Source organism: Balaenoptera physalus, assembly GCF_965194825.1.
Source record: "Balaenoptera physalus genome assembly, chromosome: 2".
Taxonomy (NCBI): domain Eukaryota; kingdom Metazoa; phylum Chordata; class Mammalia; order Artiodactyla; family Balaenopteridae; genus Balaenoptera; species Balaenoptera physalus.
The window spans coordinates 34,686,659-34,899,140 of record NC_138883.1 but is presented as its reverse complement, the minus strand read 5'-3'; the positions used below and the strand labels follow the sequence as shown (position 1 = coordinate 34,899,140).

Genomic DNA, 212,482 nt, shown 5'->3' with positions numbered 1-212,482 from the left:
TACTAGAGCCAATCAATGAATTTGGTAAAGTTGCAGGATACAAAATTAATGCACAGAAATGTCTTGCATTCCTATACACTAACAACGAAAGATCAGAGAGAGAAATTAAGGAAACAATCCCATTCACCATTGCAACAAAAAGAATAAAATACCTAGGAATAAACCTACCTAAGGAGCTAAAAGACCTGTATGCAGAAAACTATAAGACACTGCTGAAAGAAATCAAAGATGACACAAACAGATGGAGAGATATACCATGTTCTTGGATTGGAAGAATCAACATTGTGAAAATGACTCTACTACCCAAAGCAATCTACAGATTCAATGCAATCCCTATCAAATAACCAGTGGCATTTTTTACAAAACTAGAACAAAAAAATCTTAAAATTTGTATGGAAACACAAAAGACCCCGAATAGCCAAAGCAGTCTTGAGGGAAAAAAACGGAGCTGGAGGAATCAGACTCCCTGACTTCAGACTATACTACAAAGCTACAGTAATCAAGACAATATGGTACTGGTGCAAAAACAGAAATATAGATCAATGGAACAGGATAGAAAGCCCAGAGATAAACTCAAGCACCTATGGTCAACTAATCTATGACAAAGGAGGCAAGGATATACAATGGAGAAAAGACAGTCTCTTCAATAAGTGGTGCTGGGAAAACTGGACAGCCACATGTAAAAGAATGAAATTAGAACACTCCCTAACACCATACACAAAAATAAACTCAAAATGGATTAGAGAGACCTAAATGTAAGACCGGACACTATAAAACTCTTAGAGGAAAACATAGGAAGAACACTCTTTGACATAAATCACAGCAAGATCTTTTTTGACCCACCTCCTAGAGTAATGGAAATAAAAACAAAAATAAACAAGTGGGGCCTAATGAAACTTCAAAGCTTTTGCACAGCAAAGGAAACCATAAACAAGACGAAAAGACAACCCTCAGAATGGGAGAAAATATTTGCAAACTAATCAACAGACAAAGGATTAATCTCCAAAACATATAAACAGCTCATGCAGCTCGATATTAAAAAAAACAAACAACCCAATCCAAAAATGGGCAGAAGACCTAAATAGACATTTCTCCCAAGAAGACATACAGATGGCCAAGAAGCACATGAAAAGCTGCTCAACATCACTAATTATTAGAGAAATGCAAATCAAAACTACAATGAGGTATCACCTCACACCAGTTAGAATGGGCATCATCAGAAAATCTACTAACAACAAATGCTGGAGAGGGTGTGTAGAAAAGGGAACCCTCCTGCACTGTTGGTGGGAATGTAAATTGATACAGCCACTATGGAGAACAGTATGGAGGTTCCTTAAAAAACTAAAAATAGAACTACCATATGACCCAACAATCCTACTACTGGGCATACACCCAGAGAAAACCATAATTCAAAAAGACACATGCACCCCAATGTTCATTGCAGCACTATTTACAATAGCCAGGTCATGGATGCAACCTAAATGCCCATTGACAGATGAATGGTTAAAGCAGATGTGATATATATATACATACACAATGGAATATTACTCAGCCATAAAAAGGAACGAAATTTGGTCATTTTTAGAGACGTGGATGGATCTAGAGACTGTTATACAGAGTGAAGTTAGTCAGAAAGAGAAAAACAAATATCATATATTAACGCATATATGTGGAACCTAGAAAAATGGTACAGATGCACCAGTTTGCAAGGCAGAAATAGAGACAGAGATATAGAGAACAAACGTATGGACGCCAACGGGGGAGTGTGGTGGGGATAGTGGTGGTTGTGGGATGAATTGGGAGATTGGGATTGACATATATACACTAATATGTATAAAATAGATAACTAATAAGAACTTGTATAAAAAGTAAATTAATTAAATTAAATTAAGAAAAAATTTAACAAAATTAAGCCAACTGATTAAATATATCATTATAATAAATGATTTTGGTGACTGAATGAAAAAAAAAAAGAATAAGGACAAGTAGTTAATGCATACAGTGTCGGGCACTGTTCTAAGCACTTTACATATACGTTTCATTTAGTCCCTATAACCACTGGAGGTAGCTAATTTTATTATCCTCAATTTATAGATGAGGAAATTGAGTCTTAGAGAAATTAAGTAACTTTCTTCTGATTAAACATCTAGTAAATGTTAGGGCGGTTTGTTCAAACTCAGGCAGAGAGAGAAGTAAAATATTGCATGTGAGAGCCCTGGGACACTCCAACTTTTAGCATTCAGGGGGATATAAAAAAGAACCAGCGAAGGAGAATGAACAGGAGGATCCAGTGGGTAGGACAAGAAGCTAGAGTGGTATTGCAGGAGCCCAGAGGACAAAATGGAGAAAATGCTCAACGGTGTCAAACGCTGCTGGCAGGTCAAGGAAGATGAGGACTGAGCATTGACCTTTGCATTTAGGAAAGTGACTCTTAAGAAAGGCTGTTTTGACTCAGTGGTGGAGTTAAATCTCAATCAGAGTGAGTGCAAGAGAGGCTAGAAGAGGCATTAGAGTTCAGCTCTTTGGAGTTCAGCACAGGTACCACTCCAGACTCAGTCACAGACAGGTATTCATTCACATATGGATATGAATCAAAGTGACAGGTGAGATTAACACACTAACAAAATAGAGATTTGATTGGGAGCTTGGTGAGGAAAAGATGTGGGTCACTTTATAGCCCTGTTCAAGGAGAACAAATTTGATTTCCTTTCTCTTGGCATTCAGTCTTGGACTTCCCTTCATTAGAAAAATTTCCAAGCTCCAAATTTGCCTACTACCTCTCTGCAAAATAAAAATTCTCCTGGGTCATGTTTTATTTACCTATACATCTTCAGCCTAGCAAAGGACCAACTAAGAAGGGTACAAATAAAAGTGTGATAAATGACTAATATCCTACCCTGAAGTTATTGCAGACTACTTGCTGTTCCCATATAAGCCCATGTCTGTCTCTGTGGACTGTACTCAAGTCATTCAAATTGATTAAAAATTTTATATCTATCTTTCTAAAGCCATGTATAAGATCTCGGTTTTCCTATTACTGTGGGTATTTTCATTGTAGTTTACTCTCTGTCCCTCTCTCTACCCCCCTGTCATTAGAAGTTAGTAAAGCTTCTCTTAGTATAAGACTACCTTTCTCTAAGTCCATAGAGCACCTTATTTTCATTTACCATATTTTCCCTTGTATCTTACCTGTATGAACTTGCCTGCCTTTTCCCTTTCCTCACCTTTTTATAGTCCAGGACAGGAGCTGTCACATGTTTTGATTCCCTACAGCCCAGTTCTTAGCACATAGGAAGTACTCAGTATACATTTTTTAAAATAATGAGTGAATATTTATTAAAGTCAGTTGAGTTGAATGATACTGACCTATACTGAATGATACTGGTGCTAACTCAGACAGTGGGACCTCCCATTCCACATGGCAACAACTGCATAGTGTTCTTAGCTTAGGGACATAATATTTTTAGCTAGGTTTATGAAAGGTTAAGAAGTACTATAAAATATCAAAATAATAATAACTAAACCCAATTAAATTAGAAAAGTTCATGGTTTGTTGGTTCGCTTTCTGGGTTTTTTTGCATTGATAAAAATTTTAGATATTTGTTTAATAATTAATGTACCTACTAATTTGTTGTTTCATAACTTCTCATATCTGAATCAGTGAGTATTCTTCTTTTAATTTACATTATTTCTGATCATCTGGTTCATACAATTATAAGGTGATTAGGCTATTAATTCAGTTACGAAAACTCAGATTTCACTAGTACACAGAGGTGATAAGATCAAAGGGATATAATAGCCTTAGTTACGAATTTCACATATAACGGTTAATGAATCTTGAAAACTGAGATTTCAGACCTGTTGCAAATATCTGAAATGCAATATTAATATATTTCCCCCAAGCCTTTAATGAAATAAACAGCACAACATTTTATTACATCAACATGTAATAGAAGTTGTTGTCAGATGATGGACTGAACAGATGCCAAGATGAGGAAGGAGGAAGGGTATTTACTATGGTTACTCTGCACCGTTCACTTGATTTTACAGTTTGGCTTTCATTATTCATCCAAAGTTCTTAGTTATAAATTTGCCAGGGTGATTCAGTGGGTAAAGTGCCGTCTGACAGGGGGGTTTAAACCACAGATTGCCCATTTCATTCTATTTGGGGATGAATATTATATTTTCTTAACTCCCTATGCTATCCATGTTAGATTACATATGCAGAGGCTTCCAGAATCTTAAAACTAGAAAAAAGTAAAAGTAGTTAACTTGTTAATTTACACATGAGAAAATTTAGGCCCAGGAAACTTGTCACGCACCCAAATCACGGAACTAGTTAATTTCAAAGCTAAAACTCAAATCCAATCACCTTGCCTCCAGTTTCTATACCTTCCATTCTTCCAGCTATCCTTCATTTTTTTGCACACGAGACCAGTAATTTGAGTGATTTTGGGATTCCAGGAATGGCTCTATTTACCAGAGAATAAATTTTTTATTTGCCATAGGTTCTACCCTTTTTTAAGATGAAAATACCTTTAGAAAGTAAAAATAATAATTAACATTTGTATAGCATTTCACAAAGAAATTTCCACATATTTTGAGGTCAGTAGCTGCTATCTCACAGAGAGTTGTCAGCATTTTATTAGGATGGAGTTCTGTGACAGAGGAGTCCAAGCAGCTTGGGAAGCAAGGCTAGGTAGTTGGAGGGTTCATTTGGGTGGGGTCTTTCGCAAAACTGCTTGAGGCCAGGCAGTTGGAAGGGATGGGTAGAGAGACTACTTCTAAGGAGGCCGTTTCTTTGAACAGCTAGATCAGTGGTTCTCAAATGGAGGTGAGTTTGTCTCCCAGAAGATCTTTGACAACGTTTAGAGGCATTTTTGATGGTCACAAATGGGGGTAGTGGTGCTGTTGGTATCTAGTGGGTAAGAGAGCAGGGGTGCTGCTACACATCCTAAATTGCACAGGACAGCCCCCAAAGAAAGAATTATTTGGTCCAAATGCCAATAGCGCTGAGGTTGAGAAACCCCGAGCTAAAGGGGAAAAAAATTCATTGAGGAACCAAAGGAAATTTCTTGAATTATTACTTATTTTATGCATTTAAGAACTTAGAAAATGAACTAGGTCTCTCTTCACACGCACACACAAACCTTTTTTTTTTTTTTTTCCTTTCCTTTTTGGATATGGCTGTTTCCAGGGAATCCTGAAGACTGTTTATCTGGATTTCCTTGCGTTGGATGTGGGTTGAGCCAGGGACTTGAGTTTTGTGAAACAGCTGTGGCCCTTGGCACCTTCCTGTCTGGTTTTCAGAACTCGGTCCTACGTACTAGCTTTGTGGCGTCTTCCGTGGTAGCAGATAATTCTTTTGTGGGACACTACACACATCCAGGTGTTCAGGTATGTCGTGGTTCTTTTTTAGACAAATGTTATATTGCGTGATGTGTGTCACCGGACACGAGGAGTCGCCTCAAGAGGAATCAGATTTTCTTCAGGAGCTGACAGACATTCAGGGCGAGAAGAAAAGTCTGTAAGAGCGTTAACCCGCCCATTGCGTCTTAAGGAAACCTCACGTCCTCCCATAACCTGGCCCGCGGACTCAAGCCGAAAGCTGTTCCACAGCGACTGAGCGCAAACTTCGCTTTTTCCACTTGAGGCGCGCGAGTGCGCGCGCGATCCGGCCCCCGGAGCTGCGGAGCGGACCAATGAGCGGGCCCTTTCTCCGCGCCGGCTCGGGATTGGGCGAACCGCGCCAGCCTCTCTGCCTAACAGCGTCGGGAGCGCGTGCGCGGTCTCGCGCGGTCTCGAGGTGGAGTCGCTGGGGGCGGCGGCGGCGACGGCGGCGACTGGCGGTGGGGCGGGGGCGGGGACTAAGGATTGTGAGGTGGGGAATCGCGAGTTTCTGGATTCTTTATCCGGTATTTTAAGTGCTGCGGGGGAACTGTCGTTTCTGCAGTGTTTGCGAGAGGCCGGGGCAGGAGAAGTGGAGGCCGCCGTGGCGCGGAGGTAAGAGGCGGACCGGCAGCGGCTCGGTGTGGAGGTCTTAATCAACAGGTCCCAGCGAGCGGCCGGGGGAGGGGCGGCCGGGCTCACCCCCTCCCCCACGCGCCGGGCCCGGGCGGGACCCTGGGCTGCTGCAGGCAGCCGGCGCCGGGCCGGCAGCGGAGGGCGTGAGCCCAACCTTTGTCCCTCGGAGGAACGCTGTCTGGCTGTGCCCGCTCCCTCTGGCTTGGCGAACGACTCACCTCGGCGGGGGCTCCTGCCCGGCCGGCCCGAGGTGCAGGGAGGCGCCTTCTCTCTGCGCCCGCGCTCCCGAGTTCGCGACTCTCCTGACTCCCTCCAGGCAGGGTCCGGGAGATCGGCGGGGCGAAGAACACTTCTCCTTTAGAAGACGGAATGTAGTCGGCGTTTCTCTGCCCGACTCAGCTGCTGGTATTCGGCTGCTCGCTGCATTCTTTAAACAAATAAACAAACAACTTGCTTCTTCGTAACCATTTTCAAGAAGAGCCTAATCGTCTTCATGGTTTCTGATAATTTACTGTAAGTTTGCAAGGTGAACTTTGAAGCCTGTAAATTGTTGTAAGCTGCTTTTAATGAGATGCTTTAAACAATCTTTGGTGCAAATTATGTAACTTCCTAATGATAATAACTCACCTCTGTTTAGTTGATTGACATACGGTAAGGTGTTCGGAATTTAGGTTTCGGTCGAAAGGTTTTTCTTGGCATTTGGCGCTGAAATTAAAATCTGATAGCTAGAAGGTTTCTAGAAGTAGTACATAGTGTGTGTTTTGTCTCCATACTCGTTTAGGATTGTGAGAATTTAGATTTGGAAAGCCTGTAGCACAACAATTTTGAAATTTTGATTTTAATGACAAGATGAAAGGAGTTAATATTTCTGTTTTTTTTTAAAGTGTGTATGTTAATGATAGTATTCTAATTATGCCTTTGGATTATACCGGAAGTTAGTAACGTAATAAATTCTGCAATAGGAACAAATGGCATGTCGGTTATTGGTGTCTTTTAAGTATTAGTACTGGGATAATGAAATTGTCAAATAAGCTTTTTGGATTATGAACTACTGATTTTTTACTAGATTCCTGTGGACTTGGCATATTACAATTTTTTTTTTTTTTTTATGGCTGCGTTGGGTCTTCGTTGCTGAGAGCAGGCTTTCTCTAGTCGCAGCGAGCGGGGGCTACTCTTCGTTGTGGTGTGCGGGCTTCTCATTGCAGTGGCTTCTCATGTTGCGGAGCACGGGCTCTAGGCGTGCAGGCTTCAGTAGTTGTGGCGCGCGGGCTCAGTAGTTGTGGCGCGCGGGCTCTACAGCGCAGGCTCAGTAGTTGTGGCGCACGGGCTTAGTTGCTCCGCGGCCCTTGGGATCTTCCCGGACCAGGGCTCGAACCTTTGTCCCCTGCGTTGGCAGGCGGATTCTTAACCGCTGTGCCACTAGGGAAGTCCCTATAAGTTTTAAAAGGCTTTTTATACTATTGTAGCAGGTGAAAGCTATTAAATTATAATGTAGGAACTCTGTAGGTGACACAGGCAAAAAATACGGAAAGCAATTTGTCGTTTTATCTTTGTTAAAACAAAATCAAGTAAATCTTACCATGTACTTCAATGACTTTTGGCCAGACTAATCTGAACTTGACAAGATGGACTCATTAATATTAACTTGTTTAGAATGTTAAAATGCGAAGGGGTATGAGGGTTACCCAAGTCAGTAGGGTGAGTTTAGGAGTTTGTATGGTCTTTCTAAATTATTATTATATGATTAAAAAGCTCATCACAGACATGCCAAGAAATTTGGTCCATTTTTTTGTATCAGTGTTCTTGTTGAGTTGGAAATAATCTTAGTCTTTGTATAGTCTAACCTCTTCCTTTTCCAGGAAAAGGAAGGTGAGATTTATAGACAGACTAGTTAGTGGCAGAGTTGGAACTAAGTGCTAACATGCTTGCCTTCAGATTCCAAGTACAGTGTTCTTTTCACTATATACTGTTGTTAAATAAACAAACCAATAAGTTACCCTTCTTTGATTTTTTTTTTTCATCATGCATTTTCTTTCCTTTTCTTTTTTAAATAACCACTAACCACAATTAATTCATTCCCTGACTGAAGGGTTGTTTTCAGTTTTTCAATATTTCGAACAATGTTTAATGAACATCCTTGTGCATATCCCCTTGAGCACGTTTGTGAAGTTTTCCCTAGAATGAATTGCTGGGCCATAGGTTGATGTGCATTTTCACCTTTACTAGCTGCAGCCAAATTATCCTCTAAAGTTGTAACAATTTACATACCTGACAACAGTATATGAGTCATCCTTGTCCAAACTTGGAATTGTCAGATTGGCATTGTCAGATTTTTAAATTTGTGCCAATGTGATGGGTGACAAATGATATAATTATTTTCCTTCTTTCACAGAGGTTTTAACTTTATTTTTAATTTACATGAAGTGAAATTAACTTTTTGTTGTACAGTTGTCTTGACAAATGTATAGAGCTGTGCAACTACCAAAATCAAGATACACAACAGTTCCAGCACCTGAAATTCCCTTGAGCTGCTCTTTTGTAGTCAGCTCTTCCCCCACCCTTAACCCCTGGCATCTGATGTTGTCTTTCCCTGTAGTTTGTCTTTTCTAGAATATCAGGTAATGGAATCATACAGTGTTTAGCCTTTTGAGTCTGGCTTCTTTCATTTAACGTAATACATCTGAGTGTCCGTCCATGTTGTTGAGTGTATCAGCAGTTCCTTCTGTTGTATTGCTGAATGTAGTATTCCATTGTATGGATGTATCACAATTTATTTATCCATCCACCAGTTGAAAGACATTTGAGTTTTTTGTTTGTTTGTTTGGACTATGAGTAAAGCTGCTATAAATCTTTGCCAACAGGTTTTTACGTGAACATAAGTCTTCATTTCTCTTGGATAAGCACCTCCAAGTGAAATTTCTGGGAAGTGTATGTTTATTTAAAAAAAAGCAGAAACAAAAAACTGTGGTGCGCCGAATAATGGCCCACAAAGATGTTCTAATCCCTAGAACCTGTGAATAAATTAGGTTACATGGCAAAGGTGAATGAAAGTTGCAGATGGAATTAATCAATTGACTTTAGGGAGTTTATCCTGGGATTATCCAGGTGCTGTGCTGGTGTATCCTGAAGGTCCTTAAAGGGGAAAGAGAAGATAGAGTCAGAAAGATGTAACAATGAAAGCAGGGACAGAGAAATGCAGAGTTCTTGGTTTTGAGGTTGGAGAATTTGGGGCATAAGTTAAGGAATGTGGTGGTCTCTAAAAGCAGGAAAAGGCCAGGAAATGGATTAACCTTTAGAACTCCCAGAAAAGACTGTAGCTCTGCCAGCAACTTGATTTTAGCCCAGAGAGACCTGTGTCAGATGTTTAACCTACAGAACCTGAGAATAATAAATTTACGTTGTTTTAAGCCACTAAATTTGTGGTAATTTTTTAAAGCAGCATAGGAAACTATACACTGTAAAACTGGTTTTCCAAAGAGGCTGAATTGTAGTCCCACTGGCAATGTATGAGTGTTCCAGTTACTTTACATCCTCATCAACACTTGGTATGATCAACCTTTTTAATTTTAGTCACTCTAATAGGTATATAGCAGTATTTCATTGGGGTTTTTATTTGCATTTTTCTCATGAATAATGATGATGATCATCTCTTATGTGCTTATTTGCCATCTGTATGTCTTTGGTGAAGTGTCCAAATTCCAAATCTTTTCCCATTTTTAAATTGAATTTTCTTTTATTTTCTGGCTGCGTTGGGTCTTCGTTGCTGTGCGTAGGCTTTCTCTAGTTGCGGCGAGCAGGGGCTACTCTTGGTTGCGGTGCATGGGCTTCTCATTGCAGTGGCTTCTCTTGTTGAGGAGCACGGGCTCTAGGCATGCGGGCTCAGTATTTGTGGCTCGTGGACTCTAGAGCGTAGGCTTAGTAGTTGTGGCCCACAGGCTTAGTTGCTCCGCGGCATGTGGGATCTTCCTGGACCAGGGCTCAAACCCGTGTTCCCTGCATTGGCAGGCGGATTCTTAACCACTGTGCCACCAGGGAAGTCCTGAGTTAATTTTTGTATAAAGAAAGGTTTAGGTTGAGTTTCATTTATTCAGTTGTTCCATGACCATTTGTTGAAAAGACTATTCTTCTCCATGGAATTGCCTTTGTCTCTTGGTCAAAAACCATTTGACTACATTTGTGTGGGTCTATTTCTAGACTCCTGTATTCCATTGATCTATTTTTTTTGCCAATATCGTAGTGTCTTGATTAATATAGCTTTAAAATTAAGGCTTGAAATCAGGTAATGTGAGTTCTCCAACTTGTTTTTCCTCCAAAACTGTTTTAGCTGTTTTAGTTCTTTTGCTTAAATTTTAGAATCAACTTGTTGATATATCAAAAAAAATTCTGCTAGGATTTTGATTGAGACCGTATTAAATCTATAGATTAACTTGATAATTGACATCTTAACAAGATAGAGTTTTCCAATCTATGAACATGGTATTTCTCTCCATTTGTTTAAGTCTTTGATTTCTTTCATGAATGTTTTGTAGTTTTCAACATGTAGATCCTGCAAATATTAGATGTATACCTAAGCATTTCAGTTTTTTAGACCTATTGTAAATGATCATTTTTAAAAACTTGGGTTTCCAGTTGATCATTGCTAGTATGTAGAAATACAATTGATTTTTGTATGTTGACTTTGTATCCTGCGTTTTTGCTAAACTCATAACTTTTAGGAGTTTTTTCCTGTAGATTTCTTGGGATTTGTCTAAGGAGATAGTTATGTCATCTATGAATAGAGAAATGTTTCTTTCTTTCTAATATGTATGTCTTTTCTTTTTCTTGACTTTTTGCAGTCTAGGAGTTCCAGTGAGATATTGATTAGGAATGTTGAAAGGGAACATCCTTGCCTTATTCACAATCTTAAAGCATTCAGTCTTTCACCTTTAAAATATAATGTTAGATGTAGGTCATTTTGTAGATTCTCTAAATCAGATTAAGGAAGTTTCCTTCTGTTCTGAGGTTGCTGAGGGTTTGGGTTTTTTTTTTTTTTTTTAAATCATGAATGGATATTGGATTTTGTCAGATGCTTTTCTGCATCTATTGAGGTGACCATTTGAATTTTTTTTCTTTAATCTGTTAATATGGTGAATTACACTGATTAATTTTTAAATGTTGATGCAGCCTTGCATGTTTCTGGGAATAACTCTAGCGTTGTTGCAAACTAAATCATTTTGGATTATTTTTCTTTGACATTAACATTTTTCTTAAAAATAAACAAGGAGGGCTTCCCTGGTGGCGCAGTGGTTGAGAATCTGCCTGCTAATGCAGGGAACACGGGTTCGAGCCCTGGTCTGGGAGGATCCCACATGCCGCGGAGCGGCTGGGCCCGTGAGCCATAATTGCTGAGCCTGCGCGTCTGGAGCCTGTGCTCCGCAGCAAGAGAGGCCGCGATGGTGAGAGGCCCGCGCACAGCGATGAAGAGTGACCCCCACTTGCCGCAACTAGTGAAAGCCCTCGCGCAGAAACGAAGACCCAACATAGCCATAAATTAAAAATAAATAAATAAATAAAAATTTAAAAAAAAAAAAAAAAAAAAAAAAAATAAACAAGGAAACTGAACATAAGATTTTGTGAACCAAAGTGTTTATAAAGTCAGATAAATTAAGGTATTCATTAACAGTTGTGTAAATTTTACATGTTGGTAGGACTTAAGTTTTCTTGATCTGTCTATACTGGAGTTTATAGACTGTACCACTGGAGGACTCTTCTTTAAAATTACTAAATGGAGAAAGAAAATATTATTTGTGGCACTGTACTCAAGCATTCCTCATGCTGGCTTAATTTAGGCAAGTTGTTTAAATGTATTTGGATAGTAAGTATATTTTGAATGAAGATAAAATGATTTAATTAGGAGATTTTTTTTACTTGGAATGAAAACAACCCCAGGAAAAAAACAAGCTCCTTCCTCAACACCGGAAGGTCAATTATAGACCCTTGAGTGATCACATAAATGTTTGGCTTGGTCCAAGTATAATGAATTAAGTGAATGTATTAAAAAGTGTGAAGTGAAATATAAAATAAAGTACTTAAAAAGCCAGGCTCTGTTTTGCTATACTGAAGATATTCTTTCGTGAAAAATGTGGGTACATAGTAAAAAGATGCATGCTTATTAAATATACTTTATTATGTTGAATTGTGAAGTTTTTCCTCCATCAGTTCAGGCTACAGAAGACAGTTTAATTATTAAGAATAAGGTTTCATGGGGAGTTCCCTGGTGGTCCAGTGGTTAGGACTCTGTGCTTCCACTGCAGGGGGCACGGGTTCGATCCCTGGTCGGGGAACTGAGATCCCACATGCTGTGCAGCGTGGCTAAAAAAAAAAAAAAAAAGAATAAGGTTTCAGTAACTTCATAATCAAGCTGTTTAATTTTATTATTTTTATAAATTTGGGCTTATATGATTTAACCACTATAAAAATTCAAGCAATTTCTCTCAGATAATTTTAAAGTTCCTTAAGTTATTACTTGTCTCAAAGACCCTAAACATCGAAGTTTTGAGGGCTCTGAGGTTCTTGGCATTATTGATCCTTTAAGGCAGGGGTTGACAAATTTCTTTAAAGGGCAAGATAGTGAATATTTTAAGCTTTGTAGATCATATAATTTCTGTTGCAGGTCCTCAACTCTGCTGTTACAGTGCAAAGATGGCCAAACGAATGTGACTGTGTTCCAGTAAAACTTTGTTTATTCAAAACAATGTATGCCTGATTTGGCCTATGGGCTTAGTTTGCCTACTTTGGTTTTGGGCAAAAAGTTAGCAGGAGAAATGAAAATAATTATAGTAATGTAGCAGAAAGACCCTTAGGGTCAGCTGAGTTGGGAGGTTATTCCATGCTGTAATTCCCAGCCAAGCCCTCACTTTCCTTATCTATAACATGTGGCCACCTCGGAAGATGATTTAAAAGGTTAAAAATAGGGTATATGGAAGGCACTGAGCAAAATATTCTGACACATAGTAGATACTCAATAAATATTTTCTCCCACCATCCCACCATTTTATATTATTTTACAGTGTGTAGTATATCTAATTAGTTATTCCAAATATTAGAAATTATAGTTGTGTTTATATTTATAGCTAAATTGCCTTTTGAATTATGCTTTTTGGCCATATAAGTTTTAACTGTTTGGTTTCACAATAGTATCAGAAACTTCACATGAAAAAAATTGAGAATTTGTGTTGAAATATAATTTCATGTTTTGAGGATTTTACATTGTCACAAAAAATGTTTGATAATGTCACTTAAAATGCATTACTTTGATTTGACCTAAGAAGTAGGTTTTCTGTATTTTGTGTGCTTCAGAAGTGCCTTTAAGACTGCATTCATTTAAGTTAATTGACTGCCTTCTGTGAGTGCACTGAACTAGGTGCTCTGCTAGGATTTGGTTGTACTTAAAAAGTACCCATATTTAGGTACTCATTTTTGCGTAATGTTTGGGACATAAGGGAAGCGTCAGAAAGTTGTTTTTCTTTCTTTCTGAATTTCTGTCAAGATAAAGCTGGATTCGAGATTTTTAACTCCCCTCCAAAAAAAAGTTTTGTGCTCCTTCACAGATCAGAGGCAGAGATGCCACATAGGTGGATGTTGAAATAATTTTGCGCCAGTAGTTGGTGGCAGGACTAGGGTTGGATCTCACATACCAGATTCATAATCTTTTTAGTACTCTTTTCATTGCACCATTGCCTGGTTTATTAGCTCTGTTACCACCTGCATCTGGACTCCCAGAAATCTAGTTTTCTTGTCCCACGTTCTCCATTTTCCTCCTAAAGCTTAAACAGAAGCTGTTGCAAAGTCTTATCAAATTTTACTAAGAAAACATTATATTATTATTTAAATACAGTTATAGCTTAGAATATAATTGTATTATACTTAATATGAAAGAAAAGTTTGCTGTTTTTAAGCAGATTTTAAAAATTCTTTACATTGGTTATATTATCTGTATGATATTTATGTATAAGGAGTTGGTTTTCCTTTGTTCTATAAGTAATCATCATTCACTTTTGCACACTTTTGTCTGCCTCAGATTTCCTAACTAGTTTATTCAGAAAATTATAGGTAAATACTGAATACTTACAATGTGAAGACTTTGGGCAGGATATAGAGAAGTATTAGATAAAGTCACTGCCCTCAAAGGTCTGGCTTTGAAATAAGTATGGGCAGTCCCTTAGAGATAGGTTGGATTAAGAGAATTTAATAGTTGTTTGAAACGGGCAGAGTCACAGAATTGCTCAAATAATATGCAAATAAATTGTAGGATTGTACTTGTAATGTTACAGAATTATAAGTTTATTTAAAAAAAAATAATGTATCACAATTTATTTAACTGTATTACTGTTGGTGAGTTGTTTCTATCTTTTGGTTATTATGAGTAATGTTACCATGAATGTCTTTGCATGTTTAGTCTATCAAGGTTAATACGTACATGTGTTTCTCTAGGGCTGTGCTCTCTAGTATGGTAGCCATTAGCCACATATGACTATTTATTTATTTATTTACTTATCTTTGAATTTCATTTATTTTTTTATACAGCAGGTTCTTATTAGTTATCTATTTTCTACATATTAGTGTATATATGTCAATCCCAATCATGACTATCTAAATTTAAATTAACTAAAATTAAAAATTCAGCTCTTCAGTTACACTAGCCACATTTCAAGTGCTTCATAACCATATATGGCCAGTGGCTATGTTATTATTGCACAATGCAGATATAGAGTATTTCCATTATTGCAGAAAGTTCTATTGGACATCACTGTTCAAAGTATATAATTAGGAATGAAATTGCTGGATGATAGCATAGGGGAATGGTCAACTTACTAGATAATGCCATACTCTTTTAGCGTAAACTGTTGAGTTTCTTCAAATTGCCTCACATTGAAAACTGTAAATTCTACTTTATAAATACTGGACATGTAAACTTAACTGTCTATTAATCTTTTGTGAATCTTATGGTCGTTTGGCCCTGTCCCCCAAAACACACACACTGTTGTGCATATCAGGGAATTCATGGAAATTAGATCATGAACCCCAGAGTTAAACCTCTGACCCAAGTGATTTGTCTGAGAACTATACAAATAAGCTGCAGGTGTTTTTCAAAATGATTCACTTAAGAGTAATCAGTAGATACCTAAGAGTTTATGAAAGGAAATTTGATGGTTCTTTGTATGCATCTTAAAGGGATAGTGTTCCTTTTATGTCTTATCCTTTTATACTTTTATACTTAATTTTATACTTAAATTTTATAGTGAGAGTAGTCGTGCATTTGGCTAAATTACAGTACTTTTTGCTTTCCCCTAACTCCTATCCAGAACTGTATCCCTTGCCCCATCTCTTAATGTGTCATGCAGTATGCTATATCCTTTGTATATAGTTTTTTTAAAAAAATTTATTTTATTTATTTATTTTTGGCTGCATTGGGTCTTCATTGCTGCACGCGGGCTTTCTCTAGTTGCGGTGAGCAGGGGCTACTCTTCGTTGCGGTGCGTGGGCTTCTCATGGCGGTGGCTTCTCTTGTTGTGGAGCAAGGGCTCTAGGCGCGCGGGCTTCAGTAGTTGTGGTGCACGGGCTTAGTTGCTCCACGGCATGTGGGATCTTCCTGGACCAGGGCTCGAATCCGTGTCCCCTGCATTGGCAGGTGGATTCTTAACCACTGTACCACCGGGGAAGTCCTGTATATAGTTTTAAACATTAACAACTTTGTGACTGAACAGAGACGCAGAGAGATTATTTTATCCAGAGTCTTATTGTAACTGATAGCAGGTATTTGAATTCAGTTTGACTCCAAAGCCCTTGGATTTTTCTGCTTTGTATTTTAGCCTGCCTTAAGACTTACCTTGTTTAACACTGTCTTTTTGGTAAGATTAAAATCTTTTTTTAGGAAAACCATCTTTAATTTAGTGTTTAAATTGTACTTGAATTAAAGTGAAGAACTTTGAACCTGTAAATTGTAAGCTCCTTAAGGGTAGGGGCTATGCCTTTTTATTTTAGTATCTCACTGCTTAATATGACACAAGGTAGGTGCAGGTTATCAATTTGTACTTTTTAATCATTTACTTGTTAAACCTTAGCCTTACTTGTGAGTTTCATCCCAGAGACTGTTCTAGTCTAGTTACCTCCTGTAACCTGAGAGAATTTGAGGTTCAAAACAATTCCATTTATCCTTTGTTGGCTGTAAGTGTGTTTAATGATAGGTGGAGGGTTCTTGATTCACTTTATTTACAAAGATATAAGCATGAACAGATGAACTTGCTCATGGCTTTGACTTGCTTTTTTGTGGGCTCTTACTGATAGACATAGTTACAAACCTTGTGCCGATTAAGTACTCAGACTAGTGCTGAAATGCCTTCTTGACTTGTGTGTGACTCTGGGCAGTTTTACCTGTGAAAATCTGATTAGTTATCTGCAGAATAAGGAATGTTGTACTTGTGGGGGGTTGTACTTGTGCCTGATTCAGAAGGCTGTAGGGGAGGAAAAAACTTTTTCTCTTTCCTCCTAGGTTCATTGTCCGGGGCCCTGTAAATTAAACTGACAAAAGACAGATTAACAGGAGAAATGGTTTATTACTTATACATATGGAGACCTTCAGAGAAAAGAATTGAAGACCAAAGAAGCAGAGAGACTGAATGATAAATTGTGGAATCGAGACAAGACAAAGGAAAAGAGGCTTTTAAGGGCTGTAAATTGTGGGAAGGTAATTATGTGGGGGGAACTAACAGAATATAAAGGTTATTTTAGTAAGGTTTGTTATGCAGATTTAAGTTGGTGTCATCTGCTTTGATAAGAGTCAACTCCCAGTCCTCTTTATGGTACCTTTACAAACGGAAATTCATGCTAGCTTTAAAAAGGGAAATTTATGCTGTGCTTTTTAAGCCTGATAGGGGAGGACAGTTTTTTTTTCCTGTGTCTGTTTCTTAATTGCCTTTAGCTCAAAATAATCCTTATGCCAAAGTGTCACATTTTGGGGTGGAATATTCTGCTCCCCTTCAGAGTCTTTATTTTGAGGATTAATTGAGATGATGTATCAAGAATGATTAGTGAGAGGGCAGACAGCAGAAGCAAGAAGAGCTACAATCCTGCAGCCTGTGGAACAAAAACCACATTCACAGAGAGATAGAAAAGATGAAAAGCAGAAGGCTATGTACCAGATGAAGGAACAAGATAAAACCCCAGAAAAACAACTAGATGAAGTGGAGATAGGCAACCTTCCAGAAAAAGAATTCAGAATAATGATAGCGAAGATGATCCAGGACCGTGGAAAAAGAATGGAGGCAGGGGCTTCCCTGGTGGCGCAGTGGTTGGGAGTCTGCCTGCCAATGCGGGGGACGCGGGTTCGGGCCCTGGTCTGGGGGGATCCCGCATGCCGCGGAGCAGCTGGGCCCGTGAGCCACGGCTGCTGAGCCTGCGCGTCTGGAGCCTGTGCTCCGCAACGGGAGAGGCCGCGATGGTGGGAGGCCCGCGCACCGCGATGAGGAGTGGCCCCCGCTTGCCGCAACTGGGGAAGGCCCTCGCACAGAAACGAAGACCCAACACAGCCAAAAATAAATAAATTAAAAAAAAAAAAAAAAAAAGAATGGAGGCAAAGACTGAGAAGATGCAAGAAATGTTTAACAAAGACCTAGAAGAATTAAAGAACAAACACCTAGAAGAAATAAAAAACAAACAGAGATAAACAATACAGTAACTGAAATGAAAAATACACTAGAAGGAATCAATAGCAGAATAACTGAGGCAGAAGAACGGATAAGTGACCTGGAAGACAGAATGGTGGAATTCACTGCCGCAGAACAGAATAAAGAAAAAAGAATGAAAAGAAATGAAGACAGCCTAAGAGACCTCTGGGACAACATTAAACGTAACAACATTTGCATTATAGGGCTCCCAGAAGGAGAAGAGAGAGAGAAAGGACCCAAGAAAATATGTGAAGAGATTATAGTCGAAAACTTCCCTAACATGGGAAAGGAAATAGCCACCCAAGTCCAGGAAGCGCAGAGAGTCCCAGGCAGGATAAACCCAAGGAGAAACATGCCAAGACACATAGTAATCAAATTGACAAAAATTAAAGACAAAGAAAAATTATTGACAGCAACAAGGGCAAAATGAAAAATAACATACAAGGGAACTCCCATAAGGTTAACAGCTGATTTCTCACCAGAAACTCTACAAGCCAGAAGAGAGTGGCACGATATATTTAAAGTGATGAAAGGGAAGAACCTACAACCAAGATTACTCTACCCGGCAAGGATCTCATTCAGATTTGACGGAGAAATCAAAAGCTTTACAGACAAGCAAAAGCTAAGAGAATTCAGCACCACCAAACCAGCTCTACAACAAATGCTAAAGGAACTTGTCTAAGCAGGAAACACAAGAGAAGAAAAAGACCCACAAAAACAAACCCATAACAATTAAGAAAATGGTAATAGGAACATACATATCAATAATTACCTTAAACATGAATGGATTAAATGCTCCAACCAAAAGACACAGGCTCGCTGAATGGATACCAAAATAAGACCCATCTATATGCTGTCTACAAGAGACCCACTTCAGACCTACGGACACATATAGACTGAAAGTGAGGGGATGGAAAAAGATATTCCATGCAAATGGAAATCAAAAGAAAGCTGGAGTAGCAATACTCGTATCAGATAAAATAGACTTTAAAATAAAGAATGTTACAAGAGACAAGGAAGGACACTACATAATGATCAAGGGATCAATCCAAGAAGAAGATATAACAATTATAAATATATGTGCACCCAACATAGGAGCACCTCAATACATAAGGCAACTGCTAACAGCTATAAAAGAGGAAATCGATAGTAACACAATAGTAGTGGGGGAGTTTAACACCTCACTTACACCAATGGACAGATCATCGAAACAGAAAATTAATAAGGAAACACAAGCTTTAAATGACACAATAGACCAGATAGATTTCATTGATATTTATAGGACATTCCATCCAAACACAGCAGATTACACTTTCTTCTCAAGTGCTTATGGAACATTTTCCAGGGTAGATCATATCTTGGGTCACAAATCAAGCCTTGGTAAATTTAAGAAAATTGAAATCGTATCAAGTATCTTTTCCGACCACAACACTATGAGACTAGATATCAATTACAGAAAAAAATCTGAAAAAAGAAAAAAAATACAAACACATGGAGGCTAAACAATATGTTACTAAATAACCAAGAGAACACTGTAGAAATCAAAGAGGATATCAAGAAATACCTAGAGACAAATGACAATGAAAACACAACGATCCAAAACCTATGGGATGCAGCAAAAGCAGTACTAAGATGGAAGTTTATAGCAATACAAGCCTACCTCAAGTTAACAAGAAAAATGTCAAATAAACAATCTAACCTTACACCTAAAGGAACTAGAGAAAGAAGAACAAACAAAACCCAAAGTTAGTAGAAGGAAAGAAATCATAAAGATCTGAGCATAAGTAAACGAAATAGAAACTAATCAATAGCAAAGAACAGTAAAACTAAAAGCTGGTTCTTTGAGAAGATAAACAAAATTCATAAATATTTAGCCAGACTCATCAAGAAAAAGAGGGAGAGAACTCAAATCAGTAAAATTAGAAATGAAAAGGGAGACGTTACAACACACACCACAGTAATACAAAGCATCCTAAGAGACTACTGCAAGCAACTCTATGCCAATAAAATGGACAATCTGGAAAAAATGGACAGATTCTTAGAAAAGTGTAAACTTCCAAGACTGAACCAGGAAGAAATAGAAAATATGAACAGACCAATCACAAGTAATGAAATTGAAACTGTGATTAAATACCTTCCAACAAACAAAAGTCCAGGACCAGATGGCTTCATAGGTGAATTCTATCAAACATTTAGAGAAGAGCTAACACCCATCCTTCTCAAACTCTTCCAAAAAATTGCAGAGGAAGGAGCACTCCCAAACTCATTCTATGAGGCCACCATCACCCTGATACCAAAACCAGACAAAGATACTACAAAAAAACAAAATTACAGACCAATATCACTGATGAATACAGATGCAGAAATCCTTAACAAAATACTAGCAAACAGAATCCAACAACACATTAAAAGGATCATACACCACGATCAAGTGGGATTTATCCCAGGGATGCAAGGATTCTTCAGTATATGCAAATCAATCAATGTGATACACCGTATTAAATTGAAGAAAAAAATCTGTATGATCATCTCAATGGATGCAGAAAAAGCTTTTGACAAAATTCAACACCCATTTATGATACAGACTCTCCAGAAAGTTGGCATAGAGGGATCCTACCTCAGCATAATAAAGGCCATATACAACAAACCCACAGCAAACATCATTCTCAATGGTGAAAAACTGAAAGCATTTCCTCTAAGATCAGGAACAAGACAAGGATGTCTACTCTCGCCACTATTATTCAACGTAGTTTTGGAAGTCCTAGCCACGGCCATCAGAGAAGAAAAAGAAAAGGAATACAAATTGGAAAAGAAGAAGTAAAACTGTCACTGTTTGCAGATGACATGATACTATACATAGAGAATCCTAAAGATGCCGCCAGAAAACTACTAGAGCTAATCAATGAATTTGGTAAAGTTGCAGGATACAAAATTAATGCACAGAAATCTCTTGCATTCCTATACACGAATGATGAAAAATCTGAAAGAGAAATTAAGGAAACACTCCCATTTACCACTGCAACAGAAAGAATAAAATACCTAGGAATAAACCTACCTAGGAAGACAAAAGACCTGTATGCAGAAAACTGTAAGACACTGATGAAAGAAATTAAAGATGATACAAACAGATGGAGAGATAAACCATGTTCTTGGATTAGAAGAATCAATTTTGTGACAATGACTATACTACCCAAAGCAATCTACAGATTCAATGCAATCCCTATCAAATTACCAATGGCATTTTTTTACAGAACTAGAGCAAAAAATCTTAAAATTTGTATGGATACACAAAAGACCCCGAATAGCCAAAGCAGTCTTGAGGGAAGAAAATGGAACTGGACGAATCAGGCTCCCGGACTTCAGACTATACTACAAAGCTACAGTAATCAAGACAGTATGGTACTGGCACAAAAACAGAAATATAGATCAATGGAACAGAATAGAAAGCCCAGAGACAAACCCATGCACCTATGGTCAACTAATCTATGATAAAGGAGGCAAGGATGTTCAGTGGAGAAAAGACAGTCTCTTCAGTAAGTGGTGCTGGGAAAACTGGACAGCTACATGTAAAAGAATGGAGTTAGAATACTCCCTAACAGCATACACAAAAATAAACTCAAAACGGATTAGAAATCTTAACGTAAGAGTGGACCCTATAAAACTCTTAGAGGAAAACATAGGAAGAACACTGTGACGTAAATCACAGCAAGATCTTTTTTGATCCACTTCCTAGAGTGATGGAAATAAAAACAAAAATAAAGTAATGGGACCTTATGAAACTTAAAAGCTTTTGCACAGCAAAGGAAACCATAAACAAAACAAAAAGACAACCCTCAGAATAGGAGAAAATATTTGCAAACCAATCAACAGACAAAGGATTAATCTCCAAAATATATAAACAGCTCATGCAGCTCAATATTAAAAAAACAACCCAATGCAAAAATGGGCAGAAGACCTAAATAGACATTTCTCCAAAGAAGACATACAGATGGCCAAGAAGCATGTGAAAAACTGCTCAACATCACTAATTATTAGAGAAATGCAAATCAAAACTACAATGAGATATCACCTCACACCAGTTAGAATGGGCATCATCAGAAAATCTACTAACAACAAATGCTGGAGAGGGTGTGGAGAAAAGGGAACCCTCTTGCAGTGTTGGTGGGAATGTGAATTGATACATCCACTATGGAGAACAGTATGGAGGTTCCTTAAAAAACTAAAAATAGAATTACCATATGACCCAGCAATCCCACTACTGGGCATATACCCAGAGAAAACCATAATTCAAGAAGACACATGCACCCCAGTGTTCATTGCAGCACTATTTAATAGCCAGGTCATGGAAGCAACCTAAATGCCCATCGACAGATGAATGGATAAAGAAGATGTGGTACATATATACAATGGAATATTACTCAGCCATAAAAATGAACAAAATTGGGTCATTTGTAGAGATGTGGATGGATCTAGAGACTGTCATACAGAGTGAAGTAACTCAGAAAGAGAAAAACAAATATCGTATATTAACGCATATATATGGAGCCTAGAAAAATGGTACAGATGAACTGGTTTGCAGGGCAGAAATAGAGACAGAGATGTAGAGAACAAATGTATGGACATCAAGAGGGGAAAGTGGCGTGGGAGCATGGTGGTGGTGTGATGAATTGGGAGATTGGGATTGACATATATACACTAATATGTATAAGATGAGTAACTAATAAGAACCTGCTGTATAAAAAAATAAATAAAAGTTAAGAAAAAGAATGATTAGCATACTACTTGGTGTATATTAAGCACTTCATAAATGCTTATCCATAGATAAGAGATAGGAAGAATACAAAACTGGTTTATGATGTTTACATGGAATAACAATGAACTGCGTTATGTTTTAATAAATATACTTTGAATAGATTGTATGATTATTAATAATTTGATTAAGCAGTTTTATAGGAATTGTGTGAATTGGTTGTCATAGACTGAGTCAGTGATGAATAATTATAATTGTGTCTTGAGGTAGAGCTTTTTTCATCTCTGAAATAATAGTGAAAGTCAATGGGGGAAAACAATTTGTTGCTTTATTTATAAACAGCTTATGTATGTAGTGAGATCAAGTTCTACTCAGCTTTATCAGTTTCTCTTATTGACTCTCAAGCATTACTCTAGGGTAATTTTTACTAGGTCATTTTTACTACACATGTTTAAAATAGGCTTAAAAAGTAAAAGTTTGTAGAGTTTGAGTTTCATTAGGGAGATTTAAAATTTTATGTTTAGAAAGCATTTGTTCAATTTTACTCATGTCAGTGTGCTTGCATTAGTGTTTTGTTTACTTTTTTTCCTTTTGTGTAATGGAAGCCTTTCATATTTGTCTTGGGTCTTATATTCTTTCCCATTTATACAAGTTTTCTTAGAATGCTCTTCCTCTACAGGTAATTCCTATAGCATTTTTGCCGTTGTAGTATAGCACTTATCAAATACCATTGCAGTTCTATAGGGGTTTTGTTTGTTTGCTTGTATACTTACCTGTTTTCCATACTAGAATTTAAGTTCCTTAAGGATAAAGACTGCCTTAGCAGTCTTTTTTTGCCAATGACTATCCCATGTTTTTGTACCAAATGGGTACTTACATTGTTGCACGAATGTGTAGTTTAGTAACCCTTCATAACTATAGTATTTCTGTACAGTAATCTTTAAGATTGACCTTTTGTTCTTATTTCTTGTTGCCTAATATCCCCTTTATGTTTTCCTGCCTTCTAAGACTGTCTGGTCAAAATCAGATCATTACTCATACCCAGACATCAGTCAACAATTCTATAGTACTGAAAGCTCAGTGGATTCTAAACTTGGTGACATTTTTATCCTCATCAGTCTTCTTCATTCTCAAATTTTCCTTTCCCGTTTTGATGATACAACTCTACTTCTGGTTCTGAAAATATTCTCTGTTGATTATTAATTTTGCTTAATGTTCTTCTAATAATTCTGAAATGGTATTTCTTCAATGACAAGGCAAATTCTTTTTTTTTTTTTTTTTTTAATGGCCAGTTGTTGAATTGTATACCAATAAGCCATCTAGGTAGAGGTTATCATCTACTAATTTGCTGACGTTTGGAGTATATTTTTTGTTCTCTAGTAAGCTATACATCACTTGAGGTCAAAATTTAGTATCTCTTACAATGTATTTTTAGAGACCTGCAACTTGTGACACATGTGTTTCAGGGAAAGTAATTGACTAAAGGATTGACACCTAAGATTAAAGGGGAAGGAGAAAATCTATATAAAATAGGCATAGAAATAGGCATCTAGAAGGCAAAACAATAGCCATGTGTTTGGTAATTAGGACTCTTTGAGTTTGTGATTATGCATTATTAATATGATGAAAGATGAACTTGACTTACTATATTGTAAAGTATTAGCGGTCCCTTTTGGAATTTTTCTTAAAACTAATGTTCTTATTCCATTGGTAAGCTGGTTTCCTCTCATTTTTAAATTAAAGATGTAATGTATGCATTTTTGTGTGGTAGAGGAAATCCTGACTTCAAAAGAGTCATGATCCTAAGGATTGCTTAAGTGCCTTATTTAGAAATTCTTATTTATTGTTGCATTGTTTATAAAATTGTTTAGGGCCTTGGGGATAATATTTTGATTCCTTTTCTTTGCCTGATGGTTCTAGAACTCTTGAAAGGACTTTGTTGCTTCTGCTAATTTTTATGTACTTTAAGAAGGTAGTTGTAATTTTAAAAGTTTCTACTTTTTTTTTCTTTCAAAAAAGTATTATCTGTGTGTTTTTTCTCCCAAATTATGAAAGTAACACTTTTTTTGTCAATATTTTGTAAGATATCCAAATTGTACAGAAGACAGACCTGAGAGGTCTGTTATCCTTACTTTTCAGAGATAGTAAGTGAAAACAGTATTGCATATATTCTTCCAGATTTTTTGTTAATAACTTTATAAATGTATTTTTATGTCATTTATAAAAATGGGATGATATATAAGCACCATTTGGAAACCTAATTTATTCACTTGCCTTTGTTCCATGTTAGTTGATATAGGGCTTCATGCTCTAGTAACCACATTAAAAAATTTTGAAAGAAACGGGTGACATTCCTTTTTTTTTTTTTTTTTAAGCTGCGCTGCGTGGCTTGCAGGATTTCAGTTTCCTGACCAGGGATTGAGCCCAGGCCATAGCAGTGAAAGCCTGAAATCCTAACCATTAGACCACCAGGGGACTCCCTTAATAGTATATTCTATTTAACACAATGTCTAAAAAAATTACCATCTCTACATGTGTTAAATACAAAAAATAATGAGATGTTTTACATTCTTTTCCCCACACTGAGTCTTCAAAATCTAGTGTGTATTTTATACTGATGGCACATCTCAATTAGAATGATAAACTTTCATTGGAAATACTTGATCTGTATTTAGAGTTTTTAAAATTTACAGTTGAAAAAGTAGAGTAACATACCCCAATTTTTCCAAACATACTTTATAGGATAAATTTCTAGAAAAGGAATTGATAGTGAAGGTTTATTTAAAATTTTTGGCATATAGTTGCAAAATTGTCCTGTATAACATTGTACTGATTTATGTAAGAGTCAACAGTACATAATGTCTGTTTTCCTATATTGTTTCCAACACTGGACATGATTGGTCACTCACACAGACACACAAAAACCGTATACCAAAGTGAATATTTTTACATATTTATGCTACTTTTTTTTTCTTCCTACCTTAATTGGAAGAAAAGGGCCATTCTCACTGTAAATGTTTCCTTGCAGAGAACAACAAAAAGGCAGAGCCAGAAGTCATGAGCAGCTGGGAGGAATTAAGGTAGGGGGCAAGGATGCAAAAGAATAACTCAAAGAGGATGTGATCTGCTCTAGTACCAAGTAAATCATGGTCTTAACAAATTTACCTCGTGTACCCTTTCTGAGGAAACTATTGAAGGTCTCTCAAAAAGAAGGGTGTCGATAAAGAGGAAAGAGGTGAGGAGAATTTATCAGGGTAAGGATGAACAAATGAAGATGACTTAGAGAATAAATTCAGACTGGAGCGTGTTTTTGTCAGATTCCATGCAGAAAACAGATGGCAGAATCAGCCTGAGTAATGGAAGACAGTTTAATCAATGGACCGTTCACAAAGGTGTGGGTTGGGTTAAGGGAGCTAACAAGGATGGTGAAGCACCCAGGGTTAGCAATAGCAAGCAGCCAGCTAAGCCTGGGCCTAAAAGGGCAAAGGTGGAAGTAGTTATTGGCATTTACAAGAGCTCCTGCTGTAGGAGAGGGGCCACTGGATGAGAACTGGGGCCTTAGAAGAACATACTGCCTACCAAACTACAGGAGGAAGTGAGGGGGCTGAAGAACCCAACCACTCTCTCCTCCTTTCCAGTGGGTACTTCTCCCTGGCTGAACCCATGGGAAGCCAGAGGACAAGAGAACATGGGTAATACAGTCTGTAGAGGTCAGCCTTTTTGGATGTGGAGCTGATGGAGAAGGATGGTGAGTGGATCTGGGCAGAAAGAAAATAGCCAGTTTAGAACTGGAGAATGGAGGGCTCCAGAAAGGATGTCTAAAAAAAAAAGAAAGAAAAAAAAGAAAGAAACCAATAGGGTACCTGATTTGCTTGAGTATGTACATTAAAAAGTAAATTGAATCATCTACCAGAGAGTATGGGGATATATTAGTGACTTAACTAAAAAGTGAAATATAACTTATGGGCAGAGGGAAATGTATAAATAAATGCTACAGCAGAGGCATAGATTAAGTACCCTAGAAGGGTAGGGTTGGTTGTGGATGGGAACAGGCAGAATTAAGGAAGATTTCATAAGACATTTAATGGAAGAGGAAAATTTTAACAGATAAAGAATTGAACATAAAGGACTTTTTCCCCAGATATGAGGAAGAATAAGTCAAAGTTGCGGAGGAAAGAAATTACAGGGCTTGTACTGGAAATGGCAAGTAGAGCTGACCCTTGAACAACTCGGGGCTTAGGGGCAACCCCTCTGCCCAGTCAAAAATCTGAGTGTAATTTATAGTCTGTCCTCCATATCTGTGGATTCAACCAACCTCAGATCGTGTTATACTGTAGCATTTACTACTGAAAAAAATCTGCATATAAGTGGATCTGTGCAATTCAAAGCCGTGTTGTTCAAGGGTCACCTTTAGTTTGATATGGAAAATAGAGGAGGGAGAAATAAAGTGGGAAAAGTATTCTGGACAAAGTCAAGGGGAGCCATATTCCAGGCTAAGAAATTTGAAATGTGTCTACAGATTAGTTGTTAAGTGCCAGAGTCAAACAGACTTCAGTTTGATGCCCAGCTATGCCATTTAGCTTTTGACAATGGACAAGTTACTTATCTTTGCTAAATTACAAAATTGAGCAAGGAGATGGTTGTGAGGGTTAAATGCGATATTTCATACGAGGTGCTTAGCTCAGTGAATGAATGGTACCTAGTAAACCCTTGGTAAACAGTAGCTTAAGATAGGGGAAAGGCAACAGGAACTTTTGAAAAGGGATACTGTCATGATCGTACGTGTGCTTCAGGAAAGTTAATCTGGCAGTACTCTGTAAAATGTAAAATGATTGTCAGCTAGAGACACTGAGTTGGGGGTGACTATCAAGAAATTCATAGAAAAACCCATGAAAGAAAGAATGTGTATATGATTTAAGGTAGTAGTATGAGAAGAGAGAAGCTGAAGGAGGTATATGTGAGATATTATGGAAGGAGAATTGATGGGAGTTGGTATAATTAGTTATTAACATATTTAGGTGTATTAAGGTTATAATATTCAGTACTTAAATTTGACCCCAAGGGGATAGCTAATTTATCTAACAGGATCTGGTCTATTGTATTTTTATGGTATTCATTTTTCAAGCTATACATTAATATTTTATTATCAAAACAGTTGTCAAGACAGGACATTTGGCTCACTGTGGCAGGACATACTGAAATTGGAACAATCCAGAGTAGAGAATAACATTTTTAAAATGTTACTGAGAAGTTGGGATGTTGGTAGCTTAGTTTCACTTTTCAAATAGGTTGGAAAATTCACTTGCATTTTCTACTATTTCTCCACTTGCCTACTTCTGCTGCTTGACTGAGTATTTAGAAACTGAGCAATAGATGTTTTGCTGCCGCAATCTGGCACTACAGTAACTTTGTAGTCTCTTAACACATGTAACAGTGAAATTAATTACCAGATTAAACTTCATTTTATGAAGCACTCAGTTGAGGAGAAAAGATGAATTTTCTATAATCATATTGTAAAGGTAAAAGAATGATGTAATTATGTGATTTTTGAAAGGAAGCCTATAGTCAGTATGGTATTGTCTTACAGAAATACAGCTAATTTAGCACTATGGATCCACATAAAGTTTCACTCATCTGGATTTTAGTTCCTATTCTAGTACTTCTAGCTCTGACTTAACGTGTAGTCCTTGCATATCTTCTGGAAAATGGGGATATCTGACCTGCTTAACTTTCAGGGCACCTGTGGAGATCAAATGAGATAATGTGCTTGGATTACTGTGGAAACTGAAAAGCTTTACAAATGCAAGATGTGAATATGAAATCACTTACAAATTTTCATTTCTAGCCTTTGGTTCTCTGTCTAACAGTTAACAGCCTGACAGAATTCCCACTTGAAATGCAATACTTCTAAAATGGAATTTATCGTCTTTCTAATCCTCCCCCCTCCTTGCTCTCTCCCTTCCAGGGAGAGAAACTTTATTCTCTGAATTTTCCTATTTTAAGGTCCCATAATTTCTGCCAGGTTCAATTGTCACGCTCAGTATTTTATAATCGTATTTGGTTCCTGGTCTCCGAAGCCTGTCAAATCATCCTTTGTTATCAGCATTGTTTGAAATTATCCCTTTTCCTTTCTTCTCCTATTTCCTTTATCCTACCATGCATAAGTATTAAAACATTGTCTCTATTGGCTTCTCTACTTACATTTTCCCTAGTCAACTCTGGTTACAGTGTAGAGAAGATTTAACTTTCTAAAAAACCTTTTTTTGATTCTTTTAAAACTCAGAAACCCATAGTCTCCCATTGCTTGCAGGAGAAAATTAAACAATTTAGCTTGCATTTAGAGTCAGTTCTGGCTTTATCTTCTATCTCTTACACTGGCTCTGTTCCTTATCAGAGACGGTTCTTGTTCTCCAACTAGGCCATATATATCCTTGATTGGTAGCAATATTACTGAAAAGCCATATTGCAAGTAATTTTATCCCACAAGTTTAAAAATCCGTTTCTAGTCAGTTTGAAAATGTTGTAAATTACCTTTTGTCTTAGTGCCTTTTTCAGAAGCTTTACTTAACCTTTTGGATACATTTAATCTTTCATTACCAAGTTGTTGAAGGTGATAATGGGGCGGTTCAAGTAACCAACCATTTGATATCTTTGATACTGTTTGGCTTTTAACCAATTCCTACTATGAGTGTGTGGTCTTGAATATCTCCAAAGACCACCATATCTTCAATTTTGTGTTTGATATAAGCAAATGGAGAATTTTCCCACTGAATTGAAAAAAAAAAACAATACTTTTCACTGCAGAATATTACATACTATATAGGGAGCTTATTATCTGGTTAACAAAATGATTTCTTGTTCCTCCAACAGTTTTTTTTTAAATTTATTTATTTTATTTATATTTATTTTTGGCTGCATTGGGTCTTCATTGCTGTGCACGGGCTCTCTCTAGTTGCAGGGAGTGGGAGCTACTATTCGTTGCAGTGCACGGGCTTCTCGTTGCTGTGGCTTCTCTTGTTGCGGAGCACGGGCTCTAGGTGCGCGGGCTTCAGTAGTTGTGGCGCACTGGCTTAGTTGCTCTGCGGCATGTGGGATCTTCCCAGACCAGGGATCGAACCTGTGTCCCCTGCATTGGCAGGCGGATTCTTAGCCACTGCGCCACCAGGGAAGTCCCCTCCAACAGTTCTTAATATTGCAAGGTACTACTGTAACAGGATACTATCCAGATTTGTAAAGGAAAATGGTGCATGATTGTTCATTATGTAGTCCCATCGGTCCCTGGGAATAATTATGGCCAAAGCTAAGTTTTAGGCATAAAAAAGCAAGAGGGGGCTATTAGGTATTTGGAGCTGCAAGTATGTTTTTCATAGAAGTTCATTGGTTAAAAGAGAGACTCTCTATGGACAAAGTGAAGGAAGGTTCAAAACGCTAAACTGAGAATAATCAATAGAAGTTTTCTTTCTTTCCTCTTCGTATTGGATAAGACTAGATAAAAGTAATAGCAGGAGTGAAGAGCTTCTATTCTGAAGTCATACAGACTTGGTATGAGTCTTGGCTCTGTCATTTAGATTTATGACCTTGGGAAGCAACTTAACCTCTTCATACTAGTTTTCCACATCTGTAAACTTGAGGATAACTTTGAGGAGTTGGAAGGATTGAATGTGAATAATATATGTGAAATTTTTGGCACCCTGCCTGGCAAGAAGTGCTACTGCTTTTACTTCCATTAATACTAACCGCTATCACCATCACTGCTACTCAAAACCATTTAAATAATCGTTCTACTTTTGTCCTCTGTAAAATACCACATAAGGATGTTGTAAGGATTATATGATACAGAGGACTTGAAACCATATACATAAAAGTGCACGTTACAGTTGTTGAATATTTATGTTGAGGTGCTCTTTGGGCAAAATACTTTGCTTCTTTAAATCTGTCTTCCCTTTTGTCATTGGGGATAACAGTAGTACTTAAACTTGTAGAACTGTTTGAGGATTAACTGTATAAAGTTTGGTAACCCAATGTTCAGGACACAGAGAGAATCAGTAAATAATACTAGCTTGACCATTAAATGTTTTGTCTAAACAATTTTTTAGTCTTGTTTGTGCCACTCTTAATGTAAATATCATTTTAGATGCATGTTTAGTCTCTGGCCAGATGGTAATCATTTGATGCCGGTGTCGGGTGGGGGGTAGTGTATCATATGCTGGAATATGTTATTGAAATTGTATTTGCTTTCCCACTCAGGTTCTGGTATGCAATACAGGGCAATTTATTTGGCAATAGTTTTTATTCCATTTACTCTGTTGATATTCTGTTGGCGATCGTTACCTTGTTGAATTTCTAGATTTATTGAGCTCTGCCACTTTGTCAAGTGACTTAAATTTTTCTGGACCTTACTTTATGATTTGTAAAGTAAGAGTAATTCATGAGATTAAAGGTTTTATTATTTAAACATTTAAGTTAGCAGAACTTTTATTCCTTGAACCTTAAAAAGAATGACAAAAATGAGCTTCTGCTCTTTCCATCCACTGCCAAGATGACTCTTGAAATAAATCCTTTCCTGAACATTTTGAAAAACACTAGATGATATTTAAGCATCTCTCAGCCTCAGTTTATTTGGAAACCAACAGTACTGTACTTGAAAAAGAGTTGAAACACAATCAGTGAAAATAATCTAACAATCAGTGAAAATAATCTAAGTGGTTATTAGCAAGGGAGTTTGACTGTTTAAAGTTTTGTCTTGGAAGTGTGAGAAGCTTATTGAAAATTACTGAATGAGTGAATGCCTCAATTTTGGGTTAGTGATTGCTTGATTTAACTCAGGGTCTCTCAACTTTGGCATTACTGACATATTTTGGACTGGATAATTCTTTGGGGGTGGGGACACTATCCTGTGCATGTTTAGCAACATTTCTGGCCTCTGCTAAGTAGATGCCAGTAGCACCCCTCAACCCAGTCCTGACAATAAAAAATATGTCTAGACATTGTCAAAATTCTCCTGGTGGGGACAGGTGGAAGGCAAAATCACCCTTGATGGAGAGCCACTGTAATTCAAAAATGTTTTAAAAAGAGTTAAGGTGATATTTATAAATAAATGTTTGATAAACTTTAGTAAATGAATATTTTAGGATATAGATGTTTAACAAATGATAAATGCAGCATTATTTTTCCAGCCATTTTTTCCATGTTGTCTTATTTTTATTTTTGTCTCAAGGCAATCGTATAGCCTAAAATTACAGGGTGAGAATAGGAACTTGAAAATTAAATCTTTCTGTTGCAGATATGTTTTATATACAACTTTTGCCAGTTACGTTCAAAGCTGCTAAGTCTCTGAAAGTTTTCCTCTGAGAAAGATGTGTCTTCTAAGCTATTGACATTGCCTTATTGATATCCAGTTACACTGAGCAGGAATCATACCATTCTTTTTTTTTGTCTGTGAGAGCAGATGACTTATGTGGCTTTAAGTTATATGTTACCCCTACTTCCCTTCGAAATATTTACTCATTTGATTTCTACTTTGAGGATTTTTTTCAAATGAAGGAATTTTGCTTCCATTCTATACAAATTTATCTGACATAGTACGTTCTAAATATATCAATAGTTTTAAAGCTGTGAGGATAGCAGTGGCTTCTTTGGAATGCAGTTATCTGGATGATAAATAAAGGTACGTTTATCTGAAACCTAAACCATAAACTAAGTAGAATTTTAGAAATGCCATTATTATAGGACTTGTCAGAATGTTCCATTAAAAAATAAACCCAGGACATTTGCATTTGGTCTTTTTCTTAAGTTAAGGGGCTTGGTTTGTCAGTTGTATAAATCTGTTTTGCAGCTTAAAAAAATTTACGTTGTTACCTATTGAATTCAGTTTACTTCAAATATATTATTTTTTATTTTAAAAATATAATGTTTAGTTCGCCATAAGGAATAATTGAAAAAAACTACTTTTTCAATTAAATCTTTGGTGAGTTTATATGTTTTTGCTTAAATTGTTGTCACTAGTCATTTCTGAGCTAGTACTTTTCATGACTAGCCCAAATACAGTTGACGCTTGAACAACATGGGTTTGAACTGTGCAGGTCCACATACAGGTGGATTTTTTTCAGTAGTAAATACTGTAGTTTTACAGGATTCATGGTTGGTTGAATCCATGAATGCAGAACTGCGGATATGCAGGAATCACCTATACGGAGAACTGCCTGTAGGTTATACATTTTCCACTGCACAGAGGGTTGGCGTCCCTATACCCGTGTCGTTCAAGGGTCAACTCTATTTGAGTTTTGACTTGTATTTACTTAGTTTTAGATATAGCTAAATTTCTTCTCTGTGAAGATGATGTGTGGGGCATTCATTGTTGGAAACTAAAGTTTTTGCTTTGAGTTAAACATTTATTGAGTAAATAGGTTTTTTTTGTATGTGATGTCAGTATACGACTTGGTCTTTTTTTAAAATTGGTTTTGTTGAGATATAACTTACATGTAATAAGATGCAATTTTAAATGTGTAATTTAAAATCAGCTCAATAGGTGTAACTTACATTAAAATTCAGTAATTTTAAGTGTTCAATTTGATGAATTTTGAAAACAACTTTATCGAGGTATAATTTACATTCCATAAAATTCACATGTTTTACAGGTACAGGTTGAGTTTCATTAAATTTATATCGTGTAGATATCACTGACATCTAGTTTCATTACACTTCCATCCTGTAAAAAAATTCCCTTGTCTCCTTTTGTAGCTAGTTTCTGCTCCCATCCCCAGCTCCAGGAAACCACCAAACTGCTTTCTCTAACAGCACTAATTTTGCCTTTCCTAGAAATTTCATACAAATGGAAATCATACAGTATGCACTCCTGTGTCTGGCATTATGTTTTTGAGGCCATCCATGTTGTTGCATATATCAGTAGTTCGTTTTTTTTTATTACTGAATAGTATTCCATTTTTTAATTTATCCATTCACCAGCTGAAGGACATTTGGGTAGTGTCCAATTTTAAGCTATCATTATTAATAATGCTTCTATGAATATTCCATATAAATCTTTGTGTTTTTTTACAAATAAAAATATGTATTTATTTCTCATATGGAATCAGTGGGTTATATCATAAGTGTATGTTTAACTTTTTAAGAAACTGTCAAACTGACTACCATTTCATGTTCTCACCCGTATTAGGGTTTCAGTTTCTCCACATCCTCTCCAAAGCTTAGTATTGTCAGTCTTTTAAATTTTAGCCATTTTACTGTGTTTGTAATGGTATTTCATTGTGGTTTTTTTTGTTTTTTTGTTTTTTTAAAGGAATTCCTTTATTTTTATTATTTATTTATTTATTTTTGGCTGTGTTGGGTCTCCGTTTCCGTGCGAGGGCTTTCTCTAGTTGTGGCAAATGGGGGCCACTCTTCATCGCGGTGCGCGGGCCTCTCACTATTGCGGCCTCTCTTGTTGCGGAGCACAGGCTCCAGACGCGCAGGCTCAGTAGCTGTGGCTCACGGGCCTAGTTGCTCCGCAGCATGTGGGATCTTCCTAGACCAGGGCTCGAACCCGTGTCCCCTGCATTGGCAGGCAGATTCTCAACCACTGCGCCACCAAGGAAGCCCTTCATTGTGTTTTTTAACAGCCTTATTGAGTTATAATTCACATACCATGTAAAATTCATCCATTTCAAGTGTACAATTCAGTAACTTTTAGTATATTCAGAACTGTGCGACCATTACCACAATCAATTTTAGAGTCTTTTCATCACCCCTCAAAAGAAACGTGTACCCCCCTTAGCCATAATCCCCCCACCCCACCCCACCCCATCAGCTCTAGGCAATCACTAATTTACTTTCTGTCTCTCTAGATTTGCCTATTCTGGATATTTCATAACTGGAATTTTACAGTATGTGGTCCTTTGTGACTGGCTTCTTTCAATTCTGTTTTTAAAGTTCGTCAGTGTTGTAGCATGTATCAGTATTTTCTTTTTATTGCCCAATAATATTTCATTTTGGATATACAACATTTTATTTATCGGTTGATGGACATTTGGATTTTTTTTCCCCCACTTTTGGTATTAATAATGCTGCTGTAAACATTTTTGTACAAGGTTTTTGTTTGGACATATATTTCATTTCTCTTGGTTGTATACCTAGGAGTGGAATTGCTTTGTGTTTAGCCTTTTGAGGAATTGCCAGACTATTTTACAGTGTGGCTGCACCATTTGACATTCCCAACAGAAGTGTATGAGAGTTTCAGTTTCTCCGTATCCTTATCAGCACTTGTCTTTTTGATTCTAGCCATCCTAGTGGGTGTTGTGGTGTCTCATGGTTTTGATTTGTTTTTCTCTGATGGCTAATAATGTTGAATATCTTTTTATGCACCTATTTAATAAAGCCATTTGCATATTTTCTTTGGAGAACTGTCTATTCAGGTCCTCTTCCCACTTTAAAATCAGACTATTTGTCTTTTTATTATAGAGTTGTAAGCGTTTGTTACATATTCTACACACAAGTCCCCCATCAGATAAATGATTTGCAAACATTTTCTCCCATTGTGTGCATTGCCTCTTCACTTTCTTGATGGTGTCCTTTGAAGCACAAGGTTTTAAGTTTTGATCATGTCTAATTTATCTGTTTTCCTTTTGTTGCTTGTGCTTTTGATGTCCTGTCTTAAGAAACCATTGCGTAATCAAAGGTCATGAAGATTTATGCCTATGTTTTCTTCTAAGAGTTTTATAGAATTCTTACATGTGTGTTTTTGATTCATTTTGAGTTAATTTTTGTATATGGTGTGCGGTAAGAGTGCAACCTAATTCTTTTGCATGTGGTTGTCTGGATATCTAGTTGTCCTGGCACCATTTAAAAGACTGTTTTTTTCCCATTTAATTGTCTTGGCACCCTTGTTGATAATCAATTGCCTGTAAATGTTAGAGTTTATTTCTGGTCTCTTAATTCTATTCCATAGATTTCTGTCTATCCTTATGCTGGTATCTCATTGTGGTTTTAATTAGCATTTTTCCTAATGATTAATGGTGTTGAATATGTTTCTAAATGTTTATTTTTTGCCATTTGTATATCTTTGGTGGTCAAATTTCTTGCCTCTTTTTAACAATTGTCTTATTTGACTTAATTGAGTTGTAGGAGTATTTATAGTGAATATAAGTATTTTGCAAATATTTCTCCCTTTTTATAGCTTGCCTTTTCATTTTCTTAACAGTATCTTTTAGTGGCATATTCTGGGGTGGCTATTCTGCCACTTTTTCAGTGGATCCTAAAAACCTTGTGGTATCAACAGATCTTTTTGCAACTGATTGGATAATAAGGCTTGGGGAAGATCTTGGAGATAGTGCTATAATTAACAATAGTAGGGAAGAAGTTGAGGTCAGTTTGGGATATACTGAAATTGAGATTCTGGTGACATCCATGTAAAAATGTACTTTCTGTTCCCTCAATCCGGAACCCTTTTATTTCTGGATCTTCCCACAAGTGACTTTTTTTTTTTTTTTTTATCATTCAAGTCTCAGCTTAAATATCATCTCCTAAAATAGGCCTTCCCTGACCATCTTATCTAATGTTGCCCCTTCCAAACATCACTGTCTATTGTATAACCCTGTTTTACTTTCTTTATAATTCTTTCTCTGAATTCATCTTACTGTGTATTTGCTTTTTATTATCTTTTACTCTATCAGAATGTAATCTCCCATTAGGACAGGATCCTCTTCTATCTTGGTCTTCAATGTAGCATCAACTTTCCCCCCTCTGAATTAACTGTGGTCAGATTCTTTTTGAATCTTTTTGGATCCTAAACTTCTCATTTTCTTGGCTTTATGAAATTATTTATAAGGTTTAAAATGGATCCAGAAGTTGTAGTTAAAACAAAGAAAAAAACCAAAAACTGCATTTTTGTTTGAGCCTAACCTAGAGATAAAAAAAAAAGTCATTAAAAATAATCTACAAAAGGGTCTTGTGCTTTTTTTTAAAAGCTTTTAAACCAGTTATGTTTACCTCTTTCTCATCATTGACTTCAGGTAATTTATACTGATTTTAATTGATGTTCATTAGAGATGGGTGTGTGTACATTTTTATTGCTTTATACTGAGAAATCCTAGTCATCTGCAAACAGAATTGGATATCATATTGAATTAACTTTTCTCTCCCATTCCCTCCCTCTAAAAGACACTACAGACTTTTACACTTGATTAATTGTCTCTTTTCTGTTTTACAGAGTAAGAAAGTTAGTCTGAGTTCTGTGAAAAATCAGAGAACTAAGGATAGTAGACAAGGACTTTACAATTTGCATAATGTAAGTTCTTTTCACTATTCTTGGCCTGAATTTTGTGTTAGCTGACAAAGCTGTTTCTATGGAAACAAATAGTGCAACTTCTTAGAATGTCCGAGGAATGCTGATCACTTAAAATGAGACTTACCAGCTGCTGGTCAAAGGGCATTACTCCTGGGAGAAGGGGAGGAAGGATGAATTGAAAAAAAAATCTAGAGCTCTAAATGCTAGTGTAGACCGACTGTGTTTATGCATATGAAGTATATGTTTTACATTTCCCTTTGCCTAAAAGTTAGTATACTGATTATATAGAAACTGGTCTTCCTGCTAACAGTTCATGTTTCCCAGCTCTCACACAAATGGTTTTGTTTCTTGGTGTGGAGTTTTCAGTGGGCCTATATCCCTCAGGCTATTTCAGGCCCCCCAGTCTCAATCATTTGTACTTATTGAAGCTTATTTAGCTTCTTTTTACCCCCTTCTTCTATATTCAGTTCACATAAGCAGAGTCCTTTCTCTCCGACTAGTTCAAAGTTAGCATTGAAACAGCTTTGGCCTGCAAGCCTGAAAATTCATTTTCTTCTTTTGTGGAATGTGTAAAGAGTTTTGCTTTGTTTTTAAAATTTTTCTTTCTTTTTTTTTTCCTTGGGGGTGATGGGTATAAGCTGGGACTTTGATTAGGATTTGAAATGTGGGCCTTTGAGGCATTTTTAAAACAATTTATTTATAATTAGAGGATTGAGATGAGAGGAATACTCTTAGGGCCAGCGGCTTGTAACTATATTATCTGCATAAGTCAGTCTTTTGTTTACATATAAGGAGGTAATTCTCTAGTTCAGTCATTTACCAGCCTCCAAATTGTCAAACAAAGGACTGTAGGGTTTTTTTCCGAGAGTGACAGAGTAATTCCTTTGGACTGGTTCTCTTTCATTGTTTATTGTTATGTGATGACTACATAAATGAGCTGGAATATTCATGGTTTGCCTGTTTAAAAATTATAATTATCTTTAATGCTAAAACTGTGGGACACAGCATAATGTTTCTTTGATTCTGGAGGAATCTGTCATGGACCTCATGAATTAACTTGTGAGCATTATGAAGTCTTTCGGAGTGTTGGTATGGTGAGATCATTATTTAACTGGGGTGATCTGGAAAAATTTCTTGAAGGAATAGTGATTTGTGGTAGATCTTGAAAGCAGAAGATGAAAGGAGAAGCAGTTCTTATTTCTTAGTTCGTAGGACATTTGGGCAGAAAGAGAAAGATATGGGATAGGCAGGCACAAATGAGGAAGCTAACTTAGAAGGCTTGTACAGGAAAGTAGTAAAAGATACAGTTAGAAAGTTTGGATTTACCTTGTGAGTTTGGACTCTATTCTCTAGGCAATATGAAAGCCATCAGCTGTTCTGAACACAGGAGTAATTTGCTCATATGGTTAATTAGGCGTTTATCCCTTAACTAGTTATCAGGGCTATAGAGATCAATAAGACAGATCCCTGCTGATTAGATCATTTACCTGTATGACGTATAATCACCTTGAAATTGTGTCTAAAACTAAACCCGTAATACCCTTTAATTTATCTCCCCTTCTATCTAATTCTCCTTCTCTTGAATTCTCCATCTTAGTTAATGACATTGCTGTCCACCTAGTGACCCAAAGATAGTGGCCATGAAGTCACACTGCCTGGGTTCATATTCTGAAGCCTCCAGTTTGCTTGGTCTTATACTAGGCAGTGTCACGGATCCAGAGGTGGGTCGGCATGGTTCCTGGCTTCCAAGCGTTTCTAGTCTGGTGGGGCAGACAGACACAGATACAAATAGCTGTAGTCGAGCTTGATCAGAGATGTGATAGGGATTGTGGGATTTCAGAGGAGGCACATATCCATTTTGGGAAATTGTGGAAATCCAGAGGAGGATGTATTTGAGCTGAGACTTAAAAGGAAAACAGGCAAGGATTAGATCCTAGGCAGTCTGGTTCTCTGGAGCCTGTACTCTTAAACATTGTGCGGTCTTGGGTAACTGGGTAGATATAGTGGCATTGATTAGAATTGAGAATGGAGGAAAAGGATCAAGGAGAATAGAGGGGATTATAGGGAAATATGAGTTTAATTATGGACACATTAATTTCTAGATCTCTGTGAGACATTTTGGTAGATAAACTAATGGGCGGGGATCCTGTCTCTGTAGCCCTAGTACCTAGCCAGGGGTAAGTGCTCAACTAAATTTATGTTCAGATCACCCCTTTTTTCTAAATCTTTGACGGCTTTCTTACTGCCTTGAGATTAAGGACTTATATTTAAGACCTTTCATAAGTTGGACCCAGTCAAATTTTCTAGCCAGTATTCTCTTATACAAACTGACTGCTATAGTTCAACTAGCCTTGTTTGTACTTTTCCCATACCTTTTATTTTTCTGTCTTTAGTTCATATGGCCTCTTTCTTTTTCCTTCATCCTGTCTTCAAGGCCTACTTCAATCCCCATTCCTCATTTATAAAACAGGCATATTTGGACCTACTTTTAGAGTTTTAGTGAGAATTAAATGAGTGAATACTGTGTGAAGTGCTTGCAGTAGTGTCTGGCATAGAATTATGTGTGTGCTCAGTAAATGTTGTAGTTGTTGTTACCACTACTACTACTGCTTCTTCTACTGTTACTACTTCCTTCTCTTCTTTTTGCCCTGCTGTATGAAATATGGACACCAAGTTTTAGGAATTCTGTAATCTACATGCTTCTTTAATATAACTTTTCTTCATTCTCACTATCTAAAATTAGTTCAGGACCCCAATTCTTTCTTTCTTTCTTTTTTTTTTTTTTCTGGCTGCATTGAATCTTCGTTGCTGCGTGCTGGTTTTCTCTAGTTGCGGCGAGCGGGGGCTACTCTTCCTTGTGGAGCACGGGCTCTAGGCACATGGGCTTCAGTAGTTGTGGCTCGTGGGCTCTAGAGCACAGGCTCAGTAGTGTGGTGCACGTGCTTAGTTGCTCCGCGGACTGTGGGATCTTCCCAGACCAGGGCTCGAACCCGTGTCCCCTGCATTGGCAGGCGGATTCTCAACCACTGCGCCACCAGGGAAGCCCAGGACCCCATTTCTTACAGTTGCCCTCAAACTGGTCTCATTGCCACCCTTCAGTCTATCCTCTAGTCTTCTACCAGAGTGATATTTCTCTTAAAGTGAGTGTGATCATGTTAGTCCCTGCTTTAAATCCTATGATGATTCTTACTACTTTCAGGATAAAGGTCAAAGTTTTCATCTGTTACTCTTCTCCATCTGGCCCCCTGCTTGCCTTTCTAGTTTTATCATTATTCATGTATGACATGCTCCCATCGTCCCATCCAGCCATTTTGCATTCCATTCTACCTTCTGCAAGTGCCATATTCTCACGCTCTTCCTTCCTTTTGGTCTTGTGTTTCCCTCTGCCTGGAACAGACTGTTCTATCTGGCTAATTTTTAGTTGTTTTTTGAAATACTGCTGGAAGAAATGCGTCCTTATGTTTTGAGGGTTTGCTATGACTTTATCACAGGCTAAATTTTAGAGCCCATCTTCTGAATTTATAACGTTTCTAAGTTCAGTTGAACAAATACTTAATGGACGTTTCCTATATGACATGTATTGTGTTAAGTACAGGGAAGGTATAAAAATAAGACATAAATGACCCGTTTTTAACAAATTTAGAATCTAATGAGGAGAAATCAACTGGGAAGAATAATCATTCATTTTCTTTGCTGTCTCTCCCAGTGGACTATGAACACTCTAAGGGAGATGACCAAAATGGAGATTTAAGTGAATAATATCAGGTTGCAGAAATTTTTCTGAGGGTAAAAGCCTAGATCCAGATAGACAAGCATGATTATAGTCCAAGCATGAGAACTCTGACTGAGATCACCTGGCCTAGTTTCTCTTGCATGATTGTAATTTCCACCCCCATGATTTAGTACAGTGAATATGGACACAATCTTATCATTTTTAAGCTAAGTTTTCATTTCAGATCATAATTTTTGTAGACTAGCATATATATAAATAAAAAATACTCATGATTAAATTTGATTTTTAATATCCCATAAATGTTGTAAATAGAGAAAGTTGAGAGTTTTAATTTTCTGGAAGTACGTATACTCCTAAATTTTTAAAATTAAAATTAAACATAGCACTACAGTAACTCCTACATAAATTTCTGCTTACTTGTAATGATAATATTAAATAAGATAAATTTGCATTTGCATATAATCAATATTATAAAACGAATTATCTAACATAATTTTTTTAATATTTAAATTCATTTATTTGTTTTATTTTTGGCTGCGTTGGGTCTTTGTTGCTGCGCACGGGCTTTCTCTGGTTGCAGCGAGCGGGGGCTACTCTTTGTTGCGGTGCACGGGCTTCTCACTGCGTGGCTTCTCTTGTTGCGGAGCATGGGCTCTAGGCTCACGAGCTTCAGTAGTTGCAGCATGCAGGCTCAGTAGTTGTGGCTCATGGGCTCTAGAGCGCAGACTCAGTAGTTGTGGCACACTGGCTTAGTTGCTCCGTGGGCATGTGGGATCTTCCCAGACCAGGGACCAGGGCTCGAACCCGTGTCCCCTGTGTTGGCAGGCGGATTCTTAACCACTGCGCCACCAGGGAAGCCCCTATCTAACATAATTCTAATAGCTCTTGTTTTAATGAAAAAGAAGGCAATTTAATGGTAAATAAGGTATTTCTATGTAGATCGCATAATTATAAAAAAACAGAGAGCTATAATTTGGATGGAAGACAGAAAAATCTACCAAAATTCTTGTGAAAATGTAATTCTAGTGGCTCACGTAGCTTGCATCTGTTTTCCTGATTATTGATCTAGTGGTTTTCCTGGTAGTCTAGGTGGGTTTGTGTTAAGCAGTCTGTGACAAGATGTTTGCTTGAGAGAAGATTGGCTGGCATTAGGAATATTGTCTGAAAACTCAGCTTTTGCTTAGTTGGCATGTTCTCTAACCAACCTATTAACTGGAGTGCTACTCAACTCAAGGAGGTAGTAGGTTTATTATTGTAAATATTTTTAAAGTCTTGAGCAAAAGAAGACTAATTAGATTTAATGTGTGGGTTTGCACATATATAAACAATCTGCCTATTTATGCCCAAGAAATAGCTTGACGAAAAGCCATTGTCATCCAGTAAAATATTTTTCTTGTCTAAAATATGTTGAAGGATTTTTAAAATAGGAGAATCAAATTAATACTAAGAATTAATATAAGTAGTTTTTAGTTCTAAAACTTTATCTCATTTAAAACTCAGAACAGGGGACTTCCCTGGTGGTCTGGTCGTTAAGACTTCGCCTTCCAGTGAAGGGGGTGCGGGTTCAATCCCTGGTTGGGGAGCTAAGATCCCACATGCCTCGCGGCCAAAAAACCAAACCATAAAACAAGCAATATTGTAACAAATACAATAAAATACTTTAAAAATGGTCCACATCAAAAAAATCTTTAAAAAAAAAACTCAGAACAATTCTATGAATAAATTTTCCAAAGGAATCTAAGGTTCAGAGAGAGAAGCTAGGCTTAAATCATAAAGCTAGAGGAAGTAGCAGAGCCAGAATTAAAATTCAGTCTTCTGGTCTCCAAGTCCAATATGTTCTTGTTTGCTGTATAGTGTGACTTTAAAACATTTTTGAGTGGTAACAGATACTACCGTTTTCTCTAAATGAATCCTCATAAAGAATTAACCCTAATTCTTTTTTTACTGCCACCAGTTATAAAGACTGATAACTGACATAGTCTTTTTCTCACTTAAGGTAGTTTTATCCTGTAGATGCCTTAGCTGCTAATTAAAATTTCTTTTTCATTGGGTATCTTCTTCATCTCATAAACTCCTAAAGGTGAATTGTCTCCCACAGTGCTGCCTTTATGTCGAGTCAACAACATGGCTTGCTGTATGCCAGGTTCTTTAGCAGTTAACTAGGAAGGGATTTCAATCTCATGTATATTAATTGAGCATAAAGGATTGTGTTGAGACAACTGTAAAGATGATTAAAATACCTTTACACCTTAAATATCTCATTTTCTACTAAACTAGTACCCAGAACCTTCTTATTTTCTTGCTGTGCTAAACTTTCTAATACATCATTTTTCTTAGCTGTAAAATTAAACAGTATACTGGAGAGGGTACTTTTTTTTCTTGAAACAACTTGTTTTCCTCAGATCTATAAAATGAAAGGAAAATATTTAATCTGTATAGCAAGATAATATTATATACTTATGAGATATTTTCTATATTGTGTAGAGATAGAGATTGGAAGTGGACTATGTAAAAAAATCTACTTTTATATTGTAATTCTTATACTTTTTTTCCCCATCTTTCCCCTTAGATTTCCTTCATGGATACATTTTCATAGCATTATTATGTGATGTGAGAAGTTTTTTTTTTTTTTTTTGAAGTAACATGGATTTTATACTACAGAATCAAGAGATTGGCTTTATAGGAAAAATTGAATTATAAAAAGTGGTACGGGTTTTTATAGATAACCATGACAACATCCCATATGAATGGGCATGTTACTGAGGAATCAGACAACGAAGTAAAAAATGTTGATCTTGCATCACCAGAGGAACATCAGAAGCACCGAGAGATGGCTGTTGACTGCCCTGGAGATTTGGGCACCAGGATGATGCCAGTACGTCGAAGTGCACAGTTGGAACGTATTCGGCAACAACAGGAGGACATGAGGCGTAGGCGAGAGGAAGAAGGGAAAAAACAAGAACTTGACCTTAATTCTTCCATGAGACTTAAGAAACTAGCCCAAATTCCTCCAAAAACTGGAATAGATAACCCTATATTTGATACAGAGGAAGGAATTATCTTAGAAAGTCCTCATTATGCTGTGAAAATATTAGGTAAGTAAAAACAGTAGAATAATAGAAAATGTTTTGCTTTTGTTTCTCTTGCCTTAACACAAATGTGTATAGGAAGGAGGAGGGATATAAGAGAATGTAAGTAGTAGCAATTTGAATTCAGACCAAGATCAGTTCCTTTCTCGGAAAGGCCATATGACCATTGTTTTCTGTTAGCCATGTAGAGCTAAAGCACATATCCTAAATGTTCAGTCACTACAACATAATTTTTGTATCTAATCTTTGAATTAAAAATTTCTGTATGAGGCCTAACTTTTAAAGCCTTGAAATTCACGTTTTATTTCAAACTCAAACTTTTATATCAAAATTACTGAAAAGTAGTTTTCAGATTTTGAATTTCTGATTTCCTTAAGGTTTGTAAAATAGTAATAAAATTAATATATGTAGCTTAACATTGATTTGATTTTCTTTAATTAATGGCTGTTAATGAGAAGAACTGGTGCTATTCCTATGGCATAATACACATAAAACATGGCTTAGAAGTCCCTATACTAACTATTCCCAAATTTCATTTTGTGAAGAAAACAAAAAAACTAGTGCCATGAGATATTAATAGATATAAATAAAAAAGAATTCTGTGATCAAATAAATTTTGAGAACACTGGGTTAAATAAGTTAAACAGCTTCTTATTACAGTACTTCTTGTAGCTTTAGAATCTAATAGGCATTATGAATCTATAAGAGAAATTGATGTCAAATGTGTTTCCAAACTTAAAATATTTCATAATTGAACTTACTGCCCTCTCTTCTTACACACACACAGGAGAGATTCCTGAACTAGTGTCAGTGGTATACATTAACTTGTGTTCCCTTAAAACCAGGCTAACTAAAAGAAAGTATTTTATTTCTTAGTGGTTTATTATTTATAGATGTGAAAAGAGAGACACTTCACTTTTCTATGGAAGGAGAGGGTTTTTGTTGTTGTTGTTTTGCCATTTATTTAAGTGTCTATTGAATCCTGTACTAGATGCTGTAGCAAACAGCTTTCTGTTTAGTACCCACAGTAGTCCTGTTAACAGGACTCTGTAATATCCATTACAGAAGAAGAAATTGAACCTCAGTTAAATCACTTGTGTAAGACTCCATGCTAAGTGGTAGGGCCAAGTTTGAATTTGCCTAATCTGGATATGCAGTTGATGTACTGCAAAGAACAGAGGGTTTGAGTGGAGACTGATATCCAGCCTACTCTTCACTCAGTAGACCAGAGCTTTGGCTACCAAGAGTGGAACACCTTTTTCTGATTTACTCAAAGGTACCATATGTACTATCTCTCTGTATATAGTATACCATATATATTAAATCTATATATATAAAGGTACCATATATACTAAATCTAGTCTAGAACAGTTTCTACTTTATCACAACATCTGCTTCTTTTCTTTGCTATACATTTACTAAGGATCCACGTTTCTTGACAGAAAGCAGTGTGCATACTTCTCTGTGATTTAAGAAATCACAGGTGTGTTCAGTCATAGTGAAGTCTGCTAAATGCCTTCAGATGAAAGGCATTATAGTGAAAACAGAAAGATTACATATTTTTTAAAATACATTTATGTGAAGGAATTTTATGCTCTTTTTTCCTAAGAGTTTTGTTAGAGTAAAATTATTTCATTCCCAATTGCCTCTTATTGGCCTTCATCTCCTACCACTCCATTATTTTTTATTAAAATATTCTGTAAATATTCTCTGTGACTTGGAGAAAGCTTACGTTGTAACATATCCAACCCAAGCCTGGATTGAGTCTTCTGGGTTTCTGTTTAAATTTCTCTAAAGATTAATGTATTTGTCCATTTGCTTTAATTGAATCAGGCATAAAAGTCCATCTAATAGACAATATTCGTGTAATCTCCATGAGGAAACAAATACAGCTTAAGCCAGATTCACTTAGGGAATTTTTATTTATTTTTTTACCTAATCACAGAAAATTGGAGACCATTTCTCTTAAATTTTTTGCTTTTTCCTATTTCTTTTTGTATGCTGCTTGGTTAAACTTTCTACAACTATAGATTAAAGCACAGATATATTTTCTTCCAACTTGCAGTCCAGTGTGGTTTTAAAAATTATCTTTGTGCAATCTTTGAACGTAAGGCTGTTTTACATATTTTATTTTAAAGTAATTTGAAATGTATTACCAGGTATCTGTAAGTCATTTCTTGGAAAGGAGAATATTTCATATTTTGAGAAATAAGTGATAGATTTAATTTTAATACACAACACAAATGTGTTAAGTGTAGGAAACATGAAAAGTTATCGTAAGTTATAAGGTTGTTATTGTCAGTCAAATCTTCAGTTTTTGGATATACTCAGTTTTAAGTGTTCATTTTAAAATGAAGTATATTAGCTTTGTATCAGACATTTTTTTTTTTCCTGTTTATAATTTGCTAACCCATCAGACTACAACAGTACTCCCTTAAAGTTGTATGAGTCTCCCTGCCAGTGTTTTGATTAATACACACATGCCAGGAGACAACTTCTCAGCCTTTTTCACAGCCAGAAACAGCAACCTTGTTTTAAATGAGGGAAGGATGGGGCAACTGATTTATTTCTTTGAGAGGGAGCCTTCCGTTTCCAAATGATACATCATCATTTATCTGTGAGTAGAGGAAATTCTCCTTAAAGAATTGAAAATGTGATTGGAAAGGTTAGATACTTTATTTATCTGGGTGGTGGTTTTTAATGAATGTATTTATAAATTTGGCACTGTATAATAATAAAAATGCAGAGATGGAATTAATAGAAAATATTCAGAAAGGATAAACTGAATTTTCTTGTTTAAAAGCAGTTAGAATCTTATTGAAAATTAGAAAATAGTGATGTGGAAATTTCAAATGAATAATTAATATTAGTAGTATAAATTATAAGAATTTTGATATATTAGGGAGGCTTTCCTTAAAATTTGCAGGAGTTATTCAAACTTGCTTTGCTACAAATAAAATATCATTGTCTTGTTCTCTTTCATAAGTAAAGCAAGCTACCTTGTGAGAAAAATTCTGAGAAAAGAGCAGAATGCAGGTAGGATGAGGTAGAGTAGGATCATCTTCAGATGTCTTTAGATTATAGATTTCACTGTTTGATTGATTTTTATAGTCAAAGATAAGTAATTTTGGGCCAGGAGGATTGTGGACAAGTAAATATAGTAGACAGAACATTTAAAGGGAATAAACTAAGAAACATTGCTATCTATCATAGATGTCACTGTATGATTATCACACTTTTGAAGAGACCTTAGGAAAGGCACACACACCCACCCATCACACAACCATGGTGAGCTATCTGTTTTGTGGCTATAAGGAGATTCTTGAAATTTGTGATTAGGGGCTTTCTGATTTACACCAGATGCTACTAGTGTTAAGAAAAAATAAAAAGGAGACACCAATGGGAAGAAAACTAGGATGAATAAAATATTTTCATAATATTAATAATACCATGTTTCAGTCTTTATTAGTATCTACATAGTTTTTGCCAGGTGTCTCTGAATATTCAAACTTTTAAGTCAAGAGTATTCTTGTGTTTGATGTTATAAAATAAAATATTTCTTCCACATTTGTTTCTGATGTTATTTGACTTTTGATTGACCGCAGGAAATGCTGGAATTTTGCTGGATTGTGATAAACTTTTTTTAAGATTGGCTTTTAAAATAAAGTTTATTTAAAGACAACAAACAAAATTCCAGTGCCAATAAACCTTGAGTTCATACGTTTCTGAGAAGTTAATTATTCTTGCTATTAAATTTTTCCTCAACTGCTATAGATATTTCCAAACTTTATTAGCCATTCTTTGAGAAATTTTTTTTTTTCTGGAAGTGAAATGATTAGACCTATTGGTATTATGTTTAATGTTTAAAATGTTGGGACATTTGACGATTTTTTGATTTGTTCAGATTGCTAAAATTAGAACTAACCTAAAATAAAGATTAAGAAATTCATTAGAATATGTGTATAGTCATGTAATGTTTGGTTATTAAATATGCATAATGCTACTGAAAAATAATTAACTGCTATACCATTTAGTCTTTGACACAATGTGTCAAAACTTCATTCCACCTATTAAGTATTAATAGGTTTTAACTTTTTCCCCTTGCAAAGACTTGCATCATTATATGTTCAGAAATGCATGATATCATTGCATATTGGTACAGGGATGCCTGGAGTCAAATGTAGAGTTTAAATACTTTTTACCTTCACTTGCTATTGACCTTTGACAAGTTACTTAAGTTTCCTGAGGCTCAGTTTCTGTATTTTCTTGAGGACCAAGTGAAAACACATATATAAACATGTTGCACATTGTAAGTTTGACTAAAATTTAACTTTTGTAAGGACCAGAAGCTACCAGAGATCATCTAACCTTTTAGTCCATTAAATTAGTTTGTGGATCTTAACCAGTAATTTTTTATTTCATTTTTTAAAATAACAGCTTTACTATACCATAAAATTCACTCTTTTGAAGTGTACAATTCATGAGTTTTTAGTACATTCACAAGATTGTGCAGCCATCACCATTATATAGAGTGTTTCCATTACCTCAGAAAGAAACTCTGGACCCATAAGCATTCACTTTCTATTCTCTCCTCCCCCTAACTCCTGACCACCCTAATCTACTTTCTGTGTATTTGTTTATTTGGGACATTTCATCTAACTGAATCATACAGTATGTGACTTTTTGTGACTGGTTTCTTTTCACATAGCATAATGTCTTCAGGGTTCATCTGTGTTGTAGTATGAACCATTACTTCATTCCTTTTTATGGCTGAATAATATTCCACTGTATGGAAATACCATGTTTTGTTTATCCATTCATCTGTTGGTGGAATGTTTGGGTTGTTTCTACCTTTTAGCTATTGTGAATGGTGCTGTTACAAATATTCACATATAATATTTTGTTTAAATATCTGTTTTCAATTCTTTGGAGTATATACCTAGGAGTGGAATTGCTGGATCAAATGGTAATTGTGTTTTAACTTTTTGAGGAACTGCCATATTTTCCCCAGTACCTGCACTATTTTACCTTTTCATCAGCAGCATGAGAGGGTTCTAGTTTCTGTACATTCTTGCTTCTATTTGTTATTATATCAATATGTCTTTTTAATTTTAGCCATCCTATCAACCAGTAATTTTTTTAAGAACTAGAAAAAAATAGAAGATATTAAGGTATATTATATTGCACATAAGTATTTATAAATTTTTATTTCAAATAGGGATGTATATACTGGGTTGAGAAATTTAAAAATACACATTTTTAATGGATCACTAACGAAAGTTTGAGAAATAATATCCAAGTCAAACCCACTCATTTTATAGAAAGGCCCAGAGACTTGAGATGGATTTTCCAGTGATATATATTGCAGCTAATAAGTGATCCAAGCCATAACTAGGACCCAGGTATTCTGCCTTCAAATTTGGGTCTTTTTCTTGCTCACCAAACTCATTTAAGTTTTGTCCAGAGAAAAATCATGAAGCTTTTGTACTTGATTGAATAGTAGTCATTTCAATGATATTTTTCCATTGTCTTATATTTAGGGCTAAGGTTTTTGCTCTGCCATCTCTCTCAACTATCTTTGCTTGTGTGCTTGTCTAGAATTTCTTTTTAATTTGTAACCCAATTTTTTAATGATTAATTACTGTTCAGGGTGTTTCATGAGCTTCTTGTTATTTTTAATAAATGCACTTTAACCTAGTCCACTGAAAACCAAAGCTCCGAGATGTGAATTTTATGTCCTTAAATTTAAAAAGAAAAAAAGAAAAAGGAAAGACAACCCATCCCTGCTTTAGCAAAGATTTCCTAAATGAACATTCGAATTTTGATTCAGTGGATAGATGTACTGGAAACTGGTATAATCTCCTCATACTCAATACTATTAAGTTCCTCATCTGAATAGTCAATTTGACTGTACAGTTTAGGGGAAAAGAAGACATCTTTAAAAGTTTTTAGAAAAAGTCATGAAGTTGGTTGAAATATAGAAATTTCTGAGGATAGGTTAAAAGAATTGGTATTATTTAAGCAATGAAATGGAAGAATATTAATGCTAGAATAGATATGTAGAAACTTTTCATGTGGGGTAAATGATAGCAGTAAGTGAAAATAACAAAGCTAATCCAAGGTAGATGGTTATCTCCATTGCTTTGAAAGATTTCCAGAAACGGAGATTCCTTAGCTTCCTTGAGTAATTTTATTGTTTACCCTTACTGCCAAACAATTCTCCAGGGTCTTGGGTGTTTGAAGATAGAATTTTCAGATAGAGCAACTCTTGGTGATTGCTTTCTGTTGCCCATTTTAGAGTCTTCATTCTTTTATATTTTAGGCAGCCAGGAGAGGGCCAAGGGGAGAGGAGAGTGTTCAGGGGGTGGATTTGTAGGCTGATGTGTGTGTTTGTATTTATCTGATTAATTGTATCCCCAAACCAAATGTAAGTGATTTTTCTTGCTTTTAGATAATATGTCCTCTCTTTTAACATAAATAATCAAGATTTAACTGTTGTATGAAACGTTAGAGGAGATGGGAAACTTAAAACAATGTCTACTGAACATCAAATAAGAGGAAATAGATCAAACTGCAGGACACGGCATTTGAACTAGATATAAAGAACTTGCTTCTAGGGAAGTTGCTACAGACTAGAGTTTATCACCAAAGCCAGATTTGCCATGCCTGCCTTTGCCTTCCCCTCAGCACAGTGTCTGTCCGCATTTCTCTCTTCCCTCCATCCTCCCTTGTTCTGGGTACTGCTCTTCCTCAGTACCCCCTTCTTTGTTCACTCCCCACTCTACACCTGTGTCATTCTTTCTCGGTAGCGCTGTGTTCCTTATTTATCTCTCTACTTCTCTGTCCATGTGGTTCTTTTTCCTTGTGCCTGTTGTGTCTCTGTGTATGGGAATGGGGAAGGGAGGCTCTGATCTCTGTATATGGGGAGTCTCTGTTCTCTCTATAGTCTGTCCTCTCTTTGTTGTCTATCTTCATCATTATTAGAGAAGAGGGTACATATTTGACAGGATGGATTTAGCTGCATCTGATTAGATTTTTCAAATTTCCTCTGGAATTGCACAGAATTTCGAAGAACTTAGGTGGTTTTCGTTTAAGTGGCACGTAATCTAATTACTACATCATACAATGGAACATTTCTTATGTGTAGAAAATTTGCTGTTTTGCATAAAATGTTCTTGTAAAATGCTTTTAAAGATATACCATATAGAAACAAAGTTTTTTAAACCTACAGCAAAATACCTTTTGAAATTAAGAATTTTTATATGAAACTAAAATGAACATGTGTCAGAATGAGAATCCCAGAGTTGATATTGCCAACAATTATTTTTCACTATGACATCATACTTAATATCAAAGAAAAGACCTTTTGTCAGAATTCCATTCAGAATTTTCCAATAAAATTTATCATAATCAGTATTTTAAGACTAATGCGATAGGTATTTTTTGCTTTCTATGTGACCTTAAAACTTTATTGGGCAGAGGCAGCATCATTTTTTATTTTTTTTATTTTTAATTTTTTAAATTTTATTTATTTATTTATTTTTAGCATCATTTTAAATTTCCATTAAATTGATAAACGCTCTGATGAAATTCATGTCTTTATAAATAAGTTTATATCATTTAGTATTTCATATTTTCTTTTACATATTTATTTGTTTCAGCTATATGTGGTTTAATCCATATCTTCTTGTCAAGCTATATATTTATATTTAATGAAGTCTTAAAAACTCTGAGTGTCTGGTAACTTAATCTGTTCTCTTTGTTCATTAAACATTTGTCATGGAAACATACTTGAACCTGAAGCATGAGAGTACGTGGGGAGCTTTCCTGCCTAAGAATACTATCTGGAAAATTTCCCAGCTAAATTGGCCATGAAAGCTGATATGGAATTTATCTGAAAACTGCCCATTTAAATCATAAGTTATCAATTTTGCTGAACTACTTAGTTACCCAGGCTAGTGCTACACTATCAAAGATGTTTTTACAATATTTCTCAACAAGATACATAGGCTCTACATTCACAAGAATTGCAGTTTTGGTTTCTTTTGCTGAACTTTCACAGTGTACTGCCTAGCATACTATTGTGATGTTAGAGTTGAAATAAAATACTCTGAGAAAATATTTGAAGCATAAGACACTTGGTTAAAATAGCAGAAATAAAATGCAACAGTATTATAAAAGTAGCATTTGGAGGGTGTATTATATGTGTGAACATGTACAAACACAGTTAACTAGAGGAAATTCTTCCTCCATGTACATGGTAAAATAGAATGTGTAAGCTCCTCTAAATAATAGTCAGTGTACATTGCATGCTACTATATTGAGCAGAAAGACACTTCAGGACAGCTTTTCTAAAGCAGATAAATGACATGTCACAATCAAGCCATAAAATCTAAAAAAGAAAAAAAAAATTATCTTTTTTTAAGCCCTTGGTATGGCAGAAAAAGCACTGCCTTAGAAGTTCAAAAAGATTCTTCACCCAGGTGCCATTTTTCTGTATGACTTCATTCTCTCCATCTGTAGAGATTTGCTCTGAACTATGTATGTCTCAGGTTTTGGTGGGTTTTTTTAAATTGGGAAAAGTTTCTCAGATTTTATGAGGATTAAATAAAATAGTATATATGTATATATGCCTGTAATACAGATATTGTTCTATGTCTTTCTATTCAGTATTGGCAGTGACCAGTGTGTAATTCAGGCCAAATACATATTTGTAGTTTTTCAACTACAAATAACGGGTTGGTGATATTTCATTGTGAAAGCTGAGCTTAAGTGCAAATGATCTCAATTTAGTCTGGCAACATTGATTAATGCAATAAGTCTGGAGACAACTCCTAAAAAAAGATAATTTCAGTGAAAACAGTTTTTACTGATTAAAACAACAGAACGTGAATAGGACTTCGTAGAGGTTAGTGAATTTGTAAAGGATGATAATTAACAAGTTTAAATTGGTCTTGATGCTAACCTACAAAATTTGAACCTTAAGCCCAGTTAAAGTTGTTATTTCTGGCACTTGTCATGGTCCTTAAGTTCTCCCGATAGCCTTTACTTAAGTGGATAGGTACTAAGTGAACAGCCTCTTTGGGACTCAGTTGTATTGTTCTTCTGCTTTCAGCCTTCCTATTCCTATAGATCTTATCTTGGTCCCTGATCTGAGAGAAAGACATTTCCAGTTTGACCCTGAGATTTTTTTTCTTTTCTGGATTTTAAACTGTCCCGGATGGTCTTTATGTCTTTAGAATTCCTCAGTATGAACACAATATGAACAAATTGACCAGATTTACTCTTTCTCTGGAACCTGTATTCCTTACCTAACTTCCTATCAACACGAGAAGCCTACTGATTTCTTAGGATTTTTTTTTTCTTTTTTTTTTTTGGCTGCATTGGGTCTTCATTGCTGCACGTGGGCGTTTTCTAGTTGCGGCGAGCGAGGCCTACTCTTCCTTGTGGTGCGCGGGCTTCTCATTGGGTGGCTTCTCTTGATGCGGAGCACGGGCTCTAGGCACGCAGGCTTCAGTAGTTGTGGCACGCGGGCTCAGTAGTTGTGGCTCATGGGCTCTAGAGCGCAGGCTCAGTAGTTGTGGCGCAGGGGCTTAGTTGCTCCGCAGCACGTGGGATCTTCCCGGACCAGGGCTCGAACCCGTGCCCCCAGCATTGGCAGGTGGATTCTTAACCACTGTGCCACCTGGGAAGCCCCTCTTAGAACTTTAAAGCAATCATCCCTTTTGGATTAACCACAAAATTTCCTGTTGCCTGTCTGTGCTGCATCTCAGCTGTTAACTGATCTCCTGAAATAAGGCCATTCTCCAGTTTTATCTCTCATTAAGCCATCCCTAGTTTAGATTACCCTACCTTACTTTTCCTATTTCCTTGCTGGCTTATGACTACAGTATTTTATTTGTGTGTAAAATATTCTAAAAATGAAAATTATATGCTGTGTTTACTACGGAAGTAAGAGAGAGCAACAAAAGGAAATACTGAATAGTTGCAAAGGAGGAACTAGAATAACTGTAAAGCAGACACAAAAATTCAACATAGCAATCAGGGTTATTTAGTATAGAAGAAAATAGGTGTGAGTGCTTTAGTTATTCCCAAGTATATTATGTCTTAAAATATTACAATAACTGCTGTTAATATGGCCTGTAAGTCATTGGTTCTTAACCAGAAGGTACATAGTCAACTTTAAAATATATATATAAAATTAAAGAAGACACAGGAGATTCTGATTGTGTTTGAGGTAGAACTCAGGACATAAATATCTTTGTAAATTTCCTTAGTGATTCTCATAAATATCCTTGATTAAAAACCATTGTTCTGATATAGCAAGAAAATTTATTTAGTACATTCTGCTTCAGACTGCAGGGATATTTATATAATCTCTGTAATTCTAGTCATTAAGGAAAAAAAATCTAGTAGAAAAATGGTCAAAAGATAAGGAGAAAATCGATGAAAGAAGAAATATAAATGACTGTTAACCTTGTGAAAATACATTAAACGTCACTACTAGAAAAAGAAATACATGTTTTCCTAACCAGATCACCAAAAGTGAAAATTCTGGGCTGTTTGTAGAAACAAGCACTCAAGTTCTTTGGTGGTAGGAGTATGAGTTAGTACAAATCTGTAGGGCAGTTTGGCAATATGTATCAAAGTTTTAAATGTTTTTATTATTTGATAAGTCATTTTATCCTAAGAATTTATTCTAAAGACATTGGAAAATATCAGATTACAAAACAACATTTACAATGTGACCTCTGTGGTTAAGATCAGCATTTTTTACAAGTCTGAAAGGCTATATATAGAGAGTATAACAAAATAATACCAGTAGTTATAGCTGAGAGGTATGACTTCAGATAAAAAAAATTTTTTTTAATGTCAGTATTTTAGTATCTGTGGATGGCTTTGGTACACAGAGATTATGTAGGAGTTCCTTTGTCTCTAAAATTTTAAATCCCCCTGGGCTTGAAGAGACATAGTAGGGAGTTTGTTACCTTCTGGGCTGTCTAAAGTTGCTTATTGATTTCATTCAACAATGAGATCCTGAAGCTCCTGATTTTCTCATTGCCCTGACAACCAGGCTGAGCCCCTTTAAACAGTTACTGAAATTTTATACAGAAGTCTCTTTATCCACTCAGAAAGTCTATAGTCTCCTTAAGATTGTAGTCAATTACCTTAACTACTTTGTTGGTTTTGTAATTCTTTTTCCTTTTAAGATATTTAAATGTTTTCCTGTTTTGCTCTAAAGGTACTTGAAGGCTATTGAATTCTTTATACTCAGGGAATTCTTTATACACTTAGGTAATTCTGTGGTAACTTCTTCGAATTTAATGAAATCTGACACTCCATATTCTTCCCCCACCCCAGCTTTATTGAAGTATAGTTGGCAAAAAAATTTTATATATCTAAAGTGTACAATGTGATATTGTGAAATATTTACCACAATTAAGTTGATTAACACATCCATCACCTCACGTAGTTACCTTTTGTGTGTGTGGTGAGAATGCTTAAGATGTACTCTCAGCAAATTTCAAGTATACAACACAGTATTATTGACTGTAGTCACCATTGCTGTCCATTAGATCTTCAGAACTTATTCACCTTAAAACTGACAGTTTGTACTCTTTGACCAACATCTTTAAATTTCCCCTGTCTGTATTCTGTCTACTCTTGTAGATAACATTAACTTATGGTTAAATTCTGGCTATTTCTCAAGTTTTATTTAGCTCTGGATCACAACTTCTTAGGTCATTCAAATGACAGTTTTGACTTTCAGATTTTTTTCCAGTTTTTTGGTACATTTTAAATTACTAAAGAGCATATATAATTTTTATAAGGAGAACTAAGGCTGTTTTGATTTGGGGGGGAAAAGATAGGGAACTTCAGAATCAACAGAAGAGCTATTCTAACCTATAAAATATTTAACAACTGTTAACTAGTAGGATACAAGATAAATAAGAATCAGTAACTTTTCTGCAGGCCCTGTGTGAAGAAAACTAACAGAAAGACTTAAACCAAGAGGTTTTTTGCTTTTTTTTTTAATGTGACTGTATAAGACACAGATATACACAGATACTATCTACTGAAAGTTTTTCCCAGAATTACAGTTTTAATTTTAGTCAGCATCTCAATAGGTTTTTCTTTCTGGATGAATAAGAAATAGAGAGTGAGGTGGTATCTTAAAAATGATTCTGTAGCTCATTTGAAGTCAAGACATTTTTGAAAAAGTAATGAGCAAGTATTTGTCATATCAATATGAGCAAAAACTATAATACTATTATAAGAAGAGTGTGGTTCTGATAGACCAGTGGACTAGAAACAGACCCTGATGTATGTAAGAATTTGGTGATATCATAAATCAGTGGAAAAGGAGGGATTATTCAATAAATGGTGTTAGAATAATTGGTTAACCATTTGGAAGAAAAGAAATGAAGTTAAAATTTCCCCTCAAATCTATAACAAAATTCCAGATAGATTGAAGTTAACTACAAAATAGAAGCCATTAGAAAATTTAAATGTAGGTAAACATTTAATGACATAGGGGAAGGAGTTTATAAGCATAGACAGTGAAAGAAATCACACAGGGAAAGGTGGATCATTCTTAACACATAACAGCCGAAAACTTCTACAATAAAGGTACCACAAATGCAATTAACAGATGGAAAAATTAGAAAACTATTTCCAGCAAATGTGACAAAGTGTATACATGTGCACATATCTACCTCTTGGGGGTCAGAGAAGAGATAAACTGTGGTTCTTAACCATTTTGGGACAACCCTCTTCCAGAAAAATGTGTGTGCTGCACACGCACACTAATGGGAACGTGCATACGTACACATGCCCCAAATTTTCAGTAAAATTTTAGGAGACTCATGTTCATAGGAGTTCTATGAACCACAAAAGAAGTGCCTGAGTAAACCTCAACCTCCCTGTTAAAGAAATGGAAGGTTTTTAAAAATGGTAATTTTGAATATTGGTAAAAATATTGGTAATGGGATATAAATTAGTAAAACCTCCCTAGAAAACTTTTTGGCTTTTAAAATGTCAGAATCTTATTTAAAAATTCCGTTTCTTGGAATTATTTTAAGAAACATCAGAATCTCAGACATTTTTACTGTACATAGCAGTGATCGTTATGTACAGAAATGCTCATTACTTATACTAGCAAAAAATTGGAAGCACCCTGAATGCTCAACTTAGTGTAATGGTTATTATAAGTTTTAGTTTAGGCATATAATAGAACATCATGGAGCCATTATGAGTTTTTTAAAGACTGTTTGGTGATGTGGGAAAACAATTAAAATGTCCTGTTAAATGAAAAAAGGAAATGCCGTATGATTTTTTTTAAAGTTGTTTCTAAGTGATGGGACTATTGGTGGTTTTAAATTTTTTATTCATTTATGTATTCTATCCCTCATTTATTTTTATAGTGATATGTATTAGTTACATAATTAAAACACTCTTGAAAAAAATGTTATTTTATTCTGTTGTATAATTTTTAAAGTCTTACTTAAAAATCAGTAAAATGACAATGATTTGACACTCAAAAATATTTGCAAGTTTTGTTTTTCTTGAAAACTTTAATTGTTATTGGTTCAAGAAATTTTATCTTAAAATACATGTGGAATTAAGACAGAAAATTAATTTTTGTATACCTTTTCCTTCTCCTACTAGAAGTGGAAGACCTGTTTTCTTCACTTAAACATATCCAACATACTTTGGTAGATTCTCAGAGCCAGGAGGATATTTCACTGCTTTTACAACTTGTACAAAATAAAGATTTCCAGAATGCATTTAAGATACACAACGCCGTCACAGTACACATGAACAAGGCCAGTCCTCCATTTCCTCTTATCTCCAATGCGCAAGATCTTGCACAAGAGGTATGTATTCTGAACATCTCATTGACATATACAAAGTAATTGTTAGTGATAGTAAGGCGGCGTTCTTGGAAAATGCTGGTGTGATTATAAGGTTTGTTAGAATTAATTACTGCTGCTCACGTGTTAATAATTTATTGTGTTAGGAAAAATTCGCTTATGTGTATTTTATCCTGAAAAAATATATGCTTAGTTCACAGTCAGGGCTCTGTTACATGAAGAGAATAGCATTAGGTTTGTATATACAACTACATATTTGCATAGTAAGAGAAATATTTGTCTAAATTACTAAAGGGGAAAAATTTTAATGCTTGTAGTATAGTTTTATTTTAAGCATTATACATTATAAACTGAGATAAATGAATACTGATGAGATTAAATTATATTCGATAATCAGGTATCATAAATATGTAACTTCTAAGATTTGTTACTTGTAGATATTTTGAAGTTTTTCCTCTATAGATACTGTATAGAAAGTCCAAAATAATTAAATTTTAATGTACAGTGAGAGTTTCTCATGTTAACGTGCTGATATTTAAGTTCTGGTGTCTGCTGCTTGTTGATGTTTAGTGTTTAATGTGTTTTGCAAACATTTTATTTTATTTATTTATTTTAAAAAGTATTTATTTGGCTGCGCCGGGTCTTAGTTGCAGCACGTGGCATCTTTAGGTGTGGCGTGTGGGATCTTTAGTTGCGGCATGCAGGATCTAGTTCCCTGACTGGGGATCGAACCTGGGCCCCCTGCATTGGGAGCGCAGAGTCTTAACCACTGGATCACCAGGAAGTCCCTCTGCAAACATATTTTATTTATTTTATTTTTATTTATTTATTTATTTTTGGCTGTGTTGGGTCTTCGTTTCTGTGCGAGGGCCTTCCCCAGCCGCGGCAAGCGGGGGCCACTCTTTCATCGCGGTGCGCGGGCCTCTCACCATCGCGGCCGCTCCTATTGCGGAGCACAGGCTCCAGACGCGCAAGCTCAGCAATCGTGGCTCACGGGCCCAGCCGCTTTGCGGCACGCGGGATCCTCCCAGACCAGGGCTCGAACCCGTGTCCCCTGCATTGGCAGGCAGACTCCCAACCACTGCGCCACCAGGGAAGCCCTGCAAACATATTTTAAATTGAAGGTTTTTAAAGGATGTAAGTAAGCCATCTCCTATTTTGGGGGGCTGGACATTCTGTCATTATTACAGGATTTTAAGTTATTTTGATATTATAAAAATGAATAATTCTGGAAGCCCATCAGGTAAATCTATTTCACTGAACCCAGACACAAAACAGAAAATGGGCTGAGGGAAGGGTAAGACTTCCAGAGCTACAGACATGTAAAATAGGTTAGGAGGCACTTTTTGAATTAGCACAGAATGTATTTTCTTCATTTAGATGCTTACAGTGAGCGAAGGTCCTATGTGCAAGAGTGGCAGAGAGAAGTCTCATGTTGCTCAGGCTAGGAGTGTGACCTGGGGACCTATTCCTAGAGGGGAAATTTCCCATCTGCTAGTTAAAAGACCTAGTTGAGACCTAGTCTTTGTGCTCATTTTTTATTATTGAAATTAAATATGCAGAATTTTTCATTAATAAATTATCCCTGTAGTTTTACTTATAGTTTAAATGGGTTTCTTGAAAATTCCTTATAGAGATTGAAATAGCTGACAGTACTTTGATCTTATTTATTCACAAGTATAGTGTAACTTTTATTGTGTAGGGTTGGGAGGAATACATAATAGATCATTGTAATCCTTCTCATCCCATTTAGGAGGAAGGTTTGTCCAGCTAGGTACTGGGTCTTTGTTTTGTTAAGAACAATAGGTAGAAAAGAGAATGATGTAAGCAAGAGAGATTTAAATTGCTCCATTGGAAGAAAGTGACACAACAGAAAGGGTGGAAAGAAAGGAAAAAAAGGAGGCAACGTAGCTTTAAAGGGTTTTAGGAATTGAGAGGCAAAGAACTAGAAGTGGCTTAAAGAGTAATGCTTTGAGAGAGAAAGAAATGGTTAAAAAGGACTTTAAAAACTCTATTTTGAATATTAGATTTAGCATAGTTAACATGTACATGGTTCACAATTGTAAAAGTATTGATTCCATATCAAGGAGATTTTCTCAAAGTTTGCTTTCACAGCCTTCAGTAATACTTGAGAATTGTATTGCTTTGGTGGTGGTGGGATAGTAGGTGATTAGTGACATTGGGCTGAGACTGGTCTTAAAATGAGTGCAAAATGACTAACCTAGTTGGGGCAACAACATACGGTTGTGCTACAAAGTGAATGATTTCCCCTGGAGTTGTGCATGCACAACTGTGTGGCAGCCCTGACTTGACAGTGCATAACACGTGAGAAAAGGATGTACTTAGAACTCATCAAAGAAGAGTGTTAAATCTGATAACAAAATTCTGAGGGTTAAATGGACTCATTGCTTTTATTTTACAGCTGGAAAAGCTTAACAATCACTTTATTCAACCCTTCTGTTTTATGTTTCTGAATATTGAGGCCAGGTGAGGTTTTGTGACTGGGATGAGACTAACTAGGCTACTCATATGCCCATTGCTTAATTTTTTGCTTTTTAGCATTCATAATTCCAGCTTTTTTCATATACAGTATTTAAAGGAAGAAATTACCTGATGTTTCAGTTAGTATATGATTTTTAAATGGAAATTTAATCCAAGTAAGTAAAAAAAACTCAAGGAATTTGATGAAAGAATGTCTTAACACATTAGGAAGTGTTCTTTTTTTTATGGCTTAAAATATCAGTTAAACATTAAATATCATATAATAGATAATACAGCTTCTGAAAACTTCGGAGACTAAGATCTAGATTATATCTTTGACAATCTAGGATACTCATTAATAAATGTAAAACAAGTTTTTTGATCATTAAAGTACTTTTATCAAGAAAAGGTTGAGAACCTGGGTTTCGTTAAATGAACTTTTGCTTATCCAGTAAAAATGCAAGCCAACAGACTAGAAAATGGTATTTGATTATTTGATTTTGAGATATTGAGGTATATACGTGTATAAGTATATATATAACAAAAACTTGCATCCAAAAGAACTGTCGCAAATTAACAAGAAAGAGACTAAGTTTTTTTTTAATGGGCAAAGGACTTGGACAGACACTTCACAAAAAGAGGAAACCCCAACAGCCAGTAAGTATGAAAAGTTCAGCATCATTAGCTAATAGAGAAATGCAAATTAAAACAAAATGAGAGACTACTGCATAGACACCAAAATGACTAAAAAATTTTTTAAAAGACTGGCTATGTTAAATATTAATAAACTTATGGAGGAACTGAAACTCTGATAATGTGATTGGTGGAGTATAAATTGGTACTGCCACTTTGGAAAGTGTTTGGAAATGTCTGCTAAAGCTAAAGTACCTATATCTGTGACCCAACATCTTTATGTCTGGGTATGTACCTGAGAGAAATGAAAACATATCCACACAAAGGCTTAAGCATAAACGTTCAAAGCAGCCAGATAATCATTAGAAGCTGGAAAGAACCCAGATGCCCATCAACCAGTGAGAATTGAGTTAGACTCTCACTGTGGAAGAAAAATGAGTTAACACTCACAATCTAATGAGAAGTACTACGATGGCAGTATGAAAAAGGTACCAAGAGCATAATGAGATGTGCCTACTTCAGTAAGGGTGGGGGAGAGGCAGACATGGCAGAGGAGGAGATTTGGGAGGAAGGAAGAAACAGAAAATTTAATATGCTAAGTATTGAAGGACAGTTGGGAATATACCTGAAAGCCCAAGAAAGAGGAAAAGCCTTTGCACTGGCGAAGGGTACAAAGATAGTAGTGACTGAGAAAGCCTGGCATATTTATTGAACAATGAGTAAGGAGTAGGATATGATTTTCAAGATAGAGTTCAGATCCTAAAGGCCAGATAAGCCATATTAATAAGTTTAAATTTTCTTATGATGGATCCACATTGGTAAACATTTTAAAATAATTAAATTACATGAATAGATGAAAGGAGAAAACCATATGATCAACTTGATGCAGAAAAGACATCTGAAAAAAATTTAATACCTTTTCCTTGATAATGAGAATTCTTAGAAAACCAGGTACATTTTGTTAACTTGATAAAGAACAATATCAGAAACTAATAGGGAGCATCTTACCTAATGATGAAACACCCAACATGTTGCTTTTTTTTTTTTTTTTTAATTTTTGGCTGCGTTGGGTCTTTGTTGCTGTGCACGGGCTTTCTCTAGTGGCGGTGAGCAGGGGCTGCTCTTCATTTCGGTGCATGGGCTTCTCATTGCGGTGGCTTCTCTTGTTGTGGAGCACAGGCTCTAGGCGCGCAGGCTTCAGTAGTTGTGGCACGCGGGCTCAGTAGTTGCGGTTCGCGGGCTCTAGAGCGCAGGCTCAGTAGTTGTGGTGCACGGGCTTAGTTGCGCCACGGCATGTGGGATCTTCCCAGACCAGGGCTCGAACACGTGTCCCCTGCATTGGCAGGAAGATTCTTAACCACTGCGCCACCAGGGAAGTCCCCAACATGCTGCTTTTTAAGCCTGGAGTAATAAAAGACTCTCACCACTAGTATTCAGCATTTTTCTGGAGGTACTAGCTAGTGCAGTAAAACAAGAAAAAGTAATGAAATATAATGTTGTAGGGGAACAGGGAAAATGTGAATAGGTTTAATTAGTTACTTTGAAAAACTAAAACCTTGATTCATTTGGTAGTCAACATGAGGCCTATTAAAGTATAGATAAAATGTGTATACACACAGATAATCCTATTTGAAAATGCAGGTAAAGAGATATTGAGAGAAATAATAAATTATTAACAAGGCTCTCTCTGGGTGGTGGATATATAGGTAATTTTCTTGTTTAGATGTTGATGTGTTTCTCAAATTTAATACACAAAAGCCACTAAAGGAGAGTTTAAAGCAAGAAATTTATAAGTGATTGCAGAGCTACCGAAGGATTTTAAACAAGAGTTTGATATAAACAGGCTTCCAGTTTAAAGTATTATTCTGATAACATTGTGGGAGATGTGTGAGATCAAGAATGGAGTCCGGCTTAGAGTATGGAGGCTAGTGTAATTGTCCAGATGTACGATTTTGAATAGCCATTGAACATGAAGTGAAGAAATATTTAAGTAGAAAATTAGGGCTTCCCTGGTGGTGCAGTGGTTAAGAATCCGCCTGCCAATGCAGGAGACACGGGTTTGAGCCCTGGTCTGGGAAGATCGCAGATGCCGTGGAGCAGCTAAGCCCGTGCGCCACAACTACTGAGCCTGCACTCTAGAGCCCGTGAGCCACAACTACTGAAGCCTGTGCGCCTAGAGCCCGCGCACCACAACGAAGAGTAGCCCCTGCTCACCGGAGCTAGAGAAAGCCCACACGCAGCAACGAAGACCCAATACAGCCAAAAATAAATAAAATAAAAGAAATAAATTTAAAAAAAGAAAATTAATAGAACAGATTGTCCCCATGTGGAGAATAAAGGTAAAGGAGGCATCAAGGGTGACTTCCTGCCTGCTCTTCTTTGTACTGAATTCATCAAACATTGAGTGCTGTTTGCCAGGCATTCTGCCAATAGCCAGGTACAAAGCTGAATAAGATACAGTTCTATTTTCAACGAGCTCAATCTATTGGGGATACAGTCACATCAACAATTTTAAATCAAATGTACTTAGACTTATAAGATGAGTACATGTTATCTAGGCAAGTTGACTAAGGCAGTTTAGGTAGATGGGACAGCTAGCATAATCACAGTCATCCTGGGGAGACAGCATAGTGTATGTAGGGAACAACAAGCAGTTTATGGCTGGACCAGAAAAAGTTAAGGCATGAGGAATGCCAGGAGATAGAGCTGGAAAAGAGGCAGGAATCAGATGTGCTAAGGATAATCTTACAAGGAGCTTGGACTCGATCCTTTAAGTGACAGAGCCAGCAAGAGCTAGAATGGTTATATTTGTATTTTAAAGTTTAAAAGGATATTTAAGGACATAGAAAAATAAAGTATTTTAATAATTAGTATCAGGGGGATTTCCCTGGTGGCGCAGTGGTTGGGAACCTGCCTGCCAATGCAGGGGACATGTGTTCGAGCCCTGGTCGGGGATCCACATGCCGCAGAGCAACTGAGCCCGTGTGACACAACTACTGAGCCTGCACTCTGGAGCCCGTGTGCCACAACTGCTGGAGACCATGCGCCTGGAGCCTGTGCTCTGCAACAAGAGAAGCCACCGCAATGAGAAGCCTGCTCACCGCAATGAAGAGTAGCCCCCGCTCACTGCAACTAGAGAAAGCCTGCGCGCAGCAGTGAAAACCCAATGCAGCAAAAAATAAACAAATAAATTAATTAATTTAAAAAAATAATTAGTATCAAATTGAAATAGTTATATTGTTATAAAACAGTATGACTAGCATGATCTCATTCTGGTAAAAGTAAGAAGTAACGGATATACACAAAGATTTTCTCATAGTTTTGAGGTTATGGATGTACTGTTTCTGATAACCAACTTTACTGAGATATAATTTACATTTAAAATTGGTATGCTTCATTATATAGTTCAATATTTTTGGCACATGTATACACCTGTGTAATCTACCACCACAGTCTAGTTATAGAAACATCCGTGAATCCATAAAGCTCCCTTAATTTCCTTTGCAGACAGTAACCACTTCCCACTCCCCAGGCCCTAGGCAGCCAGTGATCTGTTTTTTGTTTTTACAGATTTGCCTTTTCTGGAAATTTCATATAAGTGGAATAAAATAATATGTAGTCTTTTATATCTGACTTGTTTTGTTTAGTATAATGTTTTTCAAATTCATCAGTGTGTTGCATGTATCAGTAGCTTGAACTTCTTGTTGAGTAGTATTCCATTGTATGCATATCCTACAGTTTGTTTAACCACTCTCCTATTGGTGGATATTTAGGTTGTTTCCATTTTATTATTCTAGCAGATGTGTAACAGTATCTTGTTTTAGTTTGCATTTCCATATGTTGAGCATTTTTTCATAAGCTGTTTCCCTAACTTCTTTTGGAAAATATTTTGATCTTTTTCCCATTTAAAAAATCATATTGTAAATTTTATTGAGTTGTAAGAGTTCTTAATGTATTCTAGTTACAAGTCCTCCTGTCAGATATATATCTCTTGGTGAATATTTTGGTAAAAACAAGTATAAGAATATAGGAGGATATATACCAAATGATTCTCCCTAGGTTTGGGGATTATGGTGAGTTTTATTTCCTTCTTTTGGATTATCTATTTTCTGATTTTTCACATTTAACATATACCATTTCTGTAATTTAAAAATATTAGTTTAAAATGCTCTGAAGGAAAATAGAGAAGGTATTTTAGCTAGAGAAGAGTACAAGATCAAGAACTTTTTTTTTAAAAAGATAAGAGATTAGAGCATTTTTATAGCCTAATGGAAAGGATCCAGTATGATGTAAGAATAGCCTTTTAATTCCTTAGGCCTTTGTAGAAGTACCTCATGTTGTATGTTGACACTAAAGTAGGCAACAACTGGATTAATAGGGGAAGGAAATAAACACTTAATAGGAGTTGAAATTTCTTTAGAAGGACTATCTCAGAGGTGCTAGGAACTGATTTAAAAGTAAAAATAGGAGGGAATTCCCCTGCAGTCCAGTGGTTAGGACTTGGCACTTTCACTGCCATGGCCCCAGGTTCAATCCCTGGTCGGGGAACTAAGACCCTACAAGCCGTGCAGTGCAGCCAAAATAAGTAAATAAATAAAAAGGTAAAGATAGGAAAAAAGTGTCCATATACAAAATTATTGAGTTGACTTTGTACATTTTGTTCACCCTTGGTGCATTTCTAATCCAAAATTTTCTTTCTCCCTCAGGATCACTTTCTTAGGGACTATAAATTTCATTTTAAATTAACTGGGATTTGATATATTTAAAAAAGAAAAACACCCTATTTTAAAAATCAGCATTTAATTATTCAGTTTTGGATTACTGCACTTGACCATTAGTAAGACTTTAATCAAATTCTTGCAAAAGATAATAATTGCTATGCCCCCCTGTTTATACATATAGAACTCTACATTTAGAAACATGTTTTTCTAGGTACCAAAACCAGAGGACAGGCTAATTTTGATGCTATCATTGCTATGATCTACTTGTGGTCAAATTAGTTAATCCCAAAATTATCATCTCTTAGGTTTGATAGGGGAATTACTTTAAAAATTACTTAAAATAACCATAAGAGGTATTAGAGAATTACTAGATTCCTGTTCTAATCATGAGTTACTTTTTTAAAAATTAATTAATTTATTTATTTTTGACTGCGTTGGGTCTTTGCTGCTGTGCACAGGCTTTCTCTAGATGTGGCAAGAGGGGGCTACTCTTTGTTGTGGTGCGCGGACTTCTCACTGAGGTGGCTTCTCTTGTTGTGGAGCACGGGCTTTAGGCGCGCGAGTTTCAGTAGTTTTAGCACTGGGCTCAGCAGTTGTGGCTCGCAGACTCTAGAGTGCAAGCTCAGTAGTTGTGGTGCACAGGCTTAGTTGCTTCACGGCATGTGGGATCTTCCCAGACCAGGGATCAAACCCGTGTCCCCCACACCGGCAGGCAGATTCTTAACTGCTGCGCCACCAGGGCAGTCCCAATCATGAGTTAGTTTTATTAAAAAATTATACTATTTATTAATTTACTTCTATATGTTTTCATTGATGATGATAATTTTGGCTTTGTTAATCTGCATTGCTGCAAAGTGCTTTTTGGTACTCGAGTTAGGAAGTAGAGAAAGGAAGAAAATCAGAGGTATTAATAATGAAAGCATATATAGTATAATCTTTGAGGAAAACTAGTCCACAGAGCAAATTTGTACCTTTAAATATTTATGGTAGAAAAAAAGATGGAAAATAATTCGACGGAACATACACCTCAAGTGATTAGAAATTGAAAAGGGAAATAAACTAAAGCAGAAAAAAGGAATTAAATTATTTAAATGGAAAGAACAATAGATTTAACATCAAAAGCTGGTTTTTTGACAAGTACAAGAAAATAGAGAAACCTTTGACAAGTTAGATGAAGAAAAAATACTAATAACATTAGGAAAGAAAAAAGCATAGATGCAAACACAGGAGAGTAAAAAATTATAATTGCAGCTTTATGTCACTAAATGTGAAAGTGCTGTCAAGTGGGTGGTTTTTGTAAGAAAATGTAAATTGCCAAAAGTGACTAAAGAAAAGATAACCAAAAAAACTAGTAACTATAGATAAAATTGAAAGTTGGAAATCCACCCCTAAAATAAACTACCAGGCCCAGATAATTTTACAAGCTCTATCAAAACATTAAGGAACATATAAGTCTTACGTTAAATAAACTGTTTTCATGTATAAATGTTGACTATTTCCCAACTCATTGTGCTAGAATTAGTATAGATACTCAAAACAGTAGTTTTGTAAACCAGTGTATATGACTATGCTCACCAAGTCTCTAATCCAATTTATGAACATTAATATAGAAATCTTAAAATGTGAGTAACTCACATCTAGAAATATATTAAGGTAATAATTTACTATGTGTTAGGTAGTGTGCTAAGCAGTTTATGTGGATTATCTCAATCTTTTAAGAACCTTACATTGTAGGTGCCAATTTACAGGTGAGGAAACAAAGACTAAAAAAAATTCTTCATACTCATGTGGAGTTTATCCTAGGAGTGCAAGAATTGCTTGGCTTGGGGAAATTCTTTAATGTGATTCACTGTAGTATGGTGGTTGTTTCATTACTCTCATATAAATTTATCTGTTAGTCTGTAACTCTTTAAAATGTCATCTCTGATTTAAAATGTAGTTACATAAACATATGATTAAAACACTAGAAAATAGCAACATAACTGTTAGAACAGTTCTTCCCTTATATAATCATTATTAGTCTCTTTTATATAGTATGTTTGCAGAAATTTTCAAGAAGGAAGTACCTCATTCATAGGCATAAATAAAAATGCTATTGTCCATCAGGTAACAAGATTGAAAACTCTGTGAGAAAAAAATACTTTTTTAAAGTTATAATTCTCTTTAGTGCTTTTCTTTCTTACAAGTAGTTTTTACAATTTTTTTTGAATTTTTATTTAATTTATTTTTTTAAACAGCAGGTTCTTACTAGTTATCCATTTTATACATATTAGTGTATATATGTCAATCCCAATCTCCCAATTCATCACACCCCCCCCCCACCACCACTTTCCCCCCTTGGTGTCCGTATGTTTGTTCTCTACATTTGTGTCTCAATTTCTGCCCTGCAAACTGGTTCATCTGTACCATTTTTCTAGGTTCCACGTATATGCGTTTATATACGATATTTGTTTTTCTCTTTCTGACTTCACTCTGTATGACAGTCTCTAGATCCATCCACGTCTCTAAAAATGACCATATTTTGTTCCTTTTTATGGCTGAGTAATCCATTGTATATATGTACCACATCTTCTTTATCCATTCATCTGTCGATGGGCATTTAGGTTGCTTCCATGACCTGGCTATTGTAAATACTGCTGCAGTGAACATTGGGGTGCATGTGTCTTTTTGAATTATGGTTTTCTCTGGGTATATGCCCAGTAGGGGATTGCTGGGTCATATGGTAGTTCTATTTTTAGTTTTTTAAGGAACCTCCATACTGTTCTCCTTAGTGGCTTTATCAATTTACATTCCCACCAACAGTGCAGGAGGGTTCCCTTTTATCCACACCCTCTCCAGCATTTGTTGTTAGTAGATTTTCTGATGATGCCCATTCTAACTGGTGTGAGCTGATACCTTGTTGTAGTTTTGATTTGCATTTCTCTAATAATTAGTGATGTTGAGCAGCTTTTCATGTGCCTCTTGGCCATCTGTATGTCTTCTTTGGAGAAATGTCTATTTAGCTCTTCTGCCCATTTTTGGATTGGGTTGTTTTTTTAATATTGAGCTGCATGAGCTGTTTATATATTTTGGAGATTAATCCTTTGTCTGTTGATTGGTTTGCAAATATTTTCTCCTATTCTGAGGGTTGTCTTTTTGTTTTGTTTATGGTTTCCGTTGCTGTGCAAAAGCTTTTAAGTTTCATAAGGACCCATTACTTTATTTTTGTTTTTATTTCCATCACTCTAGGAAGTGGATCAAAAAAGATCTTGCTGTGATTTACGTCACAGTGTTCTTCCTATGTTTTCCTCTAAGAGTTTTATAGGGTCCACTCTTACGTTAAGATTTCTAATCCATTTTGAGTTTATTTTTGTGTATGCTGTTAGGGAGTGTTCTAACTCCATTCTTTTACATGTAGCTGTCCAGTTTTCCCAGCACCACTTATTGAAGAGACTGTCTTTTCTCCACTGTATATCCTTGCCTCCTTTGTCATAGATTAGTTGACCATAGATGCGTGAGTTTATCTCTGGGCTTTCTATCCTGGTCCATTGATCTGTATTGCTGTTTTTGTGCCAGTACCATATTGTCTTGATTACTGTAGCTTTGTAGTATAGTCTGAGGTCAGGGAGTCTGATTCCTCCAGCTCCGTTTTTTTCCCTCAAACAGCTTTGGCTATTCGGGGTCTTTTGTGTATCCATACAAATTTTAGGATTTTTTTGTTCTAGTTCTGTAAAAAATGCCATTGGTAATTTGATAGGGATTGCATTGAATCTATAGATTGCTTTGGGTAGTATAGTCATTTTCACAGTATTGATTCTTCCAATCCAAGAACATGGCATATCTCTCCATCTGTTGGTATCATCTTTAATTTCTTTCAGCAGTGTCTTATAGTTTTCTGCATACAGGTCTTTTGTCTCCCTAGGTAGGTTTATTCCTAGGTATTTTATTCTTTTTGTTGCAGTGGTAAATGGGAGTGTTTCCTTAATTTCTCTTTCAGATTTTTCATCATTCGTGTATAGGAATGCAAGAGATATCTGTGCATTAATTTTGTATCCTGCAACTTTACCAAATTCATTGATTAGCTGTAGAAGTTTTCTGGTGGCATCTTTAGGATTCTCTATGTATAGTATCATGTCATCTGCAAACAGTGACAGTTTTACTTCTTCTTTTCCAATTTGTATTCCTTTTATTTCTTTTTCTTCTCTGATTGCCGTGGCTGGGACTTCAAAAACTATGTTGAATAATAGTGGCGAGAGTGGACATCCTTGTCTTGTTCCTGATCTTAGAGGAAATGCTTTCAGTTTTCACCATTGAGAATGATGTTTGCTGCAGGTTTGTTGTATATGGCCTTTATTATGTTGAAGTAGGTTCCCTCTATGGACACTTTCTGGAGAGTTTGTATCATAAATGGGTGTTGAATTTTGTCAAAAGCTTTTTCTGCATCCGTTGAGATGACCATATAGTTTTTCTTCTTCAATTTGTTAATATGGTGTATCACATTGATTGATTTGTGTATATTGAAGAATCCTTGCATCCCTGGGATAAATCCCACTTGATCATGGTGTATGATCCTTTTAATGTGTTGTTGCATTCTGTTTGCTAGTATTTTTCTGAGGATTTTTGCATCTGTATTCATCAGTGTTATTGGTCTGTGATTTTCTTTTTTTGTAGTATCTTTGGTTTTGGTATCAGGGTGATGGTGGCCTCATAGAATGAGTTTGGAAGTGTTCCTTCCTCTGCATTTTTTGGAAGAGTTTGAGAAGGATGGGTGTTAGCTCTTCTCTAAATGTTTAATAGAATTCACCTGTGAAGCCATCTGGTCCTGGACTTTTGTTTGTTGGAAGGTTTTTAATCACAGTTTCAATTTCATTACTTGTGATTGGTCTGTTCGTATTTTCTATTTCTTCCTGGTTCAGTCTTGGAAGGTTATACCTTTCTAAAAATTTGTCCATTTCTTCCAGGTTGTCCATTTTATTGGCATAGAGTTGCTTGTAGTAGTCTCTTAGGATGCTTTGTATTTCTGTGGTGTCTGTTGTAACTTCTCCTTTTTCATTTCTAATTTTATTGATTTGAATCCTCTCCCTCTTTTTCTTGATGAGTCTGGCTAATGGTTTATCGATTTTGTTTATCTTCTCAGAGAACCAGCTTTTAGTTTTATTGATCTTGCTATTATTTTCTTTGTTTCTATTTCATTTATTTCTGCTGTGATCTTTATGACTTCTTTCCTTCCACTAACTTTGGGTTTTGTTTGTTCTTCTTTCTCTGGTTCCTGTAGATGTAAGGTTAGATTGTTTACTTTAGATTTTTCTTTTTCTTGAGGTGGGATTGTATTGCTATAAACTTCCTTCTTAGAACTGCTTTTGCTGCATCCCATAGGTTTTGGTTCATCATGTTTTTGTTGTCATTTGTCTCAAGGTATTTTTTGATTTCCTCTTTGATTTCTTCAGTGATCTCTTGGTTATTTACTAACGTATTGTTTAGCCTCCACATGCTTGTGTTTTTTTTTATGGTTTTTTCCCTGTAATTGATTTCTAATCTCAAAGCATTGTGGTCAGAAAAGATGCTTGATATGATTTCAGTTTTCTTAAATTTACTGAGGCTTGATTTGTGACCCAAGATGTGATCTGTCCTGGAGAATGTTCTGTGTGCAGTTGAGAAGAAAGTGTAATCTGCTGTTTTTGGATGGAATGTCCTATAAATGTCAATGAAATCTATCTGGTCTATTGTGTCATTTAAAGCTTGTGTTTCCTTATTAATTTTCTATTTGGATGATCTATCCATTGGTGTAAGTGAGGTGTTAACGTCCCCCACTATTATTGTGTTACTGTCTGTTTCCTCTTTTATAGCTGTTAGTAGTTGCCTTATGTATTGAGGTGCTCCTATGTTGGATGCATATATATTTATAATTGTTATATCTTCTTCTTGGATTGATCTCTTGATCATTATGTAGTGTCCTTCCTTGTCTCTTGTAACATTCTTTATTTTAAAGTCTATTTTATCTGATATGAGTATTGCTACTCCAGCTTTCTTTTGATTTCCATTTGCATGGAATATCTTTTTCCATCCCCTCACTTTCAGTCCGTATGTGTCCCTAGGTCTGAAGTGGGTCTCTTGTAGACAGCATATAGATGGGTCTTATTTTGGTATCCATTCAGCAAGCCTGTGTCTTTTGGTTGGAGCATTTAATCCGTTCACATTTAAGGTAATTATGAATATGTATGTTCCTATTACCATTGTCTTAATTGTTATGGGTTTGTTTTTGTAGGTCCTTTTCTTCTCTTGTGTTTCCCACTTAGAGAAGTTCCTTTAGCATTTGTTGTAGAGCTGGTTTGGTGGTGCTGAATTCTCTTAGCTTTTGCTTGTCTGTAAAACTTTTGATTTCTCCATCAAATCTGAATGAGATCCTTGCTGGGTAGAGTAATCTTCGTTGTAGGTTCTTCCCTTTCATCACTTTAAATATATCATCCTACTCCGTTCTGGCTTGCAGAGTTTCTGGTGAGAAATCAGCTGTTAACCTTATGGGAGTTCCCTTGTATGTTACTTGTCGTTTTTCCCTTGTTGCTTTCAATAATTTTTCTTTGTCTTTAATTTTTGTCAATTTGATTACTGTGTGTCTCGGCATGTTTCTCCTTGGGTTTAGCCTGCCTGGGACTCTCTGCGCTTCCGGAGAGTGGCTATTTCCTTTCCCATGTTAGGGAAGTTTTCGACTATAATCTCTTCAAATATTTTTTCGGGTCCCTTCTCTCTCTCTTCTCCTTCTGGGACCCCTATAATGCAAATGTTATTGTGTTTAATGTTGTCCCAGAGGTCTCTTAGGCTGTCTTCATTTCTTTTCATTCTTTTTTCTTTAGTCTGTTCCGCAGCAGTGAATTCCACCATTCTGTCTTCCAGGTCATTTGTCCGTTCTTCTGCCTCAGTTATTCTGCTATTGATTCCTTCTAGCATATTTTTCATTTCACTTATTGTATTGTTCATCTCTGTTTGTTCTTTAGTTCTTCTAGGTCTTTGTTAAACATTTCTTGCATCTTTTAGATCTTTGCCTCCATTCTTCTTCTGAGGTCCTGGATCATATTCACTATCATTATTCTGAATTCTTTTTCCAGAAGTTTGCCTAGCTCCACTTCATTTAGTCGTTTTTCTGGGGTTTTATCTTGTTCCTTCATCTGGTAAATAGCCCTCTGCCTTTTCATCTTGTCTTTCTGTGAATGTGGTTTTTGTTCCACAGGCTGCAGGATTGTAGTTCTTCTTGCTTCTGCTGTCTGCCCTCTGGTGGATGAGGCTATCTAAGAGGCTTGTGCAAGTTTCCTGATGGGAGGGACTGGTGGTGGGTAGAGCTGGGTGTTGCTCTGGTGTGCAGAGCTCAGTAAAATTTTAATCTGCTTGTCTGCTGATGGGTGGGGCTGGGTTCCCTCCCTGTTGGTTGTTTGGCCTGAGGCGACCCAGCACTGGAGCCTACCTGGCTCTTTGGTCAGGCTAATGGCGGACTCTGGGAGGGCTCACGCCAAGGAGTACTTCCCAGAACTTCTGCTGCCAGTGTCCTTGTCCTCACAGTGAGCCACAGCCACCCCCCGCCTCTGCAGGAGACCCTCCAACACCATCAGGTAGGTCTGGTTCAGTCTCTTATGGGGTCACTGCTCCTTCCCCTGGGTCCCAATGGGCACAGTACTTTGTGTGTGCCCTCCAAGAGTGGAGTCTCTCTTTCCGCCAGTCCTGTTGAAGTCCTGCAATCAAATCCCACTAGCCTTCAACGTCTGATTCTGTAGGAATTCCTCCTCCCTTTGCCGTACCCCCAGGTTGGGAAGCCTGATGTGGGGTTCAGGACCTTTACTCTTGTGTATGGACTTGTGTGGTATAAGTGTTCTCCAGTTTGTGAGTCACCCACCTAGCAGTTTTAGGATTTGATTTTATTGTGATTGCACCCCTCCTGCCGTCTCATTGTGGCTTCTCCTTTGTCTTTGGATGTGGGGTATCTTTTTTGGTGAGTTCCAGTGTCTTCCTGTCAATGATTGTTCAGCAGTTAGTTGTGATTCTGGTGCTCTCGGAAGAGGGAGCGGGTGCACATCCTTCTACTCCGCCATCTTGAACCCATTTTCCAGTTTTTACAATTTTAAATCATACCTTTTTTTAAAAAAAAGAATCTTTATAAATGCTGGTGATATTTTCTATAACCTAGGAAGAATATTCTTTGTTTCTTAGGTACAAACTGTTTTGAAGGCAATCCACCAGAAGGAAGGACAAGAATTAACTGCTTTGCTGAATGCTCCACATATTCAGGTAGAAAATGGAGAGAGCATCATATATGTGGTTTTCCAGCATCCAAAATCACTTTGAATCAGAGTCTCTTGGGGTAAAAGAGACCTCAAATATTAATGTAGCCTGTTTTGATTGCTTACAACTCCCACTACAGAATAATTATTGTTGGATTATATATTTTTGTAGTTAAAGTTAACCACGTTATCTTTGAAACAACTTCTTATTCTTTACAAATTCCTCCCTTTTTTGGTCATATTTTTCCATAAATTTTAATTATCTATGATGTTGGACCCTTGAGGTAATTTTGTTTTTTATGAAGTTTAATAAGCATTTTAGACTTTCATAACTCATCCCAGAGTATTCCCTATTATACCTAACAAATCTTTAGTTATTATTAGCTGTAAAAGATACAGGGTTGCATCTGTACTTCATTTGGAAAGTTTGGAAAGAGATCTGAATATATAATTAATTACAGCACTTCTTTTAAAGGTTTTATGATCAGGATACTATCTATGTACATGATTAGGTTAAAATCTCTCTACAGAAATAAATCATGCTGTTACTTTAAATGCTATGGGTTTCTTTGAAACAGGCACTTTTACTGGCCCATGATAAGGTTGCTGAGCAGGAAATGCAGCTGGAGCCCATTACAGATGAGAGAGTTTATGAAAGCATTGGCCAATATGGAGGAGAAACTGTAAAAATAGTTCGTATAGAAAAGGCTCGAGATATTCCATTGGTAAGTGTCCCACATGTCTGATATATGATCCTTTCTACACAGGGGTCTTCTGTATGGCAGATAGTTGAAGACCCTTTACATTTCTGGTAGTTTTTCTCTTTGGAGGCTAATTGTTTGGAATTCTTTTATGTTCTTCCTCATACTCCTTATTCATCTGAGAAAAAATTTGTTCATCTTTTCTCACCCATAATTTGATGAAAATAATAGCTTGTGAAGTAATTGTTGAACAAAGAAGGGACAAGTAATCTGCTTCATTAATCTGCCAGCTTTTTAAAAAAACATTGGAAGTCTGATCTTTTCATTCAATGTAATTACTTACATACTTCACATATACTTAGAAGTATGCATTGTTTAATGTTACTATTTTGTAGTTTTTATATGTAGAACGTTTTTCTGTTAGTCTGCTATCATTGACTTAATTTTCTTTATTTTCAGAGAAATGTTTTTGAATCTTGAGTTCTCAAATTGTCTTGCACAGTGGTACATGAAATAGGGACTGTATTTTATTAAAGGGCATTTTATGTAACTAGGTGTTTCCCCACCAGAAAAAAAGAACTTGGGAACGTTATGACAAAATTTTAAAATAAAAGTTCAGGAGAAAAGTGTTACAAACTGTCTACTTTCAAGCTTTATTCTGTATTTCATATTTCCAGTTTTTGAGTGTATATATTTCAGTTGTACTTCCAATTTGTGTAATAAGTATTAATGTTTAATACATTTTAATGTGAATTGGATGCAGCTGTAATATTTAACATTTTGATAATTAACCAGATTAGTATCTATCTCTTAATGATATTTTGAATTTAAAAAGACTTTTAGTTACAAGTCATGTTCACTAATTATACCTAAATATAATATAACCATTTGAATAGCATCCAGCATACAGAGAACAAATTTGATTATAGGCTTTCACATTGTTTTTGAGCAAGTGCATTTTTATGCTGTTGTATGCTTCAAAAGTCTGATTTTAGAATTTTAACGAATGGAATGCTTCTGAAGCAAAAAATGTGGGGGAAATGATCAGCTTTCAAACCTAATTGCCATGATTACTCTAGCTGTGTAAATAAATTTTTTCTCAAGATAACTGAAAGCTAGAATTGTTGAATAGAAAAATAAAAATTAAAAAATGAGGAAATGTTGAACAAAAAAATTGCATTTTTATTTAAATATTGGCTATTGAATTTTTTTAAGGGTGCTACAGTTCGTAATGAAATGGATTCTGTCATCATTAGTCGGATAGTAAAAGGAGGTGCTGCAGAAAAAAGTGGTCTCTTACATGAAGGGGATGAAGTTCTGGAGATCAATGGCATTGAAATTCGGGGGAAAGATGTCAATGAGGTTTTTGACTTGTTGGTAAGTTGCCCCGGGTAGAAGAATAATTGATAGACTCTCAAAAGCGTCCTTTGTTATTGGACTTCAGAATAAAATATTTAAAGAGCATTTTAAAAATAACTGTTAAGATCTCTATACAATTTCTAGCATAATTTTCCGATGATATAATTGTTTCCACAATATTTATTAGTAGAATTTTATTCTTGTGGGGGTGGAGGTGCTACTGATTTTTTTTCTTTATTACTACCAGGTATATTTTATTTGCCTCTGAAATCACTAATAATAACTCATTCAAAATATATGTATTAAATGCCTACTGTGTGCTAGTTGCTAGGGAAACAGTAACAAAACAAAGTTCACACCCTCATGATTTTTATGTTCATTTTGGTTTTTCATTACCTACAATTGATTGTTGTTTCCTTAACAATATTAGATAATAACAGTGGTATAGATCTACATTGTTCAATATAATAACCATTAGCTACATGTGCTAGTTATTTCTATTTAAATTAAGTAAAACTTAAAATTCAGTTCCTCATTCTTACTAGCTGCATTTCAGATGCTCAAGAAGCAGTATGTTACTAATGGCTATCATCTGAAGGTGTAGATATAGGAATATGACATTCTGCAATTCCAGTCCACTGATCAGAATTCTATCATCATAGAAAGTTCTGTTAGACAGTGGTGGTATAATCAGGAGGCCATTTAGAGCCAACTTTTGAGGGTAATTTATGATCACTTCTTATATACCCCATCAATCAGATTTATATTCTTATTTACTTAATATGAGTTGTTACATTAGAATCTCTCCTATCTGCTGACGTCTACTGAAGAATCTAGAAAACATCCTCACATCCTTATTGTCACCCAGTCCCATTCATTGCTTTGATAGCACAAAGTGCCAGTGGTCATTGTTCTTAGCCCTTGTTTTACTGGCTGCTGTCTCTAGATTGAGTACTGCTCCCTGCTATCTCAGGACCAGAAGTGTGATTACTGTCTAGGCTGGAGGTAGCTGAGCAAGGCGGGCAGTGGTGTACAGTTGTCCCTTGGTATCCATGGGGGATTGGTTCCAGGGCCCCCATGGATACCAAAACCCATGGATGCTCAAGTCCCTTACATAAAGTGGCATAGTTTTTGCATATAAACTACGTACATCCCCCAGTATACTTTAAATAATCTCTAGATTATTTATAATACCTAATACAATGTAAATGCTAAGTAAATAGCTGTTTGCAGGTGGCAAAATCAAGTTTTCCATTTTGGAACTTTCTGGAATTTTTTTCCATCCACGGTTGGTTGAATTCACAGATATGGAACCCATGAATACGGAGGGCCAACTGTACTGGAAAATAATAGAGAACCTAGCAGTAAGACTCTATACAGTTATAAAATTGAATGACAGAGACAAAGCATCTGGGAAGTAAGAATATTTGTGTACTTACATCGCTTTTCTAATCCTAGTAAAATTACTATTTTAAATTCTACTGTATTAAAATCGATGTATGTCAGAGTAGATAACCCAGAAGTGCTGTAGTATCTTCCAGTCCTTTACTGTGGAATCTTCCTAAACTTAAACTTAATGGAAGACAAAAACCCAAGACTTATGGGCTAAGTGGCTTTTCCCAGTGGACGAGAGGACCAAAATTGCAGAATGTCATATTCCTGGGTAGCTCTATAATGGAGTCCGTGAAAGGCATAATTTGTGCTTCCTGATAAAATGGGATTCATCTTTTCCAATTTTTTTTTTTAAGTCTCCTTGGGGTTCCAGAATAGTCCAGTTTAGGGACTATTGATCATAAGATCATGGAATCATTTTCATAAATACAGCTTTTTAAAATAATGTACTTTTTCTGTTACAGTCTGATATGCATGGTACTTTGACATTTGTTCTGATTCCCAGTCAACAGATCAAGCCTCCTCCTGCTAAGGAAACAGTAGTAAGTGATTTTTTTAATGTTCATTATTTATTTTCTGATGGCTACTGTTTACTTTTTTCTTAATTAACAAACTTGATTTTTTAAGAGTATTTTTAGGGGACTTCCCTGGTGGCACAGTGGTTAAGAATCTGCCTGCCAATGCAGGAGACACGGGTTCAATCCCTGGTCTGGGAAGATCCCACATGCCACGGAGCAATTAAGCCCGTGTGCCACAACTACTGAGGCTGAACTCTAGAGCCCGCGAGCCACAACTACTGAGCCTGTGCACCACAACTACTAAAGCCCACACGCTCTAGGGCCCGCCTGCTGCAACTGCTGACCCCGTGTGCTGCAACTACTGAAGCCCACACACCTAGAGCCCGTGCTTCGCAAGAAGAGAAGCCACTGCAATGAGAAGCCTGTGCACTACAACGAAGAGTAGCCCCCACTTGCCACAACTAGAGAAAGGCTGCGTGCAGCAACAAAGACCCAATGCAGCTGGAAAAAAAAAAATTAAAAAAAAAAAAAAGAGTAGTTTTAGGTTCACAGCAAAATTGAGCAGAAAGTACAGAGTTCCCACGTAATTCCCACTCTCACACATGCACAATCTCCCCTGCTATCAACATTCTACACCAGAGTGGTGTATCTGTTACATTGGTGAATTGATGGTTTCATTATTACCCAAAGTTCATAGTTTACTTTAGGATTCAATTTCGGTGTTGTACATCCTATGAGTTTTGACAAATGTATAATTACATATATCTACCATCGTAACGTACAGAATAGTTTCACTGCCCTAAAAATCCTCTATGCTCTGCTGATTCATCACTTCCTCCCCCCAACCCATGGCAACCACACTGTCTTGACTGTGATGGTTTACCTTTTCCAGAATGTCATATAGTTGGAATCTTACAGTATGTAGTCTTTTCAAATTGGCTTTTTTTCACTAGGGGTAAGCATGTAAGTCCTCCATGTCTTTTCATAGCTTGATAGCTCTTTTCTTCTTAGCACTGAATAATATTCCATTGTCTGGATATACAACAGTTTACCCACACACCTACTGAAGGACATTTTGGTTGCCTCCAGGTTTTGGTAGTTATGAACAAACACCCCTGTGGAGGTTTTTGTGTGGATATAAGTTTTCAGCTCATTAATACCAAGGAATTGAAAACCTCAAACAAAAACATGTTTATCATTTGAGCATCAGAAATGTCACTCTAAATATTTCTTGCACTCAGGTAAAAACAGGTAAATTCAGTAGATTTTATTTAAATAAATATGACATATTAATATCTCAAAGTTAGTGAACTCTGAAAAGTAAAAAAAATAGAAAATACTTCTTTTTCAGAATTTTTATGACTTATAATGTTCAACTTTGTCTTTTTCTGTCAGAATAGGTGGGTTTATTTAACTTAAATATGCTTAGTGTAGTGGGAAAAAGTGCTTTTTACAAAGTATGCACAACTCTTAATTTAGAATGTATATTGCTCTTTATGTTAAATACTCTAGCTATAGTAAAAAATTCATTACCATAAAGACTTCATTACCATATGATCCAGCAATTCCACTCCTAGGTATAGATTCTAAGAGAACTGAAGACATACCTCTTTTCAAAAACTTGTACATGAATGTTCAAAACAGCATTTTTCATAGCAGCCAGAAGGTAGAAACAACTCAGATGTTTGCCAGCTGGTGAATGGAAAACAAAATATGGTATATCCATAGAATGGGATATTATTTGGCAGTTAAAAGGAATAAAGTACTGATATATGCTACAACATGGATGAACCTTGAAAAAGTTATGCTAAGTGAAAGAAGCCATTCACAAAAGGCCGTGTATTGGGTTCATTTATATAAAATGTCCAGAATGGGTAAGTCCATAGAGACAGAAAGTAAATTAGTAGTTACTTAGGTGAAAGGGTGGGGATTTAGGAGGGAATAAGAGTGATTCCCAATCAGTAGGGCTTTGATAAAAATGTTCTGAAATTGTTTGTGGTTGCATGACTCTAAATTTACTAAAAACCACCCAACTGTACACATGGGTGACTTGTATAGCATATGAATTATATCTCAATAAAGCTGTTAAAAAGTCGTAGACTTCAGTGTGCTGGATTAACATGGTAGCCTGATGTATTGCATCTGTTACTATTCTTAATTTTTGTACAAGCATAACAATTTGAAAGGGAACACAGTTTAATTTTTTTCTTAATATTTCATCACAGTTATGCTTTATATTTTGGCTATTGTTCCATCTTTTCCCTTTATTGGAACATATTGAAGTCAATGTTGCATTTGCAACCTTCCTTCTGTTTAAAGTTCTTTGTAGGAAGAGAAATGAGGAAATAGTTTGTCTTTGGATTTCAACAGCCTTATTCTCAGTGCACTATTCTTTTCCACATATCTCTCCTATGAACAAGCCCTGAACTTCAAAAGTAGCTATGCAGTGTGAGGAGACACAACAGAAGAAGGTTGGAATACTTGCTTACTTATATGACTTTAACAAGAAAGGGAGAGAAAGGAAAAGAAAAGATGCTAGGCTTATCCCTTTTAGAATACAGCATTTGATGGGTAGAGGTGTTTTCAAAATAGAAATGATGTGCAATATTTTTTTTTCCCTTCATTTCCTCCTTTCATTGAGAAGAACTCTCAATTGCAATATCTCTTGTAAAGTTTTTATCAAACTTAAACAGGTTTGAAATGAGCTACTATTATTAATGCTCGCATTGAAGATTTCCGCAAGGAAAACAGTGATAGTATATCATAATTTTATTTGGCATATGCAGAATAATTTTATATGGGATTAGTGATTTTAAGAAATAACCATTTTTTAAAATTGAAGTATAGTTGATTTACAATGTTATGTTAGTTTCTGGTGTACAGCAAAGTGATTCAGATGTCTATCTATTCTTTTTCATATTGTTTTTCATTATGGTTTATTACAGGATATTGATTATCTTTCCCTGTGCTATTCAGTAAGACCTTGTTGTTTAACTATTTTATATATAGTAGTTTGTATCTGCTAATCCCAAACTCCTAATTTATCCCTCCCCCACCCCCTTTCTGTTTTGGTAACCGTAAGTTTGTTTTCTACCTCTGTGGGTCTGTTTCTGTTTTGTAAATAAGTTCATTTGTATCATATTTTAGATTTCACATATAAGTGATACCATATGGCACTTGTCTTTCTCTTTCTGACTTCATTTAGTATGATAATCTCTAGGTCCATCCATGTTGCTGCAAATGGCATTATTTCATTCTTTTTTATGGCTGAGTAGTATTCCATTGTATATGTACCACATCTTCTTTATCCATTCATCTGTTGATGGACATTTAGGTTGCTTCCATGACCTGGCTATTGTAAATAGTGCTGCTATGAACACTGGGGTGCATATATCTTTTTTCATATTAGAGTTTAATTAGAACCAATTTATTAAGCATAATTATGGTACAGGTCAGGATCTAGTAAGAGCAACAAAAGGTTATCTTTCTGATGTATGTTTTGTGATGTTAGAAAGAAACATGCGTTTAAGATAACAAAATAGGTGTTATCTGAAACTCCATCATAATCACTTGCTGAATTATAACATTACAAATGGCAAGACTAAGCTGTGTCAGGAGAAGTACTCCCTTATTTGGTAAGTTTCTTTTGTATCACACATAGCAGCCAGGGGTTGCTCCATTGATTGCAGTGGACAAAAGTCTTGACACCTTTGTAGTTTAGCTTCCTAGGTTACTGGCACATTTGTCCGAGGAAACATATGCATTGTTTAAACTGCAGTTACCTTCTCCCCACATTGACTAAAAGAAAAGTTGGAGTTCCCAGAGAAGTGTGTAAAACTTTAGATTATTTCACAATATAATTGAAATAATATTGAAGGGAGGAAATAGAATATTTGAGCCGAAGGCACTTTTTTCGTCTAGTGTAATGCCCAAATATAAACAGGAGTAAATTGAAATGTAGGGGATCACACTAGTTATTAGTGATGGAATATGCACTAGAAAATTCAGAGATTATTGGTTGTCCAATAAGTGTTAGCTGTTATTATGATTACTTACTTTGTGCCAGGCACCATACTAATTGTTTTACATGTGTTATCTCATTTAATTCTTATAGTATCCCTTTTAAGTATAGCTATCTTTATTATTCCCATTTAACAAGCATTGCAACTAGAATTAGAAAGGTCAAGTTAATTGCCCAAGCCCACTATTGGTGAGTGACTGAGCCAGGACTAGAACCCATGCCTATTCCAGAACTTTTGCTCTTAACTGCTGTGTAATATAACAGGTACTGTCCCACAAAGCTACTAAATGTTATAAGGTTTCTGTATTACTGTTTATTATCAGTCCAAAGAAAATAATTACAATACCATGATAGAAAATTGTAACTATGGGTGAATTAACCTGTTAGTAGCTATATGATATGATATGATAGTGAGTCTGGATTATGAGTACAATAAAAGCATATTATGAGACTTTAGTATTTGAAATTGAGGTAGGATCTCTTCTGTCTGTAGGAGACTTGATAACTCTAATAATGCTGGGAGCATGACTGAAGTCTCTTGATTTTGGGGGTCTGGGCTGGGAGTATGGGAGAAAGATGTAGTTTTAGGGGAATTTAAAGACTTAGGAGGATACTAAAATCACAGTTCAGGGATACAAACCATAGAATTAACCACTAGGCCAGTGGTATTAATAATTGAAATATTATGGGCCCCAAATAATTTTTTTCCTCACAATGAATATCTACTTGATCCCTTTTGTGTACTAGGGCACTGTGCTAATAAGTGCTAGCTTTATAATAAAGAACATGATATTAATTATAGTTTGCAGTAAGTGATAAGATGGAAATCAATAGAATATGAACACTGAGAATAAAAGGAGGTGGATTGATTATATAAGGTTGGCAGGAAAGGCCTCCTGGAGGAGGCAACATGAAGCTGAGACCTGTAGAATGAGATGAAGCCAGGCCTGTTAATTACCAGAAGGGCTTTCAGGTATAATTTCTAAAGAACTTTGTGTTTGGAAAGCCTGTAGGAATGGAGCAAAGTAGGGGAGTAGAAAGGTGGGGAGGGAATTCTAAGAGATGAGGCTTGAGAGGTAGATAGGGCCAGGTCAAGTAAGTCTTCTTGGCCATGGCAGGGAGTTTGCATTTCAAATACAGTAACATGGTCTGATTTGTATTTAAAAACAAAACACATCTGGCTGCTGGGTGGAAATTGGATTAGTAGAGCCAATAATGGAAGCAAGGAGATTTAGGAAACTTTTGCTGAAGCCATTATAAAGTATGATGTTGACTTTTAAATTTCGATGATAGCAGTGGTAGTGGAGAATATGAATCAGGCTATGTTCTGAAGTAGAAATGACAGGACCTTGTAATGAATGTGGAGAGTAAAGGATAGGGAAGAAGCAAGGATGCTCGAACAACTGGGTGGATAGTGGTGGTGCTTACTAACAGGAAACGTGGAGGAAAAACTGGTTTGGGGAGAAAAATCCAAAGGTTTATTTTATAGATTTGAGATACCTGAGAGGCATTCAGGTAGAGATATCGAATGCATAGAATAGAATATATCATTTTGGAATTCTAAGGAGAGATCTGGGCCATAGTTGTATTTATTGTGGGGAAATCAGGTCAGGGGAGCAGTCTGTTTATATGTACTTTATTTGTTTGCAAAAAATTCTACAGATTTTAAACAATGATAGGTTAAGGATTGTTCATAGCCTGTGAAGATAACTGGGTTGAAAGGAAAGGTTGAGAACCACTGCCATCCAGTATACTTACTTTTCTCTTAGAGGTATAAAATATATAATATAATTTTCATCTTAATTTTTTCTCATTTGGAAGAAGATCTGGAATTTTATAATGCAATAAAATTTTTATAAATATTTTATCAGAAGATGAAAAAATATTGAAAATTTCAGTGTACAGTATATTAGATGGACATTCCCTTCCAGGTTAGGGCAGTTGCTCTATTAAGTTTGCTGTTACCCTAAGGCTCGTATTTTTGTCTGCCTACTACTACTAACCATTAACTGGATGCCCCACAGATATCCCAAATTTCTCCTGTTAAAAATGGAAGAGAACAAATAATAAAGATATTCCTTCTTGAATGGGCCTCGGAGAGGAGGAATCTCAGGATGAGGAGAAGGAATTTGAAAACTGTTGCTTGACACTGCAAAGGCTTTTCTTGATGCTGCCCTTAGTTTTATAATCTGCCTTATGGTAAAGTTTAGGCCAAAGACAAAATAAGACACACTTTCACTATTTTCTCTTCCATAAGTAATTTTAAAAGTTAGAGATAAATCTAGTATAATAAGAAATACAGAAATAAAAATTACAAGGAAAAGTTATTTTTGAGCATTGAATCCCTTAGGAAAGATGTAAATAAATTAATGAATTATTATTCCTTTACTGTGTTCCCATCATTAGGACTTCAAATGTGAATAGCTTACATGTGCTTAAAAAAAAGAGGCAAGGAGAAAAATGTTGGACTGGAAGATAATTGTGTCTAAACAGCCCTGTAATTTAAAATTTAAACAGATGATTTTGTTTGGATTAGAAATCAAACATTGTTTTGATCAGATACATCATACTGATACTACAGCATTGTTAAACCCTGGAGCTTTCCTCTAGGGGTCGGCATCTCTCCTTCATTTAAAAAGGACTCTGTTTTCTTTTCTGTGGGAAAGGAAATAAATTAGCCACTAACAGAGCTGAAGAGGAAAGATTGCTGGAGATAACTTCTAGAGCTGATCAGAATTGCAGTGGAATACAGGCATACTTCAGAGATACTGCAGGTTCTGTTCCAGACCACTGCAATAAAGTGAGTCACACTGGGCAAGGAAATAAATTAGCCACTAACAGAGCTGAAGAGGAAAGATTGCTGGAGATAACTTCTAGAGCTGATCAGAATTGCAGTGGAATACAGGCATACTTCAGAGATATTGCAGGTTCTGTTCCAGACCACTGCAGTAAAGTGAGTCACACTGTATCTGCAAAATGCAGTAAAGTGAAACACAATAAAACAAGGTATGCCTATATATAGATAGAAGTCACATAGTACATGTCAAGTCAATACTCAGACTTTTACTCAGTCAAATGGTTAATTTCCCTGTTATGAAATAAACTTTGCTCTCAATTTTACTCCTCTTCCCAGCCTGCACAAAGAGGGGCCTCATTCCAAACCAACTAAATCTGAATAGTCAAGAGGTAAAACCTAAGCAGAGTAGGGAGAAAAGCATCTCTGGGTGATTTTGTTTGGCCTCTGGCAAAGGTCATAGACTTAGGTACAGCGTCCTCACTGGTCTATTTAGTTTCCCTCAGGGTAGTAGTTCCCTGAGATTTTAGGGTACATCTTAAACAGCATGTATGTGACAATTATCCAAGGAACCTAATTAAAATACAGAGTCTGAAAGTTTGAGACGTGGCATAGGAAGTCAGTATTTTAATAAACATCCTAGCAGGTGTTCTGAGCAAAACAGTTTGAAAACAACATGCTGGGTATTGATTTCAGAAAGTGATTTGATAAAATCATCAATCAGGCTGACAAAGTAGTCTGATTTCATGGATCTTTGAAAAGCTTGATAATAAAATGATCTCTCCACCACCATAAATGATGCCTATAATTTCATGTTCAGATTGCCAAGATTGTTTGACTAAAAAGCAACAATTTAAACAGATGTAGAAGCATTATTGATTAACAGGGATGGTACTCAAGCAGAGATTTTTTTTTTTTTTTAATCATCCTATAGATTCGAGACTTATCATGCCAGGATTACAAAATTGTATGTATAGTCTTTTTACCCAGTCTCTCAACTGTTTTGACTCACTACTACCCTGTATAACTCTCTAAAATTCATTTTTGGTTTTAACTGACAAAATTTTCAAGATTTTATTAAAAAGTCTGTTTTTCATATCAAGAATAAGGCTGTTTAGGGCACATTCCAGTTGGAATGCAGCAGAACACTGTTAAATTGAGTGAGGTATCTTAAACATACTTAATCCAAGAGTGTGTACTATGTGATTCCATTTATATGAAGTAAAATACAGGGAAACTAATCTATGCGAGAAATCAGGGTGATGTTTACCCTTGGAGGACAAAACTAATCTATGCTAGAAATCAGGATGATGTTTATCCTTGGAGGACATAGCATGGCTAGTGACCGAAAGGAACGTGAGGCGGAGCTTCTGAGGTGCTGGTGATATTCTGGTTCTTGATTTGGGTGCTGGTTACACAGGTTTGTTTTGTTTATGAAAATTAATTGAGCTATACATTTAGGATTTTGTGTACTATTTGAACTTACGTAGTACATCAATGAAAAGCTACCCCCCAAAAAGCAGACTAGCATATAAGTTCTATATTTTTAACTGAATCACTTGCTTTACTTCAGTGTTGCTCTTTGTATATTGAGACTTAGATTTCCTCGTTTTCTATTTATAGCAGTAAAATATTTTTCTGAAATTAAAAAATACAGTATTCTTTATCTAAAGATACCTTCAAACAAAATTTCTGAAAGAGACTGTTGCTTTCATGAGGATTCTTGGTTATTATAATGGAGGGATATGTATTATATATATATCACTTAAAATGTATTTTATCAAATTTCATATAGTCTCATTATTGATTGAGAATAGTCAATTTTTAAGTGTTTCAGGAGCTGAAAAAAGATAGTGTTTTCTCATAAAATAGTTTTTGAAGCAGACCAGTATTATCTTTATGATTGGTGGCCTCAATTATGGTTAGGGTAAAAGGCTTAAGGAAAGTCAAATAACAATTGGATAGAAAAGGACTCAGAATTATAAAATTCTTAGGCTGTCAATCAAGTACCTGGCTCACTAAACCCAAACCTGAAATATAACCTATGTGGGGCAGAAAAACTCATTGAAAATAGGTGTAGGATTTTGTTAGATGAAAATGGGCTTTTTACAGATTTTGGAAATGCCACATGCCATTTGACCAGCTTGGATAAAAAGTACAGATAGAGGGGTTAAAGAGAATATTAATTCCTTTATACCTCCTAAGAAGTAAGAATACTTTGTTTATCTTAGAAGTATATTGAAGAAAACAGCATTGGAAATAACTTAGCTTTCAGTAAGGTTCATGTGAATGCTTACCTTTAGTGCTAAGAGCGTAACAGTTTTTGGATATGCAAAAACACAGTTAACAAAAATTTTAACTTGTACCACTAGTAATAAAGCCTATGTATAGAACACAATAGGAATGATTATAAACTTGATTTAGATAATTTTAGCAGTTTAGGGTGTCATTATTTATGAACCTGAACATATCCCTTTAGAAGAAACTCTGAAAGAGATTAAGGCACAGTCGCACTGACAGTGTGGTCAAGAAGGGATGATGGCTCCAGGGAAACTGACACTCACCTGCTTAGATGACAGATGTGGTGAGGTTTACAGTCTACCTTTCCTGGTAGTAGTGGTTTAGAAATTACATACCTTACTGCAGAGCCATTGTTTTCACAGGTCAGGAATGGAAGGGGAGGGAGTCTGTATTACATTCCTTCTGCTTCTATCAAACCTTTGAGGCCCCTTAGCACCTCAGCTTGTTAGCAGCTAACAGTGCAGTGTTTTGCATACTCTTGTACATGTTTGCAATCAACAGGACTGTCTTAACTGAAGAAAACAGATGAGTCTGGGAAAATTCTGCTCCCAAAATACAGTTACTAAACTAACCTCCCTTCTTTCAATTCATAATATCTTTGCACTAATGAAAAATGTAACATTTTAATTATATTTATGCTGAATATTGTGTGTTGCCATTTCATTATTGTTGTTTTTACTTTTACCCTTTTTATCTTTTAGATCCATGTAAAGGCTCATTTTGACTATGACCCCTCAGATGACCCTTATGTTCCATGTCGAGAGTTAGGTCTGTCTTTTCAAAAAGGGGATATACTTCATGTAATCAGTCAAGAAGATCCAAATTGGTGGCAAGCCTACAGGGAAGGGGATGAAGATAATCAGCCTCTAGCTGGGCTTGTTCCAGGTAAGAGACAGTATAGTAGAAAGTACAAAGTTTAAAAAAACATTTAAAATACAAATCTTCAAAGAGGAAAACTCACTTTTTCATGCCTTTTAAAAAATGATGTAATTACTTTTTCACGTCATTGATTTTTATGTTGTGTCTGTAACATAAGTATCTTGAATATAAATTAACCAATTTATTGGGCTTTAGAATGGAATTACGATATAATCTCGTCAGCCAATCCCATGTTGTGCTACATTCACTGTAGGTACATTGAGACTACCCTGTTTTCAAGGCAACAAAACTTGTATTGAACAACAAAAGCATCAAGGCAACAAAACTTATACTGTTAACAAGAGATTATCATCAACTGGGGCATCAAACTTGATATCTAAATAGGAATTTGTTAAGATGCATCACTTTATAAGGAATCAGGAGAGTAAGACTACTGAATTTATCTCTCCTAAGATATCTTAGGGTGGAAATAGGATGCCCCCAACTTTTCATTGAAGAAAACTCTCTAATTTAGACTATACTAAAATAAAACTTTAGCTCACATTGGACATTAAGATTATTAAGGGAACATATTTCTTCTAAAGAGTGAAGATGATGCTTAATGGAATGAAGTGTATAGATGTAATTTTTCCTACAGATTGTTCCTGCAGTTCCCAGGATGTGGGTATGGTGGAATGAGAGAAACAGAACCAAGGAAAGTATAATAAGATATTAGTGAAGGCAAAGGAATACTTACAGTATGATGAAATGGGAATAAAGTGATAATTCATCAGCTTATTCACTCAAAAAATACTGTTATATCAGCACTGTATAAGGCACTGAGATAAGCTTCTCTTTCATATTTGACTTTAAAGCATATCTGTTAATACTTTCATTATACATTAAAACAATATGTATTTTTTTGTGTGTGTGTGCCCTACTTTATAATACTTACATGGAATTGTCTATTACAGTACTTTGTACCGTATATTCTCAGTTTGTAAACTTCTAGGCCAGTGACTACATCTTACTTATTCTTTTAAATTTCAGCAGTATCTGCTAAATTAATAAATAGGTGGTTTTTAAAAATAGTTCTGCCAGAACTGGTGCTTCTGAATTAGACCTTCTAAGGCTCTTTTTTTTAAAAAAAAACTCTTCCAAACTTTGTCTTTTGCCTATAACATTTTTTAGGGATTATACCTCCTATTAAACCTTAAGATTTTAAGCATAACAGATTTGGCTATAGAATTTGGCTTACAATGAATGTGACTACAAGTAATACATTATGTGTATAATAAAGTCACAGCCACAAATCATCTGCTTTAAAACCCCAAAGCTGGAGATTCTGTGTATACTGGCTCATATATCAAGGAAGGAGGAATGGGCTTCTTATATTAAGTTCAGAGGATGATACTATACCCTTGATTCTTCACAGTAACAGTTACAGGAACATTCCTCTAGAATCCTGGGGTACTGGGCAGCCATCATGGTTCATAGTGCTTGTGCCAGATATCAGTTTGATATCTTTCACCATGTCAGCTTTAGCCCATAAATACTTAGAACTAATATCTATTGACTGATTGATTACATTGAGTTTCTGAAAATATATAGATAAATCAAGGAAATTTTAATGATATCATTTGTAAGTCTTTTTATAGGACAAATAAATAGACCCACATTAGTTTGAGTTTGACAGTTTTCTGTCAGAAGGATTTCTAAGAGGTTATAATGTCCATCTCCCACTAATGTCTGCTTCTATTTCAAAAACAGTCTACATATGTGTGTACTATAAAAATGTGCCATAGCAGTACATTACTGTAATGTTTTTAAACATTTTAATATGTAAATTATTTAAATTATTTTGTTCTTTTTTTCTAAATCTGTTGAAGTCAAATACTTTTTTAAAAAATTTAATGCTCTTAAAAATTTCCCTATAGTCATAGCTACTTGTTTTATCTAGAAACACAATCTGTACAGCCTCTGGAGATAACTTGATTTCTTTTAATGCTTTTTATATATATCAAACTCAATACTGTTTTTGCTTGTGCTCTTATAAAATGCACTAAGTTCAACAGATTATCCCGACATAGATGGAATTTGCTTATTGATTTTTAAGAATCTCTGGCCTGAAATGGAAAGAATTAAATATAAAAATTAAATATAAAAGTAGAACTCTAATTCAGAATTTTCTAACTAAAACCACTTTTATCCTTCAGAAAAAAAATACATTTGATTCTAAGGTAGATGTCTGAAAAGAACATGAAAATCAGAAACCTTGAAAGCCTCCTATATTAAAATCTTAATCCGGAGAGGAAAAACATAATAGGTTTTTCATTTATTTGTATCATGGGTAGCTTAAGGTAAAAATGAAAAATCTTTAAAGCTTATACATACATACAAAGAAAAAGAGGGATTGAAAATGATAAATGCAAGGGAATATGTTGAATGGTGTCTTGGAATCAAAAACTGGTGAATGTTTACATATTATTTTGGAAAGTTAACTCCTAGAATTAATTTGCTTGATTTGCAATAATTCAAATGATCAGAACCATTGTAACATCCAGCACAGTGCTTTCCACATAGTAGATGCTAAATGAAGACTTTGTAAAAATTGAACTATTAAATTTTCTAGCACTGGTTTGTTATTTATCTTTTTTAATAGATGATATATAGTCCAGTAATACATGTTCTAGGATTGATTGAGAGCAAGGTTGAGACTTAATACTTTAACTGTTTGGAGCTTATAATCATAGTTGACATACTCTCATGTGGTGGCAGGAGGATTTAGAAGGGATTATAAATGAAGAGTTACTTCTGGTGTTGTCCCTTGATTTAAAAAAAAATACTTCTATCCTTTTGACTTAACTATTTTACTCTTTTTCCTTTCTGCTTATTAGGGAAAAGCTTTCAGCAGCAAAGGGAAGCCATGAAGCAAACCATAGAAGAAGATAAGGAGCCAGAAAAATCAGGTTGGACACTTATATTTGACATTGAGGTTTCTTGGGTCTTCATCTGGAATCAGGTTTAGATTTACGTATCAGAACTGTCAAGAAAGATGTATTCATGGCAAGAGTGATGTGAGAAGCAAAACTGATTACCTTAGGACTGTAAAGGAAGGAGAGGATTTAAGTATTAAAGATTATCTGTCTCTGATGTGAGATTAATGGAAAATTATAACTACTTCTCTGAAAAATAGTTCTTCTATGAACAATGTAACACGTGTCTATAAATTTAAATTTAAAACTATTTGAGTTCTTCTATTTGAAATGTGTAGCTTTATTCAAGGAAACAAGTACCACATTTATACTTATGTTTTTGATTCTCAACAGGAAAACTATGGTGTGCAAAGAAGAATAAAAAGAAGAGGAAAAAGGTTTTATATAATGCCAATAAAAATGATGGTAAGTTCCACTCTCAGATATAGTTGTATTTATATCCGAAAGAGGTCCATATCTAACACTTGAAAGAAATTAAATTGATATTTTCAAGGAATTTTATTTCTGGTCCTGGCCTCTTAATGTAACATGTGTGCTTAATAAAACCATTTAGCAGAAATTATTTTCTTTTGGAATCCTATGAGGAATGCACAGTTTTAAATTCTGAGAAAAACTGGTATAAAAATTATAGTACAATTTAGCATGTACAGTGTTATATTGATAGTTTCCTCATAAATTTTTTCCTACTTAAACTCTTTATTTGCAAAATTAATACATGTTTCTAACAAATTCTAACAATATAGCTGTATTTTAAGTAAAAAATGAACATTTTGTCTACAGTAACTCATGTCACCAAGGCAACCCATTCCATAGAGCCTGCTTACTGAGTCAGGCACACAGGAGAGTTTTTTGTTCTATTTTAATTTATTGTTAAGATTAAAAAATTTTTAAGTTGTAGCTTCTCTTAAAATCAAAAGCTCTAGTAACACTGGGCTCATATTCCCACATGACACTGGTCTGCTGGACCTGAATGATGGCTTTTGCCTTTATACTGGGCACCTACTTAGTTCAGCAGTCTCCGCCACATCCAATTTTTTATAAACCCAGCCTGATTTAGTGCTTTCATTACCTTCTTGGTTGGTCCTTATGGGCTTTAGAATTTGCTACCCCTTCTTTTAATTCACATTAGAAACAAGCCAAATAATAAAGCAAAGGAAGTCTTTAACTTCTTACACAATTTATAAGGCTTATTTTTATTCTCTCAATACCTTGAAAATTTCTTAAGTGGCATAAATTAAACTAGTGAAAATAAAATGTTATAGATTATTGGAAAATTTGATACAAAACTAAACCTGAGATTCCATCTACTATAATAAAATTTTTTTTCCCAAAATAAACATTCTTAATGCTAATTGATAGATTATGTAGCTAAGAAGATTTATTGGAATTTTAATCTTTTCCTCTATACTTGGGTAAGTGATTAATATCTGTTTCTTTATCTTTTGAAATACACTAAAATTAACTGGTTCAGCTCTAATAGCTGTTATAATATATCTACGTCTGTGAGTCAAAATGCTTCCACAGTCTGATTGTACATGTTAGAAGAAGGAACTTAGATTTTTCAGAGGGAAAAGCGTTTTGAGAAGGGAAGGAATTACGTTTCTGTTCATAGTGCTGTTATCATAATTAACATTTTTATTAATAACTATCATTTATAATAACTTCTATTCCAGGGGCAGTAACCTTCATCCATTTAGTTCTCAAAATAAATTCCTTGAGGTTACAGATTAATGAATTCAAGTTCAGATGTGAAAGTGGCCTGCTTAAGTTCTTACAGCTAATACATGGCTGAGTTGGAGTTTAAACAACTAGAGTTTGAGTTCCTGCTCTGTGCTCTGTGCTAAGCACTGACAAGATTAAGATGGTCCCCTGCCCCCATGGAACTTACAGCTGACCGTCTGACTACACATCACCCAGTTAGGTGAAGTAATATGATTGAGAAGATAGCAGGTCGCTAGTTGTCTGCCTTTGTTCTTACCACTTGATAGCTCTGATTTCATCTGGATTATGGGCTTTAGGAATGTTACCCCACCTGTTATAATTTATACCTCTTCTTGAATCATGATCTCAGGTTAGTATTAGTATTCCAGAATAAAGTAAACATAAGTGTAGAAAGTTGGATAGCATAGATATGCTGTGTTTTCAAGTTATATGATCACAGAAAAGTATTCCAGCTTTCTCTGATAACACTAGTTGCAGCACTATTTGTAAATGTTTGTCTATGCCAGGTATTGTTTTCAGCATATACATTGTCTTCTCCTTAAACCAACTCTCTAATTAAAGTATTAGTATCCCCATTTTACAAAAATGACAGATATTATTCTCATTAGTTTATCCCTTGGTGCCTCACCCTCTGTCAAAGTATTGGCTGCAAACTAGCTATTTTATATGAATCAGTATAGTTATATTGTATTAAACATTCAAACACAGTATGAAACGAGAAGCAATAAACATTTCTAGAAGGATTAATATATTATTTGATTTATTTTCATAATCCTGGCAAGGATATAATGACATGGGAAAATACTCATGATATAATGCTACCTGGTTATTACTGTCTTGATCCCAAAAGTTAAGCATTTTTAATGATAATAACTTGTGCTTTTTTGCAATTTTTTGAAAGATCTATGAGTATATCTTTATTACATGGCAATAATTCCATCTGAAGGGCTTAACTTTTTCTTTTTCAAAGATTATGACAATGAAGAGATCTTAACTTATGAGGAAATGTCACTTTATCATCAGCCAGCAAATAGGAAAAGACCTATCATTTTGATTGGTCCACAGAACTGTGGCCAGAATGAATTGCGTCAGAGGCTCATGAACAAAGAGAAAGACCGCTTTGCATCTGCAGTTCCTCGTAAGTTTGGATGCATTCCCATTTTCCTGTGCTTTTCAGCTTACCACCTTAGAACCTAACTGTGTAGGGAAGTTTTTCACCCATTTCATCAAAAGAGTGTTGTCCAAGAAAGAGGAACTTTGTTTTAACCAAATCTTTTGAGAGTTTTCTATTAAAGATAGTCACTCTTGATAAATATACATTTTTCCTAAGAGTATGGTACTAATTACTTTCTAAATGAATTTCAATTTGGGCATCTTACAGTGCCCTGCTCAGTATGGAATCAGCTCCTGGTTTTTTTAACTGATGCAGAAGATAGAAATTTAGACCTAATTTAGACCTAATTTCTGAATACAGAAGTTCTGTTTAAAGATTGTATAGTACCTAATCTTATGGAAAAACTGAGTGATAGTATTTTATTTTACTTTTAAAATTTATTTATTTATATTTATTTTTGGCTGCGTTGGGTCTTCGTTGCTGCGCGTGGGCTTTCTCTAGTTGCAGCAAGTAGGGACTACTCTTTGTTGCAGTGCGTGGGCTTCTCATTACGGTGGCTTCTCTTGTTGCAGAACACGGTCTCTAGGCACATGGGCTTCAGTAGTTGTGGCACACGGGCTCAGTAGTTGTGGCACACGGGCTCAGTAGTTGTGGCTTGCGGGCTCTAGAGTGCAGGCTCAGTAGGTTGTGGCGCATGGGCTTAGTTGCTCCACGGCACGTGGGATCTTCCCAGACCAGGGCTCAAATCCGTGTCCCCTGCATTGGCAAGCAGATTCTTAACCACTGCGCCACCAGGGAAGTCCCCAGAGTGATAGTGTTTTAAATGAAATGCAAGATGAAGTAATTTGGAGTGTAAGCATAAAACATATTAAATGTAACGGTTATTAAGATACTAAAAACACAGTTTTGTGCATTTCTCAATCTAGAAATAAAACCAGTCAGTGTTAAATTAAACACATGGGGGTCTAACATTTCCTTAATTCATTATTTTTTAGTTTGTATTACAAAATAAACATTTTTTCTGACTAGCAGAATTATCCCTCATCCTTACTCTGATCCACGTCCATGATTTTTACCTGATTTTGTTTGCCTAGATACAACTCGGAGTCGGCGAGACCATGAAGTAGCCGGTAGAGATTACCACTTTGTTTCACGGCAGGCATTTGAGGCAGACATAGCAACTGGAAAGTTCATTGAGCATGGTGAATTTGAGAAAAATTTGTATGGAACCAGCATAGATTCTGTACGACAAGTGATCAACTCGGGCAAAATATGTCTTTTAAGTCTTCGTACACAGGTAAAACTGTTTTGGTTTAGGGTGTTGAACTTGAGGACCTTTTTCACAGAGTAATTTTTAGTGGAAACTGTATTTTGGTCCAAGAACCACAGGACCTAATTAAGTTCTCATACAGTTTTTTCACACTGATTCCCTACGAATTTAAGTTGCTAAATCTCTTTCAGTTTCCTCTGAGGGGAAAATACATATATTCCATACTTACATATATGTACATGTACATGTTTTCTGAAACTTAAAATACGGTAACTGTAGTGCTGGTATAGTACTTTAGTATTTTAAAGGTTATAAAAGAATTTCCCTTTCCTGATTCTTATATGAGAAAAATTAGAATAATTAGAGGTCATTTTTATGGTTTTAAATGACATAGTTCAAGTATTAGCAAGTATCATAATGAGTGCTGGGTTGTATCTAACGAAATGTCCACTGTTCTATTATCTGTCATACAAAAGAAAACCTTCAAAAATTACTAACAATTGCTTTTTAGATTTCCATTAAAAATAAAATAATTTTAGAAATTTGGGATTTTTAAATTGTATTTGTTGTGAAATTTTTTTTTCTTTTTCTACATTGTACAACTTTAGCATAAAACTTTCCTTAATGTGGTGGAACCTACTGTGTATGTCAACTCACGAGACATAGGCAGTGGTCATTAAAGAGATGTATATGAAGGAGAATTGAGGGACTTCCCTGGTGGCGCAGGGGTTAAGAATCCGCCTGCCAATACAGGGGACACGGGTTCAAGCCCTGGTTTGGGAAGATCCCACATGCCGCGGAGCAACTAAGCCCGTGCACCACAACTACCGAGCCTGCGCTCTAGAGCCTGTGAACCACAACTGCTGAGCCCGTGTGCCACAACTACTGAAGCCCATGTGCCTAGAGCCCGTGCTCCGCAACAAGAGAAGCCACCACAATGAGAAGCCCACACACCACAACGAAGAGTAGCCCCCTGCCGCTCGCCACAACTAGAGAAAGCCCGCACACAGCAACAAAGACCCAACGCAGCCAAAGATAAATAAATTTATTAAAAAAAAAAGAGAGAGAGAGAGAATTGACTCCAAAATGGCTTTCCTGAAATAGTAATTAGGTTTTCTTTATTTTTTAGTGAACAAAAGAGCTTATTAGTCTCTGCTGTTTCAATTATAAATATCAGACTTAAGAGAAGCAGTGATGTTTTTACTAAATTCCTTCAGAATTCTTTATATTATTTTGGCTAACAGATTTACCAAAGAACTTAGAGTAGTTAAGCATATTGTCTTAATTACTGTTTTTAAGATAGAAAAGGACATGTCCCTATAATCCCCATTTTTGTAGAGTGCTTCAATTTAGGGATATACATTGATGCAAAGGCAAGGTGAAAACCACAGTCTCTTATTTCAGACAGTATGCTTTTTCTTCTTGGATGTGCTTTTCCAGAATTTTCTTTTGTATGTGTATGTGAAGTTTTTCTCTGATTCTTTTTGCATTTAGACCCTGGCACATGGTAAGGTGACTGCTCATTTGTAATTCCTTCAAAATGGATTTTTAATATGGTTATTTTCATCTGTGTGTGATCTTATTAGCAGGGTATTTTATCATCACATAGTTGTAATTCTTCATTAATTTTATTTCATTACATAAAAAGAGTAAGCCAATATTCTGTGTGTGTTATAGGTACACAATATATTCTTATATTGAATGGTTAAAATCTATCTTTTCTTTACAGTCATTGAAGACTCTCCGGAACTCAGACTTGAAACCATATATTATCTTCATTGCACCCCCTTCACAAGAAAGACTTCGGGCATTATTGGCCAAAGAGGGCAAGAATCCAAAGGTAAAGTTATTATACTGTCATACTATTCCATTGAAAGTAACATGAAACAGTCATGGCTTAATATGTCAAAGTGCTTAAAAACTACATCAGCTTAGGCTTTCAAACTGATTATTCTTTCTGCCATATCACTTTCCCCAAAACTGCCACAGTTGCCTTTGGTTGGACTTAAGCAGCTCTCCAAAGCAGGGGGCTTCTCTTGTTGTTCCGCATACATTCCCTATTATCACTCCAAATGTATGGTAGTAATACACACATTTTTATATATTACTACCATAATATACATACAATAATACATACATCTTTGGCATTTCTTAAAACTTCCTTAAACTTCTTCACACAGATCTATGTTATTTCTAACAAGGATTAGGTAACACCCTCCCCCCACACCAAATATTCTCAGCAGATTCTTAGGGATTACCCACTTTTATCTGCAGATAGTCCACATATGCAAGGAGCCAAACTTGAGTCCTCTTGCTTTTCTCTTCTTTTTTCTCATTGAAATTTTATGTTCTGTTTGTCTTCTGCCTTTGATCTTTTTGTATGATCTGAAATGGAAAAATGTTTTTAGTCATTATTTTTTTTGCCAGAATATAGTCAAATTTTATTTTATATGTTATAAGGTACAAACATATGATGCCAGAGATTGTACTTTAAATTTGGCATTGAAAAAATATAATTTGGAAATAGAAATAATTATTCAAAGTTCCATAATGTATTACTCCTCAGATTTGAAATTCAAAATCTGGCATTCCTTTCGTATGCCCCAAGATATCAATCAGCATGAGGTTGTGAATCTTGTGTTGCAACATGCAGCAGAGAATTCATCTCTGAATCCTTTAACTTTGAGCAACACTTAGTTTTCTTTAGTTTCATAGCAGAAAATAGCTACTCACAAACATAAGTACTTCCAAACATGGACAGAATCTTTGCATAATGGTTTTTATATTTAGGGTAACCACTCCCAAGATATCTGTAGAATTCTGGGATTCCAACATCATCATATTTGGCTTTCAGTATAGTGTTGACCTGCAATTCAGTAACTTCCATTTGTAGCTCTTCATTCGCATTATTAATACTAATTGAGAAAGGAGAACTGAACAATATTAGTTCATTCTCATAAAGTTGGAAAAGTCAGAGAACCTTTTTTGGAATTGAGTCTTCAACTCTTTAATTTGGGGAATGTAGTTCAGGCTGTCATTTTCATTTTCAAAGACTAATTTCATCGTAGGAAAGTGGGCCAGATTGTTCCTTCCCAAATGAGTCTCCCGAAGACACAGTTTCACTAGGAATGAGCCAACTGAATCATACATTTGTGTCACCACTTGTGAACGCCTTTGCAGAGAAATATCCAACATGTTTAGATATGTTATAATAATGTCAACCAAAAAGGTTAAGTCTCTGACCCAATCTTTGCTCGTAAGCTGAGGCACAGATTTTCCTCTAGAAGACATGAAAAAGTCAATTTCCTCCAACTGTTCAAAAAGCTGCCTTAGGACCACACCACAATTCAGCCACTTAAGTTCCATAGAGCAGAACATGTTTCCATATTGTGCGTCTAACTGATTAAACAAAGCACCGATTTCTGTGGTCTGGGCCATGGGAGTGTATCCAGGTTATGGTATAAACTATGTCCATGACGTGATCCATTTTTAATCTTTTAGCACAAAGTGACTCCTGGAGAATGAGACCGTGCAGAGACTTAATTAAGTTCCTTGTCTTGGCAAAGCCCTGACACTTTAGATTTCAGTTTTGTAACTAGTTCTTTAACACTAACCATCACAGAGTCACCATCTGTGCTAATACTTACCAACTTTGACCAGTCCACGTTAAATTTTTTAAGACTTTTCTCATCACGTAAAACTATTTCCTGATGTTGTGCCTGTTACGGGAACCACGTCCAGAAGTTCTTCGGTCACATCAGAAGTTTCATTGACACCATGAATAAATGCAGCTACGTGGGGGGCGTTATTTCCATCCACACCTTCCTGAGCTACAATGGAAAGAAGCCACAAATGATTCAGCTTTTTCTTGCAACTTGTCCTGCAAGTTCTCAGTCGTAATGTTAACATGCTGGGCAACAACATTACCAGTTAGTCTTATGTTGGCAAATGCTTGTCTCTGTTCAGGGCACATGATTTCTGCTGCACTCAACAGACAGTCTTTGATAAACTCGCCATCTGCAAGAGGTTTTGCTGACCAGGCAATTTTCTCGCTTAATACATAACCACATTTCATGGCAGCATCACTTATTTTATTCACGTTCAAAAGCAAATCATGTTGAAATTTCAGTCTTTTTTTTCAGTTCGTTGAATTTTCTATCACACATCTTTTCTGTAAATCCATCGTTGTTCCTATGATGGTTGCTTTCATAATGGTGTTTTAGGTTACATTCTCTCGACACAGACAGACTTTGTTTGCATATTAAACATGTAGGAACATTTTTTACCTCCACAAAGAAATAAGCTCTCTCACATTTTTCTTGAAATGCATGACTTTCTTGTTCTTTCGTTTTCCCATTCTCCAAGTGCTCTTTTTTCCATCTCTTTCATCTTGGCCTTGGCTTTTTTCTCCGACAAGGTCCAGAACTACAGCAAGCCCACCGATCTCTGTTCCTTGCTTCTCTTCCAAGGCTTGCTGTGCATCGGCCTGTGACTTGAAGTCAATATAGGCGATCCTTTCACTCATCCTATCCTTGCTCACCAATCTGATTTGAAACACATCCTAAAACACTTCTATTAATTCATGCTGAGTGACTTTGTCAGGCAGGTTCTTGATCAAAAGTGTTTTGGCATTTTGATCTTTCTTTGTTTCCTTTCCCTTTTGTTTCTTCAATTTAATTTCATATCCAAGGAGCTTTGTTTCACTAAGTTCCGGGGCTTTTTCCTGGTCATCAGCAGATTTAAAATTCACTAACCAAATCTCTTTCTACTTTCTGTTTTTTGGTTTCAGTGGAAGCCTTCTGTTTGGTCATTTCCTTCTTCTGTTTATCAGGTGTTTTCTTCATAGGCTCTTCATCCTCCTCAGAGTTCTCATGTCTCTGCTCATGGTCCTTGAGCTTGGCACTCCTCCTGTCTTTTGGCAGATTGGCCCCTGTGGCTCCCTTCCTGTGTGGTGATATTAATTTCTCAGCAAACATGGGAGCCAGAAATTTTTTTTTCGATTTTATTTCCTGGAGCAGTAGCAACCTTCCTACCATTCTTAGGGACGACAGCCTCATCTCTGCTGCCGTTGTCATTATCTTCTGACATCTCATCTTCCCCATCTTCTGTCTCCTTTAGGGAAAGACTCATTTTCTTCAGTTCACCTTGATTTGTTTTCCTCTCCAGACTGAGAACTCATTGTTAACGGGACCAGCTTCCATCTCTACCCCCATCAAAATTAACAACATAAATAAGGAGTCTAAAGCCAGAAGCTTTAACCATCACTTCCCAAATTAACCCACACAGTGTCGTCCCTGACGAGTTCTCCTCCCTTTAAGGCTATTGCTGGTGTAGGCCCCTGCCCACTCAGAGCCCTGCAGGCCACCACACGCAGCCAACCAGGACTGGACGCCCAGGAGAAGCCTGCAGCAGCCCGCAGGCACCGACAGGCCAGGAAGGCCCTCTCAGCGGCCGCCCAGGACTCTAGGCCCCAGGCAGCTAATTATTTTAGATGCTGGATGTGGTTGAGTTAGTCCATATTATACCAAACAGTACTAAAAATTAAATGATAATATATTGATATATGAATCAGAAAGCATTGACATTTTATTTAAATGTATGAAATGAAAACCGTCAAGTGACATGCTATATCAAAGTAACAAATACTCTTCCTTGTTTTTTGCCAATTTCCTAAAAATTTCTATTTTACAAAGGAATCACTTAGATCCCATTTCATTTGCTATGCCTTTAAATCTCCTTAAAAGCCATAAAAGCACATAATAATACTCCTCCCTAAAATCTCCTCAAAAGTCTTTGATTCTTGACTGTTCACCTCACCCACCAGCCCTCCTTCTTCCTCCCCAAGGTATCTTTTTCTGTTATGGGTCTACCTAACATTTGTTATTCAGTCTATATGTGAAGGTGGTATTTTTCAGTGTCTTCGACATCAGGGACTTTCCTCTCCTTTGTGTTGAGCATAATTCTGGTTGCTTTGTTTAGGCTAAGTAGGCCAGCTGGTTAAAGTAGTGTTTCACTCATTTTTCATTTTTGTAACACAAGTGCAAGTTCATAAATAAGTGGGGTCAGAGTATCTGCTGTCCTAAGCACTTGAGATTATACAAAAGAAATCTGAGACATAAAGCGGGGGAGGTGGTGGTGGTGGGATGAACTGGGAGATTGGGATTGACATATAGACACTAATATGTATAAAATAGATAACTAATAAGAACCTGCTGTATTAAAAAACTAAAATAAAATTCAAAAAAAAAAAGAAATATGAGACATGGTTGCTGGCTCTTCTTGAGGAGGATCACATATAATAAGGAAAACTAGATCAATAGTCTATGAAACTTGGTGCCCAGTTACCTACTTTGGTAGACCAGAAATACTGTAGTGGTTCCAGGAGAGGGATGCACATAAAGGACCAAAATGGATCCATTTTACTTGTTCAACCTAATTTTCTATTTTCTGACATGCACACTTATTTTTTGTTAGGTTATTCTTCTCCAGCAAGAATTTGGTACCATGCCAAGGGCCACATGCCATTCCAAAACATGTTAAGCAACTTTCTTTTGGTTGGTGATCTCTGCCAGTGCTCTCATGGAATTTTTTTACCTATTTTATTTTTGATATTGTAATATTTAATATTTTTAATATTTTTACCTACTTTATTTTTAATTCAGATTGAGTGAGTTCTAGAAAGAATACCTATTAGCAGTTGACCCTTGAACAATGTGGGGTTTGGGCACCAAAACCTCCACACAGTTGAAAATCTGTGTGTAACTTATAGTTGGCCCTCCATATCTGCAGTTCCACATCCTCAGATTCAACCGACTGCAGATAGTGTAGTACTGTAGTATTAACTATTGAAAAAAATCTGTGTACAAGTGGACTGTGCATTTCAAACCTGTGTTGTTCAAGGGTCAAATATATACATGTTTTTAAAGTGGGAACTTAATCAGTTACCACAATGTTTTAGCAGTATACAATGTGCTTGATTTTCAAATTATAGTTTTCTAATTTTAAAAAATTAACTTTATTGAGATTACTTTACATGCATGCATTTTAATTGTATAATTTAGTGAGTTTTGGCAAAATGTATACCTGTGAAACCACCATGCCAATCAACATTTAGAACATTTTCATCACTCTAGAAAAGTTCTCTCATGCCCCTTTGAAATTAATACCCCTCCACTCTTTCCTAGGTAACCACTTACCTACTTTCTGTCACTATAGATTTGTCTGTTCTGGAAGTTCATATAAATGGAAACCATTTATAAGTTTAAGTTTATAACTATTTATAAGTAAGTTTAAGTTTGTATCTAGTTTTTTTAAAAAATAAATTTATTTATTTATTATTTATTTCTGGCTGTGTTGGGTCTTCGTTGCTGCACGCGGGCTTTCTCTAGTTGCAGTGAACGGGGGCCACTCTTTGTTGAGGTGTGTGGGCTTCTCATTGCGGTGGCTTCTCTTGTTGCGGAGCACGGGCTCTAGGCGCGAGGGCTTCAGCAGCTGTGGCACGTGGGCTCAGTAGCTGTGGCTCGCGGGCTGTAGAGTGCAGGCTCAGAAGTTGTGGCGCATGGGCTTAGTTGCTCTGTGGCATGTGGGATCTTCCCGGACCAGGGCTCGAACCCGTGTCCCCTGCATTGGCAGGTGGATTCTTAACCACTGCGCCACCAAGGAAGTCCTGTATCTAGCTTTTGATAAGCATAATGTTTTTAAGATTCATCTATGTTGCATCTAACAGTAGTTCCTATCTTATTGCTGAGTTGTGTACCATGATCTAAATATATCACAATTTGTCCATTCACCAGTTAAAAACCATTAGGGTTGTTTCCAATTTTGAGCTAGTGACTAAAGCAGCTCTAAACGTTCATAGTTTTTTGGTGGACGTATGTTTTCATTTTTCTTGAATTGCTGGATCAAATGATAAGTGTATGTTTTAAGTGTATAAAAAGTTCAAAACTATTTTATAAACAGTTTTCCTTTTTACACTCTCACTTTGGTTCCATTTGCTCTACATCCTTACCAACTTTTGCTGTTGTTGTTTTGTAACAACTTTTTAGTCATTCTAATAGGTGTGAAGTGTTGCCATTGTGGTTTTCATTTGCATTTTCCTGATGACTAATGATAGCATCTTTTCATGTAGTCATTTGGACAAATTCTTTTGTGAAATGTCTCAAGTTTTATTTTTTTTAATTGAGTTGTTTTCTTGTTGAGTTGTAAAAATTCTTTATATATTCTGGATATAAATATTTTTTCAAAGTCTTTGTAATTTAAAAACATTTTTTTTGAAGATCAGAATTGTTTTTAATCAAGTACCTCTCTCCCTTGGTATCCATGGGAGATTGGTTCCAGGACCTGCTGTGATACCAAAATGGAGGATGCTTAAGTCCCATACTTGGCCTTCCATATCCACAGTTTCATGTCTTCAGATTCAACCAACCACGGATCATGCAGAACTATATTTATTGAAAAACATCTCTGTATACACAGTTCAAACCTGTGTTGTTCAAGGGTCAACTGCATAATTTTTTTCATTTTTCTTATGGTTAATGATTTTTGTGTATTGTCCGAAAAAATTTGTCTACTCCAAGATTATAAAGATTTATTCTGTATTTTCTTCTAAAAGCTTTCTTATATTAGTTTTCCCTTTAAGGTCTATAATCTATCTCAAATTAATCTTTATTTTAGTGTGAGGTAAGGGTTTGGTTTTTTTTAATCACACATGGCTATCCAATTGCTTTAGTATCATTTCTTGAAAAAGGCTATCCTTTTTTCCCATTGAATTACATTGGCATCTTTGTCAAAAATGACTTGACCAAATACGTAGCGGGGAGGGATTATTTCTGGACTCTATTCTGTATTTATGCTAAATCACATTGTCTTGATTACTGTAGCTTTATCTTTTCTCGAAAAATGGTCATTAAAAGGAATGAAGTACTGATACATGGTACAACATGGATGAGCCTTGAAAACATAAGTAAAAGAACCCAGTCACAAAAGACCATATTTTGTATGATTCCATTATTTGGAATGTCCAGAATAAGCAAATCTATAGAGACCTGAAGTAGATTAGTGGTTTCCTAGGGCTGGGGGTTGGGAGAAAATGGGGAGTGGCTGCTAATGACTGTGGGGTTTTGGAGGGAGGGGGGCGAGGGGGAACGGAGGGTGATGAAAATGTTTTGAAATTGATTGTGGTGTTGATTGCACAACTCCTCTGTGACTATACTAAAAACTGTTGAATTGTACATTTTAAGTGGGTAAATTGTATGAATCCCCCATTGAATTGCTTCCAGTTCACCATTAAATGGGTGAATTGTAAATGAATTATACCTCAAGAAACCTGTCATCTGGGCAAAATAAATCCCAGTGGCTTTTCTCTGGAAATTGAAAAGATTATTTTAAAATTTGTATGGAAATTTTAAAGAATAACCAAAACACTTTAGAAACAGAAATAAGTTGGGAGACTTTTTTCTTAATTTTCTTTATTGTTTGACTATTTTCCATTTAATTGACTTATTTTTATTCTTTCCTTATACTTACTTTGGCTTTAATTTGCACTTGCTCTAGTGTCTGAAGAAAATTTAGATGATTTTTAAACCTTTCTTCTTTTCTAATGTAAAGTTATAAATTTCCTTCTAAGTACTTTAGTTGCATCCTACAAATTAAGGTTATATTTTTCATTACCATTTTGTTAGAAATATTTTCTAGTTTCCTCTGTCATTTTCTTTAACCCATGGGTTATTTAGAAATATCTAATTTCCATCTATTGGAGATTTATAAAATATTTTATTGATTTACAATTCCATTGTGGTAAGAGAACATACTCTGTAAGATGTCAGTCTTTCAAATCTTGTTGAGTCTTATTTTATGACCCAGTATCTGTTCTATCTTGGTGCATGTTCCTGCACACCAGTAAGAATGTGTATTTTGCAGCTGTTAGGTAAAGGGTGGTGTATATGATTGCCTTTTATGTTTTATATCCTTTGGTATTTAATAGTGTTTTATCACACAATAGAAGTGTTGAGTAAAAACAAATTCTCAATTTTAACTCTATGAGATAGTGCTAACTAAGAAAGTGATGGTGTTCCTCACCAAATGCAAAATTTAAATAATCAGTTATTTCATTGTATTGTGAATCTTTGCTGCTGTAATGGGGGCTTGAGAGTGGTAAACTAATAGTATGAACTGTTATGGTCAGTTTTGCCTATAGATAATTTTTTCAGGCCAAAGATATATGAGCAAAAACATTTTGTTTCAATTTCGTCATGAATTGTAATTTGAAAAATTAAAACATAAACTACCAAGTAAATAAGTCATTTTGGCAAAAGATGAATACTTAAATTTGATACAGAAAAACTAGGTGGATTAGATATTCATGTGAATCTATGTAAGATGTGGGGCTTAACATTTGTATTTCAAATCTAGTAACACAAGGTTTAGATTCTACTTTGAGTTCTAGAATGTTCTTTCAATAATCTTGAGCTTTGAGTAGACATAAGTTTTAACCAGAATGTCACAGTATGTTCAGTTACAGTGGTGTAGTAGAGTCCCTGCTGGGAAACAAAGGATTCTGTGTACCAGAGCCAGATGCACAACATTCCAGAAAGAAAATTAGAGGGCCACACAAGAAACTGACTCAGGACAAGCCAGAGCTGTCATACTTTTAATATGTTTTCCTTCTGTTAAAAAAGTTCAACCAGTTGAACGATACAAATTGTTTGGTATTGTGGGTCCAATATAGTATTGATGTATGGCCTTTATGTCTGAGACATATGGACATTTAATTAGTTCTCTTCATTGACAGGGGTGATTTGGGGGCAGTTTCACTTTCTTGGACACATGTGCCTGATTATCAGAAGGTTCTCGATAAGTTTTGCATATAACCTTGCCATCTGCTTATCTGTGAAACAGCTGTTTCCTTTACGCATTATTTTAAAGTAGCCTGCCCTATATGGCTTCCCAAACTCTTCTTAGGATACTTGTTTTTGCATCTGGAAGACCTCCTTTGTGTATTGAAAGTAGAGAAGCAATTTTAAAAGCTATTTCCCCCAAAAAAATATTAGATTATTAAAATCTTGGATTTCCCAGCAGTGTTTTCATAGAAAAAGATACCCATTCTGTTGATCCTTTGCTCATGATGTTTACTCTTTTTAACTCTGCAACAGATATAGAGGGCAGGGGTTCTTCATAAGAGCCAAGAGCAGGTGGCACTTAAGGTCCTGCCAGAAAGGTTCACTCTGTTACAGAAGATGTTATTTTTAGGAAGAGGTTATGGTGCCCTAAAATGTTTGAAAACGAACGTCTGTAGGGAATTCAAAGCAACAGTCTGTGCTCTTGAGGCCTCTAGTCTTGTGGATAAGACAGAAATATATAAAAACCTAAATAGCAGTATAAACAGGTTATATTGAGTTGCAAATGGTTCGCAGTGTGAGTGCTGAAGATGCCGGAGCAAAGGAAATCCCTGTGGCCATGACAGGGTTGGGTTGAACACTGGAGGCTGAGTATTTTGAGAGACAGAAGGAAAGCAGCATTAAGGCCATTTCTTGTTCTTCAGCCATCTCTGACTCATTGTATATTTTGGTAAGGAATGGATTACCTCATAATTTTTATCTTCTCTTTGCAGCCTGAAGAGTTGAGAGAAATCATTGAGAAGACTAGAGAGATGGAGCAGAACAATGGCCACTACTTTGACACAGCAATTGTGAACTCGGATCTTGATAAAGCCTATCAGGAATTGCTTAGGTTGATTAACAGACTTGATACTGAACCTCAGTGGGTGCCATCCACTTGGCTGAGGTGAAGGAAACATCCATTCTGTGGCATGATTGGACTTGATCTGGCAAACTGCCAATAGGAAGATAGCCCTGATACTTGAGCAAGTCTCTGAGAAGGTGGCAGGCAGTATAAATTGTAGACCTGTTCTTAGATCTTGAACTAGTGAGAAGAAAAACCCCTTAGGCAATTCATTAACAGCATTCTTTATTCTCTGTACATGGCTTTAGAGGTTCTTGCCTCATTTGGGGATTTTAAATGGAAGTTTTCAACAGAGCAGTTCCATTTTATCCACATAAAAACCTTTTAATTCTGTTTTCACCTAACCAAATCTTTTCTGCCTAGTCATAATTCCATGAAAAACTTTTGTGTGTATGCACAATGGTCCATGTCTCACATAGTAATAAATATTGATGTTATTTAACAGTTAACTTAAATGACTGCATGGGAATTTGTGGGTGAAGGGAAACTGTGCTTCTGTGCACTGGGCAAGACAACAGTATTTGGTTAGTCATCAGAACTACTTTTAAAAAAATGGTGCCACTTTGGTCTGGAGCTACTCTGTTAGGCTTGAATTCATTTGTATGTCTTTTAATTCTTAAAAACATTCTGTTAGAAGCACCAATTTTTTAGCTCAAACTTGTGGATCAGACTTCACTGCACACGTGAAAGGTTTATGCAAAGGCCACACCTGTTTAGACTCTGATCTAAAACATATACAACATATGCTGATCTTTTTAAAGGTATAATGATTTTCTGAATTTTTTTCTTTAATCGTTGCAACTGATTGGGTAACTTTTACTTCCTTTTCCTGATCTGCATAGTACAATAGAATGTATAAGTTACATTTTTATGAATGGCAGATATTCATATAAACTGTGTTGACTGTTAAGTTTCTTCCTCATGATGCAAATAGTTTTTTACATGCATAAAAGGACATAGCACATTTGACAGTTTTTTCATTTTTATATATGAGCACAGTATAATTTGATGACTGTGCTATATATGTAGGTAATAAACTGGAATTCTGTGATCAATATAGTTGCTGTACTGTATACTAATATTTAATAGATTGACAAATGGTCATTGATTACACTTGTTCAGCATTGGAATAAAATTATATGAGGGAAATGATATGACAATTGACTTTGAGATCAGAAGGAAAGGATGACCTGAAAGTCATTTGAACATTTTAGGAAAAGAACATTGCAGGGAAAATGTTAAGCATATAGAAATAGGTTTTTATCCTGATAAGGTCTGCCTCTTATGATCAGAATGCAACAAGCTAAATCATAAAACATTTAAGCTAATGAAACTTTCATACTGTCTCTATAGCTTGTAGCTTTAAAATTCAACTTCTGTAATTGGCATGGAAGTTAATTTGCAGTATTTTCAAGGCTTAAGGGATGGTGTGATGTGTGACGAACAACCTCAAATGTGAATGTCTTGATTTTATTTATATGGTGACTTTAGCTACAACAATTCCTGTTCCCAAAGCTAAACACTGGAATAATACTGAATTGTCACTTAATTTAACATAAGCAACTGTTCTTAATGAGTAGTTTGTCTCAGTGTCATGTACATACTTGAGTTTTTCTCCTTTGCATAATATTATTTGAACAAATTGTAGACAGTTTATATGCTGCCTTTTTCTGTTGAAATTCACATGGCCTCAAAGTTGGCTGTGGAATATATCTTGTGTGGAAATACTTTCAAGATAATGTTCCTTAGGAAGAAAGTAACATTCCTAGGTTGAGGGAAGGAATGCCATACATACTGTCTCTTCAGGTCTGAAACACTCCAGTTTATGGCAGGAAAATGCAAAGGTCACAGTGATTTTCAGCACTGAAAACAAGGCACTGTAAGTACTTAATCTTTTCAGTTTTCCAATTTACTTTCTCTTTAGGAATGAAAGGTAGTCTGTGGTAGACAGTGGAGTTTTGTGAGCTGCTTATCATAACTGACAACTATTTTCAACCCTAAGATCTAAAATGTTTGCAGTTTGAGTCAAGTTAGAATGAGATTTCAGGTGGTGTCAGTAAGTGGCTGCTGTGCTAGTCCCTGAGTTACCTGTAGACCACAGGGCCAACACTAGGGCCATGTGCTATGCAGACTCAGGCATGGCTTTAACAAGCAAGTCCAAGTCCCCTACCGAGGCACATGCTACGCCGTAGTATACTTCTTAAAAATCTAAGCTGATGAGGTATTTTGGGGATCAGTTAAGTCCTATATAATTTTCTCCTTCCTCATCAGCAGTGGTAGAGGGATAGAAATGTTTATATCCCAACTTTCCTCAATCCTGGTGATATGGATGTGCTGATATTCAACATAGTCCCTACAAAGTGAAAACTGAGTTGTTGCTGACTTCCTTGAAAGAAAATAGAAAAAAGACTTGCTCTCCACCTAGTTGTGCTCTACACCGCTCTGGCCAATTCCATTTCCTGTCCCTCTGTGGTTCTGATTGGAGACCCCAGTGTTGGGGGAGGTCTTAACCACTTATAGGAATGATACCAATCGCTAATGAAATGCACATTAGTTCAAATAAGGAAATAATCTTCCTTTACTAAATTTCCTTAAGTCAGAACAAACAGAAAGGAGAATAGTGTTTAGGTTAATCCAGATTTGCTTTCTATGAAAATCTAATGTCTGGATTTTTTTTTTTCCTTTTCTCATGGCCTAAGGAATAATTTGAATGTAATTCTGTGAATGTGTGTGGAAAATTTAAACCAGGGATTTAGCCTTAATAAAGGTAACCTTTCTGACATCTATTGTTAATCCTCCTTTGTACTCTTACCCTGCCTGTATCTGCACTCTGTTGTTTTGAGATGTAACACTGCACATTGTAATGTAAAAATAAAAAGTAAAATTATATTTCAAATTTAAAAAGTCACTGAATACTTTCTCTTGCTGTGTTTATATCCTCTGCCATTCAAGGTTTCAACACATCTAAAATGACCCACCCTTGTCTTCAAGTTTTGCCAGAATCAAGTCCATTGGAACCTCTGGGTGAAACACAAATACATTTTAATTTATTCTTCACAGTGGGGGAGTGCCCCCTACTGGCACAAATGTAGATTCTGTTTCCTTAATTGTTTAAACTGTATTAAAGATAGACAACTTAAAGCTGTGTACTCTAGAACTACTTTTCTGGGGAAGAAGGTATGTAATACTCAGGCGAATTCCACTATATGCAACCACCGATTTGAGAACACCGAGGATAGGATGAGTTGTTGACAAATATATAACATATTTTCATTCTCCATTCTTCATCCCTCCCCTTTTTCTATAATACCTACTCTGTATCTCGCAAAGGAGGCCAAATCATGTACCAAAAAGTGTTTGTTACACATACACACACCTGCTACCCCAGTCCAACTTTCTATTCCTATTCCTGATCTACTCCCTTCCCATACAGCTCGGATCACCCCAACCCCACGCAACAAATTTTCTGTCCACTCTTTTGTCTCTTTCTATTTAACAATATGCTAAACTGTAAAATCTTCTGCACTTTTGTAGGGAGGGTAGCCAAAGGCAGTAAGTACCAGAGGTTTATGGTGCCACAGGAAAAAATCTAGGGTACCTCTCTGGCTTAGTTCCTTAAGGTGAACATAAATTTATCATCTAAATGAAAACCCACGAAACCTGGCTCTCTGCATCTACTTTCCAGCTAATTTTTGCCTCCTACAGAGCCGTACATTATCACTTACTTACTTAAGAACCAAGGCTCTGAAATCAAGATACATTTGGCCTGCCTTCCACCTGCAAAATGGAGATGATGATGGTATTTATAACAAACTAACTCACTAGAGGAGTGTTGGGAGGATTAAGCAGTTGTTACCTATTTATTTATTTTCAAGACTTCTTATGAACTCAGTTTGTTGGTTTTCCAATCAATCAATCACTACTGAATTTACATTTAATCTGAGATTTTATTGTGAGCAGCAACAGGATTTCCTAAAAACCAGCTCCTCCAGGACAGGCCTTATGTCTTTACCTTTACCCAAAGTTTTTTTTTTAACATAGGGGAGGCAAAAAGGATAGAAGTTAAGGATGTAAAAATTCTGAAGGAAGGTAGACTGCCTGGATTTAAATCTGGGATTCACCACTTCAAGCTCCTTGTGCCTCAAAATTTTCTTCTGTGAAATGCAGGATTAAAACAATCCGTACCTCTTAATGGTTGTTGTGATGAGATAATAATATAGATAAAACACAAATGTCTAATACCACTAAGCTATTTTATAGTAGGTCTTTGTTAAATTTATGCAAAATAATTACTTTAAAATTACCTACTTTAAAATTAGCCTAGGCTGTGATATCAGTTGATTTAAACACAATACGGTTAAGGCTAGTGTCACAATTTCACTAATTAAAAACTGTTCCATGGCCAGTCACGTCAAACAATGCCTATAACTGAGTGCAGGAAAGCCTGAGTAATCATGGATGGCTCACACCAGATCAAACTACTAAAAACCTCAGTCAGTCACCTGATATGGCCATTCAAATGCCTCAAGTTGTTACTGCTTATAAAATAGTACAGTTACCTTATTACTCTCAAATGGGAATTAATTAGTATTTTTTCTTAGAAAAAACAGCAGTAATAATAAGCCCTCTTAACTCATTGGCAATCAATCATATTTATTAGTATCCCAGAATTCAGCAATCAATCACTCACCTCAGTAAGTTTATTAGTAAAACACTGAAATATGAAGGGGGGAAAAGGGAAGCTACCCACTACATACATGTCTGCAGAGAAAGCTCTTTTTGGATGCCAATCCCATGTGGTGATCTGAGCATAAGAACACAACTTAGCAGTAAATTCATTAAAAAGGAACAACTCATTTTTAAATCATTTTACTGTTTATTACCATAGTCACATTTGAATTGGCAGAACTGTTCCCATGACAGACAAGACAGACCTGTCATTCAAGGAAGAATAAGTGAAGGTTTTCATAAAGCTTGAGGAGAGAAGTCCCACAGTAACTAACACAAGGATGGCTGCAGCAATCTCAGACAATGGTGTGCAAGTAGGTAGGAACAAAGGGTGTTCCAGCAGTAGCTGTCCTACGTGTGTTGGCCTGAGACCACTGCTGTTTCCTTAGGGGAATTTCTTAATATGTTGGTAAGCAGATCACTTGCAACAGACATGTAAGTGCAGTAGGGTGACACTTCGCAGAATAAATTCTATAAGTCTCTGGGCAGGTTCTACAAATCTCATTGGTGATAAATGGTTGCTGAACTATGATTCTGCAAAGGTAATCCCGTAAACGGACATCAGGGAATTTTACAACTGGTGAAATTCTTAGGCCAAAAATTAAATAGCCACACATACCAAACCTACACACCGTGAATTAAAATGATACCATGTTAGGCCTTCTGAAAGAATCAGCAGAAAAGATTATTCAAAGAGAAGATCCTCATCCTTCTCTTCAGCCAGAAGATTAGCAGGCTCCATCACCTCTCCAGCTGCCCTCCGTTGTTCCAAGTCCTTCTCAGACTTTTCCTTGAGAATCTTTTTCTTCTCTTGTATTTTCTTTAACCTATAAAATAAAGGAGGGAATTTTCTGAATGCTGTTTTGGTACTAAGTAGAATTGATTTCTTCTAGTTCTGTAACAAGGATAATAAACACCTACAAAGTAGAACAAAATTCTACCTTTATTAATTTCAATTTCAGTAACATATTTATAACCCATTTAAAAAAAAAAGATTTGAGGTAGAATACACACACATTTTAAGCTAATAACTGATTTCAAAAGCTCCTGTCTCAGGGTGAATAAACTTTGATGTCCACTCCCTGATAACGGAACAGGTTTTCAGCATTCAGACATTAAAATTTTGGATCATTCAATCTGGATTACCACAACCCTGCACATCAACTGAAGGACAAACTAAATTTTGCTAATTACGATTATAAATCATACTCAGATGCTACTCAAGGTCCAAGACAGCTATGCCTTTCCTGAATACGCCTGCCTTCACCTATCTCCCACTTCTCTGAAACTGACACACTGACCCCTGCACACCACCTATTTAGTATTTATTGTCCCTACTAGCTCTAAATGTTCAGAGCTAATTCCTGTACAGGTATCATTTCTCTCCAAGTACTCTCTCTAATGGTATGATTTATATTATTATGTAATGCCCCCAAATACTTTATACTTTCTCCTGGAACATTTTCAACACGCAATACATATTTGTTGATTGACTGATTAATTCCAGTTTCTTTTTATGTGGGAGACACCCCATCTGAATCATTGTCTCATTTTAAAGAATTATCAAGGCTATTTATAGTTTCTCCGAAGGGCCTAAGTTTTCAGAGATGCCATATTTTAGGTGTGTGCAAAACTTGGCACAGATCTGTCTCCACAGCCTTTGGCAATATTATTTCTTGTTTCTTATCAGAATAAAATACAAGTTGTACTAATTCTTTCTTTTTTTAAATTTTTTTTTATTTTTTTGCCCGCACTGCACTGCATGTGGGATCTTAGTTCCCTGACCATGGATCAAACCCATGCCCCCTGCAACGGAAGCGTGGAGTCTTAACCACTGGACAGCCAGGGAAGTCCCAAGCTGTGCTAATTCTAAAGAACATAAGCCAACATGTCTCAGAAAATCGAGCTTTTGGAATATGGAAAAACAAAAAATGATCAATAACTGCAAATTCCAACAAACCTATAGAACTCTTCTCTCTCTCTCTCATCCAGCTCTGTGATGATATAAGCAAGGGTACGTTCAATCCGGGGAATGATGACTAGGGTTTAAAAAATATATATATAGTGAGAACTTCAAACCTTTTTTCAAATTGCCAGTGCTCATTTGTATAACTAACTTATTTTTTCTAACTGTAAAATAAATGTACATTTAATGCAAAAAACAAAAACACAAAGAAATAAAATGAAGTATAATCCAACCACTCTATAGTTAGCTATTATAAATATTTTGGAATATGCCCTCATACTGTCTTTTCTATGGACAGGTAACACCGGACCATGATATATACAACACTGAATATACTGAATTTATATGAATATGTAACATTGAACCACAGATGTTATTTTAAATACAACAGCAATCCACTGTTAAAAACTGGAGCATTGAGCAGAGAGAATACGGTAAGTTGAATTTTGTGTTAATCGTAAGGTTCTACTTTACACAGAATTTGCCTATTCTGCTTCTAGAATGTGAACTCCTTGTGAATTGGAACTGTTACCTTATCCATTTTGTTTTGCTTGCAATTCCATGCAAGAGGCTGGCACAAGCAAGCAGTCAGGAAATGTGTTTTGAGTTTTTTAAAAATGAGATAACTTCCTTTTTAACACTAATAGAGCCCAAGCAAAATAATTTCCTTGCTGCTCAAATTTTGCTCCTTTCTTACTTTAAAATTGAATAAGTGTTTCTTTAATGAAAACTGGGTTTCTTAAGCAAAAAGTACTGTGGCAACATTCAGCAGTCATAGTTTTAAAATAATGAAATGAGAGATGGAAAATAAATGCATCCAATGGGAAAATTTATTTTTAGAAATCAAGGAGAACAGCAAGAGAACAGGACATAAGGCCTAAGAAAGAGAGATTTGAAGTTTAATACTTCATGTGTTCAAAAACATTTATCACTCAGTCATTGGAAAGAACTTACAAAAACATTAGGGCTCTTGAGAAATAGTTTCACCTTTTATTCATGAATAATCAGAAATGAGTAAAACATTCCGTACTTTCTAACTCACCACTCTCCTCTAACTACCCCCTAAATCATACACACACTTCTATCAAAGGATTTACTAACAGTTATTTGTATTACTGACTCACTGCCCTTCCCACTGTGGGCAGGGGCAACATCTTATTCACCGGGCGATCAGTGCCTGATTCCTAGTAGGTCCGTGACAAATGTGGAGGTGCGGACAAGAGGATGGACAAAGAGCCTCACAGCAGCTTACACTCACCATGTTCAATGGCATTTACACGTCTGTTGGTTATCTTAATAGCTTCATCCAAAGTAACAAAGGAAGTCTAAAATAAGAGGATAAATTAATAATGTAAGCACAAAGTCTTCCTAATCATGCCCTGTCCACCACTTGCCTTCACTCAGCACTTGTAGAAAACATTTGGAAACCAAGACTACTTCTTTTCAACATACTTAAAGAACAGAAAATTCTTATGAGATTTCCATAGAGCTAACATGATTTCCATTCTATTAGAATTTGTTGCCTTCAGACTCACCTGAAGTTATAAAAATGGCAAGAGAAGAGAATCATACACTAATGACCTAGATATATATTAACTGGCCACAAAGGGGGGGGAAAAAAAGGCTTTCATGCATAAACCATATTATATTTGCATTTAAATCTATATTGACTATTGCTGTTCTCACCTAGCCAAGAGTGAAACTATACCATTGCACAAACATTTTGCTAGTAGTAAAAAGTAGGGACAATGGTGCAGAAGCCACCATTTCAGAAACTTACCTGCAGTGAAGCTAGTTCCACCAGTAGTTCCACTGCTTTGGCATAATTCCTCTTCAGTTTAGCCAACTGTTCACCACCTCTGGCTAAACCAGTCAGTTCATAACCTGAAAGAACCAGTCAGACAACATTTGTATTTAGGGTGTAATCTTCCCCATAAACTTCCCAAAAGAAGATAAGTCAGAATAATACCAAACATGGAAAAACAAATTCACTAACCCAAACACTAAGTGCCCATTTCACTCCCCCAAAACTGTAGGACATGTTGCTGAATAGTTTTGCACAAGGATACTATTCTAAATCTAACTATAGGAGAAGTTAGCTTGCTGGATTAACCAATGCACCCCTTCCCTTTGTAGATTATACTGCCTGATGCCCCAGTATGGTTGACACTCTCTGTTAACAGGTGACTCTTTAGAATATTCTACTTCTTTATTCAAGCAGTACTAAATATTTGATGTGAACCAATTTAATATGAGGGCCAAAGAAAGAATATTGTTGTTTCTATGAAAGAAAACTGATTACTTTGGAAAGACTCAACAACGATGCATTACTACCTGAAACATGCTGTCAAATTAGGAAAAGGTGAGACAATTATAAAAAAATTGGGCAGGCTGGCTATAAAAGTCTAGGAAGATTCAGCATTCAGATTGTATCACAGTGTCTGAGATCTTACTCTACTTTAAAAAGACCCAAACTGGAAATTATAAACAATGCATTATGGGTGTGGTTTATGCAGAAAGACAACATGGAAGTCTAATCAGTGGATTCATACTCAAAGAAAGGCCATGGCCTTATATTTTTAAAATTGCAAATGACTCTATAAATTTCTAGGTTGAAATAAAATATTTTAAGCAATGTACAATGTTTTGTGACTCCCTGCAATAACACTTTTTTGATTAACTGATAAACTATTGTCCCAAATGTATCTGATAAGAAGGCTTCTGGACTTCCCTGGCGGTCCAGTGGTTAAGACTCCACACTCCCAATGCAGGAGGGCACGGGTTTGATACCTGGTCGGGGAACTAAGATCCCACATGCTGCCCGGGGAGGCCAAAAAAAAAAAAAAAAAAAAAATGAAGGTTTCCAACACTGGAACCACTGAACTCTAAGCTGGTCTATTTATCATCATTTTCCAGAATAAGGTTCATTTAAAGAGGAACTGGAAGAACCCAGAGACACACACATAAAAAGTTTCACACTTACTGTCAGTTCCTTCATGGTAATGTTCAAATACTGGCAAAGTAACACCTGTTAAACACAGAAACATATATGGATTCACAAACATGTCCTTGAAGTACTGTTTCTTAACCACTGTTTCCTGTGTTTCTTTTTCAGCAAATACTCAAAAGTCTAGAGATTGCCTGGAACTGTAACTCGTTTCAATGAATGAATTTAGAAACCTTCCTTCTTAAGTGTTCATTCCTATTCAAAAGTCAGATTATCCTTAGTAAGGGATCTGGTTGTTACAATGTTTGTTTTTTTTCTTTTATCTTTGAGGTATACATATACAAATAATTGCACATATTTAATGTATACATTTTGATGAGTATAGAAATATGCATACACCCATGATACCATCATCACAATTAAGGTAATAAACATATCCATCACCTCCAAAAGATTTGTGCCCCTTTTCCTGTGTGTATGTGTTAAGAACACTCAACATGAGATCTACTTTCTTAAGTTTTTAAGTGCACAACACCGTATTAACTGTAACTATACTACTGTACAGCAGTTCTCTAAAATGTATTTATCTTGTATAACTGTAACTTCACATCCACTGAACAGTAGCTTTCCCCACCCCCATCCCCTGGCAACCACCAGTAAACAATAGTTTTAACATGTAAAGCCAATCAACTTTGTCTAAGGAGAAAAGATTAATTGGGCCATCAAGATCTTGCTGTATAAACGGGTTAATTTTAAAATGTTATCTTTTCTCTGCTAAGAGTTCCAAAGGGTTGAAAAGTTACCTGCTACATTATCTTTCTTTGCTCTAATCTTCACTTGGGCTTTATTTACATTTTGGATTACTGTGGTGCTGCAGAAAAAGAAAAGGCCTTGATTTAGCTGAGTTTTTAGAGTGAGAAATAAACCATCAGGGACCCATCAGGTGACTTCAACAAAAGTAAGATGTCACGATTATGCTTTGATGAGTGTCTTCTTTCAGAAAAGAACAATCACTGCTACCAGAGGAGGGCCTCAGAGAGCAAAGTATGAACAATATTCAAACATTAGCCATAAGAATACAAAGAATGATTTTAATGTACATGGAGTGCTTAAGTTTTCAATCAGACATGTGGTGCATGGATGTGACTTTAGGGATTTTCATTCCACTAATGTAATTTGGAGAAAACATTCCTTCCTTCTGGGTTTGCTATTCAGACCTCTAGGTGTGTCTAAGCAGGAGTTCAATTCCTTTACCTTGGAATCTATCTAATTTCCATCTGGCTTTGTCTGACTCCCCACCTGTTACTATCACAAAATAAAGTGTCTTCCCCATAACCACCCTAAAACACTTTCACAAAAGTGTTAAGGTGATGGGGTTAAAAGTGTTCTTATTATTACTATATCATTTGTCTTTAATGCTTATGTATTTTTTTAAATTAAAAGAGGCTTTTAAATGAAATTATGAACATGATAGCACTTTGTTTTTCAAAACATCCCACTTAAGTGTTCTTACCTGAAGTCCCCTGCTGTGAACTTGGCTTCAGCAAGTGAAAAGGCAGCTTCTCTCATCACTTCACCCATCAACATTTTAGTCTGGAAAAGCAAAAACCAACAGCCAATTCAACCAAGTTTTTTACAGGGAAAAATCATATCATAATCATGTTCCTTTAACAACTATCAGTATTTTACACCAGGTGTACATGTAAATATTGATTTGGTAACAATAAAATAAATATATCCAATTTCGGGCTTCCCTGGTGGCGCAGTGGTTAAGAATCCGCCTGCCAGTGCAGGGGACGTGGGTTTGAGCCCTGGTCCGGGAGGATCCCACATGCCGCGGAGCAACTGGGCCCGTGTGCCCCAACTACTGAGCCTGCGCTCTAGAGCCCGCAAGCCACAACTACTGAAGCCCGCACGCCTAGAGCCCGTGCTCTGCAACAAGAGAAGCCACCGCAATGAGAAGCCCATGCGCCAAAATGAAGAGTAGCCCCTGCTCGCCGCAACTAGAGAAAAGCCCGCGCACAGCAACGAAGACCCAACATAGCCAAAAATAAATAAAATTTAAAAATTAAAAAAAAAAGGGGGCTTCCCTGGTGGCGCAGTGGTTGGGAATCTGCCTGCTAACGCAGGGGACGCGGGTTCGAGCCCTGGTCTGGGAAGATCCCACATGCCGCAGAGCAACTAGGCCCGTGAGCCACAACTACTGAGCCTGCGCGTCTGGAGCCTGTGCTCCGCAACAAGAGAGGCCGCGACAGTGAGAGGCCCGCGCACCGCGATGAAGAGTGGCCCCCACTCGCCGCAACTGGAGAAAGCCCTCACACAGAAACGAAGACCCAACACAGCCAAATAAATAAATAAATAATAATTAAAGGTGCTAATAATTAAAAAAAAAAATATATATATATATATATCCAATTTTGCTTGAACAGTTTTGGTTATGGTTGCTAACAATGTTGCAAAACCATGAGTTTTATAATTAAAATACTGGAATAAAGGCACTAAGAAATAGGAAACTGAATCTTTACTGAAGGGCCTACCTTATTCCTGAATGAGTCCATGCTGATTTGCTCAAATTAATCTTTTAAATTCACTATACTGCTCTCAAAATCCTAATGGCACAGTGATTCTAAAATCTGGAATATTTAATGTTTGAGAATACCCAGTAATTTTTTTGAAAGAGAAGAAAAACTGGGACAGGTGGGTAGAAAGTTACCAGACAGGCCAGAGGACAGTTATAATACTGGGGAAAGAGCATTTTGGGCATTAGAAACAGCTAATGCAAAGGTCCTAGAGGAGGATGTTAGAAAAAAAGCTCCAAATGAGATCAGAGGGGCAGGCAGGGGCCAGAGTAGATCAAGTGGGGTTTGGGGGCAAGAGTAAAGAGTTTGAATCTTATTAAATGTACTTTCTGAAACTTGTTACATTTATAATGGCATTTTTACTTTTGAAAGAAAAAAGTTTAATTAAAATGCCAACAGCCGTGCTGGATTTTCCATAGATACTTCTAAAATAAATACAATTCTAAGCAAACTTCATTCTACCTCTATTATCTTCTTAAGGATCTGTCGAAATCGAAGAGTTAAGGCGTCAGATTTTTTCTTTAGGAGGTTTCGACCCGTCTGTGCTCCTTTTAACCGAGCCCTCATGATGGTCTGTGCCCTATGTAAATAAAGTTAAAGACATTTAAAATAAAAATACTTCCCCAATATGGTATTAAAATTATGCTAATTCCTTGATGTCATGAGAGCGAGAATATGTACCATTTGTAACTGACAGGCTTAATTGGTTTCTCAATACTGTAGAGATTTCCACCCTCAGTGTTCCATAAATAAGAAGTCTTTTTTATTTAAAACAGAAACAATCCTTTAATAAATAAGTATTTAATAATTTGATAAATAAGTTACTAACATTAATAATTTAATAAATAATTATTATAATAAATATTATTACTTAATAATTGGTTAATAATTTAATAAATTTTATTATGATTTAATAAATATTTATTAGAACTATTTTATGATGCCAGCATAGTTTAAATACTTGATTTGTGAGTTAAAACAGTGTATGTTTCTATTAGGGATGCACTAAGAATTAAAAAAAAAAATCTGTCCAATAATATATATCAAAATTTGAAATGCATTTACCTTCAGGACCAACAATTCTACTTTAAGGGATTTATCCCCCTGATTTACTCCCACATGTACACAAAAACATGTACAAGGTCAAGGATGAGTAGTCCAGCCTTATTTGTTAATAGCAAAAGGGTGGGAACAAGTTAAATGTTCCACAAATCATGGTTCATCATACAATAGAATGATATGAAGCCATTAAAAAAAAAAAGGAAGGAAAAGAAAAAAAAAGGGGAAGGTAGATCTGCATGTGCTCCTCATATTACATTGTCTCAGTTATGCACAGTAAGGGATGAATGTGCTTATATAGATAAAGAGAATAGTTCTAGAGAGGTTCACAGAAAGTGGTAACAGTTTCCTTTGGAAAATTAGGTTGAGTGAAAAGAATGGATTTACTTTTTACTACTATATTCTGTTTTACCTTCTGTATTTCATACCACAGTCATTTATCACTTTTTCCATTAAAAGTGTGGCATTGAAGTGTTTTGATATCATCAATTAAGACTCTACTACCAATCACTTTACTAATTTGTAAATGACTCCAGGTAACAAATGACACATATAAGTAAACATTTCTGAGAAGTGACAAGCCATTGATATCTCCTTACCTCCCTATTTCAATCTTTTCCCATCAGAAACCCCAAAACCAAAGTCAAGAAAGCAACAGCAGAAATTGACATTTCCATTCTTGCTACCATATGCCAGATAAAATTTAATAATGAGAAAAACAAAGTGGATAATAAGATTCAATAATCAATTGTATAACATACTTAAAGTGATTTGTTTAAGGGGACATAATTTCATACGACTGGTGTTATGACCAACTGCAAAATAGTTTTTGCTAAACTTCTGACTAAATTCTTAGATTATACTGAATCTTCTACCATAGGCCAAAGGTTACCAAAACAATTCTATAGCTGGAAGGGGCTTTAGACATTATCTTGAAAGATAGGAAAACAAAGCTCAGAAAAGTGAAATGACTTTCCCACAGTCACTCGGTGAAGAAAACGCAGAGCAAGACCTGAAACAGATTTCTGACTCCAGGGATTTAACCAAGGTTCAAACCTAGGTCCACTGTACCCCAACCATGTGCCATACTGCCTCACCTATAGATTAAGGGGACATAATTCAGGTTAACAGTTCTGTCTTTGAAAAACTAGCTATCAGTGGCTGAATTTGCACTGACTAGCCTCATTGGAGGTCTAACCAAGTGAAGCTGGTTCAGCTTCCAGCCTGAGCAAGAGCTATGCACCCCAATGTGTACATTTAACATACCGTGTTGTTGACACTAACCACCAGACTTTGGGCTCAAAGAGTTGAACCAAATTTAAGTCAAATCCTAGTACTGCAAATGGCAGCAAGTTTACAGTAAAAAGGTGAACTGGTTCATAAAACTGAATTCACCATGCTAATTTTAATTTCCTCCTATATTTAATTTCTTTTCTCATGAAATAGACAAATTTTAATTCTTGAGACTCAAAGAGTGACTTGCCCAAGGGCTTATAGCTAGTATGTAGGAGAACCTGGATGTGACTGACTTCTGTTGACTCCAAATCCTTCATGCCTCTTTTGTTTCCACTCTAAACTTGTTTTGCTCTCTCTGGTGCCTAAGTGGGTGACAGCCCCATTTCACAGGATAGCACTGTAAGGTAGTAGTGTCTGAAACAGAAGTCACTAGTGTATTTTCTAGCCTCGCTCTTTAAACACTTGTTCTTTTACAAGTTACAGAGCTGCTTGGCCCTACAAAAAATGTTTGACCTTCAGCTAGGATGATGACTTTGCTTCCAGCTGAATCAAAAACATCTGACTACATGACAAAGTACCTGCTGATAAGCCTTGGGGAAAATATTTAGAGAAGCAGTTACTTCCTGCACCTGATTTTCCTCTCAATTGGCAAGCTGAGTACTCTCAAATAGCAATTTTCACCTTCACAAACCCATCATTCTTGTCTAAGCCCAAAGAGTGTATTTTCACCTCTTAGTCTCAAAGTAAAAACAAAAAACAAAATGTTAACATTCTGACTACTATCAAAGATAAACACAGCCAGACATTAGTTAAAGCTGTGAAAACAGATATTATTCAGTAACCACTGACAGCAGGGGAAAGAGCTGAGCTCCTTTCTGATTGTGCACAGGTGATTAGGCATTTTAAAATGAGTGAGGAGAGTGAGAGTGGATGCCAGTCAGAGAAAAATTCCAAAAGGTTGGGCACTGGAAATGCCATCAGGCCAGCTGTGTCTGCTAGCAGGCAATTAAGGAAGGGAGGTCAGGGGCATAGTCTCAGGTGTTGCATAGAACAAAGAGTAAATTCTCCTGGCTGGATGAGTTTTCTCAAGCAGGCATTTTACTAGGGGCTGGAGTCATTCTAGGAACTTAGCCTTAGGCTACCAGAAGCCATGCTAGAGTCTGGTGTCTCTTAGGGCAGAGGTTTGGATGGAGTCAGAGTCTTTAAGTGCTGGGAGTTCTACAGTCCTCACTACCCCAGGGTAGTCCTGATCCTTATCTATTTCACAGGCACTGCCTTTCTCCACAACTGACTTACTTCCCACCTAGGACGAACAGCTATTAGAAAGTCAACAGGCGAAGGTAGAAACCAAACAAACAAAAACCCCTTGATTTCATTAAAAGCTGTAGCCACCCAGGTAGGTACAGAAATCTAGGTTTGGGGTTTAAATATAACTCTTATTTTAAGCATCCTCAGATTCTCTGAGAAAAAGTCAGAATAAAGAAAAACAACAGAACACCCCCAAAGAGATAGGACCACAATCAAAAGATCTAAGTGTCAAAACCAAAACTGATTTTCTGCTCCTCAGTGAAAAAAAGAGGAAAAGGAAGAGGGGCAGGGGGAGGGGGAGAGGGCAAATAAGAACAATCTTTACCTTCCACACGTTGTTAGGCACATTTGAGAAAACTTAAAATTTTTCTCCTAACAAAGAATTCAGGCCCAAAGAGAAAGGAGGCCACAACTGAACAGATTCCACGGCATGGGTTCATTCAAGTAACATTTTTTGTGGACCTTCTGTGGATTAATAATCAAGACACTTCTCATCCTGGAGACAGCTCACAGTTCAGTGGTAAATATACATAAACAAATATGCGCTTTACAATGTGACGGGTGATATTAACAGAAGTCTGAATGAGATGCAATGGTGACAGAACAAAAGGAGTGCCTCGGAAATTCAGGTATAGCTTCCCACCGCATGTGACATTTCAGGGGATCTTGGAAAATGAGTATGGGTATCCAAGATCGAACCTGACGCCCACTTTAGGGCGATTCGAGTCAACCCCCAAATTGGCTTAGAAGCCTGCTTCCCACCGCAGTAGACTTCCCTTCTCAAAGCATTTATCAAACTTCGTCCGCTTGTCTACCCCTCCACTAAACTGTGAGCTCTGTTAGGGCAAGAGTGGCGACGATTCATAGTTATATAAATCCAGTGTCCGTATCAATAAGGGAATATGGAATGAATGGCTCGATTAATGATTAAAGTCAGCGGATCTCTACAAAAGCCAGCAGGCCGGGCGCCTGTTCTCACGGGCTGGACTTGCTCTGTCCAGTCTCGTTCACTCAGAGGAATGTGTAAGGGGCCCCTGAGGGAGCCTCGCCTTGGACTCACGAGAAGAGACTGGAGAGAGCTCAGGGTCGGCCCAGGAAACAAGGAGCCCCGCTGCTGGTCCAGGGTATGGAGGGACAGCGGCTCGGGCAGGTCTTCCTGAACACCTGTTCGTTCCATTCTTTTACTTACATTCGCGAGGGAAAGATTTCAATTCGGTCTTTGCCCGACATTCTGACGATGACTGTTCGGCCCGGGTCCCTGGCCGGGCAATCGTGGCTGCAACAAGCCCAGCCACCGAGTCTTGCGCCACCTGAGTCAGCTGGTTGTGTCACGTGACCCCCTGGCGTTGCTAAGAGGCAGCCAGGATACGCCTTCTTCACTTCCGCTTCCTGTCGGTAAGGGTTGGGGGGGGTAGGGGTGTGGGGAAGGCGACAGGAAGAAGGCGATGCCCGGATGTTGAGGCGCGCGCACCCCGGAACCGCCCCTCATTTCCGGTTCATCTTCTAGCCCCCACCCCCACCCCCCGGTCTCCAGCTCCCAGGCGGCTGCGCAGGTCGAGGCGCAAGAACAGGGAAGAGTACACTCCTTCTCTTCCTCCACTTTTCATCTTTGTTCACAGCGCCACCCATGGTTGACTAAAGCTTTCAGAAAGGATTTATTTTTCAGGGACAAGGAATCAGAGTCGTCCCTCTTACCTGCACCTTGAAAGTTACTTAGCGAAAGCTAAAGACAGCGAGAAAACGTACTTTTCAGGTCCTCCTAAGGTCCACATTCTTCTTTGTTCTCGGAGGACCTGGACTCTATGGTCAGTGACGAAGGGGGGGGGGCCTCCATCCTGTTGGCGCTTGCGTGCTGCGAGGTGGTTCCGCATGCGCGGTGGGGTCGAGCGAAGCGCACGCTGAGGAGAGTCGGCGGTTGCTGCGGGTGGATCAAGTCTGGTCTCTCCGATTGAAGAGCGTGGCGCCGGACACCAGTGCGGGATTCACACACATACCTCAGGTGACTAGTCGCCCCGATCGGTTTCTCCAGGAATTCACTTCGGTTGTGTCCAGTGACATGGATGGTCGATAGAGGGTAGGCCCCAGGCTAACACCCCCTCCTTCTCCCGTCCCTGCGCGGGAAGTGTCTGCACACAGCTGCCACCGCCCGCCGGCTCCGTGTCGGTCTCCCCGTGTAGCAGAGGTGTCATGGTGCGAACGGAGGCCTCTCGTGAAGGGAGGTGGGCCGAGTGACTGAACAGCCCTTTCAGTGTGCTTCAAGTGGGGACGCCGTGAGGTGGGGCGGCCTTGGGAGAATGCTGTGACGCCCCCGCCCCGGGACGCGGAACACTTTGCCCTCTCCGGGCCAGAGAGTTCCATCCTTTTTTTTTTTTTTTTCCGTCCGCCCCAGCAAATACTCTCAAATTGTAACCAGACCCGGCACTTGATTGGGCCACGATATTGACAAGAGTTGGGTTAAAAAAAAGATCCAAGTTTGTTCATCTGATAAGTGATATTAAAAAAATCGAAGCTCCTATCGCCCTGTGTTGCTGGAGTGGTGCGTTTCTGGAGAATGAGTCGCTCCTTAAGATGGAACTAAAAGATCCTGCTGAAGAGTCTATTACTCTTCGTATCGGTTTGCCATGTTTCAGCACCGATAAGAATAGACTTGTAGAATTACGCGCTGTGATCTTACGGTTAGGCAGAACTAAAACACACAAGATACGGGAATTTTAGGTCCCTTTTGTCAGCGCCCCAAACTTAGGCTACTTTAACGTTCATTAACAAGAAACATTGTTTCTTGGGGAAAGGGTGTAGCAAAGAAGTCTTGTCTTTTCTACCGATTTAAGCTGTTATCCAAGGGGAAAAAACCTTGTAACTCTGTGTCTTTCAACAGTTCGGAGTTACTTACATAGAGCTTTACTGCCTTTTCTCAGTTCATTGGATGCCAAATGACAGTTAGCGATTCTCAAAACATCTCAAAAAGATGCACAGTAATGTTTTTAGAGATGGGTGCTTCCTATTTCAATGACAGTGAACTAGTTTAAAAGCTTTATTTGTGTAGCACTTATGTAGTAAAAACGAGCATTCAGAACATAACTGTTAGAGCCGAATTAGAATGATCACGGGAGTTGCCTTTATCATATCGTACTTTACTTTGGAAAAGAATGTGGACTTCTGTATCCATTATGGCGACTTGACCATGCAGTGGTTTAAGAAGTCCTGCCTACCGTTTGACCAGGCAAAATTACTGACATTGCAGGGTATTTGAAATTATCTTGGAGTTCAGGTCATGTATTTTGAAACATGGGTGTTCTTTACTGGAGAACACATACTGTATTGTAGTACTCCGACATATTGAGGCTTTGTGGGTTAAACTCTGGAGTCAATGTCAGATGACCTGGATTTAGCTCCTGTTGTACTTAGTTGTACTTAGTAAGCATTTGTCTTTGAGGAAGTCTTTACTTTATTTTAATAATAAAATAATTGTTTAATGAATTAAGTTACAAAATGGAAATGATACCTCCTTTGCCATTTAATAGCTTATATTTGTATAGCACATTACACTTTCCAGATTTTATCACATGTATATTATTTCATTTGATACTCTCCACAAACCGGTGAAGTACATGGTACACACTAGAAACTACAGTTAATGGGAATGCATTTCCCAAGCAGCCACAGCTAGTAAGTAGGAGAGCGAAGTCTGGAACCCATGTCTAGAGCTATTCCCAAAGTCAGGCTCTGCTACTTGCCTGACTTGAGGACCCTACTGAGGGCGAAATAAAATAAGTCGAAGTGCTTTGAAAATTATGTAAAAGGGCTGATAGATACTTGGTGTGTGACTCCTATTTTCCTGATTGATTTTTTTCAAAGTTAGTGTTATTAGCATAATATCTCCATAAATAAGGAGATAGGTTCAAAATCTGTCAACCATTTTGCAGGTTCTTTGCAAAGCAGATTTTTTTTGTACTCCACTACTTTCTTTTACTGTGAATGACATACCATTAGCAGTATTCCTTTGTTTACACGGTCTATTGCAAAGAGACTTGTACCTCCTGAAGCATTAGCATCCATATCTCCCTTCAGGATTCTTTTACACGATTGCCTATGTTCTTTTACAATCAAATTAAGTCTTGCTTCTCCAAAATTATTGGCTTTACTATTTGAAGAAACTTGGTGAGTAAAAGTGGTTAGCACCTGTTTAAATCTCTTAAAACTGTTTCACACATTTCCATAACGTTTATTTTTATATCCAGTTTGAAACTTTTTCAGCTCTCAAATTTTAGTACTTTACATGCAGATATTTGACAACAGTTGTCCAAGAAAAAAAAAAAAGCCCTGTTTAAAAATGAAACAACCAGCTCAGCTGTTTCTTGGTGGGTAATTGAATGTCTGCTTCCCTTTATTTGCTAAATCCCTGTTTTGTCAAGCTTCAAAGAGAAATATATCTCTGCCACTATTATTAATATGCAGCTTTATTTTTTGTTATACAGGATAGGTTAATACTAAAAGTTTGCACTAATTTGTAGTTTATGTTCCAGCACTGAATAGGTACATTGATAGTCCTTTTTGTTTAAGATGTTTTACTGATTGTCATGTATTTATCAGTGGTATTGAGAGAAAATATAGCCTTATGAATAAGACACAAACTATGGATTCAAACTTCATAGGTTCAAATTTTGACTGTCACTTGTTAGCAGTATATGACAAAACAAGATGCTTAACCCATGCTTCATGTTTTTCATCTATAAAATGGGGAAGACTAGGGGGAAAGTGATACCTCAGGGAGATAGTCAGTGGCCAGATAATATAGGATGCTGTAGGTAGTGGAAAAATGTATAAATCAGTGGGTAAGCCACTAGGAAGAAACATGTGGGTGCAGGTGGCAGTTCTCAAACTGCTCTGAAGCAGAACTCTGGTGTTCTATGATCTGGATGTAGGTGTTCCGTCTTTAAGATAAGTAATGACAGTCTTATTTCCTAATTTATAAGAAAAAAAATAAGTTAGTAGGTGAAGTTTCACAAATTTTTCATAGGACCTTAGGTCTTATTATTGCCTGTCTTCTGAGCTTTGACAATGGTAAATTAATTAAGGTTAGCAGAAAAACATGAAAATTATCAACTATGATTAATTTGAGAGCTTCCTTTTAAAAACGTATTTCTACATATGGTATGATTTTAGGCCTGTGGGTCATAAAAGGAGTGGTGTTGAAAGTAGGTTTGGTGGATCAAAGGGAATAGTTTTAAATATATTTAATGTGTGGAGGTTAAGAGAAACTTGAACTTTATAGTAGTAGGAATCTATAAAGCTGTTCTCGAGCTTGGGTATAACTATTCAACAAAAGAGAAGAATATTTGGGAGTAATGGGAAAAGTGGAAGCTAAAAATTATGGTAGTTGTGAATTAAATTCAAGTTTGTTTTAAGAGGAAAAAAATTCAGAGAGAAGGATGCATTTTAGTTAAATTTAGTGTCTTTTGTGATTAATAAATTTTTTGTTTTTGTCTTGACATGTGATACTATAATTTTGGCTATAATAAATAATAGAGTATATCATTTGATATATGGTTAGGGTTAGGATTTAATTTGTTGGAAGAGTCTTCCCTTTATATAGTAGGCGGTAGCATATCCAGTCTTAGCTGACTTAGAGGAAGAGTAGCTTTAGTTTTTCTGACAGGTTTATAATAGTAGTGATGCTTCCTATCATTTGTTATTTCTTAAAATATTAAAATAATATTTTATTCTTAAGGTGTACCTTTAATCCTTCAGTGTCAGGACTTTGTAAATGGTCATTATTTTTTATGATTCCTCTGAAACCGATGGTAGAGAATCACGCAAGCCTTACAAAAATGTGGAGCAAAATAAAAATTAAAGCTTGGTTCCTGAACATTCCTCTGTTTTCTGGTACCATTTAAGAAGTTTAAAGAGGGGAGAAAACCAATAACTTCTTCCAGTGGCAAGATGTGGAAAATTGACATTTTAAACTTTTGACCTTAACTGAACACTTAACTTGATTCTTTTGTTCAGATTGCAGAATGCCGGGTCTAAGTTGTAGATTTTATCAGCACAAATTTCCTGAGGTGGAAGACGTAGTGATGGTGAATGTAAGGTCCATTGCTGAAATGGGAGCTTATGTCAGCTTGCTGGAATACAACAACATCGAAGGCATGATTCTTCTGAGTGAGTTGTCCAGAAGGCGTATCCGTTCTATAAACAAACTCATCCGAATTGGCAGGAATGAATGTGTGGTTGTTATCAGAGTGGACAAAGAAAAAGGTAAATGAGAAAAAGATTTAAAATAATTTATATTTTAAAATTTTATATTTACTTATTAAATATAAATTTATATTTAATATATAAATATTCATATATTAAATTTATCTGGAAATTTTTGATTTAAAATGATTTATTTTAAAATATATTTTTTGTAAATTGCCTACTGTGGTAAAAAAAAAAAAGAAAAAAAAACACCTCCTTTTGTCCTTAAACTCTTTTACATACAAAGTTGTTAGAGAAGGATGCCAGTTAACCATCTAAACAAGGCCTTTTAAGTTAGTAGTGTTTTTCTTTTTTTTGGTGGTGGTTGTTTTTTAATTAATTAATTTTATTTATTTATTTATTTTGGCTGAGTTGGGTCTTTGTTGCTGTGCGCGGGCTTTCTCTAGTTGCGGCAAGCAGGGGCTACTCTTCGTTGCGGTGCATGGACTTCTCATTGCGGTGGCTTTTCTTGTTGCAGAGCATGGCCTCTAGGCATGCGGGCTTCAGTAGTTGTGGCTTGTGGGCTCTAGAGCGCAGGCTCAGTTCTGGCGCATGGGCTTAGTTGCTCCGCGGCATGTGGGATCTTCCCGGACCACGGCTCGAACCTGTGTCCCCTGCATTGGCAGGCGGATTCTTAACCACCATGCCACCAGGGAAGCCCAGTAGTGGTTTAATTAGTACATTCCAGGACTAGTTTTTGTGAGCCAAGTAACTTGAATTTTATTCCCAGAGGTTATCGGGATCTTGATAATTGACTCATTCCCAAACTCACCAAACTCAGAGAGACAAATAAGCAAACCAGAGTACTAGTTCATTCATATTTGTCAGATGCCTTTTTATTGATTTAGAGTTAGATTAGTAATCAGGTTATTGAATAAGTGATGGAAATTGGGCAAAGGTAAATGGATTTTAGGAATATTTTTATGTCTTTAAAAAAGCAATATACTGCAGACACACACCCAAAACCCAATATTGTATGTCTCTGGTAATCAGAATGTTTGTGACCCCCAGATCCTATGGGATCTTTCTGACAGAGATGAATAGGTATTCATTTATTTACTCTTTGGGTGCCCCTTTTTTGGACCCCATGTAAATCTTCACCTTTGTGAACACATTTTTTTCTAAATATATTGTATAATACCATTGAGTAGGTTTTGTCTTCAACTGGCTTAATATAGTTAAGATAATTGGTTTCAGTCATCTTACTATAGTTTGTTAGGTTTTAGTTTCAGGCAAGTGGTTACCGTCATGCTTAAAAGACCAGTCAGTCACCCTGACTGAGCTTGGCTTTCTGAATCTCCTCAGCCACCTAGTTAATTGATACTTCTGCAAATGAATAATTTTATACATAACTGACTTCTTTTCTGATTATAATCTTAGACAATAAACTTTCGAGGCAGCTTATATTACCCCTTAGGTGGTGCTACCACTTAGCACATTGATTATTCTAAATGCTTTGATATGACTTACTTGTGGCACCCTCCCCAGCTTCCATTTATTAAACTGCTTGAAGACTGAGATTATTCCTTAAACTTGTGTTTCATTGTTGCTCCAGTAGGACCTTGAATGGTGTCTTATCTTATATTGCTTTCCTATTATATGAAATATATACACAAAAAGGAATCAAATACATTTTCAACTGCCATCAGAAAAAGTGAAAGGGTAAACTTGTATAAGTACAGTAGTTACATGTAAAAATTTATTTTCATAATAGCATTGTTTTTACAATGTTAATTAAAAAGAAACAACAATCTAAATTGTGGTTATATAAATCATGATACAACACAACACAAGCAAGGCAATTTTATACAGAATGGGATCTGAATATTCTGATATGAAAAGATCTCCAGGGTAAGATAAGAAAAAAAGCAAAGTGCAGAAGATCTATAGAGGGGATCCATTTCTGTTACTAGAAGATTAAGTCCTATTGGATAAACCATGCATCATAACTGCTATAAACCCTAAACAAGTATCTGAACGGGTGGTAAAAATTACTCAAGGACAGTGGGAGCAACGAAAAGCAGGCTGAAACTGAAGGCAGGTTGACACTTGGAAGAAAGGAACTGCACTGGATAAATTTTACAGCTTTTTGACTGAGTGCATGTTACAGACAACTTCCAAGCAGGGCATCAAAAATTCTAGGGGAAAACCTACAGTCTTAATGGCTTGAGAGCCAGAGATGAGAGTTCTGGACAACCACAACAGTTGGAAAGTGGTGATAGGGATTAAAGAAAGGAGAGACACAGAGGGAGAGCCCCCAAGTTTATATATAAATTCTGCTGAAATCTCTGGCTAACCCGTGAAACTAGTAATACACAGGGTAGACTGCAGCCCAATAGGGTAAAAATCTAAACAAATTTTGTTTGCTTTCCATCTGGGGAGACAGAGCTTATAGTTTTGAATTCAGACAAGCTAACTGCTAAAACAAAAATTCAGTATTCTTGGGAATTCCCTGGCCGCCCAGTGGTTGGGACGCCTCGCTTTCACTGCTGAGGGCGTGGGTTCAATCCCTGGTCGGGAAACGCAAGCCGTGCGGAGCAGCCAGAAAAAGAAAAAAGAAAAAATTCAGTGTCCTTAAGAGGAACCTAAAGGAATTCACAGTGTGCCACATATCTTTCCTAATGTCAAGGATACAACTCAAATTGCTAAATAGTTGAAGAAACAGGAAAATATGACCCATACAAAAAAGGTAATCAATGGAGACTGACCTAGAGATCACCCTGATGTTGGAATTAGCAGATAAGCATTTTAAAGTAAATGTTATAACTGCTCAGAGATATTAGGAAAATATGCTTACAGTGAATGAACAAAATGAAATCTCAGTAGAGAAATTAGAAACTCTCATAAAGAACTAAATATAAATTCTAGAGATGAAAAATATAATATCTAAAAAATTCACTGGATGGACTAACAGCAGATAAAAGATGACAGAAGGCTCCTTGAAATTTGAAGGTAGTTCATTTAAAAAGAACCAATCTGAAGAACTGAGAAAAAAAAAAAACAACCTGTCAACTATCAAAAGCTCTATTCCAAAAGAAGGGGAGAAAAAGAAACAACAAAATATATTTGAAGAAACCATGGCCAAAAGTTTCCCATATTTGCTGGGGGAAAAAAATGTTTATATATTAGAGAAGCTCAGCAAACCTGAAGCAGGATAAATACTAAGACCACATTTAGGCATATCAAACTATTGAAAAACAGAGAAAATCTTCAACGTAGCCAGAGGAAAATGATGTTATTTATAGGGGAACAGTAATACAAATTACTGTGGCATTCTTATTGGAAATAATGAAGGTCAGAGCATTGAATGATATCTGTAAAACACTGAAAGAACACTGTCAAACCAGAATTCTGTATTTGAAGAAAATGTTCAACAACAAAAATCAAATGAAAACATTTTCAGGTAAATAGAAACTAGAGGGATTTATTACCAGATAAGACCTACATTATAAGAGATGGTAAAGGAAGTTGTTCAGGCTGAAGAGCTGTGATGCCTGAAATGGAAAATATGTGGGTAAACGTAAAAAAACCATTTTCTCCCTCTTTATTCTTCTTTTTTTTTTTTTTAATGGGGGTGTAGTTGATTTACAATGTCGTGTTAATTTCCAGTGTACAGCAAAGTGAATCAGTTATATACATGTATCCACTCTTTTTTTAGATTCTTTTCCCATGTAGGCCATTACAGAGTATTGAGTAGAGTTCCCTGTGCTATACAGTAGGTCCTTGTTAGTGATCCATTTTATATATATAGTAGTGTGTATATGTCAATCCCAATCTTCCAATTTATCCCTCCCCCCACCATCCCCTGGTAAACATAAGTTTGTTTCTACATCTGTAACTCTGTTTCTGTTTTGTAGATAAGTTAATTTGTACCCTTTTTTTAGATTCCACATATAAGCGATGTCATGATATTTGTCTTTCTCTGTCTGACTTACATCACTCAGTATGACAATCTCTCCATCCATCCACGTTGCTGCAAATGGCGTTATTTTGTTCTTTTTTATGGCTGAGTAATATTCCATTGTATGTATGTACCACATCTTCTTTATCTGTTCCTCTGTTGATGGACATTTAGGTTGCTTCCATGTCCTGGCTATTGTAAATAGTGCTGCAGTGAGCATTGGGGAGCTCCCTCTTAATTCTTTAAAATACATTTAACTACTTGTCTCATTGTGTACCCATGGGACTTTTATTTATGGAGGTGACTGGTGACATGGAGAGGCCAATGCCATTGAAAGAATATTTTTATTATTAAAGTTTCCCAAGAGATGGGGACCCAGCATGCCATGCAAAGCCACATGAGGAAGCACCGGTTTTGATCAGGAGGTAGAAGGAGCAAGGGGAAAGCCTAGGCCAGAGCTTTTATTGAGGTTTCCATGACAGAGGCAAGGCAGGTCGGCGTAAACAGTTTAGGGTTGGCTCATTTGAATAGTTTGGGCAGGGCTTGGTACATTGGGGCTGTCACTAGTTGTGTGGTACCTGGCTCTATGCTGGTTTAGGGCATGGGATAATATTGACCTGCTGTGTGTAACTTTGATGAGATGATTGGGGGTATGGGCTCTAGATTGGTTGATTTGCATGTAAAAGGCTGCTCCCATTGAGGCCTTTGCCAACTCTAAGAATTGGCTAGTGCCAGGCAGGGAAGTCTCTTCCCCAGTCAGCCAGGCCACAAATGTCAGAGCATCAAGAATACAGAAAATATAGTTAATGCAGTTGACCCTGTGATGAATGGATGCCAAATAGATAAATACAGTGTCTTTTGGCTTTAGCTCTCATTTGGATAATTGAAAATTATTCCCTCCACTAAGGTAATAGAATATACAGTTACATGATGATAAAAATTCATTTCTGAAAACAAAAATCTCTTATCTTGTACTTTTTATGCAGTGTTTTATTGATACGATTTTAGTGTGGAATAAGTGTAGGTATGCCAACCCAACAGTCTGGTGGTGAAAATTGTCACAGTGATTCTTTGGCACCTGGACAGAGATAATTTTTTCAAATTTTTCTCATATAGGATATATTGATTTGTCAAAAAGAAGAGTTTCTCCAGAGGAAGCAATCAAATGTGAAGATAAATTTACCAAATCCAAAACTGTAAGTTGATTTTTTTAATCAAATTAGTCCACTATTTGATGTGTTTAATAAATAATGTGCATGGTGTGTTCCTGGCAGAAACAAAACCTACATTTTCTGTAACAGTATTTCCATTTCTCATTCTGTGTTACATAGAAAAACCATTTGAAGACTTTATTTCAAAAGAGTATGGCTTCAGTGTTCTTGTCTCATGATGTTACTACCTTAAAGCATTGCTTGATGTGTAATATTCTCAAATCAGTACTGGACCATTAGTGTTTTTAAGCTATTTTAGGTTAAATTAACTATGGGTGATTTCAGCTGATTGGGCTTGTCGCAGCATGTAGTTTTTGACTTTCAGCTTTGTTCTGGGATAAGGATCACAGAGACAACCAGCTATTGTTTGTTAAGAATGAGCAAAGGTTTGTAAAATGTCTTTGAATCCAGGAAAGCAAGGCAGGGCCTGTTACTTAGTGTGGTTCTCCACCCCACCCCTCACCTGCCTTGGTTTTTTTCCTTTTCTTATTAATTTTGCTGTAATTTCCTCAGTAAGCACTAATAAAGCAAGGACAGTCATTTCTTCATTCTCATCTTTCTGTATTTTTCTGTTCTCTGGTCCTATTTAGATTTTCTTTTATTCCCTAGATCCTCAGTGCTTATTGGCAGTTTCCATTGGTTCTGTTTTCTCTACCCTTCTCTTGTGTCTTTTGTTCCTCTGCCATGTGTGTTTCTGTCCTCAAGATAAAATGCCAAGAAAAGTGTTTACATGAAGAAAAGATTTTTAAAATCTTGCTTAACCCCAGTAAAAGAAAGTATAAATCTAAAAGCCATCAGACCATTACCCAAATCTTTCAAGTCCCACCAAGTCCAGATTTGAGAAGCACTGCTCTAGGAAACTTCCATTTTGTTTTGTTCCCCTAGGATATTGTAAAATGAGCATAATAGATCTTATTAGGATAATAAGACGATAAAATGAAATAGCCAATGTTAGTACTTTTCCTCACTCAGATTTTGTGTGTAATTAACATGAAGCCCTCTTTATACTCTTTCTCTTCTTTAAGCCCTTTTATGTTTAGGAGATTAGGAAAAGAGTTTGGCAGCAGTGGGTAGGAGGTGGGTAGGATTGAAGGATAACTGTTAAATGATAACAGAGCAAAAGAAATAATAAAATCTCCATCCAGGTTCCATGCTCTCATGGAGTAGTAATAACAATATCTTACATTTTGATCTGTGTAAGAACTCGCTACAGTAAAAAGGAAAGATACTAGGATCTCCCTTTTCCAGATGAGGAAATATATTCAGAGAGGTTTGTTCGTCCCAGAATTGACTTGATCTGGGTCTTAGGTTGTAAATGCTATACTAGTTGTACTTGTTATACCCACTTGAGTTCATTATTATGGAAAAGCGAATATTTCTCTGTGGAGAAAGAATTTGTTGTGTGGTGATCTTTTGTTATTAAGGAATTAGTGTAGTCAAATTAACCAAACGTTTGTTTTTATATGCTATCTACTAAAATGTAAACGTATCTTTTTTTTTTTTTAATATAGATCTCTTACCTTTGAATTGTTGAGCTCTTCATTTTGTTTCTAGGTTTACAGCATTCTTCGTCATGTTGCTGAGGTCTTAGAATATACCAAGGACGAGCAGCTGGAAAGCCTGTTCCAGAGGACCGCTTGGGTCTTTGATGACAAGTACAAGAGACCCGGATACGGTGCCTATGATGCATTTAAGCACGCAGTCTCGTAAGAACACCTTCTTAGCTCTGCTTCTCCATTGATACTACAGCTGCTGGATCTAGCACACAAGTTGAGAGCCTGACATTTAATAGCACAACATTCATGTATTAAGTCCTTGCCAAATTTAGATAAAAATATTTTAGTATAATAGGCCCATGATATGGACCAATCCTATAAAGCCGAGCCTATATGATTTGATGTACCATAGTTATGTAGTTTTGTAAACCATATGGTTTCATCTCACACTACTGTCTTACATACTTTCCTAGTTTTAATTTTGTTATTGTCCTAGGTGACTTCAGGGCCAACATAGATGTTTTGTTTAAAACTTGTTTTCTTTACCTCAGTTCCTTAGACCTTCAGCCCATGCCACATTAGCTAGTCTTCCATATGGCCTCACCCTGGGTCTTACTGTCACCAGGATTTGCTCTGTCTCCGAAACCTTTAATTCACACATTCTGTTCTTTCACCACAGCCTCCTGTCCTTCCAGCTCCCACAGTTAGTCCTACTCTGTGTCGTTTTAATTCTTATTATTATCAGGCTCTGATTCCAAACCTTTTTTTTTTTCTCCCTTTTTCACCCTTTCCTGCCTTCTCTTCCTTATTCAGCATAGACACACCATGGTCCATCATTTCAACAACTTTCTTGCCAGTGTCATGAGTTTTGCCCTGTTTTTCCTTCTGTTACATCCAGCCTTGGAGCGATGTTCCTGCCTTCTCTGCACTTGTAGACTGCTGGGTGCTGCTAGGAAAAACCACAGTCTTGCAGGTTGGTGCCACTGCATATTCATGGTCTCCAACCTCAGCTGGGCCTTAACTGCTGCCCCACATTCTGTTTGCTCCTGGTCACTTCTTCCTCTCATTCTTAGATTGGCTATTTTAGAACTTCTCCACACTCTTCCTCAGATACCCACTCTGTCCCTCTCCTCTCACTCTCACCTGGTGCACTCACTACCTAAAAAAGAAAACAGAAGCCATTGAACAGGATCACCTCTACTTCCTTCCACTTTCTCAGCCAACTTATCTCCATCCCACCTGTCACTGCCTCCTGTGCTCCTGTCATACTGGAATTCGGATCCTTCCTGCTCTCAAAGTAATCTTACCACCTGTGCCCAGCTATTCCTAAGGGATGTCTTTCCATCTCCTATTCCCTCTCTTGGGTCTTCAGCCTTTTTCTTTATTGGTTTTGCTCCATCAGCATAAAAATATGCTCAGATTTCTCCCATTTATACTAAAAACAAACTTTTCAACGTCCCCTCTACTTTCTCCTGTCGCAAGCACTGTGTCCTCTCTTTTTAACAACCAGATTTCTTAAGTTCTCTGTACTTACTGCTCTACTTCTGCACCTCCCAGTCCTTCCTAGATGTTAATGCCTCACAAGCAGCCTCACCACTGCATTGTTACTTTCCCAGCCCTTGTGCTGCCAAGGGTTATTGGTCTCCTCAGCCCTCAGAATGGCCAAGTGGGGCTTAGAACTGTTAGAACCTCCATCAGGCCTACTCATCAGAGGCTCCAAATACCTTCTAGTTTACCCTCTCCTCTCATGTGACTTTTTTTTTTTTTAATATCACCTTGTGGGAAAGGTGAGAATAATAATAACAGTTAACATTTATATAATTCTCACAACAACCTGTGGTATAAGTGTTATTATTATTCCTATCTTATAGATGAGGAAATTGAGACAGAGATTAAATTGTCCAAGTTCACACAGCTACCAAATGGTAGAGCCTCAAACACAGGCATTGTAGTTATGCTACAGAGCTTATGCTATTAACCATCAAGCACTGCTTTATATTTCTGTCCTCCCTGACTTCAATCCTGGACTCCTCAGTACATGTCTTACCTTGGTTTGCTGTCATTATCAGCCCCACTTACCTCTCTAGCTTCTGCCTCCACCCCTTCTCCGTTACCACTCTGCATTCTTAACAAATAACAGGTTACATTCTTAACAAATTAACATTCACCTTAACGAATTAACATTCACTCATCACCGTTCACATTCTTTTCTTGCTTCATCAGACATGTTGCAACTGTCCAGATTTAACTCCTGATAATTCTGTGCCACATGTGCTTCATTTTTTTTCCTCTTAATTAAATAATTAAATAGAATTTCTGAGATTGTTGGAAACAATATTTTACTCCTCCCAAGCCATTCCGGTCACTTATCAGTAGTAACCACTATTCTGAAATTAGTATGTATCATTGTCATTTATATACATATACATGTGTGGGTAGGTTATGAAAAGTATGTATAGAATCTTTTTTATGTTTAAATATTTAATTTGTTTAAACAAAAAAATAAATTTATTTTACCATTGTAACAAACTTTTCTCTACTTTACATTTTTACTCGTAATGCTATTATTGACCAGAATTTCTCCAAATTGATAGATGTATGCCTACTTCATATTAATTTCTATATAGTATTTTGTTGTGAGAATATGCTTTATTTGTTCCTCTATAAAGAGATTTTTACATAATCCCCTCCGCCCTTTTATCCCCCTACTTTTCAAAACTACTATGATGAATGTCCATGTACATGTCTCTCTGTACAACGTTTGGGAATTTCTAAGATAGATACCTAGGAATAGAATTGTTGGGTCATAGGATTGATTATATGCACCTTATATGCACCTTTAAATTTACTTAGTTTTGCCAAAGTACTCTCCAAATTGGTTCTACAATTTATATTCCCTCTTCATCAACATTTGGTATATATCTCAGATTTTTTTTTTTTTTTTTTTTTGCCAAACTGATTGATGTACAATAGTGTCTTGTTTTGATTTGCATTTTGCTGGTTGTTGGTAAAGTTAACAGCGTTTCATATGTTTATTGACCATTTGTATTTCTTCTGTGAAACATCTGTTTATCTCATTTCCTCATTTTCTGTTGGTTTGTCTTTCAGTTATACCATAACTTTCTTAAAACTTTAAGTTCTACCTTAGCTCGTTAAAATCCTACCATTCTTTTAGTCGTCATTTCATTTTTTCCATTTGTTCATTCGTTCAGCAAACATGCCAGTGACTAAGACCGTGGTCCCTGTTTGTGGCACTTACGAGGGTCAGATGAAATGCCACTTCACCCATGAAGCCCTTCCTGACCCCACTAATATCTTCCTCTCCTCACCCCCAGGGATGCACTTTTGTTTGTTCTTTTCAAAAATTTTTTCCATGTTTTTCTTTTTAAGCTCCTTGAAGCAGGGACTGCTAATTACATGGAAATGCTTAATTATAGTGGGATGTGTGACATATAGGCATAACTCATTTTATTGCACTTTGCATATACTGTGTTTTTTTTTACAAATTGAAGGTTTGTGGCAATGCTTCATCAAGCAGGTCTGTTGGCGCCAGCTTTCCAACAGCGTTTGCTCACTCCATGTCTCTGTGTCACACTTTGGTAGTTCTTGTAATATTTCAAAATTTTTCATTATTTTGTTACCGTGATCTGTGATCTTTGATGTTACTATTGCAAAAAGATCACATCTCCCTGAAGACTCAGATGATAAGTTACCATTTTTTAGCAATAAAGTATTTTTAAATTAAGTTATATACATTTTTTTAGACATAATGCTATTGGACACTTAATAGACTACAGTATAGTGTAAACATAACTTGTGTATGCACTGAGAAACCAAATGTGTGACTCACTTTATTTCTATACATGCTTTATTGTGGCATTCTGGAACTGAACCTGCAGTATCTTCGAAGTATGCCTGTATAGGAGACATTTTAAATTGCTTGCTTTAGCCAGATCTCTAAAATTTTTCTTTTAATAATAATCAATTGGATGTTTTCTATTTGTCATACAGGCCTAAGCGCTTTACTTGCATTATCTCATTTAATACTACAATCCAGTGAGATACACTGTTTTCATTCGCATTTTACATAATTGGAAATTGAGGTCTAGAAAGGCCCCAAAACACATAGTGAATAAATTGTGAAGCTAGGATTTGAACTCTAATTCTGACACTGAAGGCTGTGTTCTTAAACATTATTCTGTAGTATTATGTTTGTTGTCCTAATTATCAGTAAAGTAACCTTGACATTTTGTTTTGTGTATGTGTGTGTTGTTTTTTTTTAATTATCAGAGACCCATCTATTTTGGATGGCTTAGATTTGAATGAAGATGAACGGGAAGTACTCATTAACAATATTAATAGGCGTTTGACCCCACAGGCTGTCAAAATTCGAGCAGGTAAATGATTTTTTAAATGATGTTTAAAATATTTTGCATGTACCAAAAAAGCTGTTACATAATGAGCCTCACCAAAGAATATGTTGCTACATCAACATCTGCCTTTTTCTAAACTTTTTTCATAACAAGAAAAGTTAAAGAAATTAAGTTATCTTTGCTTTTACTGAATTATAAAATACATATATATTGACGTAAGTAAATGAGTTCAGCTAACCTTAAGTTAGCCCGCTTTCTGGGGTGTGGGGGGGCGGTGATTATTTTGTTTAGTGCATGCTTTAAAATTCCAACAGTCCAGTAATATCCTCCCAGGCCTCTGGATTAACCACTGTTATGTTAGTTTGCAATATATTCTTTCAGCAGAGATTTTTCCTATACACATATGGTGTATAGGAATGTATGCTGTTTATATTCAGATGTAAATTTTTATGTTTTTATAAGGATGGGGTCATACTATGCAAAATTTTCTTCAACTAGCTTTTTCCACTTGGTGTATCATGGCTGCCCTTGCATGTAGAACACGGAGATCTTTCTCATTTTGAATAGCTAAGTAATATTCCATAGAACGATAAGCCTTGATATAAGCCAGTCTCCTCTTGATGAGTGTTTAGGTTGTGCCAGTCTTTTTTTTTTTTCTTTTTTTAAATTTATTTGTTTATTTATGGCTGTGCGAGGGCTTTCTTCTAGTTGCAGCAAGCGGGGGCCACTCCCCATCGCGGTGTGCGGGCCTCTCACTATCTTGGCCTCTCTTGTTGCGGAGCCAGGCTCCAGACGCGCAGGCTCAGCAATTGTGGCTCACGGGCCCAGTTGCTCCATGGCATGTGGGATCTTCCCAGACCAGGGCTCGAACCCGTGTGCCCTGCATTAGCAGGCAGATTCTCAACCACTGCGCCACCAGGGAAGCCCCAGTGCCAGTCTTTTTACAGCAGTTGACCCTTGAGCGACGTGGGGGAGTTAGGGTCGCCCACCCTCTGCACAGTCAAAAATCCACATATAACTTAGCCCTCCGTGTCTGTGGTTTCGAGTCCAAGATTCAACTACCGTGGTTCGTTTAGTGTTGTAGTGTTTACTGTTGAAAAATTGTACTTGTAAGCAGACCATGCAGTTCAAGTCTGTATTGTTCAAGGGTCAACTGTATTACAAAAAACACTGCAAATTAACACCCTTATACACATACACTTACCCATTTATACAAGTGTTCAGTAAGGCAGATTCTTAAAAGTAGAATTGCTGGGTCAGAGGGTATGCAGTTTTTAAACTGTTCTAAACAATTTGTGGTTATTATTTCATTCAGTCTTCATCACACTCCTCCTTATCTCCATTTTACAAATAAGGAACTGAAGCACAGAGGGGTTGAAATCATGACTTTTAACCCAGACATAGCCACAATTCAAGGTGTTTGTTAAATTTCTCTGTTTTTTTTATAGTTTCATCATTCAGGGGCTTGATGTGAATGAGAAGATACAATTTCAGTGCATATTCAGATATTTTTAATTATGAAAATTAATGGCTGGGATTGATTTCTAATTGAAAGGATGATGAAAGCTTTCATACGTATTTGAATACTAGTGTATTTGTCATGTCTCTGATTTCTTTTAAACCTCTAAAAAAAATTTGCATTTTTTTGGTATAAGCTTTTGAATTTTTATGATTTTAGATATTGAAGTGGCTTGTTATGGTTATGAAGGCATCGATGCTGTAAAAGAAGCCCTGAGAGCAGGTTTGAATTGTTCTACAGAAACCATGCCCATCAAGGTGAGTAGTCAGTTTTTTCCATCCCTGATAAACCAAAATCACCTAAACCAAATCAAACCAGATTTTTTTAATGATCATGTTTCATAACAAATGTTATGAAAAGTGGTTCTTGATATGATATTTCTAGGAGATGTTTACAATTATGTGTAGGCTTTTTGTTGTAGCTACTGCTACTGTCACAGTGGATGGAGATTCCTGTTGGTATTTAGTGCCAAGGGGCCAGCTATGCTAAACCTCCTTTACAGTAAAGAGTCACTGTGCCCATAATGCTCATAGAATCTTGAAAAGAGCAACTTACTCTCTCATATTCACACAGAGCTTTCAGGAGGTTTGGTTGAATCTTTCATTAGCGATAAAATTAACTGGATGGTTGTTATTCAGAATCTCATAGAAGAATTTCTTTTATCAGTTTAGTTTGGAACCAAACAGGAATTTTAGAGACAAATTATCCATTGTGCCAATGATAGCTGTAGTTAGTTTAGCCACCAAAGACCCAGAAGTCATAATCCTTCATATTTGGTATTGCAGTAGCCTGTTTATACTACTGGATTAGATCATAGTATCAGTTAGCTTCAGCTACTTTAACAAACTACTCCAAATTGCTGTGCTGCAGAATTGGGAGTAAGTTTTGGGGTGATTTGTTGTTAAAGCAGCAGATAAGCAAAACGATTCTCGAACATCCTCACTGTTGTGTGTTGTATAGGTACATTCATAATTTAATTTTGTCTTCCTTAGATTAATCTAATAGCTCCTCCTCGGTATGTAATGACTACAACCACCCTGGAGAGAACAGAAGGCCTCTCTGTCCTCAACCAAGCTATGGCTGTTATAAAAGAAAAGATTGAGGAAAAGAGGGGCGTCTTCAATGTTCAAATGGAGGTGAGGTCAATACTGGGGTTTTTTGCCTTGTTCTTAAAGTTCTTAAGAAATTTAAATGATCTAAGTGATTTGCATTCTAAAATATCTAATCGGAGACATTTTAAAACATGAGATACGTTTAAGATTACAGCTTCCCTAAGCATAAAATAATCATTGACTCAGAGAGTTCCTAAAAGGGTTTTTATAAGTAAATAAGAACTATCATGGGATGGTTATTCAGGACTGTGGTCACTGATCCCCCAAAAGGAAAAAAATATAGACAATGAAAATAAGTGATTGGTTATTGCCAGAATTTAATGTAGAATGCTTAAAATTTGATTTCAGAGTTAAAAACAAGAATAGTCTCATACTTTCCTCATCTCAACAAGAACAAAAACTAATTTTCATATATAATTTTCAAAACAGTTTCTTCTGTGGAAAGGAATAGTAAGTAATTTATTTTGAAGCCAGAAGATGCATTTTTACAGGACATCTTTTTGTGTATTTGAAAGATACAGCCACTGCAATTATTTTCATATATTTTCCGTTCTAGCTGGTTAGAAATTACAGAAAATATATTAGGTTTTAATATATATGTTTTCTTTTCCTGTATTGTCTTACTCTTATAAATTTCTTTCATTATTTATCTCATGGAATTTATTGGTGATATTTCAGCACTCAAAAGTGAACAGATAGGGCAGAGTTGTTAGCAAAGTTTTTTTTTAAGAGTTAAAATACCAGGCAGTAATAGTATTGAAATTGAATTTGTGTACTGTTTAACTACTTCACTTTGAAATTGTGCCTCTGCTTTCACAGCCCAAAGTGGTCACAGATACAGATGAGACTGAACTTGCAAGGCAGCTGGAGAGGCTTGAGAGAGAAAATGCCGAAGTGGATGGAGATGATGATGCAGAAGAAATGGAAGCCAAAGCCGAAGATTAACTTTGTGGGCAACAGAGTCCAGTTTAAGGAACACAAAGCAGCCTTCCTGGCTGTTAACCCTAGACTTGAAAGTTTTCCAGTATTGAAAACTTCAAAGCTGAATATTTTTTATTTCGAAGTATTTAAATGTTCCAACAGACCAAAATGTGAAATGCCCTCCTAAATGTCAGCTGTTTTCACACAAGTAGCTCTGACACCTTGAGCATTTTTTAAGGGAGTGGCCTGATTTCACTAGAGACAAATCTTTAAGAACAGTCATAAAATGGGGTGTGTGATTTCCATTTCTGATGTCTCCAGATTGGCACCCCTTTGTAGTTCAGTGCCTCCATGAGATTTACCAGGGGCACCCAAAGCAAATAGTCCTAACCTTTCTATATAAAATGTATCAAGCAAACATTAAATAAATTTCTGGGATATTTAACCATAGGTTTCTTCCTTATTGTCACCAGTTAAAAGCATTATGATTACTAAGACCCTAATTCTATTATCTTCATTTTATTTGAAATGTAGTAATATAAAGGCAGGTGACCTAAAGGATCAATATAGCAGATCCTTTCAAAGGGAGGGTTTAGAGAACATAATTTTAATTAGTGAAAGTTTACTCCTAGGGGGAAAAAGCCTTAAAATGCAACTAAAGAATTACATTGGTTGTGTGCCTTTTACCTATTTGAGACTGATGACAACATGTGGTATGAAGGAGAATTTATCACACTGGTCCTTGTTGGTGTACTAAGCTGCTTGCCTTGAGTTTGTAATTCAGGGTGGTAAAGGTTTTGGGGGTGTTTTTTTTGTTTCTTAAGAAAAAGATGCTGCTTTTTAAATTAAGTTATTTGAGTCTCATTGCCCAACTTTTGATTTTTTTTTTCTAGTAAAATATTTGCTAGGTGCCACCTAGAAGCTTCAGTTCTCTTCATAACAGAGTAGGGATCTGTTTGAACACAATTACAATGGTTTTTATATGTTTCCATCATTTTTTTCTTTAAGAGCTGATTGTTTTAAAGGTAAATAAATAATATATACAAAGGTAAATAAATTTCATAGATAACGTATGGTTTGCAGTTACAGCTACAGTAGCCAGGGTGTAGAAAGTCTTAAGTTAACTTTGGTCTGCTTCATAAATTTAATCTCTTAGGATACTTGAGGCACTAGATAAATTAATTTTACTAATCATTTCCAAGAATAGCTTTTTAAATACTTAGATTAAACCTAACCCACCTTAGTCAATCCAGGACTAGACTTACCTCAGTGTTAAAGGGAATGGAAAATAGAAGAGTGTGTTGGTGAGCCATTTGAGCCATTTTTGAAGGTTTGTCCCTTTGTTTAATTTAGCAGCCTCTACGAGCTCTTTAAATCCAGAAGTCTAATTTCATATAACCGTTTCCACGAGGAAGCCATGATTGCTGGCTTGCATACTGGGAATATTTACAGGAGAATCTGGCACAATTTTCACTTCAGTCTGAGGAGTCAAAAAAAAGTCTATAAAGCTCACAGCATCAAGAATGTTATCAAACTGTAACAGGTGCTCCTTAAATGTTTGCTGTAAGCAGAGGAATTGAATTTTCACTTTGTTTACTGAATTTTTTTTTAATACTTCAAAAGCCATAATTGTCGAGAAATACCGGTGGCATCAGTGGTGAGTGATTTTATCCCATGCAGGCCTTTTGCTCAGTTTCACAACGGTTTTGCAAATTTATGACCCTTATGAGAAAAAAAGATCAATACCTCACTGATCATGAAGGAGAGAACTAACTAAACTTACCCTGGTGACCTAAAAGTATCACTTTCAAATATGACAACAAGATCACACCCAGCTCCAAATAACTTGAACAGATTGACAAAGACAATTGACCAGTTTATCCAAATGGATCTCTCCCCACAAAGACTCTTCATTAAAAATTGACAATTTCATCTACTCCCCATGCTGCCTTTGAGGTCAAGTGGTTATCGACTCATAACAAAATAGGTTGAGTCTCCATTAGGCATAATTAGTTGAAAATTTTAAATGAAAAATATGAACACAAACCATTTTTCATGTTTTCTAGTAAAACAAGACAAGCCATTACGTGGATAATACTCACTTAGTGGAAACCTACAGAGACGTGCTAAGCAGTACAGTTACTACTCAGCTGCCGTACTTGACCTAGCTACTTTTACATCAAGAACAGTGTAAATGGTTCAGGGTTTTAAAAAATTCAAGTGCTAGTACTCTTGGCAAGAGTTGACCCCTGATTTGCCTCAAGGTGATAGTCAACTACTTTTCAACACATGATACTGATACCATACAGAGTGGGGTGTAATTGTGCCAATTTAGAGTCAAGAAGCCATCAAACCAAATGCAGTTTAATTCAGGTAAACACCTGTTGATAACAAGAAGCAATAAAGAAACTTATTCCAAGGACATAGACCTTGGTGAAATGCCAAATGGAAAATGGTGCTTTAAAAGGCAGTCTCTTAGAATGTAAGGAATAAAGTAAAACCTCAGATCAGGTATTCTAGACAAGATTAAGAGGAGACAGTTCAAACTATTGAAGAGAATGAATTTTTACTTAAGCACTTTGGAAGTATCCACTCCCCTTAAATGTAAGTTACGTATCTATTCATTAAAGGAAGCCGAAGCACTTGTACTTGGCAGATTACTGTATTAAACTTGAAAGTAATAAAAATGTTTTTAAAGATACTGTATGATGCAGACTTTTCACTACTTCAGATTAACCTCCTAACTGGTGAAGCTTCTTGGTACCTATTATTTGTCTCCATTAATCTTCATTCTAAAACCCAAAATTTCATGCCTTGATTTAATTCTTTTCCCATTGACATCTTTCTGTGTCCTTTAGAGAGCTCCTGTTCCTGTCCTTCAGCAAGCTCCTGCTCTGTGTCTATCTAAATGACATTTTTTCCCACAGAAAAGCTGTAACTACTTTTTTTGTATGTGTGACTAATCTGTCCGAGACCATGATTTCTTTTCTGCAACGTATAACATGAAGGCTTATTTTTCAAAGCAAGACGATATTTTCAAAATTTTGCCCCCATCCCCACTTTAAGATGAGGCACGTTTTAGTGACAGATCACTTGAGATGTTTTTATAATCAGCTTGTCTAATAATTCGTATAGCCTTAAGCATGCAAAACCTTTGAAAACTAAAACTTGGTATAGGAATTCTAATAGCCAGGAACAAATATCAATTTTTATTCATTCCAAAGAATGAGTTGCTGACAGCATTTCAGAGAGCACCACCATGAGACTATAGTGTTTTATTTAGTATTACAACGTGGCCAGTTAGTGTGACAAGGGAAACCTACTTTGGTACCCAAGGAATGGCTGGTTGTGATGATGGGCGGAAGTCAAGATGCTGATGCCTAATGTCTATTCTAGCATTTCCATGTTAACTTTGAAGGTGGGGAAGGAAATAGCACCACTGCCGACTGTAATCTAAGGAACTGTTCACCAATCTCACTCCAAAGCAGTACAAAATAGAAAAAGCTAAAAGTCTTAACACATTCCCATTTTCCAGGAAATCCTGTGTCATCTGTTAAGAGGGAGGAATCCTGATCCCGTTCCCTCAGGTCCTTGTCACGTTAGCTTTTTGATAGCTTCAATCCACTCTGAACGCTCAGCCTTGCTGCTGGCCTGGATATAATAGTGTGTGTCATCCTTAGTAATCACTTTGAAGAGATTTCCCTGGACATTCCCTTTAACCCCTAGTCAGGAAGAAAAAAAAAAATCAGCGAGTGAACATCCATGTCTGCTTTCAGCTGGGAGTATCTGAAAGTCAACTGAGACACAGACAAAAACACATATCATGAAGTATTTCTTAGTACAAATATGTATGGTTAGGAAATCCCACCAGATGTGTGCTTTCTTCTATTCCTCTGGTCCATCCCCTCTCCCTCATCTGTGCCTTAAGGCCTGCCAGTGCTATGTCTGGACGTTCTTGGAAGCCCTCTTGGCCTGCCCCCTATGCAAACCACAGGTCTACAGTCTAACTCACATCAAAGAGTCCAGTATGTTTATGTTAAAACCAGACACAGATGTGGGATTTGACTTGAATTGTTTAACTTCTTTGAACCTCAATCTCTACATCCATAAGTTAAGAAGAATACTATCCTCCTACCTCAACTGTCTATTGTGAAATTAGTGTGCTAATAGTGTGTTGTCAATCCTTAAGCACTACTGTAAGCTACTGTTCTTAGGTGGAAGCCTATGGGCCAGTAAGCACAGAAAAGGATGGGAAAGAATATTAAAGACAAGGGTCATTTAGTTGTGTTGTTAACACACTAAGAACACCCCACTTGCCCTTTCTCTAATTGGCTTCAAAGCTCACACCATTCATCGTCTCGCTGAGAAAGCCCATCAGCCCTCACAGCTTAGCCCTTCATCAGCAGAGTGTTAACTGAGAGCACAGGAGGGAGGCCCCCGAGATCAGGCCAGGGCCAAAGTTGCCCCTTACCAGTGGGAACGCCATTATCCTCCAGAGCAGATACGAGTGAACCACGAAGAGAAAACCCACCCACTGGCCGGTTCTCTTCCTGCAAAGGAAAGGAGACCTGATTAGGAACTGTGTGAAGGCACAAAAAAGAAGAGTCACCCTCTCATCTATAACCACCCGCAGTCAGCCTGCTAAAGTAGTCTGTGAGAGTCATTTGTAACAGCAGTTGAGGCTGAACTTGGACATCACATGGCAAGTTGTCTGCACCAGCGAGGAAGTCTGGGCTTCTTCATTCCACAGCCAGCTGCAGAGTGCCCCCCTCCTCCCTGTCCCTCGGCCCTCCCTGTGGTCTAGCAGGGTCCCGGGGTGGGGGGCTCTTTCAACCTCCTTCAGTTTCTCAGCTTAGGGTGGGGTTCCTGACTGAAGCTCAGCAAGGGAGGAAGGTCCATTCTTATTTCAAAAAACGAATACATCTACCAAGACAAGGCTGAACAGGCTGACTAAAAGGACATTTTTCTTTTCTTCTGATTGGAATTAGATCAAACCCAGCATGCAGTAATACTTATTATCTGAAACTCAAGAATTATGGCTTAAATATTAAATGGTAAAAGAAACCTTTCAAAACGTTGGTGGGGACATGAGGTTGAGGGGGCAGAATGCATGGACTCTTTGGGTGGAAAGGGGTGAAAAGAGACTAGAAAGCACCAGTTAGGAGTCTCTTTATCAGCCCACCTCACCTTCCCTAGGCACACAGCCAGCTTTGGAGAAACTGAAAGACGCTTTTCCTCTCAAAACAATGTAGATCCACTGAGCAGGATCCACTGAGCAGGCAACAATGTGATGAAAGAAAGGAGTGATCAGACTGTGAGGGGTAGCCTGCACTGTGGAAGGAAAGGCATAGTGGGTGGGAGTTATGGTAGGGATGCTGGGAGGAAGGGCGGAGGTGAAGCCAGCTGCCTGCTCTGCTCTGCTCTGGAGAGACGTGTCTGGGAGCATGACAAGGCACTCACTTTGGAAGGGTCGTAGTAATGCAGAAAAGCCGGGTCCTTCCTCAGAACAAAGCGCCGCACCTTCCAGTTTTTCCTCTTGTGCCCCTGAGGCAAAGAGAGGGTGCAAGGCTCATCGGTGACAGCTCTCAGTCACTTCCTCCCACCTCCGTGCCTCCAGTGCGGAACCTCGAACCTCCCAGCCAGGCTGCTCCAACGAACAACTTTCTCAAAAGAGCCTGGAGACCTGGGGATTGCAGTGACGTGTCATGGGCTTCACGGCTCAGTGACACTTCACCAACAGCACTGTCACCTTTAGCCTAGTTGACACAGCCAAAGAGGGTCAGCACTGAAAGAAGTGGGTAGCACTGCCTGGACACCACTCAGGGCACACGGAGGACAGGGAGGTCACAGGTTTCAACTGGACCAAGAACTCACAGGCAAACTTGAACCCAAGGGCACCAAATTTTAAGCGTCAACTTAGTCCGAAAACAAACCTATGCCTACAGGTATGTATATGTGCACTTATATACAGTGAAAACCACTTTGGCATTCTGCATCAGAAAAAGAGTAAGGCGTAGTAAACAAACTTATGGTTACCAAAGGGGAAAGGGGGTGGGGGAGGGATAAATTAGGAGTTGGGGATTAGCAGATACAAACTATCATATATAAAACAAACAAACAACAAGGTCCTACTGTATAGCACAGGGAACTATATTCAATATCCTGTAATAAACCATAATGGAAAAGAATAGGAATAAGAATATGTATATATATATTTATAAATGAATCACTTTGCTGGACACCAAAAACTAACACAACCTCGTAAATCAACTCTACTGCAAAAAAAAAAAAAGAGTAAGAAACAATCAATTATATGTTTAAATCTAAGCATGGAAGATACTGCCGTGCGTGTGATTGTGGCTTCACCCCTAGATCACAAAGCTTCCTTAGCCCTCTAGTCTGGAGCACTCCGAGTCCCTCCCACAGCCTCCTCCTCTCCCAGGACCTCACTACCTCCCCTCACCAGACTCCCTTCAGGCCCAGCAGAAGCAGAGCCCTTGGAATAAACAGGCAGTTACGTGGACGGTAAGCAATCTAAGAGCAGAAGGGGATCCTGATACGCAAGAAGCAGGTGACAATGACAACAAGTGCTCCAAGAAGATGGGAACGGTGCTGAGCAGCATTGTACAGACGCACACATTCACGTGGCGTGTCAGGAGCGTACAGACACAAGAGGTGTGTAGGAGATTGGCTTACACCTCAGGTGCCGGGACGCGGCAGCTTGGTTTGCAGGCACAGGTGGACATGCTGCAAGTGTGACTGTGACCCGGCTGTCCCCGCTTAACGTGGCCGCTCTCCCAACATGGTAGGAGCAGTGGCCATGGTCAGTTTTTAAACACGGAGATTACACTGTAGAATTTCACCTTCAACCTACTGAAGTAGGTGGAGAAAATACTTCTCAAGGGGGCAGGCAGAGTCCCACAAAAGCAGGCAGAGACCCCAGGAAGCCTCAGGGAGCAGAAAGCCAGCAAAGGCAAAATGCCAACCAGTAGGCAATGCCCTTCCAGACAAATAAGTGAACTGGGCAGTGACATAGGCATTGTTTTCTAATGCTGCGATAACTACTTGTGTGCACTTTTCCCGGAACGCCCCCTTGTCTGGGGCTCGTGTATGCGCGAGTGGACACGTGCATGCCCCTTGATTTGCTCCCGGTGGCTACCACTGGACCCTGACTTTAGCAGGTTCTGCTGATAATTAGTGCCCCTGGCAGTCTCAGCCCTTCCCGCCCTTTGTGGGGATTCCTGCCTCCCCCGAGCTTGAGAACTGCCCATCTGCTCCCCCCTCCAAGGCGGCCATACCTGCTTGGCCAGATAGCCTTGCTTTACCACTGTGCCACTTAACTCCACGGTGCTGAGACTGATTTCTTCCTTGGAGCTTATCTTCCTCTTGGAGCTCTCAGCCTAGCGGGAAGGAGAGAGCAAGAACTCTGTCACCGAAAGGTCCTAGTTCTAGGCTGTGGAGGCTACCGCGGGGGAAAGGAAAAGCCTCCATACAGAAAACCCACTCGACCTGGGGTGAAGCTGTTCCCCCAGCCTTGGCCTCTCACCCGTGACTGTGGACCCCCGCCCCCCCCACCCTGTTGCCTCTTCCTCTCTCTGCCCCTGTGGCAACAGGAACCCACTCCTTAACTTACAAAAGTGTACAGGGCCATGGAGTCATCCAGGAACTGCTCAGCCAGATCCCCAGAGCGAATGGCTCCCGTGCTTCGGGTGCCTACCGGCCTAAGGAAGTTCTCCTCCATGAGCATGGAGGCCAGGGTCACGGCCTCCAGACGGCTGGCCGCAAAGTTGTTGGAGATGAGCCAGTCCACCAGGGAGGAGCCTGCATCAGGGCAAGGGCAGCGCCCGTCAGATGACAGGCTCCAGACCGGCTTCCTCAGGGTGCCTGGCTGTGACCTCATTGACTCTGACCTCTTGGGCAGCCTGGCATAGCCTTGGGGCTCTGCCCTAGAGCAGACCGAAGGCCCCACCTGCTGCTCAGAGCTGTGGCCGCACTCACACGTGGCCATCTCAGGCCAGCCCCTTGGCTGGCAGGCAGCTCTGGCCTCAACACAAGCCGGTCAAGCACACTGAGTCCCGGATCACCAAGCCCCAGGTTTCCAGTGCCTGGCCCAGCCCCCGAGAGGGGAGGCTCACCTATGAAGGTCTTTTTGTAGGTATTTCCCTGCTCCATGTTGGGGCTTGGCCGGATTCCGCTGCTGCTGTCATGCATCTTGTCCACGATGCGACTACACGGAAGGAAGGCAAAGGAGAGGGACCCTTGTCACACTGACAGGTATGAGGGAGGGTCCAAGAGTCGTTGCTAAGGGTATAAAGCACATGGCACATGGCATGATACACATCGCAAAAAAAGGGGTATTCCATTATGCATCAGAATTTGAGAGGTAGGATTTGGGGACATTTCTTTTTCTTCTTGCTCATCTAAATGTTCTAATATTTCTAGACTAGACAGGTATTACTTTTGTAGTAGAACTAATGAGCTGTGGCATTTAATTTAGAAACAAAAGAATGTTCAGTAATGATTCTCTATGATCTACTGCATAAAGTTCAAACTCCTCCAGCTACTTCTCAAAGTCACCCATCACTTGAACCCACACCCATCTGCCACTGGTCCTCCTTGCACCCACCATGGTTCAGCCGCACCCTAGATGCACAATCAAGATCCCAGAGCCTGGTATGGAGCTTTTTGGTAGTTTTGCTGCCTGGAAGGTTAGGGGGTATTTCCTGCAGATGGGCTGATGTAAGAGATTCCATGATGGGAACTCCTTTCATCCGTCCCTACTTTAGAGTATCACCTCCACTACTGTTTTCCTTCTGTTCTGTGGGATGATTCCTGCCACCAATGGAAGATCTTTTCTCATTCTCTGTTTATGTACTTGGGCTGGAAAGCCCCTGAGATGAGACTTTGTTTATTCTCATTTGCATCTCCTGAGCACCTAGAGCAATGTATGGCATGCAGTAGGCACTCAATAACTGTTTCCTGAATGAATGAATAAATGAATGAATGGATGAATGGATGAAGAATCCCACAGAGCGAGAATGCAACCGCTACCAGAACACATCGTTCTTGCCCCCAGGCTGCAAACAAGACTAATGACTTGGGTGAGCAGAGATTCCTGGGGAGCTGTCACATAGCCCTGAGCACCCTGGCTGAAACTGAAGAGAGGGTGTCAAGGCACTGAGGGGGGCAGGAGCAGCAGAGGCCCCAAGAGGTTCCCAGGGCAGGTAGGTAGGGCCACTCCCAGGCAGAGAAAACAATGTAAACAGGACAGTGACAGCGAAAGGCCCTGAAGCACAATGGTGGTACCAGTCAGGCCAGGGTAACAGCCACAGGCCGCTCCCCCCGCCAAACCCCACCCCAACCCTGCATCCCCGCTGCACACAGACAGAAGAGTCTGCAGCCAAGCCAGGTAGGGCAAGGGCAGGGCCCAGGCACTCACTGCAGGCTGATGTGAGGGGGCAGCTTGAAGGAGTTCTTCAATATGTGGAGCTGTTGGACCTTCCCCGGCTGCCCCGCGTGAATAGCTCCTGTTATCTCAAAGGCCCAGGCGTCCCTCTCCTCTCGAGAACAGGCCTCCAGGAAGTACTCCGTGGATGTTTGAGTCTTCAGCTTAATGAGGAGCTGTGGGAAGACAGCCAGTCAGACCAAGCAGGCAAGAGAATGCTGGCTGGGCAGCTAAAATGACAGAACCGAGGCGAATCTGGGAGGCCACGTGGTCCAGTGACTGCCAAATGCCCGACCACTCAACCACACCCCAGCTGGTGGTCTTTAAAAGATTTGCTTGTACACCTCCAGTGACGGGGAGCTCACCACCTTTCCCCTTTGGACAGACTCATTAGCATAGGGTCTGCTTCCTGGGCACTTGGTCTCTCTGCTCCTGATTCTGCCTTCTAGAACCACATAGATTGAGCTCACCTCCTATGACAGCCCCTGTGCTGAAGTGGGAAATGCACAGGCTTCCAGGTCAGACTGATATGGATACTTAGCTATGGACGTTTGGGCACGTTAAAGGACCCACTGACTCTCAGTTCCTTCACCTGTCATATGAGGCTATTAATGCCTACCTTGAAGGAACTGTTAGTTCTGCTCCTCTTCATCCTCTTTCTAATCGGGTCTAATCATCCCAAGTCTTTCACACGTTCCTCATATGATACTGTTTAAACTTTCTCAACCAGTTTATGCCCTGCTAAATGTTCTGCAGTTGGTTCAACATTCTCATAAAATATGACCCTCGGAATGGAACAAACTGCTCCAGGGAAGGTCTGGGGGTACAAGGCAGCACGGGCTTGAGGTTTCATTAGCAGTGGCATCTTCAGGGCTTGATGCTCTGTACAGTCAGCTGAGAGTCTTTTTCAGGTGGGCCACATCTCCTCCATCTTTTAAATGGGCATTTAGGGGTTTTTTTCAGACATTGTAGATTTTGCATTTTGATCCTACTAAATGTCATCTGAGTAGACTGGGCTCACAACTTCTGTTGGAAAACAGAAGGATTCTGTCTCATTCTGGTTCTGTTTTCCAATGTATTAGCTCCCACCTTGCTTTGCTTGCAAACTTCATCAATTCCTTCACCTAAACAGCAAAAATGGATAAGACAAGGTGGGCTCACGGTCCCAAAGAGTACCATGAAGCCGTTCCTCCAAGTTAACATGGATTCACTCATCAACATCGTGGAAGGATGAGTTCAACCAGCACCCTGTCAGTCTGTAGTTTGCCATTTTAATGAAAAGATCTCAGGAGAGACTATAAAGTTCCACATGAAATCCAGACACACTTTTTTATAGCTTCCCTAATTAAAAATAAATTAACCACACACACACACACACACACAGATGATACACTTTATAACTTGTTCTTAGTGAACCTACTGACTCCTCTTGGCTTATTCCCCCTCAAGTAGTCATGAACTGGCAGATGACAACTTTCTCTGTTTGAGAATTTTACGTAGAATTAGCAAGAAGTTCACAGCTCCAGCTAGCAACTTGTCTCCTTTTTTGAAGCACAGAACAAAGTTTTCCTATCACCACCCTGTTCTACCAGCACTTCTGCTCTCCACTGTTCCTTAAAGACTATGAAATGGTATCAGGTCAACAAGTTAACCTATAGGGGAGGAGGAGTCAAGATGGTGGAGTAGGAAGAGGTGGAGTTCACGTCTCCTCACAACTAGGGCCCCTACCAGGCACTGGTCAGGGACCTTGGAAACCTAAAGGGACGGGAGGAATCCCCGAGCAACCGGGTAGGATGTTGGGGGGAAGGGGGAGGGGAGGAAAAGTGGAGGCGGGATGGGACTGGCAACCCTGAGGGGCGGCTGGGGGAAGGGAGGGGTTCCCAAGATTGGAGGAGCCCACCCATGGAGCAGGGATTAGCAGGGATGGGGAGAGACCTTTGGGGTATTGGGGGATCGGAGGGGAATGAGGCTAGTGTCTCCCCTGCCTGCTCAAGCCCCAGAGAGCCTGCTGGGGCCCTGGGCCTAAACCTCAGTCCTCCGGGACCCCCTCCAGCCATGCTGCACCTAAGCTCCGCCCCCCACCAAGGCCTTTTCCAGGTTTCTTTTTTTTTTGGCTGTTGTTGTGGTTCTGTTTTTGCCTTGTGGTTGTTTCATTTATGTTTTTATTTTTCCTAATACATTTTTAATTTTTCTAATTTTATTTTATTTTTTATTACTGTTTTGCTTTTTTTTTTTTTTTTTGCCTGCACTGCGCGGCTTGAGGGATCTTGATTCCCAGGTGAGGGGTTGGGCCTGAGCTCCTGTGGTGGAAGCACTAAGCCCAAACCGCTGGACTAACAGAGAACCTAAGACTCCAGGGAATATTAATCGTTGTGAGATCTCCTGGAGGTCCTCATCTTGGCACCAAGACCCAGCTCTATCCAACTGCCTGCAAACTCCAGTACTGGACGCCTCAGGCCAAACAAACAGTAAGACAGGAACACAGCCCCACCCATCAAAAAAAAAAATGAGACAACAAAAAAATATGTTACAGATGAAGGAGCAAGGTAAAAACCTACAAGACCAAATAAATGAAGAGGAAATAGGCAACCTACCTGAAAAAGAATTCAGAGTAATGATAGTAAAGATGATCTGAAATCTCGGAAATCCAATAGAGCCACAGATTGAGAAAATACAAGAAATGTTTAACAAGGACCTAGAAGAACTAAAGACCAAACAAACAGTGATGAACAACACAATAACTGAAATGAAAAATACACTAGAAGGAATCAATAGCAGAATAACTGAAGCAGAAGAATGAATAAGTGAACTGGAAGATAAAATGGCGGAAATAACTGCTGAGGAGCAGAATACAGAAAAACGAATGAAAAGAAGTGAGGACAGTCTCAGAGACCTCTGGGACAACATTAAACGCACCAACATACAAATTATAGGGGTACCAGAAGAAGAGAAAGAGAAAGGGTCTGAGAAAATATTTGAAGAGATTACAGTCAAAAACTTCCTTAACATGGGAAAGGAAATAGCCACCCAAGTCCAGGAAGTGCAGAGAGTCCCATACAGGATAAACCCAAGGAGAAACACACCAAGACACATATCACTCAAACTAACAAAAATTAAATTCAAAGAAAAAATATTAAAAGCAGCAAGGGAAAAGCAACAAATAACATACCAGGGAATCCCCATAAGGTTATCATCTGATTTTTCAGCAGAAACTCTGCAGGCCAGAAGGGAGTGGCAGGATATATTTAAAGTGATGAAAGGGAAAAACCTACAACCAAGATTACTCTACCCAGCAAGGATCTTATTCAGATTCAACAGAAAAATCAAAAGCTTTACAGACAAGCAAAAGCAAAGAGAATTCAGCACCACCAAACCAGCTTTATAGCAAAGGAACTTCTCTAGGAGGGAAACACAAGAGAAGAAAGAGACCCACAAAAACAAACCCAAAGCAATTAAGAAAATGGTAATAGGAACATACGTATCAATAATTGCCTTGAATGTAAATGGATTAAATGCTCCAACCAAAAGACAGACTGGCTGAATGGATACAAAAACAAGACCCATACATAGGCTGTCTACAAGAGACCCACTTCAGACCTACAGACACATACAGACTGAAAGTGAGGGGATGGAAAAAGGTATACCATGCAAATGGAAATCAAAAGAAAGCTGGAGTAGCAATACTAATATCAGATAAAATAGACTTTAAAATAAAGACTGTTACAAGAGATAAGGAAGGACACTACATAATGATCAAGGGATCAATCCAAGAAGATATCACAACTGTAAATATTTATGCACCCAACATAGGAGCACCTCAATACATAGGGCAAATGCTAACAGCCATAAAAGGGGAAATCGACAGTAACACAATAATAGTGGGGGACTTTAACACTTCACTTACACCAATGGACAGATCATCCAGACAGAAAATAAATAAGGAAACACAAGCTTTAAATGACACAATAGACCAGATAGATTTAATTGATATTTATAGGACACTCCACTCAAAAGCAGCAAAATACACTTTCTTCTCAAGTACACATGGAACATTCTCCAAGACAGATCACATCCTGGGTCACAAATCAAGCCTCGGAAAATTTAAGAAAACTGAAATCGTATCAAGCATCTTTTCTGACCACAACGCTATGAGATTAGAAGTCAATTACAGGAAAAATACTGCAAAAAACACAAACACATGGAGGCTAAACAATACACTACTAAATAACCAAGAGATCACTGAAGAAGTCAAAGAGGAAATAAAAAAATACATAGAAACAAATGACAATGAAAACACAACAACCCAAAACCTATGGGATGCAGCAAAAGCAGTTCTAAGAGGGAAGTTTATAGCAATTCAATCTCACCTCAGGAAATAAGAAAAATCTCAAATAAACAATCTAACAATTTAACAATCTAACAATCTAAACAATCTAACCTTACACCTAAAGCAACTAGAGAGAGAAAAACAAAAAAAACCCAAAGTTAGTAGAAGGAAAGAAATCATAAAGATCAGAGCAGAAATAAATGAAATAGAAACGAAGAAACCTATAGCAAAGATCAAAAAAGTTGGTTCTTTGAGAAGATAAACAAAATTGGTAAACCTTTAGCCAGACTCATCAAGAAAAAAAAGTGAGAGGTTTCAAATCAATAAAATTAGAAATGAAAAAGGAGAAATTACAACTGACACCACAGAAATACAAAGGATCATAAAAGACTACTACAAGCAACTATATGCCAATAATATAGACAACCTGGAAGACATGGAGAAATTCTTGGAAAGGTACAACTTTACAAGATTGAACGAGGAAGAATTAGAAAATATAAACAGACCAATCACAAGTAATGAAATTGAAACTGTAATTAAAAAATCTCCCAGCAAATAAAAGTCCAGGACCAGATGGCTTCACAGACTAATTCTATCAAACATTTAGAGAAGAGCTAACACCTATATTCTCAAACTCTTCCACAAAATTGCAGAGGGAGGAACACTCCCAAACTCGTTCTACAAGGCCACCATCACCCTGATACCGAAACAAGATAAAGATATCACACACAAAAAAGAAAATTATAGACAATATCACTGATGAATATAGATGCAAAAATCCTCAACAAAATTCTAGCAAACAGAAACCAACAACATATTAAAAGGATCATACACCATGATCAAGAGGGATTTATCTCAGGGATGCAAGGATTCTTCAATATATGCAAATCAATCAATGTAATACACCATATTAACAAATTAAAGAATAAAAACCATAAGATCATCTCAATAGATGCAGAAAAAGCTTTTGACAAAATTCAACAACAATTTATGATAAACTCTCTAGAAAGTGGGCATAGAGGGAACCTACCTTAACATAATAAAGGCCATATATGACAAACCCACAGCAAACATCATTCTCAATGGAGAAAAACTGAAAGCGTTTCCCCTAGGATCAGGAACAAGACAAGGCTGTCCACTCTCGCCACTCTTATTCAACATAGTTTTGGAAGTCCTAGCCATGGCAATCAGAGAAGAAACAGAAATAAAAGGAATACAAATTGGAAAAGAAGAAGTAAAACCGTCACTGTTTGCAGATGACATGATACTATACATAGAAAATCCTAAAGATGCCACCAGAAAACCACTAGAGCTAATCAATGAATTTGGTAGAGTTGCAGGATACAAAATTAATGCACAGAAATCTCTTGTATTCCTAAACACTAACAATGAAAGATCAGAAAGAGAAGTTAAGGAAACAATCCCATTTACCATTGCAACAAAAAGAATAAAATACCTAGGAATAAACTTACCTAACAACACAAAAGACCTGTATTCAGAAAACTGTAAAACACTGATGAAAGAAATCAAAGATGACACAAACAGATGCAGAGATATACCGTGTTCTTGGATTGGAAGAATCAATATTGTGAAAATGACAATACTACCCAAAGCAATCTACAGATTCAATGCAATCCCTATCAAATTACCAATGACATTTTTCACAGAATTAGAACAAAAAATTTTACAGTTTGTATGGAAACACAAAAGACCTCGAATAGCCAAAGCAATCTTGAGAAAGAAAAATGGAGCTGGAGGAATCAGGCTCCCCGACTTCAGACTATACTACAAAGCTACAGTAATCAAGACAGTATGGTACTGGTGCAAAAACAGAACTATAGATCAATGGTACAGGATAGAAAGCCAAGAGATAAACCTACACACCTAAGGTCAACTAATCTATGACAAAGGAGGCAAGAATATACAATGGAGAAAAGACAGTCTGTTTGCTGGGAAAACTGGACAGCTACATGTAAAAGAATGAAATTAGGACCCTACCTAACACCATACACAAGAATAAACTCAAAATGGATTAAAGACCTAAATGTAAGGCTGGGCACTATAAAACTCTTAGAGGAAAACATAGGCAGAACACTCTGTGACATAAATCACAGCAAGATCCTTTTTGACCCAGTTCCTAGAGTAATGAAAATAAAAACAAAAATAAACAAATGGGACCAAATTAGACTTAAAAGCTTTTGCACAGCAAAGGAAACCATAAACAAGATGAAAAGACAACCTTCAGAATGGGAGAAAATATTTGCAAATGAAGCAACTGACAAAGGATTAATCTCCAAAATATACAAACAGCTCATGCAGCTCAATATCAAAAAAAACAAACAACCCAATCCAAAAATGGGCAGAAGACCTAAATAGACATTTCTCCAAAGAAGACATACAGATGGCCAAGAGGCACATGAAAAATGCTCAACATCACCAATTATTAGAGAAATGCAAATCAAAACTACAATGAGGTATCACCTCACACCAGTCAGAATGGCCATCACCAAAAAATCTACAAACAGTAAATGTTGGAGAGGGTGTGGAGAAAAGGGAACCCTCTTGCACTGTTGGTGGGAATGTAAATTCATACAGCCACTATGGAGAACAGTATGGATGTTCATTAAAAAACTAAAAATAGAACTACCATATGACTCAGCAATCCCATTGCTGGGCTTATACCCTGAGAAAACCATAATTCAAAAAGACACATGTACCCCAATGTTTATTGCAGCACTATTTACAATAGCCAGGACATGCAAGCAACCTAAATGTCCATCAACAGATGAATGGATAAAGAAGATGTGGTACGTACATACAATGGAATATTACTCAGCCATAAAAAGGAACAAAATTGGGTCATTTGTAGAGATGTGGATAGACCTAGAGTCTGTCATACAGAGTGAAATAAGTCAGAAAGAGAAAAACAAATATCGTATATTAACGCATATATGTGGAATCTAGAATAGAGACACAGACGTAGAGATCAGACATGTGGACAAGGGGTGGGAAGGGGAGAGTGAGATGAACTGGGAGATTAGGATTGACATATATACACCACCATGTGTAAAATAGATAGCTATTGGGAACATGCTATAAAGCACAGCAAGCTCAGCTCGGTGTTCTGTGACGACCTAGATGGGTGGGATGGGGGGTGGGTGGGAGAGAGGTCCAAGAGGGTGGGGATATATGTACACATATAACTGATTCACTTCGTCATACAGCAGAAACTAACACAACACTGTAAAGCAACTATACTCCAATTTTAAAAAATTACCACCCCCCAAGAAAAAGTTAACCTACAAGTTCCAAGGTTTAATTTATTGAGACCCAGAGTCTTAAATGCACCTAGAAAACTAGGTTGTCTTCTTAAAACTGTCTCACTTATCTGTAAATCTTTCTTTTTTATTAAGCATTTATTCAACAAACATTTACTAAGCATCTGCTATGTGCCCAGACATTGTGTCTGGTCTGATGATCCTACAAGGAAGAAGACGCAGACCCAAGTCTTTCACCAGGCTCAGCACTCCCCAGCAGTCCCATCCCACCCCCACGGAGAGCTACGCCATCTCTTTTAATCAGTGGCATTTCCAGGTTTGCAGTGGAAATACAGAATGACATTTCACTTTTGCAGCCTCTTAGGCTGGAATGATATTCAATGCCTCCCTCTCCCTTGCCCTCAACATCCAGTCAATGATGTCCCGTCAATGTTTCCTTCATAATGTTTCCTCATGTTCATCCCTTCTTTCTGCCTCATTTCATGCCTGATTATTTTAACAGCTCCTTTTGTTTTCTATTTGAGAAAAATTTTAAACTATAAAAGAGTACAAAACAAACACCAGTAAACCCATTACCCAGAACTCACTGTCATTAATATTTTCTTATACTTAGAAGATTCATCAATTTGTCTAGAAGAGCCAAAGAAGAAAAACATGATAAGAAAGAAGAAAATGGTAAGATCCCTTCTTTATGGAACTAGTTATCTTATTAGGAACTGAGCTTAGGTCCTCATTTTGGTCTTCCTAAGAGAGTTTTCACCAGCCCCTTCTCTCAGTCAAGACCTTCAATGGCTCCCTATTACCTGTACCTGGCCCCAGCCAATCTCCCACCACTCCTTCAGTGAACATACCCTTTGGCCACAGTGGCCATCCTCATCTCCAAATTTATCCCTAACTGTCCCTTCACTTTTACCCAAGACCTTCTACCTACCTGGAACCTCTGCCTCTTTCCTCTTTCAGATCTTTGCCCAAACCTCTATCCCTCTCACAGCTGTACCTGAGCAGACAGCCTATGATGGCGTTTTCCTCCCCTTCAGCAATACAGTGTTCTCTGTGGCTAATAATGTTTGTACCAACATTTGGAACTCTGAATGTTTTTCTGTTAATCACTTGCTTTCATAATAAGATCATTAACTGAAAGAAGCAATCTTACCATTTTCTTCCCTGACACCTCCAAGCCCAGCAAATTTCTTGGCACTTAATGGGCCCTCAGTAAATGATTAATTCAGATTCTTTTCTGATGGTAGAGTTGAAGCTGCCCCAGACTTTTGGAACACGTACCCCTCGGGGGATGAAAGTCATCCTATTGAACCCCAAGTAGCAGTAATTATTCACATTTATGTAGTGTCTCCTAGCCTACAAGGTGTTTTGACCCACCATTACCTTCATGATCCTCATCACAGCCGTGAGAGAGAGTCAGGTGTCATTATTTTATCCCATTTTATAGATGAGGGACTAAGGCTCGAAGAGATGCAGTTACTTGCCCAAGGTCACATGCCTGGTACGTGATGCAGCCAGGATTTGAGTCTAGGTTTTTCAGTAACTCAGCTCTTCCCATGGCCCACACCACCTTCACCAAAGAGGCCAGAGACGGGAGGGTCCGGGGAGTGGGAGGGAGGAGCTGGGAAGCGGGGGCCTTCACTTACTGGTCGGTTTTCATACTCCAGGCAGGGGCACGTAATGGTGCAGCCATCCAGAAGGATGCGGCCCTTGGGAGGGATCACTTTCCGACCCCCCTCGAGCTTGTAGTACAGCAGCGTGTTCTGCCGAAGGATGAACCATCGCACCTTCCAGTTGTGGACAATGTGACCCTGAGGACAGACAGGAGAACCCTGAGGTGAGGTGGCCGAGGGGACAACGTGGTGTCCAGGGAGAGGTGGCTCATGGCACAGGTGACCAGACTGTGCCATGGGATCAACTCTCCAATAAGGGGACGGCATTATCTCTCTTTTTTAGCTTAATTTTATTTTTTTACTTTGAAATAGTTTCAGTTCAGAGAAAAGCTGAAGAAAATTATAAACTTTTTTACAAAAGTGTTTAAGAGTTAGTTTTTAACGTGATGAAGCTCCAATCACTTCTCAGTATTTTATTGTGTAACTCCTACCAAAAAATAAAAAGGGTATTTCCAACATAACCACAATACAATCATCAACATTAGGAAATTTACATGAATATATTATTTTCATCTGTTCCACAAACTCCATTCAAGTTTCACCAATTACCCCAATAATGTCCTTAATAGCCAAAGGATCCAGTTCAGAATCATATGTTTTATTTTCATTTTCATGAAGAAAGCATGAGCTTTGGATCTCTTTGTCATCTCTTTTGAGTATGTAACAAAGACCTTTGGCATTGACTTTCTAGTTCCCATTTGTTCTTTTTTTCTGGTTATAAGCCTTGAAAGAAACTGCAAAGTCAACAGAAGAAAAGATCCTGCTACTAGGAGACAGCCATTGTTAACATTTTGTATTTCCTTCCAGTCTTTTTCCCTTTTAGTTTTTACTTTCTAGTTTTTTTAAAAATCAGGATATTACATATATGAGTTTTATTTTCCAGTTTTTCTTTTGCTGACTTTGCCAAGCATCTTCTCACACCATTAAATTTCTTTAAAACATGTCTTTTAATGACCACTAGGTGGAAGCATCATTTCCTTGTCCATCTCCTGTTGTTTGTAACTGAGGTTGTTTCTTTTCTTCACTATTATAAACAACTCTGCAATGAATATCCTTGCACATAAATTTTGATCTGCATCTCTTAATTTTTTTTCCTTAGGATATACTCCAGAAAAAGAATATTGCTACTTGAAGAGTGTGGGCAATTTGTAAAGTTGAAGCCACAAATTGTTAAGGACCCTAACATTTTTACCTAGCCTGCTGTGACAGGCCTAAAAGGCAGGGGAGTTTGGGGGGCTCTCAGGTGGGTCATGGAGCCAGTGGACAGGATAGTCAGGTGAAGGCAGAGAGTCCGTTTCTAGAACAGAACAGTGGATGGGAGAATGTCTGCTGAAGAATCAGAATGAAATGATTGTGTACACGCTCATGAAAGTGACTTTCTTGGCATGTTTCCCAGAGCAGAGCCCAATTAGGGCTGGATTCTAAACAAGAGAGATGCACTTTATCTGAATCAGAGACTGTCCCCGATTCACTGGTTTCCTGACCCAGCATTTATTAATTTCAAAGGCCCCTTCAGTTCTCACATCTGTGGTGCTGCAATTCTGTTCCACGCTCAGCGTGCGTGTACTGACTGTGTTAGGGAACCGAAAATTGTCGAAGGAGTTGACTGTGTGAGCACTGGTCTACGCCAGACCACACAGCCCAGACTCGAGTCCCCTCGCCCAACAATCCCTGCTGAGGGGGTCCTGGCGTAGCATTAGCAGTAAAGGCAGTTGCTGGCACACAGGTGTGGCTCCGGCATGGGGGCCGGTGTGAGGCAGAGAAAGGGAGGGGGCAAAATAGTCTTAAACCTTAAAACATAGGTGTTCTGAGCTGAATTATCCCCCCCTCCCCATTCATATGTTGAAGCCCTAACCCCCTACTACCTTAGAATGTGACTGTATTTGGAGACAGGGCCTTTAAAGGGGTGATTAGGTTAAATAAGGCCATTAGATGGGCCTTAATCCAATCTGACTGGGGTCTTCATGAGGAGAGGAAATTTGGACACGCAGATGTCAGGGAGGCATGCACACAGAGGAAAGGCCATGTGAGCACACAGCAAGAGGTGCCATGTACAAGCCGAGGAGAGAGGTCTCAGAGAAAACCAAATCTGCCTACAACTTGACCGTAGACTCCGACCTCCAGAACTGTGAGACAATAAATCTCTGTTGTTTAGGTGGTCCTGTCTGTGGTAGTTATAGCAGCCCTAATAAACTAAAACAACCGGAAAGGAGAAAGGGGCCTGGAGATGTTAGGGAGAGAAGTGTAACCAACAGAAGTTGAGCAGAACAAACCAATAGAGATAGGGCTACATTTCCTGGACAAAATGCTACACTTCCCAGAATCGATGGCAGGAAGGAACAGGGAGGTGGCCGGGTTGCTGCCAGTCCTGTGCATGGGGCACTGATGCATGTTTGGCAGCCGCCAAGGTGGCAGGATAGTGGTGGAAGGACAGGTTCTTCTGACACCCAGTCCCCAGAGTTACCAGGGACAAGTGGCAAACAGTGTCGGCAGTGACGTTTCCACAAGAAACGTCTGGTGGTGCTGTTGGATATTTTTGTCTGGCTGCATCATCTCTGGCTGTATGGTACCTGGCCCTCCCAAATATTCCTGAGTTATTTGATATTTATTATTCTCTCTGAAATCCCTTCTGTTGAAACTTGCTAGAGTGGACCATGTTATGAGCAGCTAAGAATCCAGACTGACAGCAAAGGAGAGCAATCCAAGAAAGGCTGATGAGATAGAATCTACTATGTAGGCAGAAAACTGGGAGCAGCTGGTGACTTCACTGCGGCCGGAGGGGAGTCCCTGAAGACATTTAAGCAGAAGGATGACAAGCGTAGGTTCTCACGTTAAAAAGATCAACCGACCACACCGGGGCAGAACAGCTGAGTAAGGTCGGCCAGACCGGAGCGGCCAGCTCAGCTGGAGGTTACTGTAATAATCCACAAAATGGGAAGGAAAGCCCCATTATCCCTGCTTCTCAGATAAGCTTCGCCATAATCAGAGGGCGTAAGGGACTCATCCAAAATCAGCAGGCAAATGGTGTCAGAGGCCAAAAATACAGTGGTATAAGCTGAAAAAGAACCCAGGCTTCCCTTCACCTGGGAATCTTCCTCCCTCTCCAGGCTCCTTGTCTGTAAGTGGCTGACTGGGACCAGAGGCCAGCTGGACCATGAATGGCGTAGAGCCCCCTTAGGGGGAAGGAGGAGAGTCCATAAGCTGGGATGTAACCCTAGGACTGGGCTTAAGAAGCACAGAATGGGAATTCCCTGGTGGTGCAGTGGTTAAGAATCCGCCTGCCAATGCAGGAGACACGGGTTCGAGCCCTGGTCTGGGAAGATCCCACATGCCGCGGAGCAACTAAGCCCGTGCGCCACAACTACTGAGCCTGTGCTCTAGAGCCCACGAGCCACAACTGCTGAGCCCACGTGCCACAACTACTGAAGCCCGCGTACCTAGAGCCCGTGCTCCGCAACAAAGAGAAGCCATGGCAATAAGAAGCCCGCGCACCGCAATGAAGAGTAGCCCCCACTAGCTGCTCTCTGCAACTAGAGAAAGCCGGCGCACAGCAACAAAGACCCAACGCAGCCAAAAATAAAGATAAAATAAATTAATTAATTAAAAAAAAAGAAGCACAGAATGTTACAGCTGGGGGACCCTTTGAAAAAGCCTATACTATACTCCCTAACTTTAATGATGAGGAAACTGAGGCCCAGAAAGGTCTTGCCCAAGACCCTACAACCCCAAAGTAGCAGAGATGGTATTTGTTGTGGGTTGAATTATGTCCCCCCAAAAGAAACATTGAAGTCTTAACCCCAGGGAACTGTGAATGTGACCTGATTTGGAAATAGGGTCTTTGCAGATGTAATCAGGTTAAGATGAAGTCATACTACATTAGGGTGGCCCTAAGAACACTAATATGATTGGTGTCCTTATGTGAAGAGGAAAATTTGGACACTGAAAGACACACAGGGAGAAGATAGTCATGCGATGATGGAGGCAGAGATAGAATGATGCATCTACAAGTCAAGGAACAGCAAGGAGTGCCTGTGTGAGATAACAGAAAATGCAATATATTGCTCTCTGCCCCCGGTTCTTGGTACAGATCTCCTGAACCCCCTGTAATTTCCTGGGTGACAGGAGTATCTTTTGTGCTAATGAGGCAACTCTGGGTGGGCTCCTGAGTGAGGGCTGGTCACTGGAAAGACCACACCATGATTAGAAGCTTGGAATTTTCAGCGCCCCCCTCCCATTCTCTTGAGAAAAGAGAAGGGCTGAAAATGGAGTTAACAATCTATCATGCTTACATGATGACGCCTCCATAAGATCCCAGAAATATGGGATTTGGAGAGTTTCCAGGTTGGGGGACACACAGGGGTGCTGGGAGAGTGGTACACTCGGAGAGGGCACAGAAGCTCTGGGCCCCTTCCCACATACCTTGCCCTACCCATCTCTGCCATCTGGATGCTCATTTCTTTCCTTTATCACATTCTTTAATAAGCTGGTAAACGTAAGTTAAGTGTTTCCCTGGAACCTCTGATCTATAGCCAGTTGGTCAGAGCACAGGTGACAACCGGGGCTTTTGACTGGTGTCTGAAGTGTGTGTGTGTGTTGGGGCACGGGGGAGGGCTGGGCAAGCAGTCTTGTAGGACTGAGCTCTTATGCTGTGGGATCTAACGCTGTCTCTGAGTAGATAGCGTCAGCACTGAGTTAAATTGTAGGACACACACCGGGTGTTGCAGAGAATTGCTTGGTGTAGGGAAAAACCTCCACACATTTGGTGACCAGAAGAGTCAGAAGTGAAGTGTTCTGTGTAAAAGTAAAGAAACCCCACAGGATAGAGAAACACACAGTGGGGAAGAACTAGGTTTTTCCTACACAGGAAGGAAAAATCTGCGTGTTTCCTTTACAGCCTGCGAATACAAGAAACAAAAGCGACAAGGAAGGATTCTCCCCTGCAGGTTTCAGAGGGAGTATGGCCCTGCGAACACCTTGATGTGAGACCTTTAGCTTTCGAAACTTCTTCTAGCCTTCTTGCTTTTTTCTTCCAAGCAAATTTTTTCCTTACTCATACCATTTATATTTTTACTCTTTGGATTATAATATTATAAACATTTTTAACATCTGCATAACGGTAATTCACTTGTAATCATTTGTTTATTTGGGGGGACATATAGGTAGTTTCCAGTTTTTTCACTACAGAAATAACACTTTGTTCCTAAAGCTTGTATGGCATTTCCTGGGGATAGTCCTACAAATGAAATTTCTAGGCCAAAGCGTGTTGACACTGCCATGTCATTTTCTGAGTGTTGTTTCTGAGGTACGAGCCAGGCAGCAATGCCTGATTCAGTGCTTCAGCTGCTTCTTAAAGCACAAGCAGTCCAACCCACACAGATCCGCCTTCCTTCCCCCTCACCCTCCTTCTAAAGCCAGGCCAAGTGAGCACTCTGCATTTCTGTCGGGAGCTTTGCTTCTTTCTTGTCTGGGCTGGATTAAGAGCCAAATCCATCATGCCCCTGCCCGTCTCCTGCTTTGCCCTCACTGGTGATGACTGTTCTGTACTCTGGGTTTCCAGCTTGGGCCCTGCCCCACTTCTGGACCGTAAACCCCCCCTGAATCTGTGGAATCCCACCGTCGCAGCCCTGCACCTTCTCCAGTGGCCACGGGGGCTGCTGTTGCCATCCAGGAGGAGAGGGGAAATGGGGGAGAGGGAAAGCCCGACTGATCAGTAGGCAGGGGCTGTTAGCAGGGGCAGGGGCCCCATCCCCGCCTTGTAGGAAAGGGTGTGGCTTCCGCTTGCCTCAGGGTCAGGCTCCAGCTCCAAACTCTTGTCTTTGGGTTTGGCTGGAATGTGCTTTAGGTATTTCAGCCAAGGCCCTCGGTGGGCTTTTGGGTCCAGACCTGGTTGACTGTCCTCACTTCCCTGTACCCTGTACTCCCTTAGCTGCCACCCTGGAATGGGTGGCCCATCCGGAAGAGAACTCACATCCTCCCTTCCCTCCAGCCCTCCCCTGACTCTGCATGGTGGCGGTGTTGGTGGGGAATCATATAAGGTAACCCCCAGGAACACGGGGACGCCCCAAAGGGCCCCTCTGCGCGGGCTTGTCCTCAACAGGCCCCTACCAGGGCTCGGCTATCCCAGCAATCAACAATGCCCACCAAAACCCCCTGCCCAAACCCCTCTCCCTCTCACCTTATAAGCTGCAGGAAAAGTTCCCCATAGGTGGTCTCTCTAAGGTGCAGCTGCCTCCACAAACTGTGAGCGACCAACCTATCACTTTAATCCCAGTGGCGTGAAACAGGCGTGGAATTTTGTACCTGCTTGTATCCACTCTGACCCTTGATCCGGCACAGCCTCCTACACCTCCTCCTGCTTACAGTTTTGAGCAAACAACACACCCGCCCTCCTATGTCAAATAATGTGTAAAATAACATGGCTGCATTTCCTATTGAACAGAAAGTGACTTTGAGACCTCAGGGTTGATCTGGTGGCCAGGGGAGGCCGAATCCCTTCACCCCTCTTCATCCATCCCCCTCCCAAAGCTGTAAACTCAGAAGAGCCAAAAGGCTCATCCCCAGATTTTATGCTCTGCTGTTAGGGTTAGCATAAATGTTTAGTGTGAACATCAATGTTAAAAGAACTTTTAAAAATCTAATTTCCTCTTGCAGCTGCATTTTCATTCATGTTCTACCTTGATCCTATATGTTGAGTTTTTGTGTGGACTCTTGCTTGCTGTGGGAAAGGCCACACGGGGTGATGTGGAAGAAACGAGGATGGAGGTGCCAGTCTCGGCTGTTATTAGCCCTGGGGCTCTGGGCAAGCGATCTCATCTTTCTACCCCTGTTTCCTCATCTGTAATACAGGAATAACAATACCCACCCTGCAGTGGGGCAGAAAACGGTTTGGAGTCAGCCTGAGTGGGTTTGATCGTGTTTCATCACCCACGAGTCCAGATCCTGAGCTACTTAACCTCTTTGAGCTTCGTTTTCCCCTTGAAGAAAGGGGGGGGTGGTGGTTATGTGGGACCACCAACCTGTCAGACTGTTGGGAGGATTAAAGGAGACAACGTCCAGGACTGGTGCACAGTAGGGGCTTCAGAAACATAAGCTTCCTCCTCGCTCACGGGTTATTGTGAAGAATACAGGAGACGATGCATTAACTGGACGGGCGCTGGGGACTACCGAACACACTTTCGTTGTTTTAATACATCATATTTAAATCCTATACGCTTCGTATTTGAGTAAGTTGTTTTAATTAAGCTGTCCACTACGAGTAGCTGCCCCCTGCACCCCACACGCCCTAGCCAAGCAGGATTCTCCTCCTCGCCAGTGCCCTGGCCCCTCTTTTCTATCTAAAGCTCACCCCCAACCACCGTCCACCCGGCTCTCCCCACTACACGCGCCTCCTCCCAGTGTGGCCCCAGGCCGCCCGATCGCGGCTCAGGTGAGCCGGCGCCCGCCGCGGGCCCGCCCCGGGCCGTGTCCGGAGAGGCTCCGTTGCGCTCACCCTCTTGACGAGGAAGCCCTCCTTGAGCACGCCGTCCTCCATGTCGCCGCCGACGCGCCCTCCTCGGTGCGCCGTCCCGCGCCTCCCGCTCCTCCGCGCGCAGCTCGGCGCGCGCTGCGCCCAGGAAGCGCCTCTGATCCGGCGCCGGCGCCGCCCCGCTGGCCCGCGCCCAGAGCCCGAGGCCGCGGGGCCTCCCGGGCAGGAAGTCAGTCCTGGACAGGATTTCTGACGTCGTCTCCCCGCAGAAGGTGCCCTAGGGTCCGTGGTTAGTCCTCAGAGGAGTCCCGCCCCCGTGTCGCCTCCCGGAGCCTCCCCCGCCCAGGCTCTCTCCATCCAGGTTCCCCCAGCGCGCTCTGCGCCTCTGACTCTTCCCGTCTTTGCCCATCTTCCTCCACTCCCGGCCTTAACCAGGTACTTGCCTGGCACTTAGTATATTGCCGTTGACTAATACTTAACGGAATTAAGCTGAACCGAAAGGATTTCAAAGATTTGGGGTCATTCCTGAGCTCCATGGAAATGGGGGTGGGAGAGTGGATGAGTTGGAACCAGGCTGGGAACTTTATCCTGACCTCTGGTGGGGGCAGAGAGAAGTTCCCATTAGCAAGGTCACAGGTTTAAGGAAGCAGGCACAGTCTGTCCCCAAAATACACCTCTCCCCTCACAAGGTTAGAGCTGAAGTTTCCATCATTAGGGGCAAAAGTTAATGGAGTGCCAAGGAACTCAGTAACAAGATAAATAATATTTTAATGCAATGTTTTAAAATATGTTAAATATTTTTAAAAATTTTAGTAAAAATTAATGCAAAAAAAAAAATCCATGATGAACAAAATGTCACAAATTTAAGTGAGGACTGGATGGATGGACAGCAAGCCATATTGGCGCCCGAAACAAAAGGAAGCGTCAGTAAAACTGCTCCTGTCTGGTAGTCCTTAGGAGAAGGTCAGTTTAGTCATTGTTTGCCCCGCAGTGTGAAGGGCCCTGTTAGGACTGTTCACCAGGAAGGGGAAAGGCCCCAGATGCCTAAAAAGGAAGAGAAAGCTCTAGATTGGGAGATGGTGCCCCTGGCTGCCTTTCAGAACCAGCCTGGAGCCCACTCCCAAACCACAACGGGCTCCTGTGCCCTGGAAATGGCCCATTTCAGCCTTCTGCACAAACCGACCTTCGGATCTCAGAGGAGTCCAAAAGCAATGGGGCTTCCACTCCATTGCAGACTGAACATCGACTCAGCACCTTCTAAAGCCAGGCCTGTATTGGGTGCTGGGTTCTATTTAATGCACAACATGCCATGAGGTGAGTTTATCATCCCATTCTTTCCAGCTAAGGAAACTGAAACTTGAAGCAGTTAAATAACTTGCCCAAGGTCACACAAACTTGGATTTTAACCCCAGGGCAGCGTGAATGCATTTGTTTCTCATGTCAAGAGCTGGGAAGAGGAGGAAAGGATAATCGGAGCTGTGAAAACTTGCTAGGCTCAAACCCAGGACATGAGAGACTGGAATAGGAAATTCTTATCCTCTTTGGTTCTAACTATGGTCTGTTATTCTCCTTCTTCCTCTCGGATGCTGGGGGGCAGCCAGTTGGCACAGAGGCAGTTTGGCCTTACCCAGACACAACCTTCTGAGGCTTAGAAGAGATGGCATTTTCTTTGGCAAGAGGGTTCCTGAATGAGTTCACAGAAATGGGAAAGGGAGAAGGATTGGTCCTCTATCCTGGCAGCGTCCCTATTAGGAGGGAGCTAAGGCCTCTGCATACTTAGAACCTGCTTCCTGTCCTAGGGAAGCCCCTGGTCCAGCCCACCCCGAGTCTGACTCACTGGACACAGGGCATGAGTCACACTCCCTCTTCCCCTGGCTGTGGTGGCTGAGCCACCAGTCTACCAGGGAAATACACTAACATAAACCAGACTCAACGACAGTGAAGAGGATGGAGACAGAGGAAGCAGACAGACAGTGGGGAACAGCTTGAGACTGGGGGAAGGAAGCAGGGAAGGGAAGGAAACTCAGGACCAAGGAACTTGTCTTGTTCTTCCAGAGAGACACCTCCCGTCTCCCTTTCAGGGCCAGAGGCTGATGTGGAAGGGACTCTGACTCTCTCAAAAGGGCCAGCTGATATCAGAATGTGTAAGCTGTAGAGAACTATCAGGTCAGTATTTGGGTGTAAATGATTCACAGTCTGATGTGAAATTTTACCATTAGAGAGTCACTTCTTTAGCTATAGCTAAGAATCTCATTTACTATACTTACACTAAAAAAGGATAAATCATGAAGCCTTATTCACAATGAATACCTTGACCCAGTGAGTTTGTTAGAATCACAGAATCAGAATTTAATTCTTAAATCATCTAATCCAGTAATCTCATTCTATAAATGAGGACCCCCAAAGCCCAGATAAATAAAATGACTTGTCTATGGTCCCACAGCCAGTTAGTGGCAAAGCCAGGACCAGAATACAAGCTAACCATGTAAGGCTTGCTCCTGGCAAATGCAGGGGCACTTCCCCCAGCGGTGTCCTGCATCAGAGCAGGACTGCAGTGAGGGAGTGACTGTCTGCAAAACCAGAAAAGACTTTAAACAATGTTTTCTATATTTTTTCTGATCATAAAAATAATCTGTGCTCATTATAGAAAATTTAGAAAATACCAAAAAGGATAAAACCACTCAAATCCCATCACCTAGACAGATGATGAGTATTTTTACATGCACATATATTTTTATTAAATTTTATTTTAAAAATTTAAACCCTTCCTTTTCCATTTGTCATAGCTAATAAGCATCTCATCAAATCATTAAAAACAATTCAAAAACATAACTTTAATGGCTGCATAATATTTCATCATGCCTATTTCATAATGTATTTATTTAATCATTTCCATTTAGGTTGAATTTCCTGTTTCACTGTGTAAATGATGCTATGATAAATATCTCTATACATAAAGATTTTGCTACATCCCTGATTATTTCAGATAAATATCTAGGGCTTAATTTTAGGTTAAAGCGTATAAATTTTTTAAATTCTTGATACATGTTGCCAAACTGCTTTCTAGAAATGTACCACATTTCTAGATGCCATCACCAGCAGCATATACTAATGCCGGTCTCCTGTGTCTATCAGACCCAACACAGACCATCCCCAGTTGCCTATGTTCTGTATTATCTTTGCTGGGAGTGGACCCCTACTCCCCAGGGGCAGTCAGCTGGAGGGGGTCCCCCTGGAAGAGACTCAGAACTGGGAAGTTGCTGGGGAAAGGGGCAGTGAGAGGCCCAGAATAGGGCACCACTCACAGGAAAAGGAGGACTTGTGGGGTCCTGAAGGCATGTAAAAGCTTAGGCAGAGACAAAAAGGGGGAGGAGAGAGGAGCTAGGAGTGCAGGCAGCAGGAAAAGTTGGAAAAGAAATTTTGCCCAAATCTTGGCTTTGCCCAAGGTCATCAAATTGCCCTCTTACAGTGAGAAACATATTCATTCATTCATCCATCAATTCATTCATTCACTCACTGGAGCAGGATACTCATATTGAGTGTATCCTGTGTACAAGGCACAAACCAGTTGCCATGGGCAATACACAAACCCTGCTCCCAGGCCTCACCCATCAGTGTAAACGAGGTATCATTTTGATTAACCACAAATATTTCCCTGGTCTGCCGCAGCTGACCCGGCAGGCCCACCAGCACATAGTGAATGCAGTGTTCCAGAGCACTGCCCCTCACACCGTCTGTGGTGACGACCAGCGATTTTCATTTCCTCTGAGTCATAGACAATTGTGTGGTCCTACTTGCATGACTAGAATGGCCTCCACCACATGCAAGTTACCAGAGACTTCTATATCACCTAAACTAGCCTGTATTCTGTTCAGCGAAATAAGGCTATTTCGCTTTCACTTGAATGTCATGGCAATGTCCAGCTGCCATAAGTTTCCAAACTTACTCTCAGTTTCTTTTCTTATCTACCAAACAAATCACTCTTGAAAATCATTGCTCTAGAGCATGGGTCCTGGAATCTAAAGCATGGCTTTAAATCCTACTTCTGTCACTGCATGACCTTTAGCAAGTTACTTATCTTCTCTGATTCTTATTTTCCTCATCTATAAAATGGGGTAATGATCGTACCTACCTCACAGGGTTATTGGACAAAACAAGTGAGATCATGAAGGTAAACTGTGTGGTTCAGTGCCTGGCACGTAGTAAGGACACAATAAATTCTCTCTGTTCCACTTGATCCCAACCCTGTGAGGTTAGTAGATGGAGTCTTGGTAATAAATACCTCCAGAGTTATGGATAAAATACAAAAGATGGGAACGGAGTAGAGTAGGGAGTTTTTATTTACTGTATTCCTACTATGTGCCAAAGACTTAATATTTACTATCTCATTTAAGCCTCAAAATTTCCCTGTGAACTAAGTATTATACCCATTCTGTAGATGGAAAAGAAGATTCAGAGAAGGTAAATAACTTGGACAAGATCACACAGCCAGTACGTGGCTGAGTCCAGGTTAAAATCTAGACCTGTCTGATTCCAAGCCTTTTTCTTTTCACCACTTCATACTGTCTCCTTTGGCCAAAGGATGTTCTCTCTTCCTTAGAAGGAATCCCCTTGACCTAAGTCAGGGGCCCACTGTGGGAGATTGCATTACTGTTCCCGATTATTCACTGCCCTATCCTTGTGATAGAATTATACGTCCCTGCTCCAAGTCACACGCAAGTGACTTGGGATGGGTCACGTGACTTGCTTTGACCAATGAAACGTCAGCTGCATATCCCAGCAGACGCTTTAAGCACCATCACTTGGTTCCACCATTGCTCTTTCCCTGTGCCACAGCCCAGCATGGCCCAGAGAGGGGCTGTTCCTACAGCTTGGGTCCGTTAATGAAGACAACTTGGGAAGGGAGCTGCAGCCAGACTGAGTGAGAAGTAAGCCTTTGTTGTTGTAATTACTGAGGTCTGAAGGGAGGGGTTGTTTGTTACCATGGTGTAACTTAGTGAAAACTGACTGATACACCCACCTCTCTATCCCAGCTGCCCACTCTCACCATAATGGATGCTACAGGGCAATGCCAAAAGAACTACATGACTCGGAACCTCTCCCAGACATGAAGGGGTGGAGTGCCCTCTCATTAACACCCTGGAGCCCACCTCCCTTTTCCATTGGAAAGGCTGGAACACCTGGAGAGGGGTGTCACTCCCTCCAGGGTGCTCAGCCAGCCTTTGGTGGAGGAGAACCCAGACTCCCTGCCACCAGTACCAGCAAGCCTGTGTAGCCCCCAGAACGCAGTCCTGAAGGAGAAATGCCCATTGGCAGCTGTCTCACTTCCAGGAGGTGGGGGGTGGAGCAGGACACCTAGCATGACTCAGCTGTGCTCACAGGCAGAGCTGGACCTGTTTAATGTAGATAAGCGCCCTCCCCTCCTTCTCTTCCCCCTTCCTTCCTCTTCCCTCCTTCACTCCCTTCCCTAAATGTTATTCCTGGAGGTTAGGCTTTCTTTTTGTTTATTCTGTGTGGGTAATAAAGAAAGGGGCAGAACCTTGGCCTGGGAGTGTCTGAGGAACCTCACAGGAAGTGAGTGGCCATGGCGCCATGTTTGGCCAAGATGTATCACATCCACACTCCAGGCCTCAGAGACTCCCATTGGCAAGTCATCAGAAATACCTGCAAGGCTTTTACCAACCCCACCCAGGTCCATGGCTCACAGCAGTGCAGGTTTAGTTCTGCATAAAGCGGGCAAATGGGGGCCTAAGGGCAATGTGTGTTCCTCAGTCCAAGATCTCCGAGCCCCCAGGGCTGCATTCCTAAGGGGAGGGGGTTTCTTCGCCTAAAGGCTCCATGCACTTGCCAAGCCACATCCCAGCAGGGCACATCTGCTCAAAGTGGGCACCTTTTTTCTACTTCATACAAAAGTAGCAGGGGCCATCTCCATCTCCAGGAGATTCTGATTTGTGTGGATTGGAGAATCCTAATTTTAGAAATCTCTGCAGGTGAGGAAAAGCTCTGAAGGTAAGTCGGCTCTGGGAACCTCAGCCCTGGAAAATCACTAAGTTTCTCAGCCCTCCCATCAGCAGGACCCTCTCCACTCCGGCAGCCAGCTGAAGATCAGCTCCCTTGCTGATGCAGAGCCCCAACTAGACGCTGCCCCAAGGAGTCTCTGGCCTCTACCGGGTGCTGTGAATGGCTCGAGCTGAATTCAGGTGAGCCATCTCCAGCCTAGCCTCCCACCTGCACTCATGCGGGCACAAAAGCCGCAGGCCCCACGCACCCAGCTCCGCCCCCGGGAGGGGCTCTCTGATGCAGGGTGAAGGCAGCCCCAGCCATCTCCAACGTAGAGCTGTGAGCTTAAAGGTACCAGAGGGGTAGAGGGGTTGCTGCCAGCTTCCTAGGGTTAAAAATGATAAGAGATGGTGAAAGGATTGTATTCTGATTCTGAGCAATCAGGCTCTTTTTTGGAGTACCCTGTACTGGAGCTGCTCTAACCAGAAATCCCCAGGACTGGAGCCTGGCTTTTCTAAGCGCCGCACGCGCGCCTGCGGAACAGCGCGGACGGGCACCGCACCGGTGGGGGAAGCGCCAGCTAACCGAGACTTCTCACTTTCCCCTCACTTTCCCTTTTCACTTTTTCACCCGAGGCACGCATATCAGAGCCGTGCGGCTGCGGAATCAGTACCTGGGAGCGCGTGCCTCCTTAAATTTTGCGCCCTCCGTTCCTTGGCGCCGCCGTCCTAGTCCCGACCCCAGTCCGGTCCTGGGGACAGTGTAACGTCTGAATTAGCCGACGCTGCTGACAGTCTGTGCGGGGGCCTGCCCACGCTGTTCTAGGATCTGGGGCCCTTAGAAGCCCACTTCTCAGAAGCAAGGTGAATCTCCTCTCACTTGAAGATCAGAAATTGGGGTCTTTCCTGTTTCCAGTAAATGCGGACATGGAAGGAAATAGCAGACGACAGCGATTGAGACTGCAGGCTCTGGATCTGATCTTGATAAAGCGCAGATCTGACTCAGGAGGGCTGTGCTGGGCCTGGGACTCTGCATTTCTAACCAGCTCTCAGATGATGCTAGCTATTGCCTTTGGTCAGGGACCACAACTGTCAGTTACTCAGCTACTCTAGAGGGGAGACCGGCAACATAATTTGCAGGGCCCAATACCAAATGAAAAGGTGGGCTCCTGGTTCAAAAATTAAGAATTTCAAGACATTGACAGCTAGGGATTAAAACAGTTGCTGGGCCCTTTGCCACTTAACCTGAGCCTCATAGGGTTGTTTGGAGGATTAAAGCTTAGCTATGTAAAGCACTTAGAAAGCACCTGTGCCTGGTAAATCCTTGATAATGTTAGTGATCATTATTGCCCAGCCCCAAACAGCCTCATCCTGAAAACATGGACTATCAGTCTGAGAGCTTACGTAGACCAACCTTCATTTTACAGGGGAGGAAATGGAGCCCCATAGCAGGAGCTCAAAGAATAACAGTTGGGTGGATGGGTGACTCGGGTCTCCAGACACCAGGCTAGGGATCTTCCTTCTGGATTGTCTCCTCAGTGGGGAAAAAAAAAAGTGGTAACAAGAAGTAGGTAACATTGCGTCTCTCAGAAATGCTGGGGAGAGCTTGAGACTGGATGGGTGAGGGTTGGCCCTATATGAACACAATACTAACCATTGCATCACTCACCTGTTGGACTTCTAGAGATGTATCTTCTGAGCCCGTTGGTAAGAGCATGGAGTTATGCAGGAACTGCAGAGATGCTGTCAAACACGCCCTCTGAGACAGATCCAGACTGCTGTGCTTTATGGGCTTGTGGTCTGCTTTTCATAGTTTCTCTCTCTCCTCCCTTATTACCGGCTGCCACTTCTCCTGCTGTCAGGGCGCCCATCTCCAGCGGCTACTCTATAAATTGCCTACAATCTGATTAGACTCAGACAACTAACCCGGGTTATTAGATGGCGCTTAAAAAAAGGGATAAATGGCGTCCAAAAGCATTAGTGCTGTCATCATGTGATATCTATTTCAGTTTCTCCAGGCTTTTCCTTCTTCACCTGATTTCTGATTCTGTGCTTTGTTTTGCACATGAGTGAGGTTGCCAGATATTGAATTCTGGATGAAGGAGATATCAACATAGCAATAAGGAAATTGATACCAGAAAAATTGCAGGTTTTAAAAATTACTGCCACTGTTACAATTTTAGTTGTCGTTATTAGGATAAAAAGACCGACAGTGAGTTTCTGAGGTCATTCTGAGAACCAGACTGGCTCAGCACTTCCTATTACAAGACAGGGTAATCCGTGCTAAGATGGCAGTTGTGCCTTCTCTTTCTAGAGGCCACCACCAGGCAGCTTATATTGAGGACAGTCCTGGATCCCTCCTGGCACTTTTCCAGGGATGGGGGTGCACTATGGCCAGAGATGTGAAGATACGGTGGTGAGCTATCCAGCCCTCAGCTTTGTGTCCACCCCAAACCAGGACACAGATCATGGCCACCTCCTCCCTCCCTCCCTCTCTCCCTCTTACCCCTCGTGGTGTCTCTTGATTGGCTTAGGAAGGGAAAAGTGAGTGAGGCTCAGGGGTCAGCCCAGTCAAGCAGGCAGCCCCAAGGACTGAGCAAGGCAATTGTCCTCCTCCCAGAATGGTCCTCCCCACTTCCCTCTCTAGCATGACCCTGCCTGTCGCAGACCCACCTCAGTGGCCCCTCTTCTGAAGCCCCCTTCAGCTACCCCCAGACAGAGTTGTGGCTCAGCCCTGTGTGTCACCACAGCTTACTAGTAATAGCTGCCATATTTGGGGTACCGTGCTAAGTGGTCCATTAATCCCAACAGACCTATGGGGTAGCTGCTGTTTTTCTTTGCATGTACAGGTAAAGAAACAGAAGTAACTTGCCAAGGTGGTACAGGTCTGACTCCAGCTCTGGGCTCTTAACCTCAGAGGTGCAGTGAGGTAGTGTGTTGTATCCTATGGAGGTGGTCTCCCAAGGAACGGAGCAGCATAGAGGCCTGGTGCTCCAATGACTTCTTTTTTTTATCACTTTTTTTCTTTTTTTAAACGTGTAATATTTTATCTATTTTTAGCTGCGCTGCTCTGCACATGGGATCTTAGTTCCCCGACCAGGGATTGAACCTGCGCCCATGCAGTGGAAGCACAGACTCCCAACCACCGGCCTGCCGGGGAAATCCCTCCAGTGACTTCTTTTTTTTTTTTTTTTTTTTAAATTGAAGTATAGCTGATTTTTTTAAATTAATTAACTTATTTATTTATTTTTGGCTGTGTTGGGTCTTCGTTTCTGTGCGAGGGCTTTCTCTAGTTGCAGTGAGCGGGGGCCACTCTTCATCGCAGTGCGCGGGCCTCTCACTATCGCGGCCTCTCTTGTTGCGGAGCACAGGCTCCAGACGCGCAGGCTTAGTAGTTGTGGCTCACAGGCCTAGTTGCTCCGCGGCATGTGGGATCTTCCCAGACCAGGGCTCAAACCCGCGTCCCCTGCATTGGCAGGCAGATTCCCAACCACTGCGCCACCAGGGAAGCCCGTGACTTCTTTTTAAAAATTTTTTTTTTAACATCTTTATTGGAGTATAATTGCTTTACAATGGTGTGTTAGTTTCTGCTGTATAACAAAGTGAGTCAGCTATACGTGTACATATATCCCCATATCTCCTCCCTCTTGCGTCTCCCTCCAGTGACTTCTGAATGAATAACAGAATGCAGGGGATGGAGGCATTTTGGAGGACAGGTAACTGTGTAGCACAATCCCAGGGAGCTGCCTGGTCTGCAGGCCTGAAATGCTCTGGGGTGCCTTGAGGTGCTTCTCCTTGTGGCTGTGGCCTGCTCAGGACATTGCTGGCTCCTGGAAGTGGACTTGGGTAGGAAGCCTGTCACCTATGATGTCAGGGTCTCTGGGAAGTAGGCCTGGTGGGGAACAGTCCATATTTCCCTGAAGACCAGGGTCAGCTTGAGAGGATGCAGTGCTTGTGTGTGAGACCCAGAGACAACCAGGGAGGGCAGACCTGGGGTGGGTCAGCCCAGCCCTAGGACCTGGGATGACTCAGTCCCCTCCTCATGTGTCCTTTTTGGAGCAGACTCTTGGGAATTGTATTTGTCTTACCCTCCGGCTCCTGTCTTAGCCCCTGAATCAAGGTAGCAATCCGAGTTACATGTCCCTCTGCCCCAAGGGCTGCACATTTGCATCTCGTAGCCTCACACCTTCTTCCCCTTCTGCCTTAGAATTAACCCCAGGAGGTCCTTCCTCCTGGGGTCCTGAGTCAGGACTGGGTTCCAGGGTGGGGACCTCCTCGCTGCCCCCAGCCTTGCTGTCTCACAGATGGGGCAGGTTTGAGACCTGTGTGGTGGGCTCTCATTCTGCGACTTTACCCACCAGCTCTAGCCCTGCAAGTGGTGTCACTGAGCTCATCTTAAAAGTCTGAGGGCTGGACACCTGGCCTGTCCACCACCCATACACACATGCATGTGCACACACACACACACAGACACAATCGCACGCATGTAGTGCTTCTCTAACCACCAGCTGGTCCCAGTCTGTGTCTTGGTCCAGGAGTGGGATGACAAGTAAAATAAACAGACCTCCTGTTTACACATGGCCCTTTTCTCTAAGCCAGCGTTATCCAATAGAACTTTCTTTCCTGATGGAAATGTTTTATATCTGCCCTGTCCAATACCACTAATGGCTATTGAGCACTTAAAATGTGGCTAGGGTGGGGAACTGGAGTTTAAATTTTATTTCAGTTAGAATTTATGTAGCCACATGTAACCAGTGGCTAGCAAATCGGACCATGCAGATCTTGACTTACAAGGATCATCTTGCTTTCCAAATAAAAACTCAGGACCCAGGGCCCAATACATGGGAGTGGACATGTAGGGCAAAATATTTGAAATTGAGACTGAATGCTAATTCCTGGATACTAGATTTGTGCTTGAGCCCTAGCTTAGGTTTAAAAATCTCCTCTTTCTCCTTCTTTTATACATTTTTATTTCTAATCCTCACAGAAACTCTGTAAAGAAGATAATCTTACTCCCTTTTTGCAGATGAGGCAACTGAGGCTCAGAAAGCTTAGTGATGGCCCAGGTCACGCCCCAGAGCTGTCTAGTTCCAAAGCCAGCCTCCTCCCACTGGGCCACACTGCCGCTCTTTAGGCCTTTTGAAGTCAGTTCTTTAGAGGGTGGCCCAGTGCTCCCCCAAAGGCCCGGGCACAGTTGCAGTGAGAAACCTGGGTACAGAGACCTCTGAGTTCCGCGGCTGAGGAGAAGTTACTGGTGTATCCAGGAAAGGAAGGGAGCAGCCGGCCCACCCCAAGAGCCCGACCTGCACCCCAGGCATCTCCCATGCAGAGCCCACTGGTGTCTTATGGAGGAGGGTGTGTGGGGGGTGCCATGTCCAGGGCCTGCCTCCTGCCTAAAATTCTTTGCTTGCTGTCTGAATTCCAACAGTCACAGGCTGGTTTTCTCTCTCAATATCTCATTCACTTGCTCTCTCACTCTTTTTTGAGAAGAAAATGTAGGAGAAATTCTTTGATAGATTGGTTTATGGGGAAGCAAAGGGGGTTTTGATAGGGAGGAGGGTCATTTGAAGGGTGGGATTAGAGGGAAAGGCAGGTCTGGGTGGAGTTCCAGAATGTGCAAACTTTAGTCAAAGAGCCTTGAGGACACAGGGTTCCTGAAGGGCAATGTGGGATGAGCAAAGAAGCAGGGGGGATCGTGGGGAACACTGGTAGGCCAGATTTGAGGAGACACTGAAGGCAAACTTTTCAACCCACTTAAACTCTAGTCTGCTCCTCTCAGAGCTCTCAAACCAGCCTGGTTCCCTCCTGCCCCAGGGCCTTTGCATGCACTGCTCCCAATATCCCCAGCCCTCACTAGCTTCTGCCTGGTTCACCCCTCCCCTTCCTCCTTCAGCTCCTAGCTTATAGATAGATTGCTTTCTCAGGGAGGTCTTTCCAGCTTCCAGGCTTTGTTGTATGTATTGTATTGTAGGTTCTCACAGCATCTGTTCCTTTCCTCCATGTGCTTAGCTCGGCTTCTAATTATTTACTTGTTAGGATTACTATTTGGTTAATGTCTTACTCCCTCATTGGATTCTAAGCCTCATGAGAACTGGGACCGTGTGTGGTTTTGCTCTTGATTTTAGCCTCAGCAACTTAATCATGATGCCCGGGACATAGGTGCCACTCTATAAATATTGGCTGAAAAAGTTAAACAAAGGTGAAGTTGGCCCATCTACCACAGGATTTTCTGCCCCTTTCCACAAAGAACTTGGGTTTGCCCAGACTGGTCACTAGAACTGTGATTTGTCCATCCCCAACTCCCCCTTAACTTTCTTCTCTCATTCAGGGAAGAAAATGTATATTGGTTATAATGCTTTGGGCTACAAGCAACCAAAAAGTCAACTAACAGTAGCTTAAACCCTAGGGAGATGTTTTTATTTACTTAACAAAAAGTCTGGAGACAGATGGTTTCAGACTTGCTTCAATGGCTTAATGCTGCCATCAAAAACCAGGCTTTTCCCATTTTTCTGCCCTGTCATCTTCAGTGTGTTTGCAGCAACAAACATCACATTTTCTCAAAAGTGTCCCAAGCTGGAAGGAAAGGGACAAAAAGGGATTGGGAGCATATTGTTTCCAAGACTGAATTTAAAAAATTAAGCGACCATCTGTATAAACCTCTAGGATAGTACTTAGGACAAGGCTTTGTAGTTCTTTCTTTTTTTTAATTTTTAAAATTTTTATTTATTTTTGGCTGCCTTGGATCTTCGTTGCTGCGTGCAGGCTTTCTCTACTTGCGGCGAGCGGGGTCTACTCTTTGATGCGGTGCGCAGGCTTCTCATTGCAGTGGCTTCTCTTTGTTGCAGAGCATGGACTCTACGTGTGCGGGCTTCAGTAGTTGTGGTACCCGGGCTCAGTAGATGTGGCTCACGGGCTCTAGAGCACAGGCTCAGTAGTTGTGGCGCATGGGCTTAGTTGCTCTGCAGCACGTGGGATCTTCCCAGACCAGGGCTCGAACCCGTGTCCCCTGCATTGGCAGGTGGATTCTTAACCACTGCACCACCAGGGAAGTCCCTGTAGTTCTTTCCTGACCTATGACCACCCCTCCCCAGTCTCCTCCCCAATCAGCTTCTTCGTAAGAGAGATTGTACTATAGGAATTTCCTCTACCAGCCCCTAGCACAGTCCGGGCACCCTTGGTGCTCACAGAATGGGGAGCCCTTAAGGGGGCCAAGACTGAGAGGTGGGGAGGGGCCACAGAGAGGGGAGGGGCTGTGCCCATTGCCAGACTGGGGAACTCAGGGAAAGTGGGATAGCACAGGAAAGAGGAAGTGGTAAGTCTGAGACAAGACTGGAGAGAGTTGTGGCAATATTGGCACAGTCAGAGGGAGCTGCAAAAAAGGGAAGGGTGTGGATAACGAGCTTGTGCCGATGCAGCTACCTTTAGGTCCCAAGTGTTTCTTCCATCTCAGGGGGTGTTGTTTCCCCCCAGAGAGGGCAAGTGTGTGGCTGTCACCCTACTCGGAAGCATCCAAGTTCAAGTGAGCCCTTGGTGGGTGTTTCTGATGGCTCCTGCGATAGTTGGAGGAATTCAAGGATTTCAAATCCCTCTCTTTCTTCTCACCTATTATGGTCCAATGGAACTGAATGCTCAACACCAGGCAGGGGAGAGAAGCTAAAATATTAGGGGTCGTTAAGAGAGAAGGAAGTAGAACCAACCCCTCCACCCCCATCTTCCCTCTCACGTCCATTCTCAGCATCCTGCATCCTCCCCAGTCTTGGGCCCCAGCCTGCTGAGGCTTCCATGGGGGTCAAAGCTCATGGGGTCAGGCTGGCTCTCAGGGTGCCATCGGATCAGGAAAGCCATGCCCACTGCTGTGATCCCATCATGTGCTTGGGAGTCGGTCCCCCCGTGGTCCTAGCCCAGCTCTTGTCCATCAGAGCAGGCCCAGCTCCCTTCCATTGCATCCTCCCCTCTCATTGCCTTAATTCTTCCCAGGTCTCACGTTGAAAGGAAGGACATCATCCCAACTGGCTCAACTGCTTTGCCTTGCCTGGGGAAACAAAGTTTAACACTCAGAATGAAACCATTCTAATGGCTGGCTTATGCTGCCCCAAACAAGACATCTCTAAGTGGTTTCTCAAAATAACACATCCAAAACCAAAACACATTCCACGTCAAACATTTAAAATATTCAGTATGACTCTCAGATTACCTTTTCCTGTGGAAAGATAATCAGCAATGGCCTCTAGGACACTCCACACAAGGGAGAATACCGTTGGGTCTGAGAGCATCTCGGCTGAGCTCCTGAGGAGGGAGGAGGATCTGAACCTCACCTTTGGGGTTTTCAATGATCTCAGCAGAGTTAGAAGCCAAAGACGAGGGACCATGGCTGTGAGACCTTTGAAAGTATGGGAACCTCTGTAATTTGCCCTGTTGGAGGTTTCATTATCTGCTACCCCCTTCACTCTGGGGACAATCGGTAAGCCCCTCAAACAGCAGCAGAGAAAGGACAGGATGTGTGCTGGTTTGGGGGGCATAGTGTGGATGGAGTCCGCCTAAAAGAGGAGCTGAAAGTTGCAGACTCCTGGGGGTTGCAGCTCAGAAGCAAAGACAACTCAGAGCAATTCTAGGCCTGAGGTGTGTCCAGGGGGTCAGGACCACTGTGTGAAGAAGGGAGAGCGTGGGCAAGCTGAGCGGAGGGGCTGCCATTTTCCAGCTCTCCAGTGCTCTGGCTGGAGCAAGGACCCAAGGCCCTAGAGGAGTCAGAACTCACCCAGTCCTCCCCAGGCTCCAGGACCCTTTTCTCCACCCATAAGGAAAAGCTAGATGAGTCAAGGGAATCGGAAAGGTGGAGTGTTGGAGGTGGCTGGGGATGGGTGGGGGGAAATATGCTCCAAGTGGCTGAAGACTATGGGAGATAGAGGGCATACTCAAGCAGAAAGGCTACACTCATATTTGTGACAGTGCCTTGTAACTGAAAAGCGCTATCCAAATGCTGTTGTAAAATCTTTGCATTTTCTCCAATTATAAGAGAAGGACTTCTGCCTAGTGGCCGTTAGGGGGCAGCCAAGTCCCACACGGTTGAGATGGCTTCCGCGGGGAAGGTCCACCTTGGTCGGCCAGGGGAGGGCACGAGGGGCAGCCTTGGTGGGCTGTGGCCCACGGAGATTCTGTCAATGGTGGACCCAGGGGCTTCAACCTGAGGTTGAAGCAGGCCACCTTGGTCGGGTGCTTGCCTCCTTGCTCTCTGCAATCCCCACGTACGCCCAAAACACACTCAGAGCTTCCTGTCTGCCACCCAGGGCCCACCCACCTGCTGTCCCACACAGAGCCCGTGCTAGGACTGGCCTGCCCCATCCAATTTTAGTTCTTATTTCCTCGGGTTCTGCTAAAACACTGGTTCATCTGAGAAACTCATTTGCGCTGAATGGCAGATGACAATTTACTGTTTAGCCCATCCAGGGGTATCCGACTTGAGGGGATTCGATCCCTAATAATGATGGGGTACACTTAGTTTCCTCAGGCCCCTGCATGGAAGGGTTATAGTAACTTGTAAGACACTATATTTTTCTGGTATACTCTGCCACTGTTATGGGACCATCCAAAAAGCCTTTTGCACACATTTCTGAGACTCTCCAGAGAGTGTCTTATAGGAGCTCCACCTATGCCCCAGACCTCCAGGGGGAAGCTCCTGACTGTTTCTACTGCAACGTTAGAGGGACCACCTGCCTTCCCCCCTACAAAGGTGTCCTCAGCATACCAAGCCCAAAGCAATATCATAAAAATATTCGCAGCCAGCACTTACATAACACTTATATGCCTGGCACTTTCCTAAGGACTCATATACACTTAGTCTTCACAACAACTCAGTAGGCGGAACTACTGTTATCACCCCTGCTACACAAATGAGGAATGTGAAGCCCAGAGAGGTTAAGTACTTTGACCAAGGTCACAGAGCTGCTAAGTGGAAGAACCAAGATTCTGGGTTGTTGTGAAAACTAAGTGTGTGTAAGTCATTAGGAAAGTGCCAAGCAATCTGGCTCTTCAGCCAAGTCTTTAACCAATGCCCACAATGCCTCTTTAGAGAGCTCAAGAAATTGCATTTTCAGCCCGGAGTCACCTCCCAACTTTTCTTACTAGGACTCAGTCAGGGACAGACATTTACCCTACTCAGCGATGCCTGTTCCTTTGGACCTCAGGCTCTGTTTTTCAGGTAGACTTCAGGACCTGGCATTCCTTCCTTTAATATTGGTTATCTACCAGGCTACTCCTACAGGTAAACTCCCCACAGCCCTTCCTGCCGCTGCCCTGGGATCTAGGCCAGGAGACAGGCAGGCTTTGGTTTGAAGAAGCCTGGTAGACTTCTGGCAGCCTCTCTCATCTTGCCCTGTAGGCAGTCACCTCATCTGATCATCCTAACATTGGTCCCCGTGGCAGGTGGAATTAACCCATTAGGGTCAAAGGAATCGTAGGATCACGGAGTAGGAAGGAATACAAGGCTCAAGACCCATCCTCTCATTTTATATAAAATAAGAGCCCACAGAGGTGAAGTAACTTGCTCAAGTTCACCAAGCTCAAGCTTAAGCTATCACTAGAAACTAAATCATTTCATTAATAACAACAACAAATTAATATTTATTAAGTGCTTACTATATGCCAGGTACCAACACTTAGCCCTTTATATGCATTATCTCATTTCCTTCTTTTGACATCCCTGTAACCTGGCTCTATTTGATCTTCATTTTACAAATGAAGAAACTGAGATTACAGGAGATTAAGTAACTTGCTCAAGATTTCATGGCTTGCGAACTGTGGAGCTGGGATTGAACCCAGGTTTGTCTTTGACTCCAAAGTTGTTGCTCTGAACTATTGTAGTGCATAAGGGAATCACAAGCATCCTTGTTAAACTCTTACAAGAGGAGGGCAAGCCTGGCTATGTCTTGGTTAGAGCTGAGGCCCATGGAGACAGGCCACAGTCATACATGCCAGCCCCCTCTTATGCTCGACAACCCCACACCCTGGATGACAAGGACCCAGGGCCATCTGGGACAGAACCTGAATCCTGTATACAATCTGAGCTCACTTATATACAGTCGGGGCTTGGGAAAAATAGGCTGTGGGGAGTAACGTCAGGGCACTGCTAAAGTGGGGAAGGATCCTCGCCTGGTGACTCCAACTCAAAACCAAGGCCAAAATGCCTCTGGTTCTGGAGAAAGGCTGCGCTGGCCCCGCAGCTGGTGCGGGACTGAAATGTCAGTGCTCCGAAGGAGAGGGCTGTGTGGCAGAGCTGAAGGAGCCTTCCCACTGGGGGCTCAAGGGACTTTGCTCTAAGCCTTATACCCCCAAAGCAGGATGAAGAGGGGGCCTTTATAGGCGGAAGGCTGACCCAAGTGGAGTGTCACATTGGCCAGCTAGTGCTGGTGGTGTCGAGGGGATAGAGCTTTCGAAGAGGCCAGCGGTGACAACTGGAGGAGTGGAGTCTTGGCAGGGAGTGGACTGGTGCGAGTGTCAGGCACAGCCCTGGGCCATAGAATCAGGGGGAAGGACCCAGATGAGCCCTCAGGACCTTGGAGGGCCTGCTCATCACCTGGCAGGGGGTGGGCAGAGAGCTTCATTAAGTGGAAGCAAGGCTCAGCTTCCCATTCTGATCCCTTGGGGACTCTGATTAAAGCCCCTTTTTTTTTTTTAATTTTATTGAAGTATAGTTGATTTACAATGTTGTGTTAATTTCTGCTGTACAGCAAAGTGACTCAGTTATACATATATATACATATACTCTTCTTCATACTCTTTTCCATTATCGTTTATCACAGGATATTGAATATAGTTCCCTGTGTTATACAGTAGGACCTTGTTGTTTACACATCCTATATATAATAGTTTGCATCTGCTAATCCCAAACTCCCAGTCCTTTCCTCCCCGCCCCCCCACTTCCCCACTGGCAACCACAAGTCTGTTCTCTATGTCTGTGAGTCTGTTTCTGTTTCATAGATATGTTTATTTGTGTCATATTTTAGATTCCACATATAAGTGATATCATGTGGCATTTTTCTTTCTCATTCTGACTTCACTTAGTGTGATAATCTCTAGGTCCATCCATGTTGCTGCAAATGGCATTATTTTATTATTTTTAATGGCGGAGTAATACTCCATTGTATGTATATATACCACATCTTCTTTCTCCAGTCATCTGTCGATGGACATTTAGGTTGTTTCCATTTCTTGGCTATGAACATAGGGGTGCATGTATTTTTAGAATTATAGTTTTGTCTGGGTATAAAGCGTTTACTTCTTGCCGTGCGTTTGGGATGAGCACAAGACCTCAAAATGCTCTGGGAAAATGCCTTCCCAAATATGCCTTTGTCTTTACACACAATTCTATAAGTTGCCCCAGTCACTTGGCAGGAGGGGTCCCTATTCTCTCTAGATTTCAAAAAGGTAAATCAGACAATGTGAAATCCATGGCAGGGCTGGACACCCAATTCTAGTTTCCAAACTGTGGATTAACACAAGCAAGGAAAAATGGTTCAGGAGACATGAGCTGGGTCGTGTCCCAGGAGCTCCTGCACCAGAAGCTCAGGAGAGACAGAGGTTCCTACCTGAGGGCCATTGGTGCCCACATTCTAGATGTCTTTGCTGGGTGACGATGGAAATGGGCACACAATCCTATTTACATTTTCCCCTTCATTACACATTAAAATATATATTTTTTAATTTTATTATTTATTTATGGCTGTGTTGGGTCCTCGTTTCCACGCGAGGGCTTTCTCTAGTTGCATCAAGCGGGGGCCACTCCTCGTTGCGGTGCGCGGGCCTCCCATTATCGCAGCCTCTCTTGTTGAGGAGCACAGGCTCCAGACGCGCAGGCCCAGCAATCGTGGCTCACGGGCCCAGTTGCTCCGCGGCACGTGGGATCCTCCCAGACCAGGGCTCGAACCCGTGTTCCCTGCATCGGCAGGCAGACTCCCAACCACTGCACCACCAGGGAAGCCCTAAAATATTTTTAACATATTATTTTCACTATATGCATGGAACAAAAAAAGGATACAGTGAGAAGTAAGTGTCCCTCCTGCCCTTCCTCTCTGTCCTGCCCACCCCACAGGCAAACACTGGTGATTGGTAACATCTGCCTGATGCTTTACAGTTTAAACAATGATTTCCGATAAACTATCTCATCAGATCCCAGCAATAACTCCCTAAAATATGTTAGGCATAAATTTTTATTGTCTCCTTTTACAGATTGGGAGTCCAGCTCAAAGAGATTAAGTGACCAGCTCAGAGCGACACTTCTGGTAAATGAGAGTCGAGATTTAGGCCCTGGTGGTCTGAGCCCAGTTTCCGAGCTTTTTGAATTACATCACACTGCCTCCCTTGCAAGAGAGCCCTGGGTTCTTAGAACTTGGAATATGCCATAAATAGTTCACTTTCTACAAAGAGAGACTTGTGGTTGGTCAGGAAACAGGAAAAATCTCATCATTTCTTGAGTATTTACATTCCAGAGTGGACTGTTCATTCTCTGCTTTGGGGCAGGCTTACAAGGACATTTCTCAGTGTTTTAGATAATCCTACAATGAAAAGTCAGCACTGGGGACGATTTCAGGTGAGACCAGGGATCCTGTGTAGACTAGCTTCATAGGGCTGACGTAACACAGTACCACAAAATGGCTGACTTAAGTCAGCAGAAATTTATCTCTCACAGTTCTGGGGTCCAGAAGTCTGAAATCAAGGTATTGGCAGGGTTGGTTCTTTCTGGAGGCTTTGAGGGAGAATCTGCTCCAGGCCTTTCTGCCAGCTTTTGGTGGTGGCCAGCAATCCTTGGCCTTCCTTAGTCTATAGATGAATCATCACTCCAACCTCTGCCTCTGTTGTCAAATGGCATTCTTCGTCTGTGTGTCTGTATGCGTGTGTGTCTGTGTCTCTGTTTTCTCTTTTATAAAGACAACAGTCATTGGATTTAGGGCCAACTCTAATCCAGGTATGACCTCATTTTAACTAATTACATTTGCAAAGACCCTATTTTCCAAATAAGGTCACATTCTGAGGTTCTATATGGACATGAGGGGATACTCATTCAACTTACTACACTATATCTTCCTGTTTTGTTCAATAAATTGGGATGACACTTCTGGAATACTCTAACTCTTCCTAACCAGCTATGTCCTAACCCAGGAAGGTGGTGCCAGGACAATTCTGCCCATCTTACAGGCAGGGGAAGGAAAAGGGAGTAAGACAGATGGAGGTGACCTCAGAGCAGCTCACATACTGCTGCTGGCTGCAGCCAAGAAGCAACATACACTGGGCCTGGGGTGGGGGTGGGGGAGTGTGTCATTTTACGGCATGGATTTTGGGTCAAAACGCTTGTATTTTAGTGAGTATAAGGATAAAGTAAGAGTGGGGCAGAGGGAAGGAAAAAGGAAGAGGGAGAGCTGGCTTAGTCACAAAAATGATCCTCCCTCTCCCCAAAATAGTTGGGAATTCATTTAACTTGGAATAAATGATATATATATGTATATTTATAAATTTTTATTTATTTTATTTATTTATTTTTGGCTGTGGTGGGTCTTCGTTGCTGCGCGCGGGCTTTCTCTAGTTGCGGCGAGCGGGGGCTACTCTTCGTTGCGGTGCATAGGCTTCTCATTGCAGTGGCTTCTCTTGTTACAGAGCACGGGCTCTAGGCATGCGGGCTTCAGTAGTTGTGGCACACGGGCTCAGTAGTTGTGGCTCGGGGGCTCTAGAGCGCAGGCTCAGTAGTTGTGGCGCATGGGCTTAGTTGCCCCGCAGCATGTGGGATCTTCCCGGATCTTGAACCCGTGTTCCCTGCACTGGCAGGCGGATTCTTAACCACTGCACCACCAGGGAAGCCCCTCAATCATATTTTTTCAAAGAAAATTTTAAATTGAGAAGAGTAAAGGAAAACATGAATGAATGAAGAACTATACTCTCCTCCTGATTATAAAGTCCAAATAAAGTTAAGATTACAAAAGAATATAACTTAAAAACACAATGAGATGCATCACAAGATTTAACAAATAAATTCTAAAACTCAGCTGGAACATGAATGGGCAAAATGTCAAAAAATGTTTTGGGGGAACTTAAAATAACCAGACAGCCATTACTGTATTTTCTTGGAGTAAAGACAAGAGAAACTGCCCAGGGGAATAGAATAGACTCTACAGAAAGAGATTGAAGTTATTTAAGGACTTGATGTAAGATGAATGAGCATCAACACAAGGCTATAAGAAAGAGTCACTATTTAGCAAATATCATCTAAATCGTGGGACATCATGGGGACTTCCCTGGCGGTCCAGTGGTTAAGACTCCATGCTTCCACTGCAGGGGGCACAGTTTCAATCCCTGGTCAGCGAACTAAGATCCCACATGCCACACGGCACGGCCAAAAAAGAAAATAAATTAATAAATAAATAAATGTTCAAAAAAATCGTGGGACATCAGCACGGATCAGAATTAGCTTATATCCATATTTTTTCACACCGTGTGCTACAATACATTTCAAGTGGGTCATAAAAAGCCAGAGAAGGAAATGGAAAAGCAAATGCGTTTCAACTGTGATGAGGAGAAAACATTTTGACTGCTGCTGAAAGAGATATCAGAGACAGGATGGATGGATCCAAATGTGTTGTTAAAAGCCTTTTGTGCCACAGAATGTAATAAAGCCAATCCAAAAATGAAAGCCACAGAAGGGGAGAAATATATGTGGCAAATAAAGCTTTCTATCCAAAATAGCTAAGGAATTGATATAACCATAAAAGGCCGGGATCCTGCTCCTTTTTTGAGAAGTAATCAGCGGAAATGAGCTGATAGTTTACACACAAAGCTTTATATAGAAAAATGACCAGCCCTATTATAAATCTTGAACTTGCAATATGGACAACTTTTATACTGTTATAAAAATCAATTTAAATGCTAAAGCTTAATGTTCAATTATTCAAATTCCCTTGAGACTACTTTGGCAAAAACTACAAAACAATTCCGATCCTTTGATTCCGTAATCTTTCTTTTAAGAAAATGTCTTAAGAAAATAAGGTAAAAGAAAAAAAATCATCTCTACAAAGTCTTCATGGCAGTATTATTTAAATAGAAAAAAATTGGAAAGCAATCAATTGCACGGTGATTTCTTACTACTTCTCAAAGTGGGGTCTTAGGATCCCCTATATCAGAATCACCTGGGATGCTTGTAGAAATGCAGATTCTGGGGCCACACTTCAGACCTAGTCAATCAGACTCTCTGAAGGGTGCCTGGGAATATTCATTTTATCAAGCAGGCCAGCTGACCCATAACAACACTGAAGTTTAAGAACCACTAACCTCTAAGCAAACCGCAGACCATGGGAACATTTAGAGGACTAGACAGTGTTTCCGGTGACAGACCCTGTGCCTGCATAGAATTGGACAGAAGGAATAGTGATGACTGCAGAGAACACCAAAGCCCACGGGCAGCCAATGCCCCATGTGAGATGCCCACAGAGCAGTGGCCACAACAGGGTAGAATCACTGAAGTCCTTGGTGCTTGTTATGTTGTATTTTGCTCTAGAGACTGTTTAAAAAATTCCTCATGGTCATACAAGTTTTCACTGATTTGTCAAAATCCCAGGAGGGGCACTGGAAAAGTTAACAGAACACTTACAAATAATCTCCAGGATCCCTGCCTCGAGCCAAACCTGCCTGGGTGTCACCCCCTCCCCTTTCCCTCCATGGGACCCCCAGTCTCTAGGCAGTAACAGACCCTTCTGCCTTGGATTCGATCCAAGGCCTCGCATCCCTTTACGTGTCACCCCACCGCGTCCTTGGCCGTGTCTAGCGTTGGCGCCACTGTGTGGGATGTAGTCCTCTCATTAGGAGAGTTTACCGCCCACACATTTCTGCAATAAACTGGGGAGCAGGCAGCTTTCTGGAGACTGCTGAATATTTCCTTTTCAGGATGAGGAGGGGAGACAGGTCTGATAGGGTGTGTTGCTAATGCAGTTCTGAGCTTCTGTGGCTCCCAGAGGGCTTACTTCCCTGCGAGCCGATCCCTGAGGCACAGAAATGCCACCATAGCTCTGCTTCCCACAGAAGCCTCTTTCCTGGAACCTACAGATCCATTCTTGCCCAGAGCCTTGGGGCTTCTTGCCAGGATCTAGGGATGTCACAAGAAACTACTGTCCTGTCAAGGTTGGCCAACCTCCCTTAAGAAGGTTGGGCAAATGCCCAGGACTCCAGGTGCCTGTGTGGGATGGGAGAGCTCGCCCGCTCTCTACATGGAGCAGCCAGGGGTTAGTGGGGGAGCCAGACCTTGCCCAGCGACATACCCAAGGTTTGAATCTTGATGTTCTGCAGCCCTGAGGGAGAGTACAAATGCTTCCTTTCAAACTACCACATCTGTTTCCTGGCCCTGAAATACCAGATCTCACCTGCTCCTGGCTATCTCACAGCTGCTCCCTCTAGGTGGTACCCAGTCTTCAGCATCCTTGTGTGGTCCAGCAGAGGGGGCCTCTTTTCCACGAGGGAGACCAGGCTGGGGAAAGAATCTCCTGAGGACACCAGAGTGGGCAATTGGGAGTTGTCACTCTGCTCCCAGCCCCCATCAACACCCTATAACCTCACTGCCGCTTTCAGCCCTTTTGCAAGTTTTTCCCACGGGGTCAGAAACCAGCCCAGAGAGCAGATTCCGCACTTTCCCAGCCTCCTGTGCAGTGGGCCACCCCCTTGAGGAAGAGAGCAGAGGAGTAGAAGCAGGAGGGGCAGGAGAGACACTGGGCTGGGATCGTATTGTGACTTTTGGAATGGACTTTTAATCTTTCATCCAAAAGTATTTGAGTGCCAATGCTGTGCTAGGAAGCTACGACTGTAAACAGACAGACCCCTGCCTTCAGGGAAGTTACAGTCTGATGGAGGAGGCAAAAAATAAACAAGTAAGCAAAGTCACGAAATGACATGTTTATATTGTAGTGAGTGCTCAGAAGGAAATAAACAGGTACTGTGCTAGAATATAAAGTAGAATTCTGCTTCAGAAAAGATGGTCAGGGACGACCTCTCTGAGCTGAGCCTGGGTGATAGGAAGCTGTTGACCGGGAACAGCATTCAGCTGAGGGACCAGAAGGTGCCAAAGCCCTTTGGAGGAAGGTGGATTCTAGGAACTACAGGTTCATCGGGGTTGGGGTTCATTGAGTGAGGGTGAGACCTGTGGCCTAAAATGGTTGGATGGGCAGGGGCCAGACCAGTCAGACCAATTCTAGGGATTTTGATTTGTGTCTATGTAGAATGGGAGATCATTGAAGGCTTCTAAGCAAGTGACACGATCTGGTTTAAATTTTCATGCCTCACTATGGCTATAGGTCTGGGAATAGGCTTTAGGGGAGGAGTGGGGGAAAGGAGAGCATTCAGGAACCCCTGCAGTGTCCAGGAGAGAGAGGACGCTGCTTGGACTCGTTGGTGGAGTGGAGGGGAAGGGGTGGAGCTTGAGGCATATTTGGGAGGTTCGACCTGGAGGATTGCTGATGGGCTGGAGTGAGGGACAGGGAAGAATCGAGGCTGAATCTCAGACTTGCAGTTTGAGAAGCCTGATGACGGATGGTGCCAGTTACCAAGGTGGGGAGGACTGGTGGGAGAGAGGGGGACAGGGAGTGGGGATGGGAGCAGGACAAGGTCTTCAGGCTTGTCCTGACTCCAAAATCAAGGAAGTCATTATCCCATGTTCCTTCCCAGCCTCTTGAGTAAGCCCTGTGAACCCCACTTTCCAGGCTGAGAAAACTAGGTTGAGCCCAGCGGGTCAAGAGTCGGGGTTGAGAGATGACACCAAGGAGCCAGTTTGCCATTTGGGAAATTTTGCACCCAGCCTGGTGCCCTCTTTCCCAGCCCAGCTATGAAACCCCCTCCCAAATACCTCACCAAGGCCACTTTGAGCCATGTTGGCAAGAGCTCCGAGGACAGGATGCTCTGGCCCCAAGATATTTTGTCCTGTCCCTAATCTCCCCTTGAGTCTCCTTCCTTTTCTGAAAATGCCTGTCCAGTGCCCTCTCCTGGTCAGCATCTAGAAGATGGGGTGCTCGTGGGCTGGGACAGGAACCTAGGAAGCATGGAGATTTGGACCTGATGCTGGTTTCAGCTCCAACCTGGTCTGGGACCATTACTTCCCTTCTCTGAGCAGTTTATATTTCTGACTGCAAAATGGGACATAGTCTCCCCCTTTCTTTACAGGGTTAGGAATAGGGGCTTTAGAGTCAGGAAGACCTCAGTTCAAATCCCAGCCAGCTGTGTGACCTTGGCAGGTCACCTCTTTAAGCTGCAGTTATGTCACCTTCAAACGAGAAACAATAAACCCCTTTCCTATGGGACTCTTGTGAGGATAAAGCGAGATTATGGAGGCCAAGGGCCTCATCCAGAGCATCAAGGTAAATGGTAGCTGGAGTGATTGTGTTGTTGTTGGACGCTGACTGAAGGAGACCATCCACACAGGCACAGGGACAGGCACCAGTTTCTCTCTGGCAGGTGGGAAATCATAGGATCCGGGACAATGAGCTTTGGTCTACATGTCCCAAGGCTTAGACACACGCATACATTTAATCTGACCTCTGCAGAGTTAGGAGAGTCCAAGGTCAACTGAATATTATTTTGTGACTTCATTATTTTGTCTGTGCCTTAATGTCCTTGTCTGCAAAATGCGAATAATAATCATTTCTACCTCATGGAGTTGTTGTGAAACTTGAGTTAGCTTTTTAAACTCTAAATATGTACAGTGCTTAGAACAGTGTCAGGAACAGGCTGTTGTTCATATTTTAGTAGCTGTAGTAGCAGTAATGGTATTCATAGCAGTAATGGTAGTAATAGCAGCAGTAGTAACAGCAGTAGCAGCAGTAATAATAGTAGCAGTAGCAGTAGTAGCAGTAATGGTATTCATAGCAGTAATGGTAGTAATAGCAGCAGTAGTAACAGCAGTAGCAGCAGTAATAATAGTAGCAGTAGCAGTAGTAGCAGTAATGGTAGTAGCAGTAGCAGTAGTAATAGCAGTAGAAGGGGCAGTAGCAGTAATAACAGTAGGAGTAGTAGGTTTTCATCGGCATGGCTTGGGGGAAATGTCTCTTTACCGTCGTAGACGTTTCCATTCTCTCATCTGCAGAAGGAGGAAAGGACAGCTAAGGGCTGGGCTACTGACCATTCACAGACTGATAATTTTGGACAAAGGTGCAGAGCTGAAAGATTCATCCTACCACATTACAGCTTGAAGATGGACCTGGGAGTATGTGAAATTCAATAGTCACGAAACTCCAGGCCCCAGAGAAGTACATCTACAGTGCTCTTTTCTCCTGTCTAGGGCAATATTGGGAAAAAATACGAACTAGTGGATTTTTCTTACATCTAAATTTACCCCATTTTTCAACTTTGAGATATTGTCCTTTGTACTTTTGGGGTTAAAATAGTCTTTCTTCCATAAAATGTTGGTGATAGTTGCTGGTGATGTGGCTATTTATGATGATTTAAACTGGTCCATGAAACCCAAAATCTGAAAACCACTGGTCTTTTTACAAATGGGGAAACTGAGAGCAGGGGAAGGAGTGACTTACCCAAGGTCACAAGCCTGGTTTGTGACAGAGCCAGTGCTGGAATCTGGGTCTCCTGACTTTCAGTCCAGTGCTCTTTTTACTGGACTCTTCCATTGTTCATTTAGGGATCTTTCACTTGCCAGTGAGTAAAACCCACTGGCTTAAGCAAAACGGAAATTCAAGAAGAATTTCAACTAGAAAAAAAGGAGAAATAGATTCTTGGCAGGAAAAAAACTTCGAGTGCCCATGAAACCCCTGGAAATAGACCCCCATCTCTGCTTCAAAACCCATGACTAGACTTCCCCAGTCTCTTCCTCATCCTCCACCCGACCCTTTCCAACACACACACAGACACCCCGTACACAAACACGCATACAACACATTCATTTCCCCCCGACACACGCACACACCGTACATACACACAAAGGCCCCTCATTCTGAGCAGCCTCTGAGGACCCATCCTTTGACTCACTCACCCTGACTCGAGCCTTCTCTCAGGATGCACCAGCCAGGAGTGTCTAATCCGCCCCACATCCAACCCACCTCATTTCTTCCTCAGGGACAGAGCTACCTCCCCAGCAAAGGTCATCAGAACACACTGTCCCCAGGAGCCTTTTATCCAGGATTTATTAGCTGGGTAATTATGGGAAGCAGTTTTCTTTTCTGCATTTTCTTTACTGCGTTGGTGATGATCTGCACACATCCAGAGAACTAAAAATAAATAGCAGGAGGTCTGACTTGTTTGAAGCTGGGTCAGTGTTTATTTTCTCAAAGATCAAACCTCCTTGATATGGATGTAAAGCTACATGAAATGGGCCTTAGGTGCATGGATTGCGGTCTGTGATTTGAATGTACAGGCGGGGAGGATTTGCCCTGAAAATCTTAGCTGTGACCTCTCTGTCTCTCTCACCTTGCCCCACTGCTTGGTCAGGCCTAGGGCACGGGAAACACACTCCATGGATCTCCCAGTTTGCCCTGGTGTTGCCCTGATTCTATTTCACCACCTGCCTTGACACACTGAGCAAATGGGTACTCTTCTCTAGGCCTTCTCTAGGCCATGCAGCTAATGGGCAGATGGAAGAGAAGGCAGGGAATGATGGCAGAATATTGATCTTAACTGTTGTAGTGTCCTAAGGATAGAGATGGTTTGTGACGAGGGAAACATGAAAACCAGTCATCCAAGGCCTTGACCCTCTTTCTTTCCCATTCCTCCCAACTAGAGATTAAAATGCCTGGGTCCCAGCCCCCAAGCCCAAGACCCCTGGCAGTGAGCCCAGGTAACCACTGTGTGCAGAGCCATCTCTTCTGTGGGTCCCATTTACAAAGTGGTAACTCCAAGGAAAGGGCCATATCTAACCTACTCCCTAACACTCAGGGCCAACTTCTCCAGTAGGCCCAGTAAACAAGGCGCCTGAGGTCCTGGCTTGGTTAATTTTATGTGTCAGCTTGACTGGGCTGTAAGATACCTAGAAATCTGGTTAAATATTACCCTGGGTGTGTTTGTGTCACATGAGAGTGACATTTGAATTGCTGGACCCGTAGAGCAGGTTGCCCTGCCCAATGTGGGCAGGCCTCGTCCAATCTGTCAGAGGCCTAAATAGAGCAAAAAAAGACAGAGCAGGGAAGCCTTCAAGCTCTTTGCCTGGCTGTCTTCAAGCTGGGACATTGATCTTCTGCCTTCAGACTCAGACAAGAACTTACCCCATTGGCTTTCCGGGGTCTTCAGATTATCAACTGCAGCCTGTGGGACTCCTTGGCTTCTGACACCACATATGCCAATTCCTTACAGTAAATCTCTCTATATTTATATATCTATGTATCTATATCTATATATCTCCTACTGGTTCTCTTTCTCTGGAGAACCCAGTCTAATACAGGCCCACAATACTTTTAGGGGCCCATGAAAATGTTTTGTTTTTTTTTTTTAATTATTAGCACCTTTAATTATTATTTATTTATTTATTTTTGGCTGTGTTGGGTCTCCGTTTCTGTGCAAGGGCTTTCTCTAGCTGCGGCAAGCGGGGGCCACTCTTCATCGCGGTGCGCGGGGCTCTCACTATCGCGGCCTCTCTTGTTGCGGAGCATAGGCTCCAGACGCGCAGGCTCAGTAATCGTGGCTCACGGGCCCAGTTGCTCCGCGGCATGTGGGATCTTCCCAGACCAGGGCTCGAACCCGTGTCCCCTGCACTGGCAGGCAGAGTCTCAACCACTGCGCCACCAGGGAAGCCCTACTTCTGATTTTTAAAAATTAAATTAAAACATTTTCATGGGGGGCTTCCCTGGTGGCGCAGTGGTTGAGACTCTGCCTGCCAGTGCAGGGGACACGGGTTCGAGCCCTGGTCTGGGAAGATCCCACATGCCGCGGAGCAACTGGGCCCGTGAGCCACGATTACTGAGCCTGCGCGTCTGGAGCCTATGCTCCGCAACAAGAGAGGCCGCGATAGTGAGAGCCCCGCGCACCGCGATGAAGAGTGGCCCCCGCTTGCCGCAGCTAGAGAAAGCCCTTGCACAGAAACGGAGACCCAACACAGCCAAAAATAAATAAATAAATAAATAAATAATTTAAAAAAAAAATCAGAAGTAGAAGATGAATATAATAATAATGAATATATAAAAATGAGTCAAGGCTGAATTATATTTGTCTTTATGCCAATGTAGTCATAAAGTATAACCTAAAATATATGTTTATAGAGGAATGGGCCTATGAGGGCACAAGTGCCTAAGGCCCATGAAATCCATAACGTGGTCCCGCTCACCCTCCACAATGCCCCATCCTTGAGGGTTGGGGGTCTTTTTATCTGAGAACCAGTGTCCACCCATTGGTTCAGCGGGTTGACCAGGATGGTGTTTCTATGGCCTCGCACTGACCTTGAAGAAGAGGTTATTTCTGAAGCTGCTGTCTTGAGTTGTATCTATTAATAGAAGCGTGTGTGTCTAGTGGGGGTGGATCTAGCAGTGCAGAAGGCAGAGTAAACCAGAGCCAGGCATTCGAGAGCAATAGCCTCTCCTTCGGAAGAAGATAGCTGTCAGGGAGCGCCCTTGCTACCCACACCACCAGTTTTCCTCTGTGTCCTGTCCTGGATCTTGTCTAATTAGGTTACCCTCTCTCTCCTATAGACCCGGACTCAGTATTTAGTGAGACTTCATGATGTGTCAGATACTGCTCAGGGCAGAGATCAACAACTTGATGCTCACAGCCTTTGCAGGCAAACAGCCTGTTAACAAGCTAATGGAGCAGAGTACAAAGTGCTATGGGAAGACCTGTTTTAATTCTGCCTGGATGAACCACGAAGGCTTCGTATGGGAGGGAGTGCTTGAACAGGGCTTGGGAGGATGGCTGTGATTTTGACCACAAATGTAGCCTCAGGGAAAAGGGCGGTGTGGGCGTGTGCCCTTCCATCTGCGCATAGGGAAGAATTTGTGATGATCAGAAATGTGATAGAACCAACAGCAGTTATGTGAAATGAGTGCTGTCAGTTGTGAGCCCCAAATTACATCTCTGTTCTGTGACAGTGTAAAATGATTTCTTCTAGCCAAAAAAACAAACGTAAATTAAAAGTACCCTGTCATAGAAGACCTACCAACATCACAAAGCATTCTGTGCCCTACATTTTTGATCACCAGCAATCTGACAGGAAAAGAAGGGAAAGAAGTTCATTCCAAGCAGACGGCATGGCACAGGCAAAGGGGAGGAGGGCCAGTGTCCTGGGAATGGCAGGAAGTCCTGTCCACTCAGAATTGGGGGCATAAGAATGACATGGCCCCAGTCGATCCCCTTACCCCAAATAGGGAAGCAGGTACTAAGAAAGGGAGCATCGTTTTCTTTCATGGGAGGAGGGTGGCGTCTTAATGATGAGCATGATAAAGTGCGTGTCCAGAGTGTGTTTTTAGGGCTCTAGCTATAAGCATCCTAGCTGATTTAGGAACTCCATGGTATAGTGTAGTATAACAACAACAAAAAAACTGGTCTTTGTCCTAGGTTCCTGGCACAGAGCTTCCTTGGAAATTCCTGATAGGAGTGTCTTTTGCTATTCATAGCAGGCCCTTTTGAACACATCAGAGTTTATGCTAATGAGGTGACTCAGGATGGGACCCCTAAGGATAGCTTCAGGATGGGGGCTGGTCACCCGAAAGACCGAACGTGGTAAGAGGGTGGGAATTTTCAGCCCCACCTCCCAACCTCTGAGGAGGGGAGGGGGCCTGGAGATTGAGTTATAAAAACTCTGGAACAACAAGATTTGGAGAATGTCCGGGTTGGTGAACACATCGAGGTGCTTGGTGGGTGGTGTGCCCTGAGAGGGCATGGAAGCGTCACCCCTGCATACTTTGCCCCGTGTATCTCCTCCATTTGGCTCTTCCTGAGTTGTATCTTTTACAATAAAGTGGTCATTGTAAGTAGAGCACTTTCCTGAGTCCTGAGTCATTCCAGTGAATTATAGAACTTGAGGGGAGTTGTGGAAACCCCCAAATTTGTAGTTGGTCAGGTAGAAGTGAGGGTCATCTGGGGATTCTACTTGCAGCTAGCATCTAAAGCGGGGGCAATCTTGTGGGACTGAGTTCTCTAACTGGTGGGATCTGACACTAACTCTAGGTAGGTAGTATCAGAATTGAATTGAATTATTGGAAACCTAGTTGGTGATAGAGAATTGGAGAACTGATATGGAAAAACAACACGTACTTGGTGTTGGAAATACGTGGAATATATGGAAAAAAACCCATTTGGCATCAGAAAAGAAACCCATGCATATAGAAATGGTCATTCACAAGGAAACATCACCAATCTGGTTTAAAGGAGACAATTTACAAAGCCGCTCATGCACTTCACAGTTTGCTTATGGCTAATGCAAATTCCTTTTGGCTTTAGAGCCAAGCTTGTGAGAGATGTTCACAAAAACAGGGCTTCTCAGGAAAAAACTAGATATTCTGTTCATTTTAATGGCAAAATGGGAGGCCCAGATAGAAGCACTGGAATACACAAGTTCCCAGGTCCCTGTCCTCTCTGTCACTGGACTGGTATAAGAGGAGGCCTGCTGGGCCTTCATGACCTGGAAGCTCACCTGAGGCAGTTCCTTCTGGAAGGATGTGGAAAGAGGCAGAGGGACCTAGGGTTCCAGTCTGGCTCTTCCACAGATGCCCTGCATGCCTTGGGCAAGTTGCTCCCATCTCGGGCTTCAGTTTTCTCATCCATAAAATGAGGGATACTGGGCTTGATGAATGCTTAGGTTTACCCAGCCCGAAGAGTGGGATTCCAGGGAGGGTGCCCCAGAGATTGCTGGAGGACACAGTAAAAGATTGGACATGGGGGTTTATCACATTGAATAACAATGAGTGTTGAGTAAAGGAATTTTCAGAGAAGCAAACAGCCTCCAAATGACTCCTGGCCTGCCCCTGAGCCAGACGCCCTCCAGGAAATCAGAGAAACAGAGAGAGACTGGGTGCTGGTCAACAGAGGCTGTGTGATTAGAAGGCCATCCGGTTAAGCACCCTACCCTTGGCGGTCCTGGCTTCTCCCTCGTGTGTCCTTTCCCAGGATGGGCAACATGGCACCACTTACCGCATTTTCAAGGGCCTGCTGCTCTGATGAACCATGAAGACCCCGAAAGCTCATTCAATATGCACGTGACATAGAGCAGGGAGGGAGAGCTGCTATGCTGGGTGGTAGAATCAGGATTCAAAACTATGCCCCCTGACTTGAAAGATGGGTTGAAGCTAATGAGATTATGTTTAATAAGGAGAAATGAGAAGACCAGGCTCGGATCCAAAAAGACCAACTAGATCAGGGGTTGGCAAACTACAGCCTGTGTGTCAAGTCCAGCCTGCAGCAGTTTTTGTAAAATTAGGTTGTATTGGAACACAGTCACATTCATTTGTTCACATGCTTTCACACTACAATGGCAGAGTTGAGTAGTTGCACCGGGATCGTATGGTCCACAAAGTCTAAACCATTTGCTATCTATCTGTCTGACTCCTGAACTAGACAAGAAAGTCTAGAGGGGGAGATTCGAATTTATAACAGCTCAAATGAAAATGAAAAAGAGAAAGAGAGAGAGAAAATTAGTGTGTGATTATTTAGTCTGCATTAATAGTGTTATAATGTTAAGACTAGGAATGTGTTAGACAGATAGGTCTCCTTTAGCTGTAAGTGACCAAAAGTGATACAAAATTAGCTCAGCACAGGAGGACTGTATTGGAGGGAAGCTGTCAGAGGACCCTGACAGGTCTGAGCTATCGACTTGGCCCTGGGCCTCTATGTCAAGGAGGCTGGATTGGGTCCAGTTGCCGCTTTCCCTGGTTTCAGGTGTGTGTGAGCCTGTCAGCCATTGCACCAATGGAGCCCCTGACGGATGGACCAGGAGAGCAGGGAGGGGCAGCACCAGGGAAAACATCCTGGCATCCAAGTGAGATGGAGCATCTGCCAGAGGCTCCAAGGCCTGCGTGGGATGTTGCACAGGGACCACGCAGGTCCCCGGGATGCTGACTAGTTGAGTCCTTAACCACCTTCTCCTAGATTGAGCTGTTGCCTTCCTGCCCATCAGGGATGTATAAATAGATTTTATTTTTTCCCCCAAACGTTGCTGATGGATTTAGCTGCTCCTAATTGCGTGCCAGGTCGAGATGGTGTTCCTGTCTCCATAGTGGTGGGTTAGAGGCTCAGAGCTGGGATGGGAAACTGCAGAGTAGAGAAGGTGCTACTGAGTCAGATACGTACACGGGGCACTGCATCTGCCAGGCCTTGGCTGGGGCTCGCACGCTGCAGAGGGAGTGGCCTGCGACCCAGGTTAAGAGATCGGTTGAGAGCATCAGGGGGGACATGGGAGACAGCGAGGGTGGCTGTAATCATAGATCCTGGCTCTGCCACTTACCAGCTGACTGGCCTTCTGCAAATTAACCTCTCTGAGCCTGAGTTTTCTGATCTGCAAAATGCGGAAGAATCATACCTCCCTCTCAGGAGGATCTTTAAAAAGATTCCAGGGCTTCCCTGGTGGTGCAGTGGTTGAGAATCCGCCTGCCAGTGCAGGGAACATTGGTTTGATCCCTAGTCCGGGAAGATCCCGCATGCCGCGGAGCAACTAAGCCTGCGTGCCACAACTACTGAGCCTGCGCTCTAGAGCCCGCGAGCCACAACTACCGAGCCCACGTGCCACAACTACTGAAGCCCACGGGCCTAGAGCCTGTGCTCCGCAACAAGAGAAGCCACCACAATGAGAAGCCTGTGCACTGCAACGAAGAGTAGCCCCCACTCGCTGCAACCAGAGAAAAGCCCGCGCGCAGCAAGGAAGACCCAACGCAGCCAGAAAAAATAAATAAATAAAACAAAATAATAAAATAAATAAATTTATTTTTTAAAAAAGCCAATTCCTCAGTTATACCATCAAAGAGCAAGGGTTGGCTTGAGGGTAGCACGGGGTGGGGATAAGAGCCTGGCTTCTGGGCCAAAATGCTTGGGTTCAGAGCCTGGCTGCTTGGCCCTGAGAGATGTATTTAACATCTCTGCTCTTCAGGTACCGAATCTGTAAAATAGACCTAGTCACAGTTAAGTGCTTCATGCAATTGTTATGAGGATTTAAATGTTAAATACCTGCAAAGAACTTAGGACAGTGCTTGGCATGTAATACACGAGAGTCTGCTAAATACCCAGCTGACGTTCTTGTTCATCCTTTTAAACCCATGCAACTTTACCTGTCGAAATTCCTTTTTCGCATCTCGTAAGAAAATCCTCCTTGACACTGTCATCCCTCCTTCCTTTTAAGGATGGCACTGTATATCCTTTTTGCCTTCATGTGGTACTAATTGCACAGTTATCTTCTGACCTTTCTTTTCTCCAGCCTTCTGGCTCCCTTCTCCTCCAGCACTCAGCGGAGACACCCCCATCCACACTCTTCTGTTAGCAACACAGGGCTCAGCTGGGGCTTCCTGAGTGTATAGAAATCCAAACACCTGTCCAGCACCACCATGACCTGAAGGCCCTCCATTCATTCATTTATCAAACGCTAAGGGGTCATCTATCACGTCCCTGGCACTGTATTAGGCACTGGTGGCACAGGATGAATAGCCAAGGTCTCTGCCCTCAAGGACCTCACAAATCGAGAGACCAAAAATAAGAAAACAGATCATTAAAGTAGACTTTTATAAGTTAAATGATGAGAGGATGCCCTGGTCTCTTGGGAACACAAAGGAGAGGACTAACCTAGGCTGGCGGGTTGGGACCAGTGTCCTGGAGGAGGTGACATCTCCTACAAAGGGCACCTGCCCTGGCCCAGGGTGCCTATTGAGCACATCTGGATGCTGCTGGCCATCTGCTCTGCTCAGGCCTCACCAAGGAGGTGACCCAGTTTCATCCTGACCTCCTCACTCCGTGGTTGTCCTCAGTTTCCCCTTCTCGCATGCTCCCACCCACCCCCAGCCCTTTCACACGTCCTCCCCTCTTCCTGCAGTATCCTTCTGTCCCCACTCTGACTCCCAGTTAATGACTTTCTTCTTTTAGCTCTTGGCTTATATGCAACTTCCTCCAGAAATTTTCCCTTGACCTCCCCAACTAGGTTAAATCCCCCACCCCTGGCCCATCATAGATGGTTGTAGAAGTTTGTACCCGTACTTTGTACCCTGAAATACACATCATGTGACTAGATAATTCAAATCTCTCCTACAGATCAAATATTGGGTTGGCCAAAAAGTTCGCTGGGGTTTTTCTGTAAGCTGGTAATGAAAATCCGAACGAACTTTTTGGCCAACCCAATATAAGGTTGAATGAATAACTGAATGAATGAATTAATTAAAATGAATAATCAGTGAATATGGCAGGACAATGTGTATGTTAATTTTGAGAGACTGAAAGTTACTGCTTCCTTTAAAGTAATTTATTTTTAATTTTTTTTATTTTTGGCTGTGTTGCGTCTTGGTTGCTGTGCGTGGGCTTTCTCTAGTTGCGGCGAGCGGGGGCTACTCTTCGTTGCGGTATGCAGGCTTGTCATTGTCCTGGCTTCTCTTGTTGCGCTCAGTAGTTGTGGCACGTGGGCTCAGTAGTTGTGGCTCACGGGCTCTAGAGCACAGGCTCAGTAGTTGTGGCGCACAGGCTTAGTTGCTCTGCAGCATGTGGGATCTTCCCGGACCAGGGCTCGAACCCGTGTCCCTTGCATTGGCAGGCAGATTCTTAACCACTGCGCCACCAGGGAAGCTCTAAAGTAATTTATAATAATTACTTATTTATACTAGTTATCACTTATCACATATAACAAACATTGCAAAAGAGTTCATTTGTTCATTCATTCATTCACAAATATTAATTCAGCACCTGCTTTGGGTCAGGCACGGTTCTCACACTGGGACGAGAAAGCAGTGAAAGGGTTAAACATGCACCCTGCCCTCTGGACCCTACATTTGGATGGAGAAGACAGAGAATAAAGAGACAAACGCACAAAGAAACCAGACTTCAGGAAGTGACTGGTTGTCACAACCCCACAGCTGCAGACCTTCACAGCTTGTCCTGTCCTTGAAGATATCACAATGAGAAAGATGACATTGACTCAAGAAATACAGGAAACCTCCTTGGGAAAGTCAACCAGTGGTCCAGACTTGAGCCTCTTTGAACTCCTTAGCACAGGCCAACCAGGAGTTGTGGGTACCCAATGCCCCAGGAGCAGTGGGCAGGCTGGGCTAGGAGATGATGGAACACCTGAGGCCCTGGCTGGTGGTGCATCAGGCATGGCTGCTCTCTGGTGGTGTCTTCAGCTGGCCAGAGAGCCGCTGTTGGCTGCTGACTCCTGTGGTCCGACATTCCCTTGCCTCAGCAGACAGGAGCGGGAAATGAGGGCGGAGCTGGCCAGTCCCTGTGACAGAGTGCTGCAGCCTGAAACCCGAGGAGATGGGCTGAGGTCAGTGCTGGCCTCTGCTCCCCAACCACAGGTGAACTTAAGGCTTTGAATCTTTGCTGCCCTGAATGAGGGACCCCTTATAGTGGATACGGGGTGACAGAATCAGGATGGGAACTGCTCTGGGGAGGATGGATGTGGGGTTGAAGCTGGAGTGGAGTGAGTCTCCTCCACAGGCTCAGAGTTGATGGAATGATGTGCGGTTCTCTGCCCTTTATGGACTCGTGATTACACCTGCCAATTCCCTCATTCACTCAACAAATGTTTATTGAGCTCCTACTATGTGCCAGACCCACACTGTATAGGTGCTTGGGATGCGGCAGTGAGCGAGATGTGGTCCCCAGCCTCCCCCAGATCATTTGGGCAACACTTTGTTCTTTTTGACACATTTGTCAGGCTCTCAAGTTGTCCTCGTTACAATCCTGAGTCCCATGAGAACATTACTGTCATTCCCATTTGATGGATGGGCCAACAGAGGCAGAGAGAGGTTAAGTAATTTGCTTAGGGGGAAGCTAGATAGAACCAGCAACCAGACCTTGCTTAATCCTTTTGCTGACCCCCCACCAAGGGGATTCAGGGAGGTGGCACTTTCTATTGATTTTTAATGATTTGTCCTGACCGTTAGATTCTGAAAGTAAAACCTGATAAATTAGGGAAGGTTTCATGGAATACCTGACCTTGTTTTCCTCATTCACTGTTTCATTTTTAGCACCTTCCTCCTGAATGGAACCAAAGCCCTTGACAGACAAGGGAATACATCAGAGACCTATTTAAAGTTCTTGCTTTCATCACTCACATCACACCCTGGTGCCCATCTTTACCAGGCCTGCTTAGAAGGCCTCACTGGCTGGACTCAAACCCATCTCGGTTTGAAGTTGAAAGGCCTCCTGGGTTACACATCAGCCTCTTAAGGGTCAGAGATACAGCTTATGCTTCTGTGCCCCCTCCCAGCACCAAAGAGCTCCCTGTTCCCCATGTAGGTGTTCAATAAACCCTAACTGATTAGTTGATTGGGAACAACAAATATACGGTGGAAGTGCCTGGAAATACAATCTCCCAAAGGCTGCCAGCCAGCCAGGGGCTCAAGGCACAGGTGTTTTCAGATCTATGTGCTTGCTCATCCCCAAGGCAAAGTTTAAAGTGAGTGACTGAGCATTATTTTAGAACAGTGCAAAATTGGAAACATGCAAATACCCTGTGATAGGGGGATAGCTAAGCTAACTGAGTTATATTAAGATCCTGGAAGACTGTATAGTTTTTAAAAATGACACTACAACACAATACAACACCATACAGAGAAATGTGTACCAAGCACCAAGATGGGAAAAGCAGAATATGTGAAGAGTGTAGAAATATACACACATTCACTTAGAAAGACGAGAAGAAAACTTGACTATTTAGTAGCTGCTTTTTTTTTAAGTTCACTAAGCAAAGGGGATGATTGTAGCAGGGTGGTGTCTCTCACAGTGTGTGGTGTGATGGGAAGAGTCCCTGGGCCAGTTGACCAGATGACCCTGGGATCCTGGTGCTGCCAATTATAGACCACGTGCTCTTGCACAGCCCACTATCCTGAACCTTAGTTTGTTTTCTGTCAAGTGAGAATGTTAATACTTGCCCTGCCTGTCTCGCAAGGTAAGAATTTATTTACCCCACTTAGTATGATATTCATAGGTTTCCTGTAGAAATAATAATGTGTTTGACTATGGGGTGCTGACTCATACCTGGTTCAGGAGTCACAAAATATACATCATATAAATGTTATTGTTTTTCTGAAATCCAGAAAGTCTTGCAAAATCCCATGGGTTTGGGGTAAGGAATCATGGACCTGTGCTAAGCATCTAGACATATCATTTTATTTAACTTAAACTTCACAATAATCCTATAGAGTAGGTTTGGTCATTTTCACTTTACAAATGAGAAAACTAGTGTGTACAGAGGTTAATTTGCTTTCCTATTGATAATAAGTGGCCCAGTTCAGATTGGGGGCATTCAAAGCCCATGATTTTGGCTACCATGACCACATCAGCAGGAGTCCAGATATGCTTGCTGGAGTGACATCTGCTTGCATTTTGACTAATGAGACTAACAGAGGAGAATATTTCTCCTAATACCTGATATTGATTGCATGCCAAGCACTTGACAAGCCTTGTCTCATCTGATCTCCTCAACTCTGGGAGGTGTGGACTAACATTAACCCCATGTCCAGATGGGAGACTGAAGCTTAGACAGTTTCCATAACATGCCCAAGTGAGTCAGGGACCTGGGATTCAAACTCAAGTCTAATGACTCTAAAGCCTGGAATGTTGCATCTTCTGTTGAACAATCAGGAATTTGCCAGGGGAACACAGAGTGTAGATGGCCACATTCTGGAAAGACTGAGAAAGGGGCTGGTTACAAATAGCGTTATAAATGTGGAACAATCTGGTCCTTCCATTTCCTGGTTCTGTGCCTTCACTTCCCCCTCCCTTACCCTCATCCTGCCTCCTTGTGTACAACAAGGTCAGCTGGCATCTCAAGGACGTGAAATATAAGCTAGAATTGGGTCCCGAGTGCCTTCGGCAGAGTCATAGGAAGGAAAAGTATATGGATAACTAGAAGGAATGCATGGATATGTCAGTCAGAAGGAGAAGGTGAGTCGTTTCTTAGGATGTTCAAGGCCTACACACAGGCCAAAATGATGAGATATTCCCGCAAAAGGTGCCATCTGGCCCTGCTGGTCAGCAGGCCTGAGGCCCTGGGGGAACAGATTGAGTGAAAGTCAGCAAAATAACACCTAACATCATTTTGTTCTCATTTCTAAAGTGATTCAAGGAAGACACTTGTTCTTTGGTGTTGAAGAGGTCTAGACAAGGTTCTGCCTCCTGCTTTGACCCTTGGCTTTGGTTCAGCAGGACAGACCGTCCCAGGGAGCAGCCCGTGGGCAAGCCAGGTAGGCAGTGGGCATTAGCTGTCCTTCACTCTCCACCCAGAGGTGGTTAGCAGACTGCCTGCTTCTAAAGGATTTAGAGAGCTTCAGTTTCCCCATCTGAAAACAGGGCTAATATTAGTTCAGAGCTCTAAAGTTTTCCTGGAGACCCTACTGCAGAAAAGGACAGCTCCTAAATCAGATTACTCGGGAACTTCCCTGGTGACACAGTGGTTAAGGATCTGCCTGTCAATGAAGGGTACATGGATTTGATCCCTGGTCCGGGAAGATCCCACATGCCACAGAGCAACTAAGCCTGTGCGCCACAACTACTGAGCCAGTGCTCTAGAGCCCGTGCGCCACAACTACTGAGCCAGTGCTCTAGAGCCCGTGTGCTGCAACTACTGAGCCAGTGCTCTAGAGCCTGTGTGCCGCAACTACTGAGCCAGTGCTCTAGAGCCCGTGTGCTGCAACTACTGAGCCCTCATGCTGCAACTACTGAAGCCCACATGCCTAGAGCCCATGCTCCGCAACAAGAGAAGCCACCGCAATGAGAAGCCCACGCACCGCAATGAAGAGTAGCCCCCGCTTGCCGCAACTAGAGAAAGCCCGCACACAGCAAGGAAGACCAAATGCAGCACACACACACACACAAATATCAGATTACTCCCAATTGGATCAGGTCTGAATCCTGGAATATACACAAATTTTTTTTTAAATAGTACTACATACACATTTACATGTGTATGCATTTTTAAAAAAATATTTACTTATTTATTTGGCTGTGCCAGGTCTTAGTTGCAGCATGAGGGATCTTTTAGTTGCGGCATGCATGTGGGATCTAGTTCCCTGACGAGGGATCAAACCCGGGCCCCCTGCATTGGGAGCACGGAGTCTTAACCACTGGACCACCAGGGAAGTCCCTATACACAAATTTTGAAAGGTCATGATTTGCACTTCTGGGTGCTTTACAGTTTATAAAAGAAGGGCCTAGTTTGGGGCATTCCCATGTTGGAGCTTCCTCAGCTTTCAACAGTCAACCTAAGGCTCCGAACAGGTGCAGGGGTGGCAAGCATAGACTGTAATGGGTGAGGTCTCCTAGAGGTGGGGTGCAGACTGGATAGAGGGTATTAGCTCAAGGCATGAGCAACATCTCATGAATTAGGAAGGAGGCGCATGAGGGCTAAAGATACGATCACAAGTGACGGTTGGATGCTTAAAAGAAGTCAGGTATTTAGCAGGGATCTGGATTGTCAACACACAGAAGGTTCTCACTGCTGCACGGAGAGTAGGAGAAGGGTCGGTTAGGTTACAAGCAACAGAATCAACTGACTAACACAAACTAAGAAGGAATTAATTGGAAAATTGTGAGGGGCACCTCAGGGTGTCTAAGGAAAGGCCAAAGAACACTCTGAGAAAACAACAGGAACCCAAGGTCCTCTGGGGATCCAGGTGGCAGGAATGATTTATTGGACAGTCCCTTTAGGCTTTGTTTTGATACTCAAATGAAAGAAAAAAGGGTTGATTGTCCTTCCTTGTCCTGGGAGAGGAGGACCCGCCAAGAACCTGTCCAGGGGGAGAGGGGTCATTCTGCAAAGCAGGAACTACATTGTATTTGGTAAGGATATTGTAAACGCCCACCAGCTAGGGTCACCAGTTTGCTCTGGTTTGCTAAGACTTTTCCCGTTTTGGCACAGGAAACCCCTGAGTCCCAGGCAAACTGGGAGGGCTGGTCTCCCTACAACCGGTGATGGGCCAGAGCTGGCCAGTTAAAAATCCCTGAGGGCAACGCCCACAGACTTTTAATAATAGGGGTGGCAAATAGTCCACTGTAAGATGTTTGCTGTGCTGAACTGCACTGTAATGCCCCCTCTGGTTGCTCCAAACCTTCAGCGTGGTTACTTTTACACTCAGCTTTGCCAGGAAGGCTAGGATATGCTCCCAGTGAATTAAACTAAACTAAGTTTGAACTAAATCCACTGAGCTAAATCTCAAAGGGGTTCAGTGTCTTATCAGAAGTCATACAGAGTGTAAGTGGCAGAGCCAGAGTTAGGCCTAAAGTCTGTCTGATTCAGTACTTATGCTGTTCCCCACCCTTGCCCTGCTCTGGGCTACCCCGATCCTGCCAGGGCCCTGAGACTCCAGAGGTCTGTGGGTGGGGTGGGGGCTGGGCTCCCAGGTAGCTTCAGGACAGTTCTGCAGGCCCATCTCACAAAGGTTGAAGCATAAGAGGTGGGGTGAGGTGAGGTGAGATGGGTTGGATGTGCGGTGGATTAGACACCCCTGGCCTGTGCATCCTGAGAGAAGGCTCGAGTGAGGGTGAGTGAGTCAAAGGATGGGTCCTCAGAGGCTGCTCAGAATTAGGAGAATGTGTGTGGTGTGTATGTGGTGTGTGTGTGTATGTGTGGTGTGCATATGTGTGTAGTGTGTGTGTGTGTGTGTGTGTGTGTGAGAGAGAGAGAGAGAGAGAAGTTTAGTTTGTTAAGCCCTGCAGGACCCAGCCTGGAACAATCTACTTCAGGGCAGGAGTGCTTATACAACAGGTAGAGAGGAGGGTTTGCAGAAACAAACACACCCACGTCTCAGTTATGCTGACCCCAATCCATGACCCCATGTCTAGGAGGGCAGGACAGATGCTAGGGCATGCGGGACCCCAGGCTCTACCTGCAGTCTCCCCTACCAGACCCCACCCCCAGAAAGGGATCCCTGGCAGGGGCTGGGCCAGGCCCCACGAGTCTCCTTCCTTGAGAGCTCTCGCCTCTGTTTCTCTTCCCCCCAACCCAGGCCTCCAGAGCCCCCCACACACTCTGATGCTCGCCCGCCTCTCTCACCTCCACACTGTCCTCCTTCTCACCCCCTTTCTCAACAAGCTCCAGCCGCACCAGCCTTTCATCTGTTCCTCAAGCTATCCAGACTCATTCTCACTTTTTGGCCTTTGTACCAGCTGTTTCTTCTGCTTGAAATACTCTTTCCCCATCTTCGCATGGCTGGTCCTCCTCTTTATCCAGATTTCAACCTAAATATCATCTCTTCCCAAAAGCCTTTTAGGGCCACCCAATCTAAAGGTGCTCCCTATTCATTTGCACACCACTCTGTTAATGTATTACAGCCTGTTGTTTTCTTGTTTGTTTATATCTGTCTCTCCCTGACTTGGTTTACAAGACATTTCATGATCTAGCCTGGCTTCCTGTGGACTCCATCCTTCACCCTGGGAGCTACTGCAGAACCACAGGGGCCCCTGCTCTTTCTCTGAGTTCCCAGTCTCTGCGTGTGTTGTCTTTTCCACCTGGAGTCCGGCACTTCACCCCTTCTCCTGGCTATCCGACACAGACATATCTCCTGACCCCTAAGTCTAGTTAATTCCTTTTCCCTAAATCAGCCCATCAGCGTTCTCTGCACCCCATGATTCAGGTGAAGCCATCAGGCAGGGAGGGCAAAGATGAGTCTGCCTTGTTCACTGTTGTGCCCAGGCCCAGCACAGGACCTGGTGCTTAGTAGGATGAATGAACGAACAAAGGTCTGCTGCAGGGACAGCACTGGAAGAACTTAGCTACTGCTGCTGGCAGCTGTCAAGCGGAGAGTTTCCAGGGAGACAGCTTCCATCCTGAGTTTGCCTGAACTAAATCGAGAGCTGGGTCCAGAGAGAGCTCGAAGTAAACAGAGACCAACGATGCTGGCTAAAATTGAGCTCATCCGTCTCTAGTTGGGCTAAGAGAAGGAGTAAGAGTGTTTCAGGAAGAGGAAAGGCCCAGAGGCAGTGAGCAGGGAGCTGCCAGGGAAACCACAAGTCATTCTCCCTGGATCGTGCAGGACTGAGTGGGAGGTGAGAAATGAGGCCAAACCACAAAGGGCTGTGTAAGCCTTGCCGAGGTGGTGAACTTGATCTTAAAGTTAATGGGAAATCATTAAAGAGTCTGGAGTAGGGAGTGAAGTGGTCAGATCTGCATCTAAACGGAAAAACCATTGCAGCTACAGGACGTGTCTTGGGATGGAGAGCTCCAACCCCAACCTAAATCCTTGAGTTCTCTCCCAGGTTACCCCACCCTGTACTTCTAGCTCTCGCTCTTAATGGAATCCCTAAATGGGT

The 212,482-nt window shown here is 39.8% G+C and overlaps 4 protein-coding genes across 12 annotated transcripts; 2 read left to right on the top strand and 2 right to left on the bottom strand.

The window, feature by feature from the left end:
* Nucleotides 1-5,845: 5,845 nt before the first annotated feature.
* On the top strand, nucleotides 5,846-111,331 carry PALS1 (protein associated with LIN7 1, MAGUK p55 family member). Of its 9 annotated transcripts, none has more exons than XM_082451640.1 (17): nucleotides 5,846-6,003; nucleotides 36,680-36,757; nucleotides 43,060-43,585; nucleotides 57,248-57,456; nucleotides 73,464-73,541; nucleotides 74,113-74,259; nucleotides 75,451-75,612; nucleotides 77,451-77,528; nucleotides 87,322-87,505; nucleotides 90,376-90,447; nucleotides 90,808-90,879; nucleotides 93,167-93,334; nucleotides 94,405-94,607; nucleotides 96,310-96,420; nucleotides 106,189-106,361; nucleotides 108,126-108,198; nucleotides 109,272-111,331. In XM_082451640.1, exons 3-16 carry the CDS (start codon nucleotides 43,219-43,221, stop codon nucleotides 108,184-108,186), a joined length of 2,085 nt encoding a protein of 694 aa, XP_082307766.1. In that variant the 5' UTR covers nucleotides 5,846-6,003; nucleotides 36,680-36,757; nucleotides 43,060-43,218; the 3' UTR covers nucleotides 108,187-108,198; nucleotides 109,272-111,331. The 9 variants fall into 9 exon arrangements, 7 of the variants coding, with proteins under 7 accessions (XP_082307766.1, XP_082307765.1, XP_082307768.1 ...); XM_082451639.1 differs by lacking the exon at nucleotides 109,272-111,331 and adding an exon at nucleotides 109,019-109,223; XR_014261028.1 differs by having other exon boundaries at nucleotides 106,189-108,198.
* On the bottom strand, nucleotides 111,176-123,998 carry ATP6V1D (ATPase H+ transporting V1 subunit D). Its single transcript, XM_082451883.1, has 10 exons — nucleotides 123,889-123,998; nucleotides 123,332-123,531; nucleotides 119,002-119,119; nucleotides 117,474-117,553; nucleotides 116,764-116,831; nucleotides 115,997-116,041; nucleotides 114,794-114,897; nucleotides 114,272-114,338; nucleotides 113,008-113,086; nucleotides 111,176-111,874 (listed from the first exon to the last, which is right to left on the bottom strand). Exons 2-10 carry the CDS (start codon nucleotides 123,370-123,372, stop codon nucleotides 111,733-111,735), a joined length of 744 nt encoding a protein of 247 aa, XP_082308009.1. The 5' UTR covers nucleotides 123,373-123,531; nucleotides 123,889-123,998; the 3' UTR covers nucleotides 111,176-111,732.
* EIF2S1 (eukaryotic translation initiation factor 2 subunit alpha) lies at nucleotides 123,997-143,357 on the top strand. Its single transcript, XM_082451863.1, has 8 exons — nucleotides 123,997-124,141; nucleotides 128,149-128,397; nucleotides 133,397-133,476; nucleotides 135,046-135,197; nucleotides 139,278-139,384; nucleotides 141,039-141,136; nucleotides 141,872-142,015; nucleotides 142,811-143,357. The coding sequence occupies exons 2-8, from the start codon at nucleotides 128,157-128,159 to the stop codon at nucleotides 142,934-142,936; spliced, it is 948 nt and encodes a 315-aa protein (XP_082307989.1). The 5' UTR covers nucleotides 123,997-124,141; nucleotides 128,149-128,156; the 3' UTR covers nucleotides 142,937-143,357.
* A 2,797-nt stretch (nucleotides 143,358-146,154) lies between these two features.
* PLEK2 (pleckstrin 2) lies at nucleotides 146,155-169,345 on the bottom strand. The gene is made up of 9 exons (XM_082451842.1): nucleotides 169,125-169,345; nucleotides 161,609-161,773; nucleotides 152,352-152,533; nucleotides 151,048-151,139; nucleotides 150,546-150,733; nucleotides 150,211-150,312; nucleotides 148,373-148,456; nucleotides 147,384-147,462; nucleotides 146,155-146,634 (listed from the first exon to the last, which is right to left on the bottom strand). The coding sequence occupies exons 1-9, from the start codon at nucleotides 169,164-169,166 to the stop codon at nucleotides 146,507-146,509; spliced, it is 1,062 nt and encodes a 353-aa protein (XP_082307968.1). The 5' UTR covers nucleotides 169,167-169,345; the 3' UTR covers nucleotides 146,155-146,506.
* Between the last annotated feature and the right edge of the window lie 43,137 nt (nucleotides 169,346-212,482).

What these genes read in the sequence shown, in the direction of transcription:
- PLEK2 (XM_082451842.1), bottom strand. Translation starts at nt 169,166, where the DNA reads ATGGAGGACGGCGTGCTCAAGGAGGGCTTCCTCGTCAAGAGG. An exon ending in TGGAGTATGAAAACCGACCA is followed by an intron (nt 152,534 to 161,608) that starts GTAAGTGAAGGC and finishes GTCTTCCCACAG; the next exon opens with CTCCTCATTAAGCTGAAGAC. An exon ending in CTACAAAAAGACCTTCATAG is followed by an intron (nt 150,734 to 151,047) that starts GTGAGCCTCCCC and finishes GCCCTGATGCAG; the next exon opens with GCTCCTCCCTGGTGGACTGG.
- PALS1 (XM_082451640.1), top strand. Translation starts at nt 43,219, where the DNA reads ATGACAACATCCCATATGAATGGGCATGTTACTGAGGAATCAGACAAC. An exon ending in AGGCTCGAGATATTCCATTG is followed by an intron (nt 74,260 to 75,450) that starts GTAAGTGTCCCA and finishes AATTTTTTTAAG; the next exon opens with GGTGCTACAGTTCGTAATGA. An exon ending in ATGAGGTTTTTGACTTGTTG is followed by an intron (nt 75,613 to 77,450) that starts GTAAGTTGCCCC and finishes TTTCTGTTACAG; the next exon opens with TCTGATATGCATGGTACTTT.
- ATP6V1D (XM_082451883.1), bottom strand. Translation starts at nt 123,372, where the DNA reads ATGTCGGGCAAAGACCGAATTGAAATCTTTCCCTCGCGAAT. An exon ending in TTCACAGCAGGGGACTTCAG is followed by an intron (nt 116,832 to 117,473) that starts GTAAGAACACTT and finishes CTTTTTCTGCAG; the next exon opens with CACCACAGTAATCCAAAATG. An exon ending in TGTAAATGCCATTGAACATG is followed by an intron (nt 113,087 to 114,271) that starts GTGAGTGTAAGC and finishes TTTAAACCCTAG; the next exon opens with TCATCATTCCCCGGATTGAA.
- EIF2S1 (XM_082451863.1), top strand. Translation starts at nt 128,157, where the DNA reads ATGCCGGGTCTAAGTTGTAGATTTTATCAGCACAAATTTCCTGAGGTG. An exon ending in GCATTTAAGCACGCAGTCTC is followed by an intron (nt 135,198 to 139,277) that starts GTAAGAACACCT and finishes TTTAATTATCAG; the next exon opens with AGACCCATCTATTTTGGATG. An exon ending in CAGAAACCATGCCCATCAAG is followed by an intron (nt 141,137 to 141,871) that starts GTGAGTAGTCAG and finishes TGTCTTCCTTAG; the next exon opens with ATTAATCTAATAGCTCCTCC.